Source organism: Panthera onca, chromosome D1, assembly GCF_046562875.1.
Source record: "Panthera onca isolate mPanOnc1 chromosome D1, mPanOnc1 haplotype 2, whole genome shotgun sequence".
NCBI classification, from domain to species: Eukaryota; Metazoa; Chordata; class Mammalia; order Carnivora; family Felidae; genus Panthera; species Panthera onca.
This window is the reverse complement of record NC_138348.1, coordinates 7,518,269-7,795,492: the sequence shown is the minus strand read 5'-3', so window position 1 is coordinate 7,795,492 and position 277,224 is coordinate 7,518,269. Positions and strand designations below refer to the sequence as shown.

General features: G+C 56.7%; 5 protein-coding genes and 2 long non-coding RNA genes across 50 annotated transcripts in view; 6 read left to right on the top strand and 1 right to left on the bottom strand.

The window, feature by feature from the left end:
* CCDC88B (coiled-coil and HOOK domain protein 88B) overlaps positions 1-3,977 on the top strand; it is a 16,271-nt gene extending 12,294 nt beyond the window's left edge. The window contains exons 22-29 of one of the 4 annotated variants that reach the window (XM_078433610.2): positions 23-209; positions 343-488; positions 745-843; positions 1,000-1,166; positions 1,412-1,525; positions 1,734-1,946; positions 2,091-2,159; positions 3,495-3,650. In XM_078433610.2, the coding sequence (XP_078289736.2) occupies positions 23-209; positions 343-488; positions 745-843; positions 1,000-1,166; positions 1,412-1,525; positions 1,734-1,946; positions 2,091-2,159; positions 3,495-3,550 (1,051 nt within the window). In that variant the 3' untranslated portion in view covers positions 3,551-3,650. Of the gene's footprint in view, positions 1-22; positions 210-342; positions 489-744; positions 844-999; positions 1,167-1,411; positions 1,526-1,733; positions 1,947-2,090; positions 2,160-3,494 lie in introns of those variants that run through there. The other 3 variants (XM_078433609.2, XM_078433611.2, XR_013550269.2) reach the window with 3 other exon arrangements.
* Positions 3,978-5,561: 1,584 nt separating this feature from the next.
* Positions 5,562-16,575, top strand: RPS6KA4 (ribosomal protein S6 kinase A4). 3 transcript variants are annotated; one of them, XM_060607093.3, is made up of 17 exons: positions 5,562-5,715; positions 5,834-5,859; positions 6,626-6,844; positions 6,951-7,066; positions 7,617-7,724; positions 7,952-8,032; positions 8,119-8,222; positions 8,315-8,465; positions 11,182-11,346; positions 12,987-13,115; positions 13,295-13,428; positions 13,524-13,617; positions 14,062-14,235; positions 14,317-14,511; positions 14,867-15,026; positions 15,249-15,412; positions 15,663-16,575. In XM_060607093.3, the coding sequence occupies exons 3-17, from the start codon at positions 6,688-6,690 to the stop codon at positions 15,855-15,857; spliced, it is 2,127 nt and encodes a 708-aa protein (XP_060463076.2). In that variant the 5' UTR covers positions 5,562-5,715; positions 5,834-5,859; positions 6,626-6,687; the 3' UTR covers positions 15,858-16,575. The 3 variants fall into 3 exon arrangements, with proteins under 3 accessions (XP_060463076.2, XP_060463077.2, XP_060463078.2); XM_060607094.3 differs by having other exon boundaries at positions 5,566-5,715; positions 5,834-5,905; XM_060607095.3 differs by lacking the exon at positions 5,834-5,859 and having other exon boundaries at positions 5,566-5,715.
* A 107,105-nt stretch (positions 16,576-123,680) lies between these two features.
* Positions 123,681-139,774, top strand: SLC22A11 (solute carrier family 22 member 11). Of its 6 annotated transcripts, none has more exons than XR_009602459.3 (10): positions 123,681-124,399; positions 125,782-125,885; positions 129,354-129,508; positions 129,609-129,777; positions 130,320-130,443; positions 131,348-131,463; positions 134,361-134,575; positions 135,562-135,700; positions 136,706-137,269; positions 137,454-137,566. XR_009602459.3 is itself a non-coding variant. In XM_060607102.3 (10 exons), the coding sequence occupies exons 1-10, from the start codon at positions 123,998-124,000 to the stop codon at positions 138,254-138,256; spliced, it is 1,665 nt and encodes a 554-aa protein (XP_060463085.2). In that variant the 5' UTR covers positions 123,681-123,997; the 3' UTR covers positions 138,257-139,774. The 6 variants fall into 6 exon arrangements, 5 of the variants coding, with proteins under 5 accessions (XP_060463085.2, XP_060463080.2, XP_060463084.2 ...); XM_060607102.3 differs by lacking the exon at positions 137,454-137,566 and adding an exon at positions 138,193-139,774 and having other exon boundaries at positions 135,592-135,700; positions 136,706-136,912; XM_060607097.3 differs by having other exon boundaries at positions 135,592-135,700; positions 136,706-136,912; positions 137,454-139,774.
* Positions 139,775-152,523: 12,749 nt separating this feature from the next.
* Positions 152,524-163,700, top strand: SLC22A12 (solute carrier family 22 member 12). 2 transcript variants are annotated; one of them, XM_060607112.3, is made up of 11 exons: positions 152,524-152,650; positions 154,119-154,815; positions 155,465-155,568; positions 155,968-156,122; positions 156,198-156,366; positions 160,163-160,286; positions 160,460-160,575; positions 161,245-161,459; positions 161,900-162,008; positions 162,231-162,434; positions 162,968-163,700. In XM_060607112.3, the coding sequence occupies exons 2-11, from the start codon at positions 154,414-154,416 to the stop codon at positions 163,029-163,031; spliced, it is 1,662 nt and encodes a 553-aa protein (XP_060463095.1). In that variant the 5' UTR covers positions 152,524-152,650; positions 154,119-154,413; the 3' UTR covers positions 163,032-163,700. The 2 variants fall into 2 exon arrangements, with proteins under 2 accessions (XP_060463095.1, XP_060463096.1); XM_060607113.3 differs by lacking the exon at positions 152,524-152,650 and having other exon boundaries at positions 154,429-154,815; positions 155,400-155,568.
* Positions 163,701-167,788: 4,088 nt separating this feature from the next.
* On the bottom strand, positions 167,789-276,212 carry NRXN2 (neurexin 2). 32 transcript variants are annotated; one of them, XM_081790236.1, is made up of 23 exons: positions 275,959-276,212; positions 266,256-267,232; positions 253,648-253,665; positions 246,874-246,903; positions 244,476-244,547; positions 239,852-240,153; positions 233,729-233,773; positions 225,745-225,906; positions 224,618-225,056; positions 220,911-221,297; positions 220,529-220,732; positions 214,557-214,583; positions 212,902-213,030; positions 212,153-212,534; positions 211,356-211,546; positions 209,544-209,717; positions 209,030-209,149; positions 195,565-195,746; positions 190,644-190,815; positions 186,202-186,291; positions 182,502-182,827; positions 180,094-180,172; positions 167,789-169,184 (listed from the first exon to the last, which is right to left on the bottom strand). In XM_081790236.1, exons 2-23 carry the CDS (start codon positions 266,989-266,991, stop codon positions 168,298-168,300), a joined length of 5,154 nt encoding a protein of 1,717 aa, XP_081646362.1. In that variant the 5' UTR covers positions 266,992-267,232; positions 275,959-276,212; the 3' UTR covers positions 167,789-168,297. The 32 variants fall into 32 exon arrangements, with proteins under 32 accessions (XP_081646362.1, XP_081646369.1, XP_078289741.1 ...); XM_081790243.1 differs by having other exon boundaries at positions 167,789-168,602; XM_078433615.2 differs by having other exon boundaries at positions 212,902-213,021.
* LOC132661957 (uncharacterized) lies at positions 202,454-208,853 on the top strand. Of its 2 annotated transcripts, none has more exons than XR_009602460.3 (3): positions 202,454-202,898; positions 204,903-205,016; positions 205,335-208,853. It is a non-coding gene; the product is annotated as an uncharacterized LOC132661957 (long non-coding RNA). The 2 variants fall into 2 exon arrangements; XR_009602461.3 differs by lacking the exon at positions 202,454-202,898 and adding an exon at positions 203,535-203,648.
* Positions 222,584-231,807, top strand: LOC132661959 (uncharacterized). The gene is made up of 3 exons (XR_009602463.3): positions 222,584-224,114; positions 226,617-226,793; positions 230,129-231,807. It is a non-coding gene; the product is annotated as an uncharacterized LOC132661959 (long non-coding RNA).
* Positions 276,213-277,224: the final 1,012 nt, after the last annotated feature.

The window sequence follows — 277,224 nt, the reverse complement described above, 5'->3', positions numbered from 1 at the left end:
GCATCTCCTCCCGACTCGGCAGGGCTCAGATGCTGCTGGCGGAGGTGTCCCGGGAGCGAGGCGAGCTGCAGGGTGAACGCGGGGAGCTGCGGAGCCGGCTGGCGCGGCTGGAACTGGAGCGAGCGCAGCTAGAGGTGCAGAGTCAGCGACTGCGGGAGTCGAACCAGCAGCTGGACCTGAGCGCCTGCCGGCTGACCACGCAGTGCGAGGTGTGGGGAGGGATGGGCCCGGGGGTGGGGGGGGGGGGGGGGGGCGCGCTGGCTGGGGGAGGGGGCGAGTGGAGGGGGCGGAAGGTAGCCACCCCGAGCCCCGTTAAATCCCCCGCCTGCCCCGCCGCCCCAGCTGTTGACCGAGCTTCGGAGCGCCCAGGAAGAGGAGAACCGGCAGCTGCTGGCCGAGGTGCAGGCGCTGAGCCGGGAGAACCGGGAGCTCCTGGAGCGCAGCCTGGAGAGCCGCGACCACCTACACCGAGAGCAGCGGGAGTACCTGTGAGCGGGGGCCCCGGGGCGGTGGCAGGAGCTGGAGCGGGGCCCCGGAGACCCCTTGGGCTGCTCGTGGGGGAGGTGGTGCGGAAGGGGCTGGGGGCTGACCGCCTGGGGCTTGGCAGCGCAGCAGCTTATGAGCCCTGGAGCGTGTCCGCGTGTGAACCAGCAGCAGGGGGTGTGGCGGTGTGTAACCCGCCAGAGCGCGAGCCCTCCTCCTGACGGGCCTCCCGCCCACCTCCTCCCCGCCTCATCCTCCCAGGGACCAGCTCAACGCCTTGCGCCGTGAGAAACAGAAGCTGGTGGAGAAGATCATGGACCAGTACCGGGTGCTGGAGCCTGGGCCCCTGCCCCGGATCAAGTGAGGGCCCCCCCCCCCCCCCCCCCGCCGGAGCCGGGGATCCTCCTAACCCCTGCCCCTGCCCTGCTCTCTCCGGGCCTTTGCCATCCCCAACGTGGCCTTCTTGTCCCTCCTCGCTCCCTGGCCTTACCCCCTCTTGTGCCCTCTTGCCCCCAGGAAGGGCAGCTGGTTGGCAGACAAGGTGAAGAGGCTGATGCGGCCCCGGCGGGAGGGGGGCCTCCATGGGGGGCCACGCCTGGGGGCCGATGGGGCCGGCAGCACCGAGAGCCTGGGGGGCCCCCCAGAGACGGAGCTCCCCAAGGGCAGGGAGGCAGATGGGACAGGTGGGTCTGGGGGCCGGGTGACCGTGATGGTCCCTACCCCGTGTCTCCTATCCCCACCCTGGTGCCTGCCAACGCCTCAGCATCTCCCTTCATCTTGTGTGCACACCCACCCCCGCTGGTCTTCCCTGATGCAACCCGGCCCCGCCTAGATGTGGCTCTTTGCCCCCTGGCCCTGCCACAACCCTCTCAGCTGGCACCTCCTTCCTGCCTGCACTGCCACCCACCCAGTCCCCACCCATCCACAGTGGTGCCTAGAACCTCGGAGCAGCAGGGGACTTTAGTGAGAGGTCATTTATCCCAGTCAGCAGACGAGGAAGCTGAGGCCCAGGGAGGGGACGTGCCTTGCCCAAGGTCACACAGTGAGTCAGTGTCAGAGCCAGCACAGGGGCCGGCCTCCTGTCCCCACCCTCATTCACCCAGACCTAACCCCTCCCCCCCCCCGCTACCCCCCCCCCCCCCCACCTCTGCAGCCTCCTCTCCCTGCGCCTCGGCAGCTTCACCCCGCCAGCCCCTCCGCTCTGCCCAGCCCCTTCCCTCCCGGCTGGACACCCTCCCTGCCTCTCGCAGGGTCCCTTTCACCGGCGCCCATGCGCAGAGCCCAGAGCTCCCTCTGCCTGCGGGACGAGACCCTGGCAGGGGGGCAGCGGCGGAAACTCAGCTCACGGTTCCCCGTGGGGCGAAGCTCTGAATCATTCAGCCCCGGGGACACGCCCAGGCAGCGTTTCCGACAGCGACAGCGCAGGCCAGGCCCCCTGGGGGCACCCAGCGCCCATGGCAAAGGTGACAGCCGAGGGTCCCTGCTCTTATTAGCTCCCCAGCTTCGTGGCTGAGGGGGCTTCCCTCCTGTCCCTTGGGTCTCCCCACAAGCCCTGCCCGCCTCTGCTCTGGTCCCCGTGGCCCACTGGCTTCCTTGTGCACCCCCAGGACCTGGCGTGGGATGGGATGGCTCCATTGAGACCCTGTCAGAACACGAAGCAGATGTCAACCGAGAGGGTGAGTGGGGGTATTTGCCCTGCCTGGGGCCCCTGGCAGACCCCGTTCATGCATTCGTCTACTTGACAGCCTTCGCTAAGTGCCGGGTGATGTGCTAGGGATACAGCAGGGGTACAGCTGGGGATAGAGCAGGGAACATTCTGGGATGGGAGACAGACAGACGTAAACAGGTTGCATAAAAATAATAATTATCGGGGCGCCTGGGTGGCTCAGTCGGTTAAGTGTCCGACTTCAGCTCAGGTCACGATTTCGCGCTCCGTGAGTTCGAGCCCCGCCTCCGGCTCTGGGCTGATGGCTCGGAGCCTGGAGCCTGCTTCCTATTCTGTGTCTCCCTCTCTCTCTGCTCCTCCCCTGTTCATGCTCTGTCTCTCTCTGTCTCAAAAATAAATAAACGTTAAAAAAAAAATTTTTTAAATAATAATTATCTACAACAACCCTGTCCAGTAGAAATAGGATGCGAACTACATGTGTAATTTAGAATCTTCTAGAGCCCTCATCAGAAAAGGAGAAAGAAACAGGTAAAAGTAATTTTAATAGCATATTTTCGTCATCTCAGTACACCTGAACTGTGACCATTTCACCATGTGGTCAGTGCGGAAAGTCATTAATGAGCTGTTTTATTTAAAAAAAATGTATCGTCATTTATTTAAAAAATTTTTTGTAACGTTTAGTTTTGGGGGAGAGAGAGAGAGAGGAGAGGGAGCGTGAACGGGGGAGGGGCAGAGAGAGAGGGAGACACAGAGTCTGAAGGAGGCTCCAGGCTCTGAGCTGTCAGCACGGAGCCCGACGCGGGGCTTGAACCCACGCACCGCGAGACCGTGACCTGAGCCGAAGTCGGCCGCTCAACCGACTGAGCCACCCCGGCGCCCCCTTAATGAGACGTTTTATATGATTTTTTTCCTGCCACATCTTTGAGCCCAGTGGATATTTTATACCCAAGCACATAGAAGTTCTGACCCGCCACATCTCAGGTGCTCGGTCCTGTACTGGGCAGCTCGGCCCCAGGATATTTAGGAGGTGATCATGCTCTGGGGGGAACGGAGAGCCGGGTGAGGGAGCTCAGGAACGGTTCCAACTAGGTGCTCGGCGTAGCCGAGGAGAGGAGGTGAGGGTTTGTCCTGTGGACGTACCTGGGGAACAGCATTCCAGGCAGGAGTAACAGCTGAAACAAAGGCCTGGCGAGTTCAAGGACGGGCTACAGCCACAGTGAGGAGGGGGAGAGCGGAGAGGAGCCCAAGGGGCAGCGGGAGGGCACAAGGCGTGGGGCCCTGTGGGCCACCGTGGGTGCTGGGAGCTCCCGAGGGGTCTGGCCTGAGCTGAACCTTCCCCTTTTAGGCCTCAAGGTGCCGGAGCCGGAGAAACGCCCTCTCACACCCTCCCTCAGCCAGTGACACCGCAGGGACCGGGGGCCTGAGAGCGCAGCCTTCTTACCGCTGGAGTCCCCGTGGGGGCCCCAGGCAGCCCCAGAATGCAGGGATCCGGGCTACCTGGAGCCAGTCCTTAGGGGCCCCCGGCTCCTCCGAGGCCCGCACCGGGGCCCCGAGATGGGGCTGGGATAAGCCTGTGGACAGAGGGGACGGCTGGTCCCCACGAGCCGCTCCTTCCCGGGGCCCCGGCTCTGCCACGCGGCCCTCGCTGAGGAGGCCATCGCCGGGTGACCTCCCAGATGAAGGAGACAGGCGGGAGTGGCCGAGAGAGCCCCCTGCCAGGTCCAGGCGGGGAGCCAAGGACCATTCGCCGAGGACGGTGGCCTGGGCCGATCTCTGAGCTGTAGCTGGGCCGTGGACATGACAATAAAGCTGGGATACGACCACCTGAGTTTGGGCTGTGTCCAGTCCCAAGGCACCAGCGCCACCGGGCCCAAGTCCTTCTGTGTGGCTGGGGATCTGTGTCCATTGGCTTCCTCACATGGCACAGGGCGGCTAGGGCTTTCTTCAGGGGATGGGCCAGTCGGGCTTGCTTGGATGTCCCGGGGGTGGGGGGGTGGGGGGTAGGGCGGGGCTTGGCCTGAGTCCCAGCCAAGCCTTTGCCTAGGAGATGGGCTCTGGGCTCCCATGAAGCCCCAGAGGCTCCTTCCCTTCCTTCCCAAACTCCTCTCCTTTTCATCTCTTCCTCTCCTTCCTCTCCTCATCCTCTCCCCACCCCGTAGAATTGCTCTCCTCCCTAGTGAGTTCTCAGCCCAGCGGGATGTCACCTAGTGCCACGGGCTTTCACGGAGGGACACAAGGCGGGGGAAGGACGTGGGGTCTCTGACCAGCGCTTCCAGAATGACGCCCAGGAAAGGGGCAATTAGGCTAGATGGCAGGACGTGAGTCAAGGCACCTGGGGCCGCCCAGGGCAGGGTGGGGCTGCGGGCCCAAGGTGAGGCAGCCTGAATGTGGGGGTGGGCAAAGCCGGGAGGGGTGGCCAGTCTGGCTTCCCCGGGATGGTCTGCAGCAGTCTGACTCCTGGGGTTTCCACAGCCCCCTCTTGGGGGTAACTGATGGCCAGGCCCTCCACTCAGCCCAAGCTTCAGAGTCCGGTGGGGTGGGTGTGGACACCCTGGTCTCCAGCTGGGCAGAGGGGCTGAAAGCCCCCTCCCGCAGGCCTCAGGATGGGAGCTCTGATGGCCATCCGTCCCACCCTGTTGGTGGCTCCTATCGGTTGTCAGGGGGGCTCTGGAGGACAGGCCAGCCAGGGGCCCTGGCTGGGCTGCGAAGGGTGGCTGGGGACTGAGGTGCTTTCACAGGTCGGCTCTGAACGGATGGGGTCAAAATCAGTCACCCCGCTCCACTCCCCGCCCCCCTCCAGGGTCGGGCTTGACCCCAGCGGCCTTTCAGCGCCCCCTGCAGGCGCTCCCTGGGTAGCCGCTGCCCGGGGACAGGGCCCTCAGGGTGTCTGAGCCCCAGGCCCTCCCCTTGCAAAGGCAAGTCCACACTGTGCGAGAGGTGCTGGGCCGAGGCTGTGCGGGCAGCACCCGCGCGAGGGTAGCCAAGGAGTGAGCGGATGATGGTTTTTCGGCGACCCCTCCCTTTCGCTGGTGGCTAGGAAGCGGGCAGATGCCCGGTTGCCCTGGGGGGGCTGGCTCCCTGGAGGGGAGGGCTCAAAAGCACCTGTGTGCCCCCCTCCTTGGGGCACGGGGCTCCGGTGCCTCATCACCACCGGCTCCAGCAGGCACCCGGGCGGAGTGTCCACCCGGTAGAGGCTCCGGGTTCTCCCCAGGCCCCCGGTGCTCCCGGGTCCCCAGAGGGTCGCCCGGGGTCCCAGAGCGCACGGCACCGCCGCCCGCCCCGCGCGCCCGAGGGAGCCGGGCCGCCCCCGTCCGCCCGCCCTCCCGCAGCCCGGCGCTGTCACGTTCCAGCCGCCTGACTCAGGCCGCGCGGGGCGGGGAGCGGGAGGCGGCGCCGGCGCCCGCCTCGGCCCCGGAGGCGGCACCAGGAAGCGCCCGCCCCGGCCGGAGCCGCCATGTAACCGGCGCCGCCCGGAGCAGAGCCGCGCGCGGGCCCCGGCCACCCGCACGCCATGGGGGACGAGGACGAGGACGAGGGCTGCGCCGTGGAGCTGCGGATCACCGAAGGTGGGGCAGGGGTGGCCGCGGAGGGGCCGGTGGTGCGGGGCCCCGGGGGAGGGCCGCCGGGGCTGCGCCGGGGAGGGGTCATGCACCGGCCGCGCTCATTCGCCTGCTGCGCCCGCAGCCAACCTGACCGGGCACGAGGAGAAGGTGAGCGTCGAGAACTTCGAGCTGCTCAAGGTGCTGGGCACGGGAGGTGAGGACCCCCCACGGGGCAGGTGTCCCGGGCCTGGCGCCCTGAGCCTCGCGCGCGCGCGCACCCGCCCGGGCCTGGGCCCGGGCCAGGCCTCCGGCAGTGCCCCCCACCCTTTCCCGGCACAGCCCGCCTTGCCTGCCCCGCCCCGCCCTGCCAGGGTTTGCATGCCCACTCCCAGGGACGTGCCTGCTCCTGGGGCGCTCCACATCGACACTGCCCCTCCCTGCAAGGTCCTCCCGGGGTTCGCCGGCACCCTCCAGGACTTGCAGCCCTCCCAAGTGATTTGCACACCTCCTCCCCGCCCCAGGCGATGTGGCAGCTCGGTCTCCTGCTTTGCTCACTCCCAGCTTTGCACGCGCCCCGGCCTGGGTTTGCACATCCCCTCCCCTGTCCACTCTGCCTTGCACCCCCTGGCGTCTCTGTCTGATCTACGGGTTTGCACATGTCCTGCCCCCACTTTGCCCCGCAGGCCTCCTGGAGCTGCCTGCCTTCCGGCCTGGTTTGCACCTCTCCCTGGTTTTGTGGAGCACCCTCCCGGGCCGCGTACACCCTTTCCTCAGAAGGCTCTGTCAGCTTTTTGCACGCTGGCCTCTCACTCCGGCTCCTTCCCCCAGTTTGCACACCCTCCTGGGTTGGCGTCACCCCCCCCCCCCCGCCCCCACCAGTCCGCACCACCCTTCTGCTCACGGTCTACCCTCCGCTCGCTCACTGCTCCCACAGCCTACGGGAAGGTGTTCCTGGTGCGCAAAGCCGTCGGGCACGACGCAGGCAAGCTGTATGCTATGAAGGTGCTGCGCAAGGCGGCGCTGGTGCAGCGCGCCAAGACCCAGGAGCACACGCGCACCGAGCGCTCCGTGCTGGAACTGGTGCGCCAGGCGCCCTTCCTGGTTACGCTGCACTACGCCTTCCAGACGGACGCCAAGCTGCACCTCATCCTGGGTAAGGGCGGGCACCTGCCCGCCTTGGCGGCCACCACCGAGGCGGGTTGGGCCGCGCGATCAGGGTTGCTTCCCGACGTCCATTCCACACCCCCCCTTCCCCCCAGACTACGTGAACGGAGGCGAGATGTTCACCCACCTGTACCAGCGCCAGCACTTTAAAGAGGCCGAGGTGCGCGTGTACGGGGGCGAGATCGTGCTGGCCCTAGAGCACCTGCACAAGGTGGGTGAGGGCCTGGCCGCCCGGCTGCTGCCGCACGTGGCACCCCCGTGGCAGCCTTGAATCGCTGTGTCTGGGGCTTCCTGGGGGGGGGGGGGGGGACTGGAGCGCCTTTCGCACAGGCCTCCTGGAAGGAAGGCCGTAGCGCTGCCTGGGGAGGGGGTCCCTTCCTCCGGCACCTCCTGGAAGGGGCTTTCCTCTGACGGGGAACTCGGGGCCACCTCCCGGGGCCACGCTTGCAGAACTTCCTCAAATGGGGACCTCAGGCCTTGGCTCCCAAGGCCTTCTTCTCGTAGGCTTTCCTCCCTCTGGGACCTGTTTCCGTGGGGCATCCCTGCGCCGTCCCCGTTCCTTGCTTTTGCGTCTTAAGTGGCCTTTCCCATCCCACGGCCCGGTCCCTGGGCTCACTCCTGCACCGGACACCCCTTCTCTAGGGGGTTGCCCTGATCCCCGAGCTGGGTCTTGGTGCTCGGCCCCGGACACGAGCCGTAGAAGCGGGGTGGTGGGGGGCGCGTCGGGGAGGAAGCCTCAGAGTGCCTCTTGTTCCCACCAGCTGGGTATCATCTACCGAGACCTGAAGCTGGAGAACGTGCTGCTTGACTCCGAGGGCCACATCGTCCTCACAGACTTTGGGCTCAGCAAGGAGTTCCTGACGGAGGAGGTGAGCGCAGGGCCGCGTCTCTGCCTACCGCACCCCCGCTCGAGCCTTCTCCTTCCTGTCTCCTCCTGCTCCGCACCCGGCTCTGCGTTTCTCGCGGCGCAGAGGCGAACAGATCCAGGTCCTGCCTTCAGGAGGCTCCCTCTGTTCCGACCCTCACAAGTCCAGCGAGTCCTACTCTGAGCCTTGGGGACTGCTGGGTGTCCAAACGGGTCCTCTTGCCCTCCCAGAAAGAACGAACCTTCTCCTTCTGTGGCACCATCGAGTACATGGCCCCCGAAATTATCCGCAGCAAGTCGGGGCACGGCAAGGTGGGTTGGCAGGGGAGCGGGTGGGGAGCGGGGGGCGGGGCGAGGCGGGGGTGGCCCTGACCCCGGCTCTGCCCTGGCCCTGGCAGGCTGTGGACTGGTGGAGCCTGGGTATCCTGCTCTTCGAGCTGCTGACGGGGGCCTCGCCCTTCACCCTGGAGGGCGAGAGGAACACGCAGGCGGAGGTGTCCCGGTGAGCGGGGCTGGGCGAGGAGGGTGGCTGAGGGGCCTGGGCAGGGTTGGGGAGGGGGCTCGCTGCCCCTGACGCCCCCCCAATCCTCCCAGACGGATCCTGAAGTGCTCCCCTCCCTTCCCCCCCCGGATCGGGCCCGTGGCACAGGACCTGCTGCAGCGGCTACTTTGCAAAGACCCCAAGAAGCGGCTGGGCGCGGGGCCCCAGGGGGCGCAGGAAGTCAAGAACCACCCCTTCTTCCAGGTGAGGCTCCTGACCCTCCCGCACACCTCCCTGCACACCCCCAGACCAGGCTGCTGCCCTGTGTTGGGGGATGGTCGGAGACTAGCTGATTTCACTTGATTTAGAAAAACCTCCGGGGGCCCCTGGGTGGCTCCGTGGGTTGAGCGTCTGACTTGATTTTGGCCTTGGTCGTGACCCCAGGGTCGTGGGATGGAGCCCCACGTCGGGCTCGGTGCTGAGCGTGGAGCCTGCTTAAGATCGTCTCTGTCTCTCTCTCTCTCTTTCTCTCTCTGCCCCTCTCCCCCACTCGTATGCTCTCTCTCTCTCTAAAAAAAAGAAGAAAAACCTCCAGAAAAAGAAAGTGGGTTTGTCGTCTCCATCTCTAGTGAAACGTGGAGGATGGGTCGGGTTCCTGGGGGAAGGAATGTTGGGCTCATTGACGGGCAGGGCTGGCAGGGGCTTGAGCATGGATTCGTCATCAGCCAGGTTCAGAGAAGGGAGGTGACCCGCTCCAGACCGCGCGGGAAATGGGGTCGCGCTGGGAACAGGTCGCGGGTCTCCTGTCGGCCCGAAGCAGAACTAAGAGTCACTCTTCGGGCTGTTAGCATCCTCCCAGGCATTCTGTTCTTTCCTCCTGTACAATCTGTGTGCCTGTAATTCAGAGGGACGGTCGGTCAGTCGCTTGGGTTTTGTTCACTACGTAAGAGCACACACAGGTTAGAGTGCAGTGCAGAGTGAACCGTGTTTCCTTGCGAGACCTTGCTGGCTCGGGCGCCGTGCGTGGCCGGCATCGTTGCCCAGCAGGACCCTGAAGCGGCGATCACCGGCCGTGTGTTGGCTCTTTGCGTTATGTCATGGGACCTTCAGAACCATTCTGATCATCCCCATCTTCACAGATGAGGAAACCGAGGCTCAGAGAGGTTAAGTAATTTGCCCGAGATCACCCAGCCGGGGGGTGATGGAGCTCAGATCCAAACCCAGGTCTGGGTGATTGGAAGCCCATGCTCTTAACTGCTGTGTTCTGTTTACGGGCTGGGAATCAGATTAGCTACTTGTCTGACATTGCAACAGAAGTACCCATTTATGGGCACTTACCGTGGGCCAGGCACTCAGTTATCCTTGCTGTGAGTGCGATCCTCTTAAACCTTCTCACCAATTACCTGCCTGGAAGGTTCCTTGGAGACGCTTTCTTAGACAGGAATCCAAGTCTCCGTGGTGAAGATGTCCCTTCGCGGGGGAAGTGGCTGACGAGCGTCAGTTTCCTTAAGTCAATTCCTCAAGCCTGCCCTGAGTACATGCCCCGGGTGCTGGGAGTGGGTTGACCAGTAATCATACTGGAGAGGCGCTAAGGTCTTCGAGGCCTGGGGCTCAGAAGGGGTGGTGGTCCCCCCAGACCCCCTTCTCTCAAGACAGCCTCTTTGGTGGGGCGCCTGGGTGGCTCGGTCGGTTGGGCGTCTTGACTTTGGCTCAGATCATGATCTCACGGTTCACGGGTTCGAGCCCCGTGTCGGGCTGTGTGCTGACAGCCCAGAGCCTGGAGCCTGCTTCCGATGCTGTGTCTCCCTCTCTCTCTGCCGGTCCCCCACTCGTGCTCTGTCTCTCAAAAATGAATAAACATTAAAAAAAAAAAAAAAAAAAAGATTCTTTGATGAGAGCAATGCTGAGATCCTGGTGCCAGCCCCGGGGCCTTCAAGCCCAAATCAGGCCTCTTGGCTGTGAGTGACAAAAAAGTCTAACCCAAAATGGGGATATCCCTGGAGTAGAGTTTGGCTGCTAACAACGAAGATTGGAGTGAACAATCTAGATGAGATAGACGTTAATTAATTAATTAATTTATAAAGGTTGGCTTTACCACAGGGCTGCTGTGGTGTTTTGTGAATACAAGCTCCTTTCTTTTTGTAATGCTCCTTCATTCTTAGCCTCCATCCCCAGGGCTGCCTCGTGGGCCAAAATGGCTGCCAGAGCTCTTGCCATCTAGCCTGTTATCTAGGCAGGAATCAGGAGGACAAAGGAGGAGAAGGGCAAAATGGCACGTGCCAACTAGTCACCCTCCTCTTGAGGTTCTTTCTCTGGATTCCTACCTCGCAATTACTGCTTACAAGTTATGGGTCACCCCCGAGTGCCCCAAGGTTTTCTGCAATACGTTAGTTGTGCCCATTGCTTCCTGGAGTAAAGTTGGGGCTGTGGTACTAAGGAAGACCGGGACGATGGATGGTTGGGCAGGCAATGAGCGGGCTCTGCCACCCTAGCTTAAACATAAAAAGGTATGTTTTAGCTCCCGTAAGTGAAAAGTCCCAAGGAAAAGTGGTTTGACTTCAGGCAAGGCTGCATCCAGGTGCTGGATTTGTGTCATTAAGAATTTCTTTCTTTGTGTCTTGGCTTTTCTGTTCATCATTAGACCCTGAAGGGGTCCCCGGCAGTTCCAGGCCCACACGCTCCCCATTCAAGCCCAGTTGGAGAAAGAGATTTGTTTTGCATGTCAATGCCATTGAAAGTCCCAGAACTGACTAAGTGTGGTGGAGGGGCGATTCTGTGAGGGAAATCGGGATTCTGTTATCAGAGGGAGAGAAACACAAGCCGGGGAGGCAGGAAGAACAACTTTCCACCCAAATGCCAGATAGACCCTTGTCTCACTGAGGAGCTGCCCAGGGAAGGTGGCCTGGAGGGGACAGGGGTTTTCACTTCCTACCCTTGACCCCCCCCCCCCCCACCCCGATCTCTTACTCCTTTTCTCCAGGGTCTGGATTGGGCTGCTTTGGCTGCCAGGAAAATCCCAGCCCCATTCCGGCCCCAGATCCGCTCGGAGCTGGATGTGGGCAACTTTGCAGAGGAATTTACGCGGCTGGAGCCTGTTTACTCACCCCCTGGCAGCCCCCCGCCTGGGGATCCTCGAATCTTCCAGGTAAGAGCTCACAGAACCCCGGGTGCCATGGAGACAGGACCTCGCTGCCAGCCTTGGCTCTGGCTGACTCATGGCCCTGCATAGGCCCTGTGTTCTGATCAGGACTCAGCGTCTCCCCCAGACCCTCTCCACTGGTGGGGCACCCGGGGTCGTCAGTCCTACAGACTGCCGTGGCGGGACACGTCTTTGAATCTCGTGGTGTATCTTGAAATTTCATGTTAACTTCCCTTCTACTCCACACATCTCTTTACTGTTCTCTAAAAGCATCGTTTTACCTATTCGGTTGCTTAAGTGGACGACTAGAAAGAGATTCCATGTTTATACTGTGGCTTTGCGTGTTCCTTTGGCAAACCGTATCACATTTGTGGAAGCACAGGCCCCCTCCACTCAAGTTTAGAAGCTGAGGCCTGTTGGACAAGTTCAGACTTCCTTGCTCGGCATTCCAGGCCCCGTATGATGTCATTCTTGCTCAGCGCTCTGGCCTCAGTGCTCACTGTGGTCCCACTCGGTGCTCCAGCACCTATGACGAACACACCTCTGTGCCTTTGCACATGCAGTTCCCTCCACCTGGAGTACCTTCCCCACCGTTGCCCACCTGGCAGGCTCCTAGTCGTCTTCCAAGCCTCCCACTCCTGTTTCAAGCCGTGCTGCTCCTGTGTGAATTCTTCCCCACTCCCCTAGTCCTGGGCTGCCCTTTCCTTGTGCATCGGTTCTCTGTAGCTGGCACCTCCTCTGAGCAGTGCGTCAGGTTGTATCCTAACTGCCTTCCTGAGACAGCTTCCCCTGGTCCGGAAACTCCCAGAAGGCAGGGACTGACTGTGTTTAATTTCTGTGTCCCTTTGCCCAGTGTGGGGGCCTGGCCTGTAGGACACGGTCCGTGACTATGAAGGAAGAATAGGCCAATGTGAACCGTAGGTGGATCAGTCCCCTCTGTGAGCCCTGTCCCAAGTGATGGCTTTGCTAGAACCATCCATCCGTTGTCTCACGGTTCTCATGAGACAGTTCTTTCTGGTGAATCAGCGGTTACTTTCATTCATCCATTTCACGATTCAAAAATATGTATTGAGTGCCTACAATGTGCCAGGCGCTGATCCGGGCACCCGGGGACTGATCAATGAACCAAACAGAAAAGCCTAGAGCCTGCATTCTTGTGCACAGTGGGGCTGTGTGTTTAGCAGAAAACAATACATCATCAAAATGACCCTTAAGAAACCCTTGAATTGCCTCTTTGTATTTCGTCAGTGGCCCCTCCCCTTGCAGGCGGGGGGGGGGGGGGGGGCAATGTTTGGTTTGAGATGAAGGAATAATGACTTTTTTGTATTCGGTGGGTAGGTTTGAATTCTCATAAGCTAAGTGTGTGTGATGCCAGGCCATGCCCCTTTTATGCATTGGGTCCGTCGTTGTCTGGGTCACTACATTGTGCCAGATGATGGCCTTGGAAGGGCGGAGTCTCAGATTCCTGCGGGATGCGGACCCACGTGATCATAGAACAAGCTGGAATAACATGTCAACACATCCTATGTGCACCAGGGATGCCTCTGCCTGCCCTGCCCCTCACCCAGGCTGGGTCTTCCTAGGACTCCATTTGTGCCTCCAGCCCCTATACCCACCAGCCTCTGACACAAACCCCACCCCTGCAGGGATACTCCTTCGTGGCGCCCTCCATCCTGTTTGACCATAACAACGCGGTGATGACAGATGTGCTGGAAGCATCTGGCGCTGGAGACCGGCCCGGCCGGGCAGCGGTGGCCAGGAGCGCCATGATGCAGGTGGGTTGGGACGGGGGTGGGGGGGGGGATGTTGATTCTGGGGAGTCTGGGCTCAGGGACTCCAGACCTGGCTTCACCAGGTGTGCCCACGGTGAGGTTTGGAGCCTCTCCGAGGTGGCATGTGAACGTGGCCGCAAGGCTCCCGGGTGCGACCTCTGACGCGCCTCCTTCGCCGCCAGGACTCGCCCTTCTTCCAGCAGTACGAGCTGGACCTGAGGGAGCCCGCACTGGGCCAAGGCAGCTTCTCCGTGTGTCGCCGCTGCCGCCAGCGCCAGAGCGGCCAGGAGTTCGCGGTCAAGATCCTCAGCCGCAGGTGGGCGGGCCTGGGGTGGGCGGGGCCTGCAAAGCCGGGGCCGGGAGGGCGGGGCCGGAGGTCGGACGAACTGACCCCGCCTGCCTCGCCCCCAGGCTGGAGGCGAACACGCAGCGAGAAGTGGCGGCCCTGCGGCTTTGCCAGTCGCACCCCAATGTGGTGAAATTGCATGATGTGCATCACGACCAGGTGACGCTTTCTTGGGCTGGGGCGCAACGCAGGGACTCAGGAGACTGCCCTTGGAGGGCGGGAGACGGGGTGGGGGGGTGGCGGGCGGGGAGGGCAGGAGGAGGAGCCTGAGGCCTGGGTGCGGGGGCCTTGAGGGGTACGGCAGGCCAGGGAGGTGGTATTGGAGGGTAGTAGGGCCGGAGGATCGGAGGGTCGGAAGGCGGAGCTGAGAATGGCCAAGGGAACTGAATTTGAGGCCGACGTGGAGAGGGCTAGGATTTAAGGTGGCAAAGGGGCGGAGGCCCGGGAGGCTGACTTGGGGCCTACGGGTTGTTTTGGGGGTGATGGTAGTTCCTCGCTCGAATAGGGGCGGGGCCTGAGGGCCAGTGGGTGGGGCCTGGCCGGAGACCGAAGGTTCCCAGCGGGACCCGGATGGTGACCTAGGCCCGCCGCTCCGCCCCGCAGCTGCACACGTACCTGGTTCTGGAGCTGCTGCGGGGCGGGGAGCTGCTGGAGCACATTCGCAAGAAGAGGCACTTCAGCGAGTCCGAAGCGAGCCAGATCCTGCGCAGCCTCGTGTCGGCCGTGAGCTTCATGCACGAGGAGGCCGGCGTGGTGCACCGCGACCTCAAGCCGGAGGTGGGCGCGGGGCTGGGGGAGCCGGGGAGGGCCGAGGCGCGGAGGGCTAGTCCCTAACGGGCCGCCCCGCCGCCCTCACAGAACATCCTGTACGCCGACGACACGCCCGGAGCCCCGGTGAAGATCATCGACTTTGGGTTCGCGCGGCTGCGTCCGCAGAGCCCCGCGGGGCCCATGCAGACGCCCTGCTTCACGCTGCAGTACGCAGCCCCCGAGCTGTTGGCGCAGCAGGGTTACGATGAGTCCTGCGACCTCTGGAGCCTCGGCGTCATTCTGGTATGAGACGGCGTCCCCAGGAGGGTTCAGGGTGCCCCGAGCCTGGGGTCCGAGGGCTTCTCGAGGCGGGCGAACAGGGACGCCCCCGAGGCGGAGGACAGGGGTCGTCATGGTGGGGGTGGCAGCGTTTGCTCGGAGGCTGGGTTTAGAGGGCCTCCTCATACAGAGGCAGGGTTGCTCTGGTGCTGAGGTCAGGGCATCCCAAGGATTAGGGGTTGGAGGTCAGGGTTCATCCTCAGGCGTTACCCTCATGGAGAGGGTGAATGGTTCTGTGGGTGGGTGGGCTGAGTCGGCCTCCTGGCCTGTCTCGGCCCTGCAGCCCGGACCCGTCTCACTTTTCCCTCCACCTCCCCAGTACATGATGCTGTCGGGGCAGGTCCCCTTCCAGGGGGCTTCAGGCCAGGGCGGGCAGAGCCAGGCGGCAGAGATCATGTGCAAGATCCGCGAGGGGCGCTTCTCCCTTGACGGGGAGGCCTGGCAGGGCGTGTCTGAAGAAGCTAAGGAGCTGGTCCGAGGTGCGGAGCCGGTGGGGGTGGGGGCAGGGTCACAGATCATGGCTGGGGAGGCGGCGGCCGTGGGGTCTCGATGGGTTAAGTGTTTGGTCTGGGGAACTGGGCCGGGAGGAGAGTGGGGCTCTTGGGAGGTCTCTGGGGCGCAGCCTCCACACACACACACACACACACACACACACACACACACACACACTCGGCCCCTCCTCAACACTGCCCTGCCTCCAGGGCTCCTGACGGTGGACCCCGCCAAGCGGTTGAAGCTCGAGGGGCTGCGGGGTAGCACGTGGCTGCAGGACGGCAGCGCGCGCTCCTCGCCCCCGCTCCGGACGCCCGACGTGCTGGAATCCTCGGGTCCGGCTGTGCGCTCCGGGCTCAACGCCACCTTCATGGTGAGGGGCGGGGCCTGTGGGCGGTGGGCGGGCGGGGCCTGGAGAGGCGGGGCCTCCGAGCCCGGAGAGGTGAGGCGCACCGAGTACTGACCTCCCTCCCCGGGTGGTCGGCGCCTTGACCTTTGGGAGAGGCTGCGGGCCGGCCACCTGATGGCCTTGATCCGGTGGGATGGGATGGGAGGGGCTGGGTTGGGGCCCGAGGGGCCCGGCAGGTGGTGGGGGATGGGGGACTCACCCCCCTTTCTGCCAGGCCTTCAACCGGGGCAAACGCGAGGGCTTCTTCCTGAAGAGCGTGGAGAACGCGCCCCTGGCCAAGCGGCGGAAACAGAAGCTGCGGAGCGCCGCCACCTCCCGCCGCGTCTCCCCCGCGCCCGCCGCCCCGGGCAGGGCCCCCGCCGCCAAAGGAGCCCCCAGACGAGCCAACGGCCCCCTGCCCCCCTCCTAGCCCCACCCCCCACCCCGTAACCTCCCTTCCCCCACAGGGGCTGTGACCTGGGAGCCTCCGGTATCGGCTCCGCCCCATCCCCAGGGATTGCCTTTCCCTCCCCTTCCCCCCCTCCCCCCAACCCCACTCCCAGACAGAGCAGAAGTATTTTTATAAGCAGAGAATTTTTTATGTCTTACCAGATAGAGTTCGAGATGCAGGGAGGGAGGGGCCTCTGCCAAGACAGCGCCTCATCTGGCTGAAGTCACTTCTCCCCCAGGGGGCTGTTCCTGCAGGGAAAGGCTCCTCCCGCATTTCTACGCAACGCACTGAGTTGCCTGCCGCAGGGAGAAACTGGGACCTCTCCCCTGCCCTCCCCTGAGGCCCTGCTCTTGGGAGGGGGCGCCCCTCTCGCTGTCACTTTATGGACTGTCTGTGCAATCATGTCCACCAAAGACCTGTGTTGGGGAGGGGGGTTCAAGGAGAGGTCCTGGGGGACCCCTGAAGCATTTCTGCCTCACTTTATGTCACCCGCTTCTCCCCTATTGGGGCTAAGTTAGGAGGTAGGCAACCCCTAGAAGGGGAGGCCCCTTCTCACCACCCCCCCCACTCCCCTTGGCACAGCTGCCCCTGGCTGGGGGCAGGGCCTTGAGGGTCTGGGCTGGGCATCTGCAGTCACTGCCTCAGCCCATCCAGGCTGTGCCTTTGACTTTAAAATAAAAGTCCATCCAGTGCTGTGTGGGAGGTCTGTGTGTGCGTGGAGGGTGTGTGGGGCAAACATTTCCAGCCAGTGGGGCCTGGGACCCCAGAGAGGAGGGACAGGGCAGACCCTTTGTCCATACCCTCTGTCCTTGACTTTTTTGTTTTTTAACGTTTATTTTTGAGACAGAGAGAGACAAAGCATGAATGGGGGAGGGTCAGAGACAGAATCTGAAACAGGCTCCAGGCTCTGAGCTGTCAGCACAGAGCCTGACGCGGGGCTCGAACTCACGGACCGCGAGATCATGACCTGAGCCGAAGTCGGCCGCTTAACCGACTGAGCCACCCAGGCGCCCCTGTCCTTGACTTTTGAACCCAGCAGCAGGAGGGCCAAACAATCCTCTTGGCTGCATATTTGGACAGCTCTGCCATGGGTCACTTAGGATTCTCTTGGGTGCAGTAGTAGAAAATCCAACTTGAACTTAACTTCAGAGTGGGATTTTTTTAGGCCCTTGTAACCACACGGTGCAGCGGCAGCTTCAGGCAAGGCCTGATCTGGACACAAACTCATGGCCAGGACCCAGTTTCCCAGACTCAGTTTTTTTATTCCGATTTCTTGGTGTTGCAGCCTGGAGCGTTTTCCTTTTGGCCCCAGGATGGGTGCCGGGTGCTCCAGGGGCAACAGACTGAAATGTGATAAAGAGAGTGTTTTAGCTTTCCCTGTGGAAATCCCAAGAAGAACTCCGATCGGATCCACTTAGGTCACGTGTCCGCCGTGGACCAGTCACTGTGGCCAGGGATACAGGGTGCTGCTTGCCTTAGATCTGGATCTTGGACTCCCCTCTGGCAGCTCATTGGGTGGAGAGCCAGAGAAGGGGTGGGTCCTTAGAGGTCCCACCGGAGCTTGGTGCCTGTCAGAGAGGGAGTCCTCGAGGCCATCAGTGTGGCACCTCCCTCCGGCAGAGCGGGAGACCCCCCCCCCCCCAGCTGTGTGATCCCTGCTAGGTGGTTGTGGCCATAGGGCAGTCGTGGCCCCAGCATCTTTGTGGGGGGCACAGGGCAGGTCTGCACAGTGCAGAGAGCCCTGCCCCAGGGTTGCCTGGACGTTACCACTCTAGATGCCTCCAGGCCATCTCCCCCTATTACCCTGTGGGGTCATCTCATGGGGGACCGTCCCTTCCCATTCTGAGGTTTGCCTCTTACAGGGGGAGGTACCCAGGAGATAGGAACCCGGAGATGCTGAAGTCAGGGCAAAGCCAGGTGGTCCCGGGGACAGGTGGGGTCCCGTGAGTGTGGATCGAGGGCAGTTGGGTGGCGTGGGGACATCCGACTGTCCCATCCTGTAGGTCTGAGAGGAGGGAAGGGCCCAGGAGAAGGTCCCCAGGACCTGACCCAGTCACATGACTGTTAAGAGCGGCAAAGGAACAGATGTGACCTTGTGGTCACTTACGAACAGTTCACTGAGTTTTACGGACGTGTTCGATGTGCAGGGACGGTCCTGAACACTCTTCACGGGTTGTCTTCATTATGTCCTAGATCCCTCACAACTGGTTTATGAGAAAGGCATCACCTTCATTTAAGAGGTGACAAAAGCGAGCCTCAGTGAAGGTCAGCTCAAGGTCACTCAAGTAGATGTGCATTCCGTCCCGGTGGTCTGATTCCAGGATCCCTTCGACCCCAGGAGTTCCGCTGTGAACGCGGGCTTTAATTTTACCCCAGTGCTGGATGTTTCCGTTGTTGAAAGCTTTTTTTGTGATGTTTTATTGTTTATTTTTTGAGAGAGAGTACGAGTGGGGGAGGTGGAGAGAGAAAGGGGACAGAGGATCCGAAGCAGAGCCTCCGTGACGTCAGCACAGGGCCTTACGTGGGGCTCGAACCCATGAACCATGAGGATCCTGACCCGAGCAGAAGTCGGGAGCTCGACCCAGCTGGAGCCACCCAGGCGCCTCGAAAACTTTGTTTCCATCACAAATGATGTAGAGACGAACACGTCTGTACACAAATCTGTGCATTTAAAAATAGCTTTATTGAGGTATAATTCAGATCGCGTATTATTCACCCATTGACGAGTACAATTCAGTGATTTTTAGCATACTCAGAGTTGTGCAGCCGTGACAGGAGTCTGATTTGAGAACACTTTTCACCCATAGGAAACTCTACCCATTGGCAGTCACGCCCCATTGTCCCTCAACCCTCCAGCCCAAGACAGCCCCGCGTCTAAGCCCTGTCTCTATAGGTTTGTGACATATTTTGATACACATTTGAAACATACTTTCAAATAACCATAAATATTGTACTGGCACGTAGTCCCAGCAGCGGGACGTGGAAGTGTCCCAGTTCGTTCTACCCACTGAGCATTATTTAGAAACCTTTGCTAATTTGATGGCTGAGAATCATCTTCAGTGTCCTTCCCTTTTTATCCTCTGTAACTCACCCTAAGAAAGAGGTCTTCTTGGCCTCATTTCTTGGGTGAAGGAACCAGGGTTCAGAGGATGGGGGTAACCCCAAAGGGGGAAGCCTGGTGGGGGCTGGAAAGGGCTGGGGTTCAGAGGAATGAGCCGGCTTTGATCTGAATTCTGCCTCTGCCCGGTGTGGTCGGGCGGTCTGCAGGGGAGACAGATGTGACTTGAGTTGTCGCCTGGGCAGGGGGTGAACCAGCAGAGTGGGCTGGGGGTGGGGGTGGCGACCATAAGCAGGGAGGTCAGGAGGCCAGAGGCAGGTTATCAGAACCTGCGGTCTGGCAGCCTGCTTTGACACCTTGACTTTGGCCTCTGACCAGGCCAGCCTTAACGTGGATGCTGAATCAGAAGAGCAGAGGGGCTCATCCTTCTGGGCCTCTATTCTCCTTTCTTCTTCTTCTTCTTCTTCTTCTTCTTCTTCTTTTTTTTTTTTGGTGAAGATTTTATTTCTTAAGTCACGTCTACACCCAACATGGGGCTCGAACCCACAACCCTGAGATCAAGAGTCACACATTACGTGGACTGAGCCAGCCAGGCACCCCCTCTATTCCACTCTTAAAATGGCCTCCAGAGCAGACTCGGGCTCCTGGCTCTATTAATGTGCTCATATCTCTGAGAGCCCCATAAGCATTCATTTCCCTTCACGTCACTATTAACGAACTGCTGTTTAAAAAAATATTTTTAATGTTTTATTTATATCTGAGAGAGAGAGAGAGAGCGAGAGATCGCAAGCTGGGGAGGGGCAGAGAGACAGGGAGACACAGAATCCGAAGCAGGCTCCAGGCTCGGAGCCGTCAGCACAGAGCCCGACGCGGGGCTCGAACCCACAAGCAGCGAGATCATGATCTGAGACGAACTTGGACAGTTGGACGCTTAACTGAGTCACCCAAGCGCCCTTCACGAACTACCGTCGAAACTGAAGTCAGGGTTCCAGTGTCTCATCAGTGCCCCGTGTTTGACTCTGGGCAAGTTGGCCCTCCTTAACGTTCCCCGGGGCTCTCAACAAGAATATTCCACAGTAATGGGAGGAGGGATTGCAAACCGACTGCCTGTGCCTGTGCCTGTGCCTGTGCCTAGAGACTTGTTTTTTTAGGGGGGCCAGCACATGTTTTAAAATGAGAAAATGCAGGGGCGCCTGGGTGGCTCAGTCGGTTAAGCATCTGACACTTGATTTCGGCTCAGGTCATAATCTCCTGGTTGGTGGGATCGAGCCCCGCATCCGGCTCTGTGCTGGCAGCATGGAGCCTGCTTGGGATTCTGTCTCTCTGCCTGCCCTTCCTCCTCCTGCCCCACTCCCCGCGCGCTTGTACGCGTGCTCTCTCTGTCTCAAAATAAATAAACAGTAAAAAAGAACCTAAAGAAATAAAATGAGCAAATGCACACGCAAGTCTGGATGTTTGACTTTTATTGATAAACGTTGGAAGGGCCGGCAGCCAGGGGGAGGTTTTTCCTGCATGGTCCCATGGGCCATGCAGAGTCACGTGGTTCCCATAGAGACCGGCTCCCCAGTGTTCACACGAGCTTTGTCCCTCATTTCTCCCCCCCCCCCCCCCTCCGCTGACTCCTGATCTCAGCTCAGGTCTTGATCTGAGGGTCGTGAGTTCAAGCCTCATGTTGGGCTCTGTGCTGGGCGCGGAGCCTCCTTTGAAAAAAAAAAAAAAATTCACCTTCATTGAATGTTAACTTTAGAAACAAAATCAGAAAATACTAAAAGGAAAACATGAAACACCATTGGTGGCATTAGTCACCAGATTGTCCTCAGATTTTCTTTCTTTTGTTATATTACTTTTTTTAAGATTTTATTTCATTTTATTTTGTAATGTTTATTCATTTTTGGGGACAGAGAGAGAGATAGAGAGAGAGAAAGAGCGAGGGAGGGGCAAAGAGAGAGGGAGACACAGAATCCAAAGCAGGCTCTAGGCTCTGAGCTCTCAGCACAGAGCCGGATGCGGGGCTCGAACGCCCAAATCGTGAGATCATGACCCGAGCTGACGTTGGATGCTTAAGCGACTGGTCCACCCAGGCGCCCCTAAAGATTTTATTTTTAAATAATCTTTATACCCAGTATGGGGCTCTAACCCACAACCCTGAGATTAAGACTCTCAGGTTCCCCTGACTGAGCCACCTAAACACCAGTAGATTTTTCCTTATCGATAGAGATTTTTCAATGGATAGAGCATCAAAGTGGAAATCAGTTATTATAACCTGTTTCAAACTCAGAAATAGATTTGAATGTCTACACCAATAATTATATTAAACCTTTTGGGGAGGTGTCTGGCTGGCTCCGTCGGTGGAGGCTGCAACTCTTAATCTCAAGGTTGCCAGTTCGAGCCCCACATTGGGTGTGGAGATTTAAAAAAAAAAGATTTTATTTTATTTATTTATTTTCTTTATTTTTATTTTTTAAATTTTTTTAACGTTTTATTTATTTTTGAGACAGTGAGTGAGAGAGCATGAACAGGGGAGGGTCAGAGAGAGGGAGACACAGAATCTGAAACAGGCTCCAGGCTCTGAGCTGTCAGCACAGAGCCCGACGCGGGGCTCGAACTCACGGACCAAGAGATCACGACCTGAGCCGAAGTCGGCCGCCCAACCGACTGAGCCACCCAGGTGCTCCAAAGATTTTATTTTTAAGTAAAGTTCATGTATTTATTTCGAGGGAGAGAGAAAGAGAGAGAATGCATGCTTGCGCAGATGGGAGGGGCGGAGAGAGAGGGAGAGAGAGAACCCCAAGCAGGCTCTGAGCCCTCAGCGCAGGGCCCAGCTCCGGGCTCGACCTCACAAACTGTGAGATCACGACCTGAGCCGAAGTCGAACCCTTAACCAACTGAGCCACCCAGGCGCCCCTTTTCCAATTATTATTTTTAAAAATGTGTTTATTTTATTTTAGTTTTTTTTTTTTTTTTTTTGAGAGAGAGCGAGAGGGTGCCTGTGCGCATGTGCGAGCGGGGGAGGGGCAGAGAGCGAGGAAGAGAGAGAACCTCAAGCGGGCTCCATGCCCGGTGTCGAGGCTGACGCGGGGCTCGATCTTCCGGCCCTGAGATCATGACCTGAGCCGAATCAAGAGTTGGGTACGCTTCACCGCCTGAGCCACCCGGGGGCCCCTAATTTCTTGCCATTTTAAAAAGTGTTGCCGCGAACATCCTCTTGCCTCTATCTTTGCTCGCCGGTCCAACTCTTTCCTTAGGGTACATTTCTCCCGGGTGAGTTCTCTGGCTAAAGGACGTGCTCATGCATGCACATTTTAAAGGCGTTCGGTGTCTATGATCATGCTGCCCTTCCAAAAGGTCCCATCATTTTATATGACTTACAGCAGCGTGGGGCGGGGGAGGGGGAGGGGAATCCAAGACGTGCTGTCCCCTTCAAAACACAACGATGCATCTCAGCAGCCCAGTGTGTCCTTGCCTGGGCAGCCACGTTTCTCTTGGCAGAGGTCCTGCAGGTGGCGAGGGGGCCCCTCTTTCTCCTGCCTGGGGTCTGGCTGGGCTGTGATGCGGGGGTGGGGTGGGGCATGTGGCCCGTGAGCAGGTGATGGGAAACCGCTTCCTCTCTCCCCTCTATGCCAGGGTGGGTTGGGGGGGGCGGGATCTGTGTGGAGAAGGTGGAAGGTGAGCCCCATGGAGTCCGCAGGGAGTTGGCCCGCAGCGAGGGCAGGTGAGGCACCCGTGGGAACACTTGGGCGCCAAGTGGCCTTGTCACCGTGACAATCCAGCGGGGCCTGGGTCTGCAATCCTCGCGGGGGGAGTGGGGAGAGGGCGGTGCCCAGCCGGCAGAGCCGGAGGGTGCCGACAAGGTGCCCGGCACACCGTGAGCTCCCCGCAAATGCAGGGTCTCGGAGCTCAGCCTCTGGGAGCCTTCCTCCCCCACGTCTCGGCTGGGTCACCACCGGCAAATCACTGAGACTCTCTGTGCCTCAGTAACCTTATCCACGGAACGGGGAGAATACTACTTGCGACCTCGTGGGGTCGGCTGAGGGCTGGATGGAGTGACGCATAGGGGGCACTAGGCACGCCTGCCAGGCGTCACTAAGTGCCGGTGACAGTGCAGAGTGGCGGTTGAGGAGGGGGGCAGAGGGTGGCGGGGCCTCTGAGGGGGAGGCAGGAGGCCGCTGCCGTCGAGATGGGCAGACCCTGGCTGGCTCCCTCGTGATGGCGCGTGCCCGCCCGCGGGCGCTGGTCTTGTACCACATCTTTGGGGAAAGGGGACCCTGGCTTCTTCCTTGCTTCGAGGGTGCACGGAGCCCAGACGACTCTTCCTTCCAGATTTCCGCAGAGCTCACAGGTACGGGCTTTTCCGCAGGCAGAGCGAGGAGACCGACCTCCGGAAGGCACGCCTACCCACGGTCACAGGGCTGCAGGATGGCAGGGCCGGGTCTCCCCACGCTCCCAGCTTGAGTTTTCCTCCCCGTGGGGCCACGCTTTCTGTAATCGGAATTTTCCACAGGGACCCAGATCCAATTGTTATGGTAGGAGGTTTCGGGAGCCAGAGATTCGGGCCAGCGCCCCGTCTACCGGCGGCGGGGGGGGGGGGGGAGGGTATTTGTTGGAGGGAGGGGTGTCTACTGTGCTTCCTCCCCCCATACCCAGATCCCCCGCACGGTCCCTTCCGGCCCGGCAGGGGCCAACAGGTGCCTGGCAGGGCCTGCTTGTGGACAGACGTCTCCGTAAACCCGCGACAAGGCAGACTGCCGGGAGAACGCCGGACAGGACAGGACAGGAGCGGGGAGATCCCAAGCGGGCACTGACGGGTCAGCAGGGGGGAGACCTTTCTCCCTGGAGGGGCACTCCCAGGCAGGGCCTCCCCTGCCTGCCTCTCCCCTGGCTGAGGCTGGGAGGCTCACGAGGGAGGATTCTTGTCTGAGGGAGCCAGATCCGGAGGAAGTGTCTTTAGTCGCCTGTGGAAAGAGGAAGCCCTTTCTGGAGATTTCCCTCAACAGCAGCAAGAATGATAATGATGTTGGGGCGCCTGGGTGGCTCAGTCGGTGAAGCGTCCCACGTCGGCTGGGGTCGTGATCCCGCGGTCCGTGAGTTCAAGCCGCGCGTCGGGCTGTGTGCTGACAGCTCAGAGCCCGGAGCCTGCTTCCGATTCTGCGTCTCCCTCTCTCTCCGCCCCTCCCCTGCTCACACTCCGTCTCTCTTTTTCTCTCTCAAAAATAAACGTGAAAAACAAAAATGATAAGGATGTTGAACCCGTTTATTTAGAAGCCATTTGTCACGCACCAGGCAGACCCATGTCAATGCCGTTATCGGAGCTGCTGTTGCTGGATGAAATCAGGGGTTGCTTAATGTTATTGGGCACTTGCCCTGCCTGGGCCAGGAGCCAGGCGCTGGGCCAAGCCCTGTCTAGGGATGATTTCACTTCATGAATAGCTTCTGCATTATTATTGTCCGTTGTCGTTCCATTTTATGGATGAGGAAAATGAGGGTCAGCGATGTAAATTGTCCAGGGTCACACAGCGGCATCCAGGAATGCCAGCCTTAGAACCCAGGTCTCTGGGGTCTAGACCCCGGGCTCTCCATCACCACCACCTTATCTCCTACCTTTAAGACACCTCCCCCCAACGGAGGCGTGGTTTTGTTTTCTTCTTCTGTTGAGTGTTAGCTTTCTTGGCCTCGACCTACAGAGGAGCCCGAAGCACCAGAAATGCCACCTCTGGGCTTCCTTTACGGGAGGCGGACAGACGTGCCAGCGGCCTTTTTATGAAATCGAGCCTGTCAGTCCTCACGTGGTCTTGGGGTGTCGTCCCGCCTCTTAGCTCGGCTCTCCATTCGGACCCCCGGCGGGAAGATTCTGATCCCGAAAGACAAACCACAGGGTTACAGAGTGAATTGTCCCAAGGAGAAAAGCAAACCGAAAGATGGATGAGGAGGAATAAGCCCTGAAACTCGGGAGACAAAGACCCGGAGGTCCCAGGAGACCACCAGCTGAGCATTAGTCAACGGGCTGCTGTTTTAAATACCACTTGGCAGTGGAATCTGATAGTGGGCTCGTTACGGTGAATAGAATATCGCATCTCAGATGGAGAAAGGGCTGAGAACACCTGACACTCTGCCTCTCCCCCACCGGCCCCGCCATGATCATTGTTTATATGCTTGTGTCATTTGTGTCCCCTCCCTCCCCCCCCGCCAAGAAACATTCCTTAGCTTTCAGAAAGGGCTCAAAACGATGCAAGCAAAAGCCATGCAGGGAGGAGGCAGGTTGGGGGTGGGATGGTTTCTGGGAAAGCTCTTCAAAGGAGGCTGACTCCGCGGGGAGGCATGTCCTTTTACCCCTGCCCCCTTTGCATGCTCTGCTGCCTGGAATGCGGATGCGATGTCTGGAGCTAAAGTAACCGTTTTGGCGTCATGAGCTGACTTCAAGGATGGAGGCCTCATGTTAATGGTGGCGGAGAGCAGGCTAGAGGAGCCTGGGTGCTGCCGTGTTCACCCTGGACTGGACTTCTTTGCACGTGAGAGGAAAATTTAACCTCGATCTTATTCTAGCCACTGTTCTTTTGGTTCTCTGGGACTCGTAATCAGGCGCAGTTCTTTTTTTTTTTTTTTTTTTTTCAATGTTTTTTTATTTGTTTTTGGGACAGAGAGAGACAGAGCATGAATGGGGGAGGGGCAGAGAGAGAGGGAGACACAGACTCGGAAACAGGCTCCAGGCTCCGAGCCATCAGCCCAGAGCCTGACGCGGGGCTCGAACTCACGGACCGCGAGATCGTGACCTGGCTGAAGTCGGACTCTTAACCGACTGCGCCACCCAGGCGCCCCAGGCGCAGTTCTTAACTGACGCCCAAGGCGTTGAGCACGGCTGGCGCAGCCTTCCCACCTCTGTTCCCGAGTAAAGAAGAGCTTGATGTGGATGTCGGAGGGTGTCCCTAGGTGTCCGTGAAGGGAGGCAGAGTCTGCTGTTTGCAGGCTGAGGGCCTCGTGTTGGCCTGGTCCTTTTTGCAGGGCTGGACACACACGGTGGTTTCCTGTCTTAGGACTGGAGGCCGAGGGTAAAGATGCTTGGCGCAGAGGTGCCAAGGGAGAGGAAGGGCGGAGGGGAGAGAGCGCCGTGAGGCTGAGGCTTGTGACCTGCTTCCGTGAGAGGTAGTGAGCCTCCCGGGTGACACAGGACAGCACAGTCACGGGGTGGGCACAACACCTTGCATTTCTGCCCCAACCCCAACCTGATCCTGATTGGGTAGGACCGGCAGGCGGGGAGCACCAGGGGTGGCCCTGATGGCTAGGGCGGGCGGGTGGGGGGTGCGCTCTGGGGTGGGGGGGGGAGATGGGGTGTAGGATAAGGGGTGGGAGTGGGGGGCTGCTTTCCTGGAGGGCCGGCCGGCAGAGGCAGGGGACACAGATGAGACAAGACCGGGGCGGAAGACAGGTCTGGGCTTGTACCAGAGCGCGCGTGAAACACCCAGGGGTGCTGCGGTGGCCCCCGAGGCCCTGTGGGTGCGCAGCTGGGCTCTAAGAAGCCTGGCAATTTAAACATGGATGTGGAGAGACCTCATCTGTAGCCCCAGGCAGCTGAGCGACCTTTTTTTAAAGAACAGAAACTTCTACCTCTGTCTAAACACCTCTTTCTGCAGCTATCCACCCCAAGACTTCGTTCTCGGAAACATCCCTTTGCCAATCGATGCCTGTAATAAAGATCAGAAACGTGAAACAAGGATTGGAAGCGTTACAACGGCCAACATCTCTGCAGTTTGTTATTTTATTAAAAAAATTTTTTTTCGACGTTTATTTATTATTGAAGGACAGAGAGAGACAGAGTGTGAGCAGGGGAGGGGCAGAGAGAGAGAGGGAGACACAGAACCCGAAGCAGGCTCCAGGCTCCGAGCTGTCAGCACAGAGCCCCATGCGGGGCTCAAACTCATGGGCCGCGAGATCGTGACCTGAGCCGAAGTCGGATGCTCAACCGACAGAGCCACCCAGGCACCCCTCCGACTCATGTTGGGATGTTGGAGGGGGCTGGTGCTTTTCATTTTCCAGCCTTCAGTGGGTGCTGCTGGAGGGTCTTTCCCAGGGGGCAGGGCTCAGATGGGAAGGTGGGCTTCCCTGGAGAAGGAGAAGGAATATTGGTGGGTGGCCATGAAGCCTGGGGCTCTGTGCCTCACGGGCCTTGCTGGAGCGAGGGGGTGAAGGAAAGGGGTCCAGGGGGAGGAGACGGAGGCTTGGCTACTTCACAAAGCAGGTCTGGGTTTTGGCTCAGAGGCCTCAGAAATTCCGTGCCACTGCCGAGAGCCCAGGTTTGCGGGAACAGGCTAGCTCCCTGTGGCTCCCAGCAGGAGGTGGGAACCAGTGTCCCTAAATGAGCATTTTGTAAATTGCATTCCTTGGAGCTCAAGGTATTTACAAGTCATAATAGCTCAAGGTATTTACAAGGCATAATAGATGCTTTGTAGCTTCTCTGCTGCCTCTCGGAAGGTCAGAAGGCCCATTTGTATGTTAAAGGCTCTGAGAAGTCCTGCAGCACAATGCCTGTTTGGCTCAGCGTTTCCCACCGCACGCCCTCGAGCACCTGTGGGGGTAACCAGGATTCCCTGGAACGTGGTCTGGGAAACGCTACTGGATGCTGCGTACTCTGAGCCAGGCCATTCTCTGGGAGACAGGCCAGACTTGTTACGGGAGATGATTTATGAGCTGGAGAGCCAATTCATTAATCTGCAGGGAAGCCATATCTGCCTGCCTGATCGATCCATGATCCGTCGGTGGCAGGAATTTGCCAGAGGCGGTCCCTCCCAGCGGGGAATTAAATGTGGAGGCCAGCAGTGGCTTAGAAGTTGACTGACGAAGCCCAAGGAGGAGAAAGGGACGGATATTCTCTAGAAAGTCTGTTTCTTCCCAGCCAGGCAGTAGCTACACAGACGCCTCGTGGCAAGGTTTTCTTACAACTTTTTCTTCATGTGGCCATGTGTCACCGGGGACCTCGATGACGACCTGCTGGCGAAAAGCAGTGAGCGCACCTCCTGCGTGTTAAGTACCTCACAGGTGTCATCCCCAAGCCTGTGATGGGCCTCCCGAGACCACATTCACAGAGGAGAAAACTGAGGCCGGGAGGTTTCTTCTCTTGCCGCAGGGGGCGGGGCTGGGGCTCAAAGCCAGGTCTGTTGGACCCCAGCGCCCGTGGGCACCACCATCCGGGGCCACTCAGGCCCCGGCTAGCCCCCCTGCTAAAGCCTGGGAGACCCATCTTTCCTTTTAATGTTTATTGATTTTTGAGAGAGAGAGAGACAGAGTGTGAGCGGGGGAAGGGGCAGAGAGAGGGAGACACAGAATCCAAAGCCAGCTCCAGGCTCTGAGCTGTCAGCACAGAGACCGACATTTATGTTTTCTTTCTTTCTTTCCTCCTTTCCTTTCCTTTCCTTTCCTTCTTTCGTTCTTTCAATTATTTTAAAAGTTTATTTACTTTGAGAGACAGAACGTGTGCACACAAGCAGGGGAGGGGCAGAGAGAGAAGGAGAGACAGAGTCCCAAGCCGGCTCTGCACCCCGCCCCCCAGCGCGGAGCCCGATACGGGGCCCGAACTCACCAACTGGGAGATCATGACCTGGGCCGAGGTCAAGAGTGGGACGCTTACCCGAACTGCGCCACCCAGGCGCCCCCGAGGTTGCCTTTCTTAAATCTGGAGGCCACGGACTCTACATTTGAGTGGGTTGAGCCACGGTCCGCTTACCGAGTAGCCTGGAAGGTGCCCGTTTTGAGTCGGGGCCAGGTCGGGTCCAGCAAGCCCAGGCCTTAAGACTCAGCCGACCAGTGACGCCCAGGGGTGTGTGTGTGTGTGTGTGTGTGTGTGCGCGCGTGTGGATCGGATGGGCGTGGAGCAACCCCGGGCTGGTTGTGGGCCCCGTGGAGACCGAAGCCTGGGCACCCAGGGTCGGGTGGCCCTGAAACAATGCTCTGGGCTGGGGATGTGTGGGCAGGAGGTTTCTGGGGGGAGTGCCGTGGGACATCGCTCCAGTGAGGGAGTGCAGGGGACAGAACCTGGCAGAGGGAGCCGAAGAAATGCAGCCTCAGCCCCTCCCCAGGCAGCTCCGGATCTGGGCTAGGCCCTTGGCGAGCTCCCAGGTAGAGACAGGGGATCTGGGCTGCTGTAGCCCCACAGCTCCCTGCCATTGTGTGAGATCACGACCTGGGACAAAGTCGGACGCTTAACCGACCGAGCCACTCAGGTGCCCCAACGTCGCTTCTGATGGAGGAATTCACTCCACAGCCAAAGAAGTGTGACCGTGGCTTTTGCTCATGGGATTCTCTGGTCTTACTAATAAATACACTCTCCAGAAGCAGCTGGTCCAATAGAAGGTAGAACGGTCCACAGAAGACTTACTTAGGATTCCAGTTGGGAGGCAACACGTTGAAAAGGTGGAGTTCTCTCTTACAGGATGCAGCGTAGGCTTCGAACCCACGACCCATTTATGGCGTCGCTTCTCCGTGGCCGGAACGCACAGGTCCGGGAGTCACGGAACAAGAGAAGAGTGGCTTCTCTCATTACACCTGATATTCCACTCACAGGTTTTTCTGCTTCTCTTCCCGGCAGCTTTGAACTCCACTGATTTGGAGGTTTCGGTTCCCAAGGAGGGAACGCTTCCCCAGGGGACACGATAATTTTACCGAATGGAGCTCGCCACCCGGCCAGGTTGGACTCCTTAGCCGCTGAGCCAACAGGCAAAGAAAGGAGGGGGTTACTCACCGCTGGAGTTACGATCCCAGTACCAAGGGAGACAGAATTCCTGCTCTGTAATGCGTATTTTCTTCTTTCTTCTCTCCCTCTTTCCATGATTTTAGCATCATATTATGTTACGCAAGCTGCGTAGGCAAGGGCTGGACCGTTCTCAAATTATTGTCTTTCGGGGCGCCCGGGTGGCTCAGTCGGTTGAGCGTCCGGCTTCGGCTCAGATCGTGATCTCACGGTTTGTGGGTTCGAGCCCTGCATCGGGCCCTGTGCTGCCAGCTCAGAGCCCGGAGCCTGCTTCCCATTGTGTGTGTGTGTCTCTCTCTCTGCCCCTCCCCGACTCGCACTCTGACTCTCTCTCTCTCTCTCTCTCTCTCAAAAATAAGTAAACCTTGAAAAAAAAAAAAAAAAAGGAAAAAAATGATTGTCTTTGGGCTTCCAATCCCTTCCTGGACAGTTTACCTTGTGACATTGGCGCTGGCTGGCGTATTTCTGCTTTAACCGCGGTCTTCCTGCTGGGATCTGACAACAGAGGATGTGGGAGGGAGCCACTCCCGAGGCTGGAGGAGCAGGAGGGGAGGGGTCTCGCCCCTTCCTGTCCCTGTAAGCATCGTGCCCACGAAATCCCACCGGCCCGGAGGGGGCCACTGGGCGCGGTGTGCGAAGTGGGGGGTCGGGGTTCTGGCGGCAGAACCAGCCCCGTCGTGCCCCTGGGAGGTCTGCTTTCCGGGCCCCCAGGCCCCTCCCCCAAGCTTCTGGGTGTGATCCAGCCAGCCTAGGGCTCACTTCCGGACCCGCTGACGCCTTGACCCCTTAGAGTTCTTTCTACCTTTTCAGTTCTTCCATGCCTAGTTAACAATTCTTTTTCTTTTTTTTTTTTAAGTGTTTATTTATTTTTGAGAGAGAGAGAGAGCCCGATGCGGGGCTCGAACTCACGAATCTGCAGATTGTGACTTGAACCGAAAACAGAGGGACACTCAACCGACTGAGCCACCCAGCAGATGCCCCCTTTTGTCTTTTATTTTTTTTTAATTTTTACTTTTTAAAAGATGTTTATTTATGTACTTTTAAGTTTTTCAAGACTTATTTTTTTGAGACAGAGAGAGAGAGAGAGAGAGAGAACGTGAGTGGGGGAGGGGTAGAGAGAGGGGGAGACACAGACCCCAAAGTGGGCTCCAGGCTCCGAGCTGTCAGCGCAGAGCCCGACGCGGGGCTCGAACTCATGAACCGTGAGATCACGACCTGAGCCGAAGTCAGATGCTTCACCGATTGAGCCACCCAGGCGCCCCTGGTTTTTTATTTTTAATTTTTAAATGTTTTGATTATATATTTATTTTTTTTGAGAGAGAGAGAGAGAGAGAGCATGAGCAGGGAGGCGCAGAGGATCGCGGACAGCAAGGAGCCTGATGCGGGGCTCGAACCCACCAACCCCGAGACCAGGACCCGAGCCAAAGTCAGGTGCTCGACCGACTGAGCCACCCAGGCGCCCCTCCTTCTTCCCCTTTCGCACGGGCCTTCCACTTGCCTCCTGAGGACACCCCTTCTTCCTCGGGCTCAGCTGGGACACCTTTCTTTGTCCTCCTGTCCCTTTCTTCCAGCCCTGTTCTGGCTGGAAGACTTGTTTCCGAGCCCTTACCCTTCCTCCTTGAGTGTCTACGCACAGCTCGTAGCCAGCCACACAATTGTGGGGCCTTCTTCGCTTTCGGGTGTCCAGCGATTCCCTTAATTTTTCTCGTGAGAGGCGGCGGGAGGTAGTGGCAGACGTGGACGGGACAGCCCGAGGTGACAGCCACGCCCCTTCCGACCTTGGGCACCTTATGGAAGTTTTCTGGGTCTCCGTGTCCCCCTCTGTAAATGCAGGCGATCTCTTACTCAGGCTCCGAGGCGCAGTGTCAGAATCAAACGGGCTGATGCGAGGAAAGCAAAGAACCGTGCCCGGCCCGAAGTAAGTGCCCGTCAAGCGTCAACTGTTATCGATGGGCACGAGCCCTGGGTGGGCATGAGAGCCCCCCGCCTCCCCAGGGGATGCAGCTTCCCAGGGCTGGGGACACGCCAGCTGAGGGCCAGTCTAGGGCGGCAGACCCGAATTTCCACACGGTGTAGCCTCAGTGTAAGCCGGCCACAGCCCTGGAGGGAAGCCTGGCTATGCTGAGCTCCCCGAGATCAGGGCTCCGAAACAGCATCTTCCAGAAGGATTTCCAAGGGTAACCAACTGCACGTGGTTTTGATTCACGCTTTGGAACGTGGCTGCGTGTAACCACAGGGGCCCCGTGCCGTAGGGGTTAACTCAGCAGCAGAGGGGTAACTGGGCTGCTCCAATCCTGTGCAGGCCTTGAACCGGCTCCCAGGAGCTAACCTCTGGGCCCTCGGGCCATCCTGCCTGATAGAGAGTTCTAGGTACACCCGGGTCAGGGGCCACACCAGCTAGCCCCGCGTGCTGTTGTGAACATATAGGTACAAGTCTTTGGACATCGGTTTTCAGTTCCTTTTTTTTTTTTCCTTAAACGTTTATTTATTTTTGACGGGGAGAGAGTGCGTGCGAGTGAGCGCAGAACAGGGGAGGGACAGAGACAGAGGGAGACAGAGGATCCGAAGCAGGCTCTGCCCTGAGAGTGGGGAGCCCGATGCGAGCTCTGAACCCCTTGCACTGTGAGATCATAACCTGAACCGAAGTCAGACGCTTGGCAGACCGAGCCACCCAGGCGCCCCTGTTTTCAGTTCCTTTGGGTACACAGGCAGGAGTGGAATCGCGGTCACGTGCTCGTGCTGTGTTCAACTTTTTGAGGACTCGCCAGAAAGTTTTTCCACAGCGGCTGCCCCGTTTCACGTCCCCACCAGCGACGCGGGAGGGTTCCACTTTCTCCACATCCTCGTCAGCGCTCGTGAGGTCTGTTTTTTGTTTTTTTTATTTTTTATCGATTTAATTTTTAAGGTTTATTTATTTTTGAGAGAGAGAGCGTTGAGTGGGGGAGGCGGGGCGGGGGGCAGAGCGAGAGGGAGAGACAGAGAGAGCCTAAGCAGTCTCCGTGCTGCCCAGTGCTGGGCTCGATCTCACAAACCGTGAGATCATGACTTGAGCGGAAATCGAGAGCCCGACACTTAACCGACCGAGCCTCCCAGGCGCCTCAGACACATTTGTCTTACGCAAGCATAATCTGCAGACACGCATCTCTGCTCACTGTAAAGTCGATTGTTTACGCTTGCAAACGGAACCCTCTAATTCCTTAGAAAAACCCCTGTTAACCCGTATATTCTAGGCTTTTGTGCTACATCCACCAAACTCAGGGTTTCTTTTTTTTTTTCTTTAAGTTTTAACTTATTTATTTTGAGACACACACAGAGAGAGAGAGAGAGAGAGAGAGAGAGAACACTAGTGCAAGTGGGAGAGGGGGAGAAAAAGAGAGAATCACAATCTGTGCACTGTCAGCGTAGAGCCTGACTAGGGGCTCGAACTCATGAACCGTGAGATCGTGACCTGAGCCAAGATCGAGCGTTGGATGCTTAACTCACGGAGCCTCCCAGGCGCCCCCCCCCCTTTTTTTAAATGTTTATTTATTTATTTTGAAAGAGTGAGTGTGCATAGGGGCAAGTGGGGGCAGGGCAGAGGGAAAGAGATAATCCCGAGAAGCCTCCTGCAGGGGCTTGATATCGGGGACCCTGAGACCATGACCCGAGCCGAAATCAAGAGTCAGACACTCAACCAACCGAGTCACCCAGGAGCCCCCAAGAGTCTGTTTCTTGACTTGTCTTTCTCTTTTTTTCCCTTTGCTTGTTTGTTTTGTTTCTTAAATTCCGTGCAGGTGTGAAATCGTACGGTATTTGTCTTTTTCTGACTTATTTCACTTAGCATTATACTCTCTGGCTCCATCCACGTTGTTGCAAAGCTCAGGGTTTCTGACTCGGCGTCCGTGATTCCCTGGAGTCCTCAGACATATTTTCAAGATGCACGAGTTCTTTACAAGAATTCTTAAATTTGGGGTCTTCATGTTGGTAATGACCTAAACACAGTCCATCCCGGCCCACCTGGATGACCACACGTGAATGCGCATTGCCGTGTGGTTTCACACTCACCGTGTGTGTGTGTGTGTGTGTGTGTGTGTGTGTGTGTGTGTGTGACAGACGTATCCAGGCAGTGGTTCCAACGTAGAACAGCATCGACACAACCCCATGGAAACGGATTTGAAATCGCTGGGCAGCCCGTGGTTTAGTTTTAACAAAATAACATCATCTTGTATGTTAATTTAGTGCCGTTTGACTTTTACTGGTCGTTTATTTGGTTCGTGTTTGATTTATAGAATTCATTTTGGCTTACAGTTCTGTAAGAACTGGGAACATAGCTTTTGCATTCGTCCATGCAAAAAATTATTTGTTCAACAAGTGGTGGTGGGAAAACTGGATCTCCACATGCCAAAGAATGAAGTTTGACCCTTACCTCACGCCGTATACCAGATTAACTCCGAATGGATCCAAGACCTAAAGGTACAAACTGAAACTATGTAATCCTTAGGATGAAACGTAGGGGGAAATGTTCACCTCATGGAATTTGGCAGTGATTTCTCCGATGCGACACGAAAAGCACAGACAATAAGAGAAAAAATAGATTAGATCTTCATCAAAATTAAAGACTTTTGTGGTCGAAGGACGCTCTCTACGGAGTGAAAAGGGAACTCGTTGGATGGGAGAAAACATTTGCAAACCATACATCTGATAAGGGGTTAACACTCAGAATGTATAAACAATCCCTACATCTCAGCAACAAAAAAACCAAACAACTCAATTTAAAAAAAATGGGCAAAGGACTCGGCCAGACGTTTCTCTGAAGAAGATATACAAACAGCTAATAAGCACATGAACAGATGCTCAGTATCACTGATCATGAGGAAAATGCAAATCAAAACCACAATTAGTGGGGGCGCCTGGGGGCGGGGGGGCTCAGTCCGTTAAGCCTCTGACTTCAGCTCAGGTCATGATCTCACAGTTCGTGGGTTCGAGCCCCGCATCGGGCTCTGTGCTGACAGCTCGGAGTCTGGAGCCTGCTTCGGATTCTGGGTCTCCCTCTGTCTCTCCCCCTCCCCTGCTCACGTTCTGTGTCTTCCTCTCTCTCAAAAATGAATAATAAAAACACGAAAAAACATTGAATGGGTATGGGGTTTCAATCTGGGAAGATGAAAAAGGTCTGGAGATGAGTGGTGGTGACGTGTGGGTGTACTTAACGCGAGGGAGTTCATCAAGGCTGCTAAAACTCTGGTTCTGGTCTCAGCCCGCGTCCCCTGACCGAGCCTGCTGCGTGACCCCAGCCTCCTCCTCTGGGCTCTGTTGGTGCCCACCCGCTGGTCCACGCGTCACTTCTCCCGAGGGGGGAGATGTGAATCCCACTGCGCCTCCCTGGCGGGGACGGGGGTGAGGGAGCGCTTGGGGCGTTTCTCCGCCCCTCCTCAGGTCACGATCAGCACCAGGAGCTACTGTTCATGCAGACCCGCTGTGTGCCTGCTCGAATCCTTACCGACGAGCTTGCGGCTTGGCAATTTCCTATCCTATCTGAGCCTCGGTTCCCTCTCCTGTAAACTGGGCACCTCAGTACCGACCCTGCAGAGTGCTTGTGAGTTGGGGCGGGCATCCAGCCTTCCATCCTTTCTTTCCTTGATTCTGCCTCCTTACCTAGCATGTCGACTTACTTCTAATTTGCCCCTTCGACTCTGCTGGGGGGCTTGGCAATCATATCACTAAGCTTGTCAGGCTGTAATAGGCCCCGAGGAGGTTGGAAGGCTGTCGTAGGGGTCAAGTTCTCAAGCCTCAGCATGTGGACTCGTGACGTCTTTTTGGTCCCCGGAGACATTCTTCTGGGGCTAGGTGGGAGGTCTCTGTGCTCCAGACTGCGAGGTTGCCAGGCAGCTGTGGAGTGATCGGTGACCCTGTTCTGGCAGGGGGTGGGGGGGGGGGGGGAACAGGGCCACCAGGCCCTGGGCTGCTCAGACTCCATTGTGTTGAGCCCTGGGAGGAGTCATGGTGAGCCAGGAAGGATTCCGAGGAGGAGACCCAAGGATAAGAGGTCTCGGAAAACAGCGTCGCGCAAGGTGTTGACGCGATACGACTGTTATCAGTCAGCTTTTGCTGGGCTGTGCTGAGTAACAACCACCGAAACTTGGTGGCCGTCGTAACAAAGGTTTGTCCCCGGTTAACGGTACCGGCTGCCCGCGATGCTCGGCCCCACACCCTCTTCATTCCAGGATCCAGGCCGAAGGATCCGTGAAGGAAGCGCTGTGTTTGAGGCGGGGGGGAAACGTGTGGCGGCAGGTGGCAGCACGAAACGGCTCTGACGCCCCGGCTTAGAGGGGACACATCGTCACTTGTGTTCGAGCTTCATTGGCCAACACGAGTCACGTGACCGCGCCCCGCACTAGTGAGGGCAAGGGTGGGGAGATACGGGTGCATTAATTATCTCCCACTGCATAATAAGTTGCTCACATGCTCAGCGGCTCAATGCAACGATAAATATTTATTATCTCGCGTAGTTTCTGTGGGTCGAGAATTCAGGCGTGACTTGGCTGAGTGAGGTTTCTTACTATGTTGTAGCCAGGTTGTTGGTGGGGGTTGCGGTCGTCTCTACGTTGGACTGGCCAGAGGCTCTTCTTCCAAGATGGGTGACTAATGTCGCTGGTGGACTGGGGCTGGCTGTTGGCAGGAGGCCTCCGTGCCTGGCCGAGTGGACTGCCCCAGAGGGGCCCTTGCATGTCCTTACCGTGGTGGCTGGATTCCTCCAGGGTGAGCAATCCAAGAGAGAGGACGGCAGAAGCTGCGACGTCTCCGATGACCTGGTCTCAGAAGTCAGACACTGTCACCTCTACGATATTCTACTGGTTACACAGGACTCCCTATTCAGCGTGGGAGGAAGTGTGGACACCGGGGGAGGGGATCGTATGGGGCCATCCACTGTAATCTGTCCCCTGGTCCCCAGTCGGTCCTGTCCCTCTTACATGTGAATATTCTTACCTCCTCCCAGGGTCTCCCAAAGTCTCGTATTACAGCTCATAATTTAGAATTGCATCATCCAAATCGGGAACAGATGAGTCTGTCTCCTTGGGTGAGATTCCTCAAGTATTGCTCTTTGAGTACAGTTCCCCTTGGTCTGAAGGCTCGTCAACTGAAGAGACAGTGATGTGTCCCCCACCCACCCGCCCATACAACCTGCAATTGTGTGAGAGGTGTAGCCAGAGGAGACACTCCCCACTCAAAAAAGGAGGCAGACAGGAATCACTGGCCAATAGCGATGGGGGCATGTATCAGAACCCTCAGTGTTGGGAGTTCTCTCATCGGAACTCAACGGCTAGGAATGATTCTCCGTGGCTCTTGGCTCTGCCCTATGGGATCTTGGTTTTGCCTTCAGAGTCATCTTTCCTTTTCCATGAAAGGCAGCTTATGTTGGCCACTGATTGATTTTCCCAGCCTTCTTCCTGCCTGTAGAAGTTTGGAAGTCAGGGGCGCCTGGGTGGCTCAGTCGGTTAAGCGTCCCCGACTCTTGGTTTCAGCCAAGGTCACGATCTCACGGTTCATGGGGTTGAGCTCTGTGTCGGGCTCTGTGCTGTCAGCACAGCTTGGGATATTCTCTCTCTTCTCTGTCCCTCTCCCGCTAGTGTGTGAGCACATGCTCTCTCCCTCTCTCTCTCTCAAAATAGATAAATAAACGTTAAAAAAAAGTTTGGAAGCCCAAAGACTTCCTTTCCCTTTGAACTTCTCTGTCTCTATCCATTCGAGGGGGAGGGGGGAGGGTTTCTGCCAATACCGTTCTCCTAAACCCTTTTTGGATGTCCTATGAATCTTACTGGGGTTTGTTCCGTCAGACAAATCTCTTCGCAATAAACCCTTCTCCACCTTGGGACCCTGCCGAGGCTGCTAAGGAGTGACCCCTTTAAACTCATTTAGAAGCCTTATTAAGTGGGCGGTCTTCCCAAGCACCCCCTTGCGTTTTCTGATATCAGTGACAGATTTTTTTTTTTTTAATTTTTTTTTTTAAATGTTTATTTATTATTGAGAGACAGAGAGACACAGAGCATGAGCAGGGGAGGGGCAGAGACAGGGTGAGACACAGAATCTGAAACAGGCTCCAGGCTCTGAGCTGTTAGCACAGAGCCTGACGCGGGGCTCGAACCCACGAACCATGAGATCATGACCTGAGCTGAAGTCGGTTGCCCAACCAACTGGGCCACCCAGGCGCCCCTATCAGTGACAGATTTGACAGTCCTGCCCTCAACTTCATCTTTAGATCACATTTTCCTGATGTATCTCCGGACTGGCTCTTTCCCCGGAAACCAGGTCTTCCTTTCACCCATCCTTTGCCCTCTAGAGAGAAGTCAGGAATTTTCAGAACCAGAAAGAGAGGGAGACACAGAATCGGAAGCAGGCTCCGGGCTCCGAGCTGTCAGCACAGAGCACGACGCGGGGCGCGAACTCACGAACCTCGAGATCACGACCTGAGCCGAAGTCGGACGCTCAACCGACAGAGCCACCCAGGCGCCCCCTTAGTCACCTTCTCACTTTCCTCTAACTACTTCCTCGCAGCGTCCTCCAAGGCCATCAGGCTTCAACCAACTGCTGACACTCCTCACTAAGTACCAGGATTGCTAGGGGTCGTGACTCCTTTGTGCCCCAATTTCCCCACCTTGCTTCATGCCAGCCCATCTCCTACTCAGGGCATTTGCATTTGTTTTTCTCCTGTCTCCACTGCTCTCCTTCCAGATACCCTCATGGAGCCCTCTCTTGCTGAATTCAGATCGCCACTCAAGTGTCCTCCCCCTTTAGAGAGGCTGTCTGTGCTGCTGTCTCTAGAATAGCATCCTGATTCTCTCTTGAGACCCTTGCCCTGCTTTATGTTTCTTCACAGCCCCTTCTCACCACCTGGTGTTATCTTATACGGCTATTTGTTTATTATCTATCACCCTCATTAGCATACAAGCTCCAGTGGAAAGGGACCTTGTCTGTGTTTAAATTTTTTTTTAGTGTTTATTTATTTTTGAGAGAGAGAGAGATTGGACCTTGTCTGTTTTATTCACTATTAAAACCCTGGTGCCTGAGAATGCAAGCTGGTGCAGCCATTCTGGAAAACAGTATGGAGGTTCCTCAAAAAACTAAGAAAAGAACTACCCTACGACCCAGCAATGGCACTGCTAGGTATTTATCCAAGGGCTACAGGTGTGCTGTTTCGAAGGGACACACGCACCCCCATGTTCATAGCAGGACTATCGACAACAGCCAAAGTGTGGAAAGAGCCCACATGTCCACCGATGGATGCATGGGTAAAGAAGAGATGGGATATAGATGCAATGGAGTATTACTCGGCCGTCAAAAAGAATGAAATCTTGCCATTTGCAACGACGTGGATGGAACTGGAGGGTATTGTGCTAAGCGAAATGAGTCAGAGAAAGACAAATATCATACGACTTCACTCATATGAGGACTTTACGAGACAAAACAGTTGAACATCAGGGAAGGGAAACAAAAAGAATATAAAAACAGGGAGGGGACAAGACAGAAGAGACTCATAAATATGGAGAACAAACTGAGGGTCGCTGGAGGGGTGGTGGGAGGGGGGAGGGGCTAAACGGGTCAGGGGCACTAAGGGATCGACTCCTGAAATCATTGTTGCCCTAGATGCTAATTAATTTGGATGTAAATTTAAAACAATAAAACTTAAAAAAAAAAGTTAAAACAACCCCGACTGCTTGGCTCAGTGCCTGGCAGTGTTTGTTGAATGAATGAATGACACAGTAGGTTCTGGAACAAGGATGTTGATGGCAGGTCTCAGACTCAAAACAGGGCCTACTCTGCCAAATCTGAGGCCTTGGTTTTCCCAGAAGAGGTGAGACCTGGCGCGGGTCTGGGCGTCTGAGACTCTTTCCGGAAGTCGGGGGCAAGAGGGTGTTTCCTTTTTCAGCGGGTGACACTGGCGCCCACCTGGTCCGCGACTCAGCCTATGAAGGGTTTGTCTGGGGCAGCGGTTTGTCAGAGGTTTAGAATGGACCCCCAAGCACCGAACTAGGGCTGGGCACGTAGGTTGGGGGCCACAGGTCACGGCGAGAACAGGCTTTCGTGCGGAAAGAGGGAAGAGGAAAATCAACGCGGGAGAAGTTTCCAGAGCAGGTGTAGTCGAAGGCAGGAGGATTCAGAGCAGACGGAGCCACTGAGAGACTCCACTCCGCAAAACGTTCTGAGCTGATGAAAAGCTATTTATAGTTAGTATTTGCTTCACTCAGTGTGAATATTCATAGGCCTCACCGTGGAAATATTAGCGTTTGATTACAGGGTGCTGTCCTAGGCCTAAGTGGGGGTGTCACACAATACACGGTTGGATGCATCAGACTGCCGTTCTCAAATCTGAGGAGGTCTCATCTCTGCATTACATCTGGCCTCAGGGCTTTTGGAGGAAGCTCTGCGGATCCATGAAAGCGCTAACCTCCCAGGGTTCGTGTAGGAGCACAGGAAGCGCGATCAGACGCTCAGGGACAGTCCGTAAGGTGACTGGCTCAGAAGCAAATTCTAGCTCCAAGAACGGATGTTCTCCTGAGACCCTTCCCCATCTTTCAATTGGGTTACTTGTCTTTTTATTATAGGTTTAAGTTTCTGCAGTCTGGATACCAGCCCTTTATCAGATATGTGATCTGCAGACGTTTCCTCCCGTTATGTGGATTGTCTTTTTACTTGCTTGTCGGTGCCCTTTGAAGCCTGAACGTTTTTAATTTAATGGTGTCTAATGTAACTCTTTTTTTTTTTCTTTTATTGCTTGTACTTTTGTGGCGGATCTAAGAAATCCTTGCCTGATCCAAGATCTTGCGGATTTATGCGTCTGTTTTCTTCTAAGCGTTTAAAAACTAGCTCTTATGTGTAGGTCTTTGATCCTCTTTGAGTAAAATTGGGTATATGGTGTGAGGTAGGAGTCCAACCTAATTCTTTTGCCTGTGGACATTCAGTTGTCCCAGCACCCTTTGCTGAAAGGCTATTTTTCTCCCACCGAATGATATTGGCACCCTTGTTGAAGATCACTCAACCGGAGTGCCTGGGTGACTCAGTTGGTTAAGTGTCCGACTTCGGCTCAGGTCACGATCTCACGGTCCGTGAGTTCGAGCCCCGCATTGGGCTCTGGGCTGACGGCTCAGAGCCTGGAGCCTGCTTCCGATTCTGTGTCTCCCTCTCTCTCTGCCCCTCCCCCGTTCATGCTCTGTCTCTGTCTTAAAAATAAATAAACGTTAAAAAAAAATTAAAAAAAAAAAAGAAAATCACTGGACCATAATTGTGGGAATTTATTTCTGGACTGTCAATTCTATTCCATTGCTCTATATGTCTATCCTTATGCCAGCATCACACCGTCTTGACCACGGTTGCTTCGTAGCAAGTTTTGAAATTGCGAAGTGCAAATCCAGCTTTTTTCTTCTCTGTAAAGATCATTTTGGCTATTCTGGGTCCCTTGATTTTCCATAGGAATTTTAGAATCATCTTATCAATTTTTTTGCAAATATGCCAGCTGGGATTTTGGTAGCGATGGCATTAAATCTATGGGTCAGTTTGGGAAGTACTACGGTCTTAACAACGTTGAGTCTTCCGATTCACAAACGTGGATGTCTTTCCGTTCATTTGCTTCTTGTAATTTCTTTCAACAATATTTTGTAGTTTTCCAAGTATATGTTTTGCACTTCCATTGCTAAATTTATGATGAAGTATTTTATTCTTTTAGATGCTATTGGAAAGGGAATTGTTTTTAAATTCCTTTTTTGGGGGGGTATTCATTGCAAATATACAGAAACACTATTGATGTTTATATATGATCATATATCCCACAACCCTGCTGAACTCATTTATTAGTTCTAATAGTTATTGGTGGATTTCATAGGATTCTTTATATACAAGATTATGTCATCCTCAAATAGAAATAGTTTTCTTTTGGGGCGCCTGGGTGGCTCAGTCGGTTAAGCACCGACTTCGGCTCAGGTCGTGATCTCGCGGTTCTTGGGTTCCAGCCCCTCGTCGGGCTCCATGCTGACAGCTCGGAGCCTGGAACCTGCTTTGGATTCTGCATCTCCCTCTCTCTCTCTCTTTGCCCTTCCTCTGCTTGTGCTCAGTCTCTCTCTCTCTCCAGAATAAATAAACATTAAAAAAAAAAAAAAAAGAAATAGTTCTCTTTTTAATATAGGTGCCTTTTATTTCATTGTCTTGCCTAATCACGTTGGCTAGAACTCCAGTGCAATGTTCAACAGATGATGAATGTTTTCATCACGAGGGGGTGAATTTTTTTTCATTAATTATTTATTTATTTTTAAAATTTACATCCAAGTTAGTGAGCATATAGTGCAACGATGATTTCAGGAGTAGATTCCTTAATGCCCCTTTACCCATTTAGCTCCTCCCCCTTCCCACACCCCGTCCAGTAACCCTCTGGTTGTTCTCTATATTTAAGAGTCTCTTCTGTTTTGTCCCCCTCCCTGTTTTTATATTATTTTTGTTTCCCTTCCCTTATGTTCACCTGTTTTGTATCCTAAAGTCCTCATGTGAGTGAAGTCATAGGATATTTGCCTTTCTGACTGACTGACTGATTTCCCTTAGCATAATACCCTCCAGTTCCATCCACGTAGTTGCAAATGGCAAGAGTTCATTCTTTTTGACTGCCGAGTAATACTCCATTGTATTTAGATACCCATCACGAGGGGGTGAATTTTGTCAGTGGCTCTTTCTGCATGTAAAAACCCCAGGTAAATGATCATGTCTGTGTTACCATTATTTTACTGATAAGGTGCATTGCGTTACCGGATTTTCAGGTGTTTAAACAACCTTGCATTCCTGGGCTGAATCTCACGTGGTCATGGTGTATGATCCCTTCCATATGTTGCTGGATTCAGTTCGCTAGCATTTTGTCAAGGATTTTTGCATTTGTATTTATAGGAGACACTGGTACGTAGTTTTCTTGTGATGGTTTTGCAGTTTTATTTTATTTTATTTTATTTTATTTTATCTATTCTATTCTGTTTTATTTTTTATTAAGTAAGCTCCTACACCCAACATGGGGCTTGAACCCACAACCCTGAGATCAAGAGTCACATGTTCCACAACTGAGCCGACCAGGCGCCCCCACTAATACGTCTTCTCCTTATTCTTTCCTGGTCTTCCTTCAATTTTTTGACCACCCGCTCTCAGTCTTAGCAGGTATAATTTAGAACAATAATTCTCAGCGGGGGGTGATTTTGCCCACCAGGGGACACTTGGCAATGTCAAGGGACATTTTTGATTGTCGTAACTGGGGGGATGTTCGTGGCAGCTAGTGGGGAGAGAGCAGCAAAGAGCTATCTGGCCTCAAGTAATGCCAATGGTGTTGAGGTTTCTACGGAAACAGCTCTACAGGATTGTTGTGAAAAGAGTTGAAAATACAGATAAACCAAAAACCAAAACCCAAACCCAAACAAACAAACAAACAAACAAAAAACCCAACCCACCAAAACTCAAAAGGAATGATTCCCTGTAATTCTGTCACATTGAAAGAACTTCAGTTTGGAAAGACTATATATACATATTTTTTAATGTTTATTTATTTTTGAGAGAAAGAGAGCGAGCGAGCACGCGCCTGTGAGTGGGGGAGGGGCAGAGAGAGAGGGAGACACAGAATCCGAAACAGCTCCAGGCTCCGAGCTAACAGCACCGAGCCCAACGCGAGGCTCGAACCCACGAACCAACCGTGAGATCACGACCTGAGCAGAAGCTGGACGCCTAACCGACTGAGCCACCCAGACGCCGCATGGAAAGAATAGTTTTTAAAACATGGGAAGGTGTGTAGAGTAAACATATCCTGATTCTTTTGAATTTTCCCCGGTTATACTGCCGACTCGCTTATGTGACATAATGTGTTTAGGGCCATTTCGGTGCCCAGCAGTTCTTGGCCAGCCCGTGGATGTGCCTTTCCTTCTTCCTGAGGAGAGGGACAGGGAAATGCCCAGTGTCCACGGGACGGTCCTTGGCAGGTGAGGACAGCCAGGGCAGGGCACCTGGTTTGTCTGCAGGTGGGACCTATGAAAACTTCTCTGGGTGGCTTGATGCCTTTCAGTTGAACTCCGTGTTGCTTGAGTGCGTGTCCCAGTGTGTTCCCACCCGCGTGCTGGCACGTCGTCATCCAGCTAGAAGGTAGACAGGTAGACGAAAGACCCCCTTGCGGTTGCTACGCGTTACTGCACGTCAAACAAGCCATCAGCCTTGACCCGGTGCACAGGTGGACAAGTGCTCTGTAATTTATTCCTCCCCCTTTTGCACTTGGCAGAATCTCAGAGGTCGGCGTCCAGCATCGGGCCCCCACTCCGGCTTACAGATGCGGCCCAGAGAAGCAGAGACGTCCAGCGGTGCCTGTCTGGGGCTGAGCCTTCTGACCTTCAGGCCAGCAAGCTTCTCTCCACACTCGGTTCCCTCCCGGGAGGGCTGAGTCAGCCTATCTAAGCCCCACGGGGCCATACGTTCAGGCCCTGGAGCTCCCAAATGATGATCTGAGGACCATGACCTTGAAATTAGCAGGGAATTTCAAAAACAGGCAGGTTCCAAACCTACGTCTCTTGTCGGGGGCGGGGGGGATTCCTGATTTAGCCCCTCTTTTTACAGAGACGCATCCTATCATCCAGCCTGAAGAAGGACTGGCTATGGCCAGTGAGTCCCCATTAAGTCTCTCTCTCTCTCTCTCTGTCTCTCTCTTACGTGCTGCGGGAGATGTGCACACGTGGGCTTGTCCATGCCATGTGTTTGACCTTCTCTTTGTCTGCTTCAAACCTTCTCTGACGCAGTGAGTGGTCTGCCGGAGTCACCCCCTACCAAAGGGGCCAGGATGCTGGGGACAGGCGATCCTGAGGTGGGGAGGGAACCTGCCGTCTCGCTGAGCAGAGCCCCCACTTGACGACAGGAGGGGTGGGAGGCAGCGGCATAGAAACGCAGCCTCTGGCTCCGTGAAAGGTGACTTTGAACGGCCGCATTTGTTCTTGATGAGGTGTGGGCAGCGACGCTCTGCTGTGACGGATGATTCTGGAGGGAGGCTGCCAGGAGCAGTAGGGGGGAGGGAGGCTCCTTTTCAACGCCTCTCCCCCCACATTTTTCTTTTTATTATGACCTCTTTCCAACGTACGCACGAGAGGAAAGAAGAGTATATTAAGGCCCCAAATGCCCATCACCCTCCTAGATTTGATAATTAGCAAGATTTCTGTCACATTTTTCTTCATCTCCTCCCTTCGCTGTCTTTCTTTCTTTCTGTTCAAGTATTTAAAATAAAATCAAATGTCAATCATAAGGCGACTTCGCTTCTATGTGTTTCTCTGAACACACACACACACACACACACACACACACACTCACACACTCACACACTCACACATAAGCACGGAGCCACGGTCACACCTAACAAAATAAATAATAACCCCTTAGGATCACCTAACATCCAGTCCATGATCACATTTCCCTGTTTGCCTCAGAGGTATCTTATTTATTTATTTAAGTTTATTTTATTTATTATTTATTTTGAAAGAGAGAGAGAGAGAGAGAGAGAGAGAGAGAGAGAGAGAATCCCAAGCAGGCTGCCAGCGCAGAGCCCGACACAGGACTCAAACTCACGAACCGTGAGATCGTGACCTGAGCCGAAATCAAGAGTCGGCCGCTCAACCGGCTGAGCCACCCAAGCGCCCCCTTCTCTTTTTTTAATTCAACACCATTGATTTATTGTAGAAACCGAGTCATTTCTCCTGAGGCTTGCTCCACATTCTGGACCCTTCCATTGGTTTCCTCATACTATTGCTTCCCTCCTTCCCATATGTTTCCCAGAAAGGGAGGTTCACGTTAGAGGCTCAATTAGAGTGAGGTTCCATTTTTTAATTTTTTTTAAACAAGAACACTCCGTGGGTGGCGCTGGGCCTGCGATTGCACCAGATCAGCTTGCCGATCTTTTAGTGGCATTAAAAAGGATCTGCGGGTTCCGGTGGTGACGGACTGCCCCCTCCCTGGTAGGATTCCTCATTTGGTAGGTCGTCTCTGTAGATGTCCTTCCAAGCAACCATGCTTCCTGATATTTGCACCCTCATGCCGTCAAGGACCCTTGAACCTCGCTGGCTCTAAGACTCACTTTCTGCCCTACAATATGGCGACAGGGAGTCTGAGTTCCAAGGCTGAGTCACGGGAAGCCCGTAGCTTCCCCCTTAGTCTTTCAGGACACTCACTCTGGGGGAAGCCAGCTGCCATGCTGTGAGGAACCCCACGGCAGCCGTGTGGAGAGGCCACACAGCCAGAGCGATGCTCTCCCAGTCCCCACTCTTCTGGTCATCTCCACTGAGGCATGGGACCCAAGAATGAGGGAGGAGGTAAGGATTGGTGTCTCCAGCCCTGGCCTCCACCCAAACCCAGCTGTCTGATAGGCCCTCGTGGGATCGGCCCACTGACTAAGGGACATCCTACGAAATTGTTGGCCACTACGCTTTGGCGTGGCTTGCGGTTGACCGAACAGCCATCGGCTTTCCCTCTAAACGTTTCAAGCGACGGTGATCGCTTCCTGGACCACTTAACCTGATTAGAAGCTAGAGTGGTGCTGATCTAACCCTATCGCTCTTCCCACGTTTATCTGCCAGAATTCTTTTCATCGGCAGCTAGGCATCCCTGGTGATCCTGAAGTGTGGACCCTACACGAAAGACAGGGAGACGGTGGGGTTCTCTCCTGTTCATTGGTGGCCGCCTTCGGCAGCGGTGACCTGGCCCTTCTTGGATTTGTGGCCCAGATCAAGGCAGGAGAGAGAAGAAGCCTGAGGAAGGTGAGCTGGGGACTTGGTTTCCAAGGAAACCACAAGGTAATCATCAGAGCCTCTGAGGATCATTATTTCTTTGTCCTGCTAAAAGCCAGATGCTGTCGCCTTCTAAGCCAGCTCAAATGCTTGAGCAGGCACTGAAATGGGTCCCCAGGGGAGGAGATGAGCGGCTTGGAGAGCTTATGGGGGTGGCTGCTCCCGTCCCCGGGGCCCGGGGAGGCCTCAGGAGGCCTTCCCCTCCTCTCAGACACGTACCCCTACCCTCAGATCTCCGCAGGCGGTGAGTAGAGCCTAGTTGTGGGTGAGGGACCCACAGAAAGTGGCCTTTCCTGGAGCCCCGAGGGGCAGGATGTCTTTGCTCAGAGACCACCCTGGGCTTTATCTGTGCGGATTTGAGACTGAGAACTCTGCCTGGCCCTGGGGAGGGAGGCAGGCCTGAGCTCTGAACCCTCCAGAGAGAAAACGAGCAATGAGCCTGCATCCAGTGCTCAGACGCAGTGATCGGAGGTGGCCGCGATGTGAGAGTTGCCCCGGCGTCTTCCCTCGGGCCGTCTATGCTGCCTTCTTGGGGAGCCTGCTGTGTCTACAGCCTTGCCAGCCCCCGCCCCCATTACAAATAGGAGACGGATGTCTTCTGGGGTCCAGAAATCTGCCCCTTCATCGATTTTCCTCTTCTGGGGAAGCGTGGCCCCGAGAGTGGCCTGGCGGTGTGGGCAGGGGGCGCTTTGGAGCCGGTTCGATGTGTCTTCACGTCTCTGCAAATGAGCCTTCCTCGGGAGGGGTTGGGGGCCTGGCAGCTCCCCGGGCGGCCCTGGCGGGCGAGGGTCTTCCGAGGCGTGAAGCAGCCTTCTTGAGGCCTTCTTGAGGCTGGAGACAGCACGGCCTGGGGGCTATGCGCTCAGGCCAGGGCCCGCTCGGTGCATGACCTTGGGCGACCGGCCTCTGTGAGTCTCACTTTGTCACCTGTGAAATGGGCACAGTGATTCCTCCCCCAGAGGATGGGGTGCGCGCGGTAATGGGGGAGAATCGTGTACCACAAACTGAAGTTGGTGGCAATCCGGACAGCGTTTTACCCACATTTAGTCGAGGCTGACTCCGGGATGAGTAGTGGACGCGGCCCCAGCTGAAATGGGTCCCCAGGGTCCCGTCTCCAAACCCGCCACAGAGACTTTGTACAGTTCACAGCTTTGGGGACCAGTCTCCGGTCTGCACGGTTAGCGTGGTGATGTCCTCTGCCATGCCCTGTGGTCTCCTGGAGTCCTGTGGTTTCTGTGGCCCCTTGGGACCCGGGTCCACCCTCGCGAGGACACCATGGCCATCTTCTTCTTTGGGTTCTATGAGTCAGCGGCTCTGGGAGCTCACTCCCCAGAAGACGTGGGGGCCCTGCCCTTCCCTGGCTTCCCTCTCCCCGCCCCTCCCGGACTTCTGGCATAATCTGCCCCCCTCGTTTGGGTTTTTACAGAAAGAGACCATGTGGGGGGCACTTCGGCTTTTGACTCTGTCCCAGCGGCCTCCCAAGAAGAGCTTCTGCCTGGCTTCCCTCCAGGACTTGGGAGCAGACTCAGAGGGGAACAAACCCCAGCTGACCTCCATCCAGCAGCCCTGCCCTCGTGGGGTGGGGTGGCAGCTGCCTTCTTCTTCCTGGGCTCTTCCTGTCCCCAGCCACCTGCTATTCACACCACCCCCGGGGGCAGGGAGCTTGCTGATCCCCTCCCGCGAATTGGAACAGCTCTGGGGACTTCTGTCTGGGATATTTCATCTCATGCCCTCAATAAACTTGAGAGAGGGGGACCATTCTCACACCCATTTCCCAGGCGAGGAAGCTGAAGCTCAGGGAACCTCGCCCGTTCAAGGTCACACAGGTTATTTGTTAAATTGAGCCAGGATCTACATTCCGGAGGGGATGCAGGGGAGAAAAAAAACAACATGAAGTCACTGTCCCCCAAATCCAGTCATAAAATAAGTACAGTTGACCTTTGAACAATCCAGGGGTTGGGGCATTCCCCCAGCCCATGCAGTCAAAAATCTGCGTATTCGGGACGCCTGGGTGGCTCAGTCGGTTGAGCGTCCGACTTGATGATCTCATGGTTCGTGAATTCGAGTCCCGCGTCAGGCTCTGTGCTGACAGCTCGGAGCCCGGAACCTGCTTCGGATTCTGTGTCTCCCTCTCTCTCTGCCTCCTCCCCCCCACTCGCACACAGTCTCTCTCAAATACAAATAAACATTAAAAAAAAAATTTTTTTTTAAATCCGCGTATAACTTCCAGCTCCCCCCAAACCGAGCTACTAACGGTCTGCCGTTGACGGGTAGCCTTCCTGACAACATAGACAGCCGATCAGCGCGTATTTTAGGTAAGTACTGTATATCGTATTTTTACAATAAAGTAAGCTGGAGAAGAGAAAATGTGATTCAGAAAATCACAAGCAAGAGAAGACGCATCTTCAGTATCATGCTGTATTTATCGAAAAAAAAGTCAGCGTAAGTGGACCCGCGCTGTTCAAGTCCGTGTTGTTCGAGGATCCTCTGTGTAGTCTTAGGCCAAGTGAGTCTCAAATGTTAAAAGCAGAGACCTCCTGGGTCGACCCCAGGGTGTTTGATCCAGTAGATGGGAGGCTGGGGACAGGGGCAGGAATTTCCATTTCTAATGAGTTCCCAGGTGACACGGGTGTTACTCATCACAGGACCCCACTGTGGGACGCTGCCCCAGAGCACGGTCTTTTGACCTCCACGCTACTGACATTTAGGGTGATAATTCTCTGTTGTGGGGTCTGTCCTGGGCGCTGTAGGATGGCTAACAGCGTCTCTGAGCTTTTCCCGCTAGATGTCAATAGAACCTTCCGCGAGTAGGACAGCCAACAATGTCTCCAGACATTGCCAAATGTCCCCTGGGGGCAGAGTTGCCCCCAGTGAGGGCCCCTGCTTCATTCTTGTTTCCTGTGTCTATTTACATTAGCACAGAGAGGCACCCTCTAACACATTTACACACACACACACACACACACACCCTATTTCCTTGTCCTCAAGAATAAATGCTATAAATTTAAAACTATAAAAACTATACACTCACTGGCTGCAAGGAGAAGCAGGTTTCTGCGCAGATGATTCGGGAAGCGTCGCTCTGAGCCCACCCCCCGTGGCTCTGGGCTGGGTGGTGGAGGGAGGGCTTCCAGATCCTCGGTCTCAGCCTGGAGCAGGTGCGGAAACTTTCAACTCTGGGGACCGTGTCAACGTCTTTACAAAGCTGTCTCTCCGGCCTCCCGAAGCCCCCGGGCATAGCTTGTAAGAAAAACGAGCCACCTGACCACACGGTCGTGAGCCACAACAGAGAGGGTCGGGGCTGTCGGCCTTGCGCCTTCTGCCACCCCCAGTGGGGTTTCAGAGATGGAGTATGAGGCCCAGAGCTTGCAGGCTGGGAGTGAGGGATCCCGGCTGCCCCTTTGGCCTGGAAGTGTCCCGCATCAGGCCACGGCTGCTGCTACTGTCCCACGGGCAGTCTGGCTGCTTGGCGTGATGAAGTCCCACGAAGTGGTCCCTGGGACCCTGTAAGGGATGTTGGCTTTTGCTGCTTCTAGTTCTCCCTGAGGTCCTCCTCTCTGCCGGTCTCACAGCTTCATTGTCTCCAAATCAGCCACTGCCCATCCCCCCTCTCCTTCCCAACCCCTCCCCCCCCTCCCCCCCCACCCTGGGGCCTGCAGCTGCCAGCGGGGCAGGAATGTTGGGGGAGAGAACACTGGCAGGATGGGCAGGACGGGAGCTGTCTACTATGGCTGTCTCTCCCAGCTCCCCGGGTTTGGGTGGAGGTGACCTGGGCAGGGGGAGGCAGCGGGGAGGGAGCGGGGGAGCCCTGACAGGTCTAAACCAATCCATGTAATCCCATCCTCTGTTCCATGGAGATTTCACTTGCTCAGGAGAAGGGTGTTTCTCTATCCCCAGTAGCGCGCTGGAGCTGGTTAGAACTGGCTTCCGAGAATCTTCCATGTTCATTTCTTTCCAACTGTGTCGTCAAGTTGCTCATTTGAAATCAGCCCCGTGGGAGCACTTACCGGCACAGAAATTGGCCAAGGCTATAAATAAGGGTCCTCCCTCCCGACCCCCCCCAAGCTAGCTTACCAGCCCACCAGCCATTGCCGCTGCTGGCGGCCACCGTATGGTGGCATTTCGCTCACGACACCCGATGTTTATTACACCTCAAGGTTTTAATCCAGTCATTCGATGATAAAGAAGATGCATCTAAAACGAAGCGCGAAGAAATGCTGAAAACAAACGAAATGGCTCGAGGGGAAAAAAGGAATTCTAAAGAAATACACTTCAAGGGGCGCCTGGGTGGCTCAGGCTGTTAAGTGTCCGACTCTTGGTTTCCTCTCAGGGCATGATCTCGCAGTTCGAGAGTTCGAGCCCCGTGTCGGGCTCTGTGCTGACAGCGTGGAGCCTGCTTGAGATGCTCTCTCTCTCTCTCTCTCTCTCTCTCTGCCCCTCCCCTGATTGCACCCTCTCTTTCTCTCTCTCTCTCAAAATAAATAAATAAACGTGAAAAAAATTATATAAAACAAAAGAAATACATTTCAAGACCAAATATAGACTCGCTTTGTTGCCTGTCCCTTTGGACAGCGCTTCTGCACCCTGGAGGGGAATCCGCAAGTCCTCAAGAAGGGATGTCAAAGCCCCCCAGGTCCCCTGCCATCCGTTCTGGTTTCCTTCCTGCCTCCACCCAAGGAAAATCTAATTCCTCCCTCCTGGACAGAAGACAGACACCTAAGCCCCCTCACTAATCACCAAAGAAGCCACCTGCTGCGTGCCCCGTGCCCCCCAGGAGTGTCCTCCTCTCCCCTGCCCTCTCCTCTGCACAGAAAAGCTGGACCTAAGCATTTGCTGATACGTTTCACTTGGGCTCCTTGGACCCCCTCCTTCAGCGGTGGCTCCCAGTGGGGTCCAGGGGCCACTCAGGAAACGTCCTGCCCCAATGAGTCAGCCACGTGAAAAGCACTGACCAGAAACAGACGGTGCCCCCTCCACGTGGTAGACTGAAATGTTGGCCCCGATTCTACCTCCTGAGTGTCCCCACCCTTGCTAAGTCCTGGCCACGAGTGGGGGACACTTTCCTGCTCTCTGACTTTGAGATTGTTTGTGTGGTTTGCTTCGGCCAATGGCCTAGGAGCAGAAGGGACAGTTGGCCAGGTCCCAAGTGGCCTAGTACGTTCTGCTCACCCTTTTGTGCTTCTGTCACGAGACACGCGTCCCAGCTGGTCCACTAGCCTCAGGGGGGTAAGGGACACGTGAGCTGAGCTGCCCGAGCGGCCACGGCCCAGCCAGATCAGCTAAGCCCCAACCAATCCGAGAAGTCCCGTGAACAAATCATTGTCATTTTAAGCCACCTGCTTTGGGGATGATGTGTTACACGACACTGTGGTGGCAGTAGCTAGCATCCTGTCACTCAGGAACTATGCGACCAGGATCACACGAGGGGCAGGGCAGCTCTTCAACCACTAAGGGGGGGAGGGGGCAAGATCCTCAAAAATAAATAAATAAATAAATTTTAAAAAAGGGTGGGGGGCACCTGGGTGGCTCAGTTGGTTGGGCTTCCGACTTCAGCTCCGGTCATGATCTCGCAGTTTGTGAGTGCGAGCCCCGCGTCGGGCTCTGTGCTGACAGCTCAGAGCCTGAAGCCAGCTTTGGATTCTGTCTCCCTCTCTCTCAGCCCCTCCCTGGCTTGTGCTCTGTCTCATTCTCTCTCAAAAATAAGTAAATTAAAAAAAAAAAAACCACATTAAAGAAAAGAGGAGGGCGAGATCGACGCGGAAGAAGAATCAAGAAACTTCCCGGAGAGGGCAGCTCCGCATACCGTCAGTCTGTTGCATCTCACGTCCTGTGTATACCTCTTCATTCGCCGGTGACAAGTGTCGGCCAGGGCTGAGCTGTCCCATGCCCTCCCCACGGGGCACCCAGTTCACCACACGCCCCGCCCACTCTCTGCGGCCTCAGGCCTGGCCCAGGCCACTCATCGACATCACCTGCCTGGCTTCTTTCGGACGCTGGAGTTTGAGACCCCCAGGAGAGAGACAGAATTGTCCTCGAGGTCAGGAGAAGCCTCGTCTCCTGAGGGAGGGACACCAACAGAGGCTGCCGGCGAAAGAGGGGAGCCAAAAAAAAGCTGCAAAGGTGTTTTGGTTTTTGGTTTTTTTGTTTTTAAAAGCCCAGAAAGAGCTCCTGAGGGCTCAGACCCAGGGGCCTGAGGGCTGTCTGGATGAACTTCCAGCTTTGCCCAGCGTGCTGACTCGTGCCATACGGTACCCAACACGGTTCTCCATTCCTTCCAGAAATGTCCCTAACCTGGGTTGTTTCCACCGTTTTTCTCCAGGCTACTACATCCCGCTTCGCTCCACACTTTTTGGTACAAAAAGGTAACTGAAGTACATGAATAGGGTTGGGAGATTTCCCAGAAAGAAAGAAGAAGAAGGAAAACAAACTACTTTGGTTTCCATAGCTGTGGAATCATTGTTCCCTACAGACCTCGTCCGTCATGTCTTTTCTGGGCACATCCCAGGAGAATAAGCCAGAATGCTGCCCAGATGCATCCGATCCCACCTCCGCCTCGGATATCTCAGCTCCTTGGGAAGCAGGGATGTCAGTGGAGGTTAGACAAGACGTGCCCTCCGGTCCAGCCTCTGTGCGGGGCCAGACTCGCGTTCCAGAAGGTGTTAAAATATCTTCCACCAGTAGTTCCCAGAAACGACAAAGGAACCCCGATCGTACCGTGTGAAATCTCTCCTCCTATTTTCTCATGGTCTGTCGGGTCCCAGGCACCCCCCCCTCCCCCCGCCCCAGCTCTCTCTCCCCTCCCTGGACTCTCCAGTCCAGCTCACTCAGAAGTCCCCCAAACCCGCTCTCTCCTTGGCCCTCGTTCCCATGCTCCCAACTTCGCATCGGGGAACCCCGGGACCGACCTGGCAAAAACAAAGCTCATCTCTAAGGCCGGGGCGGGGAAGGTGGCCCAGCCAGGACAGAAGTCCCCTCAGAAGGAAGGAGGAGGGGGGGAATGACCAGTCAACAGTATCCACCCTGGGAGGGAGACTTTTGCCCTTGACAATGAGCCTCCGCTGCTCCACAGAGGCCTGGAGGGCTGAGGGTCCTGACCTGGGAATGGCCCACACCAGCTACCAAGAGGTATCATTTGGGATGCTCTCAAGAAAACGGGAAAATGTCAGCCAAGAGTCTGGAGACGATGCAGGGTCAGACGACGTCATCGAGAACTATGTTCTTCCTGTGTGGCCACCCCGTCGGCCGAAGCATAGCTTCGTCCTGCCATCAGTCCCGCTTCGTGCACACTTTAGGCGGATGTATCCCCATGCAGGCAGCAACCGGATCGGATGGAGGCAGGACATTTCTTGTCCCCACCCCCCGCGCCCCCAGGCTCTCTCGTTCCCCTCCCAGAGGTAACCACTATTCTGACTTCTATTGCTGGCGTGTGTTCTATTGCCTGTTCCTGAACCTCACACACATCGAATTCTACAGTATGTGCTCTTTTCTGTCTGGCCTTTTTCCTCCTAATGTTACGTTTGCAAGATTCAGCCATATTATCGGGGGGGGGCGGGCAACGCACCCAATGCTCCTTTGCTTTGGGGCAGCCCACTGCATGAATATACCATTCTTTACGCACTCTGTTGTTGATGGACATCTGGGTTATTGCTAGTTTGGGGACCGTTATGAGTAACCCTGTGATATACACTTTTGTACACACCTTTTGGCGGAAATATGCATTCATTTCCCTTGGGAATTTACCTAGGAGAGGAATTGCTGGACCACAGGGTAGACAGCCATAGGTTTAGCTTTATAAAGGGGGCCAAGGGGTTGTGTGTGTGTGTGTGTGTGTGTGTGTGTGTGTATGTGTTTTTAATATTTATTTATTTTCGAGAGAGCGTGCAAGCAGGGGAGGTGCAGAGAGAGGGGGGATAGACGATCCGAAGCGGGTTCTGCGCTGACTGCAAAGAGCCCCACGTAGGGCTTGAACTCACAAACCGTGAGATCGTGACCTGAGCCGATGCTTGATGCTTAACCGAATGAACCACTCAGGCGCCCCCAAAGTGGTTGTGTTTAATGGGATTTTCTCTCTTCCTTTCTTCTGGCCTCCCTCCTCCTTCCTCCCTCCTTCTCCTCCTCCCCCTCCCTCCTCCTCCTCCCCCTTCCCTCCTTCTCTCCCTCCTCCTCTCCCTTCCTCCCTTCTCCTCCTCCCTCTCCCTCTCCCTCACTTCCCCCTTCCACCCTTCTTTCCCTCCCTGTCTCCTCCATCCATCCTCCTCCTCCTTCCTCTTTCTCTCTCTTTCCTTCTTTCTTCCCCAGTCCAAACCTCAAATAGGAGGATTTAGCCCATTCACATTTATTGTGACAATTGATGTATTTCTTTTTTGTCCTTTCCATCTTATTTCATGCTTCTCTTCGTATCAGTCACAGTTCATTTGCAAGTAACAGAAATCATCAGGCTTAAGCGGAGAGGGGTTTATACAAGGAATCAGGTGCTTACAAAATGGTTAGAAATCACGGGAGGAGCAGGTTTGGGGCTGAGCTTTCAGGAGTGACTGCCTGAGAGGTGCCACAGAACTGGGCAGAAAGGGAGCCCCTGTTTCCAGCACAACCCAGAAACTGGGGACCGAGCTCGAGGCTGGCCCAGGGCCACACTGTCTCTACTGGACACAGGGGTCGGGACATGGCTGCCACGACTCTGGGCTCCAAGCATGACCTGGCCATGATTCGCCCTAGCAGAGGCTGCTCTATGCTGCCTCTGCCCCGGGGACCCCAGCATCCCCCCCACACACCCCGTTTGCCTGAAAGCAGAAGCCAGGCCTGGCCCCGCCTTTGTCCTCAGATGTCCCTCAGGTGCGGCTGCTGGGGGGGAAGCAAGGTCACAGGCAGAACGGGGCTGCGTCTGGGAAACGTATTTTGTGTTTTCCACCTTCCAGAAAGCAGCAAGGCGCTCTGCAGAGGGGGGGTGGAATGCTACGGCTTTTCCAATGACTTTACTTTGTTGTGTTTTTTCCTTTCTTCACTTTCACTGGCTTGAACGACTTCATTTTTATTTCCGGCCTCCCCCACCCTGTTTGCTCCAGGTTTAGAAGTTCCACTGGGTTCCTGGATTCTACTCGTGGTTAACTTTTAGCCCTAAATAACCTTATTTAAATCTCTAATTCCAGGGTCGCCTGGGTGGCTCAGTCCGTTAAGTGTCCGACTTCGGCTCAGGTCATGATCTCACAGTCCGTGAGTTTGAGCCTCCGTCGGGCTCTGTGCTGACAGCTCAGAGCCTGGAGCCTGCTTTGGATTCTGTGTCTCCCCTGCTCGTGCTCTCCCTCTCTCTCTCTCTCAAAGAATAAACATTAAGATTAAAAAAAAATCTCTAATACCCTCTTACCATATTCAAGTTAAAGGTTACAAATACCCAACCCCCTGACGTCTTACTTGCCCACTTGGCCCCCACCCCCCTCAGAAAGAGAACTCTGGAACACTTCACTTCCCCTCTCCTGCTGCCCTTGCTGCTGCCCCTAACTCAATTCCTGGGTTTTGTTGATGTCATTTAGAAATTTTAGTTCCATTTTTAGGCTGTTTATTATTATTATTTATTAAACGTTTATTCATTTTTAAAAAGTTTATTTTCATTTATTTATTTTTTGATGTTTATTTATTTTTGAGAGAGAGAGCGAAACAGAGCACAAGCAGGGGAGGGGCAGAGAGAGAAGGAGACACAGAATCCGAAACAGGCTCCAGGCTCTGAGCTGTCAGCACAGAGCCCGATGCGGGGCTCGAACTCCCCAAACGTGAGATCATGACCTGAGCCGAAGTCAGAGGCCTAGCCAACTGAGCCACCCAGGCGCTCCTAAAATGCTTGTTCATTTTTGAGAGAGAGAGAGAACGCGAGGGTGAGCGGGAGAGGGGCAGGGCAGCGGCAGCACAGAGCCCGACATGGGGCTCGAACCTACGAATCATGAGATCATGACCTGAGCTGAAATCCGACACTCAACCAACGGAACACCCTGGGTGCCCCATTAGGCTATTTATTATTAACTTGTCTCTTACAGTCTGTTTCCTGGCTTTCGAGAATCCTTTCCAAATGATCCCACCCTATCCTCAGTCACCTTATCATCTGCCGAAATGTAACTAACCAGGCCGGCAGGCTCACCCCTGTTTCTCGCACTCTGTCTTCTCCTCTGGTAAGACTTCCATCTGATTTGATTTTCAGGGCTCCGGTCTGTTTTCTCTGTTTTCCTGGTTACTCTGAAGGAGCCTTCCTTTTCCTCGGGGCTGCCTTCCCTCATGGGTTTGTAAATGGGTTCCCTCCGCTCTCGCTTGCAGGGATGCAGAATGGAAGAGGGGCCTGTCAAGGGCCCTTTCGATCTGGAAGGTTCCAAAGAACTTGTCTCTAATCTGAGGAGCTCAGACGTCTCACTGGGCTGCATCGCGGTGTGTAAATTCTTTATCACTTCTGCCCACGTCCCTTTCAGATCTCAAGGTTCTTCTCTCCCTTCTACACTCCTTCAGTTACAACGTCTCCTTTTGTTCATTTTCCTCCTTTAGAAACCCTGTGACCCAACGATCTGGGGTCCTGAATCCGATTTTGCGGCCAATTGTCTTTAGTCGTGCTCTCATCTTTCTGCATTTTGGCTTTACGTGGTGCGTGAGCCCCTCCATCGATCTTCTGGAATGCTGCTTTTGTTCTCAGAGGACCCTTCCCGTTTTCACTTCCTCTCTTAAATTTTCATTGTGGAAGTCCCGCGCACGTCTGTGTTTTTGACTTCACAGAAGCCTTCCTTCTGTGTGCTGTGTGCACCCCATCGGCCGTTCTCATCAAATGGCTGAGGCCTCGTCCCTTCGTGCTGAGAGCAGACGAAGCCCCTGCTCCCGCTGGGTTGGGGGTTGGCGCTTTTCTTTGCTGGCCCGAAAGAGCAGCTCGCTAGATCTGTGCAGCCAAAGTAGCGGATCGTGTGGGTTGAAACAGGGCCAAACTGGGGCCGTCACTGCGACGTGCCGCGGGAGGGCACTGTGCACACCCAGGTCTTATGGGGGGGATTGGAGAGCCAGGGGTAAAAGCCCTACAGACCCTAAGGAGGTCTGGACCCGCAGTACCCTCTTCAGAGGTCGGCAAGGAGGTTAATGCAAAAGGACCCTCAGGACATAGACAGCAAGCGAAGGGGGCTTTGCTAAGAGAGGCAGATGAGAGCCAGATGGACGTGCGGTGACCCAGGGGGGTCAATTGTGGCCGAGGACAGCGCTTGGTGTTGGCTCCTCTTGGCCCATTGTCTCCCGGGCACTAAACTACAGTTCCCAGCTTTCCCTGCATATGACCATGTGATCTACTCTGGCCAATGGAATGTGAGCAGAAGGCACCCAGCGTGGTGAATGGGGGCGGGGGTCCTATCCTGAGACCCAACAACACAGTGGGTTGTCCAAGGCCCTTGGGTGTCTGAGTCATTGCCTGGAGAATTGGGAGGGGTTCCCGGTCAGGAATGCCCGTGGGAGACCTTGCTTGAGCAAGAGGGACATTTTTGTTGTGTTAGCTGTGGAGATGTGGAGCATGTTTCTTACACAGCTAGCAGCTGATGACTGATACAGTAAGCTTTCCTGGAAGCTCCGGCAGACCTGTCTGCACAGCCCCTTGACCAGAGCTGGACTGCATGCTGTCCCCTCTGTCCCCTGCCTTGTCTGCAGGTGGACTTGATACCCAAATAGTATCAGGGTTTTGCCAGCAAGGAAGAAGTTGGGAATTGACTCCCGGCGGCTGCCATAGTGATGAGGCCAAACAGCCTTTTTATTTTTTATTTATTTATCTTTGAGAAAGAGAGAGAGCGTGAGCCAGGGAGGGGGAGAGAGAGAAGGGGAGACAGAGAATCTGAAGGAGGCTCCGCCCTGTCAGCGTCAAGCCCGACGTGGGGCTCGAACCCACGAACTGTGAGATCATGACCTGAGCCAAAGTCAGACGCTCAACGGACTGAGCCACCCTGGAACCCACGCCCCTGCCCTCCTTTTTTAAACGGAAACAGCTTTTTATATATTTGTTGGCTGATTTCACTTGTCTTGTCAATTGCCCCTTGATGTCCTATCAAGTTTTTTTTTTTAATCTTCTATTAATGAATGATAAGGTGTTTTGATGGATTAGGGATTGTAATGCACATCTGTCATTATTTTTGTCCACCCAGGATCTGCATTCCCTTCCTCCCTTCGAGGTGTCCCCTGATCTCTGCTACAGAAGCCTTTAAGACTCCTTCTCCAGCCCTCCTGCAGCCTGTGCAGAGCTCAGTGTCCATCCCTTTGTGGCTTAAATCAACTAAGGTCAGTTTCTGTTTCTTGGAACAACAACAAAACTATAATAGTAACCTTTTGTCTATATTGTCTGTTTCAGATCACTTGCCCAGGTGTTATTTGTCTTGTAATTTTTTTTTTCTTGAGAGGCAGAGAGGGGGTGGGGGAGAGGCAAAGGGAGAGAGAGAATCTTTATTTTGGAGTGGGGCAGGGGCAGAGAGAGAGGGAGACACAGAATCCGAAGCAGGCTCCAGGCTCCCAGCCGGCAGCACAGAGCCTGACGCGGGGCTGGAACTCACGGCCGTGAGATCATGACCTGAGCTGAAATCAAGAGTCAGGTAGATGCTTAACCGACCGGGCCACTCAGGCTCCCTGTCTTGCAATCTTACGTGCACAGTAGCTTTTCCTGTAAACAAATTTCGCATTCTTATGCTGCCGGATAGATCAGCCATGTCTTTAGTTGTTTCTGATTTTCAGGTCATGTTATAAAGGCCTTCCATAATCCGAGATTATAAAAAGATTCACCCACATATTAAATTTTTAAAATTTTCAGTTATTTCACTCAAATATTTGTATTTAAATATTTTATGTTTAAACACATGCAGAGTTTAAAAAGCCAAACGCTACCACTAGGTTTAAAGAAATTAGTACTCTACTCCATTTCCTTGATTCTTGAAACCCCCTATCCAGACGCAACCACATTCAGCTTTTAATAGATGTTTCCTCTTTTTAAAGATTTCCATGTCTAAATGAAACTGTTTATACCCTAATTCTCGGTTTTCAGTTTTAGATATATCTCTTCACTTGCTACCATGGAAAATGAGCTTATTTAAAAAATATCTTTTGCTTCCAAGTTTTTATTTTGAGGTATTCTTTTCTTACCATCCACATTTTTTTTTTAATGTTTACTTATTTTTGAGAGAGAGAGAAAGCGTGGGGGAAGGACAGAGAGAGAAGGGGACAGAGGATCCGAAGTGGGCTCCACACTGACAGCAGAGAGCCCCATGCGGGGCTCGAACTCACGAACCGTGAGATCATGACCTGATTTGAAGTCACTCACTTAACCAACTGAGCCACCCAGGCGCCCCCACCATCCACACTTCTAGTATCTAGAATCTAGCCCAGCCCTTTAAAAATCTTTAGGTTCCTTCCTTTGTTGTTGTTGTTTGTAAATGTCCTGCAGTCTAGACTTCGCTGGCCGCGTGGCCTTGGTGTCATGGGACATGTTCCTCTGTTCCGCGTATTTCTTGTCATTTGGTGGTTGGATCTAGGGCAGGTGTTGGCAATGTTTTTCTGTCAAAAGCCAGATAGTAAACTCTGCTGTTGTAAAAAGTAGCGTGGAAGCAGTTGTAGGAAACACGTGAACAAACGGAGCCCAGATGCCTTTCAGTGAAACTTGATTTGGGGTCATGGTTTGCAGACCACCTGCCCCCCGCCCCCCACCGGCCCCAGATCTAAGGCTTTGTCAGATTCAGCTTTGATTTCGAGCCGCACTGGCGGTGCTGAGTTCTTGGGGGCAACTCCTGTCCCATCGTTGCCAATTTCCTGTGTGTGTGTGTGTGTGTGTGTGTGTGTGTGTGTGGTGGTGGTGGTGGTAAAATACACATAACAAAATTTGCCATTTTAACCCCCTTTCAGTGTCCAGTTCAGTGTATTAAATCCATTCACATGCTGTGCCACCGGCCCCACCGCGCATCCCTATGACTCTTTTCAGCTTGTAAAACGGAAACTCTGTCCCCGTTAAACACCAGGCCCCCGTCCTGCCCCCGCCCCCAGCCCCTGGCAGTCAGCACTCTTTCCGTCTTTGTGATACGCACGCTATTTAACTTGAAAACTACAAAACGAGGTCAAAACTGGAAGTGCAATCCACCCAAGATTCCCACCACATTTTTGGGGAAGCATATAAATTCAGAAGCGAAAGCTCTGTCTTCTGCCCCCTCAACACCACTCCCCTCCCCCTGAGAGTTTCTACCAACAATTGGGTATAGTTTTTTTTTCCAGACCCTTTAACGTACTTCTAAAGGCCTATATCTATACACAGCCAGATGCATATAACCCTTGTGGAGACGCCTCCTTTCTGCCCCACAGCGGGTGGCTGGAGAGGGGAAGGTTGGAGTGTGGACCTTCCACGTCCCCTTCTGGCTTACCCTTTTGGCTACATGAGAGACCACGCTGAGGGAGTGAGTGGGTCCCCACCCCCCCCCTCCCCCCGGCCACTACGGAAAGAGGACACCCTCGCCCCTTTCTGAATTTTTTCTTACCCCTTCTCTCGGGATAAAGCGAACCCCAGACCCATATGCATTTTTAAGTGACCCTTTCTGGAATGTTCAGGAATTTCTCCCAAGAGTCAGGGGAGGGGAGGGGCGGAGACTGGACATTGTGTCCTGGTTGGGCCAACGTGCTCCCTTATGGTGGGCTCGTGGCACCCCCACTTTTCCGTCTCCTCCCTTTGTGTCCTTGGCCCCCCAGCCCCTTGGCCCCACCCCTCCCCTGGAGCGCAGTCCTGGACCCTTTCAACCACTTCCCTCGGTGTCCACTAGGTGGCGCGCTCTTCCGTTGTGTTCTTGCCTTGTCTTTGGGTGGTGTGGGGGCGAAGGATGGAGTTTCGGCTTCTGTTTCTCCTGATTTTGGTGGGGGGTGAAGGTGGCTCGGCCCTGGGGCAGAGGCCTGCGCAGTGGGGAGGGCAAAGCCGGAATCAGAGGCAGCGCACACCCTGAGACAATAGGGTGTTACTGTCGGACTTTCTGGCCGGCTTTGATGGAGGCTTTAAGAAAACAGGGACACGCAAGTCCCCCATCCTTGAGAAGCTGGTCATGGAGAACTGATTTTGGAATTCCTTGATGACCCCCTCCAGCCTATCCAAGAGGTCAGAGAGGCCACGAGTGGAGTGGGAATTTGGAGCTTGATGTGTGTTCCCTGCAGCTTAGGGGACATGTTGGACAGGTGACCGGCTCTCACCGGAGACGACCAAATGGTGATTGGCGATTCAGCCCGAGGTAGCAGAAGGGAAGGCTGCAGTCCCAGTAGCTGCTGCTGGTGTCCCCACCGGATCCCCTCTCCCAGACTGGAGTGCCTTCTCTGGAGAAGTGCTCTTGGCTGACAGGACCACAAGGCTTGGAAGGTTCAGGGGTTAGCCCGTAGCCCATGGCGAACTGATTCAGGGGCTGCCTCCTCACCTCAGAGAGGGATAAGTCCGCGGGACAATTTGTGCATCCGGTCAAGGCCGGGCTTAGCCTCAGATGGCATCCTGACCCTTCCCTGTCCTGCTTCCCTCACTCCCTGAGGAGCTGCCCGCTGGCAAATCCCTGCTCCCGAAACCCTGTCTCAGGCTCTGCTTCTAGACAACCGAAGGCAGGTAGTACCGAAAGGGCTCCTAGGAAGCAGATTCCAAGGATGCGATTTTGCCGCTGGATGACTTACTATGCAGCTGTGACGAGGCGCCCCCTCCCCCGTGTGCCTCCGCTCGTGGGGAGTGGAGCCCCCACGGTCCCAGCTGCTCAGCCTTCCCCTTGGTCACCTGGGACAGGACTCAGGCGGACGGGGATGTCCTGGCTTGTGCAATGTCCTCGGTGCTTGAGAGACATCGGGGAAAATAATAATCCTAAGGACCGTGGACAGGGAGGCTGTTGCTGGGGACCCCTGATGATGTGAAAGGACAAGCACAGGACGCTGATCACCAGTTTCCAGCAAAGTCGGGAGGACTCCTCGGCAGCATTTAAGGAAACTTTCCTACTGCACCGCTGGAGACAGGCTCAGGGGGTCACCGTAACAGAATTTCAGAGAAGGCTTAATTCCCCTCCTGGGAGTGTCTCTCTTCCAAAGCCAGGGCCCCGAGGGGGAAGGGTGGGGAGCCTGAGTCCCGAGACGGAGCCATCGGGGAGATGCGCTTGAGAGCCTTGAACCGCAAACTTCCTGTGCTCTCTGGCCTGCAGAAATGGCCCCCTTCCCCTGCTGAAAGAGAGAGGGCCTAAAGATTGTACAGAAACCTCACATGAGGGGTAGCGCCCTTTAAGACTTGGAAAGGCTCTTGAGAGATGGTTCTCAGAACAGTGTAAGTAGGGACAGTGCCCATTCAGTGGAGGACGGGCTGGAACAGCCGGGGCAGAGCATGGAAAAGGGTATACAAAGGCTCGGGGACGCGGGCAGCTAGAATGGGCCGTCTGGTGTGGACTGGAAACCCACTGGCTGGCTAAGTTCCTCGGGCAGGCCCATGTCTTTATGAAGGAATGGCCAGGGAAGGAGACACCGGCATCACCGAGAAGCCCAGGGGTGGCCTCTGTCCTCTGTAGCCTGCACCTGACAGTGGAGACGCTGCTGTGGAACTGAGCTTCCTAGTAGCAAGGGGGATGATAGGATCCCGTAATAGCAGAGACCGGAAGCCAACATGTAACCGTCACGAGCAAGGTGATGGGCAGGGATGACAGCCAGGGGCCCTGACCTGCAAGGACCTATGAGGATGCCTAGTGGTATGTGACATTTCCAGGGGCAAGATACATGGGCAGCCAGCGAAGGCGTTGCTTCGTGCGTATAATCAAAAGTGAGCAAGAGTGGGGCGCCTGGTGGGCTCAGTCGGTAGCATGTGACTCTTGATCTTCGATCTTAAAAAAAAAAAGAAAGAAGTGATGGAGAATGCATTAGCAGGTGGTAGAGGTCAGAGGCCTTCATGGAAAGTAGTGATCCTTTATCTAAACTGGAACAGGTTCTCAAGCTCAGATTCCATCAGCTGAAGGAGGGGGAGGTCCCGTAAGGAAGGACCCTGAAATGTCCTGGCGGGCATATAGAGAGTCGTTTTTTTCCAGTCTTTTCCCAAAGGCGCTGTATGAGTGTGCTCGGGCGGCTTAAACGACAGAAATCTGTGGTCTCGTAGTTCTGGAGGCCAGAAGTCAGAAATCAAGGGGGTGGGCAGGGTCGGTTTCTTTCGAAGGATGTGAAGGAGAATCTGGTCCGGGCCTGTCCCCCAGCTGCTGGTGGTTTGGGGCAACCTGTGGCCATCCTTGGCTTGTACATGCATCACCCCGATCTCTGCTTGCCATCATCACATGACCGTCTCCCTGTGTGTGTGTGTGTGTGTGTGTGTGTGTGTGTGTGTCTACCCTAATGCTCACCCTAATGGCTTGATACGTTGCTGTGAGACGTCAGGGTGGGGCGATGAGACAGCGGGCAGGGCTTCAGGCGGTGGGCCGGCCATTGGCCATCGACGCGGTGTGAATGAAGAGAGAGGCGGCCCGGGGTCAGGATGTGCACCGGCTTGGGGGGGCTGGACTGCTCGGTTAAGTCTACAAGGAGCCAGACGAGAAGACCGGGAATAAGGGGGGTCTGGGGAAAGGCCTCTGGACCGTGGGCACAAAGCCTGAAGCTCTTTGTCTGTCACATTAGCGCAGCCAATCAAGTAGACGAGAGGGCCCAGCCAACCATTGTCCTCGGCACCATGCTGCTTGGGCAACAGGCCTGCCAAGAGGAGCAGTTATGGTGGCAGAGCCGGAGGCCAGGCGGGGGGCCCAGGAGAGCGTACCCCTATTCATCGAGGCTGTGGCAGTTACTGCCACATTTATTTATCAGTGAGACAGAGAGAGACAGAGCGTGAGCAGGGGAGGGGTAGAGAGAGGGGGAGACACAGAATCTGAAGCAGCCTCCGGGCTCTGAGCTGTCAGCACAGAGCCCGACACGGGGCTCGAACCCACAAACTGCGAGATCGTGACCTGAACCGAAGTCCGACGTTCAACCGACTGAGCCACGCAGGCGCCCCAAGGGGTTCACTTTATGGGAGGGAAGGTGTGACAGTGGGCACGGGACCATGGATGTGCTGCTCCTACTCAGACCGCCTCGTGAAGAACCGGCAGCTGGGTAGAGCAGGGGATCTGCCCTGCAATGACCTTCCAAGGTGAGATGGCTCTGTGCCTTAAGCCGCCCTGTGGCGCTGTGCCCCCGCTAGACGGTATGCGGGGCGGAAGCGGGAGTGGCTCCATTCACGACCCCGACCCCAGTGACCCAAGTGAAACACCCAGCCCAGCAGATGGGGAAGGGAGGAGGGAGACAGTGAGTGTCCTTTAAGGCCTCCGGATCAAGGGCAGGAGCAGAGCCTCTAATTCCCCCCCTCACCCACCTCTTGGAGTTTCCACAGGAGTTGTGACAACTGCAGGGGAGAGGCTGTGCCCGGGTGGAGGCGACCTGATGCGAGAAGGAAGAGCCTCTGAGCGACGCAAGGGGGTGGCCTGTGGTGGAGGTGGGTGATGGCCATCCAGGTCCCCTTCCCGGCCAGTAGTACACGGACCTCCCCAGCGGCCAGAGTGGCTGAGAGCGTCCCTTCCTCCCTGCACAGCTGACCTCAGCTAACGGGGCTGCCTCTCCCGGGAAGTCACACCCCTCCGCTCCCTGGTGGCGGTCCCCAGCCAACGGCTGGTTGATAAAGGGGTCCAAACGCCGCCTCGGGTTGGGGATAACTCCGAAGGGCAAGAATTCTCCAGAGCCTTTCCTCCTGGATCAGAGCAAGGCTGCACGTGCCCAAGCCCACACCCCTGCTCTGCCTTTTCCCCTCCCTCACTCCCTTCCAGCTCTGGCTGTAGCGTGCTCCCTGAGGGATTCCACGGCTTCCAATCCCCGCCTCAGTCTTAAGGGGCCCGGGTGTTTTCTTGGGGGCGATGAGAACATTTAGAACCAGATGAGGCGGTGGTTGCCCAACATTGTGAATGTACCGAAGGCCACCGCAACGTACACGTTAAGAACAGTTCGTTTCATGTGATGTGAATTTCACCTTAATTTTTAAAAAAACGACATGTGAAGAGAAGCCCCTCCCCCATCCCCCTCCCCCCTCCCCTGCCATCGCATGCAGGTACACAGACACACACACACACACAGAGACATCCACAGCCAGCCAGAGCCACACATGCACACGCACCCCGGCCGCCAGAAGCTTCCTGATTGCAGGGCGCCGAGCCTCAGCCTTAAAAGGAATGGGGAGTTGGATTATTACCTGGTCTCGGGCACAGTCATGACTGAAGCAAGACAGGCTGTGGGTCTACAAGCGGGGGAGATGATGCTCTTATCTAAGAGTCATGGCTCGCCCGAGATTTTTGTCTAAGGGACAGGGAGAAAGGAGCAGGCAGAGGCCGCCTTCCCGCGGCCTGGTTTCAGCACAGGCCACGCGGGGTATCGATTTCCTTCCCGAAATCCTCTGTGCGGTTTCTGTGACAGCCTCTCTGTCCCCCAACTCCCTTAACATCATGCTTACTTTCTGTCTTGTGGACGGGAACCCCGGCTTAACGAGTCACAACGCCTTGAAACCCCAGGTTTCTTTACAAAGCTTTCCGAGAGGGCTCCCCTCCCTGCAATCCAGGGGATTTTCTGAGCCGGCGGAGAAAGGGGCAATGGGATGGAGAGTGCTGGATGGTGAGAAGCAGGGTGGAAATTTCAGGAAATGTCAGCCCAGCCCGGGGCTGAGTCAGATGCCACCTTCTCAAACAGGGCCCCCGCCCTCCAGCTCACGGGGCTGCCCTTTCTCCCTCACCCTTCTGTTCCGTTCTGTGTATTTCCTCTGTAGTCCTCATAACTTGAAATGACCTCACGTCATTTCGCTGTTCTGCCTGTTGGCTTATTGTCTGTTTCTTCCACTGGAATTCAGCCCCGGTAATTACTGAGCAAAGAACAACTCTTTCTAGGTCAATATGTGTTATCTCCCTTGCCTTAAAAAAAAGGTGGGAAAATATATAGAACATACCCTGTACTGTCTTAACTATTTTAAGTGCGCAGTTCAGTGGCATTAAATGCATTCGCGTTGTTATGCAACCATCATCACCATCCGTCTCCAGAACATTCTCAGTATCGCGTACTGAAACTCTGTCCCCATTAAACACTAACTCCCCCTCCCTCCTCCCCCCTCAGACCCTGGCAGTCACCACCCGACATCTCTATGAACCTGGCGACCCTAGGTCCTCCTGTAAGGGGACGCAGACGCTGTTTGTCCTTTTGTGACCGGCTTATTTCATTTGGCATAATGTCTTTCAGTTCATCAGTGTGTCAGAATGTCCCTTTTGTGGGCGCCTGGGTGGTTCGGGCGGTTGAGCGTCCCGACTTCAGCTCAGGTCATGATCTCACAGCTTGTGAGTTCAAGCCCCACATCGGGCTCTGTGCTGACAGCTCGGAGCCTGGAGCCTGCTTCGGATGCTGTGTCTCCCTCTTTCTCTGCCCCTAACTCACTCGCATTCTGTCTCTATAAATAAATAAACATTAAAAAAAAAAAAAAAAAAGAATGTCCCTTTTGTTTTTTAAGGCTAAATAATATTCCTTTCTTTGGAGAGAGCACATTTCACGCCTTACTTTTGTTTTTTTTTAAAGTTTATTTCTTTGAGAGAGAATGTACTTGGGAGGGGCAGAGAGAGAGAGAGAGAGAGAGAGAGAGAGAATCCCAAGCAGGCTCCACACTATCAGTGTGAGGAAACTGATGCCAGGCTCGAACCCACAAACCCATGAGATCATGACCTGAGCCAAAATCAAGGCTTAGATGCTTAACCGACCGAGCCATCCAGGCGCCCCATTCACTCCTTACTTTTAATGACTGGGTCGTATAGATTCTTTTATTTTAAAATTCCTTGTTGAGAGACATTTAGGTTTCCTTTGTGATTTTTCTATTTACTAACAGTGCAGAAAAGCATACCCTTTAACATATTTCTGATATACTCATGCTATAACGACTGCAGGATACCTTTCTAAAAGTGGGGTGGCTAGGTCCTAGGGTATAAGCACTTCACATGTTTTTAGATGTCACCAAATTGTTCTCCCAAAAGATTATCCTGGTTCCCATTTGCTGCAAAAGTGTCCGGGCACGCCCCTTTCCCGATGCTGTTCCCAATCTTCTGAAATGTTGCCAATCTGGTCGGTTAGATATGATTATCTCGTTGCTTTAGCTTGTATTTCCTCAAGCGTTCTCAAGGTCAAACATATTTCTATGCTTCTTGGTCATTTGTATTTTTTCTTTTGTGCATTTCCGATTCTATCCTTAGTTCATTTTCCCATTTTGTCTTATTTTTATTCTTTCTAGAGTGTTCCTACATATTCTGGTCCTGATCCTGCAGTGCGATTCAAATACCTTTTCCTAATCTACAGTTCGTTTTTCACTCGCGGAGTCTTTTGTTGGGCAGAAACGCCACATTCGGTTGCCGTCCCATTTATCAATCTTTCTTTTAGGATGTGCTTTTCATATCTTGTTCAAGAAATGCTTTCCCCTATGCAGAGATGGCAAACAGGTTCTCCTATATTTTCTTCTTATAAACGTTTTACAACTTTGCTTTTCACCTTTTCGTATTTGAGCTTCCTGTGGACCTTGTCTCGTGTTTGGGGACACTGTTATCTTAGTGGTTCGTTCAGGAGCTGACGGGAGACCACGATTTGGGCGCCAGCAGTGAGAGGGGTAGGGAAGGGAGCCGAGGAAGTGCGTGCTGATGAACAGGTACCACTGAGGGCAACTGAGACTCAGTCCCACTGGGGACCTCGGGGAGACAGCGTAGAATACATTTCACAGTTATCTTGCTTCAGGGGCAAGGAGGAGGTGGTGTTCATCCTGCGGCTCTGCTAATCAGCGCCTGAGCGCCGCTCGTGGGGCATTCACTCAGCCTGTCCTTCCAGCCCTCTGTTCTTGCAGGGGTGAGTAGAAGCCCGTGGGTCTGCGGTGTTTGCGGGTGGACACCCGTGTGTGTCTCCATCAGGGGTGTGGACGGGGAGGGGCCGGGCCCCCGTGTCCACACCGTGTGAAGCTGGAACCTACATTTATTTCGTGGCCAACCAGTTGGCCTAGTACAATTTATTAAATAGTCTGTCCATTTCCGTATCGATTTTCTGATATCAAATTTCCGGGTTCACCTTCTGGGTGTATTTGTATGACTCTCACAGCATTTTAATGATCATAGTTGTATACGTCTTGCTACCTGGTAGGGACACATCCCTCCCCTGCCCTCCCTTCGTTGTCCTCCCTCAAAATTATTTTGGTTTTCCTTGAGCCTTTACCAGCCCCTTTGTGTCTTAGGGTTATATGGTCAAGTTCCCGGAAAAGGCCCGTTCAAAATTTTGTTGCAATTGTATTAACTTTATAGATTGATTTGGGGAGACTTATTACGTTCACGATTTTGAGTCTTTCTATTCATGAGCTTGCTATATGTCTTTATGTGTTTACGTCTTTCGTGTCGGGCAGTAATATTTGGTAATTTCCTCCATAAAGGTCTTTTACATCACTCTCTGTCTTGTCATCTCAATTTCTAATTGTTTTGCTGCTGTTGTAAGCAATGCCTTCTGATATCGTATTTTCTTAAAAATTTTTAGTGTTTATTTATTTTTGGGAGAGAGAGACACACACACACACAGAGTGTGAACAGGGGAGGGGCAGAGAGAGAGAGAGCGGGAGAGAGAGAATACCAAGCAGGCTCTTCGCTTGTCAGCATAGAGCCCGACGAGGGGCTCAGTCCCACAAATTGTGAGATCATGTCCTGAGCCAAAATGCAAAGTCGGAGGCTTCATCTACTGAGCCGTCCAGGTGCCTCTTCTTTACTCTGTTAATGTGGCAAATTCTATCTAAATATTTTTCAGTAATTGACCGTTACATGCCTAGGGTAATCCCAGCTCGGTCATGATGTATACATCTAAAAAACACATTATGAATCGTTTTGTTCGTATTTTACTTAGAATTCCTGCGTGTATGTTAGAAAAGTGAAATCTGTTTCTAAACTTCTTTTCTTGTGGGGTCTTTGTCCAACCGGTATATCAACTATGCTCTCTTCCTACAATAAGTGCGGTCCGTCTTTTATATTATTTTAAAACACCCCTACATAACAATTGTTATGATCTCTGTTTTGTCCCCGATGCCGAGGACTTCACCCTCTGAGCTGATTGAACTTGCTAGAAGTTTGTTTATTTTATTGGTCTTTTCAAGGAATCAGCTTTCGGTGCCATTGATTCATGAACTCCAATAACTATCTGTCTTTCTTATAGAATGTTTGGATCACTGGAGAAAGAAGACAAAAATGGGAGGCACCAACCCTAGGGCAAAAGCCCTACCAGGACCGAACCCCAAAGTGAGACAGACTCATGGGGCTACTTATGCACAGGGTTGAGAAACAGAAACCCGTGCTTCGTCCCTTGGAGACAGGCTTTTATGCTCAACTTTGTGGTCAAGAAGAGTAGTGAACACATTCTTGGCTGGAGTGAGGACAGAGGGGAAAGAGAGAGATTGAGAGAGAAGAGGAGAAGGGAAGAGGCAGGTTCATACGTGCTTAGCTCCTGTGTCCTACTGGGGCGGCCGCTTCTGTCCCCCAGGAGGTATAAGGTGGGGGAGTGAGAGCAGAGAGGCCTGATCGGTTCCTCCTAACGTGTGGGAGGGAACCTCGGAGGTAGGTAGGGAATAAACATCTCCCCCGCCACTAATTATCTCCAGTATTTAAGGGTTCATTTGTTGGTAGGTTCCTTTAGAGTTATCCCAGGCTAATGGCTTATTTCTAAATGAGCGGGGTTAAAAAAGGTTGTTGTTGTTTTTTTTTTCAATAGCGAGTCTCCAGTTCAAGTGCGTTGTACTCAGAGATTGTGAGCTGTCAGATGTAAACCTTTTGGTATTTCTTAAGACCTTGTGTCCTCATGAATGGTCAGCTTTTATGTATGTTCAGTGTGTGCTTGAAAATAATGAATATTGTCTATTTGTTGAGTCCAAACACATAAAGTAGATGCAGCTTCTGAACTACGTTGTTCAGACGTTATAAATTATTATCACATTTTTTTAATCTGTCTGATCTATTAGTTTCTGATAGATGAGTATCAAAGTCTTCCTCTATTCCTGTGGTTTCTTCAATTTCTCATTATAAATGCGTCAGGTTTTGTTTTGTGCATGTTGAAATGATATTGCTAGGTGCATGCAAATTCGTGTTTTGGATGATAGTCCTTGTCATCCTTTGCCATTATGTTGTATAGTTATTTATGCATGCTTAATAATGCTTTCTGCCATAAATTCGTATTTTAATATTGTCAGGCCAGCTTTTGGTTTGTGTTTGTCTAGTGTGGCAGAAGCGTCGAGGTGTTATCCAGTACTGATTTTCCCATTCTTTCTTAGTAGCAGAGCCAAACTCTATCTATGGTGAAAATGCACCTGGCTGAAACCAACAGCTTCTCTTGCAGCAGGGTGTGGCCTGGGAGATGCCGGCAGGACAGAAGGGCCGCTTGAAGGGAGTCAGTCCAGCAGGGAGGACACCCTTTAGTTCTGTCCCTCTTTCCCCTTTCTGTTGCCTGGAATGCTGATTGGATGGCTGGAACTCTGGCAGCCACCTTGGAATGTGAGGTTGCCTCGAGGATGGCACCAAGTACTAGTGGAACAGACAGAAAGAAAAACACTGGGTCCCTGTTGATAATGGAACCATGGTGCCATTTCTGGCTGGCCTTCCTCTGCGCCTGTTTATGTGAGCGAGAAATGTCCTTTTAGTGTGGTGAAACCGCCGCTGTTTTGACTTTTTGTATGCAGTCAAAACTAATCCTAACGTACATTAAATATATCTTTTACTTTCAATTTTTGTTGTTTCATTTTTATTTTGTTGTGTATATTTGTAGTTTGTTTTCAGTGTTTTCTTTTAGGTGTATCACTTCACGTATTTTGGATATAAACTCTTTGTTTAGTCACGTATATATTAACAATTTTAATAAACGTGAAGATTTGTGTATATTTTAAAATTATAATAATAGGGGCGCCTGGGTGGCTCAGTCGGTTAAGCGTCTGACTTCAGCTCAGGTCACGATCTCGCGGTCTGTGAGTTCGAGCCCCGCGTCGGGCTCTGGGCTGACGGCTCAGAACCTGGAGCCTGCTTCCGATTCTGTGTCTCCCTCTCTCTCTGCCCCTCCCCCGTTCATGCTCTGTCTCTCTCTATCTCAAAAATAAATAAAACGTTAAAAAAAATTTAAAAATTATAATAATATAATATAATTACATATAATATACAATTATATAAGCATCTAGCATTGTGCTGGGGACATAGTAGGTACTCACTAAGTATTTGTTGAAGGATGAATGAATAAATATGCTACAAATATTTTCTCCCATCTGTCATTTAACTGTGATTGTGTTTTTTGCAGTCCTGAAATTAAAATTTTGACATCATCAAATACCCGAGCCTTTGCCTTTTTGGGTTCTGAATTTGTGTATTAGGCCTAGAGAGGCCCTACTCACCCCAACCTTATAAATACACCCTCCTATGTTTTACGTCACTGTTATAAATGTGAACATACGTGTGTAAATACTGAATTGATTAGGATTTTTGTGTGTCTATGGTGTGAGGTAGGCATGCAACTTTGTTTCCTTCTAAATGGATAGCTAATTATACCAACATTTTCAGGGAGAAAACATCCTGTTACCAGTGAATTGAAATTTTATTGTAAATTAAACCAGCTGGCTTCTTTGGTGTTGCTTGGGAGAATTGGTAACCATATTTACCCAGATTCCTTGCTTTTGGCTCAGTTGGTTGAGCGTCTGACTTCGGCTCAGGTCATGATCTCATGGTCCGTGGGTTCGAGCCCCGCGTCGGGCTCTGTGCTGACGGCTCAGAGCCTGGAGCCTGCTTCGGAATCTCTTTCTCTCTCTGCCCCTCCCCTGCTCACACTGTGTTCTGCCTCTCAAACATGAATAAACATGAAAAAAATTTTAAAACAAATTTACCCATGTGAGATACAATTTACTTGGCTGCAAATTTAGGTCCTCAGTTTGGTGCACTTACTACCCGATTCCCAAGAGCCTGGACTGCAGTGACTGCCTTTGGTGAACATTTACAAGGGTCACAGCATCCATGTGCCTCTTTCCTGGACGTCCTTGAGACCAGAGTTCCACTCTTGTTCTTTCTTATCCCCTGACTGTGGCATCAAAAAAATATATATATGTTCAATCTCTATCTCTGGTTCCATTCCTGACAAAGAGCTGCTAAATCCCTTGGGATTTCCAGAATGATAGGAACATCTTTTGTTCCAGCTCTTCCTGGGCCCCTAGATGGCTTCAGAATGGGGGCAGGTCACCAAAATGACCAAACTTTGATTAGAAGGTTGGAACTTTTGGGGTGCCGGGTGGCTCAGTGGGTTAGGTGTCCGACTCTTGGTCTTGGCTCAGGTCATGATCTCATAGTTTGTGAGTTCGAGCCCTGTGTCCGGTTCTGCACTGGCAGTGTGGAACCTGCTTGGGATTCTTGCTGTCTGAAACTTCCCCCTGCCCAAGATAATTAAAGAAAAAAAAAAAAAAAGAAGGTTGGAACTTAACTTCCATCCCTGCCCCCCACCCCTGCCACCTGTGGGAAGGGGAGGTGAGTGGGAGATTGAGTTAATAATTGATCACACCTATAGGACGGCACCTCCATGAAACCCCCTAAAAGATGGGGTTTTGGAAGCCTCTGGGTTGGTGCCTACACGGAGGTGCTGGGAGGGTGGCTCACCCGGAGATGGCCTGCAAGCTCTGCACCCCCCACCCCCGCCCCCTACCTTGCCCTGTGCGTCTCTTCCAGTTGGCTCTCCCTGAGCTTTATTTTTTGCCATAAACTGGTGATGGTAAGTAAAGTGTCTTCCTGACCTCTGTGAGCTGTTCTAGCAAATCTCAAACCGGCAGAAGGAGCTGTGGGAACCTTCCATTTATAGCCGATCGGTTCAGAAGTATGGGAGGCTCAGACTCATGACTGGGGTCTGAGGGGGCGGCAGCCTTGTGGGACCGAGCCCTTTAGCTTTGGAATCGGAGGCTAACTTCAGGTAGATAGTGTCCAGGATTGAATGGAATCGTAGGACACCCACTGGTGTCGGTGGGTGGATGTCTGAGTTCGGGCTGCTATAACAAAATGCCATAGGCTGGGTGGTTTTTAAATACTGGAAGTCTATTTCTGTTCTGGAGGCTGAACATTTGCGGGCAGGGTGCCAGCGTGGTCGGGTTCTGGTGAGAGACCTCTCCTGGTGGAAGACTGCTGACCTCCCGTTGTATGTCGTCGTCTTCTTCTTCTTTATTAAAAAATATATTTTTAATATTTATTCATTTTTGACAATGAGAGAGACAGAGCATGAGTGGGGGAGGGGCAGAGAGAGAGGGAGACCCAGAATCCGAAGCAGGCTCCAGGCTCTGAGCTGTCAGCACAGAGCCCACCGTGGGGCTCGAACCCGCGGACTGCAAGATCATGGCCTGAGCTGAAGTCGGACGCTCAACCGACTGAGCCACCCAGGCGCCCCAATCTGGCATTTTCTTAGAAGGTCACATGAAGGTTCTCCCTCATGGCCTAATTACCTCCCAAAGGCCCCACCTCCAAATCCCATCACATTGGGATTAGGGTTTCAACATACGAATCTGGGGGAGACACAGACATTCAGTCCAAAATCTCACACATCCAGCCAAATCGTGAGCTTCCCGCCCGAGAGTCAGAGCAGAGCGCAGTGGCCAATAGGTATCCTTCCGCCCAGGGGAAGAATTGCCCTTCTCCGCTCCCCTCAGAGCCTGAGTGGGGCCACACCGCCCTAGCAGCCCATGCACCAGGCTCGGGGTTGTCCTTTCTCAGCGGCTGGGCAAGATGCCACCACATGTTTCCAAACGCCCCCAGTGGGGGGCGGGCCGTGTCCCATCCCATCCCTGGATGAGATCACAACTAGGGTTTGTCCTCAGCAGCACCCACAATTCACTTTGTCAGTATGGTGCCCGAGCACATAGTAGGTGCCCACATAATTGACTGATACCAATAACAGCAGAAAGCTTTCTTCGCAGGGAACAAGTGTGCACAGAAGGGGGGCAAATTCTCCATCTTTAGGATTGATCCGTGCCTCCTCTGTGTTATTACATATAAACGTCATTCCTTTAACCGTAAGACTTTAACTTTCTGCACTCCGGGTGCCATTTACTTATATCTTTTAAAATAGTGGTTATTACTTTCTTTTAAAAGACCCCACAAAGTAATGCTTGTCCAATGCAGAAAAATGGAAGAACATAGAAATGCCCAAGAAAAGCGCACCCCCAGCCCATAAGCACCTGTCCAGTGTTACTATTTTGATGTATCCCCTATTCCTCTTTATGTACATATTCCGATCGATATTATGAACATCTTTCCATGCTGAGAAATTTCTTTTCTTCTGCATGGTTTTTCATAGATGCATATTAATCTATGATTTCATTGTTCCTTGACCAATTCCCTGTTAGATTTTTCTTTAATTATTTTTTGGGCCACCACAAACAACTCTGGGATGAACATCTTCTTCCGTGAGGCTCGTTCATTTGTCTGCTTGTCTCCTAGAGGTGGCATTGTTGAGCCCGAGACAGAGGACGTTTTTAGGGTTTTTGTAAAAATTAGTTCCTGAAACACCAGCACTGGCTCTAGAGGCTCATTTCAAGCCAGAGGGAGATGTTCGGTGAGAGTCCGACCCCAGCTGTTCCCCAGCCCCAGCCTTGGACATGATGCCCTCCGGTCTCCTGGGTGTTTGGTGCTCTGTGTCTTACAAAAGGATTTTTTGTCCATGACCCCTGTGGATCCTCAACATTGACCCTGTGAGGTCAAGAGGGCGGGCAGCATCCCAGTGGCAGATCGGAAGCCTGAGGCCGTGATGCTTAAACGACGATGAGTGTATTAGTGTGCGGGGACCTTCATAACCAAATACCATCGACTGGGCAGCTTAAACCACAGACATTTATTTCCTCACAGCTCTGGAGGCTAGAAGTGCAAGATCAAGGCGTTGGAAGGTTGGATTTCTTCCGAGGCCTCTCTTCTTGGCTTGCCGATGGCCGCCTTCTCACTGTGACCCCTCACGATCTTTCCTCTGAGCTCATGCATCATCGCTGGTGTCTCTCTGGGTGTCCAACTCTTCTCTTCTTAGAAGGACACCGCTCAGATTGGATTGGGGCCCCTCTGACAGTCTCATTTTAACTTCATTTCCTCTTCAAAGCTGTCCAAATATAGTCATATTCTGAGGTATGGGGGTGAGGGCTTCAACATGTGACTTTGGCGGGGGCGGGGGGGGGGTGGCGCCTGGTGGCTCAGGTCGTGATCTCCAGTTTGTGAGTTTGAGCCCCAAGTCTGGGATGGCAGCTCAGAGCCTGGAGCCTGCTTTGGATTCTGTGTCTTCAGCTCTCTCTGCCCCTCCCCTGCTCGCGCTCTGTCTCTCTCTCTCTCTCTCTCTCTCAAAAATCAGGGAACATTAAAAAAAATGTGACTTTGAGGGTCACAATTCAACCCATGACAGTGAGTGAACAGTGGAACGGGGGGGTCTCCGGTCTTCTCCAGTCTCTCCAAGAGCCAGGACTCCGGCAGGGGGTGGGGAACAGAACGTCCACACAGGGAACCCTCTGAGAGCGGGTGAGTCACACACACACAGGCTGTGCTTCTGTTAATTCGGTTTGGGAGAAGGGACAGACGTCACCTGGGGAGACTCTCCCAGAGGTGGAGGAATTCTCCTTGGATCCTTCGAGGCGAGGAATCTCCTGATTCACAGACGCTGACCAGTTTCCCAAAGTGATCTCATTAAACGGACCCTTGAGTCTTGAGTTTCTTTCCCTACAAATTTTCATTTATCAGCTTCAAGAGGAGGCAACGACATGGGGGCCGGAGGGCGGGGGTGGGGGGAAGCGTTGAATTAAAGATGGGAGCCCAGGGGTTTTGGGAAATGTCCCAGCCAGTAGCCGCAGGGACCTTGTCTATGAAACAAACACAGCACTGCTCTCTTGGAGAGCTCTTTGTAGATTAATAATAAAAATAAAATAAACGAGAAAGCAAAAGACACAGAATCTGAGTCACTGATATCTGTAAGGGGAATAGAGTTAGCACATTTTGAAATGGAAACAAAGGATGACCTTCTGGCTTAGCTGTGATATTCAGACTCATTTTCATCATCTGGGGGCACTAATTTGTCTGGACACGCACACTTCCGACTTGGAGGGGACTGGTACACAATCCGGCCAAGAGGCCGCCGCCTGGATCCCTAATGAGCCGGGCTGCCGGTGAGGCTTCCCTACTACTGACATTATCTGGCGACAGCTGGCGTTGGAGAGCCGCGTGAAATGTCGCTTGGGGAAATCGGCCCAAATGGGCATTTCCAAGAGTCTCCCAGTGGGCTGATTACCTCAAGCAAACTAGGTCTGGGGTTTAAAGCACACGGGAGCCCAGCACACATGAACAGGGGACAGAGAAGCCAGAGACATACTCACCACTGAACTGAGAAGGGGAGTGTGGTTTTAGGGACGCCGAGGAAGACACTTCCCGGGAGTGGCACCAGCATTGTGGCTGGCGGGATTTGAATTAGATTCAAGGGCTCTTGTTTAAGCCTCGGCACCTTAGAGTTATACCGATCAGGGCACTGAGTCAGAATGTGGAGATGTCACGGGACATTTGGGGCCAGCCTCTAGGAGGGGGACAGGGGCTGGGGATATTGTCTCTGAATCCTTAATGACACGGGCCAGGGGAGGACAGCCCGGGAGGGACGGGGTTGTACAGAAGACCCGACACTGCAGATCCTGGCTTTGCCCTTGGCACGCCTGGTTCGGTAACTCTGTGTGGGCAGAGGCTACAAGACCATGGGCAGGGAGGCGCCGGACCCGGGGCTCTCCTCTGCTGAGTGGGCCCAGCAAGGCCCTCAGAGGTGCCGAGATGACACGAGAGTCTGCAGGTGGCTGGGCCGAGGAACAAGCCAGGGGGACGGGCAGGAGAGACATCTTTCTTTTTGTCCCTTACTGCCTCATTAACTGTAGTTGGAGGGTGTGCTAATGTCCTGGGGCTGCTAGAGTAGTACCACAAACCGGGGGCCCCAAATGACAGCAATTTATGCTCTCACGGGTCCAGAGCCTGGAAGTCTGAGACTGAGGTCCTGGCAGGGCCTCACTCCCTCCAAGGGCTCCCGGGGAGGCGTCTCCCCAGTTCCTTCCAGTTTCCAACCGCTGCAGGTGATCTTGGCGTTAGTTGGCTTGTAGACGCATCTCTCCCACCCCTGCTTCTGTCACCACCCGGTCTTCTTCTCTGTTCCCTGTGTCTTCACCTGCTTTCCCTCTGTGCCCCATGTCCCCTCCCCACCCCCTTATCAGGGCACCAGTCAGTGCATGTAGGGCCCAGGCTTTTTTTTTTTTTTTTTTTTTTAACTTGTCTGAACTTGATTTCAGCTGCATAGACCCTATTTCCAAATAAAGTCACATTCTGAGGTTCTGGGTCCACTTGGATTCTGGGGGCACCGGGGGGACACTGTTCGGCCCAGTGCAGTGGGACATGAAAATTTGGGTGGGGCCATGACTTTTCCATTCACTCTCAGGGGAGGAATCTCCTGCGGTCGCTATAAGCCTAAAGCAAGGTCTTGATTCAGAAATTCAAGGTTTCCGGCCCCCGTGTACTGGTCCTTTTTTTTTTTTTCCCCCAGCCGAGGGATGTCACGACTGCAGGCTGACCCCAGGCAGCAGCGTGGAAATAAAGTGTCCTCAACCTTTCCCTCTGCAGCTGGGGCCGGGGGTGCAGGGAGGGGGACCAGGGAGCAGCCGCGGGGCAGGGAAGGTCCGGCCTGGCTGTCCTGTCCTAAGGGTTCTGTGTGTGCCGTGAGGCCTGCTGGGATTTAACTGCCACTTTGTCTGCTGGGCTGACACGGGCGGCTGGGAGACTCTCTGGGGCAGGGATCCCCTTGCTCCGGGGGGGGGGGGGGGCCGTGTCGTCTCGTGTCCAGCTCGCTGACTCTCTTCTCAGGCCCTAGGACTTAAGCAGCCCACCTCTGCGAGGCCTGTGTGCTGTTCTGGGTGACCCGTGGGACTCCAGCATGCCCCCCCCCCCGAAGTGGCCCTCGTCCCCCTCCGTCTGGCCCAACTCTGGGAGGCAGGCTTGTCCCCACTTGTCAGTGGGCCGGCGGAACACCACAGTCTCGCCCTCACTGTGCCCCCAACAGCGGGGTCCCCCCTCAAGCTCCGTGGGAGGCCCAGACTGGCTGGAGGTGGGAGGCGGACCCCCCCTTAGTCTCCCTCATTGCCCTTGGGGGGAGGTAGGACTTCCGGCTCTGTCCAAAGAACCCCTTTTAGAAATACCTCCCCGCCCTGACCTTTTGTGACTCTGGGATTGGTAAGTCGTGAAACCCCTTCTCGGCCACCCTGCCCTCCTGGCCTGACTCGGGGTGTGGCTGTGACGGAGGGGAGGAGGCAACGTGAGCCAAGCCATCAAGGGTCACGAGGGAGGGCCCAGGGAACGCTGGGAGACTGAACCAGCCTCGAGGGTCCCATGGGTTTGAGCAACGGAGGTGACGGTGACATTCAGGCACGTGGGGATCAGGCGGCCTGTGTAGAGGGAGGAGTGACGAGGAGCCCGGAAGGCCAAGCCGAGGACGGCAGGCTTTACCTTGCTGGAATAAGGGGCAAGGCAGGTCTGAGAGCCAAGGAGGGATGTGGTGGGGTCAGGGCTTGTCCAGAGGAGCCGCCGCAGCCCCGGAGACCTTGACCCGCTTTCTCCTAGATGCCTGCTTTCTCTTGGATCTTTCCCCTGCTCTTCTAAGTGCGATTTGCTGGCATCTCAGGTCTGATCCCCCAGAAGTGGAGCCTGAACTGGGGCTTCCGGAGCAAGCGGTCACGGAGGGAGGGCTCTCAGGAGGAGGCGGCTCCGGCTCGGAGAGGGGAGGGTGTGGTTGCCCTCAGGCTCCCAGCCTCGCCTGATCCCAGGACCCCCGGGCGTGGGTGGCAGCACAGAGCTGTCCCACAGTTGGGCAAGGAGGCCGGGGCGCCACAGGGGCAGGCAGCCCGGCAGGTGGCGGTGACCTCCCAGGCTCTTGCAGGGGAGGTGGCTCCCGTTGGTCAAGTTCATCTCTCCGGGATCTGATGGCTTGACCAGCTTCCACGCCCAGCTTCCTCGGGGCTCCTCTTGCCTGGCCAGCGAGGGGCACAGGCCTTCCTCCCACCTGGTCCTCCCCTCGCCCCGCTCAGCCACCCTGCCCCTCCACCGTCTCCAGACTTGCTGACTCTCTAGTATGGCCTTTTCCAGAAGGTTCGTTCACCATGCCAGCTCCCCCTTTTAACGTGTCGTAGACAATTCACTCACCGTAACTTCCAGAGAAAGAGTTATACTCTTTTTCATGATTTCTTATTTATAAAAAGGAATTGTAGGGGCGCCTGGGTGACTCAGTTGGTTAAGTGTTCAACTTTGGCTCAGGTCATGATCTCGCAGGTCGTGAGTTCGAGCCCCGCGTCGGGCTCTGTGCTGACAGCTCAGAGCCTGGAGTCTGTTTCAGATGCTGCGTCTCCCTCTCTCTCTGACCCTCCCCCGTTCATGCTCTGTCTGTCTCTATCTCAAAAATAAATAAACGTTAAAGAAAATTATAAAAAGGAATTGTAGGGGTGCCTGGGTGGCTCAGTCAGTAAAGCATCCAACTCTCGATTCTGGCTCAGGTCATGATTCTAGGGTCATGGGATCGAGCCCCACATTAGCGGGTTCGTGTCGCCTTCATATTGGGTTGTAAGAGTTCCTTACGTATTGTGGATACAAGCCTTTTGACGGATATACGTATTGTGAGTTTTTTTATCCCCCCAGCCTGTGGCTTGCCTTTTTATTTTCCAAACGACGTCCTCAGAAAAGCAGAAATTGAACATTTCCTTGAAGTTCGATTTGTCAATTTTTTATTGGCTCACGGGCTGGGTTCCCTAGGAAGCCTTCGCTGCACAAAGGCTGTGACGATTTTTTCCTGTTTCCCTCTTGAAGCTTTATCGTGTTAGCTTTTATGTGGCCATCTCGGACTCACTTCAAATTCAGTTTCGTGTGCCGTGTGCCGAAGTCATTTCCATATAGATATGCGATCATTCTAGTACTTTACCAGATAGATTGTCCTTTCCCTATTGAAGAGTTTTCTGGATTCCCCATTCTGCCCCTCTGAGACTTGTCTACTTTTACACGGATATCACCCTGTCTTGATGACTGTAGCTTTATGGTAAGTCCTGTTTTCCGGTAGTGGACATTTTCCCAATTTGTTCTTTGTTTTCAAAATAGTTTTTGCTATCCTAGGGCTTTTGTATTTCCGTGTAAGTTTCAGAATCACCTTATACATTTTTACAGAAAGCCTGTGGGGCTTTTGATTGGGATTGCATTAACCCCAAGCTCCGTTGGACTCAAATTGGCGTCTTAACGATCTCAAGTCTTGCGATCCATGAGCCGAGGTGATCGCTCCGTGTGTTTTCAGCTCGCTGCAGTGTTGTGCAGTTTTTAGTGTGCGGGTCTTACGCATATTTTGGTAATCTTTATCCTTAAGTACGTCATATACTTAAACACATTTTTTTTTTTAATATTTATTTTGGAGAGGCAGAGCGTGAGCGGGGGAGGGGCAGAGAGAGCGAGGAAGACACAGAATGGGAAGCAGGCTCCAGGCTCTGAGCTGACAGCAGAGAGCCCGACCCGGGGCTCGAACTCACGGACTGTGAGATCATGGGCTGAGCTGAAGTCGGACGCTTAACCGACCGAGCCCCCCAGGCGCCCCACGAAAACTCTTTTTTCCATACACTTATTGAGAAGATTGAAATAAATTTGCGGAGGGCAAACAAACAGACGTCTTCAGGAAAAGTAGTTATTTAATTTGTCAGTCACCCACGGGGGGAGGTGGCGCATCAACACCGGCGTTCGTGGAGGCGCCGGGTCCTCGTGGTGTCGCCTGGCGCTTGTTGCCCGGGCTGCCAGCGGCCTGGGTGGCGGCCCCACCCCTGGGCTCAGCGGAGGGACACGGGCTTTTCTGACCTGCTGCTCACCCCCGCCCCCATTCCTCCACTTCCTCCTGGAGGCGTCTGGGGCGCTGAACTCCTCGCCTTGGATCCATCTACACTGTTTTGGGGCCAAGAAAATAGTCCCCCGGCTCCTTCTGAACCGCGGAGGGCTTTTTACAGGAACCCCAGGGGAGATGGGTGGGGCTGGGGAGTCATAGCTACCTTGTGTCCAGCACGAAGCTGGACCCCTTCATTCAATCCTCAAGATGACTTTGATGCAGGTACCCGTTCATTCATTTGGTATTTGTTTATGGCTCTGGGCACTGGGGAATCGGCAGTGAACGGCTCAGAGGGAACTCCCTGCCCGCTTGGAGCTTACGCTCTGGGAGGTGGGGCAGGACAGATACTGAGCAAGGCGAGGCAGGGCCATGAGGAGTTCTCCAGCTGAAGGTAGTGCCGGCAGGAGGAGCAGGGGGCACTGAAGGGGCGGCCAGGTGCAGGGCTGGCCCCGGGGTCAGGGAAGGCTGCACAGGTATCCGAGCAAAGATCTGAGGAAGTGACAGTATGAAGTGCGAGGATATCTGGGGGAGGAGGAACTAACAGATGGTGCAAAGGCCCTGGGGCAAGAGTGTGCCTGGCACGTTGAAGGAGCAGCAACCGGCCGAGGTGACGGAGCAGAATAAGCAGAGAGAAGGAAGCGAACCTAACCAGCAGAGAAGAAGAGCACAGAGAACCTAACCAGCGCCATTAGGTAGCAGGAGTCGTTACCTTGGGAGCCGCTGCAAGGTCTCTGAACGGAAGAGATGTGGCCTGGCACTTTCCATAACAGAGGTCCTCAACAGTCTTAGACCCGGAGGCCCCAGATGCCAACAGATGTTCTAGGACACCCTCTATGAAATGAAATTTAGAGGTAACATACTCTACCTGCACGAAGAGTTGTTAACAATTCACAAGAAAGAAGACAGAAACGCGAATGCCGATAAAACCACGATTACGGTTGTTTACAGAGTAACTGCTCCACACAGCCACCCTCCAAGTCGAGGGTTCGGGGCAACCCTGAGTGGTGCCATGCGGGTAGACAGGCTCGCCCCTACTTACAGTGAATAAGTGTGAACTTCAGACCAGAAGAGCTTGGGAGCCACCCACACGCGCACCGTGGGGGGAGGCAGGAGAGAGATCTGGGGTAGAGTGGACACCAGAACAAGGGTAGTTCGGGAGGGAAATCGCCTAGTGTCCACGGGGATAAAATGCGGTGACGATTACAGATTCTCAGAGGGGAGAAAATGAGGAAACGTGTCATTCTTGCAAATGAGCCGGACCTTGTACCCACTACAGGGATGGGGTAGTGAAGGAACATCCCACAAATATAACCTGCACCCCCCACCCCCTCCACGCCCCGGAACTCCACTCCTGGTACTTAAAAAGGTCATGGAGGGGCACCTGGGTGGCTCAGTTGGTTGAGCGTCCAGCTTCGGCTCAGGTCAAGGTCTCACGGTTCGTGGGTTCGAGCCCTGGGTCGGGCTCTGGGCTGACAGCTCGGAGCCTGGAGCCTGCTTCGGATTCGGTGTCTCTGTCCCTCTCTGCCCCTCCCCTGCTCACACACTGTCTCTCTCTCTCTCCCTCTCTTTTTCTCAAGTATAAAAAAACATTTTAAAAAATTTAAAAAAATAAATAAAAGGGCCATGGAGGCCAGGGACCACGCCTTAGCTGGTGACCCCACAGAGTGGGTGGCTGGGGAGAAAACGGGAGCCCCCAGAGCTTCTGAGAGGCTGGGGAGTGGGGAAACACCAGGCCAACCGAAGCTGGTAAATAACCTCATTATGTTACTTTCCACAACATGGATTTGTTTTCACTGTGCTATGAGACATCAAAGAACTAAACGGAACTTTTGTGATGAAATGTTTGGAGTGAAGTCCTTGTGTTTCACTGGGCTGTGAATCTGATGACGCTTGTTCCCAGATCTGCTGCCGGCCTGCGGCACGTGTCTGATGGGGCACCAGAGAAGCAGGCTGTCGCCGGCGGTGTTGACCCCGGTCTCTGGGGTTCTCAGAGAAGCCCCCACCCAGCAGAGCACGGTCTCTACTCGCTTTGTGTGGTAGCCGCGTTCCTGGAAAAGCCAGCGTATATTAAGCGTGAGGGGGAGAAACTTGGCTTTTTAAAAAATTATTATTATTTTTTTAATGTTTATTTATTTTTGAGAGAGAGAGAGAGAGACACACACAGTGCGAGCGGGGGAGGGGCAGACGAAACCGAGAGTCGGACGCTTAACTGAATGAGCCGCTCAGCCGCCCTTATTTATTTATTTATATGTTTATTTATGTTTTGAGAGAGAGCACATGGGAGGGGCAGAGAGAGGGAGAGAATCCCAAGCAGGTTCCGCACTATCAGTGCAGGACTCCGCGCGGGGCTTGAACTCACGAACCGTAAGATCTTGACCTGAGCTGAAATCGAGAGTCGGAGGCTTAACCGACTGAGCCACTCGGGCGCCCCCAGAAACACTATTTTAAAAGCGTCACTGGGCTTCTGGGTGGAGACAGGTAAGCGGGGGGTGGGGATCGCACTGGGCAATGGGGGCCTGGCCCGGGCGGGGGGAGCGGGGGCGGCTGGGGAGGGAGAGCGGGACTCGTCCTTGAGCAGGTGGGAAACGAGACGCTGGCCTGGGCTGGGAGAGATCGGGGACCAGCGTCCCCTGTCTTTCTCTTGAACGTGGATGCCGCAGGCCCCGGAGGTGACCTCTGGTTTCTTTTATTTCTTTTCTTATTAGCGAGAAGATCGAAGAGTGCAGACCTGGGATTGATGGCCGTCCACATGTAGAAACATCCTTTCAGAGAAAGGGAAGGTCAAGTTCTCGGTGTCCGGCGTGGCCTTGGCGAGGTTGATGAACCCGGGAGGAGCCCCCATCCCATATGCCACAGCTCCAAAGGGCTCGCAGGCTCCGAGAACCCAGGCTGGTCCTCGCCGCTCGAGGCTCCGTATTTGCAAACGTGCCGGCCTGCTGAAATGTATTTGTGACCAAACTGATACACGCGGCAAGTTCACGGTCATCTGTGGACAGGCGCAGAGCAGCAAACCCATCGAGTTGCCCAAAGTGCCTGTTTCCAGGCGAGGCCGAGCGAGACAACACTCTGTCAGCCAGGGTCCTCCTCAAAGTCCATTTGGTGCCATGGTTTTTTGCACGTTTATGCTTTTTCTCGACGATTCTACTGTTGAGCGGTCCCCAAAGATAGTGCCGAGGTGCTGTCTCGCGTTCCTGAGCACAAGAAGGCCGCGATGTGCCTTACGGAGGAAATATTTGTGTCAGATAAGCTTCGGGCATGAGCTGTTGGCCGTGAGAGCGATAGTTAACGAAGCAGCAACGTATGTGAAATCAGGGGTTTTTGATCAGACACGCACACAAAACAAGGTTAGGCTTTGACGTGTGGACAAAATGTTGTGACCGAAGGCTGGCAGGACCCTGACGCTGTATTTCCCCTAAAAGCAATGGTTCGGTGGTCAAGGTGACTTTGTAGAACCTGTTACCTCGAATAGTGAGAATCCGTTGTAATGTGAAATTTCCGAAGAGGTGTAGGAATGTGTTTAAGGTTCCTTTGCCTTGTGGGAAATAGTCTTCATGTCATAGATCAGGAAAGAGGCTCAGAGAGATTAAGCAACTCATCGTAACTGTTCCATCTCTGATTATAGGCTGGGCTGAGACTTGAACCCAGATTTTTCTGACTCCATAGCCCTTGCCTTACTGGCCACATGTTGCCACAGAAGCATCCTCCGCACGGAAGAGTCACGGGTGTCCCCAGGAATAAAGAGAAGGTGCTGGAAATGCACCCACCCAAGTGTAAAATTTCTCCAAAGTCTCCTGTTTTACCTTAAAAATTCTTGTGGGTTGTTCGTGCTACTCCGTAAACTCTCTGCTTTGGTGTTGCTATAAAAATAGCATCTTAAGTCATTCGTTGCGTGGTTGCGCCCCAGCGAAGGAGACACTTGTGTGTCACACACATCTGTCAAGGGAAGGGGCTTGGCGAGTGTTGCTTGTCCCCGTGGGTCCAGAGAGCGGAGGGACCCGGCGCGAACACGGATGCACAGACACACAGACGCATAGCGTGGCTCACGCCGGGAAGCCAAGGTGGGTGGGAGAGAGGCCTGCAGCCTGGCGGGCTCATCACCCCCAGGCCGCATGCCCAGGAAAAGTCCAGCGGGGGCCACTTTTCTAGAATCCCTCAGTCTTGGTCTCTGGGACACCCACGCGCCTCTGCCGTGATCGACCACTTGGGGGCGCCCCACACAAGCTGGACCCACGTTGCCTCGGGAGTTCCTCAGGCGTGGCCTTGGTGCCAGCGCGGTCCGTGTCCGGCTCTGTGGTCAGCCACGGTTGCCATGGACGCTCGTGGCTACCAGCCAGAGCGGGGTCTCAGGGCTGAGGGGCTTTGCCGGTTTTAGGCCATCAGCTTGGCTTCAGCCGTTTAGGGAGGAGACGTCTCTGAGCCAGAGCCACGCGATGGAGCCCTGCCAAGGAGGGAGAACGGCTGGAGCTGTTTCGGGACACAATCTCAGTGGGACAAACCCAGGGGGGCTTCCCTCAGGCGAGCCACCCTCACTCGGGGGTCTCTTGGGTGCACCCACGCTCCCCCACGCAGGTGGGCCTGGATACTTTGATCATCTTCTGGAAACTACATCCGCACGTTCCCACGCGCTCTCTCCAACACACCCACGCACACACACTGTCACCTGCACACACACTCAAACAAACCCACAGGCCTCGTTCAAGAGACCCATGTGGGCGGTTTTGTTGACAGCTGCAAACTGGGGATCCTTCCCCAGGCCCTACGGGATCCGATTCCCCGGGGACGGACCTCGAGGACGGCTGCTGCGCCCATCAGCCGTCCACGGGCACCGCCTCTCTGCCGCCAGCCACGTGATCGGGGGGCCCCTCGGCGGCCTTGTGTACCCCCATCCATCCCCCAGCCCTGCAATCCTGTCTTCACCCAGCAGCGAGAGCCATTTTTCAAGGAAATACCCTCCGACCGCATTGCCTTGCGCAGCGGCTTCTCGACGCCCTAGAAATGGAGGCGACTCTATGTGATGTGGCCTCACGACTGCCACCCACGGGCCCGTGCCGAGTCGCCCCTCCCATCACGTGTACCTTAGCTACGTTCCGCTTCTTGGTTTCTTTGGAGGAATTTTGTTTTCCTTTCTTAATTTCTTATGATGAATATAAAATACCGATTCTCTTACTCCTTTTCTACTCTATCAGCAAGAGCGTTTAAAGCAGCAAAATTTCCTCCCAAGTCCTTTTTTCCAGGATCCAACATAGATTTGGGGATGAAGTGTCCCCTTTGTTTTTGTTTTTGATACAGTATGTCATTGATTTTTTTTTTTTTTTTCTTTAGTCTCCTCCTTAGGCGAGGTGTTAGCTAGGAATGTGCCTCTTAATTTCAAAGTGATAAAGTCTTTGGACATCTCTGCATTCATCATTCCGAATCGTTTGGGATTATGTTTATTAGAGGATGTGGTCTGAAAAGCCTCTACTCTCAGGGGGGTTTCTTTCTGGCCAAGAACAGGGGCAGTTTCCACGGACGTGAAAGAGTGAATTTCTCTATTCAGGTGATACAGAGTTCTAGAATGGATTGCTATCAAATGAAGAGCTTTATTGTGTTTTATGGTATATATTGGAGCTTCCCCCAGACTTGCACGTATATGTGTATGTGTGTACAGATGTGTGTTAATACGCGTGTGCGTGTGAACATACACACCTATGTATGTGATCTCCCCATCTCTAGATCGGTACAGGGTCCTCCACCATTTCTAATCAGTTGTTTTTTTAAATTTTTTTAAACATGTATTTATTATTATTGTTTTAATGTGTATTTATTTTTGAGACAGAGAGAGACGGAGCACCAGCGGGGAAGGGGCAGAGAGAGAGAGAGGGAGACACAGAATCCCAAGCAGGCTCCAGGCTCCGAGCTGTCAGCACAGAGCCCGATGCGGGGCTCGAACCTACGAACCGCGAGATCACGACTTGAGCTGAAGTTGGACGCTTAACCGAGTGAGCTATCCAGGCACCTCTGATTCTTTAATGTTTTAAAACTACAATAGTTTTATATTTAAAAGTATTTTATTTATTTATTTATTTATTTATTTTTAAATGTTTATTTATTTTGAGAGAGACAGAGACAGCGTGAGTGGGGGAGGGACAGAGAGAAAGGGAGGGAGAGAATCCCAAGCAGGCTCAGCACTGCCAGCTCAGAGCCCGATGCGGGGCTGGAACTCACGAACTGTGAGATCGTGACTTGAGCTGAAATCAAGAGTCTGATGCTCAACCCACTGAGCCACCCAGGCGGCACCCCAAAGATTTAAAAGTATTTCAAATCCGGTCCAATGGACAATTGAAAGTCCCTTGGGGTGTCGGATGATTCTTAGTTGTGTGGGAACACGTTGCCCATGGTGGGACATTGGACATCCCCCCCCCCCCCCACCCGGACCGTGACCCTGACCCTGACCCTGACCCTCTGCCGACGCCACACCCAGTCACGTGACACACGCAGAGCCTTCCACATTCCTGGCTCCGCCCCCATCCCCCACGACCCGGATGAAAATCCTGGCTCAGCACATAAGCTGGGCTGGCACTGTGCGTGCACCTGTCCTTCCGACTGCCTGCTGGCCTTTGCCACCTCGGTCGGATGTCTATACAGCTGTACAGAGTGGGTCACGGCTTTGGAAAGAACGGTCCTCATTGGGTTTTGGACCTCCCGTCGGCCCTTCCCTTTGGTGACCTACCATCCTGAAGACAAACCAGAGAAGAGAACAATTTAAAGAGCTTCCCAACTTTTAAGTTAGACCCAGATGCAGTGACCCCATTGTACCCGATCCCACCCAACCCCACCAAACCGTGACCCCTAACCCCTGCCTTGCATCAGTTAAGGCATGAATCACTAGCTCAGAAAGGCACCCAGCGGCCAGTTCCCTGATGGATGGACTTGGGTCGACTGGCCCCAACCCGGTCCTTAATGACGGATCCTGTAGATTGTGAGGTTCCAGAATGACCCCCCGGGGGGTGGCTGGGCCTGCTTGTGGATGGGGGAGGGAGAACACGAGCCCGTCACGTGAGGAGGCCACACCACACTGTCACATGCCCCAAGCTCTCAAGTAGATTCTTCACAGGGCCAAGACGAGACGTCTGAGGACGGTGTGAGGTTTGTGCCTTCCTTCCTCATGACCTTAGAGCTTTCTTTACTGTAAAAAGATTTCCTTTTCCAAGCTTTAATGAGCTTTGCAATGTAGGGTTTAAAACACCAGTTAGAGGGGCACCTGGGTGGCTCGGTCGGTTGAGCGTCCGATTTCGTCTCAGGTCACGATCTCGCGGTTTGTGAGTTCGAGCCCCACACCAGGCTCGCTGCTATCAGCCTGTCAGCTCAGAGCCCACTTCGGATCTTCTGTCCCCATCTCTCTGCCCCTTCCCTGTTTGCGCTCTCCCGAAAATAAAAAAAAAAATACATTAACAAATAAAAAAATTAAAAATAAAACACCAAAAGGAAAAAGCTCATTCTGTATTTGTTTCCATTTCATCATGTTTCTTGAACTGGAGCCTAGACTCCATCGTCTTATCTCCTACCACCCCCCACGTCTTCACCATGTTCCCCCCCACCCCCGTCTCCTTGCTCTTCAGCCACCGCATCTCCTACCTCAGGACCTTTGCACTGGCTCTGCCTTCTGCTTGGAATCCATTTTCCCAGACATCTGCATGACTTCCTCCCTCACTTCTAAGTCTTTGCCCATTCGCCACCTTCTTGATGATGCCAGCCTTTGAGCACCTTAATTAAATTGCGTGACCGACCATCCCCACCCCCCCTTGCTCCGCTCTGCTGTCTTTTTCTTCTGCGGTGCCTTCCTCCCAAGCATCTAAAACAGAGCCAATCACTTAGCAGGCATTCAATGCAGTTTTGCTTGATGGGTTAAGTGAATGAAGAGTGGCCGATATTTATTGAGCAGGCCCTGTTGTAAGTACTTTACACTCTTCCAACGCCTCTTGAAGGATGGCTCAATAAACCCATTTTGCAAATAAATGGACGGCCCTCGGCACAGAGAGGCTAAGAAACTGGTGTAAGATCACACAGCTGGTAAATGTCAGTGCCAGGGCAATTCATCCTTGCCAGGCACTGGCCAGTGACCACGACAGGCCAGGCCCTGCCCTGGCAGAGATGGGGACCGGACAGGCGGGGCCCTGCCAGGCAGGTGCTCCTGGCTGACCCAGACGTCTTTCCGGGGGGCAGTGGTGGGGTTTGGGTGGAGAATGTCGATGGGGAAGGGCAGCTAGGGGGCCACTGCACTTATTCCCTTGAGAGCTGATGGTTCCCTGTATCACGGGGTGGTCCCGGAGATGCGGAAAAGCGTTAGATGGGGTTCTCGCAGACGCAGACCGTGACATGGGGACTCGAGGGCAAAGGAGTCGTGGAGGAAGTGTCCCCGTGAGAAGCAGGAAGCAAGGAGGAGGGTAGCGAAGCAGGATCAGGGGAGATGAGGCCAACCACAGATGCGGTCTCCGGGGCGTTCAGTTAAAGGGGCTCCGGGGGCTGGAGAAAGCGGCAGGGGCCAGCGTGGGAAGGAGGAGTGCGGTGTCCGGGGGGAGGTGTGCAACCAGTAGAGAGGATCTGAGGGCATCCGAAGGGAACGCTACGGAAGGGACAGGAAAAGCAGGAAGGAAAGAAAGCACCCGGGTCACCTGCCGCCGGGTGGCTGATGCCGCCATTGTTGAGAAGGAGGAAGACCGGGGGGGGGGGGGGGATCAGGGGTGGACTTGGCTGGGTGAGAGAGGCCTGTCAGACATCACAGGGGGACGTAAGGTGGACAGGTGGTTGTGAGTCCGGGGCCTGGCCTGGAGGTTCGCGGCCGGTGTCTGAAGCCATGGGACCATCCAGAGGTGACCGGTCAGATAGATGATGGTGCGTCTTTCCCTTAAAGGCTTGGCTTCCCTCTCCAGCCCGTTCCTCATGCTACTCTAGCCACGCGCTTTCTCGGACTCCCAGAATGCCCCGTGTTCTGTCCTGCCACAGGGCCTTCGCGTATGCCGCTCCTCCCGCTGGGAACCTCTGGCTTCTCCTCCTCACTTTGTTGGTGTCTATTTATGTCGAAGGCCTTGACTCTCCCATGGCTCCCTCGGGGAGGTGTCGCTGAGCTTCGTGGCCATGCGGAAACCCCCCGTGTCCCCCTGCCTGCGAACTTGCACTTCTCCTTGGGAACAGCGGCCACCGTTGCCAGTTTACGTCTGTTTGTGTGTGTGATTTTGTGGGGTTTGTGGGTCTTGTCCACCCCTGGGCCCTCAGCCCCTGTCCTCCTTGCCTGGTGGGGCTCCCGGAGGCACTGCTCTGGTTGATCCTTTCCTGGAACAACTTGATCGTTGGCTCCCAGTGGCTCCCCTAGTGAAGCCCAGGTGCCCTAGCTAGGGATTGGGTCCACTGCCCAGAACTTATTTGTCCAGCTGTATCCCTGGCTGAGACATCCTCTGCCTTATGCAGATCTAACGGTTCACCCTCCCTCTCTGCCGGATGCTGGGTGACCCAGTTAGCCGGCCTCCCTGTCCCACTGCTAACCACCGGGGGCGGCATTCGTACCTCCGGAGTCCTTCCAAACACCTCCCTCTGTGGGTCTCCCCAGCCCTCCTTGCCCGGAAGGACCGTGTCTCCTTCTCTTGCTCTGTGTGCCTGCCCTTAACACATTCAGCCCTTCTGAAATACTTGGCAAATCTACCTTTGTGTCTTTTGTTCTCTGAGAGCGGCAGCCGGGCTTGGGTCCGCCTTCGCTGTTCCCTGGAACAGAGAGAGCCCAGCCCTGATATGCACGGGTCCGCACGGGCAGAACGGACTCGGGCCGATGCTGTGTGCTTCCGAGCGTGTGTGTTCGTTCCCCAGACCCTGAGAAGTGACAGCACATCATCGCCTGGTGTCCAGAAGTCCCCCCCCCCCGCAGGTAGAAAAAGGCATAAAAATCCCAGGCCCTGCTCCCAGGATCCTGGATCACAGGGATCACCCCAATCTTAGCGATAGGTCCCACGAATCACTGTGCTTTTCTGTTCTGTTTTGTTCCATCAGTGTGCTGTCCCTAATAGGTTTTGAAAAATTTAGCGATCTCAGAAAATATCCCAGTTACATGTCGAAGAGTCAGCTGAGAATAACCAAGAAGAATCACATACGTTATGCGAAAGAAGTCTTCTAACATTCAGTGGTTCTGCTTATCGTGGTAAAATAGACCTAACCTGAAAGTCGCCGTTTTAACCATTCAGTCGCATGAAATACATTCACGTTATTATGCAGCCATCACCACCATCCATCTCCAGAACATTCTTATCACCTCCAACAGAAACTCTGTCTCCTTATTAAACACTGTCTCCCCACCCTCTCCTCCCCCCAACCCCTGGCAACCATCATTCATTCTACCTTCTGTATCTGTGAACTTGACTGTTCTTGGACTTTCGTGAGTGGAATCATACAGTCTGTGTCCTTTAGCGACTGGCCTGTTTCACTTGGCATGATGCCTCCAAGGTTTATTCCCATAGTAACGTATGTCAGAATCTCCTTCCTTTTTAAGGCTGAGTAATGTTCCACTGCATGTATAATTCACTGCATTGACTATATTTTCTTGTGGGTTTTTTTGTATTTTTTAAGTTTATTTACTTATTTTGAGAGAGAAAGAGAGAGAATGAGTGGGGTAGAGGCAGCGAGAGAAGGGGAGAGAATTCCAAGCAGGCTGTGCCCCGTCAGCGCAGAGGCTGACGCAGGGCTCGAACTCACGGACTGTGAGATTATGACCTGAGCCAAGATCAAGGGTCAGACCCTTCACCGAAAGAGCCACCCAGGTGCCCCTATTTTTTTTTGTATTTTTGATACTCTGGCATTTAGGACCTTGGTCCTGGAGAGACTGTCTCTCCCAGGGTTAGCTAATTCACAGAGATAGACAACATCTCCCCTCTAAGTCCACCTTTGATATACAAAGCACCCACCCAGAGCCCACGCCCCAACCGCCTCCTTTATCAAACTCACAAACTAAGCCAATATCCCCCCTCCCCTAAATCACCCCAAGGCCGGGTTCTGGATAACGCGGGGCCACCATTATAGCCCAGCACCCACCAGAATTAATCAAGCCATACAATCCTAACCTTACGTGGGGACTTTCCCTCTTGTCCCATTCCTTGCCACAAAAACCCCAGTAAAGGCGCTGGGCCATGCTCTCGCTTCTCTGCCTGCTGACCAACTCTGGGCTTCCCCACACGGCCCCGCCTCCTCTTTCCAGGGATCTGTGAGTGTAAGTTTCCTTCTTCATGACAATCGGTTTTGAACCCACTCGTCTTACCATAACCTCATCGAAACGAATCCCCAATACATTTAAACACGATCACATTGTATTTATCCATCCATCAACGGACCCTTTGGGGATATTTGGATGGTTTCCATCTTTTAGCTGTTTTTTTTTAATTGCTTACTTATTTATTTTGACAGTGAAAGAGGCAGAGAGAGAGGGAGACAGAGAATCCCAAGCAGGCTCCGTGCTCAGGGCAGAGAGCAACTCAGGGCTCGATCCCATGACCGTGAAATCACATCCTGAGCTGCTATCAAGAGCTGAACGCACTGGCACAAGAACAGACACTCAGATCCATGGAACAGAATAGAGAACCCAGAAATGGACGCACAAACATATGGCCAACTGATCTTTGACAAAGCAGGAAAGAAGATCCAATGGAACACAGTCTCTTCAGCAGGTGGCGCTGGGAAAACTGGACAGCGACATGCAGAAGAGGGAACCTGGACCCCTTTCTGACACCAGACACAAAATAAACTCAAAATGGATGAAAGACCTAAACATAAGACAGGAAGCCATCAAAACCCTCGAGGAGAAAGCAGGCAAAAACCTCTTCGGCCTCGGCCGCAGCAACTTCTTACTCAACACGTCTCCAGAGGCAAGGGAAACAAAAGCAAAAATGAACTACTGGGACCTCATCAAGATAAAAAGCTTCCGAAGCAAAGCGAAGGAAACAATCAGCAAAACTAAAAGGCAACTGACGGAATGGGAGAAGATATTTGCAAATGGCAGATAAAGGGTTAGTATCCAAAATCTATAAGGAAGTTACCAAACTCAACACCCCCAAAATGAATAATCCAGTGAGGAAATGGGCAAAAGACATGAAGAGACACTTTTCCAAAGAGGACATCTGATGGCGGGGCACCTGGGTGGCTCAGTCGGTTAAGCATCTGACTTCAGCTCAGGTTGTGATCTCACAGCTCATGGGTTTGGGACCCACGTCGGGCTCTGTGCTGATGGCTCGGAGCCTGGAGCCTGCCTCGGATTCTGTCTTCTTCTCTCTGTCCTTCCCCTGCTCGTGCTCTCTCTCTCTCTCTCTCTCACTCTCTCTCTCAAAAGTAAATGTTAAAAAAAAAAAAAAAAGAGTGCCTCGGTGGCTCAGTCGGTTGAACGTCCGACTTCGGCTCGGGTCACGATCTCGCAGTTGGTGGGTTCGAGCCCCACGTCGGGCTCTGTGCTGACAGCTCGGAGCCCGGAGCCTGCTTCTGATTCTGTGTCCTCCCCCTCTCTCTGCTCCTCCCCTGCTCGTGCTCTGTCTCTCTCTCTCAAAAATAAATAAACTTTTTTTTTTTTTTAAAAAGAAGACATCAGATGGCTAACAGACACATGAAAAGATGCTCCACATCACTCATCATCAGGGAAATACAAATCAAAACCACAATGAGATATCATCTCACGCCTGTCAGAATGGCTCACGTTAACAACTCAGGCAACAACAGATGTTGGCGAGGATGCGGAGAAGGAGGCTCTCTTTTGCGTTGTTGGAAGGAATGCAGGCTGGTGCAGCCACGCTGGAAAACAGGATGGGGGTGCCTCAAAGAACTAAAAATCGAACTACCCTGCGACCCAGCAATTGCACCACTAAGCATTTATCCAAAGGATACAGGAGTGCTGATTTGAAGGGGCACAGCACCCCCATGTTTACAGCAGCACTATCGACAATAACCAAAGTATGGAAATGTCCATGTGGCCCAAATGTCCATTGACCGAGGAATGAATAAAGAAGATGTGTGTGTATATATATATATATATATATACACACACACACAATGGAATATTACTCGGCGATAAAAAGAAATGAAATCTTGCCATTTGCAACAAGGTGGAAGGACCTAGAGGGGTATTATGCTAAGCGAAGTAAGTCAGCCAGAGAAAGACAACTATCACGATTTCACTCATATGTGGAGTTGAAGAAACAAAACACATGAGCGTAAGGGAAGGGAGGCAAAAAGAAGATAAAAACGGAGAGGGAGACAAACCATACGAGACTCTTAAATACAGAGAACAAACTGAGGGGTGCTGGCGGGGTGTTGGGTGGGGGGATGGGCTAGATGGGTGATGGGCATTAAGGAGGGCACTTGTTGGGCTGGGCACTGGGTGCTCTATGTAGGGGATGAATCGCTAAATTCTATTCCTGAAATCATTATTACACTATATGTTAACTAACTTGGATTGAAATTAAAAAAAAGAGTTGGACACTTAACCAACTGAGCCACCCAGGCACCCCTGTTGTTGTCTTTTTAAGGAGATATTTCAAGCACGCAAAAAGAAGTAACAAGAATAATATAATGAATGTGCACATACGGCGTCCCACAGCCTCTGTGCGCCCTCACCTGGCATCCTTCTTTTCCCAGGGTGATTCTCTCTGCCCCGTTCGCGTTTTCCACCCCAGGTAGGGGCACAACTTCTATTCCATATGAATGAATAGTATCATCTTGTATCTTTTTTTAAAATTTTTTTTAACGTTTATTTATTTTTGAGACAGAGAGAGACAGAGCATGAATGGGGGAGGGTCAGAGAGAGGGAGACACAGAATCCGAAACAGGCTCCAGGCTCTGAGCTGTCAGCACAGAGCCCGACGCGGGGCTCGAACTCACGGACCGCGAGATCGTGACCTGAGCCGAAGTCGGCCGCTCAACCGACTGAGCCACCCAGGCGCCCCTTGTATCTTTTTTTTAATTTCACAGAAAGGCACGATATGGTACATTCAGCAATATGTTTTTCTCACGCAGCGAGGTGTTTGAGATGTGTCCATGTTATTCTGGATGTTTCCAGTTTCCCCACTAAAACATGAACGTGTGTGTGTGTGTGTGTGTGTGGCCATCTCTAGGGGACAGACTCAGGTGGGGACCTGAGTGTCTGTCCGTCTCCATTTATCGGGTGTGGCCAAACTATTCTCCAAAATGAGATACCACCTTGCACCCTGAGCAGCAGGTGTAAGAATTCCTGTAGAGGCTGACTGCGGCCCTTGAATTCACCCCTAAAACCAGACACAAGGTCACGGGCCTTCTCTCAGGAGCCAGAGTTGTGCGTAAGGGCAGCAGAGGGAGCCTGGCTGACCAGCCGATGGTAACTGCTTCTGGAACAGTGGTCAAGGACCCCGAGGGCCCCGTGGTGGTCCGTGGATATGCCTGCTCACACCGACCTGCCCCTGGGAGGGAGACCCGGCCGAGCCTCGCCCCAGCCCTGCCCGGATTTGGACTCGTGGGACCCTGCTGATCCCAGGCCAGAAGGGCTCTGGCAATTTGCCGGCGGTTGGCTTGGTAGACGTATGGGCCTCGGACCAAAGAAAATATTTGCTTAATAACGTGTTTGTTGTGAAGTGTCTTCGCGCTCTTGTGCTCTCGCAACGCAAAGTGTTTTCAGCCAAGAGGAGGCAAATTTCTCTGAAATTAGGATATTCAAAGTAACTACTCGACTCAAGCCGTTTGATATTGCTTTAAGAAATCTGTTTTGCCCATAAAATCACGGTTCTGCTGTTTGCGCCATTCGGCTGACATTTCTTCCAATTTGCAAATAGCAGCTTCTTCCATTTTACCTTCTGTAATTCAAAATCGGCATCTTTAAGTCCTCGGGAAATTGTGTTTGTAATATTCTAAAGTGAAAACACTTGCAGAGGCGTACGTGGTAGCACCGGCGTAAATTTTAAATTCAGTATGAAAGTAACCCTTCGTGTGCGCTCTTGTCTGGCCTGTAAATCACAACGTGTTTTATTCTCTATTCGCCGAGCAGGTCTCAATTGCCCTGTGTTTTGGAGAGACTGGAATTGCTCTGTATGCGGCTTGAGACGGGCTCCGAGCTGTTCCCTGGGCTTCAGAAGCTTTGAGCGTTTGCTGTGGGTGCTATCCGAGGCCTCCCCAGCTGTGGGCACGAATGCTGCCTCGGGCTGGCGGGGGCCACAGGTCCGGTAAAAGCTGTGGTGAGTTCTTGCCCCATCCCTTGTTTGGGGTCTTAGCCCCTTTGCAAAGCTCCAGGTGGGAGATGGGGAAGAAGGCCCCTCTCCCCGGTTCTGTGGACGGGATTAGCGATTGAGCCCTCGGTGCCCAGATTTCAAGAACAGCTCTTTCGGATTTCCTGTCTAGGAGCCAGATGCGCCCAGGCTGGGCAGGGAACTGGGCTGGGCCTTAGGCCCCCCAGCCGCCGGCTGGGATCTTGGGCTCCTGAGATGCCCCCTTTTGTGGATGGATCATTCTCTCCTACCTGCTCCTACTCCCTGGTCCTCCAGAAAACAGACTTCTGGGGCTGCCTCACCGTTTGCCAGAAATATCTCCATCCTGGCTTGGGTTCACCGTACTTGGAATACAGTTTCCTCGAGGCTGGCCATGCATGTCACCTGGTCAGCTGTATTCCTAAATGCTGATCATCATTCTGACTTTACTTCCTCTTTGGGGCAGCGGAGCGCAGGCTACACTGGGGGGAGGGGGCCCCTTGGGAGGCCCACGGCAGGGGTCAGGAGAAGGCAGGGCCGTGAGCATGAGCGCCCGACAGTCTCTGAACTTCTCCCGGCCTCCAGGCTCCAACCAGGAGATGAGTGGTTTGTACGCATTGCATTCCTTAAGCTCTTCAAAGTACTTGGGGATGGAAGCAAAAGTTGATTTGTTTGTTTGTTTATTATTTAACACAGTGGTTAACGTACAGATTCGGCAAACATCCGAGATACTTTTTTTTTTGGTGACCTCATTGGAAATGTTCATCCATTTTCTGCCTTAGTTCTGTGCTTGTGTATGTATTTATGGTTATGAATTTCCCTGTAAATACTGCTTTATCCGTCTTCTATATATTCGGATAGTATCTCCACCAGCATTCAGTTCTATTTATTTTTAAATGGTTTCTTAGGGGCGCCTGGGTGGCTCAGTCGGTGAAGCGTCCGACTTCGGCTCAGGTCACGATCTCGCGGTCCGTGAGTTCGAGCCCCGCGTCGGGCTCTGGGCTGATGGCTCGGAGCCTGGAGCCTGCTTCCCATTCTGTGTCTCCCTCTCTCTCGGCCCCTCCCCCGTTCATGCTCTGTCTCTCTCTGTCCCAAAAATAAATAAACGTTAAAAAAAAAAAAAAAAAAAAAGAATGGTTTCTTAAACAGGCATCAGGCTACAACAATTTCATTTTTGGTTGGGGGATACATTTACAAAGCCTCAAGGGGGTTGCCTAGGTGGCTCAGTCGGTTAAGCGTCCACTTCGGCTCAGGTCATGATCTCAGGGTTTGTGAGTTCAAGCCCCACATCGGGCTGTCTGCTGTCAGCACAGAGCCTGCTTCAGATCCTCTTTTCCCCTCTCTCTCTCTCTCTGCCCCTCCCTTGCTCATGCTCTCAATCTCTCTCAAAAATAAATAAAAACATTAAAAATATATAAAATAAAGTAAAAAGCTTCAGAGGCCAAAAAGCCAAAAAGATCTACACGGACAACTAACCCTTCTACCCCATCCCCCAGGCATCCACTCATAGGCAACTAATATTTGGCCATTAACTGAGTGTCCTTCCTCAGATAGTTTATGCATAAAGCAAAATGTATATAGATGAACATATAAATATATATTCCTTCCCCTCTTCTCAGACAAATCCTACTCCCTTACATCAGTAGGTAAAAAAGCTTATTTATTTCTTCCCTTCTTTCTTTCTTCCGCCCTTTTTAAAGCAATTTTTTTTTAACGTTTATTTATTTTTGAGAGAGAGAGACAGAGACAGAGCGTGAGCAGAGAGAAAGGGAGACACAGAATGTGAAGCAGGCTCCAGGCTCCGAGCTGTCAGCACAGAGCCCGCTGCGGGGCTCGAACCCGTGAACTGTGAGATCATGACCTCATCCAAAGTCGGATGCTTAACCACCCAGCCACCCAGGCGCCCCTCTTCCTTCCTTTCTTGAGCGTGCACGAGCAGGGGAGAGGCAGAAGGAGAGAGAGAACCTTTTTATTTTTTTAAAATTTACATCCAGGGGTGCCTGGGTGGCTCAGTCGGTTGAGTGTCCGACTTCAACTCAGGTCACGATCTCGCGGTCCGTGAGTTCGAGCCCCACGTCGGGCTCTGGGCTGATGGCTCGGAGCCTGGAGCCTGCTTCCCATTCTGTGTCTCCCTCTCTGTCTCTGCCCCTCCCCCGTTCATGCTCTGTCTCTCTCTGTCTCAAAGATAAATAAACGTTAAAAAAAAAAAATTAAAAAAAATAATAAAATAAAATTTACATCCAAATTAGTTAGCATTTAGTGCAACAGTGATTTCAAGAGTAGATTCCTTAATGCCCCTGACCCATTTAGCCCATCCCCGCCTCCCACAACCCCTCCAGCGACCCTCAGTTTGTTCTCCATATTTATGAGTCTCTTATGCTTTGTCCCCCTCCCTGTTTTTGTCTTATTTTTGTTTCCCTTCCCTGATGTTCATCTGTTTTGTCTCTTACAGTCCTCATAGGAGTGAAGTCCTATGATTTTTGTCTTTCTCTGACTAATTTCACTTAGCATAATACCCTCCAGTTCCATCCACGTAGTTGCAAATGGCAAGATTTCATTCTCTTTGATTGCTGAGTAATACTCCATTGTATCTATATCCCACATCTTCTTTATCCATTCATCCATCGATGGACATTTGGGCTCTTTCCATACTTTGGCTGTTGTCGATCGTGCTGCTATAAACATGGGGGTGCATGTGCCCCTTTGAAACAGCACACCCGTATCCCCTGGGTAAATACCTAGCAGTGCCATTGCTGGGTCGTAGGTAGTTCTATTTTTAGTGTTTTGAGGAACCTCCATCCTGTTTTCCAGGGTGGCTGCACCAGCTTGCATTCCCAGGGACAGAGAGAATCTTAAGCAGGCTGCACGCCTAGTGTGGAGTCTGACGTGGAGCTCAGTCTCATGACTGTGAGATAATGACCTGAGCCAAAATCAAGAATCCGATGCTTGACCAATTGAGCCACCCGGGCGCCCTCTTCATTTAATTTAAGAGCTGCATCATGTTCCATTGAAGGGACGTACCAAAGCTAAATACCCAGGTCTCTATTGATGAACGTTTCAGTGGCCTCTGGTTTTTTTCAAATTTGTAAACAATGTTGTCATAAAAAAAAAAAAAAAAAAACCACCTTTTTTTTCCCATGTCATTTCATAGGCGGGCAAGCATATCACCAGACGTGGGAACGCTAGGTCAAGTGCACGTGCATTTGAATTTTGACAGCTGTTGCTGAAGGCCTTCCATGCCTTCCAGTGCTGCCATTTTCCACACGCAGGCACAGCGTGAGGTTCTGTTTACCCCTCAGCTTGGCCAGTGGAGTGTCTTAGCAAATTCTGGTCCTCTGTTGCTCGATGAATGACTAATGCTATCGTTTTAGCTTTAATTGGCATTTCTGTTACTATGAGGTACCTCACCTGTCATATGTGTTAACGTCATTCATACAGATCTTGGTGCCTAACTGCCATTCTCCAATAAAAGGTGGCGGGACCTCTTGGCTGACTCCCCGGGACTGGGAAAATGCAAGCTAAGCCCGGCGTATCCTGCAGCGTCTGAAGAAAAGAAGTGCGGGGGGGGTGCCTGGGGGGCTCAGTCGGTCGAGCATATGACTCTTGCTCTCCGCTTGGGTCTCGATCTCAGGGATCAGGGGTCTCAGGGAGGGTCGTGGGTTCGAGCTCCGCCCTGGGCTGGGAGCCTCCTTAAAAAAACAAAAACAAAACAAAACAAAAAAACAAGAAGAAGAAGTAAGAAAGTGCTAACACACGAAAACAACCCACGCACCACCCCGGCAGGGTTATGTCAAAGGGCGGTAGGCGCCAACTGGGAAAACTCCCAATGGCCAAAGCTGAAACGACTCGAGCAGGAAAATAAATAATGTAATACCTGCACTGGAGACAAAAACATAAATTAAATATACATGTGTCCACGTTGGCATAAATAAATGATTGTATAAATAAGTAAACAGGGGGAAATGGACAGCTCTTTCGGAGAGAGGAATTCTGAGTCCTTGGGGTAGGTACTCTCCTCTCCCGAAGGTAAAGTTTGATTCCCCGTCCCCTGAGCGGAGGCTGGACATCGTGAATGGCCTGCTACGAACAGAGAGTGGAAAGAGAAGGCCGAAGTCGAACAGTGGAGGAATCTGGCCACCACCACCTCATCCACATGAGTCCAGGCTTCCGTGGCCCAGGATGTCATCTGGCTACTGAGCACCGCCGCCCCTCCCCCACCAATCTGCGGTGGCCAGAGGGCCCTTCTGCGGTATTCCTCCCCCAGACTTGTCACTCCAGCCTAATCGTGAAAACAAACGAACAAACAAACAAACAAACTAACGAAAACAGGACGTGAGACAATCTCAGACTCAAGGACATCGTACAAAATACCCAACCACTACTCTTCCAAATGGTCAAGGTTGTGTGGCAAACGAAGAAAGATGGCCTGGGAGGCATGTGCTATAATGTGGGGCCCTGCATTTGGACCCCGGAACAGAAAAAAGGACATTAGGGGAAATACTGGTAAAATCTGAACCAAGCCTGCAGTCTAGCTAGTCGTAACGTCTTACTGTCATCACCCTGGTGGTGACAAATATGTCGGTTACGTAAAATGTGAACACTGGGGAATGTGGGGAAAAGGTACAGGGCAACTACCCTCTGTATTGCCTTTCCAACTTCTCTGTAAATCTAAAATTATTCCTCAAGAAGAGTTTCATTAAAAAAAATTTTTTTTTTAATGTTCTTTTATGAGAAAGGGACAGTGTGTGAGCGGGGGAGGGGCAGAGAGAGAGAGAGAGAGGGGGGGGGGGGGAGACACAGAATCCGAAGCGGGCTCCAGGCTCTGAGCTGTCAGCACAGAGCCCGACGCGGGGCTTGAACTCACAAACCGCGAGATCATGACCTGAGCCAAAATCAAGAGTCGGATGCTTAACTGATCCACCCACGCGCCCCTGTATTTCTTTTGTTTAACGAATAGTTTGGTCATTTCTTTTGCCAGTTTCTCTGGGGCGGTTAGTCTCTTGTTTATCTGTCGAAGCTCTTTATATATTAGGCATGGGTTATAGTATGAATTATGTGTATTTTCTCCAGCTTGGCTTTGTCTTTTTATTTTCCTTACGATCATTTCTGCCCATTCAGATGTTTGGTTTAGATAGTCAAATTTCCCTTCCGCCCCTTCTGTTGTGGCTTCTAACTTTGTGTTATAGTTGGAAAATCTCTTTCCCTCCAATGTCATAAAATCATTCTCCCATGGTTTACTCAAGGGCTTTCACTTGAGAAGTGTGCTCTTTTACATTTCCAGTATAGTCTCTATGTCTCCAACTTTTAGAAATTCTTAGAAATTTATGAATTTCTAAAGCTCCAGTCAGGAGACAGACACCATCCCCTTGTTTGAACAGAGAGGATTCAAGGGACAGAATTCTTAACTAGGTATTCAGTTGTTAACTAAGTAACAGAAAATGTATAAAGAGAACTCTATAAAGTATTCGGGGTGGGGGTGGGGGTGGGGGTGGGGGGAGGCTGGCAACCACAGGAAGCAGCTGCGGAATCAGAGGGAAGAGGCTGCGGAATCAGAGGGAAGAGGCTGGAATTGCCAAGTAGAACGTTAAGGAGGGGCCCCCTCTGCGGGGCCTGGGACGCCAGCTCTGATGAGCCCCGCTGGCTGTACCAGTGTCTCGGAGGGGTGGAGTGAGGGCAGGATGAAGTCGGTTTGCCCATGCTGGAAGCATTCAACTGGATTCCAGGGCTGCCGTGGGCACGATCTACGGCCGAGGGGTGAACAGGCTTTGCTGGAACACCACTCGCCAGACAGGAAGCAAACAGGGAGGAGCAAGACCCCTCTTCCTCCTTTGGCTTTTCAGTCTCTCTCTCTCTCTCTCTCTCTCTCTCTCTCTCTGGCGCCCCCTATCGGCAGAACCTAACAGGGACCATGGCAGCGCAGATACCCGGAACAGAGGAGGGCGATTTGGAGCTGGGACAGTAATTCAATAACAGCCTTTTGCTTCACACTTCAGTCCGTCCTCTTCCCTCTCCCACCGGGCCCGACAAATTACAGTGGCCACCTGAAATCGCCTTGGCTTTAACTTGTTTTTAAGTTCTCAAAATACGTGGTATGAGTACGATTTTCTGCAGCTGATGTCCGTCTAGGTCTCTCCACGTTGCATGTTTGCCAACTTCTTTGCCTGCTACTTCTTCTTCCATCTCAGACCTTTTCTTTTTTATTATTTTATTATTTTTTTAATTTTTCTAACGTGTATTTATTTTTGAGACAGAGAGAGACAGAGCATGAACAGGGGAGGGTCAGAGAGAGAGGGAGACACAGAATCTGAAACAGGCTCCAGGCTCCGAGCTGTCAGCACAGAGCCCGACGCGGGGCTCGAACTCGTGGACCACGAGATCATGACCTGAGCCAAAGTCAGACGCTTAACTGACTGAGCCACCCAGGCGCCCCTCAGACCTTTTCTTAAGGGACGGCTTTCCTTCTTCCTGAAGTACAACCTCTGCCTTGGGATCTACTGCTGGCGAACTCTCGATTTTTATCGGTCGTGTGTTCATTTCACAGTCCTGGCGTTCTGGAAATGTTTTCGCGTTGCGTCCTGGCTCCCGTCGTTGCCTTTGGTAAGTCAGTCTGTTTTCAGCCTAATTGTCAGCCTCTTGTTGATACTATCTTTTCTCTCTGCATGCTTTTAAGATCTTTTTACCTTACAGTCAGACAGCTTGGTGCATTAGTGGAAAGATAATAAGGTGTATTTAAGAGGACGTCGAGCTGGAGAGAAACACATTGGTCGAAGTCTTACCCAATCTCTGAGACCTCAGGCAAGAGTCTCAACTGCTGAGCCCTGTGACTCTGTGATAAGAACAAATAGGTACTCTGCGTGGTGGTTTTGGAAACCAGAGAAGCCACGGTCCCGGGACCTGGAGAAATGGAGACACCCCACTGAAATGGTAACAGTTATTCCTACTGACCCCATCTTGCTCGTTACCACTGTCAAAGGTTAAATTCAGCTCTGCCAACAAGGACGCTTCGTGTGCATTTTGAGATTTCAAAACATAATTCCAACTATGGCTCCTTTAATCATTCCCTGTCGTATAGAATTTTCTCTTACGTCAACTTAATAAAGAAATTCAAAAACCTCTGCTAATTAGCTTCTCAGCACAAACTATGGCAGCGCAGACTCAGAATAGTATCGTGTCAAACCCAGACAAAAGAAGAAGGGGGAGGTTTTGGTCCTCCTTTGGGTAAGAGAGTGGTAACTGTTTTCTGTTTCTAGAAACATCCATACAGTATGGCACTGGGGTGTTCATGAACACGGCTGCAGTCAGAACAAGGAGAGCAACTAATCTCGGGCTTGACAGCTTTTGAACGTTTTTTTCTTTTATTTTTATATGTAATTAAAAAATTTTTTAATGTTTATTTATTTTTGAGACAGAGAGAGACAGAGTGTGAGCGGCAGAGAGGGAGAGGGAGACACAGGCTCCAGGTTCCGAGCTGTCAGCACAGAGCCCGACGCGGGGCTCGAACTCCGTGACTGCAAGATCATAACCTGAACCGAAGGTGGACGCTTAACCGACTGAGCCACCCGGGGGACTGAGCCCCAAACGTTATTTTCTTTTAATCACAGATTTTGATTTAGAAAATTTCCTGCCATTGTGGTCATATTTGTAGGTGTCCTGGACAGGCTGACTTTGAAAACAAAGAATTTCCCCTTGAATTAAACGTAGAATATTCACCTGGGACATTCTCTACCTTCCCGCTTCCCGCCTTAACATTTTCACTCAGCAGAATCTTTGCCGCCTGCTTCTTTTCGGTCTCGAAACAACCCGGCTATCAAGGCGCTTGCCCCGCGCTCCTTCGCGGAGAACAAACGTTGCACTCCTTTTAAAATCTTACCTTTCTCATCTGCTTGGATGCATCGAGGTGGCCCAAGGGGGAAAAGACAAAATCTACTGAGAAACAAACTGTATGAGAGGACGCATAGGCCGTAAACTATCAAACTAGGAAGGTTAGGAATGAGAAGCTCTCCCTGTTCCATGAAAGCATAGATGCTAACTCCACTATTCTCGACTGGAAGAGAAGCCATCACTGCTCATATATGTGCTCTGCAAGAAGATAATCTAATTATTTATTTATTTATTTATTTATTTTTTGCCTGAACATCGTTTACGCCACAGGACGCTCTGTGCGGGTCTTAGTATTTTCTTTCTTTTTTTTTTTTTTTTTAACGTTTATTGATTTTAGAGACAGAGAGAGACAGAGCATGAACGGGGGAGGGTCAGAGAGAGGGAGACACAGAATCGGAAACAGGCTCCAGGCTCCGAGCTGTCAGCACAGAGCCCGACGCGGGGCTCGAACTCACGGACCGCGAGATCGTGACCTGAGCCGAAGTCGGCCGCTTAACCGACTGAGCCACCCAGGCGCCCCTGGTCTTAGTCTTTTCTAATACGTCTTCTCTTTTCGCGCTCGGGTTGTCCTTGTGCATGATGTCCACCTGCCTGCTCGGGGAGGTATCTGGGGCTCAATCTTCCATCAGGCTCCTTACCGTGGTTAGCTTCCTGGAATCGGAATCTTGACCCCAAGCTGGTATTCTAATTTTTCAAGAAATTCCTTCTCTCCACAAACCAGGGTTTGCTGCCTAAGCCTTGACTGTTATCTGATTTATAACAACACTGCTAAGCACACTCGCTGGGGCTGCTCTGAACCCCCCCGCCCTGTTTTTTCTTAAATAAATAAACAAAAGCCTCGGGGGGCACCTGGGTGGCTCAGTCGGTTGAGGGTCTGACTCTTTTTATTTTAAATGTTTAGTTTCTCAGAGAGAAAGAGAGAGAAAGCGCAAGACAGGGAGGGGCAGAGAGAGAGAGAGGGAGACGCAGAATCCGAAGCAGGCTCCAGCTGTCAGCACAGAGCCCAACGCGGGGCTCGAACCCCAGAACTGGGTGAGATCATGATCTGAGTCAGAGTCGGACGCTCAGCCGACTGAGCCAACCAGGCGCCCCGAGCGTCCGACTCCAGATTTCGGCTCAGGTCACGGTCGCACAGTGTGTGAGTTCGAGCCCCGCATCGGGCTCCGTGCAGAGCCTGGTTGGGACTCTCTCTCTGCCCCTCCTGCCTCTCAAAATAAATAAATAAACAAGTCAAAGACCCCATCGCTCCGGGTCTCAGACCCCAAGCCAGTCGTGTGTCCTCACATGTGCATTTTTTCCGTCCCTTCGGGCTCCACAAAGGGACTCGACTGAATCCATGAGGAAATGCAGGGTCTGACGCTACCTCTGGGCAGACGGCTTCAGAGCTGAGTTGCACGGCGGGCTGCTCAGCGGGTGCAGGCGAATTGCTCGGTTGTGCGGGACAAAAAAACCCGCTGTGATGGCGCCACCTGCCTCCGGCGCCCTCCCAGCCACCCCACTACGGTCCGCTGGATTTGTGACTTGCCTTCACTTGTGGCTGCCCATTTGGAAGCGTGTGGTTTGGTCCACTTGTAGGTTTTTGTGGTTTATTTCTCCGTGCATGCGATTCATGATCCCGTGGGGCGTGAGGTTCGGGTCCCACCCTCCTCCCCCATATGGCTAGCCAGTTGTCCTGGTGGTCTTTCTAAAGACACTCCCACCCTTGCCCACTGAGTCTGATGGACCCATCGTGTCTGGCAGGCCGTTTCGTTCCACTGGCCCTCTGGGCATCGACGCACAGAATGTGCGAGTGGGTTTGGCTCCAAGCAAAAACCCACTTTTTGCTTGAGTCCGAGGCTCCAGCTACGCCTCGGACAGCGGAGGATTCTTTTGCATACGTAGCTCTAAATCCAGGATGGACCGTGTCTGGCGTCAGTTTGGCCACCTGGCAATGCCGTGGGGCCCTTCGCTCTTCTCTCTGTGCACCCACCGCCTGAATCATCACCTGTCACCTCCTGGTCACGGGGTGGCCGCCCTAGTGCCCGGCTTCCCTTCTGCTTTCAGAACAGGAAGAAGGCACCCGGGAAGGGGGTGCCTGGCAGCCTCGGGAAATGAGGGTCCCCAGGAACCCCCCCGGCGGACTTCTACATGCGGTGGACTGCCCTAAGCGTCCCAAACAGGACGGGGCGCCTGGGTGGCTCAGTCGGTTAAGCGTCCGACTTCGGTTCAGGTCACGATCTCGCGGTCCGTGAGTTCGAGCCCCGCGTCCGGCTCTGTGCTGACAGCTCGGAGCCTGGAGCCTGCTTCCGATTCTGTGTCTCCTTCTCTCTCTGTTCCTCCTCCACTCTTTCTCTCTCAGAAATAAGTAAGCACTAATTTAAAAAAAAAAAAAAGTCTGAAGTCTCACTGGGTAAAATCAAGGTGCTAAGAGAGGCAGTTCCTTCTGGATGTTCCAGGGGAGAAGTTCCCCGCCTCGTCCAGCGCCAGCAGCCCTCCGTCTTCAAAGCCAGCAGGGTGGCAGCTTCAGACGTCCCCCTGCTTCTGTCTTCACACCGATTTCTCTCTTATAAGCACCTTTGTGATGACTTCGGGCCCACCGGATAATCCCGGATAATCGCCCCATCTCAAGGTCCTTAGTCAAATCTGCAAAGCCTCTTTTGCATGTAAGGGAACATTAACAGGTTTCTTTCGGGGATTAGGACCAGGTATGTCGCCTTGCCCAGGTGAAGGGCAGCCGACTCAACTTGTGGGCGTGGGGCAGGGAGTGAGAGAAAGGGAGGGGATCTGGGGGCAGGGCAGAGCTGGGAACCTTCGAGACAGGCCACGGCTTGTTGGGCTCAGGGCACGGCTGTCAGCTAAGCTCTGTGGTGAACTGGGCCAGGAGATTTCCTCAGCGCCCCAGGCGGAGGCTCACTGCCTTCCTCCCCACCCTCCTCCCCTGACGCAGAAGTCCTCGATGCCCCGGTGACAGTCCTCTTCCGTCCCCGCTGGTCCGCCTGGCCTCAGTCCCTCCCAACTGCCTCTTGGCCGGTTTCCCACCTCCATCTGGCCCACCACAGTGTGGCCGGAATGAGCTTTCCGAGGGAAGTCATTCTTCCTCTGTTTAACATTCTGTGAGGGCTCTGGGTGACCTTTTAGGAGGCAGCCCTACACCCCCAGCTTCACAGAGCAGCCCCTCAGGACAGGCGGCTGATTCTCACCTCGTTTCCCAGAGTGTGGAGAGAATCGCATCCCCCCCCCCCCCACCCTCCACCCTCGTTCCCAGTGCCTTCTTGCCTCTTGGGTCTTTGCAGATGTGGTTCCTTCTGGCTGACACCCTTCCTCTCACCCCTCATCTGCCAACTCCTAATCCTTCAGGGCCCGGCTTGTCTGTCGCTGTCCCTGGGAAATCTTCAGGATCAGCCAGGATCCCAAGGATGCGACAGAAACTGATTTGGACTGGACCACGTGGGGGTGGGGTGGTGCCTCAACGGGCACGATGCGAAAGGATGCGGGATGCCTGGGGACCCTGCCTAAGGCTACTCCCGTGCCCTCTGACACGGGGCATGGGCTTGGTGCCCTGTGGGCCTCCGTAGCCCTGGATATGTATGTCAGTCTTGGTCCTGACTGCGTGAAGTCCTTAGTGGCTGGCTGGCTTGCCTGCCTCACTGCCCCAGCTCCCCACGAGGACCTTACCCAACTCGGGCTCCCCCCTGGGTCAGCACAGTGCCGGGCACACAGCAGCTCGGGGATTATGGAACGTGGCAAGGATTTCAGGGGGCAGTTCCAAACTCCAAACCCTGAGGACCTGAGGATCTGTGAGCTGTGGGAGGACAACCGACACAAGGCAGACAGAGGGGAAACTGAGGCAGGGACCCCCAGTCCTTTCTGCCCAGAGATCTCTTAGATCGGTGGTGCACGCCTTGGGAAAGCGTTCGGCCGTGTCTGGGAAGGCGAGAGGCCCGTTCGGGCTCCGCAAGTCCCCCCCACCCCCACCCCGGGGGTGTGCCCAACAGAAATGCGTGTGCATGCCCACTGAGACGTCACCGTCTCAGTCACCGGGATGTCACCGCGAGCGGCTTTATTCACGGCAGCTCCAAACCGGAAACCTTGTCCAGGACGATCAATGAATAGTTCACACTATTCTCAAAATGGAAAGAAAACTCACATCAGAATTGACTCCCTGTACAGCCGTTGGGGGTTAAAACAGAACGTGAGGGACCGTCGTCCAACCGAGAAGGAAACCCCAGATCTGTTTGGGGAAGAGTTTTAACCCAGGGAAATCTAGAATCGAGTGGAGTGTATGATAGAATAGATCGGAACCTTTATATTCATCTTTCTGTGAGAAGGTCAGAAATCTCCCTTATATCTCTGGCCTTTTAAGGACTTAGAAGGTTTAAGAGAACTGAGTATGTTTGAATGTTCACATCGGACTTGGGATTCTAATTTTAAATGTGCTCAAGTCGTTGACTTTGAGCTGTGATTGAAAGTCGGAACCGTACTAAGTTGGTAAACAGTTTTTGAATATTTAAAAATCCCCATAATTGTAAGTTTAATGTATCCGATTGATAAGAATCGCTTTAAGGACTTGGGAAGATTTGTTAGCCAGATAATTGAAAAACTTAGAAAATGGAATATAATAAACTCTGATTGCAGCTTAAAATGTTTAAAGGAGTTTAATTAACTAAGTAGGTAAATGGTACAAACATTAATCAAAGCTCGCCTTAAAGATGATCATGAAAATTGTCTGGATCTATTCATAGAATAGGCTCTGTAAATTGCATTTAAAAGCTCAACAAAAGGTTACGACTGAAGAACCAGCTTTAAAAACCAAAGTATTGGGGCTCCTGGGTGGCTCAGGCGGTTAAGCAGCTGACTTTGGGTCAGGTCATGATCTTGAGGTTTGTGGGTTCGAGCCCCCCGTCGGGCTCTGTGCTGACAGCTTGGAGCCTGCTTCGGATTCTGTGTCTCCCTCTCTCTCTCTCTCCCCCTCCCCTGCTCGCGCTCTCTCTCTCTCTCTCAAAAATAAATAAAGATGAAAAGTAATAAAATAAAATATTCCTGAAAGTCTTTTCTCCACCCAAAGCTGCCCTCAAGAACCAGAAACTTCCTTGGAGTCAGACACCGGAGGCTTGAGGGAGGATGACCCAGAGGTCACCCACCCGTCGATGTCCGGGACAATAGGTATGGTGGGTGCTGCCCACCAGGGGGTCATGTGAGCCCCCAACCCAGCCTCCTGCCTTCCCGTCCCCACCCCTAACTTGAAGGTACTCTCCAAAGCAGCCACTGGGCCACTGCAGAGACCTGGGAGGCACTGAGGGTCCCTGCCCCCGTGCTTCGCAGCGTCTCTAAGAGACGAACGTGGACACTCCTTGATCCCCACCCCTACCCCCGTCTTCGAAGCCTCTCGTCCGCTTGGTGCTGTCTTCTGTGGTCAGCAGAATAATGGCCCCCCAAAAATATACCCATGCCCTAATCCCTGGAACCTGCGAAGGTTACTTACACGGCCGAAGAGACTTTGCAAATGTGATTAAATTAATTTCCTTGAGATCAAGGGAGAGGATTCTGGATTATCCGGGTGGCCCTAAATATGATCCCAAGTCTCCTTAGAAGAGGGAGGCAGAGAGAGATTTGATGAAAGAAAGGGGCCATGTAAGCACCCGAGCAAGTCCCTGCTGGACCCAGGGAACACAGTTCTAGAAACTGGAAAGGTGAGGAAACAGATATCCGCTCCCTGCCACCCCCCACCCCCAGCCCCACTGCGTAAGAGGTAGCAGATCCTTGGCATCACCTTGATTTCAGCCCAGGGAGACGGACTGGGGGCTTCTGGGCCCCGGAGTGTCAGAGAAGAAACGGGTGTTGTCGTAAGCCGCCCTATTGGTATCTGCCTTCAGTCATTGGTGCAGAGTTCCTGAACTTGACGATGGTGCCCTTGTCCATGGCTGTGGCCAACAAGGTCATGAGCTCTGGGCCCCTCTGTGTCTGCAGGCAGCACAACCTGGGCCTGGCAGGGGCACGTCGGGCCTCTTCTTTGCCCGCCTGTCCCTAGCGTGGCCCTGTCCCTCTGGCTTCCTTCCAGTAGTGGAGTAGGCTGCAAACTGGGCCCAGGCCACCGTGGTGGGCATCATCACCTGTCACTATGGGTGTGCCCCGTACGCTGGGGGCCCCGGGCTGTGGCACCCCAGACTGGCTCCTCCTGTACCTCTCTCCTTCTCTGCAACAGCAACCCTTTTCCTGTGCTCACGGCAGATATGGTCCGGGGAGCCCCACAACCCAGAGGCACCTGGCATTAGCCTGGGGGAGACAAGCCATTCATGTTCAGGTTAAGTTGAAGTTCTCAGTAGACGGGGTGTGTCCTTATCACTGCAGCAGGTCCAGAGGTCTCCAAAGGAGGGTCCTATGCACGGGGTGGGGGGGTGCAAGACAGTTTTCTGGGGCACGGGATGTAATGTCACAACTCCACCTGTATTTATTCTTAGCTCATTCTTTTAAATTTCCATTTCTTGGGGCGCCTGGGTGTCTCAGTCAGTTAAGCGTCCAACTTCGTCTCAGGTCATGATCTCACGGTTGGTTTGTGAGTTCAAGCTCCACATCGGGCTCCGTGCTGACAGCTCAGTGCCTGGAGCTTGCTTCCGATTCTGTGTCTCCTCCTCTCTCTGCCCCTCCCGGGCTCATGCTCTGTCTCTCTCCGTCTCCCAATAATAAATAAATGTTAGGGACGCCTGGGTGGCTCAGGTCATGATCTCACGGCTTGTGAGTTCGAGCCCCGCGCCGGGCTCTGTGCTGATGGCTCAGAGCCTGGATCCTGCTTCGGATTCTGTGTCTCCTTCTCTCTCTGTCCCTCCCTGGCTCGCGCTCTGTCTCTCTTTGTCTCTCAAAAATAAATAAACATTAAACTATTTTTTTAATTTCCATTTCTTAAAAAGCTTTTCTATTACATTCAAGATACTAGAACAGGAGTGTGAGTATATATTTATAACTACATAAAATCAAATGGTAGGGGCCATGCTTTTAGGGCCTCTTAACGAAGACGATGAGTAAAGAAAGCTTTGGCAGCATCGATCTAATCAACAAGCATTTATTGATCACCTACTGTGGGCAAAGAACTGGGTGAGATGCTGTGGGAATTTTTAAAAAGAGAGTGAGCAGAGGGTGTGGTCTTAGCAGGGAGGTTAGAAGTGCTGCTCAGAATGACAATATCTGTAACTCATGTCACAAACAAGGGCGACTGCTCCCAGTAGCCCTACTTTTCCTACATTTGCAAATGTAAAGAGCATTTGCAAATCAACAAGAAACGAGAAACTAGGCAACAGCCTTGTTGGGAGGGAAATGAGAGGCAGAGAGTCACAGAAATGAACCACAAGCTGCCGCTGGGCACACAAAAGATGCTGGCTCATCACGCAGCTGTGTGTTAAAGAACACCGAGGTTCCAAGTTCCCTTCTGTCGGGTTGGCCAAGGTCCACGAGTGTGAACATGTGCGGGTTGGTGGTGAGCTGGGCAGATCGTCTGTTGTAATGGCAACCGCCTCATTGTTTCAAACACACATGCCCTCCAAGTTGGCCACACATCTCCAGGGAATTCACCTACAAATACGGTCGTCTGTAGGAGATAAATGACGTACGTCTATACAGCAGGGTACTCTTCGGGCTTCGCGAAGAATCAGAAAGCTCTAGATATCCTGATAGGGAATGGATTCCAAGAAATATTGGTGGTGGAAATGGCCAGAGGCTACCATTTGTAAAAAGGAAGAAAAATAGAACATACACACCCACGTAGACAAATCCGTGGAAGGCAGGGCGCAGGCGAGAGAGGCAGAACCAGAGACTTCTCTGGGGGGTGTTACTCAGGACAGACCCTGGAGAGGTGGAGACGTGACCTGGAGGGGGGGCGCCTGAGTGGTTCAGTCGGTTGAGTGTCCGACTTTGGCTCAGGTCATGATCTCACGGTTCGAGAGATAGTGTGTTTGTGCTGACGTCATGGAGCCTGCTTGGGATTCTCTGTCTTCCTCTCTCTCTGCCCCTCTTCCGCTCGCACACGCTCACGCTTAAAAATAAATAAACAATGGGGCGCCTGGGTGGCTCAGTCGGTTAAGCGTCTGACTTCAGCTCAGGTCACGATCTCGTGGTCCGTGAGTTCGAGCCCCGCGTCGGGGGGGGCTGATGGCTCAGAGCCTGGAGCCTGCTTCCGATTCTGTGTCTCCCTCTCTCTCTGCCCCTCCCCCGTTCATGCTCTGTCTCTCTCTGTCTCAAAAATAAATAAACGTTAAAAAAAATTTTTTTTAAATAAATAAATAAATAAACGTTAAAAAAAAAAAAAGAAAAAAAAAGGAGTGACCTGGAAAAGTCTCTGGGCTGGAATGCACAGAGCTCCACTCCAAGGCTCCAGGGAGACACGTGAAGCTCTCCAGCCTCAACTTCCTCGTTGGGAGCAAACACCATTGCCCCTTCGGCCCCTGGGTTTGCTGGACGGCAGGTTAACATGGACCCAATAGCGCCATCAGTCGGACACCGGGGGTTTTCAGGGGCCGAGCTCTGTGCTTTGGGTGCCACACGTATTATCTCGTGGAAACCCCCCAGCAGCCCCGAGAGGAGGCTAATGTTTGCCTCTCAGTTTCCAGGCGCTGCAAGTTAGGCTTAAAGGGGTTAAATAATTGGCCCCACGTCCCTCCCTCGGGGATAAAGTGAGACTCCGCCTGTCGTCGCTTTCCAAAACAGAGTCCTATTGGTTAGGACAGCAGATTTGGCTTTCTTTGGTTGGACTCAAGTTGGAAGCGGGGCAAAAACGAGGGAAGCTGGTAGGTACAGACCACGGCCTGGCGGTCTGGGGTGGATTGCCGCAAAAGCTGTGGCTTGGCTGCCCCAGGCCATTTGCAGCTACTAGATGAGACTTCTGTATTTACATGTGGTCCGGACTCAGTCGGTGTGCGCTCAGCTGCCACGATCCACAGAGCCCTGGGCTCGCCTGGTGCCCTGCTCCTTCCTCCCTTCCTGCGCAGTCTGTGGTGCTGGGGCACCCGAGACTGTCCCCACGCCTGGCGGATTCCGCCTCTGCCCCCACCCCCTGGTTGTGCCCCCCTCAGAGTCCCGCCTCTGGCAGGCCGGGCCCCGCAACAATCATTCCAGGCGGCAGGGTGATGTCCCAGGGGGAGTTCTTTATGCACCTTCACAGGGTAAGAAGTTTGTTCCCGGCTCTACTCTCTTTCAGCCTCCCTGCCCCCCAACCATTTGATGAAGTGAGAGAATCTTCCTGTCCTTGCTAATACCTTCTTCTTAAAAACAAAGAGAGAGCCGGTGGGGCCCAGAGCGCTTGGCAGGCGGGGATCCAGCCAGAACATCGTAATGTTTGCTTTGTTTCCACAGGATGTGTTTTTACAGTTTCCTTCTATTTGCGACAAGTGATACTGATTTTCCAGTTACGGTAGTTGACATCCCGTGGAAGCTACGTTATTTAGAAGTCAGCTGTTGGCTTGGGGGGGGGGGGCGGGGAAGCATGAATGAAAGAAATAGAAAGACTCTGAAGCTGTGACAGAAGTCAGAGAGACGCCAACAATGACAGGAGTGTGGAAATCACTGCTCTGGGGCAAGGTGACGGTCGCCTGCTGGGTCGGGAGTTCCTCGTATTACCGTCCTCTTTTGGGCTTTTCTTGCCTCCAACCAGTTTCAGAAGCCTGGAACAAGTGCGTCTTTTTATTTGTTTATTTATTTTCAAGTTTATTTATTTACTTCGAGAGAGACAGAGGGCGCGAGCGGGGGAGGGGCAGAGAGACGGAGACAGAGAATCCCAGGCAGGTTCCGCACTGTGACTGCAGGGCCGGACGCGGGGCTTGAACCCACGAACCGTGAGATCACGCCCTGAGCCATGGGGTGCTTAACCAGTGGAGGCCCCCGGGCACCCCTGGAATAGTGTTTCTTTATCAAGTCTGTGCGTGGCACTTTCTGTGTGGCCGTGCTCTGTTCTGAGCGTGTCGCTAATATTAACTTGTTTTATCCTCATAGACCGTGAGATCAGGACTGGTGTCCCATTTACAGGTGAGGAAACGGAGGCACAGTGAGGTTAGCCAACGGCCCAGAGGTCAGAGCCGGGATTGGGACCCAGGCTGGCTGGTCCCAGAATCTGTGCTGTGAACTACCCCTCCCCCCCACCCCCAAGGTCCTGGCTTCCCGGCCCATGTGCTCAGCAGCTCGATAACAATGTTGCCATTTTGTTCCCAGATAGCCTTTTCTTCCTTCCTTCCTTCCATGTTACTTTTTTTTTTTTTTTTTAATTTTTTTTTTCAACGTGTTTTATTTATTTTTGGGACAGAGAGAGACAGAGCATGAACGGGGGAGGGGCAGAGAGAGAGAGAGGGAGACACAGAATCCGAAGCAGGCTCCAGGCTCCGAGCTGTCAGCACAGGGCCCGACACGGGGCTCGAACTCACGGAGTGTGAGATCATGCCCTGAGCCGCAGTCAGACGCTCAACCGACTGAGCCACCCGGGTGCCCCAGGAAACGGAACTTTTTTTTTTCTTTTTTTCTTTATTTTTTCTTTCTTTTTTTTTTAATTTTTTTTTTAACGTTTATTTTTGAGACAGAGAGAGACAGAGCATGAGCAGGGGAGGGGCAGAGAGAGAGGGAGACACAGAATCCGAAGCAGGCTCCAGGCTCTGAGCTGTCAGCAGAGAGCCCGACACGGGGCTCGAACTCACGGACTGTGAGATCATGACCTGAGCCGAAGTCGGACGCTCAACCGACCAAGCCACCCAGGCGCCCCGAAACGGAACTTTTTAAGAGGAGAATCATCAGGTCAACCCGGTTTTGTCCTCTTCTTGGGGGCCTCACGGAGATCCAGATTCCAGCCTCCCACCCCCCCCCCCCCCCCCCCGATGTCCTCCCACAGGGAGCACTGGCCCCGCCCCGTGTCCCCGAGGACAGGCCCTGAGGAGGGCACTTGGCCTGAAGCCCCTTCTCTTGGCTGCCTGGGCCCCGGATGCCCGGCTTCTCTTCCTGTTTCTACCCGGAGTCCGGGCGGCAGCCCGTCTCACGGGCCACCTTCCTCCACGCTTCTGGATGATACCACGGCCCTCCACTTCCTTCGCCCCTCAGGACCCTCCCCGCCTACAGATCGGCCCTGGCCCTTGGCCTCGGGGCTGAGGAAGCGTGATGGGCGGAAAGGAAATCAGGCTGTGGGTGACAGCAATATACCTAATGAAATGTGAAACACCCGGACAGCGTGTGACAGCCCAGGGCCCCGGGGCGGCCTGCCTGACGTGTTTTCATGCCCTGGGTGGACGGCGGACAGCAAAGGTCTGGTCCTGGGGAGGACGCCCGGTTCTTGCTTCAGCGAACCTGGGTCTGAAACCAGGGACCACACCCTGGCCCGCTGGGGGTCTCCCACGCCCCCGCAGGACCCTCGGCTCCACAAGCAGGGGCAGGCACCTCCTGATGCTCCCATGTCCCTGATCTCTAGCATGTATCACCGTCTTTTTGTCCGTATCAAACACCTACGTGGTGCTGACTCTTACTATGTGCCAGTCACGGCCTAAAAGCTTTACCTGGAGCCTCGAGACGTCCCACGAGACAGGAGCTGCTATCATAACTCCCATTTCACAGAGGCGGAAACTGAGGCCCAGAGAGGTTAGAGAGCCGGTGAGAGGTAGAGCCGGAGGCAAACCTGGGCAGTCGGGATCCAGAGCCCCGCGTCCGTGGCTGCGGTGTGGCCGTGACTTCCTGCCTCCCTGTGTGCCCCCCTGTCTCCTCGTCTGAGCTTTGGTGTGCCAGGGGCCACACCTGCCCTGTTCACCTTTACAGGTGAAGACAGGCTTGCGATCGAGGGAGGGAGGGTTGAAGGCCAAGGTCTCCTATACATTGCAAGAGCCCTGGTGGCATCTCAGCGTAGAAATCCGTTCCTATTCTGGTAGTTCAGACACCTCACCGGGCCTCAGTCTATGGGTCTCCCTGCTCAGCCGTCCACGAGCTTCGTATCTCATACACACTCCTTCCCTCCTTTGCCTTTTCTCGGCTTCCCGGTGCACTTGGACTTGGGGAGGGGGAGAGAATCGAGCGCCCAGTCGAGCATCTTGAACCTCCCGCCCACCTTCGAGCCCCGGGAAACCGGATAACAAGGCTCGAGAGACCTGTGTGAAGCAGGGCCTCGGGTCTCCCGTGTCCCCTGGGCGATGCCACCGGGCAGGTTCCTTAAGTCGAGCTCCCTAGTTGGGGAAGAAGTGGCTGTGCGGGTTCCATCCGCAGCTGGATGAGGAGCTGAGTTTGGACCTACCTGCCGCCAGGGGAGGCGGGGGTGCGCGCTGGGGAGAATGGGAGAGGGGGGCCAGTGAGGAACCTGTCCCCAGGCATCTGTCTCTTTGGCTCTCTGTGCAAAGAGCAAATCCTAGCTTGTCACTGGCAGGGGCAAGGCAGCTCACGGCCCCCGCGTGCCATCCAGGCTCCCTGCGCCACGGTCTGATGAGGCAGAGGATGAAAGTCACCGTGGTGTAGCACTCTGCAATCTGGTGCCTTCTGACACGCTGCCCCTCCTTTTTCCAGCAAACAGGGGCTTCCTGTGTACAAGCAGGGCTTGGGCGCCGGGGAGTTTCAGCACGAGGCAAGTTTCCCGTCCCTAAGGAGCTTATATTTTGGTGGGGAGGCCGTGGCGTAAATTGTGGCAAAGCCCCTCTTGGGGACCCTCTCTGAGGAGGCCGGAAGGGTGGGACAGCCGTGGCCACGGAGGAGAACGGTCCAGGCCAGTGCCTCTTGACCTGGAGCGGGCATACAGATTACTTGGGGGTCTTAGGAAATGCAGATTCTGACTCAGGAGGTCTGGGCTGGGGCCTGAAATTCTGCATTTCTACCGGCTCCTGGATGACGCTGACGTGCGTGGTCCACAGACCACACTTTGAGTCGCGAGGGAAGAGGGAAGCCTCGGTTTCCTGCTACGTACGTGCTGCTGTGCTAAGGGTGACGTGGGGACCCGTGGGAAGTCCACCAGGAACAGAGCTGACCCTGTGGCCTCTGAGGGAGGTGCTGTGCCCTCCCGTAGGCCCAACAGCAGATCTGAGCCTTGTTAGTAGGCCAGCCAGGCTGTAGATCCCTACTGCCCCGGGGGTGGGGTGCGAAACCCTTGGTTATCTCAGGGCAAATGACTCAGCATCGTCTCTGCCACTGCCCTGGCCCTTGGCTCCCCACAGATTGGTTTGGGGTCAAGGTAAAGGCCCCAGGGCAGTCGCAGAGCCCTGCGCGTCGGTGAGCAGCCCCAGACATCGGCTCAGGGCCAGGGCAGGTGTGGGCCGTCCTCAGAAACAAGCTGGAAAAGCCCTCCCCATCCGCGGAGATTCGGAGATTGGAGGGTTTTGGAGGCAGAAGATGTGCGTGGGGTGGGGGGACGGCCCCTAACCCACGGTTGACGGGCTTAAAGGTTAATCCAGCATGTGACCAAGACGGGCTTGGGCTTTGCTGGGAGGGCTCAGAGGTCAGGACGCTGCCCCGTTACCCAAAAGAGACACTTCAAATTTCTGACATGTTGTGCATGCCGTCAGGATCAAGATTGTACATTAAAGATAAGAAGTTGTACATTAAGAGGGGCCGGGGTGGCTCAGTCGGTTGAGCATCCAGCTCTTTTTTTTTTTTTTTTTAATGCTTAGTTTTGAGAGTCAGAGATACAGAACATGAGCGGGGAAGGGGCAGAGAGAGAAGGAGACACGGAATCCGAAGCGGGCTCCAGGCTCCGAGCTGTCAGCACAGAGCCCGACGCGGGGCTCGAACCCACGAACTGTGAGATCATGACCTGAGCCGAAGTCGGACGCCCAACCGACTGAGCCACTCAGGTGCCCCAAGCGTCTGACTCTTGATTTTGACTCAGGTCATGATCCCACAGTTCACAGGTTCAAGCCCCGAGGTCATTTAATAAACATTAAAAAATTAAAAAAAACAAAAAACAAAACAAACCACAACACTTATCCGGAGAGATTTTGCCAAGGCCCGCATGCCGTGCTGTGGGTGGCTCACGTCAGTGCACCTCCTCACGTCGATTGAATCTATGCTTCCTCACCTGGGGGGCTGGCTCCACCGGCCCCACCTCGTCCGAGTCCCTCCCCACACCGCGTCCAAAGTCTTTCCGATCTGGAAACCTATCTCGTCACCCCCTTGCTGGAGATGCTGTTCCCGCAGTCCCTCCGTGTTGCCCTCCACGTCCTCCTGGGGCCAGCCCCTCTTCTCCGTCTCTCTCCCCCAGTCTCAGGACCTTTGCCCGCGCTGTCCTTTCTAGAACACCCATCCCACTTCCTCTGCTCTGCCCTCAGACCCTGCACCCTCTCCGTTCTGCCTCGAGTCCCCCCCGCCGTCGGGTCCAGCTGACATTGTGTGATCAGACTGTCACGATGATTGTTTTACAGCAGTCCCCCCGACCCCCCCCCCCCCCGATGTGCCTCCTTGCTGATTCATCTTTGGGTCCCCAGGGCCTGGCATGGGGCCTGACCCCTGCTAGGAATTTAATATGCGTCTGGGAGCCAAAGTGATGACAAATTCTCTCACTGCCTTGAGGATCGGAGTCTTGGTAAGTGGAGGGAAACTGCTGGAAAGCAATTTCAAGAACTAAGCGGAATGCATAAACGTGTGTTCGAGTTTCCTAGGGCTTCTGGAACAAAGCGCCACAAACGATAACAGACGTTTATTCTCTCACGGTTCTGAAGGCCAGAAGTCCCAAATCGGGGTGTCTGCAGCGCCATGCCCCCTCCAAGCCTCTGGGGGGGGGGTCATCGGCCGGTCTCCGGGGGCTCCCGGAGCTTCTTGGCTTGTGGCTGCGTAACTCCGACCTCTGCTTTCGTCCTTCCGTGACCTTCTCTTTCTCTCCTCGTGCTCTTCTGCATGGGGCCCCCATGCATGATGTAATGTAAGGACGCCTGTCATTCATCGGATTTAGGACCCACCTGGATGACCCAGGACGTCCTCCCCAGCAGATCTCTAACTGCGTCACATCTGCAAAGACCTTTTGTCCGGATACGATCACCTGCACAGGGTCTGGAGACGAGGGTGCAGATGTCCGGCCGCCCACTCGAAGAAGGGCCAGTGGACAAGGCCGGGGGGTCACGACAGGATTCCAGCAGCCTCCCCACGCATTACAGCTCTTGCATCCGGAGCTCAGATGGGCGCACAGTGAGGAAGGCACCCCGGAGAAGGGGACAGAACCCTGCACACGAGCCCTGGGCGGCCCGCACCCACGCGAGGGAATAAAGCACAGGCAGGAGACTGTCTGGTCAAAATCCTGCCTCCCAGAAACGCAGGCTGGGCCCACCCTCTCTTCTGCTATCTCTCCTCCCCATCCCAGAGCCTCCCAAGACCTTGTTAAACCACAGTGGTTTATGGGACAATGGTTCAAGCGGGCAGAGGCAGGGAGAAAAGCCCTCCCTATGTAAACTGAGGCAGGGCACAAGGAAACACAGCCATGTTATTTTCAATCAAGTTGTATACCATCAGTATCCAAACCTGAAGGGAAGGAAGGAAAGAAAGAGGGAGGGTGGGAGGTGGGGTAGAAAACCACACAGCCCGGCACCACACGCAAAGATTTGTGGGAAAATTCCAAAGGAAAGATGTGTAACAAGCAGAACCCACCAGTGCATTAAAGGAATAGCATAACTTGTCTAGAATGTTCCCTTCTGGATGAAAGGATGGGTCAGCAGTTTTTGGAAAGTTCATTAATACGATTCAGGAAATTCATTAATGTAATTCACCATATTCACGAGTTTAATCGGGAAAGTCATATTGTGACCTTCATAGGTGCTGAAAAGGCATGTGGCAAATTCAGCATCCTATTTTTTAAAGAAGATTTTTTTAATGTTCTATTTATTATTTTGAGAGAGAGAGAGAGAGAGAAAGAGAGCAGGGGAGGGGCAGAGAGAGAGGGAGACACAGAATCTGAAGCAGGCTCTAGGCTCCGACCTGTCAGCACAGAGCTCGACGCGGGGCTCGAACTCACGAACCACGAGATCATGACCTGAGCTGAAGTCGGACACGTAACTGACCGAGCCACCCAGGCGCCCCTTTTCAAAAAGAGTTTTTAAAGTAAACTCTCTGCCTAACGTGGGGTTTGAACCCACGACCCCAAGATCAAGAGTCCCATGCTCCTTCGACCCAGCCAGTCAGGCGCCCCTGCCTGGAATGTTTTTTTTTTTTCTTAATGTTTATTTATTTTTTAGAGAGAAAGAGAGAACGAGCAGGGGAAAAGCAGAGAAAGGACAAGAGAGGACAGGGGAGTCGCGTGAGGACGCTGCCTTTATCCTTCTTCCTCCGCCAAGGCCCTTGGTTGAACTTAGGAGAGTTTGCAACGATGAAGTTTTAGAGCGTGTGAGCCCCGGGAGATCTTCCAGGGAGGGAAGCAAGCCAAGCTTTCTCAAGCTGAAGTCCGGCTGCGGTGTGAACCCAGGGGAGAAGCTCACCTTCTCTTGCTCCCAGGCTCTGCCACGTCCAGCGGGCCCAGCTGGATCTGAAACGCGGAAAAGGAAACAGGAAGTGGGACACAGGGGGACAGATGGCCACGCCGATGGTGGTGGCGAATGTTCGTTGTCAGGCCTATTCGTTATCCCGTTTAATTTTACCACCGTAAGCAGAAGCTCTCCGCTGATTGCTGAGGACCCTGGGGTCAGAGGGGGAAGTGAACTGCCTGAGGTCATTTGGCCCCTCCTGCCACCTTACCAGGTGGAGCCCTTGTCTAGAAAAGTCAGCCCAATGGCAATCCTAGTTCTGTAAGAACCAGGGGTCCACTTTACACGAATCGATTTAATGATACACTCTGGAGGCTTGGCAGCTGTAACCTAAGGCTGCCTGCCTCCCTCCCCGGAGCCCCCGAGCCCCCGAGCCCCCTCTACTTGGGAAGCCTTCCGCCAAGGGGGTGGGGGGCGCCGAGGCAAGCATGTGTCAGGTGCCGGGAATACTGCAGTCCCGGGTGCGACCAGCAGGTGGCGGCGCAGCTGCACCAAGCCCAGCCCCCAGCAACCCCAGAAAAACAGAAAATACAAATCTAAAAATTCCTTGGCCTGGACGCAGACAGTCAGTTGGAGATTCCGGGAGCATTCTGGCAAATCCGGGAGGTTTGACCTTCTGCTGTAAGCAAAGCCTAGGGGCGTCCAAGACAGGCAAAGGGCAGGGGAGAAGAGAACATTTTTGTAGCATATGGAAAAGGGAAATGGAGAGAGACGAGAATTCTCTCACAGATGCCTTGGGTTTCGGTGGCGATAGCGGTGGCGACCGACCTCTAGCCGCGCGATTCTCCAAGTGAGGCGGGCTTCCCGAGCAGCTGAATCCCCTGGAGAGCTTATTTTTTTTTTTTTTTAATGTTTATTTATTTTTGAGACAGAGAGAGACAGAGCATGAACGGGGGAGGGTCAGAGAGAGAGGGAGACACAGAATCCGAAACAGGCTCCAGGCTCTAAGCTGTCAGCACAGAGCCCGACGCGGGGCTCGAACTCACGGACTGCGAGATCGTGACCTGAGCCGAAGTCGGTCGCTCAACCGACTGAGCCACCCAGGCGCCCCTGGAGAGCTTATTTTTATTTGCTTTTTATTTTTCGTCACGTTTATTTATTTTTTAGAGAGAAAGAGACAGAGCATGAACAGGGGAGGGGCAGAGAGAGAGGGAGACCCAGAATCCGAAGCAGGCTCCAGGCTCCGAGCTGTCAGCACAGAGCCCGACGCGGGGCTCGAACCCGCGAACCCGGGAGATCATTACCAGAGCCAGATCATAACCAACTGAGCCACCCAGGCGCCCCCGGGGGAGCTTAGTTTTAAATGCAAATTCCGGGGCCTCCCCTCACGGCAGGACCTGGGAAACTGCGTGTTTTAGCCAAAAACGCCTGTGGCTTCTGCGGCTCCTCGCCCGCCCGCCCGCCCCCGGGTCAGTTCTCTCTCCACCGCTCTCTACTTGCTATTTTAAAATTCATAATGAGCTCCTGCCCGGGGAGGCAGGGTACGGAGGCAGGCGGCCCTGGCCTGGAAATCCGGGCCCAGAAGCCCCGCTCCTCGGCCTCCTGGCTGGGTGCCAGAGCGGCCGGGTTGTCCAAGCCTTCTGGGGAGTTCGGGGCCCAGACACCTATCCCCGCCACACCCACATTTCTAGCACCCTCCCAGACTTCCCTCCAGAACTGACTCAGCCGGTTGCCCTCACAGCCCCGGAGGTGACTTCTGGCTCCCTGGCTGGCCCTATTCTGATCCCAATCCTGAATTCCAGCCCTAAACTGGGAGTTGATGCACGACGAGGGGCTAGAGGCCACGTGGCAGCTGGCCAGGGCCACTGGAGAGCGCGCTTGGGCTTTGACCTCTGGTTCCCGTCCCCACTCTGCTGTGTGACCTGGGGCAAGCCGCCTGCCTTCTCTGAGCCTCGGTTTCCTCGTCCGGAGGAATTAGCACCAACTCTCGCCCGGGCTGCTATGAGGGGCGCGTGAGAGGGGTACCGACCGCAGGGTCTGCACGGAGCCAAGCACATAGCAGGTCCTCGGGGCCAGGAGCAGCTGCTACCAAGAGGCTCCGCCTAGGTGGGGTGCTGGGGAAGGGGGGGGGGGCTCCGCCCCTCCTCACACCAAGCGGGGTCAGGGAGGTATGACTCCACTCACTTCCCCAGGTGGCAGGCCTGCTTAGCTCCAGGCCCCAACCGGGGCTTCGAAGGGATGTCAGGGGATCGTAGCCGCCCTCTCCACCCTGGGGGGAGCCTCCAGTCCAACAAAGGCAACCTGGAACTTTGAAATAGAAGCTTCCCAAAATAGTGGGTCTGCAAGCTGGTCTCCCCTGCTGCCTGGCGGGGAGGAGAGGCGGGTGGCAAGGAGGGAACGAGTGCCGGCTGGGGCCCTCCCACCAGCCTCCCTGCAGCCTCGGAGCCCAGGGAGGGAGGGCCTTGCCCAGTCCCCACCTCCGTGCTTTAGCCAAAGCGGCCTGAGATTGTCCCAGCACGGCTGCAAGTCAGGCCAACGGTTCCCTCATTTCAAGGGCCACATGTAGAGGAATCTGGAAGTTCGGATTTAGGAATGGGAGGAGGCCACCCGCAGAGAGCTGCAGAAGCCTTTCTCCAGTGGCTAGACCTGACTTTCTGGCCCAGGAGCCCACGCTGAGATTAAACTTTAACCGTGGCAACAGCCCAGTTGGTATTTCCTCCACAACTGTCATTCAGTAACATCACCCCATGGCCTCATTTTTTTCCTTTTTTTTTTTTTTTTCAAATATTTGCTTCATCCTTTTACTCTTGGTGCTGGAGCCGGAGAAACGACGTGCCTTGATGCCCCAGGCAGCCTGGGTACCGCGAGCTCTGTCCCTGGTGCCCAGACTGGTGGGCAGTCATTCCTGGAAACAGAGTCAGGAGGACTTTCTTCAAAGCATCCGGGGCATCTCAGGACTGACTTGGCCGGGTTGCCGGCCTGCTGTCCCTGTCCCGCTGCAGGCCGGCCAGGGCAGAAGGCGCGATGACCCAGGGTTCCCACACTTGCTAGCGGTTCCCGACGGCAGCGGATCACTCCTTGGCTCCCTGGCCCCTTCCGTACCCGCCGTGGCCACCCGCAGCTCCGTCCATGGCGTTCACCGAGCTCCTGGACCGAGCGGGGGGCGTGGGCCTCTTCCAGGCCCTGCAGGTTTTCACTCTCTTCCTTCCCTCCGTCTTGGTGCCCTCCCACATGCTTATTGAGAACTTCTCGGCCGCCGTGCCCAGCCACCGCTGCTGGGTGCCCCTCTTGGACAACAGCACCGCCCAGGCCGGTGTCTCCGGGGCCCTGGGCCCCAAGGACCTCCTGACCGTCTCCATCCCCCCGGGCCCCAACCACGAGCCCCACCGGTGTCTCCGCTTCCGCCAACCCCAGTGGCAGCTCCTGGACCCCAACGGCACGGCCACCAACTGGAGCGAGGCCGCCACGGAGCCGTGCGTGGACGGCTGGGTCTACGACCGCAGCACCTTCACCTCCACCTTCGTGTCAGAGGTATGGGACTCCCGCCGACGACCTGGCCTCCCCAGGGGCCAGCGATGGCCACCCCCCCATGCCTGGAAGGATCGTACGGCTTCCATCAGCACTGTTAAATTAGATGCTACTCCCTCAACACATTTTGACTCACTGCTTACGACGGGGAAGTGAGCGGAGTCAGGCCTCCCCGACCCCCTGATCTGGATAAACAGGGAGGCTTGGAGGAGCTTACGTTCCGCGGGCAGATTCAGAATCGGTCAACGTTTATTTATTTACTTATGTATTTATTTGTTTATTTTTAAGCTTGTTTATTTGTTTGAGAGAGACAGATGCAGAGTGAGTCGGGGAGAGGGAGAGGGAGAGAGCAAATCCCAAGCTGCCCAGAGCCCGATGTGGGGCTGAAACTCATGAACCATGAGATCGTGACCTGAGCCGAAACCAAGAGTTGGACACTTGACCAACTGAGCCACCCAGGCGCCCCGGACGGGTCTATATTTAAACTAGTGCTGGCAGGAGATCAAACTCCTTTAAGTGGCAGGCATCATTCCGTGTGCTTTCCCTTCGTGTCACTACGATCTCCCAGGGGGGTCTCTTACTGTCGTCTGCATCTAACAAGTACATCCAAGCAGAAGCACAGGGAGGTTAAGTAACTTGCCCAGGACACACAGCTCAAGGGCACTGGAACCCGACTCAACCCAGGCGGGCAGGAGCTAGAAGCCGGGTCTTCGGCATGTCCTGTCCTGCCTCTGCAAAGGAGAAAAGCAGCTCGGAGGGAGAGGCAGGTGGGGAAGGCCTCTCCGGAGACGAGGCCCGGATTAGGCGACAAGGAATCAAGTGACTGGAAGGTGGGGCGAGAGCCCAGTTGGGACAGAGGTCTGAGTAGGAGCGGGTCTGGGGTGTCGCAGGAGCGGCACGGGCCCCAGCGTGTCTGGGCAGAAAGGGTCAGGGGCTGGGCCACCGTGTGGGGAAGGTCAGTGAGGAGCAAAGGAAAGTCACTGGAGGCTTTGGGGCAGGGAAATGAGGGGATCCGCTTTGCGTTTTCTAGAGATGCCTTCGCATCTAGAGAAGCCCCCCCCGCCCCCTTCCCCGCGGCTCACCCAGCCAGCGATCAGCAGAGTTAGAAGCCCAGCCTGTGGTTCAGCCACCGCCCACCGCCGCCATCCACTCAGGGTGGCCGGTCACACATGTGCCACTCAGCTAGCTGGGAGTACAGAGCCAAGGCCCCCGCCAGTACACCCCTGCCACCTCTGTCACCTGGCCCTAGGAATCTGGGGCCCCCCAAAACCCAGGCTGACCAGGTGCTCCCGGCTGGGAGCTCCCGACCTGGACCTCCCTCTGCCACCCAGGCCCTGGTATTCCACGTGCCCTGAGCCAAGCTGCTGTCCCTCTTTCTCTTCCAGTGGGACCTAGTGTGTGACCACAAGGGCCTGAAGCCCATCGGCCAATCCCTCTACATGACCGGGTTGCTGATAGGGTCCTTCTGCTGGGGCCTCCTCTCCAACCGGTGAGTATCGTCTGTCCTCCTGGCTCCTCCTCAACAGAATGAGCACTGTGGGGACAGATGTACAAAAATGGCCATGAAAGTCCACGTTCCTGGAGAGACGGGGCTCCCTTGGTCTGGCCGGGGGTCTAGATGTGAGTTCCAGGTCCCCAAGGAGCAGTGACGGCCAAGGACCCAGGTCCCCAGGGGGCAGTGACAGCCAAGAACCCAGGTCCCCAAGGGGCAGCGACAGCCAAGGGGTAGTGATGGCCAAGAACCCAGGTCCCCAAGGGGCAGCGACAGCCAAGGGGCAGTGACGGCCAAGGACCCAGGTCTCCAAGGGGCAGCAACAGCCAAGGGGCAGCGACGGCCAAGGACCCAGGTCCCCAGGGGGCAGTGACGGCCAAGAACCCAGGTCCCCAAGGGGCAGCGACAGCCAAGGGGCAGTGACGGCCAAGGACCCAGGTCCCCAAGGGGCAGCAACAGCCAAGGGGCAGCGACGGCCAAGGACCCAGGTCCCCAGGGGGCAGTGACGGCCAAGAACCCAGGTCCCCAAGGGGCAGCGACAGCCAAGGGTCAGCGACGGCCAAGGACCCAGGTCCCCAAGGGGCAGTGACAGCCAAGAACCCAGGTCCCCAAGGAGCAGCGACAGCCAAGGGGCAGCGACGGCCAAGGACCCAGGTCCCCAAGGGGCAGCGACGGCCAAGGACCCCACGCTGGATGAAGCTGTGCTCTGGGAGATTCCCTTGGACGCCACGCTCTCTCCTTTGGCAATTACGCCAAACTTCCTGAGCACCTACTGTGTGACGGGTGCTGTGCAGTCCCTGCCCTCAGGGAGGCCAGAGGCTTCTCAGGAGAAACAGACCCCTTGTGACTCCGAGTACGTGGCATGCCGTGAAATAGAAATCCGCCTCCCCCTCCTCCTGCCCTTCCTCCCCTGTCCCCCCATCACCCTCCTTCTGAGATGGCGCCCCAGGACCTAGCCCCGCACCTTCTCTTGTCCAGCCACACCCCCCCGCTACTTGAGACGCTGCGCCAGGGTCTGCGGTGTCTACATTGCCCCCACTCAGCTTGTAAACCCCACTGCCTGCTCTGAGTTTCCATGAGGGAGAGGCTCACATTTGCCACGGCCAGAGCTGAGCTGCTGACCGCCCCCGCTGCCCTCCCCCACCCTGCCCCTGCGCACCAGACTCCACCCTGGAAAAGAGCCCCCAGCCCGGGGCCCACACCCAACCTTAAAAGCCACCCTGTTCTCCTTCCCTCAGGCCCGGCCACACACTCCCCCTAGCCCCTGCCTCTCCTCCTTGAAAGTCCCCTTGCCCCGCCCACCTGCCTCTCTTGCCCCAGGCAGGTCCCGGTCTCCTCCAGGGTCTCTGGCCTCCACTCAAGAGTGTCTTTGCAAAACCCTGTATGTGGATCTGGTTGATCCCAGCCTGAAGTCCCCCAGGGCCACTGCACCGAAGATGGCTCCTAACCCCCCCCTTCCCCACCCACCCCTGTTTGGCACTTGGCTTCTCCCCCCCCCCCCCCCCCCGACAGCCGTGCCAGCCCCTCCAGAGCACCCGCGGCACCCTGGCTGCAGAGCTCCGAGGTGGCCGTGCCTCGCCCAGAAGATTCTCCCCACAGTTGCTTCTCCGTGCCCGGCATGCTTTGACCCCAGCCTGCCTCCCCAGAGAGGCCTCCCGGCTCTCCCGCCTCAGGCCCCGTGGGCCCCACGGCTGCACCTTCCTTTCTCAAACACCACACCTACTCTGCCAGCATCTGCTTGCTCGTTTGTTGTGCGCGTCCCCACAACAGGTGGCTCCGAGAAGGCAGGGGCTTTCTTGCTGTGTCCCCAGCATCCAGCGTGCGCTCAGTCATTATTTTGTGAATGAACGAATGACTCACTCCCCTGACCACGCAGGCTACGGGGTCTGACCACTGGGTTCCAACCCCCACCTGTCCTTCCCGAGCTTCCTAGAAGGCAGATTGGTGGCTCCTCCGTGCCTCAGTTTCCTCCTGTGCGTGGGTACCCGGCCCTATGCATGGGGTTGTGATAATAAAGTGAGTTACTCACACGCAGAGCTCGGGCCCGGGCCTGGCACGGGGTCAGCGCTCCGTGCTGGGGTTCTGCTACCGTCGTTACCTGTGGGCCTTGTGCTGCGCTGCACGCGAGGGACGTGGTCCAAATGGCACTTCAGGGGACCCGCTGCCGTGCAGCTATGGCTCAGTCCCCGGGGGCTGTCCACACAGGGAGCCAAATCGCAGTCGGTCTGCAGGTGACCCAGCGAGCCTGGGCCCAGGGCCGGGTGTCGGCATCCAGACCTCGCCCCGGGTCTGGGTCGAAACGGGCCGGTTCCTGGGGACCCCACTCGGATAGGCAGGGCCCAGCTTTGCGCGCATCTCTCCCGTCAGACTGCCACACGCTTTAGCTAAATGCAGGCAGAGGTTTCGGGCTAAGCTGGCCTCGGGGCGGTAGGTGTGGGGCGCTCTGGTCCCCTTGCACAGACTGGCCAGGAGCTGGCCGCCTTGCCCCAGGCCACATGCGCTCAGCCTCCTGGCTGCACCGCCCCCTTGCTCGGTGTCTTGATTTTCAGAACTCCGTGAGGCGGTCCTCTTGCGGACCCCCGTTTTACACATGGGGGGACTGCAGCTCGAAGACGTGGAGTCTTGTGCCCAAGGCCACCCAGGAAGGGCAGAGCTGGACTCGGACGCAGGCTTCTGAGGTCAAAGCCCATTTTTTACAAGTTTTTATCTAAGTTCCAATGTGTCCACGTGCATCGTCGTGCGTGTAATGTAATTTCAGGTGCACAACGTAGTGATTCAATCGAGGCCTGTTCTCTCTTTTTTTTTTTAAAGTGCATTTATTTATTTTGAGAGAGAGAAGGCATGAGTGGGGGAGGGCCAGAGAGAGAGGGAGAGAGAGATGTGGGGCTCAAACTCGCAAACCGCGAGGTCATGACCCGAGCCAGACTTGGACACTTAACCGACGGAGCCTCCCAGCGGCTCCAGCCAAAGCGCATCCTTGACCGTGAGGTTATGCTGCCCCCTGAGAGCAAGGCGTTTGCCTTTTTTTTTTTTTTTTTTTAATGTGTATTTATTTTTGAGAGGGGAGAGAGGGAGAGTGTATGAGCAGGGGAGGGACGGGCCGGAAGGGGGGGTGTGGGGGGGGGAGGGGTGCGGAGAATCCCAAGCAGCCTCCGCGCTGACAGCGCAGGGTGGGGGCTCAATCTCACGCTTCGTGAGATCATGACTTGGGCCGAAATCAACACTCCGGACGCTTAACCAACTAAGCCGCCCAGGAGCCCCAAGGCGTCTGCCATTTTTGTAACAAGCACCCCGCCCCCCCCCCCCACCCCCCAGCATGCCCCTGGGAGATCCGGGAAGGAGACGGAGATGCCCCAGCAGGTGCCCCTGCCTTCTTGAACCCTCTGTTACCTTGAGGCACTGGCCCCTATGCCCGAACCCCCAGGGGCCCCCTCCAGGCCCCCACCGTGCTTGTCTCCCGACCAGCTTTGGGCGGAAATGGATACTGAACTTGTGCTGCCTGCAAGTGGCCTTGGCCAACATCGGCATGATCTTCGTTTCCCATTTCTTCATCTACTGTGGCCTCCGGGTTCTGGGCGCCTTTGCAATCTCCGGCATCATCCTGACCTCGGGGATGCTTCGTGAGTCCCCGCCTTGGCCTGCTCCCACGGGGGTGCGGTGGGGTGGGGGTGCGGTGGGGAGGGGGGGCCCTTACCTGCGGACGCCTGCGTCACCTTTCAGTGGTGGAGTGGACCACGACCCGCAGGAGGGCCGTCACCATGACAATCCTGGGGTGCATCTATGGCCTGGGCCAGATGGCCCTGGGGGCCCTGGCCTTCACCCTGCGGGACTGGCGCGCCCTCCAGCTGGCCGTGTCGACGCCCTTCTTTGCCATCTTCCTGATATGCTGGTCAGTACGGCGTGGGGCCTTTTCCCTTGGGGGGAACATCACTAACCAGGAGGGAGACTTGGAGTTCCAGGGTGCCCCTCGCCCCCGCCGCCCTGGCTGGCCCAAGACCCCAAGATGCCGAGAGCCACGAAGGGCAGCCGTGCGTGCAGAGCCCTTGCTGAGGGAGACTTCTTGGGGGTTCGGAGTTCAGGGTGGGCGTTTTAGCCAGAGGTCTGAGGCTCCCGTCCGGGCTGCTGGCCCCCGGCCCCTCCCCGTCCTTGGCACCCACCGGCCCCGCCCCCTGCAGCCTTCACATCGCTTGCTGGCCCGTGGGCTCTGAGTCAGCGAGGACTGACAGCGGATACGAAAAGAGATCACCCTCGCTATTATTTTGGGTGTTGCGAAACTCCCTGGGGTCTGCAAACAGGGACGAGGCCCTCCGGGCTGGGAAAAGTCCAGTCCTTTTCATCCGGGAGCCACTTCTCCCTGCCCCCTGCCCTGAGGCCGGGAAGAAGCAGAAGGAAGAAGGCAGAGGCCCAGACAAGCATCTGTTTCCTTAACAGGTGGCTTCCAGAGTCTGCCCGATGGCTGATTATCACGGGCAAACCAGAACAAGGGCTGCAGGAGCTCCACAAGGTGGCCAAGATAAATGGCCACAAGGAAGCCACAAAGTCACTAACCATAGAGGTGAGATGCTACTGTTGGTGACCCCAGAGTGTGGGACATGACCGGGAGAGGACGGCCACCGATGTCTTTGGACCAGCTTCAAACTAGCCACGCCACCGCCACCCCCATCGACACCACGGGTTCCCGCAGCCACAGCTCCAAGAGACGCCAACATCCACCTCGCCACGATGACTGTCACCTTGCCCATCTCTGTCACCACCACATCATTCCCACTGTCACCACCCGCTCTGCCATCACCATCACCAACACCACCGCCAATGACAGCAATATGAGGGGCGACCCACCCACCCCGCTTGTCCGCCACTTGAATCCACATACGTGACATAGTCACTGCACAGGGCTTCTCAGGGTGTTTGGGGACAGCTGGCTGTGCTTATCTGAAGGCAATTGTTTCAAGGAAGCAGGTGTGGGAGGGGTGCAGCCAGAAACCAGAAAACACAGCCTGGGGCTGTGGGGAGGGGCGTGGGAGGATCAGGGAAGGCTTCCAGGAGGAGGTGACTGACCAGGACTGAGCTGAGCACAGGGCAGGCAGGGCCCAGAAGGTCAGGAAGGGTCTGGATGGGCAGTTGGGTGCGGTCGGGAGCCAGTGTGGCCCGAGTAGGCGTGCCCTGACACCAGCCACGAGGAACAAGGGGGGTGGGTGGGGCCAGAGGGCCAGAGCTGGGACACAAGACTGGCTCCTTGGCTCAGAGTAAGATGGGCCAGGTCTGCAGATGGGAGCTCGGCCAGGGGGCCAGAGAGAGAGAGACCTTTCTGCCTCCATCGCAGCCCCCACCCCGAGGCTCTCCAGAAGCCAAGGCCAGGCCCCTCCCATCACTCTGTTGTGGTCGAGGGTCACAGTGCCCTGGCGTGGGGGCGGGGCCGACACCCCGCACTCACGGTATCCGGTGCTCCCTGTGCGTAGGTACTGATGACCAGCATGGAGGAAGAGATGGCCTCTGCGAAGGGCCACAGGTCGGTGCTGGAACTGTTTCTCGTGCCCATGCTCCGCTGGCGGACCTGCATCATGTCCCTGGTGTGGTATGCCACCAGGCGCGTCCCTCGCAGACACAGGGCTGGGGGTGGGTGGGAGGGGGTGGTGCCTGTGGAGGCCGGGGGTGGGGGGTGGGGGTGGGGTAGGGGCCGGTGACACAGTTCACCCAAGGCAGAACAGAAGAGATAGAAGTTTCTTGAATACATGGCAAGGTAGCAGTGGGCAGGACGGCAAAGGGGAGACTATCCGCCAAGGAGGCAGGGGGGGGGGGGTGTCGTTGGCGGGGGGGGGGGGGGGTGGAGAAGAAGGGGAGGAAGTAGGGGAACATACGGAATTTTCCTTCTTCGCTACCTGTGTCTGGTAGTAAGTGGCTGATTGGTCAGCTGGGGTTGATGGATATTTGGAGGTGGGTCGTCTAATAGGCCTGTTTACCTTCAACCTGGCCGTGCGGCCGGCCGGCCGTGGGTCCTTCTACCTTGCTCGGGTTTCCTTTGCTCCAGTTTGTTGCCTAAAAGGGCCTCTGCAGTGTCCAGGGAGAAACGGCTCCCACAGACCTCAGGAGGCCCGGTTCTGGCCGGGACAGGCAGCTCCCCCAGAGGGCAGGCCCTGGGGAGAGGATATGGGAGCTCAAGCCAGCTATAGGGCAGGACCAGGGGAGGACTAAGCCCAGGCTAGAGGCAGAGCCCGTGTCCCCCGAGCTGCAGGACCAGCGATGGCTGGGGGGGGGCCACGCTCCTCAAGGGCTGACCAGCGGCTGGCCACCCACTTACTTCAAGTTCATTTATACCCCCACTTTACAGATGGAAAAGCAGGGCCCGGAAGGGGCAGGGAACTTGCCCAAGAGGCCAGAGCAGACATCTGAACCTTGGCTGAGCTACCTCCTTGCCCCCTGTCGCCCGCCAGGCCCCACACTGAGCACGGACTCCCCAGCAGGCCCTGTCTTGGTGCCCAAGGGCACCTGGGACCAGGAGAAGGCCCCTGAATAAGACAAATTCAGTTCAAGGGACTTGCAGAGAGCATACTAAGAAGTGAGGGTCAGGTTTGATGGAGACTTGATCTTGAAATAAAACTAAAGATCAGGGGGGCGCCCGGGTGGCTCAGTCGGTTAAGCATCCGACTTCAGTTCAGGTCACGATCTCGCGGTTCGTGAGTTCAAGCCCCGCATCAGGCTCTGTGCTGACAGCTCAGAGCCTGGAGCCTGCTTCGGATTCTGTGTCTCCCTCTCTCTCTGCCCCTCCGCTGTTCACGCTCTGTCTCTGTCTCTCTCAAAGATAAACATTTAAAAAAACTAAACATTAAGAAAACCCCTAAAGATTAGGAAAACATTTATTTTATGCTCTATTTAACCACATATGGGTTCTCATGGCAAATAGTTGCTACATCTTAGAACAGAGATTGAATTTTTTTTTTTCTGGCTTAAGTTTTTTTTTTTCTGACAAATTAGAAGGAGGGCCGGGTGGTGGGGTGGTGCCCGGAAGGTCCAGGGCCATTCTTTCGAAACCTTCAAGGCTTCCTCAGTTCTCCCAGGGGCTGGCTTGGCTTGCTTTGTTATTCAAATCACGGGCTGGGAAGCCGCCATCCCGGTGGGTTTCTCGACTTCCCCTGTCCCCTGTTACCTACCTACTGGCTCTAGATCCCCAGTGTCTGCTACTTTGAGCCAGAGCTGAGCCCCTCCCCCACGTAGCTGTTCCTAGGGGACCACAGCTTCTGTCTGCAGCTGGGGGCTCGGGGCGCAGTGCTGGGATGAGTGTCCCTGAGTCCCTGAGGCAGTGATGGGGACAGATTTGCAAAGTGATGGAGAACAATTTCATATTGTGGCCACCTGTGGATCCAAACTCAACATCCAAACTTCAGAAATCCAGCTACTGTAAGTTTAGCTACTGAGGAACCTGTGCAGGGGGGTCCCTCCCGTGTCTACCCCCACCCGGAAGGCCTGGGATGGACCTCAGTGAGCAGGAAGCCCTTGGGAGAGAGGGCTCTTGGGATCCCTTCCTGTGGACTGCTAAGGGGAGGGGAAGGAGCAGAGAAGGGGAGAAGGGAGGGGAGGAGGAAGGGGAGGGGAGGGGTGAGGTGGGAGGGGAGGAGAGGAATGGGAGAAAAGGGGAGGGGAGGGGGAAAAGGAGGGGAGGAGGTGGGAGGGGAGTGAAGGGGAGGAGAGGGGAGGTGGGGGTGGGAGGGGAGGGCAGGGAGAGGGGTGGGGAAGAGGTGGAGGTGGGAATGGGAAGGGAGGAGGGGTGGGGTAGGGGACGGGAGGGGGGAAGAAAGCGAATGGGGCAAGGATGCGGTCACTGTGGGACAGTCGCAGAAAGGCCCCGGCAAACCCACGGAGGACTCAGGAGCTGGGGTGGCCCCTCTGGCTTGTGTCATGGGGTGCTCTCCACACCTGAGGGACAGCACCCCCAGAGGCTGGGAAAATACGACCTTCCGCCCTGAAAGAGGGACAACCCAGCCCATCTCTTTCCACTATTTCTCCCACCTTTCAGAGCTAAAGAAACCAGCGTCCGGAAAAGGGCCAGAAAGGGCCAGGTCGTGATTCTAGGGCGTGCTGGGGAAACAAAGCCAGAGAGGGCTAGCGCCAGAACTGAGGCTCAACCCCCCAGAGCCCAGTCAGCCCGGGGGGGGGGGGGGGGGTGGGGGGGGTGGGGGGGTGGGGGGGAGGGTTCCGTTCTCCCGCTGGCCTGCGAAGTGAGGCCCAGCCCACTGAGGCCAAGACCTAAGGTGAAATGGAGGAGGCCTGCCCTTTCTCTCCCTCCTGGGACAGGCTGGCTCTAGAGAGACTTGCCCTGCATCTGACAGACAGGCTTTTGGGGCTCTGGTAGTGACCCCCCCCGGCTCCCCTCCGGGCTGGCTGAGCCCTCTGGGGACGGCCCAGGTGTGAGGTGACACCGTATGGGTGCCCTTTCCTCTGCGGGGCAAGGACCCGACTTCAGCCTTTTTCCTGCAGCTTCTCCCAAGTGACATCCTACTACGGGCTGGTCCTTGACCTGCAAAACCTGGGGAATGACATCTTCCTCCTCCAGCTTCTCTTTGGAGGCGTGGACCTACTGGCCCGGTCCATCACCGCCTTCTTGCTCAGTTTCTTGGGCCGCCGCACAACCTTGGCCAGCTTCCAGGCTATGTCTGGCCTCTCCATACTGGTCAACAAACTGGTCCCACAAGGTGAGGCCAAGGCAGCTTGGAGGAGGGGCGGCCCGAGTGGGCTGAGTGGCCGACAGCTTGGGCCACTGGCTTCCCTGGCCGTGCCCACTGTGCTCACCCCCTGGGTCCTTCCCCTCCCCGGGCCCAAGAACCTGGCGCCCCCATCCAACCCCCCCCATCGGCCGCCCACCCATTCCCCCCGAGGCAACTGAGGTTCGGAGACATGAAGCCAGGAGCCGGAGGTCACTCAGCTAGCAAGTGACGGACCAGACTTCAGACCAGAGGCTGGGGCTGAGGTGGGAGGAGGGGGAGGCCGTGAGAAGCTTTAGGTTGCTGGAAGGGAGGCAGGAACCCCACGTCTGGTGCACCCTGGGGTTTTTCTTCTCCCTTGTTAAAGAAGCCAGAGGCATTTGTGTGCAGAGTGTTGGAGGGCCCTTGTCTTACTCTTTTCTTGCTGAATGAGGCTCTAATGCCCTGAAAAAGCCTCTCAAGTCTCCTCTTATGGCTCCAGGCAGGGAGGCTGGTGGAGGGGCAGGGACAGGCAGTGGCGGCAAAGCCAGGAGGGAGGCAGAGGGGCGGCCAGCATCCAGGAGGGGCTGAGTTGGGGCGGACCGTCTGCCAGGAGCCCAAACAAGCAGCAAGAGGCAGCTCCGGGAGAGAACTTGCAAAAGGCCAGTGCGGGACGGGTTATGCGACTCTGCGTTACAAATGTGGGCGGGAAAGCTGAGGCCCAGCCCACGGGCCGAGTGGCTCGGGCCTCGGCTTCCCGCGGCTAGGGCTCCCGGGAAAGCCAGAGTACCCACAGGGGGCGCTGAGAGCCCTCCTGAGCCACCCCAGGTTGGCCCACCCCAGGCCTGGCTGGGCTCAGGCCCCGCCCCCCGCCCCCCCCCCCCGGCCCACCCACCATCCTGCCCACACCCCCCATGGGCACCTGGGTGCAGTCAAGGAAGCCTTGCGGGAGAACCCAGCCCCTCCTCTCCAGGCTGACGGAGCACCCCCTCGGGCAGACCCCACTGTCACCCTTTTCCTCTGCCCAGATTGGCAGACCCTGCGCATGGTCTTTGCCGTGCTGGGAAAGGGATGTTTTGGCGTCGTCTTTTCCTGTGTCTCTGTCTACAAGTCTGAACTCTACCCGACTGCACTGCGGTAGGCTGGGCCGTGGGCTGTGCCCTGGAGGCCGGGGAGGGGGCCGGGCCCCGGGTGTGCCAGAAGGGGACGTCCCTGGGGAGGCCAGCGGGGAGGGCAAAGAGGGGCCTGGGCATCCGGGAACACACAGCAGAGAGTGAGGAGGCCCCTGGCCCCAGCTTCCTTCCTTCCCCCAAAGGCTCATCCTCAGCCGGGGCTCCCAGAACAGCATTTCCCCAGAGTCTCCACTGGGAAGGCCCTGGTGCCATGGGGCCCTCAGTGATCAGAAACTGTTTTGAACCCCAGAACCTTCTGTTCGGGTGAAATCTTATAAGAACCCTCAGCGAGACCAAGAGCTGCCCTAGTGAAGTGCCCTCCGTCCCCCCACTTGCTTCCCACTGTCCCCTCCCTGCCCCAAGAGAGCCCTGAGTCACCTTGCAACAACCCAAGGGCACCACGGGCCACAGATGGAAAACCAGTGGTGTAGAGTTAAACTATCCCCTCATCGGGCGGTTGGGTAAACTGAGGCTCAAGGACCTACTCGCGGAAGGGTGAGATTGGACCCAGCGCCCTAGAGCCCTAGCCCAGGGCTCTTTCCCTCATCAGGGTGCTCACGCACCCTCAGCCCCTCACTTCTCCCCCGCCTTCCACTCGTGGCGTGGACCCTCGTGTGTTGATTTTGTTGACGTTACGTAGAAAGCCTGAGCTGAGAGCTCAGGGGCCTAGCAGGAGGCCTGAGGCAAGCCCCCCCGCTTACCGAAGACCAGGAGAAATGGGGTGGGCCCTGGAGCATCCATGAAAGACCCTGGTTGTTCTCAGGAAGCAGAGACCCCGCTCTGGATGGGAAAATCCACGTGGGTTCCACGGAGAAGGTGGTGCAGGGAGAGACCTTGTGGTTGTGCGGCTCCCTTATCCCAGCTTTCCCTCCCCTGGCCCAGCCAGATGCTACCACCCACCCCACCCCACAAAGCCCCCTTCTCGAGAGTGGCGGCGGCCACAAGGGTCTGGGCCCCTCTCCACCCACAGGATGACAGCAGATGGCTTCCTGCAGTCGGTAAGTTGTCTGGGGTCTGTGATAGACCCCCTGATCAGGATGACTCAGCACAGCCTGCCCCTGCTGGTCCCCGTGGTCTACAGCGCTCTCCCCATCACCTCCAGCCTCCTTCTCCTGCTCTTCCTCCCGGAGACCCAGGGATTTCCACTTCCCGACACCATCCAGGACCTGGAGAACCAGTGAGTGACCCCCCCTGCCTCCCCCCACCCCGGCCGGGCTGCCAGGATGTCGCCGGGCAGGGCTGCAGATGTGGGGACAGGCTCCCCTCAGCCCCGGGAGGGGACAGCCCAAGGGGGCAGGGAGACGTGCTGGACGAGGAGGGCAGGAGACGGGCTGTGGGCTCGTCAGCGAGAGGGCACCTGCGTGCTGCGTGCTGACCGCGTGCCCGGTGCCTCGGGCACGCGACCCGGGCACCTCAAGGCTTGCATCTGAAACCGCGTCACCATTACGACCACCACGCTGCCAGGAAGAGACGATTTCCAACCCTGTTTACCGGAGGCTCGGAGAGACGCAGGGGCTGATTCAGGGTCTCACAGGTAGAAAGCGATCGTCCCTGTCCCTTCGGCAGGAAAACGGAATGATTACGAGCCTGACCCGCAGCCAGGCTGCCTGGGACTGAATCCCTACCCCCCCAGGCGCTCACTCACCTCTCTTACCGAACTCGCTCACGAGGACCAGGACGGAGCCGGCCCTGACCGCGCTCCCGAAATCTTCCGCTAGGAACTCTAGGCCCAGGCAGATGAACGGGCCGTTTCTCTCCGACCCTCTGGGAAGAGATCATGCTATTCTCACGTCGTCCTTGGAGGGAACAGAAGTGAGGAAACGTTCCTCTGGTTTATTTCATGGCCAGAATCACTACGCTCTGCTTCCTCATTTGTAAAATGGGCGTTAAGGAAACAAAACAAAACCCAGCCAAGCTCAAAGAGAGGTCTTGAAGTTGAAGCGATTATATTAAAGCGCGGAGAACAGCGCCTGGCCCGCAGCACAGGCCCACCGGGAGTGTGGCTGTTGTGTCCTGGGTGAGGGTGGTCCTGGGGAGCCCACAGGCTGAGCCGGAACCAAGGTCATGCTAATAATAGTAATAACAACCGCTGGTGCTTCGGGGTTTTAATATAGCATCTTACTGTTTCAATATAGCATCTCATTTAATCCAAACAACAACCCCACAAGCTACTGTTATGTTCAGTTTCACTGCCAAGCGAATGAAGATACAGAGGGGCCATGTAACTCGCCTAAGGACACTCAGCCAAGAAGCAGGGAAGCCGGGACTTAACTTACTCTTTCACTTTTGGGGGGACCTACTGTGTTTCGGGCACTGTCTTCCGCATGGGGAACACGGCGGAAAAGAAAACCGCGATCTCATAGAGCTTACGTGCTCGTGAGACTTGACCCCCCAGCCCTGCCCTCCAAGCTCCCCAGCCATGTCACCGCACACCACTCTGTCTTTTGATTATCCTAGGAAATCGGCAGCGGCCACGGGCAACCGGCGAGAGGTGGTCGTTACAGAAAGTACCTCGTTCTAGAAATTCTGCCTGCGTGGAGCCCCTTTGGCCAAAGATCCCCACGGAGGGAACCGCCTCCTCTCCAACTGAGGGTGGAAGAAATCGGAAGAACCTTGAGAGTTAGGCGGGGCCGGGGCTGGGCAGCTGGGCGCTGAGGCCGAAGGCTGCTTTCTCCCCTCACTTCTGTTCTCCCCCCACCTCAACCCTGCAGAGCCGAGTCCGGCTGGCTGATCGAGTCCACACCACTAACAAGAGGGGTCCTTTCTCCTCCCCGCTAGGCTCCCGTCTCCACACCTTCACTCAGAACTCCTGACACTTCACTGACCCAGGCGCCACAGTTTTCTCACCTCCAGGCTACCAGAGTGGATCACAGGGCAGAAAGGGAAGGGTCTAGACAGACCTAGGTTCCAATCTCTCCCCCATCCTCTGCAGAGTCCTCATCTGTAAAATGGAAACAATCATGAAACCTTCCTCCACGGGGCAGGGGGTGGTGGGGACAGGGTTAACAGATCTTAGCACGGCTGAGAGTCCGACAAATAGCACCTGCTAACGGGCCTGCCGGGTACAGGTGTTCAGGTTGTGCACCGCCCAAGGCACCAGCTGAGGAGGCATGTGGGGGCTGAAATCCAGCCTGGGCTCCGCTGGCGCAGAAAGGAGTTGTTTTCATCCCCTGTGGGAGGAAGGCTTTGCAGCACCAAGAAGGCAGAGTGACCCCTGGTTCCCGGGGGAGGATGTGATCGGTTTGTCTGAGGAATCCCACCCATTGACAGGGCACTGATGCCCCCTGCTCAGGAATAATAGCAACGGCACCTGGTTGCTGGCTGAAAAGTGTTTTTTGCTACGGGACCCTATCTGCGGGAGCAGGAGGGGCGGGACTTGGAGTTCGGCCACTCGAGACCCTCCTGGATTCCCTACCTGTCAAGGCAGCACATAATACCAGGCTTTAATCTGAGCCCTTACACCACAAGGGCACCCCTTGCTTGTCTGTCTATCTCAGTGGGTCGCCTTCGCCTAATTCACGTAAAGACCCTCCCTGTGGGGGCAGCAGCCCGTGCCGCTAAAACTGTGGGATCACTGAGGCCGACCCCCTGGTTTAGAGGTGAGGAAACTAAAGCTCAGAGAGGTGGAGTGACCAGCTTGGAGTCCCACAGCCAATCCTTGGCCCGGCTCCCAGTCCAGCCAGGGCTCTTGCCCGCACCCCGGGGGGCTCCTCACCCCCACCCCCAGCCGTCCAGGCCTGACATCAGCAGCCCTGTCACATCGTTACTCCCACACCCTTCCCTGGGGACCCAGACCCTCTAGACAACTGCCCGCTCCTCGGACGACCCAGGGAAACCTCAAGCCGTGGATTCCCCACCCCAGGCATCCCCACAGCCCTCTGTCACATCCGACTCCCACCAGGCTAATCAAACACCACTCAAATCATACTGCCCGTCTGCTTAAAATCCTCTGGTGCCTCATCATAAAGATCACACTTCCCCCGCCCACAGGCTCCTACGGGTCCCTAGCCTTGCTTCACATGTAATAAATTTTTAAACACTCAAATCATGGGACGTATGTTCTTGGATCCTCATGGAGATCAATTAGAAATCAGTAACAGAGAGATATCTGGAAAACTCCTTCAAACATACTTCTAAATAACCCCCGGGCTAAGAAGAAATCGCAAAGGAAATTAGAAAATATTTTGAATGAGAATTTTAAAAGAGGACATATCAAAATTTGCAGGATGAAGCTAGAGAAGTGATTCAAGGGAAATTTGTATCATTAGGGGGTTATATTAGAGAGGAAGAAAGTCTCAAATACCTCAGCTTCCACCTTAAAAAGCTAGAAAAAGAAGAGCTGACTAAAACTTAAGTAGGCAAAGCAAAGGAAATAAACAGAAATCAGAGAGACAGAAAATGAGAAAGAAAATTAGTGAAACCGGAGGCTGGTTCTTTGGGAAGTCAATAAAATGTATAAATCTCTGGACATACTGATCGGGGGGGGGGGGGGGGGAGGAGGAAAGAAGGAAAAAAAGAAGGAAAGAAAGAAAAGGAAGGAAGGAAGGGAGGGAGGAAGGGAGGGAGGGAGAAAGGGAGGAAGAAAAGATACACATTACATATCAAGAGTGAAGAAGAAAGCATCATCACCAACCCTACAGACATTAAAATGATAAGGGAATATTACAAGCAACACTTTACCCACACATTTGACAACTCAGTTGAAATTAACAAATTTCCTGAAGGATGCGAATGAGCAAAGTTTGCTTAAGAAGAAATAGATAACATCATTAGCCCTAAGTCTGTTAAAGAAACTGAAGTTGGGGCGCCAGGGTGGCTCAGTCCGATGAGCGTCCGACTTCAGCTCAGGTCATGATCTCACAGTCTGAGTTCCAGCCCTGCGTCGGGCTCTGTGCTGACAGCTCAGAGCCTGGAGCCTGCTTTGGATTCTGTGTCTCCCTCCCTCTCTGCTCCTCCCCCGCTTGTGATCTGTCTCTGTCTCAAAAATAAAAACATTAAAAAAAAATTTTTTTAAATAAAAAAAATTAAAAAATAAAAAATAAAGAAACTGAAGTTGTGGTTTAAAACCTTTCCAGAGGAAACTCCAGGCGCAGAAGGCTTCCCTGGTGAATCCTGCCAAACACGTAAGCAAAAAAATAATACCAGTGATGCCCAAAATCTTTCAGAAGATTGAAACAAAAGATAACACTTCCCGGTTCATTCTTTGAGGCCAGCACTACCCTAATCCCCAAATCAGAAGAAGATATAACAAGAAAACTATAAACCAATATTTTTAATAAACATAGACATAAAAATTCTTCTTTTAAGACACGATTCTTTTTTTTAATGCTAATTTATTTTTGAGAGAGAGAGAAAGAGAGTGAGCAGGGGAGGGGCAGAGAGAGAGGGAGACACAGAATCCGAAGCAGGTGCCAGGCTCCGAGCTGTCGGCACAGAGCCCAATGCGGGGCTTGAATTCACAAACTGCGAGATCACGACCTGAGCCAGAGTCAGATGCTTAACCGATTGAGCCACCCAGATGCCCCCAAGACATTAAAAATTCCTAACAAACATTTAGAAAATTAAATCCGACATTATGTTAAGAAGGGCAATACATCATGACAGAGTGGAGTTAATCCCAGGAATACAAAGTTGGTTTAACATTCAAAACTCAAGATTAACAAACCAAATTATTGACAAACTATAGAAGAAAAATCATATGATCATCTCAATAGACACAGAAAGTGCATTTAACAGAATTCAACATCTATTGCTGATAACATTCAGCAAGTTAGGAAAACTAGTGAATTTCCTCAACCTGATAAAGGACATCTGTGAAAAACCTACAGGTAACATCGTACTTAATAGTGAAAGACTGAATGCTTTCCTGTCAAGATCAGGAATGAAGCTCACCACTTCTCAATATTGGTTCTAGTCAGGGCAATAAGGAAGGAAAAGATAAATAAAAGACAAGAAATAGATAAGAAAGGAAGACACAAGACTTGTTAATTTGCAGATGACAAAATTATAGGAAATCCTACGAAATCTACAAAATGTTACTAGAACTAAGAAATGAGCTTGGCAAGGTTACAGGATACAAGGTCAAGATACAAAAATCTATTGCATTTCTAGGGGCGCCTGGGTGACTCAGTTGAGCGTCCAGCTTTGGCTCAGGTCATGATCTCATGGCTTGTGAGTTCGAGCCCCGAGTCAGGCTCTGGGCTGACAGTTCAGAGTCTGGAACCTGCTCCTGGTCCGGATTCTGTATCTCTTTGCCCCTTCCCTGCTCACGAGCGCTCTCTCTCTCTCTCTCTCTCTCTAAAAAAAATAAATAAATAATAAACGTTGGGAAGAACATTTTTTAAGTAATATAAAGGATAATCCAATTTTAAAACAGGCAAGGGGCGCCTGGGTGGCTCAGTCGGTTAAGCTTCCGACTTCGGCTCAAGTCACGATCTCTCGAGTTCGAGCCCCCCGTCGGGCTCTGTGCTGACAGCTCGGAGCCTGGAGCCTGCTCCGGATTCTGTGTCTCCTCCTCTCTCTGCCCCTCCCCTGCTCACGCTCTGTCTCTCTCTGTCTCTCGATAACAAATACACGTTAAAAAAAAGTTTTTTTCAACAGGCAAAAGGTTTGAACAGATGCTTCACCGGAGAGAATACATGGACGGCAAGCAAGCGCGTGCAAAGAGGCGTCACATCGGCGAACGTGAACCACACAAATGCCACCACATACCCGCCAGAATGGCAAAGATTGAAAAGACCAGGTGTTGAGGAGACTGTGGGGCGACTGTGGGAATGTAAAATGGTCCGGCCACTTTGGAAAACAGGGTGGCAGCTTCTGAAAAAAGTACACGCACGGGGACTTGCACGCTCTATTTGCAACTTCCGGGAGCTGGAAACCAGCCAAACGTCAATCAACGGGTGAGCAGACAGATTTCAGTGTGTCTATGCAAAGAATTACAGTTCGTGTAAAATACATGTATAAAAAGTGCTAGAAAACGCAGGCTAAGCCGGGGGCCCAGAAAGCCGGTCTGCGGGTGCTCAAGCCAAGGGTGGGGGAGGGAAGGAGGGATTTCGAAGTTAGTGGCGACACACAGACTCTGGCGTGATGGGTGTGTTCATTTCTCCTGATTACGGAGGTGGCGCGGCGGCATTTCACTCCCTTGCACGTTTATTAAGCTCGAAAGAAAGCCTAGAAGGCGCGTTATCTGTAGGGAGCTCCCAGCCCAGGCCCGAAGGCCACACGTGCGTGGCCAGAGGCCGTTGCAGCCCCTGGGGGGAGGGGGGGGCCGTGAGTGCGAGGTGCCGGGTGGCTCTGCGGTCACACAAGTGACGGGGCCGGTCTTTCCGGGGCTGGTGGCCGTGGTGGGAAGTGTGGCCCAGATGCCGGGCGAGAAGGGGCCTGCAAGGTTTGGGCTGACGTGACCTGATGGAGATTCCGAAGGATGGCCCTGCCTGGGAGCGGGGAAGGGGGGACAGGGCCGCGGGGCTGGGGGCGGGGAGCCCCGTCCGGGCCGCTGTTGTGTCCCCAGGGTGCCGGCGGCACCCTGTGCGGAGAAGTGGTGGCAGGGAGGGTGGGGTTTGGATGGAGCCCCTTGGATTTGCTGAAAGGTCGGGATGGAACTTGAAAGACGGGAGGAGCCGAGGAAGACCGAGATTTTCTGCTCGCCCACCTGGTGGGGATTTACCCGCATGGGTGACACCTTTTCCCCCAGGGCAGAGTCATCTGGGGAGACCAGGCGGTGGAGGGGAGAGTCCGGTGGGCGGGCGCAGGATAGGGCTCAGCCCTGGGGAGGCAGGGGCGGGGGGCGACGAGGCCACTCGGGGCCCAGAGAGCGTCGCCCAGAAGCTTTGAGCCCAGGATTGCCAAACTTCCCAAGTGTTCTTAAGTCACAATTTTTATGTGACATCTCCAAAATACCCAACGTTGGCTCTCTTGTTTAGAACACAGCATCTGGGCCACACCAGGTTGTCCAGAGGAGCCAAGCCACTCTCCCCTCCCAGCTGCGTCAGGAGCCACATGAGGACACCGTGGCCAGAGCAGTCACCCAGACCTTCCCAGGCCCCCCCGGCCAGCCTTCCCAGGACTGGGGTCGTCTGTGTGGTGAGCGGGACCGTTCCCCCAGCCGCCTGGGCCGCCTCCCTGGTGTCGGGACCTCAACACGGCCCACAGTGACATTGTGACCTTCCCCCAGACCCTAGATGGCCCGATATCCAGTCGGTGGTGAAGCCAGAAAGCTAGGAGCTGTGCTTAAAGCCTCCCTCTGTCACCAACTGGTCGCCAAGTCCCACTGCCTCCCTCTCCAAAATGTACCTCGCCTGTCCTCACCTTCGCTCCCACCCAAGCCATCCATTGTCACCTCTCCCGTGGGGACCCCAGGAGCTCCTCACTGGCCCCTGCTCCCACTCGTGGCCCCGCCCCTCCGCACACACCATCCACCGTGTGCTCCCCAGGGCTCGTGCCAGTGCCTTACAGGAAACCCTCCAGGGGATCCCCACCCTCTGTGGGTTCTCACGAGACCCCTAGGACCCTCCTCACCCCCCGCCAGCTTCCCTCTCGCTCACTTGGCTCACGGCACCATGAACTTGGCAGGTCCTTGCCCACCACGGGGACCTCACGCACGTTGTTCCCCTCCTGCTCTGCTCTGCCTTTAACCCCTGGCCCCTTCGCAGCCGAGGTGTGAGTACTCGTCCCTCCTCGGGGAGGCCGTCCCCCCTGCTAGCTGAGTGGCCCTTCCCACCCCTCCCTGTTACTCCGTGCCTTCCCGATTTCCTTCATTATCCTCATAGAATCTGTCCTCATAGGGTTAGCGGTTGGTGGGCGTGCTGACATTGGGCCTCCGCCTCCCCCCTCCCCCCTCCCTATACCTCACAGGCGGAACGCTTTTGATCTATTCTCAGAAGTCCCCAGAAGTTTGCTCCAGGGCCTGACTGAAGGTATTTTTGTAAATTACTGTTTGTTGGATGAATGAATGAGTGAATGAATGAATGGGAGCAGGGAGAGCACGAAGAGGCCAAAGAGAACATTCCAATGTTCCCTTTGCCTCCACCTGCTGAAAGTCTAGAGCCCTGCCCCCCCCAGGTTAGCGGGTGACCCCCCACCCACCCACAAATACCCTCTTCCACTCCCCCTCCGGGCACAGACATGAGATCGGGTTCCCTGCCCGTGTCCCTCGTGCCCCCCATGGCATCACTGGGAGGCACTGTGTTCTTTGGGTCCAGGAGGCGGCACGTGCCCTCACTGGGCCCCCAAGAACCCCCTCCCAGGGTGTCTCTAGCCAAAATGAAGAAAGAAAATCAATCAATCGGCCCTTCTCTGGGAGTGAAGCAGCAAAGATTGACATTTGGGGGCATTGGCCGCCGTGCTCTCCACTGTGTGTGGAGGAAAGAGATGTGCAGCGAGACCAGAGCCACGAGAGAAGCAGAGGCAGGGGACAGAGGTAGTATTGCAGCCCCAAGGCGCCACACCGCCAGGGCGCCCCCTCCTCCCGTTACCAAAACCCAAGTTTGGCTGCCGTTGCTCGTGGCTCGAAAGGCCAATACTCCAGAGAAGGGCTTCGACTGGAAAGGAGGATAAGCTTTATTCCGGAGGCCGGCCACCTGATTCTCGTCCAAAGGCCAGCTCCGAGGTTTCTGCCTGGCCCAGAGAATTCTCAAGGGCGTATGGTGATCAGTGGCATTTCTTGATTACGCGCAGACTCAGGCGATACCAGCTGGGGAGTCGTCTCCGAGCTCGGAGGTTGAGCAAGAGGTTTGGTTGCTTGGTACCTGGGGGTCGTTGTGCAAGAGTATTTTGTTCTTTTTTGTTGTTGTTGTTGTTTTAATATTTATTTCAGAGGGAGAAAGAGAGAGACAGAGAGAGAGACAGAGCACTTGAGCGGTAGGAAGGGGCAGAGAGAGAGGGGGACAGAGGATCCGAAGCGGGCTCTGTGCTGACCGTAGAGAGCCTGATCCAGGGCTCGAATCCACGAATCCATAAACCGTGGGATCACGACCTGAGCCGAAGTCGGACGCTCAACCGACTGAGCCACCCAGGCGCCCCAAGAGGGCTCTCTGTTTTTTTCCTGCAAAGGGGGACAAGGTTTACGGATGTGCAAAGGGAGGTCAGTACAGTCCCTTGTGTGACCTCAAAAAAAAATTTTTTTTTTTGTTGTTAAAAGCTAGGCTAATCAGAAAGCCAAAGCCGCTTCAAGCAGACTTGGTGGCCTCTGTGGCCTGGGAAGGTCCTGGTTCCTTGTTCCCCAGGGCCAGTGGTCTGCGAGTCTCCAAGAAAGACAATTTGTTCCGTTGCAGGTCAAGGACCTAAGTCAGCAGGCAAGGAGTGTGTGAACCGGCTTCAAGTTAACCCTTAGGACCGGGGGCTGTGAGGTTACACCGCCCAGCTCATGTGAGTTGGGGCCCTGTCAGTCTCACCCCAACGTGCCTGACGATGCTGTGCTGGGACCTGGGGCCTGGCACCAACTGGAGGCGGGGCACCCACAGGAGCTGAGAACAGACTCCCCCCACCAGGGATGTGACTGTCTCCATGAGGAACACACACACACACACACACACACACACACACACACACACGGCCACGTGGGACAATGGGCCTGTAACGGAAGGAGCAGACCCTCTGGGGCAGGAGGAAGCAGAGGAGACGGGACAGAGGAGGCCAGACTGTCCAGTCCCACCCAGGCCAGGGTGTTCTCATCGCTGTGGGCCAAACACGGCCTCCGTCTCCTCAACCCTCACCAGCTGAGGCCAACGGTGCACACGTGTGTGCGAGCGTGTGCAGATAAAGGCTGGAGACTGGCCTGAGGTTTCCAGGCTACAGAGCCCTCGAGTATAGCCACAGAGGAAGAGTCGCAAGCCCCGTGGCAGACAGAGACGCCGACGGGGACGCGAAGTAACCAGGAGCCCGCAGGCCCGACCTTCCCTCCCCCGCCCCCTCCTGCCTTTTGTTCAAACAGCTTGGACGCGGAGTGAGCCCGAAGGTCCAGCCGCCCTCACATCCACACAGGCGTTCCTTCTCGAAAAGTAAGAGCTCCTCGTTAAAGCGGCCAAGCAGATATCAGCCGTATGTGAAAAGACGAATCACATTTTGACCCAGATTTACAGCAGCGTCACTCCACGGTGTGTCGGGGCCCGTCCTTCAACCAGCATCTATCCCTGCTTGATCTGACTCGGGGCCAACCCCGGCTGCCCATGAACCCTTCTCAGGTCGGCTTCCAGGGGAGCCCAGGTGTCTCCCTGAGTCCTCACTGCCAGGAAAAAAAAAAAAAAAAAAGGGATATTAATAACGCCTGCTGGGGACTGTTACAGGTGATCCGCGCCAACTCGCTTTGTCCTGAGCTTTGTGAGGTCAGAACCACGCTCAGCCCCATTTTGCAGAGGAGGAGACTGAGACACAGAGAGGTTCAACTCCTTTCCCAAGGCCACACAGCCCGGGCAGAACAGGAATCAAAATCCAGGCGGCCTGTTCCAGAGGCTGTGTGCCTAACTGCCTCTCGTTTGGGGAGGGTTCGTGGGTTTGTTGAAAGCACGGCTGGCACTGGCTGCTCTGATGGCAGGCCGTGCGCTTCCCGTCCCCAGAGGCAGAAAAGAAAACTCCCGATCGCCCAGTGTGCTTGCACGCTGCCGGCCAAATCCCGCCGCTGTGCTTTCCGGCCAAATCCCGCCGCTGTGCTTTCCGGCCAAACGAGAGGGATTTTGCCAAAATCCGCGGGACACCTGCCCGCGCCCTCCCCCCAGCTGGTCCTGGCATCCGCCTAAAATGATTCCGCCTAACATTAGGCTGCCACTCGCAAAACCAAACAGGGTCAGGGCCCTGCTAGAGGATTCGGTGTTCCTAAAATGCAGCTAAGGCGGCTTCTGACTTCTTCAGGAAAGATGCTGGAATCCTGAGCTCTGGGGGCCCCCCCCGAGGCAGGGCTCCGGGCACTGGTGGGGGCAGGAGGGTGGGGGCGGCGTTTGCACCCGGCCTTGTTAAAATGTGCCAGCCGGTGGCTGCCAGCGGCGGGTGAGACCCTCCACAGAGCGAGGCAAAGTTCAGCCCGTCCGAGCAGCCCGTGCTCTGACGAGCCTTATTCCGACGGCTGGTTAACATCTCTCTGTTGAATTTTAACACGAAATATCTTTTTGACGCAGCAAGGAGAGCGAAGTCCCTTTGGCGAAGGAAGGCCAGACTTGCCCGCTCCGCCAGGCACATGAAAGGAAGGCTGCCCAGCGCTCTCCTTGACCTATTTAGAGCGCATTTGTTCAATGGGCCAGGGGGTTCCTGCGCCAGGGGGGCTCCTGGGCCTCGGAGGCAAGGGACGGGAAGCAGGGCTTCTGTGGACGAGGGCCAGCTGGGTACAAGGCAGGTCCCTCGTGGTGCGGCAAGCCGTGGCGGGGAGGTGGGGGGGGGAACGCGGGCTGTTCTGGGGGTGGCTCTGGAAGTCGGCTTGGGGAAGGCCCCGTTTCTGTCCGAGGAAACCGCTTACTGAGCTTTTTGGCAAGATTAAAGTAGAGCTAAAATCTGGTCCAGTGGGACGGGAGGCTGAGCTGGCAGCACAGAGAAGAAAAGGGATCTTTTCCCTGGTCCCCAGTGAGGGGGGGAGTGGAGGGGGAGGGTGGTTGACAGGGACTGAGGAGGGGTTCCCCTAGGGAGGTGCTGAGCTAGGAGACGGGGGCCCTGACGCTCAAGGAAAAGAGGACAGGAGGGAAGGGCCGCTCATCGGAGGGGAGCGGGGCCCCAGTGAGAGGGACAGGGGCGCCGAGGCTGGGACGCTTGCCATGAAGTTTTCCGTGGCTTCCCAGCATCCTCCTTTGCTACCCTCCAGCCTTCGGCCAACCTCAGGAGTTGGAAACGTAGCGGGGGCGCCTGGGTGGCTCAGCCACTTGAGCCACTGGCTCTTGGTTTCAGCTCAGGTCACGATCTCATGGTGTGTGAGTTCGAGCCCCGAGTCGGGCTTTTGGCTGATAGCGTGGAGCCTGCTTGGGATGCTCTCTGCCCCCGCTCTCTCTCTTCCCCTCCCTCGTGCCTCAAAATAAATAAATAAAGTCAAAAGCATAGCTGCTGGGGCTGGACGGACCTGGGTTGGAGTCCCGATTCTGCCACAGAGTACCTGGGTGGCCTAGACTCACCTCTCTGAGCCTCAGTTTCCACATCTGTAAAAATGGATGTAAGACTGGAATACCTAATTGGAAGGGTTGTGCGAAGGATTAAACGGGTTAACACAGGGAGAGAACGTAGGATCGTGTGCGACACATAGTGAAGACTCAGCGACCATCGGGTGTCATCCCCACAAGCGACATCGTCATGGAACACTGAGGCGTCTCTCAGCTGTGCTGGGGGGAGTTCTGAGTTGAGCCCGTGGCCACATTTGAGGCACATCTTGCTGGCGACGAGGAGGAGAGGGGCCACTGTGTTCGTCCAGCAAGGAAAGCTCCAGCCTTTCAGAACTGCCCAGGATAGCATTTTGGAACAAGTTAACACAAGCCGGAGACCAGATCCTCAGACGTTCTGGAGAAGCTGGAACTCTAGGCACCGCCGCGTGCGCTGGGGGGTCTCTGGAGAAGGTGAGGACCCTCTGAGAACCACGACTTCTTGTCCTGGAAACGACCCTGTGAGGTTGGGGGCGGGGGAGGGGGGGTCCATGATGCTCTTTCCCCAGGTGGCGAACTAGAAGCTCATCAAGCCAAGTCCACGGAGACCGCGTGGCCCCTGCCCTGCCCTGCCCTGCCCTGCCCAGGGCTCTGATCTGCGAGCCCGTTCCCGTTCTAGGCACTTTCCTGGACACGATGACTCAGACCCGGCCCTTAGGAGGCATGTAACCCGTTATCTGACAGAAAAGCTCAAGACCACGGCAGGGGCAGGGCTATCACGGAGCTGTGCAGGAGCAGGAGGGGAGAAGCTTGGAGGGAGGGGTGGGCTCGGGCTGGTGGGGTTGGTGGCAGTGGCTCTGCCACTTCTTGGACAGAAGAAACAGCAAACAAGGGAAGAGAGGGTGAGGGGCATTTCTGGAACGAGGCGTGTTCAGTGGGGACCGGGCCCAGGCCACGTGAAAGAGGCAGCCAAGTGAGGGCTCTGATGATGGGCCTGGCGGGGGTGGGGGGAGATGGGGGGAGGAGGGCTCCAGGTGGCTTGGCCTTGGCTCTGAAGCACCAGGGTATCAACGAAGGCTTTGGGCAAAGGGGACAAGCTGGAGGCTAGCAGACATCCTCAAAGGCACCGACCCAGAGTGTTGTCCCGGGATAGCCATCCTGTCTTAAAGAATCCAGCCCGTGGAGGCGAGGGAAGGAAAGAAGCTTGAGAGTGGAGGCTCAGAGGCCACATGAAAACGAAACTCTGGGGACCCTGGAGGCATGAGCAAACCCAGTGGGTTCTGGCTGCCGCCTCCTCCTCCAGCCGCCCGCCTGGATTCGGCCGAGCCCTGTTAGCCGCCTGGGGAATTTGCTGAGTCACTGACGGTTAGCAGTCCTGCCTGCCCTTTCTCCTGCCTGGCCTGGGACCAGAGGCAGCTGCTGTCACCACAGGACATCGGGGGTTGGGAGGAATCGCAAAAAAAAAAAAAAAACACCTGCCGAACGATCCGGCCAGAAAGATGTCCACGCGCATCCCCGGGTCCAAGAAAAAAACCCACGTTGGCGAACAGCTTTGGCCTGTGCCCGTTTGCGGACCGTCCGCAGGCTCCTAACGCCTGAAACTCACCAAGGCTGGCTCGGGGCACGACAAGCCTTCCCGCGACACCACCTCCCCTCTGTCTTCTGCCCAGTCGCCTCGCCCTCCGCTCTGTGACCCTCTCTTCGCCCACCGCCGTGATCTAAACCACCCATTTTTCTCTTGGGCCCCCCAAAATGGGAGACCGAGGGCTCCATTTGAAACCTCATCTTTTTGCTGTGAAAGGTCGCTCCCCAGGGGAGCTCCCCGGTCCTGGACTGGAAGTGCCTCTCAGCCCTAATGACATCAAGGGGCCGACCCACCCACCCAGCGACATTATCTTCAGTCTGCTTCCCTTTTTTATCGGGCAGAAGATCTTGGGCTGAGATGGAAATCAAAAGATTCCCATGCTCTAGATTTAGCGCTGTTTGTCTTTGGAAACGCTTTTCTTTCTCTCTGGGTACGTAGTTCCATTTAAGCTGTGGGGAGAAGGCCTTGTCAAAAGTTCCTCCCAGGCTCTGAACACCAGCCTCCAATCTGACCAATCTCTGGCCACAGAGCTCCTTTTTAGTCCTTTCAAATACCTTGTTAAGTTGCAGTGGCGACAAACGGTACGTATTCCCGGCGCCGTCGACCTGCTCCAGGGATGTGAGAGGTGCTCCACAGACAGTGTGAAAAGGGTACCGCCCTCCCAAGATCCAGAGCCACTCCCAAAGATGGCCAAAAGAAAGAGGTCTTAGACACATGCCCCGAGAGCTGGCACCAGACGCGGGGGACCCTAGCTGCCAAGGGGGTGCAACCCACACTTCTGTCCCACCATGTTTTGGGGCTCCCGACCCGATGGTTGAGCTGTCTGCCTGTGCAGGAACCGATAACCCGCATGCCCCTCCCGTGTAGACGGGAAGTCAGGCCAAGTTCTCAGGACAGGAGACTGGACAAGTCTCTTGTCCAACAAGAAGGCCATAGCTGTCCCTGGGAGGGGAAGGCTCCACAACCGACGGGAACCTGAATTCACGAGAGTCTGGAAGGGAAGGGACAGTGTGAAATTTTACGTTCCTTTTCAACAGGGCTCTGCAGGGATCCGGGAGAGCTGACTCTGGTAAGAATTTTTACCCTATGGAGGCTTCTGGCAGTTTTCCCAGGGCCCCCTGCAGTCTGTAGCCATGGTGCCCGGGCAGGAAGTGGCACCACCTGGGGCCTAGAAAGGTGTTCCAACGGGCCCCCAAGCTTGGGTGATGGGATTAAAGAAGCCCTTGAAGGGGCCCCTGCGTGGCTCAGTCGGTTAAGCGTCCGGCTTCGGCTCAGGTCATGATCTGGCGGTTTGTGAGTTCGAGCCCCGCGTCGGGCTCTGTGGTGACACCTCGGAGCCTGGAGCCTGCTTCGGATTCTTCGTCTCCCTCGCTCTCTGCCCCTCCCCCGCTCGCGCTCTGTCTCTGTCTCTCAAAAATAAATGTTAAAAAAATTTTTAAGAAACGGAACAAGGACACAGAGTGTGGGGAGAAGAGAAGGGGCCAGCAAAGGAAACAGAAGCGTGTGTGGAGAGTGGTGGCCCAGAGGGAGAAGGGCCAGCGGCTGAGATGGCTCAAGTAAGAGGAGCCCTGAAAATGTCACCGAATGCAGCCGCAGCAAGGTCACTGGGGACCAGGGCGTGACAGGGACAAAAAGTTGATGGGAATCAATCCAAAAAAGAAGGAGGAATTGGAGGCGAATGGCAATAATGCTTTTGGGGTCTTGTACCTAAAGAGTAGCAGGAAAAGAGGTGAGGGCCAAAGACAGGCATTAAAAGGGAGGGGGCTTTTCTGAGGATGGGAGGGAGAGTGGCAGATTGGGGGGGGTGGTGAACTTTTAATTTCTTTTTTTAAGTAACCTCTACCCCCAACATGGGGCTCAAACTCACGAGCCCGAGATCAAGAGTCACATACTCCTCTGACTGAGCCAGGCAGGCGTCCCGGAGAATGGCGTATTTGTACATCGGTGGGAACTATCCGGTCGGGAGGGGAAGGCAGTTGCCAAAGAGGCTTTGGGCAGGTGGAGAGGTGGGCCGCAGGGCGCACGGCGAGGGGGGCAGGATGAGTGCGAGCGGGTGGGCCATCGGGCTGGCAGGAGGAAAGGCAGGATGCGGGGGCACCGAGGCAGGTGGGAGGATGAGACCGCTGGCTTCTCCTGACTTCTGTTTCTTTAGTGAAATAAGGAGAAAGGGCATCTTTTGCGAGAGGGTGGAGGAGGAAGGAGATATCTGAACAGAGGAGGCGGCACAAAATACAAGACTCTAGAAGGATTTGCACCAAGTATCAACAGTGGTGATCACCAGTTGGTGAGTTTAGGAGGGATCTTTGCTTTCTTCGCACCTGTCAATACGTTCTGAAACTTTTGAAAGGCATGTACATTAATTTTATAATCAAAAGAAACAGAAGCTGCTTTTTTTTTAATGTTTATGTATTTTTGAGAGAGAGAGAGAGAGAGAGAGAGAGAGAGAATGAGCGGGAGAGGGGCAGAGAGAGAAGGAGACACGGAATCCGAGGCAGGCTCCAGGCTCCGAGCTGTCAGCCCAGAGCCCGACGTGGGGCTCGAACCCACGGACCGTGAGATCATGACCTGAGCCGAAGTCGGGACGCTTCACCGGCTGAGCCACCCGGGCGCCCCTGAGAAGCTGCCTTTAAAACCAGCGGGAGGGGGCGCCTGGGTGGCGCAGTCGGTTAAGCGTCCGACTTCAGCCAGGTCACGATCTCGCGGTCCGTGAGTTCGAGCCCCGCGTCGGGCTCTGGGCTGATGGCTCGGAGCCTGGAGCCTGTTTCCGATTCTGTGTCTCCCTCTCTCTCTGCCCCTCCCCCGTTCATGCTCTGTCTCTCTCTGTCCCAAAAAAAAAAAAAAAAAAAAAAAAAAAAACGTTGAAAAAAAAAAAAAATTTAAAAAAAAAAAAATAAAACCAGCGGGAGCAAGTCTTTACGGAGGCTGCATTAGCTGTCCAAACCCGTGCTGGTCCCAAAGATGCTCCAAAGAAGGGTTCCTGGCCTCCGGCAACTGGCTGGAAATGAGACCAGTTGGACAATAATGAAAGGGTGCAGGCCAGAGCGAAGATGGGGCTCCACTACTAACTCCCAGGAGGGAGGCAAGAATAAGCAAGCAGAGCTCCCTGGAGGAGAAGGCCCTTGTGGTACGTTCAGGATGTGGCATTCCAGGCTGGGAGCACCAGCCAGGACGGGAGCAAGGCTAGGAGCCCGCGGAGCTGGCACAGGGCATGCTCGGGGTGGGGGGCACAGAGGTCAGTGACTGGGCAGGGGGAGAGTGGGCAAGACAAAAGGCAATGGGGAGGGAGTTACCCCTAAAATGGGTGGCCTCGTGCCCCAAAGCACAGAAGAAACGGTTAGGTCGCTGTCATTGTTCCCACACATCATGCACACGTGTCTGGTGACACTGGGGAGACCTTGCAAGGGCTCGGAGAGGGTGACAGCAGAAGAAGCTTGGGGGCATCAATGGCAGCAGATGACGGGGGGTGCTGGGCCACACAGGATGGGAGGTGTGGGTTCAGATGGCTGCCCATAACTTGGGACACACACACACACACACACACACACACACACACAGGTCCCAGCAGCCCACAGGATGTCCCTCCAGCTCCTGCCTGTCCCAGGCAGGGGTGTGGAGGGCAGGCAGCAGCCTACGTCACAGTTGGGTTAATCTTCGACCAAGCCTTAACGCCTATTCCGTAAGGGTCACCTGGTCAGTGTTTTATTCCAGTCTGGGTGACTTCGGTCTCCACTTTCCCCACTTCCTTTATTCAGCTCCTCCTGGAGGTCCAGGGCCAGCTACGTCTCCGGAAGGATGCTGGTGGCTCAGGGGTCACACCTAGCAACCCCTGGTCCGAGTCGGAGGCACCCTGAGTGACATTTGCTGGGCGGGCGCCCGGAGAGTCCTGGCCCAGGGGCAGCGAAGCCGGAGGCCACTGCCATGCTCCAGGCTTCTCAGCTGACGAAGCAGGTGCTGCTGTGGGGGAAGCAGGTCGCCGGCCTTGGCCCCTTTGCCCTGGGCCAGCTTCTGTGAAGCGGGCACCTCCCCTGGGCCCCCTCGGCGGGCTCCATGGCGTTTTCTGAGCTCCTGGACCAAGTGGGTGGCCTGGGCAGGTTCCAGGTTCTCCAGATGGTGGCTCTGGTGGTCCCTATCATGTGGCTCACCACTCAGAGCATGATGGAGAACTTCTCGGCCGCCGTGCCCAGCCACCGCTGCTGGGTGCCCCTCCTGGACAACAGCACCGCCCAGGCCGGTGTCCCCGGGGCCCTGGGCCCCAAGGACCTCCTGACCGTCTCCATCCCCCCGGGCCCCAACCACGAGCCCCACCGGTGTCGCCGCTTCCGCCAACCCCAGTGGCAGCTCCTGGACCCCAACGGCACGGCCACCAACTGGAGCGAGGCCGCCACGGAGCCGTGCGTGGACGGCTGGGTCTACGACCGCAGCACCTTCACCTCCACCATCGTGGCCAAGGTAAGGGCCTCCCCTGACACCCTCCCCAAGTCCTGGCACTTTAGAGGCCAAGGGCAGAGCTCACACTTGACTGGGCTCAGCACGGCCCAGTCCTGGGAGGGACCTGCCCTCTGCAAGCCTCCTCACTCGCCACCGGTGCCCTCCTCCAGCACCTGCCCTACAGGGGAGTGGGCGGCAGGACTCAGCCTACAGACAGACACTGGCCCCTGGCTCGTGGAACAGTGGGTGCTGCCCGTGACTGCCAGGCCAGCCCCGCTGCCCCTGATTAGCTGTGACACAGGCAGCTCCCTCCACCGTGACCCCAGTTCTCAGACCCCGGGGGGGAGGCATCAGGCAAACGCGGGCGAGTGGGAGGAGCCCCCCACCCCGGCCAGGGGAAGGGGCCTCTCTCTGCAGAAGGGAGCGGCCCCGGGGGAATCGGGAGGTGATGCCAACTCCGGCTGGCGTTGCAAACCGGGTGAGGCAGGGGAGAGATGAGGCCAGAGAGAACTTGACCCTGGACCAGAGGGTGATGTGGGGAGGCTTAGCCCTGCCCCACCACCCTAGAGGTCACCGGGCCATCCACCCACGCCTGGTTCCCTCAGGCCTTCCCATCCTACGCCTCCACCCCTGCTTGTCTGGGCTCAACTCCCCACTCCTCTCCCGCCAGTGGGACCTTGTGTGCGACTCCCACGCCCTGAAGCCCATGGCCCAGTCCATCTACCTGTCGGGGATCCTCATGGGAGCTGCGGTGTTTGGCCAAGTCTCCGACAGGTGAGTACCCCCCCCCCCCAGTTCTAGAAGCCCCCTTTTCCCTCACGCCTCTGTGCTCCCATCTCCATGTGTCTCTCCCCTGACGCCTTCTGGCTCTGCCACTGAGGAAGCCCTGTACCCTCTCTAGGCCTTTGTTTCTGGGGTTGTAGAGGGTCGTCACTCCTACAAAACACCGCTAAAATCTGCCTAAAACCGTTAAAACCTGTTGTTGAGCGCTCCTGCTGACGGGGAGCTCATTCTCTGCCCGGGGCCGCCACCTGGGCCTACAAGCCTTTCGTGGGGGGGGGGATAACTCGGGTCTGGACCCAAGAGTCACCGTGACCTCTGCTCAGACCCCCGTGGCCGGTGCCGTGGCGCCCCGTGGACCCGGCCACCGCCTGCCCGTTTGTGTGCCCGCAGGTTTGGGCGCAGGCTGGTGCTGACCTGGAACTACCTTCAGATGGCCGTGTCGGGCACGGCGGCCGCCTTCGCCCCCACCTTCCCGGTGTACTGTCTGTTTCGCTTCCTGGTGGCCTTGGCCGTGGCGGGCGTCATGATGAACACTTGCACTCTCCGTAGGTCACCTGACCCGGGCCAGGCGAGGGAGGCTCGTGTGGGCTCCCAGGCTGACCCTTGAGGTCTCCTTGCAGTGATGGAGTGGACGTCCACGCGTGCCCGAGCCTTGGTGATGACTTTGAACTCCCTGGGCTTCAGCTTCGGCCAGGTCCTGATGGCCACAGTGGCCTACGGTGTGCGTGACTGGGCCCTGCTGCAGCTGGTGGTCTCCGCCCCCTTCTTCCTCTGCTTTGTGTATTCCTGGTGGGTGCCGTCCCCTGTCCTCAGAGAAGTCCCTGCCTACCCTCCACCCTGGGGGCAGGGACCAGGGGCGCAGGAGGCCAAGGGAGCCCAGCCAGAGGGGAGCCACGGGCCCGGCACAGCTGGCGGCCACAGGTCCACGGTGCTCACCCACCCCGGACTGGGGCTCCAGGGCCGGAGACGCTTCTCCCTTCCTTGTTCCTCCCGGTGCCTCCTCCCCCTGCACTCATCCTCCCCCCTCCCCTCTTCCTTCCCATCATCTCTAGGCCTTTTCCCTCTTGATTCCTTGCTTGCCTTGGCATGTGTGCCTCTGGGCACATTTTCTGAGCCGAGGCACTAGGCCAGGCTGAGGGGTGAGACACAAATACAACACACACACACACACACACACACACACACACACTGCTCCTAGGACACGGCCCCAGTCAGCCTTATGTACTGACATTTTACTAAAAAGCAGGGACCAAGACCCAGTGGTCAGAGGGGACCCCCAGCCCCCCACACAGGGCTGACATATTAGAGAAGTTAGGAAGTGTCTGTGCTGCCCTGAAATAAATCAGGCATGGCTCTTGCCAAACTCCTGGGACATAGTAGGTGTATGGGAAATATCTGTTGGATGGATATCTGGATAGATGGATGGATGGATGGATGGATGGATGGATGGATGGGTGGATGGATGGATAGATGATATAGATAGATGGTAGATAGATAGATAGATAGATAGATAGATAGATAGATATGATAGATATAATGGATGGATGGATGGATGGATGGATGGATCGATCGATCGATGGATGGATGGATGGGTGGATGGATGGGTGGATGGATGGATAGATGATATAGATAGATGATAAATAGACAGATAGATAGATATGATAGATATAATGGATGGATGGATGGATGGATAGATGATATAGATAGATAGATAGATAGATAGATGATAGATATGATGGATGGATGGATGGATGGATGGATGGATGGATAGATGATATGGATAGACAGATAGATAGATAGATAGATAGATAGATAGATATGATAGATATAATGGATGGATGGATGGATGGATGGATGGATGAATGGATGGATGGATAGATAGATCGATGGATGGATGGATGGATGGATGGATAATATAGATAGATGATAGATAGATAGATAGATAGATAGATAGATAGATGATAGATATGATAGATATAATGGATGAATGGATGGATGGATGGATGGATCGATGGATGGATCGATGGATGGATGGATGGATGGATAGATGATATAGATAGATGATAAATAGATAGATATGATACATATAATGGATGGATGTATGGATCGATCGATGGATGAATGGATGGATGGATAGATGATATAGATAGATGATAAATAGATAGATAGATATGATAGATATAATGGATGGATGGATGGACCGATGGATGGATGGATGGATGATATAGATAGATGATACATAAATAGATAGATGATAGATACGATAGATATAATGGATGGATACATGGATGGATGGATGGATAATCTAGGTAGATAGACAATAGATAACAGGTAATAATAGGCAATAGATAATAGGTGGTGGGCAAGAAATGAGCTGAGCTGAGCTGAGCTGAACAGGTGGCTGGAGGGGTAAGTGGATGAATGGATGTCCTTTGGGACAGGGCTGAGCCCGGCTCATTCACACACAGACTCAGCAACTCTGGGTTTTTGGTTGGCCATCGTGGCCCCTGCAGAAAGAAGTCCAGCAGATGCCCAGGGGAGGACGGGGCACTGGCACCGGGAGGAGGGCTGACTTCACAGATCTCTCCAAGCCCCACTGATTGGAGCAGAAACGCTCTTAGAATGGAGCCCTGAGCAGCTAATTTGCAGTCACTCTGCAGAGCAGGAGACAGTCACGCTTCCTGCACTGGCTCTGAGAGGAAGCCATTCCAGCTGACGGGTGGCTTTCCGGGATGGCCGTTTGACCCCCGGGACCAACGGAGCGGAGGCTGGAGGGTAGAAGGCAAGGGTCAACGATGCAGATTCCGGGGCCCCCTTCCTGGCTCTCTGAGGCTGACGCTGGCTCACGGGGTAGAGCCTCACTTTTCCTGACAGACGTGCCCACCCAGGTGCCGTGCACGTGCCCACAATCGTGCGTCACCCACCACGTCATGACTTCAGCAAACAGCTACCGGGTGCCCACCAGGGGCAGGGCACTGGCTGATGCGGGGCTGACGACAGCGAAACAGGAGCACTGCCCCGCGGGGAGCTGGCAAGACACCCCACACGTGATGGCTTGACGAATAAGAGGGGGACCATCTGAGGGCGGGAGCCCATGGCCCGCGAACTCCCACCAGCTTCTCTGCTTCTCTTCAAAACCCATTTCTCTCCATGACAAGTTGTCTGCCTGTGCCGGCCCCACCCCCCTCCCCGTCTCCTCAAACCCGCCCGACCACCAGGCTTCACCCACGACGGCCCTGGCGCCCCGGCTCTGCTCCCACTGTTCTTGGCCCCTGAATCGGAGGAGGGGTGCCCTCTCCCGGGCAACCTAACCTGTGTCCCCTGTGCCACATGCTGCAAACCCTGAATCCTCTCTCCAGACCTGCCCCTCCCCAGACTCCAGCCTCCCGTTTCCAACCCTCCGTGTGACATCGCCGTGACTGATGTCTCGGCTTCACAAACGTGAACATAGTCTCACACCTGCTCTTTCCCAAGGCTTCCCCAGCAAGGGTGGGGGGGATAGCAGCCCCCATCCGCCGGGTCCCAGAGTTAGAGACACCACGTCACCTCCCTGTCCCTCACTGACCTCCCCGCCCCACCCTAAGTCCAGCAGGTCACTGGATCTTGTCAACTCTACCTCAAAAGTATGCCTCGAGCCCCCCTTCTCTCCCCTGTTCTAACCCAGGAGGACCTTTGGGCCCCATGCATGTGGAGCAGGTGACCCCACGCCTGGCTGCTGCTCCCAGGGGAAAGCGTGCCTGGCTGGGGGGCCTGCCTGAGCAGAGGCCTGGAGCCAGGAGCCAGGGTGGAATGGTGGGCGTGGCAGGGGCCTCGGTGGGCTGGGCCAGCGCAAGGGATCTGGGCCGACGTCGAGGGGTGTGGGGGCAAGGTTAGGGTTAGGAGCTGGGCCCTGGCATCGGGGTGTGGAGCCGGGATGCGTGGGGCCAGCTGGCATCCAGGAGACAGCAAGTGTTGTCCTGACGTGGGCGACCGGGCCACAGGCGAGACAAGGGCAGGGGGCGGGTCAGGTGCAAGCGGCTGGTGGTGACAGGAATTGGTGGCTGCCTGGGTGCAGGTGGAGGGGGCTGGCGATGCCAGGACCAAAGACCCTGCCCCAGGCCTGAGCCCCCGGTTGGGTGGGAAGCTGGGGAGGAGCCAGCTCAGGCAGGAAGGCGCAGCCTCGGGGGTGAACAGGAAGGCCACGGATGTGACATCGGGCAGGTGCCTGGCCTCCCTGGGGAGAGGTGGGGGACCCCAGTGGGCTTGCGGCTTGTGGCGGGCTTGCAAGACTACGGTTCTCACTGCACACAGGCTCACCCAGGCCTGCTTCCCGGGGGGGCCAGGGAAGGGCCACAGGGTCGGGAGGGAGGCCGGAAGGGGAGGATATGGACTCCCAACCCCAGTCTGAGGAAGAGAAGGAAAAAGGCAGAAAAGGTGGCCTGCGGGGGAAGGAGGGCGTCAGGTGGTGTGGCGTCCCTGAGCCTGGGGCCTATGGGCACCAGTGAGGCCACCCCCCTGGGCAGAGGGAGACAGAAGGGCAGTAAGGCTCACGCAGCCTGGGGCCACAGGCCGCACCCACCCACCCTCCGCCCTTGACCCCCTGCAGGTGGCTGGCGGAGTCTGCCCGATGGCTCCTCATCAAGGGCAAGCTGGAGCAGGGCCTGCGGGAGCTACAGAAGGTGGCTGCCATCAACGGGAAGAGGGCAGTGGAGGACACACTGACTGCAGAGGTGAGGCGGGGCGGGGCAGGGCGGGGCGCTCCCCCAGGGCTCAGCCCTCAGACTCTCTCCCTGCCCCTGCACAGGCCCCTGGGAGGGTGAGGGTCTCAAGGAGGAGGACCTGCCCGGTGCTCCCAATGCTGACAGTGACTCCCCTCCCGCCCCACCCCACCCCGTCCCTGCAGGCCTTGCTGTCAGCCATGCGGGAGGAGCTGAGTGCGAGCCAGGCTCCTGCCAGCCCGGCTGCCCTGCTTTGCACACCCGGACTGGGCCTCCGGACCTGTGTCTCCACTCTGTGCTGGTAGAGGCCCCTTCACCCCCCCGGGGCCCCAGCCTCTGCCTCGGGCCTGCCTCGGGCAGCCGGGAACCTGGGGTCAGGCCCTGACTGGCATCCAGGCAGGGGACCTCTACGGACTCTCCTCTTGCTCCCGCCTCCAGGACCAGGCCTGAAGCATTCCATTCCCCACCGCCCCCCCCCCCCCCACTCCCCTGCTAGCAGTCAGGCTCCCAAAGGAAGCAGCCAAGGCCAGGTGGGGTCAGGCCGGGGAGAGGGGATGGCAGAGACCCCTAAGGAGGAAGATTCACAGCAAAGGCGCTGGGAGAGCTGAGCTGCCCAGCAGGAGGGGAGAAGGCACACCCACCCCAGTATTATCAGAGCCCGGGGAGCCAGTCTCACCCAGCAAGGACACAGGACAGGACACAGGACACCCAGAGGGAGGGAGGGAGGCAAACCCTGGCCTCTCCACCACCCCACCCCCTGCACCTCCAGCCCCTCACCAGCTCCCATTGGCCAAACCTACCGAGGGGTGGCACCGGGGGAGGGGGGAGGCCTGGGGCCAGGTGGTGCACAGAGACCAGCCCTCCACTACGCAGAGCCTGCAGGGGGAGGCTGGAGGCGGGTCTGAGGACCGACCAGCAAAGGAGCAGCCCCCACCCCAGCCTGACCCCACCCGCCCCGCCCCGCCTGCAGGTTCGCCTTCGGCTTCACCTTCTACGGCCTGGCCCTAGACCTGCAGGCCCTCGGCAGCGACATCTTCCTGCTCCAGGTCCTCATTGGGGTCGTGGACATCCCGGCCAAGATCGGCACCCTGGTGCTGCTGAACCGCCTGGGCCGCAGGTCCACTCAGGTGGCGTCCCTGGTGCTGGCGGGGCTCTGCGTCTTGGCCAACATGCTGGTGCCCCACGGTGAGCGGCCAGAGGCTTCCCTACCTCGGGGTGCTGAGCCAGGGACAGGGGCCCCTGCCCCCTCCTCAGAGGGTGCTGGTCTAGAGCAGGGGCCCAGTGGGGAAGGAGGCTGCTGGGGCATCTGGGACAGATGGTGATGGCCCGCCCCAGGCAGCAGGAACAGGGATGGAGTGGAGGGGGTGGCATCATGCAGGGGGAGGGGAGGGAGCAGGGGGCCAAGGAGGACTCCCAGGGTCTGGCTCAGGGTTATCGGGTTGGGCAGCAGTTTGGGGGGCAGCGAACGGAACCACGGTGTCACCTAGGATGTGGTGCGTGTGTGCGTTGTGGGGACACCCAGATGGAGGGGAGTCATAGACATTTGGGAGGTCAGGGAGAAGTCTGGCCCCCATCTGACCTCGGAGCCCCGCCACCAAGCTCGCTACCCCCTTCCCTGTCCACAGAGTTGGGGGCCCTGCGTTCATCCCTGGCCGTGCTGGGGCTCGGGGGCCTGGGGGCCGCCTTCACCTGCGTCAGCATCTACACTGGTGAGCTCTTCCCCACCGTGCTCAGGTGAGGCTGTGCCCGGGCCCGAAGAAGGGGTCACCCTGGGCTGCGAGGGCAGGGTGGGGGTGGCCTTCCCCAGCCCCGGATGTTCCCGCCGCCATCCCCCTCCCATGTGGTCTCAGGGCTGAGTAGGTGCATTCTGCCCCCCGCCCCAACCACTGTGCCTCCCTGGACAGAGTGGGGCTGGGCCGGGCTGGGAGGCCCTCACGGGTGTTTCCGGGGCTGCAGGATGACAGCGGTGGGCCTGGGCCAGATGGCAGCCCGCGCCGGAGCTATCCTGGGGCCTCTGGTGCGGCTGCTGGGTGCACACGGCCGCTCACTGCCGCTGCTCGTCTACGGGGCGGTGCCGGTGCTGAGCGGCTTGGCTGCATTGTTGCTGCCGGAGACACAGAGCCTGCCGCTGCCCGACACGGTTCAAGATGTGCAGAACCAGTGAGTGAGCTCGGCCCGGGGCCCGCCCTCTCCGCTTCCCCCCTGCCCCCCGCCCCCACCCCGTCACTGGGCAGAGAGAGAAGCAGAGGCACAGAAAGGGACGGGATTGGCCCAGAGTCAAACAGCACATCTTTGGGAGAGGGGAGACCAAGGGCCGGGGCTCCTGGCTGACAGTGTGGACTTTGTCTCCTGCTCTGGGCCGGAGGCTGGGCCACCCTCGGGGCCACCTTCAGAGGCGTCGAGGGGAAGGGAGAGTGTAGTCGTTTGTTAAGAAGGACGGGCCGAGGGTGTGATGGGCGTTGCTGGGGGAGGAGGGGTGCTCACAGGCCCCAAATTCTACCACGAAAGCCCCTAGATGGCTGGCAGGCTGTCACTGCCCCCCCCCCCCCCCGCTTCCCAGCACGTGCCCATTCCTGGGCCCCCAAGAGCAGGGCAGTGGTACCTCCTGAGACCTCAGGAGGGACCCAGTTCAGGGGTCAGAGGTCACTCTGCACGCACGAGCCACACCCCTCTTGTCTTTCACGTCTGAACAGGGCAGTGATGAAAGCGACACACAGCCCCCCAGGGCGCACTGTCCTGAAATCCACACACTTTTAAGCTCCCGGGCATTCTGCGATGGGACATTGGGAGAAGCACCCTCTCTCCCTCGGAGAAGGCAGGACGACAAAGGCCACCATCTCCAGAGGGTCCAGGGGCGGCCCCGGGCACCCCACCGGACCCTCCCTTGTGACTTCGAAAACGATCAAGGACCAGCAGGACCCTGTCTACCCCGTGCTCCCCTCCTCGCTGCTCACGGCCCCCAGCTGTCCACTGTTCCCCCCTCCCCCCGCAGCCCTCCCCCCCACCGAGCTTGGAGGCCACCATCATCGAAGGTCAAAACATCCCAAACTCATCGCACTACCCCGAGATCTCCGCACAAGTCTCAGCTCCTCAGTTGTACCCAAAGGGCAGCTCTGGCCCCCGGTCACCCCTCTGCACACTCCAGCCACGGGACCAATCCTGCCTCGCCCCTTCTCTACCTACCAAACTCCTCTTCAGCCTCCCAGACTGAGGGCAACCGCCTCCTTCCAGGGGTGCAGCCCGAGGCCATAGCGAAACCCTTACCCACAGCCACGCACCTGTCTCCCACCCTGCCAGCTATGAGTTCCCAGAGGGCTGGAGTGGCCCCCTTGCCCCCTGATCTGACCCGGCCCCCACACAAAGCCTGGCAGGAGGGGCGTTGGGGGGGAGGCGACAAAAGAGTGAATAAAGGATCAAATGACTGCCCCTCCCTGACTCCAGTGAAGAGCCACAGGTGGGGGTGGGGCAGAGGAGAGTTCTGGGGAGCTCCTCTGGGGGCTGGCCCTTTCCCAGGCCAGCCTATCTGCCCTTTCCTGCCTGTGTTGTGGGCTAGGCACCGTCCTGGGCATCTCGTGGCATCATCTCATCTCTTCCCGAGCCCTTCGAGGAAGATGCCCCATTTTACAGATGGGAAAGTAAGGCTTGGAGAAACCGATTGCCCATGACAGGCAGCTAGGAGGGACGGAATCAAGAGTCAGGCCCCGGTCTCCAGAGCCCAACCCTGGCTACGACACCCCCAGCCTGCCCTCAGGCCTCGAGACCGCTGGGAGACAGGAGCACTCCCTGGCCTGGTCTTGTCAGCATAGCCTCGGGCCTCTTTAGGGGGGGATCGTGTCTTTTAGCCTTCTGCCTGTGGCCACCCCTCAGTGAAGAACCCCCCCCCCACACACACACACAAGGACAAAGGGGACAGGGGTGGGGATCACGTTTGTTAAGATGCCCAAAGGCAAGGTTGTCCCAGCTTGCCCTGAACTTTCCGTCCTGTCTGCCTGCTGCCCGGCTGAGCTCCAGCTACTTCCTTACCGTTGCTCAGGATTCTGGGGACCCGCTGGTGTCCAGAAGCTTCCAGAAGAGAGAACCCAGGACTGGTGAGAGATGGCTCCTCCTCCCCGCTAGGGTGTCCTCCAGTTCACCAAGTGGTCAGAGCTGTCCCTCTGCCCACGTTCAGAGCAGCCTTGCTCCTGGCCCTTCCAGGCGGTCACGGTCTTCTAGGACCCGGGGCTGACCTGCTTCCAACATGTCTCCCCTCACTCAACAGGATCTGGAAGCTGGGAGGGTCCAGGACCCGGCCCCTCTGGGGCAGCAGGGGGTGAGCGTCATCCCCGTGGCAGAGTGGGTGCCCTGCAAAGGGAGAGGGGTCTCCCTTCACAGCGGTCCTAGGCCTGCCTTCTAGATGGGTGCTCCACTCAAGCGGTCTTCACTTGGGAGCCCCCAATTTACTGCTCACCACAGGGAGCACCTGCCCCCCGAGGCTGCAGGGACACCTGCAAGGGAAGAGCCCAGGAAACCGGGCGTGGGAAGGAAGTGGTCAACAGTCTCACAGTCTCATTCGCCCCATGGAAGTAGAGGCCTCAAGCAGTGGGGACAGGAAAGTGGCTTCAGACCCACTTTGGCCATCCTCCTGTCTCCAGCCAGGACTGCAGCTCTCCCAGAGGGTGTGTGGGGAGGGCAACGCAGGCTCCTTCGGCTCCATATCCGCCTCCAGGAAAGGGATGTCCTTCCAGAAGAGTGCCAGGACTGGCTGACCTTGTGTTCCCTCCACCGGGGGTTTGGGTGGTAGGGCAGGTCTTCAAGGTCAAAGGGATCAGCTAGACTCCACCTTGAGCTTCTTCCCCAGCTCGGTCCTTGCTCCTCCCCAGGTGGAATCTCCTGGCACTTCCCTGATAGAACCAACTGTCAATGAGCGAGGTTCCTGGAATTTCAGTCACCCCCAGATGCTGTTTGGACACTCCTGAGGGTCAATGCCAGGCCAGCCAGACTCCAAAGGACCTCAGCTCAGGCCCAGGTGATAGGTTCAACATCAGATGCCCAGACGAAGGAGCTGAGACTGAAGTGACCATATCTTACAGACAGGTAAACTGAGTCAATGGTAGATTGACTCACAACCAACCCCTTGAGTGACAAGGAGCTCTTAGTCTCCTTACAAAGAGAAGAAAACACCCAGTCCTACACCCCCATGGCAATGAGCAGGACTGGGACCCATCCTTCCAACTCCTCCACTGTCCCTCTTTCTGGCCCCCTACTCTGACAGGCTGTTCAGGGCCATTCTAGAAATTTCTAGAATAAGAATGAATTTCTAGAAATTCTGGAATAGGAATTTAGAATTTCTGGAATAGACAAATAGAATTTCTAGAAACTTCTGGAAGAAGAACGTTCCCTTCTTGACACCGAGGAACTCCTGCCTGCCTCTATTGGTTTTCTTTGGCCAGTGACGATGGGGCGGGGGAACCTGAGATAAATTTCCATCCCTCGGGCAAACAGAACAGTAGCGGAAGACGTGAGCGCAAGGCCACGGCCAGCACAGGGACAGGATGTCCTGGCCAGACCACCCCAAGTCAGGGCCTCCCCCCAGGCTTCCACAGGGGGTTACAGCTGACCTCAGGCTCCTAGGCTGTAAGCAGCTGGGCAGAAGCAGGGCCCATGCCTCCCCCCAGATGGCTGGTTCAGGAGGGCAAGGAGAGGCCTGGTCTATGGAAATCCACAGCAGCTCCTGGAGAACCCGCTCTCCCACCAGTGACAGGACTCTGGGGCAGGGCTCTCAAAGGCCCCTGGGGGCACACCCCAGGGTAAGGAGGATCCTGAAACAAAAAAGCTTCATCCCAGGATGGAAGGAAGGACAAGGAGGTGAGGTTCCTGTGGACATCAAGCCCAAAGACCTGGCAGATGTCCAGGCCTAAACATGGACCAGACTTGCGAACTGGAAAATGTCACAAGAATGGGCTGGCCAGCAACAGAGCCACCTGTGGATGGGAGCAGCTTCAAGTGGCCCAGGGCGATGGTGAGCCAAGGGCACAAGAGAGCAGAACCAAGAGAGGGGAGCAAGATCCACCAAGCAGAAAGTGGAGGAGACCTGAGTGACAGAAGCACGGCTGAGTCAGGGCTCACGTGCCCAGCGGCATGGCGATCCCAAACTGCCACCTGGGAGAGGAAGACCATCCACCCTCCTCTCTCCTGAGGACGCTGGCACCTAACCCTCACCTAAGAGTTTCAAATCCAGACCCATCTCTCCGCGTGTTTGGGACCGTGGGCTTGCTCAGTGTCTCCATGAAGGAGCAAACGCCCTAGGATGAAGCTCTACTTCTACCTACAGCTGCAGGAGCTGCCCATAGTCAGCCGGCGAGCAGCGTAGACTGGGGCAGTGTAGACCGGGGCCCGGGAGGGGGTGGGTAGGCGGGGCGGCAGAGATTAGGTTCCAAATCCCTAGAGATGCAGAAAAAGCAGAGACCCTGGAGTTGGGCGGAACTGGGGGCAAATGTGCACTCAGCCCCTGGAGCCCTGGCCACCCAGGAACACCACCACCTTCCCCAAGGGCTGTAGCAAGACCCCAGCAGCCCCCAGAGGCGTGGGCCCGTTGTGGCCACTAGGGGGCAACACGATGCTCTTGCCTCTTGGTGATTTGATCACCTCCAGAGCTCAGGTGGGTGGGCTCAGCCAAGACCACAGACCAGCTGCTTACCTGGCCCGATCCTGGGGCCAGGAGGGACATGGGGGTGAGACAAAGACAAGCCGCCCCCCAGGAGCCCAAAGCCATGCTCGGCCCAAATCTTTGGAGGCTACTTACCAGCTCTCATGGGCCGCAATTCGGGCCCAGACCCCAGGCCAGAGCCAGGACCGATGTCCCAACGGTACCCACCCGGAAAAAAACTGCACAGGACCGTTGGATTTGGAAAGTTTTTGTTTTCTTTTCCCACACATTTCCGGGGTTGGGGTGTTTTCCAAGACTCAGACACATTTGTTAACAAAGAGAGAAAAAAAACTGGGGGAGCAGGGAGCCCGTGGGCAGAGAAGTGACCCCAGCAGTCAGCGGGCGATGCCTCGCTTTCTCTCTTCCCTGGTGCCCGCGCCCCACGGGTGCCACAGGCTGCTGCTCGCGGTATCTAGATTATTTGTCTTTAATATATATCTGCATTTGCCTTTCCCCTCCCACCCGCCCCCCACCCCTGCTCCTCCAGCAGCTTCCCCATCAATGCACGTCGCCCGGCGGCACACAACAGAACAGGCCTTCGGCGGCCCGAGCCCCTTCCCTGGGCGGCACCAGGCAAGCGCCTCCTCCTGGTGGGCGGAGTCGGGGCGCTCGGGGCAACTCCCACTGCCCCGCCCCGCCCCGCCCCCCCACGCTGGGCCGCTCGGCCCACCCGCCCGCCCTTCTCCCACCGACTCTGGAAACCCAAGGGTAGGAAAGGAAGGGAGAAACCAGACACACGAGAAAAGAAGTGGAGAGAGGGAGGGTGGGGACAGAGAGACACAGCAAGCCTGGGATGGGGGCCGGAGGGCTTGGGAGGAGAAGGAAGGCAGGAGGGACAGAGGGCAGAAGAAAAATTGCGGGAAATTAAACAGGACGAGGAGTGGACACTTTACAAAACCCCCAGCCTTCCTTCCCGCCCAACCCCACCAAAATAAAACTACCCCCCCCCTTAAAAAAATAAATCAACCCAGGGCTGTGAGCACGTGCCCTGCCCGGCAGGCGCAGGGCTGAGAGGGACAGACAGCCCCCGGGACTGACGGTGCCGCCGCACCCGACGGCAGGAGGAAGGGGACGAGCACGGGGTTTCCTTTTCTGTTTTTCTTTTTTCCTTCTTTCTTTTTTTCTTTCTTTCTTCCCTCTTTTTCTTTTCTTTCTTTTTTTTTTCCTTTTTTTTTTTTTTTTTTTTTTTTTTTTTTTTTTTTTGCGTTTCCTCTTCGTGAGAGAAGTCTGAGGCAGCCAGGGAGAGGGTCCCCAGAGCCCCCGGCGGGGAGAGGGCCGCACCCGCCTCCCGGGGCGGTCCCGGGAGGGGCAGCTGGCAGTGGGGCGCGGTGCCGGGGCTCACACGTAGTACTCCTTGTCTTTGTTCTTCTTGGCCTTGCTGGGCGTCTTGGGAGCGGCCGGGGCCTTCTCTTTGACCACTGCCCCATTGCTCTGGGCCGAGTTACTGATGTAGTTCCGGCTCTGGTCCACCTGGTAGGAGCCCTCGTCGCGGTTGCGGTACTTGTACATGGCGTAGAGGAGGATGAGGATACAGAGCGCCGCGGCCGCCACGATGCCCACCACCATGCCCGTGGTGCTGCTGGACTCCCGGATCACCTCCACCGCGCCGGGCGGGCCCCGCTCCCCGGGCCCCGTGGGGTTGGCTGTGGGCAGATGGGGGAAGCCGGGGGCGGAGGTCACGCCCGGGCGCAGGGGCGGGGGCCTCCGCGGCTCGAAGGACGTGGGGGCCCCAGGCCCCAGGGGCGGGTTCTCCAGCAAGGGCTGCAGCGGGTCTCGGTGGTTCATTTTGCCCGCGGGCAGGTTGGGGGCCGGGGCGGAGGGGGCCAGCAGCACCCCGGGGGCGCCCGTGGCCCCATCTGTCCTGAGGTGGGGCCGGGGAGCGGGTTTGCGGGGTGAGAGGAGGGTGGTGCGGTCCGTGACCAGGGGAAAGGTGGTGTAAAAGTCCTCGTCGTCCGTGGGGGGGAGGCTGGAGTCAAAGACCTCCCCGGACGCAAAGCCCGAGGCCTCGATGGGCTCTTCGCAGTCGCTGTCGTCCTGCTCGGCCTGGCACGGGCCCCCGGCGGGCGGGCGGCGGGCCGCGGGTGGGGGCAAGGTGTCTTGGGTGGCGCCCACGCCCGTGAGGAAGGGATAGAAGGTGGGGGGTGGGGGCACGAAGGGGGATCGGGTGGCCACGGGAGGGGGGTCTAAGGAGTCCTCCGTGATAATGGGCAATATTAACTCTCCTCCTAGAACAAGAGAGAGAAGAGAGAAGAGAGGGTGTCAGCGAGGGCCCAGGGCGCAGGCGGCTGGCACAGAGAGAGAAACAACAGCCTCACACACCCAAATCGGTTCCAATTGGCTTTGGCGGAGACTAGAGCGGGCTGGGCCCGCCCGCCAGCCTGCCGGCGCGCTGCGCTTTAAGCGGGCAGCGGCTCGGATGCCCTGGGCACCCCACGCACGGGCTCTGCGGCTCACTGGGTTTTGGTCTTTTGTTTGTCTTAAGAAACCAAAAGGAACAGAAAGGAAAGGAAATCGAAAAGAAACGGAAAAAAAAAAACTCTACTGGTTTAAGGCTTAAAAACAGATAACAAGAGCAGCATTTAAACAAACCTAACAACAATATCTTTTAGGGTTTTTTTTTTTTCTAGATTTTTCTCTTTTTTTGCTTTTGTTTTTTTTTTTTTTTTTTCTTTTGTTTTTTAAAAAAGAAGATAGCATACCACGGAATTCAGGCAACTTACATCAACAAATAGGCCGTGTGATTTTAGCATGAAGAAAAAAATTACAAACAGAGCTGTGTAAGCGGGTTCTCCCGGAAAAAATAAGAAAAAACAACTTTTCCGTACAACGTTTTCTGTCTATCTGTTTGGTATCTCCCTCCCTCGCTCTTCTCTCCCTCTGGACATCTTGCTTCCTCCTGTACGCTCTCTCGCCTCCCTCACTTGTGCCCTCTCCCCCTCGTTAAACACAAACCTAAGATCTGCACGGTGCAGGCTGGCTTGGGGAAACTGTTACCACCACTTGGTGACAGCATGGGAGGAAGGAGGGAGCAGTGGGAAGGAGGGCTTGGGGGAAAGGGAGGTACTGGCAGCTATGGAGGAATGGATACATGGGTGAGAGGACTTGAGGGGGGGGATGGTCATGGGAAGCAGCTTTGAAGGTTAATTGCAGGCTGGCCATGGGAAGAAGAGAAAACTGAGGTGGGAGGTGACAAAGTCCACGAGAAAGAGTGGGGCAAGGAGGGGACAGGCTGGAGGAGGGTCTTGTCCCATAGGACTCTGGGAGAGGGTGTGAGAAGCCCTGTGGAGGCAGGGAGGTGGGAAGGCGGCGGGGTGGGGGGGGGGGGGGAGGGAAGGAGGGACGGAGGGAGGGAGGGAGGTGGACAGGAACACACGACTCCTGCGCTAACCCTAATTCCCCAACTTCCTCTTTCTTCACCCTCCACCTCTGACCCCCACTGGCTTCCCCCCTCCCCCTCCCCAGAACCCCCATGGGCCGCCAGGACCTGACCAGGGCTTGACTGCCTCTGGCCCTCTTATTATTCTTAAAACAATAATAAAACAACGGAAAGAAGAAGAAAGCAAAAAAAGAAAAGAAAATACATACACAGCCATCTGGGAAGGAAGCACTTGCTAATATAGGGCCCGGGGTGGGGGGGGGGGGACTAGTCGGGAAGGTTGGGGGGCGGTGATTAGGTCTCCTCCCTTTCTCCCTTAGGTCTATTAACTGTGGTACCCTGGGCACAAACTGCAATTCCCATCAGCCCCAAAGGGTGAGAACTACAACTCCCATTAGCCCTTGGAGCCGGGGGAGGGGTGGGGCAGAGACTGCAATTCCCATCAGACCCGGGGGGTCAACAACTTGACAACCCTCATCAGCCCACTGCCCCTCTGGCAAATACTGCATCCCACTGGTGTGGGGTAGATCCAGCTGGAGTCTAGGTCTAGGAGGCTCTAGGTCTAGGTCTAGGTCTGGGAGGGCTCTCTCCTCTTAGAGGGACACCTCTGGGCCTGGTTGGGGCTGGAGATTTCCTCTCTAGCTCGTCCTACACCCAAGCCCTGCCCCCATCTGAGTGCTTCTCCCTGGTCTCTGCAGGGCGTGGTTTTCACAGATCGGGCCCTAAGCCCCCTATCCCCTCCAGAGGAAGCACCCCGGGGGCTCCACTCCCAGGCCCTGCCTGCCCCACTGCAGCCACGCCCGGCCATGTGTCACTGCCACATCTTGGCGTCTCTTCTCCTGCTCCCTGCCCCCTAAGCCTCTGTGTCTGTTGATCCTTCCGATCCCAAGCTCCGACAAAATCTGGCAGAGCTGTCCTTGGCCACCCTAGCCTGCCACAGCCAAGATCTTGCCATTGAACTCGTAGCCTTGCCTAGCTCCCCAGGCTGCTCCTCCCACCAGGCTCCCATCTCCCCCGGGGCCAGGGCTCACCTGCACCCCACATTGTGAAGCCCCAGGGCACCTGGCCCTCCAGGGGCTCAGCCACACTGAAAAACTGAGCCCAAAGCAGACAAGCATGTTCTGTGGAGCTGGGACCGTCCAAAGTTAGCTTTTTATGGAAGAGGATGCTGAGGCCCGGGGTGGGGAGGACTTCCCAAGGTCACTCGGTGTCTGCATCAGGCAAGGTGAACAAATGGACTCTCCAGTCCTTTCTGTGGCTCTCAGAGACCAGGGAAGGGTCAAGTTCTCACAAGGAGCCTGGAAAGGCCTGATTCATCCTCCCCATGCCTGCAGTAATCTGTTTGACTCTTGGCTTGTTAACCTGGGAGGCCACAGACCTGTTCTGTCATTAATTACTGTGTGACCACGGACAAGATTCTGTCACGCTCTGGGCCTCAGCTTCCTCATCTATAAAATTAGGGCATTGGGCTCCAGGCCCAGGGTGAGGCCAAGGTCTGGCTCTTGTGGACCTCCTGCCTATGGATGAATAATTGATCTCCCCATCCCCTCCTGAGCCCTGGACCCACCATGGATGGCCCAGCACCCTGGTCCCTGGGTAAAGGGCACATTCAGCTCCCAGCTCTTAGGGGGAGGTTGGCAGCCTGTGTCCCGTCACGGCACAGTTCCTCTCCCTGCTGGGCCACACCACCGGCCCTCTTCCTGACCTTTGCCTTCCGTTCAGAACACCTCGCCCCTGCTAATATTTCACTCGTGCTTCGAGTCCGGCCAAATACCCCCTCTCCCAAGAAGGCCTCTGGTTTGGGCTCATTGCTTGGGAAGGTTCAAGGCCTAGCACCCAGCACTGGGCCTGGTGCGGGGGCTCATCGTGTTTTGACCAAGGGAAGGGGAGGAATACTCACCAGGCATTTCCTCTGGGCCCGGCCAGGCTAGGTATCTGGGGATGGGGTGGGAGCCCCTCACGGGCCAGAACAACTGGGTTTTGAACACCCTTCCTCCCCTGACCCACACAGAGCAGCACTGCTGAGTTCGGCCTGTACAGTTCCCCCTGTGCAGCGTCTCCCAGGCTCCAGAGCCCTCCCAGGCCTGGTCACCTTGACTCTCGCCCCTGCCCTTCAACCCCAGCTGTGTCCTGGTCTCCATATCTGGGTCTCAGCCCCGTCCCTGTGTCCCCAGCTTCTCTGGGAGCTTTCCTTGGGCCCTTCTCTGTCCAAGGCTTTGACAGCGTCTCCTGAGGGTGTCCCGCCCTCACCCACATCCTCCACACCACCACAACTGTTCCTCGGTGCCCCCTTCTCATGGCCCTGCACCCCAGCCTCCGTCTCCTCACCCCACAGCTCCTGCTGTCCCCACAAGATAACACGCTGTCAAGACCCCGCGCTGTCTTCCTTCCCCCACATTCGATCAAAGCCGAACTGGCTCTGTGGCAGGCAAGCCGCATGTAACATAGGGCACTGGGTTTCCCTGGGGTCGTTCACTGGTCCAGGGTCCAGCAAGCTTGTCCTGGCGAGGAGTTAGCAGGCTCTGGAGGAAGGGAGGACCCCTCAGAGACTCCTCACTGTGAAAGTCCAACCAGGGGCTCCCCTTCCCACTGGGCGTTTGAGGAAGACTTGGGGTGCCTGGGACCCCGGGTCCAGCTCTACAAGGCTGTACACTGGGATGGGGTGCTCCCAGGAGTCTGAGAAGGACCCTAGGCAGCTTCCCGCCCCTCCCCCACCTCAGGCTGCTACAGCACTTGGGAAAAATACTCACAGGAGCACGGATCACAGAACCCCCCCCCCCCCCCCAACTCCTAAGTTGAATGCCAGGACCTGTCAGTCCCACTTACTAGAGAGAATTCCATTCTGGCCAAGGAGACCAGCAAGCTGAGCCCTTTCTGCCTTCAGGGCACAGCGACTCCTGACCGGAAATGTACCCAAGAGCCCCATTCCCACCCAAGCAGGACGTGCCTACTCCCAAAAGAGCACCTAGCACTGAGGTTGGGTGTCACAGACTGAGCAATCGGCTGGCTGAGGCCCCGTCCGCCAGCGCGGGGTGCCTGCCCAGGCTGTGACGGCAAGAAAGCCACTAGCCCACAGGGCGTTTCGTGTGGGTCGGCAAAAAGGCAGCCCCTCAGTGTGGCCACAGACCTGCACGCGCACACGACTTGGCGAATAGCTTCTCTTTACACAATTAGAAAAAGGTACTCTGGCTTCCTGGAGGCCACAGCCCTGCTCCAGGGACCAGGACACGCAGCTTGGTGAGCAGAGAGCGCTGGCTAGATTTCAGCCCTTACTCACCTGTTCCAGTAGAAAACAACCTGTGCCCAACTGCGTGCAGTGACCTGGAAGATGGCGCCCCGCCCCACTCGGAAACACCAGCGCAGCCAATGGCAAGCGTCAAGGCGGATTCAAGGTCAGAGCGGATGCCGTATCGTGTGTGTGTGTGTGTGTGTGTGTGTGTGTGTGTGTGCGCGCGCGCGCGCAGGAACGCACCCCTCAGAGTCTGTTCCTGTGCACCTGGGCATCGTGTGCACACGAACCTCAACGGATCTGAGCACATGAGCGTCAGGGAATGTGCACAGACGTGTGCGTGTTAAGCGAGCCCCTGGCTGTGCCTGGGTCCACCTGCTTCTGAGCCTGGGTCTGAACTCCCGTGCGCATGCGTGAATGCCCGACCGCGAGCCCGTGAGCCTGCCCCCGTGGGTCCCAGCGTGGGAGGCAGGCCTCTGTGAATGCCTCTTTCCCCAAACTCATGGGCTCCTTCTCCTGGGCTTCAAGACTACATTTCCCAGCACCCCTTACAAGTAGGTGTGGCCGTATGACTGAGCAGGGGCCGCTGCCAGTAGCCGCCCATGAGTCTCCCGGGTGCGGGTGGGTGCGGGTGCGTGCCCTTTCCCCTCCTTCCAGGGACCTCGCAAACTGCCTGCTGAGTACGGAGGAGCTACAGGGATGGAAGGAGGCTGGATTCCCAAAGCGCCCCTTGGGGCGGAGCCACCTGCTGATGGGGAAGCCCCCTGGTGGGCTTTCACTTGAGTGAGATGCTTCCCTGGAAGAAACCACTGAGATCTGGGGGTTATCTGTTACAGAAACACATGTTGCCTTCACAAGTACGGATGCCGAACCAGACCTGTGTGCCCCCAAAACCCGTGGGCTTCAGGTAACAAGCCAGGGAAAGGGCTGGAAAGATGAAGCAGCGTACGATGCGGGACATTGGGTTCCAGCCTCTGCTTGTGATGCCCTACAGGGCAGAGCGTGCGCCGGCGGAGGCTGAGGCCCCAAGGGAACGTGCCAGGAAAGTTGGGGTGAGGATGCCGCCTTTTCCTTTCGGCTTTCGGTAATGCATCATAAGAAGACTGAGTTAGCAAGAGTGAGTGGGGGCTTTGCAAGCAGAGACGAAGGCAACAGAGACAGCCCGGAAACGCGGGGCTTGCCAAGCGTCCAGAGAGCCGATGCTTCCAAACTACAAATCGCGAGAGAGACCAAAGATGGCTGTGAGGGACAATGACCCTGTGAGACGTCTACCTGCACGAGGAGGCCTCGGCCTCGCCTCACAGATCAGATGGAGGGTGTGGCCTCCCCACCTGCTGTTTCGAAGGCCTTCAGAAGCGTCATCGCTAAATGAAGAGACAGGCTCTGATCCCATGATCAGAGCAACACGGAAATAAACGGGCTTCGCAAGTGTGTCTGGGAAAGAACTCTGAGGGCAGCCGCTTTGACTGCTGGAGCCTGAGAAACCACCTCTGGGCCCCCAAATATGCAGGGGCAGGAAGTGGGCCGAGTCCCCAAAGAGGACGTTTTCCCAACACCCACTTCCGAGGAGGCCACGGAGGATAAGAACTGGGAGGCCCTTCACAGAGGCAGCACCAGGGCCACAAACCAAGGAGAGGGAGTTTCTCGAAGACAGTAGAGGACGGGGGTTAAGGAAGAAAGTTCCCCACCGCAGGGGTGGAGTCTCACCCACTGCAGGGGGGGCTGGATTTCCTCAAGGCTTAGAACTAGGGGTCTTGGGGGGTTTTCCACTCTTCTCTTTTTTTGCATGACAGGTTTTACTGTGATGGCTGACTCTGGCCCACTGGATTCGGGGCGGGGCTGAGCTGTGTGGTCCGTGAGCTCGATTACCCTTTTAGTTCACGGGGATCCAGACCACATGTGGACACCCAGGAGCAAGTCTGGACCCAGCCAAGCGGGCCACCATCTCCCAGACACCCTCCCCTTTGCGGTGACAGCCCTGAGGGGGTGAGGCTTCAGGGTGTCTCCCTTGGGGGGGGGGGGGGGAAGCGTGCTCTGCGGGTGTGAGAAAGAGTGAAATGGACTGTTGGTGACCCAGAGGGCCACACTGGACACAGAAATCGCTAGCTGGTCTGCTCACCGCATCTGTTTCTGCTTCCTCCCCGGGGGCACGGCAAGGCCGTACCTCCCAGCCTTCCTGGAAGCTGAGCCGGGGCCAGGAGACTGAGCTCCGGATGGCCGCGGGCAGAATCGGCGCAAGCAACGAGCGCCCCTCTCCACCCTGGCCCGTAGAACCCACCCGCGCGTGACCCCACCGTGGGTCACCTTCCGCAACTCGGGACCTCACCTGGCGGGGACCGTGTGGCTTCCAGACGGAAGGCCAGGCCCTGGGCGAGGGCTTGTAGAGGAGAAATAAATTTCTGGGTATTAAACCACAGGTGCTGTGGAGGTGATCTATCATGGCAACTGGTGTTATCTTAAGAAACTCTGGAATGTGAGCTCATTTGTGCTTCTGTGAATTCTGAGCTAGATGTGTGGGTCTGAGCGGGCGTGCCCGCGTCTGTGGGATCCGGCCTCTGAGGGTCTCCCGTACGTATGCATGGGCGCAAAGCCTCCGAAGGGTCGTGCCCACACGGGGTAAGCGCACGAGCTGGGTCTGTGGGTCTGAGTCACGTGGGGGGCTTACATGAATCTGAGTGCTCGTGCATGTGTGTGCCCTCGGGGGTCTGAACAGCGGCATGTGCTCACCTGCGTGTGAACACAGAGGCATGCGTTTTATTGGGTCTGAACACGTATGTGCGGCCCGAGGATACGAGCCCATCTGTGAGCAGCTCATGTGGACATCTGAGCATACGAGTAAGGGCATCGGTATCCGTGGGTGCCCGTGCGGGCCAATGTAGACGTGTGTGTGTGTGTGTGTGTGTGTGTGTGTGTGTGTGCATGCGCGTGTAAACACCACTGCAGGACTCCGTACGAGTGTGTATGCCCTGAAGGGTCCGACCATGTGTATGTCTCCAAGCATGGGTGAATCTGAATGTACGTGTCTCCGAGTGTGTGCGCGTGTGTGCGCGTGTGTGCGCGTGCCTCTGAACACGTGGGTATGAATGTAAGCATGAGCCTCTGTCTGAGCTAAGGCGGAGCTCTGAGGGTCCCCTCTCACGGGGCAATGGGAGGGCTGCAGGTGCGGGTGTAAACAACCGTGTGAACGTGTGTGGACCCCTGGGTCTGGGTGCACACAGCCTACCTCTGAGAACGTGTCCACGTGCGGGTCTCAGCACATAGGTGCCTTCTGCGTGCACACGGGCGTGGCTCTGTGGCGTGGCACCTGGGAGCCCAAGCCTAGGTGGGTGTTTTGGGAGCCCCAAGCGCACGGATGGGAAAGCGAACTTGCTGAACACGCTCTGAATACGCATGCGTCTCTGTAAGACCAGGCACCTGTATGGGTTTGTGCGAACTTACTGGCAGGACACGGGAGGCCCGAACATGAGTGTGGACTTGGGTGGAGCCGTGACACGCGGCTGTATGGGTTTGTGCTTCTGTGGGTCTCGGTAGCCGTGTGTCTGCGTGTTACGGACGACACGTGTGTCTCTTTAGATCTAAGCGTGTGTGCGCCTCCTTTGGTCTGAGGCGCGAACGGCCTGTGACCGTCCAGGTCACCCTTCTTTGACTGGCTTGCCAACCTCACGTGAAATAACCATGTTGGACGATGATCTCACCGAGCTACGGGAAGGAGGAGTGGGGCCTGGGGTCTGGGAAGGGGCCCAAGTGGAGAGGAAGGGTGGAAAGCGAGTGGGGATGATCCCAGGCTTGACATCTGGACCCAGGGAGGAGGATCTGGCAGGTGGGAGGGATGCCAACGGCCTGGGGTCCCTGGGGTCGGTCCCTGGGTAGCCACTGTCTCTAGCCAGGCTGCCTCCTCCTCTAACACTGACCTCGGAGCCCAAGGAGGCCCGGCCCTGTGCTAGAGAACAGCCTCCCTGCACCCGGGGCACAAGAGGGCCTCTGGCTGGAGTCCCCTTTCTCGGTAGATGGGGCAGGTGGCATGGTCTAGATCAGCCTGAGGGGCTCTGGAGTCATCTTGGTCTTTGCCTGGCCTCCCATCAGGATAGAACTCCAACCTGAAGCATATGAGACGGGTGTGCGTATGGAAATACACACACGTGCCACGCACACCTGGGGGAGAACCTCTGGCTTCTGTCGGTCTCCTCTGGAGGCTTACGCGTACGCTCTGCCCTTATTTTCAAAGCCCGGTGCCAGGCTGTCCACCAGCCTCTCCCTAACCACCCCCCCAACCGGCTTCTAGTCCTCCTCTACCCTCCACCCTCCCCTCAGGGGCTTGGCCCTCTGATCCAGGGAGGGCGGCCGACCTGCCTACCTCAGCTCCCCTTTACTCCCTCGTCCCAACACAGCCTAAGGGAGCTCGGCCAACCGGTGCACGCACTCAGCGACTCAGCCTCCGTCACATCCAGGCCCCTGACAAGACTCCAGGTGGCGGCTGGAAAGTTCGAACCTCGGGGAGTGTGTGGCCCCGGTGTGGCCCAGTATGCACTGCCTGTCCCTGCGCGGTGGCCGTGTGGCCCCACACTCCTCTCCACGGGGTCCAGGGAGAGCAGACCCCTCCTCTCATCCCACAGTCCCTCCCCCCCACCCCCCAGAGTGAGCACATGCGTGCAAACACATGTGATGGGGCCAAGTGCCCTTTTCTCAAGACCCACACAGCCCTGTGTCCCCGGAGTCCTATCCCAGGGCTCTCGTGGAGCTGATCATCACGGCCCCTTTCGGCAGGTCCGGGCTAGGGGAGCTGCTTCCGTATATGGGAAACCCCAGTAACTGACTGGGTAGAGGAGGTAAAGCAGGGTTGAGGGGGAGAGTGCTGCGTGGAAGCTGCCAGATGCCCAGAACCTCCCAAAGCAACGGCAGAGCATGAAGGTGCGTCCCTGAGCTGAGATCGCCTAGTGGGATGCAGCCAGATGGCCCCCCCCCCCCACCAGCAGAGGGGCCTCCCCGCAGTGGACGGCGTCTGTTCCAGAAAGCACCAGCTCTCGGCTGTGGATGGGGAGGCCTTTGCAGCCCAACAGCCTGCAGCTCCCCCACGTGCCTCAGGGCCCCGGACCACCAAACAACGCTCTTCAGCTCTGGCCTGTGGGGTCTGGGGGCCTGTGCCCCGGCTCTCCCCCTGCCATTGGTCTCTGGAACCTGAGCCTCTGCCCCAAGGCTCCGTGGTGTTTCTTGCTCTCCCCACACTCCTTCCATGGTTGCAGCCTACCCTCAGCTTGAGCGTCTCCTCTGGGACTGGCAGACCGCCCCCCCGCCAGGCTGGATTCACAAGCTATGCCCCAGTGAGACTGCCCCCCTCCCCTGACCCCATCACGGTCGCCAACCCCGCAGGCATCTGCCCCAACCTCCAGAGCCCAGGTGCTACCCACTGCAAGGTAACCAGAAGTTTCTGGAAACCCAAGCGAGGGATGAGGTTCCCACAAGCTCATCCAGGCCACCACCGGATCCCACGATCCCTTCCTGGGAAATCTGGCCACATTCAGTCCTTCCTCCGTTCCCGCTGCCAGGCGTAAGCACCAGGACCTCAGCTCCTCAGGCCCTCCCTCCCCCTGGCTCCTCTCAGCCACCCCCAATCTGCTCAGCTGAGCAGCCCTCGCACCCACTATGCCACTCCATACCCCGCACTTCTCAGTTGGCACTCGAGGCCCACCCTTGCTTTGCCAACCTGGTCTCTCGCTGGGGCCGAGCCCAGCTCTCCAGCTGGAAGGATCCAGCAGAGGCCTGGAATGCCACCCCCGGGAAGCCTTTCCTCCCAGCACCTGCTCTCCTGTTAGAGCAACTGCCCCTCTAGAAATCTAGACCAGACCTCAGGTCCCAAGCTCCTCAGGGGTCACGTGTCTGGCTAGGGGCACATCTCCTACCCCGCCCCGCCCCAGCCCACTCACTGCCTGGCACAGAGCTGCCGTGTGGTATAACTGCCCCAGCTTGGCCTGGCAGAGTGTCTGGCCACCTCCCTGAGACTGGGAATGAGGAGGGTTCTGGATCCAGCGGAGGTCTCCTCTACTACTGACCCAGGGAAAATCAGGCCTCAGGGACCGATGGGAGTTGCAGTTCTGGACCCAAGAGCTGATGGGAGTTGTAGTTCTGGACTCAAGAGCTGATGGGAGGTGTAGTTCCTAGGCCTGCGCTCCCCCTCCTACCCCACCCCCAGCTCGCACCCCATAAAGACTCATGGGAGCTGTAGTTATTCATCTTTCTTGGGGAAAAGTCCCCCTCTTTCCCTCCCAGCATTCCTTGGCCCTCAACCCCAGGATCCCAAGCTAAGGACCTCACTAACTCGGAGGGCTGGGGTACCAAAAGGCCGGAAACGGCCTTGCCAGAGGGACAATTGGAGGGACCTGGAGGGGAATGGCAGGAAGGCAGAGGAAGCTATCAGGGCAAGTGACGGCCTGGCAGCAGGCCCTGTGGGCTTGGGCCAGGTGGCAGGGACAGTCGCCCCCCTCCCATCAGCGTCACCCGGGCCCGGGGCAGGGGAGGGGGGAAAGGCACTCACCAGTACTGGGCTCACACTCCTCCAGGTCCTCGTCGTCACTCGGACACTCAGCAGAGGCCACCAAGAGGTCATCTGTGTTCTGGGGGCGAGAGGAAGGGTGGGGCGGGGGGGAGAAGAAGGTTCGCGGGTGGGTCAACAGGTCCCAAAGCCACCTCTTGAGTGAGACCACACAGGAGACGGGTCCTGGGCGCTAAGACACACACCTTGGCCCGTGGCTGGATGGCCGAGGGCCTCCCTTCCCCCGGATGTGCAGAGCGAGGCTGGACAGCACCCGCCCTGCAGCAGCTGCCCGGCTCCTGGGGGTCGGTGAGCCAGCACATGTGTCTTTTATTTCTAGGAAGCCAGGGAGGCTGGACGTTGGACCTGGGGGTGCAGGGCTGGAGCAAGGGGGCCCGGGGCAGGGGGGAGGTAAGGCGTGGGGGCCGCCGGAGGCCAGCACAGGCAGAGACGGGGAGCAGGGCCTAGGGTGGGGGGTTGGGGGGGGGGGGTGGTTCTTGGCTCCACCCTCACTACCCCCCCCCCCCCCATCTCTCTCCCAGTCCCCTTCCCAGAGCCCGGAACCAGGCTGCACACAGTAATTAGGGCTGTGGTTGCCATGACAACTGGAGACGACTTTGTCAGCATTTTCTCTCGTCCTGATTGCAGAGAAAGAGAATCCCCAAGATGAGCGAAATGTAAGGGGCGGGGAGGGGAGTGCGCTCAGGGTGCGCTGGGGAGGAGACCCAAGCGGGGAAACCCAGAGTCCAGGCGGGAAGGGAGCCCAGGAGACTGCGGGATGTGGGGAGAAGGCTGCTGAAGGCCAAGGGTGGGAGGAGTCTGGGGTGGGGAGGGGTGCCTCTTCTCCACCCTGCCCCTCCCCCCACCCCCTCATCTTCAGATCGCTGATTTTCCTTCTGCACCCTGGCCCCTCAGCACCAGTCCGTCCTGAGGGGGCTTCTCCAGCACAGCTGTGGCCCCTAGGGCCCCCCCACCTCTCTTCCACCTGGATGGCCTGCCCATCTCCCTCCCACTGAGACTGGTGGGCCTCTCTTGCCCATGGGCGCCGGGCACTGTCACTGCCCAATCTTGGGTAGGGCCAGGCCTTTCTCCCGGGGCTCCCCGCTCCCTGGGGCGAGGTCTGGCATTCGGGTCCCCCAGCTTCTCTTGGCAGCAAAGGCAGAGGGGAAGGGGGTGCAGACTTCTCGCTCGTGCCCGGATGAGGCCGTCAGCCAGTGCCAGGCCCCCCTACACACGGACTGGGAGGGAGGAGGGGATTTAGTGTTCATCGAGTCCGGCCCTCATTTACAGACGCTGAAGGCAGGCTGGCGGGGGACTCGGGGCGCGGCCCCCTGGCCGCGCCCCCCCGACCTCTCCCTCGCCCCGGGGAGGACAGCGCTCTCTCCAGGCACAGAGGCCCGACAGCCACGGGCAATGAGGGACAGAGGTGGCTCGGGCCGCGGGGACAGGGTGATTAAATACGGTCTACCATGCCAGGTGTGATCCCTCCCTGGGCCGACAGTCATTGATGGCAAGAGCTAGAAAACTCAGCCAGGCCCCCAAGTTGCCTCTGTGAGTCACACGTGCTCCGTTGGCTTTTGGCACCAGCAAAGCCGGGCCTGTCCTGCCCCAGCACAGCCTCACCCCCAGGTAGCACCCCCTCCAGGTATAAGAGAAGATAGACTCAAGTCACTTGGGCTTGACCTGATCTAGAGAGAGCACCTGAGCAGGCGAGGCAGGCAGTGTGGGGGGTAAAGCACCAGGGAACCGTCTGTACCCACACCCCCTCACACCCACAGCCATAGAGGGCACTGAGGCCTGCTACGTGGTGGCACCTGCTCAAGGTCGCAGGCGGAGGACGGGCTTGCGGTCCCCCTGCAAGGGCACCAGCAATCAGGGAGACGCTGCTCCGGGCCTCCACCAGCCTCCAGGGGCGGGGCCGCCACCAGCTGGGCTTCTAGCCCCTCCAGGGCCGTCACCTACGTGCCCTGCCCAGAGCGATGCCGTCCTGGCTCCATCCATCTCTCTCTCGCTGCCCACACAGCACTGGGCATGGCCTTTGTTATGGGGCAGGCAGATGGGCTCATTCCACCCTCACCCCAGTCCAGACTTCCTCCCTCTTGGGTAGGGCGGTCTTGCCTGGTCTACTAGCTGGAGTGCCAAACTCCCCCTTGGCCCTGGGAGTGGTCCCTAGAAACAGTGCCCACCCTCCCATATACAGCATCCCTGGTCACCAGGGCAAAGGCCGCTTCGCGGAAGGAGACCTTTCCCACCTCACCTGAACCATCACTGTGACAAGGATGAGGTGGCAGCCTCCGGGATCCCGCCAGACCCCCCAGGCCCTCTCCGGGGCGCCCCGGTGGCTACGTGGGCATCGGCCCTCTCCCCCAGCCAAAGTCTCACTCTTTGTCCGTCAGCCCAAAGGCCCTCACCTGGGTGGTGCTGTCCCTCAGTGTGGGGGAGCGGCCCCGGCGCGTGGTAGTGGTGGCCATGGTGGTGGTGGTCTCCATGATGGTGGTGGCCATGTCGGCCAGCAGGGTGGTGGCCGTGGTCTCCGCGCTGAGCAGCACGGACGGCCCCTCCCCCACCAGGCGCAGGTGGCCCTCGGTCCGCACATTGGGGTCGCTCTCGGCGGCCAGCGCCAGCACCTTGAGCCCATTGTAGTAGAGGCCGGACACCTGGCCCTGGAAGGGACGGCCCTGGTCCCGGCCCCCGATCTTGATGGCAGCCTGGCTGTTGAAGATGGTCAGCTGGCGGCCTGGCGGGCGGGGGGATTGGTAGGGGTGGCAGAGGAGGGACAGGCAGTGGGGAGAGATCAGAACAGGATGGGAGAACAGAGGGAAGCCAAGGGAAGGAAAGAGGAGTGGAGAGGGAAATCAGCAAGGGGGTGGGGGTGGGGGGTAGGAGAAACGAGGAAGGGGCAGACACCAAAGGGAAAGTCCTTGTCAGCCACAGCCCCTAGCCCAGCCAGGTGGGGACCCCAGAGGGGGAGGGTCCCCAAGGCACACATGGGCTGGGAAAGGGAGCCCAGCTCCCCCCTGTCCCCACCATGCTCATGCCTCTGATATTCCCATCCCCCTCTCCTCTCCTGCTCCAGGGGCATCGCCCCCCCCCTTCTTTCCGTTCCCTCAGTTTGATCCCCATCTTCTCCCTCTGCTCCCCAAACGTCCCACACCCAGTGTCCAGCCCCGAGCCATGGAGCCCTCGGAAGCAGCAGACAGAGCAGACAAAGAGGCAGAGACAGAGAAGGAGACTGCCAGGCTGAGTGGTCAGCGCGTGTCAAAGCAGAGTGGGAGGCGACACCGAGGTGCCAGAGGTCAGGACGGTGCGTGGGAGGAGGGCCGGCGTGCGTGAGGGCGACCTCACTCTGCCCTGCCAGCCACCACCAAGCCCTCTGACCTCTGGCCAGGCTCCCCTCTCTCCTCCCCCCTCCAAGACCCAGCCACTGCCCGGGACCAGGCCCTGGAGAGCAGAGGCCTTCCTCCCCGCCAGGATGTGCAGGCACAGAGGTGGAAAACGTTAAAGGGACCTTGCTTCGCTCGCTGACAGCCCAAAAAACCGCTCCAGCTCCAATCTCGCTCCTCGCTCAGCAGTTACACCTCAGAATTCCCACCTGGGTGGGGTTTGGCGGTTCTTTTTGGTTTTAGTGGATCTGGGGGTCGGTTTAACCCTCTGAGTTTGTTGCTTTGGTTTGGTTTTTAGAAAAGACATTTATTATGTTTAAGTTTAGATTTAACTTTGGTTTTGGTGTTGCTTATTTGGGGGAAGCGGGGGGCAGAGGAACCACTACATTGCCCCCTGCCCCCGGGACCTTCAGCTGCTGGCGCCGGGGGGGTTTAAGACCTGGCTTAGCCCTTGTTAGCCTCTGGTTAGTGCCTCGTTAAAGATCTGGTTTAGAGTTAGGTGCCTGAAAGCCCTGCCCCCGAAACCTGGGCTGAGGACAGTCCGACTTGTGAAACACCCCTCTTTGGAAACACGGGTTCCCCGGGCCGCGCGGCCATCTGTCTGGCCTCTAGCCAGTGACCGGGCGCGGGATGCGTCTGCCTGGCCCTCTGCTCAGCCTCTCCTCCTCCTCTGGTGCCCTCTGGCCGCCTGGCACCTTACTCAGCCCTGGACAGAGTCACCATCTTACAAAGGGGGCGGGGTGGGGGGAAGCCAGAGGCAACCAAAGCTGAGAACTAGTCAGTAGCAGCTAGAATACCAGACCCGGGGAAGCCCTTTAAGGACTATCTCCTCCCAAGATTATTCCCCGCCATAAGAATTAGGAGGAAAACGGAGAGGAAATGTGTATAGTGGTCAACCCAGTTTGGGAAGTGACCACTTCACCATGAAACAGCAGGTTTCTTTTTCTCTCACACGACTTCCCAGAACCTTTGTGAGACCAATGTCCATCTGCAGCTCCAAGAGGCGGAAACGGGAGCCAGCACTTCCCAGGCTCATTTTGCCACAAATCTCTTTCTTGGGAAGCATCTCACGGGACTTTGGCTTCACCGGACCTGGTTTGGAACTGGAAATTGATTCACTCGAGAAATATCTATCCGCACACCCACCACATGCCAGATGCTGACAGTAAACGCATCCCTCCAACAATGCCCAGATCTTGTTCTCAAATACCTTCCCGCTTCCTTACTTCATCTCATTCTCCCCAGCACCCCTCGGGAGGTAGGCTGAGCGGGCTCGCTCTCCCTGTCCTTCTGGAAGTCTTGAGGCAACAGGTGCGCTCCCCCTTCCACACTCTGGGAAATACCAGAGCGTTTTGCCCCATCTTTCACTTTCCAGGAGAGGAAACTGAGGTCTCCAGAGAAGGGGTGACCACGCAGCTAGGAAAGGACGGCTGGGGTTCACCCTCACCTGATCTGCAAGCCCTGCTCCCTACCCACCCCACCCCCCACCCACCAGGGCCCATCCAGCTCTGCCTCCTGGGGGGTCACAAGTTGTCCCAGCCTCAGCCCAGGCTGCTCCCCTGGCCTCTCTGATTCTGGGAGAGGGAAGTGGGTGATTGAGAGGAAGCTACATAGGTTAGCGAACTTGGCCCCTGTGGCCCCGCCCGCCGTGAACTCCTCAAAGGGTTAAAGTTCGCCCCGCTGGAGACAGCAACCCAGTGCGGCTGGGGGCTGTAGGTTTTAGCGATGTCTGTTACAGTCCCTTTAACTTTTTGTCCTGTTACGGATTTATCACATCTGGTTATCAGCATGTTTAGTCCCCACTGGCTGTGTGGGGGGCTGGAGGTGACATCTGGGGGTTTTAGCTGGGGCAGGCCCCAGTGGACATTTAAAAGCACAGTTATCAGCTGGTTAGGTGGGGGTTTAACACTTCTACTGCCCCCCTAGAGTTTAGCCTTAGAGGTACAGAGCTCGCCCCCTCTCCGAAGGGAATGGGATGGCTTTGCCCTTGGCCCCAACTTCCCTTGGCGACAAGTGGCCTTCTCCCTCACACCCAGCAGTGCCTCGCTACATGTGGCCTCTCAGCTAGCCTGTTCTGTCTTCCTCATCAGCTCGGCACACACAGAAACCCTTGTGGGACACCTGTCCCTGCCCCTACCTCCTAGTAGGCCCCCTGCCCTCGCCTCTGCTCCTTCTAAGTGGCCTTCTGGACCAACGTGGGCCCATTCCAGAGACAGTGCCCCGGAGCCATTCTCTTGGGTGGGTCTTTCCAGTAGGATGGCAGGCCTTCACTCTTTCTTTTCCATCCTTCGAGGACCCTGGTGAAGCCTTCCTACCCTCCCTTTGGATCCTAGGATCAGCACTTCCTGCTTCCCAGAGCCTTCCTGCTCCTAAGTGCAGTGCAGGCTGCCCTGGCTGCTGGCCCTTTGGGAAACTTCCCTCCCCATCTGATCTGTGTTCCAGCCTGCTCTACCAGGATGGTCCAGGAATCCCATGGATTATCCCAGCCCATGCCAGGTTTGGAAGAAGCCCTCTTCTGAGAAAAACCCCACCCTTGTCCAAAACCACCCCTCTAAAGATACAGACTACTGACTCCAGAGGGGAAGGGGGCATCCCGGTGGGCAAATCAGTCCCTCGCTAAGGGGCGGGCGATGGGGAAGGCACGGTGGGGAAAGAGAGAGCTCTGCACCTTTAAGATAGTGTTTTTAAAGTTAATTAATTAATTAATTAATTAATTCTGGTTAATTACCTTTGTCGAGCAGCCACTCATCTACTACTCGACCAAGCCGGTAGGGGATTCTCTGTCTAGCAATCGCCAGGCGCTCGTTATCAAAGTTTCCTTGGAAAAGTTTAGAAAGACAGTAGGTTTCTCAGGCGGCGAAGTCCAAAGGAGTTAGAAAAGTAATTACGCGTTTCTCAGGAGACTCAGAGTAAGCAGCGACATCCAACGGAAAGGGGGGGAAGGTCCACCCAAGGCGGGAGAAGAAACGCTGGGTCCCCCGTCCTCCCGTGTCCCCTCCCTAGGCTCCCATCCGGAGCCGGCCCCACCCTGGGGGCAACGAGTGACCCAAAGAAAAAGACAGGGACATGGAAGAAAAGGAAAGGGGACCGAAAGAAAGAAAAGGCAGCTGGAAGGTCAAAGGTCAGAGGTTAAACAGGTTTATCTGTGCTCGGGCTGTGGTACCCACCTTCCTTCCCCATCCCGAAGTGGGGTGGGGGGGCAGGGAGGGGCATTTAGCGGGTTTAAGTTAGGGGGTGGGGGGCCTCGGTGGCCCAGCTGGTTACTGAGTTTAGAGGGTGGTTTAGAAGGGGGAGGGATGGGTTAAGTGGGGTTTATGCGGCATTTAGGGGGCGGCCCGGCACTCGCACTTAACAGTGAGGTTTAAACCGCTTCTCCAGGCATCCCGGCTCCCTGTACCTTCGGTGCTCAGCTCCTCGCTGCACCTTCTCTTGCCAGCCCCACCCCACCCCCCTACCCCACCAGCTTCCGCCTTAATCTCCGCCTCCTACGGGCTCTGCAGCCTTGTCAGCCTGCCCACCCTCCTGTCTGCCTGCCGCCACCCACCACAGGTGACACGCCACCCAGCAGCCCCACCCGCCCCCCCTGCCCTTCTCCACAGCCATCTCGCAGCCCCTGGCAGCCCTCTCCGCCTGCCCTGGGCCCCTCCCTACAGGTGCACCCAGCCCTGCCATCTCGGGCTCTCTTTCCCCATCTCAGTCGCATTCCAAGACCCTCAGACTCGTCTCTGCTCAGGTTCCCTTTCATTTCTGCCCTGGGGACCCAGCCCAGCCCCTGACCCCTCTCACTCACTAGCCTTTCTCCTTCTAGCTCCTTTCCCCAATTCCCAACCCCGCCCCTCCTCAACCCTGCTGTGCCCACCTGTGTCCTCTTTCCACTCACCATTGTCTAGTTCTTGGAGATGGGGAGGGAAGGGGTGTATATGTGTGGGGGGGGGGCAGGAGAGGGAGAGGGAGAGGGAGGGAGAGTGAGCCTGTGGAAAGGGGTCTGTCGGTGTGCCTAGGAGTTGTGTGTTCCTCCCTGCATCCACAGGCTGTGGATTATTCCGGTCTGCAGCAGTGGAAGTAGAAATGATTTCCTTTGGGAATCTGGCCACTCTTCCCACTGAAACCACACACAGGGTTCAATAACGTGTTACGGGGGTGCTTTCCTGATCATCTCACACTGCACAGCTACACTCGCTGCCCGGTGAGACCGGGGCCGGGCCTGCGGTGGACCTCTCTCGTGAACAAGCACACCACGTGTTCATGCGTACGTGGCAGGTGCCTCCCTGGGTCCTTCTGGGGCAAATGAGACCTTGCCTTCCCTACAGATTTAGGTCGCTGGTGTTTTAAGTAAACAATGGACTGTTCACTCGTTTAGTCACTCAACAAACACATCTTGAGCATCTGCTCTGTTCCTGGGGCTGGGTATCAGAGATGCAAAGATGAGGGCCTGGCCCTTGCCCACAGAGGACCCCAGCCAAGCACGGGAGACTGGCAAGTGACCGGCGGTGTTCTTTGCTCCGTTAGAGGTGGCACAGGGCATCCCACCCTGAAGACAGGAGTGAGAGGGACTGAAGAAGACGCTGGAGGAGAGGTGAAGCGGCCAGAAGGGAGTCGGGCAGGGAAAGAAGGGAGTCGGGCAGGGAAAGAAGGGAGTCGGGCAGGGAAAGCAGGGGCGGACCATGCATGCAGGGGCAGGGAGGCAGGAGAGCAGGAAGCATTTAGGGACGTACCTGCACTGGGATACTTGTGCGTGTGTCTGTGTGTGTGTGTGTCCGTGTATTTGTCCGTGTGTGTGTCCTGAGAGGAAGGGAAGAATGTACATCCTTCTCACTGAAGCACGTAACAATTCTAACCAAAGTTCTGTTTGTTGAGCGCCTCCTCTATACCATGCCATTCTGGCGCCTTCCTTGGGTCATCGGACAGAATTCTCTCAGTATTGCTATGAAGCGTGTATGATCCCTACCTCTCAGAGGTGGAAACAGATTCAGAGAGGCTGGACGACCCACCCAAGGCCACAGAGCTTGTCATCAGGAGATCCAGGATTAAAAGTCTGGCCCTGCTGACTCAGAGTCCAAGAGCTGAGTCTCTGGGCTTCCGGAAAGTCTGGAAGGCCCAGGCTCTGGGCCCATGCACTCCACTAACCCAGCCTGCTTCGCATCGCTGGGGATGACACCTTCGGCTTTTGCAGACCATCCGCCCTCACGCTGCAGTCAGGGGACGGGCTGTCTTCCCCACCCCCAGCCAGGGTTCCCTGAGCAGAGGAAGGGCAGACACGAGTCCTCCAACCTGGCCTCTGGCCTGCTAGGCTCCGAGGGAAGAGTTCTGGACCCAAGTCATGGCTCGATGTGGTGAAACCTTCATGTTCTCCCAGCCCGGCTCTGTTCAGCCGAGGCCGATGTCCTCGCTGCTACAAAGGTTGCCCTCGTGTGTGTGTGTGTGTGTGTGTGTGTGTGTGTGTGTGTGTGTGTGTGAGAGAGAGAGAGACAGAGACAGAGACAGAGACAGAGACAGAGAGAGGAGACTGATGATCACAGGGCAGTCATACCTACACGGCCTGGCCTGTGCACGTGCCAGCCGTCACATGGGAGTGTCTGTGCACCTGCATGGCCCCACAGGCGCCCAGAACCTTGGGGTAGGCTGGCACCCCTCTGCAGGACTCTCGTTTCCCTTACGTCTGTCTGACCATCTGAGTATTTGCAGTCAGCCGTGTGTCCGTGGTTGGCCTGTGTGTCCATCACCCTCTGTATTTCTGGGGCCACGTGGTTCTCTTTTTTTTTCCAGAATGCTGGGGACAAGCCTGCGTGACTGGGAGCTGGGAATCTCCACCGGCGTCTTTACGACGGCGTAAGTGGGCCTGTGAGGGTGTGCACACCTGCACTTTTCCCTGTCCTTCTGCCCACGCCCTCCTCAGTCGGGGTGGGGCAGCCCCCGCCTCGGCTGTCACTTCTGCCTCGGAGAGGGACCGAGGCTGCACGTGCTCTCGCTTCTCCTCGGTCGCCCCCGTGTGTGTGACTATGCAGGGTCACTCAGCCATATTATACCTCCGCATGTCTACGTTTCTGCAGTGTTCCCCTGCAGTGGTTCTGTTTCCCCCACCCTCTCAATCTCCCGCACTGGGCTCTCTTTCTCTCCCTCCCGAGGCTCTGTCCACCTCTTCTCCCACTGGTTGGGTCTGTGCCACCACGTCTCCATATATCTCTCTGCCTCACTTGGGGAGCTGCCTCCGTCTTTGCTCTTGTCTCGGTGACTATTTCCATATCTCTCCATCACCCCTCCCCTGGCTGCCCCCTCACTCTGAGGCTCTTTTTCTGCCTCCTCATTCCTCCCATGTCCTCATCCCCTTCTCTCCCCGTGCTCCTCAGACCTTGGTTTGTCCTGGGCCACCACAGCTGTCACACTGTTGAAACTGGGTCTGGTTGCTGGGCTCACCCCTCCTAGACTGCGAGCTCCCTGCAAGCAGAGGCCGTGTCCTGCTCCCCGGTGTCTCTGGCACAGGACCTGATGCCTAGTAGGTTGCCAGTGAAGGTTCGTGGAATGTGCTGGCACTCTTGTCATTTGGCCTTCTCTCCCTTTCACCATGTCCCCTATTCCCTGAGACACGGGTTCCTTTTCTCTGCATCTCTGTGGTCACTTCTCTTCCTTTATCTAGGTCTCCTGATATGGATCTATGATCTGCTGTCTGTAGAGACCTTGGTTCGTTCCTTGGCTCTGTCCTTGGGAACAAGCCTGCCTCCTCGCCAAGATATATTCTGGGTTACTTATGGATCTTCTCTTTTTGGTTTCTGCATCTGCCTCCCCATTTCTGCCTGTCCCTCAATTCTAAACCTATTCTTTCCTCCATCGAGTCAGACTCTCCCTACTTCTCCCCTTCTTCCTCTTCTTTTCTCCCCCAGCTCCACCTGGGCCCTGGCCTCGCAGCCTTCCCAGCTCAGCTCTGCCCTTGCCCTCCTAGCCCACAAACTCCCACCACCGAGGACTAGCTCGCCCTTGCAAATCCCAACCTTTCTCTTTAGCCACGCCCCTGCCCGCGACCCAACTAGCCACGCGGTTCCCTCGGCCCCGCCCCCAGCCGGAAACATCTCCGCTTAGCCCCGCCCCAGTGCAGGCAGCGATCCTATCAGAGGCCGCCCTGCCCGCCCCGCCCCACCCACAGCGCCTCCTCCTCCGCCCGCCGGCGCCGCCTACCTGCCGGGTACCGCTCATTGACCGGCCAGCTGTCCACCTGCAGGGTGGCGTTGCCGCCGCTTCGAGTGAAGCGCACCACGTGGTATTTGCCGTCGCTCACGATGGCGTTGGGCTCGTCGATGGTAATGTCGTCCGTGCCCACGTTAAAGATCACCCCCACGGTGCCCTGGTCCTGGGGACAAGGAGGTAGAGGTGAGGAACCGGGAAGGAGTAACGGTTCACTCTTTCTAGAACACCTGTGACCACCACCGGCCCAGCTCCGTGGCACTTCACAGCTTTACAATGCACATCTCTCAGTCATGCCTTTGCTGGACAGTGTCACCTGCCCGAGGAGGCCGGTGAGCTTGCCTGCCCCCCACATGCAGCCAAAGGAGTGGGCCTGAGATCCAGAGAGGTGGGGGCCGCCATGGGGTACAGAGCCTGGACCCAGAGCACTTCCCCAAACCATACCGGCTTCTTGCCTTTTGGTTCATACAGAATATTCACAAATGTTTACAGGGCACCCATTCTGTGTGAGGGCCACTGAGCCCAGGCCCCAGACAAGGTGACCGGGACTAAGTTGGGGACCAGTGGGAGCTCAGAGGGTGGAAACCTCCGTAGGGGATGACCAACAGAGAAGTCCACGGAAGCCAGCCCTGTGCCCGAGGAAAGTCTGGCCTCCCCACTCCCCGCCACCCCCAGCCTCAAGCCTCCCCTCCTCTGCATGCTCAGCACTGAGCGGGGCCCCTGGGACCCCTGCACTGGGGCATCAACATGCCTCTCCTGGTAGCTCATCGTCCCCCATGGTTGTCAGGCCTGAGTGTGAAGTCACAGGAGCGGAGGTAGGGGTCTGGACTGTGTGTATTGGGGGGTGATGGGTATGGGAAAAGATCAGGGAGACAAGCCACAGCAGACTCACTAAGGAAAGGTGAGCAGGTAGGGGTAGAGGACGGGGCTGGTGGCTGAGGAAGGACAGGTGAGGAAAGACAGGGACTGCAGCCTGGAGAAGGGGAGGAAAGGGTCTCAGCAACCCCCAGGACCTAGGACCCAAGCCCTGAGCAGGGCAGTGCCTGGGGAACCCTGCAGAGGCCACCCAGGATCCAGCCCCAGAAGAGTTCCGTTGATGGCTCCAGAGTGGGAGGGAGCGCTTCACTGAATCCTTAAAATGTGCCAGGCCCTCTGTGGGTACTGTGCACGTGTGTCCTCTCCATCCCCACAGTGACCCTCTCAGGAAGCTTATGGTACCCCCAATTCACTGAGGAGGAGACCGAGCTCAGGGAGGTGAAGTAACGTCCCCAAATCCACATCACAAGAAAGGAACCCCGGGTTTGAACCCCAGTTGGCCTGACTCCAAAGCCAGTGCTCTCTCTTCCTTGCCCACTAGTCTCAGGAGACACGGACTCAAACTGCGGGGGAGGGGGGGGTGGTGAGGAATGATCTGAGAGGCTACTGAGGCCAACCTACCTGAGAGACAAAGATATCTAAAGGAGCCAGGGGGAGGCCCGGGAGGCCCTAAACCTGAGCCTCTATTCCATTCCCCTGAACTTCCCAGCAGCACTCCTGAGCTCAGCCTCCTGAGTCCCCCACACCCTCCTGCATAGGACAGACACCCACACAGGCTCACTTAGGCCCCCTGGATCACACACGGTCATGGGACCCATGACCCATCATCAGAGAGGACACACACTCCTGGGGTCTTCCTGAAAGACTAGCCCAGTCCAGCCTGGGCATTAGGACCCAATCAGCTGTCAACTCCTGCAGCCAACAGAGCCAAGCAGCTTGGTGGCCCTGGGGATGGGGAGGGGATTGGGGTTTTGCAGAGACCTGTGCAGGGCACAGGGGGTGCAGCCGTGGCTCACTTGGAGATCCACGCCCAATCCCTTCCCCACTTGTGGGTCCAGTTCTCCCCATCCTAGAACTTGGGAAAGCCACCTGTGCGTACACACACACACACACACACACACGCAGCATCTCTCCTCAGATGCAGTAAAGCAGGGAAACTGAGGCTGGGCTTGCCTAACAAAGAGTACTCGCAAGCCCCCCCGCCCCCACTACCCACAGGCTGACAACATCGTGGGGAGACGGGATGGTCACGGGCGCCCCACGCACGTGGGGGAAACAGCCGGTGCCCCTCAGTACTATTGTTAGTAACGCCGCTGAGAGTTTCTCCCCGTGAGGCTCAGCCAGGCAGTGATGGCGGTCAAGGACCCCAGGCAGAGGGCCGGCCAGGGCGACTGGAAGGCAGGACACCTGGGTTCCCTAGGAGGCAGCCGAGCTCAGAGCCACACGCTCCGGGGGAGAGGCAGCTCCCAGAGCTGCTCCCGACGTGAAGTCAGTTGTCACTTCTGTTAAAGTCATTAATTCCTAATTCCCCAATTACCTCATTAGGCGGCGGTGGGGAGAACGCGGCCGCTCCTACAGCAAATAATTATGGGAGTCAAAATTAATTTGGCAAAGTGGAGCGACGCTTTATTAGAAACGTCAAATTGCTTTTCTCTTATTTTGCTGCCGCCTCCCCACTCTCTGAGAGCTGCTAATGACGCGGTGGCGGGAGCTGGTGTGTCACCAGGGGAGGAGGGGCTGGGAGGCTGCCCCCGAGGGGCTTCGGGCCCCGTCTGGGCCCAGCTCCTCCCCCAGAGCCGGCCTCTCCCGTGGCTCCCACACTTCCTCCAGGGCCCCCACCCTCGCCAGCCTCCCCGTCACGGCCTGGCGCCCCCCTCCGGCCCTCTGCAGCACCAGGCGCCGGGCCTCGTTCCTCCATGATCCCGCCACAGGCCTCGCCTGCTGGGAGAGAAGAGGGGACTCCTTCTCCCTGCACCCCGACCCCCTACCCTGTGTCTTCAGCGCCGGGGAGCCCCGTCCCCTTGCCGCACAGGCACAAAGACACACAGAAGTGGTCAAAAGAGGCAGACACGCAATGCACGCAGATTGACTCGCCCCGTGGAATCGCAGATGGTCGGGGTGTGGACTGACACTCTGCGCTTCCTACGGGCCAGGCCGTGTCCTGAGGGCTTGACACGCGCCATCTCATTTAAACCTCACGGCCTCCCTTTGTCCTCTCAGCACCCAGCTACTACACGGATGGGGAAACTGAGGCTGAGAGCCATGGGGTGACCGCACAAGGACAGAGCAAGGAAGTGGCACAGCTGAGACTCCAATCCGGGCCCTTGGCTCCGAAGCCACGCATGGCCTCTCGTGAGTGTGTGGAGAGAGAACAGGAGCCCTACTCACAGAGAGAAGGACACGGAGACACGGCCACACCTGCCACAGGGTCGGGAGACTGAAGCAACAGCAAATACCAGTCCTCTGGGAAAGGCAAAGCGATCAGAGGCCACCAGCCTGTGCCCCACCCCAGTCCCCCAAGGTCCCGCTGTCACTGCTGACGCCATCGATACGCAGCCAGCCCCACATGTCACACACAACGTGCTGTCCGCACCCAGCCCCACATGTCACACACAGTCAACGTGCTGTCCACAGTCACAATCTCCAGAGACACTGTCACACGAGCACGAACCTTCCAGGCCTTCTTCCCAGGCTACTCGCCACTCCACACCCCTCTCCTACACACTTCCCTGCCTGGCCTCCTCCGTCCAGCACCCAGCGGCTGCCGCTTCCACCCCAGCCCATGGGACATCTCACACCTCCCTCCTTGGCTCCCTGGCGGTGGGGGAGGGGTCTGCAACCACGGCACCCGGGAAGAGCTGTTGCGCAAGGAGGGGCCGGTAGCCATGGTCCCATCAGGGGGAGAGGCCAAGAGCCCAGACATGCTTCCTTGGTCCCCTTGAAGCCCAGATCCCCACCCCCCACACCCAGACCTTTCCAGCACACAGGGCCTGGCCACCCTACTCAACCCCCCCAGCTCGGGAGTCCCGGCCAGGGTCAGCATGTGGGAGGCGGGCGGCGAAAGGACGCAGCTGTAAGGGGACTTGGAGGTGGAAATGGAGACTGAGGTCAGAGGCCCAGGGGTTAAGTCCGTGGGGAGGGGACAGGGAAGAGGCTAAGGGCAGAAGTAAAATAGGGCAAGGCCAGAGGCCATAGGGAAGGGTGTGGGGCTGGACCAGAAGGGGAAAGGGTCACAGAAGAAAAGGGGGTACCCGAAGACTAGAGTTAGGATGGAAACTGAGAGAGGAGCCGTGGGTGCGGCAGGTAGGACGGGGCAGGGGGGTGGTGTGGCAGGTGGATGGAGGAGGGAGTATGGCAGATGGGGCAGATAGGGAGGTAGGGCGGGTGGAGGGTATAATGGGTATGGCAGGTGGAGCGGGTAGGGTATGATGTTGGGGGGGAGGGTGGGCAGATGGGGGGCGGGTTTGGTGGGAGGCCCAGAGGGAGGCACTGGGAAGAAGCAGATGTGGAGGAGGGGAGCCCGGAGAAACAGCCAGAGCCACGTGGGACAGGAGGCCAGGATAAGGATGTGGGGTGCGGCCAAGAGGCCAGAGGCTGTAGGGGAGGCAGGGTCAAGGGGCTGCCGGGAGGGCAAAGGTCACGGGAACAGAGGTTACAGGGGAGCACAGACAGCAGCAGGATCTCAGGCAACGTGCCTTGCGGCTGCTCTGGGGGCGGGGCGGCCTGAAGAAGCGTGGCAAGAACAGGGCAGGACACAGCGGGCTGCCCCGGGTGGCCCAGCGGGGAGCAGGCAGCGGCCCCGGGGGGAGTCACAATGTGGGCTGCAGGAGAATGGCCCGGAAGGCTCAAGGAGGCCCCTCTGCTCAGGAAGGTCAGAGGACCCAGAGCCAGGGAGTGGGGAGCCGGAGAGCGTCAGACCGGCCAGGGCGGCTCCGGGAGTGCAGAACAGGAAGGGGATAGGTCTCAGGGGCAGAACCGCGCAGAGGAACCTCCAGGAATCGGGGGTGGGAGGGGGGGATTTGAGGTGCTGATCCCATGGCGGTGAGGGGACTGAGCGGATTGCGGGGGGGGGTGGGGGGTCAGGGGCCAGGATCCTTACGATGTGCAGCTGCAGATAGTCTCCGAGGCCGGAGGCACTGTCCACCCGCACCAGCACAGCACTCCGCTGGTGCGTGCTGAAGCCCACGGCCAGGCGGTCCATCCTCGTGCTGGGCCGGTCATTGGGGGGCCACGTGTAGGTGATGAGCGCTCCCCCCTTCCCAAAGATGTATGTGGTCCCGGCTGCAGAGAGAAGGGAGAAGGAGAGATGACTTCAGGAGAGCGAAGCGAGCAGGTCCTCGGGGCTGCAACCAGAGCACGGGGCCACCAGGCCCTGCCATCCCAGGGAACAGTTGGCGGGCGGGTGCCCGGCGGAGGGCCTGTGCACGCGCACGGACAGACGTAGCTGCCTCATCAAGGATTCTAGCTGTAATTACAGCAAAACAGAGAGGCGACAGAGAGAGTGGCACAGAGAGGGAGCCCAGAGAGAGGCTGCAAGGGGACTGAGAAGCGCACCGAGGGAAGGCAGGACCGACCTGGGGGGGGGGGGGGGGGGGGCTGGGCCCTACCGGCTCAGCTTCTCCCAGGGCTGGCAGAGGTGACAGGTCGGAGGTGTGTGCTTCTGTGGGGCCAAGCTGAGCAAGCACTGAGGCAGAAGGAGCCCCAGGCGATGGCGAGTGGAGCAGGGGCTGTGTTCAGCTCTGACTCATCGCCTACAGGCTGGCACCCTTCCACTGCCTGCCCCCACCTCCTCCCAAGCCCCTGGAAATCCTGGTCCCAGTTTGTCCAGGACTCCTTGCTTTCACTCCCAATTAGGAGGGGGGCTGCCTGGGGCCCAAAGAGGGGGTGCCTGGAGCCTTACCCATCAAAGAAGAGACAGACCTTGGGGGATGGGGAGACGGGTACAGCGGACTAGAGACTGACAGCCAGAGGAGGAAGGAGGCAGAGAGACAGATGGACAGAGAGGGACAGAGAGGGGTGTAGGTGAGAGAAAGTGGGAGAACAGGAGCCAGAGATGAAGGCTCCCTCTCCCTGCCCTCCCCCACCCCACCCTCTCTCCCCTCTCAGTCTCCTCCATCCGGCTGCCGGGGGCGGGTGTGAGGTCCCTAACGATCTCAGCCCCAAAATAAACCCCATTAGTTGCCATGTTCCCTCCTGCGGCTGACTGGGCTCCCTGAGGGGTGGAAGGGGTAGGTAGGGGCAGACCGTTGGCTGGGTTGGGGGTGGGGGGCTGGACACCCAGGTTCCTGGAAGGGAGCCTTGTCTGGGAAGCCTAGAGGTCTCCTACTCCGGGGGCCTTCAGACAAGGAAGGGAACTATCTTGCATTCTTTAGAACCTAAATAGAGCAGATGAGATTCATAAAATGCTTAATTAAATAATTAGCCACTAACGACTCCTCTCAAAGTACTTCTGGGGGGGGGGGGAGGGGAGAGGGGTTTAGGGGAAGACTTATCCAGAGAGAAAGGTGGTGGGGCCTGAGGGCACGTGCCTGAAGTAGGCTGGGAGGAAAGTGGGGCCTTGTGGGTAGGAGAAGTTGGGGTGTGGGGTCAGGGAGCTAGGAGCCAGGGAGGGCAGGCCCGAGGGAGACTTGAGGAGGGCCTGGGGCCTAGACACTTCCGAGGAACAAACTCTGTCAAGACGGCAGCCCAGCTGGTCACCCCCCTCAAGGCCAGGCCCCTCAAGCACCTTGGGGTCTCTCACCTTAGGGTCTAGGCGCCCCACTGCAGTTTGGGCAATCACGGATGAGGGGGATCTACCCCAGGAAGCCCCTAGGCCCCTGAAGGAGAGGGACCCTGAGTGCCTTGGACGGAGGCACCGTCTACACCATCTGCAGGCCCAGGGAAGAGCTGAGGGGAGAAGGGGAGACTCCTGCCTGGGTCCCAGAGAGGCAGCAGGGGTTGGGGGAGAAGGAACTGTTCTCCAGAGCGCTGGTCATCAGCGCCTTCCCTCTCCCCAGATCTGGCCTGAGAGGAGAGATGACCCCGGCCCCCAGGGCAGGGCAGGCAGGAAAGAACCACCTCGATGTCTAAAAACTGACATCTGGCCACAGAGAGTGACTGGGAGAGCACCCTCAGCAGACAGAGGCAGCTTGGCTCTGGCCCCTCCAGACCCACGAATCCTTTATACTTGGGGGGGGGGGAGGGGGGCGGTACGGGGTGGGGGCTGGAGGCCCCGGTGTCAGGAGGGAGCCCCAGGATCAGGGTGGAGGGCTGGCTGGGGGCAGGGTACACAGTGAGCCGCACCCCCACCCCAGGCGGGTCACCTGCCCGGAAGGGGCCAGGCCTGAAGGCCGGGTGCAGGGCAGACCTCTCAGCCGGCAACAGTCTCTCCATTCCCAACACTGCAGCACTCTGGAAAACCGGCTGTTTCCATGGCAACCACCATACCCAGGGTCCTCCCTTCCCCCTCCACTCACAAGCGGCTAGTCCAAATTTGGGGGGTGGGGAGGGCCAGGGGAACAGAGATTGCTGACCTTCTTCCCCACGGCCCCCTGACCCGGCCTCCCGGACCAGAGGCCGCTGCCTCTCCACCCTATGGGCTCCGGGGGGCCCCCAGGTAGATGTGGGGAGTGGGGCTCGTTGGCTTTCTTGGTCCCTCACACCTGCCAAACCCCATTTCTGTGGAGCCTGTTCCCAAACCTCCCAGGTCTAAGCGAAGGGAGGCCCTCTCTCCTCACTTCCCCACCCCAGGACCCCAGACAGTACATCACCGTGTACAGAACCCGGCCTGAACCCAGACAGGGCCTGAGGAGCGGGCAGGCCCCGTGCCCCACGGGGCAGTGAGGCCTCCGGGATCGGGGGCCCGGCCGGCAACCCCAGCCCCGGGCCCCACGGCAGACACGTCCCCAGTGACGCACCCGCAGACCCCACACCCACACCCACACCCAGGCGACGACACACCCAGCCGCACACAAAGACCCAGCGTGGAGAGGCAGACTCCGATAGGAGACACGAGGCGGCCAGCAAACATTGTGGTAAAAGTGCACAAAGGCAGGCCTGGGCGGGCAGCGAGGGCAGGACTGGACGGCCAGCGTCCCCGCGCCCAAGGCCAAAGGGCACCTGCCCACAGCCCTCCAGTCCCCAGCCCAGGCCACGCTCAGCCCGGCTTCCCCGGGGGCTTTATTACCCAGCTGTTCTGACGCTGCAGCTGGTTATTACACGGGGTGGGCCTGTTAAAGCCTAAGGGCGTTTATTACACTGTGGGGGAATCGGGTGGAGAGACACTGTCTTAGACCGATGAGGTTGAATGGCTTATTGGACTGGGGCAGCAGTAATTACCCTGGGGAGACATTTCTCCCCCCAGCAGGGCGCCTCCTTCCATCCCGGTAGGGGAGGAAGGCAGGCAGGGGGATGGGGCTCTGCCAGGTCCCTTCTGGTTGCTCCCCAGCTGGACCCCGAGCCCTGGAGATAACTCTCGCCTCCCCTCCCCCCCGCCCCTCTGCAAGCTGTTCTGTACGCCCCCGGCCACCAGACTCCCCTGGAGGGGAAGTCATGGAGACAAGGAGCCCAGGACACCACACCACATCTAGAACCTCTGAAAGGTTCCAGAAAGGGCTCCGGAGAAGAGAAGGGCCTAAGCCAAGGCCCAGAATATTAACTCTAGGAGGCCCAGACCCACTGTCTTTGACCTCCCCATGTAGCTAGTGAGCGCCATAGTGCACAACAGGGCGGGGGGGGGGGGGCACACAACCCCAAAGCCCAAGACAAGAGAGCCTCTGGCCAGAAGCAAGATGCCACAGGCCCAGGTGCCCACCGCCAACAGCCCAGGGCTGGCACCTTCTGTCCACACCCCGCATAGTCTGGGCCTCCTGGACGCAGAAATTCACTGACCCAGTAAGACACTAAACGATCAAGAACCTTCCATATAGTTCCCACACACCTGCATTCTAGAAAGACACACACACACACACACAACCATTAATAATGGTTAGCTAACCCAGACCCAAACAATAAACTCATTCCATGTGAATAACCACCCATGCAGTGATGCCCCTGTGGTTCAAACTACATGTGCAGCCCATCCGTCTGCCAGTCTCCCAGCTGCATTAGAAGCCATGACAGAAACCTTCTGGTAGATCTCGAAATCATGAGAGGATAAAACGTCCTGCACAATCCAGAAAAGCCACGGTCCTAGGTGCCCATAGCCCATCCTGGCTCTTTGTAAATGGACCTTCACTACCCTGGCGGTGGCGGGGGGCGGGGGGGTCTCCACAGTCCCTGGGCTCAGCGCTCTGGCCCACTTCTGGGCCACACACCATCCAGTCACAGACCCCAAGTTCACCCACCCATATGCAGAATCAAAATAAATGCCAGCCCCCTTTATAAGCTGGAGTGATGAATCCAGAGCTCTCCATCCCTGGCTTCAGGGAGTAGTAGAAACAAAGGTCGGGGGCTGAAAGGCTCTGAAACCAGAATCAGGGTCAAGGACCAGGAGAGTGTCACCCCCTCGGGGCATTTTTCGGATCCAGGTGTACTGGCCCCCCCCACACACACACACCCACCCACCCAAGCCCAGATGACATCAGGTGCAGGGGTGTCAATGGGTATCTGGCAGGTGGATATGGATATTATGCAACAGGAGGGGTTGAGGGGTGGAGGTAAGTGGAGGGAAAGGAGGAAAGGAGGAAAGGAGGAGGGAAGGGGGGAGAGGGGGGAAGGAAGGCAAGGAGAAATACGGGGAGAAGCCCAGAGAAAGGACACAGAGAAGCAAGTGCAGAAGGAGAGGCTCCCTCACACCGGGGGATGCGGGGGAGATGTTGGGGCAGAGAGGGAGGATGCCCCTTGGTCTAGAAAGCTCTCCCAAGTTGGCCTCTTCCTCTAGCCAAGCAGGGGGTCCCAAGAGAAACCTGTCTCTTCCCCTCCTCTCTTGACTAAGGTAAACAGAGGTGGGGCCAGCCAGAGGGCCTCCTCCCAACTCTTCTATCTGTCCTCTGACCCTCTTCCTCCCTCTCACCTGCCTAACCCTCCATGGGTCCCTCCCTTCCGGTTCCCACCACCTTCCAGTTGTGTCCTGCGGCTGCTCCTCGGTTGTCCTGTGGCACTGGGCAGCCATTAGCCCTCTTGGGGCTGTTTTTCTCCTCCACACAGCAAGGGAGTGGACATCTCTGAGGCAACCCCAAAACCAACATTCCTTAGCAGCGCCACCCGCCCCCCCCCCCCCCACCTCCATGCTCTCTCCTCCATTTTCTCTCCCGGTCTCCCAGCTCCTTGCATCCTGACCCCAGCTCCTTTACTGAGCCCTCCTCTGCCACTCAGCTCCTAGGAAGGTCCCTCCTTCCAATCTGCTCGCCTCTCCTGGGCCTACTCCTCTCTCACCTCTGGCCCTCTGCTCCTCACTGCACGCACGCTGCCCACTTTGCACATCGCCTCAGTGCCCAGAAGGCTCACGTCCTATCCGGGCCCCTTTGGGAGGAATCACTGGGCCTCTGGGGAGCCAGAGGGGACAATGAAGAGGAGGGACGAGGGCACAGAGGGCCCAAGAGCTTGTGGGGAGAAAAAAGGGGGTTAAGAGCCAGAGAAGGTGTGGGCTGGGGAAGTGGAGGAAGAGAGAGACCTGGGAGCAGAGCGCTGGATGGAGAGGACCCCAGTCTTATGAAGACATGAGAGGAGGTACACTGGGGGAGAGAGAGGGAGGCAGTAGAGAGGAGGGTGGGAAGGGGCCACTCTTGGGAAGGGGACAAAGACGGAATAGAGCACGGAAAAAGAGGAAAAGATAGAGTAGAAAAGAGGGTGAGAAGATTGGGAGGGACACAGGGGCAAAGGTTGGGAAGCAAAGATGGACGGAGGAGGAGTAGCACGAGGGAGGCAGAGAAGAGCGCAGAAATGGTGGACCGGGAGGGGCGCGGAGGAGAAGCGAGGAAGACACAGGCATGGCAGATGAGGGAGGAACAAGAGTGGAGTGAAAAAGAAAGAGAGGTGCTGGATGGGCAGAGATGGCAAGTGATGGCCGCACAGAAATGGGAGGTGACAAGGGTACAGAGGGAGAGCTGGTGACAGCACAGTGATGAGAGACGATAGGAGTCCAGATAAAAGGTGATGGGAGCTTGGAGATGTCAGAACACCATGGGAGTCAAGGTGGGAGGTGATGGGGGGGACAGGAACAGGAGGCGAAGGAGGCGCAGAGATGGGAGGGGGGGAGGTGCAGAAGTGGGAGGGAGAGAGGTACACAGATGGAGGGGATACGGGTCCCCTATGGAAAGGGATGCCAGTATGCAGGGAAGGGACGTGATGTGTGGACTAAAATGGGAAGTGATAGGGTCTCCGGGATGGGAGGTGACAGGTCTGACCTGGACTGGGAAGGAGGGACCTGAGATGGGAAGCGATGGGGTCCGGCACGGGAAAGAGGGGTGAAGTGTCAGGACGTGTCAGTGATGGAGAGAGTGCAGAGGCTGGAAGTTGTGGGGTGCGGGGACGAGAAGCGAGGGGTCACGGGGACCAGGGAGGACAGAGGTGGAAGGCGGCAGGCACGGAGTTAGGAAGGAATGGCACACAGAGAACCTGAGGGTTGAAGCTATGAAGTGATGGGGGGCCGAGGCGGGAGGTGATACAGGGCCGAAACAAGAAGTGATGGAGGTTGGAAATGGAAGTTGATGAGGTCTGAGAGGGAAGATGAAGCCGGTTTTGAGATGGAAGGGTCACGAGGGGCTGAGATAAGAGGTGACAGGAAGTGGAAGGTGACGGAGGACTGGCCCAGGTTGATGGGGTGACTGGGATGAGGGGAAGTGGGGAGATTGGGCTGGGAGATCATAGGGAGCCTGGGGCGGGGAGGGGGGGGAGTGTGAGTTCCAAGCAGTAAGGTTGCAGAGGTGAGAGACGCTGGGGGTCAGAGGTGCAAGTAGGGCAGAGGTGCAGAGGGGTTGCAAAGGAGAGATGAGGCCCGGAGAGGGCTGGGGCAGGGGAGGGAGCTGACTGTTTGGGGGGTGATGGAAGGCCAGTCAGAGGGGAAACGGGGTGGGTGTGGGGGGGGGGGACAGAGGTGAAATAGAGGCGGACATGGGAGAGGTGGGAGAGGAAGAGACGGGACACGTCAGAGGCAGAGATGACAGATGGGGCGGAGGGGAGCATAGCTGGGGGGACAAAGATGAGAAACTAGGCCCAGAGATGCCGGAGGAACAGTGGGAAGGTAGGGAGGGGCAGAGGTGGAGGTGAGCCGGCTGGAGAAACGGTGAGGGGCAGAGGTGGAGGAGAGGGCAGGGTAGGGGGAGAGCTGGACTGAGGACGAAGGCACAGAGATGGGGAGGTGATGGGAGCGGAAACAGGAAGGGGTTGACAGACCGAGATGGGGAGAAGGAGGTGAAGGTGAGGCAAGAAAGGAGCGATGACGGCCAAGCTGAGGCCGACGCAGGGGGTGATGGAGAGGCCAGGGTGGGGCCGAGGAGCTGGGAGCCCGAGATGGTAGGTGAGGGAACGCGGGCCCGCAAAGCGGAGGGGCCGGGCCTCGGCGCGCACAAGCTGGGGTGCGGCCCGCGGGGCCGGGGCCGCGCGCACGGGAGGCCCGGGGAGGGGGGACGGGGGTGGGGGTGGGGGGGGCCGGCCACGGCAGAGCGCCACTTACCGTGCCCGCCGCGGGTGAGGAAGGGCATGCGGTTGATGGCGATGGGCACGGTGCCGTGCTTGCTGTGGAAGTGGTGGACGTGGTGGGTGGTGCTGAGGCTGGAGGAGACCCGGGCCCCCTCGGCCGCCCCCAGCAGTAGCGGCAGCAGCAGGAGCGGCAGCAGAGGTGGCGGCGGCGGCGTCGGGGGCCCGGCCAGGGCGGGGGGGCGGCGCGGGCACCCCCCCGGCCCGCTCCCCCCGGGGGGCATTTCGGCCCGGGGGCGGCCGCCTCACAGCCCCATGGCCGGGGGCGGGGACGCGGGGCTGCGCAGCCCCGCGAAGCCCCCCTCCGGCTCCGAGCCCCGGGAGGGGGGGTAGGGGTGAAGAGAAGGAAAACCAGAGCCCAAGCCTCGGTCCGGAGCCAACGAAATCAACTGGATCCCGCCGGGGAATCCGAGGTCCGCGGAGCGGCAACGCCAAGGTCCAGGACGCCTGGGTCCATCTCGAGGAGCTAAGGGTCTGCCCGCATCCCGGCGGGGTCGGAGCGGCGCAGAGGGCCGTCAGAAACCCGGGGGAGCGCCCGGGGGAGGGGGCATGGTGCCGGGTGGAGAGGTAGGGGAGGCGCGGGGGCCAAGCAGGGATGGGAGAGCGGGGGAAATCCTGCGGAAAAACCGAGCCGGGGGAGGGGGGAGGCCGGAGGGGAGAAGCGGGAGAACGACGGAGACTAGGGCCGGCCGCGCCGCTGCTGCCGCTGCCGCCCGACGGAGGCCGGGGGGGAAAGGAGGGAGCGGCCGGGGGGGGGGGGCGGGAAAAGGGAGGAGGGAAGCAAATCCGGGTGAGGGGGGGAATGAAGGGAGAGGAGGGGAGAGGAGAGGAGGGGAGCGGGACTGAGCAGAGGAAAGGCGCGAGCCTGCGAGATTCCGGTGGAGAGATGGAGGCAGCGGAGTGTTGCTGCAGAGGCTGAGGGCTGGAAGGGAGAGGGAGGGAGGAGAGGAGAGGAGCGGAGAGGGAGGGGAGAGAGAGCGCGGGAGGAGGAGGGGGCAGGGCAGAGGGACCCGAGCGGCTCCCGATCTGCGGGCGGCGCTGGGCAGCTCCGCCGCACGGCACCTGGCTAGCCCGCCTGGCGCTCGCCTCTCCTCTGCGCGCGCCCCGCCCCGCCCCTCCCCCGCGCCCGGGCGCGCGCGCGCTCCCCTCCCGCCCGCTCCAGAGAAGGGGCCCTGCTGAATAATTGAACAGGACTGAGGCTAGCAAGAGAGGCAGCTCTCTTCCTCCGCCTTCCCTTCCCCCGCACCTGGACGAACCCCAGTGGTGCCCTCTCTGGTCCAGCGCGCAGAGATGTGGCCACGGCCACCTCTGCACGCACCCCTCGGAACACACGTGCACGCTGGGATGTGGACGGGTATGGAGACACCCACGTGCCCATACAGGCACCAGTGAGCGCGCAGGCACACACACAGGCTCAGACACATACATGCATACATGTGCTCATAGACACTGGCGCACGGACTCACACTCGGCGCGGGGGAGGGGCAGGAGGTGTGCACATGCACAGAGGCACACATGCGCGCACACATACGTGTTCGGCCGCAAGCGATGAACAGCCAACACACACACAGACACCTCCTCCCAGCTCACCCTCCAAAAACAATGACCCAGAGCCTCACAGGTACTCAAGGGGAAGACACGTCACACACGTACAGTCTTCTCACTACCTTCCCAAAAGGGTGCTCCCCTACCCAGCACACCCTCGCTGGACGCCTCCGATCTTCCCCTCCCCCGGCCTCAACCTCTCCCTCCACGGAGTTTTCAGGACACCTGTCCACTGAGTGTCCCATTTAGGACAAAAACCCTTCCTGGGTCACTTAGGTTCGGCCGAGGAAGCCACTTCTTCTAGGTGCCCCTCCACTGGGATCTGCCTCCCCCCACTCCCCACCGCAGAGTTTTGGGGACCTCTGGGAAGCACTTGTCATAGCCCAAGAGGTAAGTGCAGAGAGACTCCCGTCCCTTCATCTGGATGTGACCTCTGCACCCACATCAATCTGGGTTCAGTGAGATGATGGTCTCCTCGAACCAGGGAAGGGGTGGGGGTGGGGGGCAGAGGGCCAAGAAAGAGGAAGAGGGAGGGAGGTGGAGATGGACCTGGAAGGAGCCAAAGAAACAGGGTAGTAGAGTGAGGAGGGGTGGTGAAGAAAGGGCAAAAGGAAAGGGGAGGCGATGTGAGAAAGGGGACAGGGAATGGGGGCGCACAGGCAGGAGAGGGCTGGCTCCTGCTAATTGATTCTGAATTTCATCTTCCAGCACCGTGAGCCGGACGGGAACGCCTGAATGCAGTCAGCACCCAGGACAGCTCCCCTGTTGCCCAGGTCACCTCCCCAACCTTGTGGGAGCACGTGGCCCCATTTGGCCCCTGGCCCTTCAGAAGTGAAGAAAGGGGTCCCCAGAAGAGAAGGAAGCCTTCGAGGTGGAACATGGCTCCGTGAGGAAAGAGACACTGCAGCCTGCAAAGCGGGGCTGGGGCCCCCTGAAGCCTTGTCCGCCTGCCCTCTCCATCCCATCCTTGTGCCCCAGGCTCTGGAATAGAGACTGACACAGCTCTGAGCAGGCAGAAAATTTATGGTCCCAGAGGGAAGGAGGGAGGAGCCGGTGGCGGTGAGAGGAGAGGAAGGGAAACCGCCTAGAGGCCAATCAATATCAGTGAGTGGGAAGTGGAGAGAGTTGGAGGGGGTGACGTTGGGGAGCCAGGGGGGGAGACGGAGGGTAAAAGAGGAGAGGGAGAGGTGTGCAAGACATCAATAGAGCCCGCGGAGATGAACAGAGCAAGTGGAGAGATGAGAAGGGGAGGGCAGGCATGGGGAAGAGCTGATATCCTGGGAGAGGGGGGTTCTGGAAGACAGAACCCTGAGCAGGCCTGATGGGAGCGCCTGGGTCCCAAACCCCAGCCCTGGAGTCTCAGCCCCATGTCAAGCCGTGTCCCTCCTTCTAGCTTCCCTTCGTCCCTCATTTCGTATTCTGTTCTCCATTCTCTCCCCCACTTTCCTCTCTCTCATGGCAGAGATGGGTTCTCTCCTCTGATCTCTCCTGCCTTCCCAGAGCAGACTACTGAACTTTAAAGGGACACAGAGGTCCTGCACACCCCATGTTACAGACGGAGAAACTGAGGCCACAAGCTGGGAAAGGTTGTCCTGAATGAAGGTCAGACGTCTCCCCGCCCCAGTCTCTCCCCCACCAGACAACCCCAACGCTCTGAGGACACCCTGGCCATTCCCACCCTCCTCCCTCTCTTCCGGCTCTGGGCCCCTTCATGCCCGTGCTGTTCCCAGGGCCTTCACACTCAAGCAGGGTGAACTGAACAGGCCTCTCGGCCAGGTTCCTGCTTGACCTTGTGCAGCGGCTGGGCCCCAAGAAGACCAGCCATAGAGGGACAGCACGAACAAGACACAGAGCCGAACGTGGAGAATTAGGAGGCACGATCCCAAGAGAAGAGGGAATTATGGTTTGGGAAGTAATGGCACAGCCCCCAGCCCCAGGTTCCTGCCCTGCCCTTCCGGGGCAGAGATCTCAGAAGGTCCCCCAGGGCCGGTATCGGGGGAAGCAGCAGGCAGAATCCCAGCAGCTGCCAGGTTGCACCCACCTTGTCTTGACCTCCACGGCTCTGCTCAGGCCTGCCACCAGACACAGACCAGTGCTCGGGGATGGTGATTCTTCCCAAGATATGCCCTGCTCCCCAGCCCCGAGTCTCCCTGCCTCCCGCCTTCCTGGAACCTGAAGAAGCGGTTCCAGCCTCTCTTCCCACCCTCGCTAAAAGATGACATAACTCCCTAAATTCCCAACAATCTCTATGCCCGCTTCCAGAAGGCTCCGGTATGTGCCAGTGTAGTAGTGACAGTGGGCAGCAGTATTTCTTGACCTTGATCCTTTGCATCCCAGGCAAGAAATGCCCACTATTAGGGGCGCCTGGGGGGCTCAGTCGGTTGAGAATCCGACTCCGGCTCAGGTCATGATCTCGCAGTTCGTGAGTTCGAGCCCCGCGTCGGGCTCTGTGCTGACAGCTCGGAGCCTGGAGCCTGCTTCCGGTTCTGTGTCTCCCTCTCTCTCTGCCTTCCCCCACCCCCCATTCACACTCTGACTTTGTCTCTGTCTGTCTGTCTCTCTCTCTTAAAAATAAATAAACATTAAAAAAATTAAAAAAAAAAAAAAAAAGAAATGCCTACTTTCAGCACCACCACCCGGGACTAAATGAACAGCAGGAGGTCATGGAGTCAGGAGCTCCCAGGTTCCAGCCACACTCTATCCCCCCAGCACCCGAGAATTTAGGGCATGCAAGTGGCCTCGGTTTCCCCATCAGTTAAACAGGACGGCCGGTCTCCAGCCCACTGCCTTCACTGAGGAATAAATTAAAAGAGCTTTGTGAACTGCCAAACGCTAAACAACCAGTGGGGATTATTACTGTTAAGCATCGAAGTTACCACCGTCTCCAGATCTGTGCACAGTGAGTGAGCTGGATAGAAAGAGGCCCCGCTCTGTCTTTCTTCCCCGGGGAGCCAGGGCTCCAGTGTCCCTGAGCCCTGGGGGACATCGTCTGGGGGCTTTGGGAGGAACAGAGAGGAGCAGGTCAGACGAGGAAAACCCTGAAGACAGGATGGGAACAGGAAGCGGAGATCCTCAAGCCTGGGCCAGGCCTCAGAGCCCCCCAACAGTGCTGAGGAAGACGGCAGGACATGCTTCCCACAGAGAAGGAAGAACCAAGATCTGCCCAAGAGCCCAGTCCCTGGAACTTGTAGGTGGATCCCGTAAGAGACTCAGGACTCGTGCCCGGATGACTACGGCTCCAAGACGTGGCAGGGAAGCAAAGGCACCGACCCCAGTTCTCAGCCCACATCTACTATTAACTACCCCCAGAAATCCACTGACCCCTCCAGGCCTCGGTCCCCATGTTTGTAAAATGAAAAAGCCCAGTCCTGAGTGGTGTGTGTGTGTGTGTGTGTGTGTGTGTATGTGTGAGTGTGTGTGTGTGTCTTTTCCCAGGCAGCTGACTGGCCACACCCCTGGTCTCTCCACAGGGCTACCCCGAAGGAAGACCATTCAGGTGATGCCTGAGAAGGCTGCCCTCTTCCTCACTGCTGCCCGCAGGCCAGTCGTCCGAGAGAAACTCCGCAGCCCCCCTCAGATAGGAGTCTCCCTCTCTCCACTTCCTGCCCCAGCTGCCCTCCCTCTGCCAAGCCCTAACCTGCTGCTGGCCACCAAGCCCCGGTACCAGAAACTGCCGCTGACAGTGCCCTCTCTAGGGAGGGGCCTCAGACAATATGCAAGTTGGCAGACAGATGCCCAGACAGGGAGAAGAACGAGGCAAGGACGCTAAGGAGTGTCCTTGTGGCTCCAAGGGGACCACCTACAGCTGAGATTCTTGGCGGGGGGCGGGGGGAGTCGGGAACAGCATGACTGCTGTCTAGGGAAGCCAGCTGTCCAGCGGCCTGGCCTCCTGGGAATCTCCTGAGCCTGCCCCCTTGGGAGCGGGCCGACTCTGGGCAGGAAATTCGAGACTTCCGCTGCACTCTCCCGAGGGCACCGGAGGAAAGGGGGTGCAGGTCGACGCCTGCCCCCTGTCCTGAGCTATAGCAGGTACATCAAACCTGTTAAGACCATCACCGAAATCTCACAGGGAGAGCAACAGAGGCTGACATCTTTGGGTACAGGTGAAGGGGGCAGCGTCCAGCCAGCTCCGAGCAAAGGGAGGAGGCCGTCTTATCAGCAGATTGCCCCAGGGGCTCAGGCAGCAGCAATCCCGCCCAGGCCCCAAAGGAAAGACTCCAAGGGGTCGAGGGTTGAGGGTCGACAGCAGCCAGCAGCTCCCCTCCCCCCACTCCCCCCCCCCCCCCACCGCCCCGTGCTCTAGGGACAAGAGGGGATAAGAAGGAAGCAAGCAGCACGGCTCTCAGAGACCCTCCCCGCAGTCCCTATGGCTGGGAAGGGGCCAGATCCCCCCGGGAACTCACGGTCATTGCAGACAGGGCCTCCGTAGGAAGTCATGGTGCAGTCACAGGTGAAGCCATCCCACTGCTGCAAGCAGACACCCTGGTTGGCACAGGACTCTTCGGTGCAGGTGGTGCTGGGGCCTGGAAGAGGCGGGAGGAAGCAACACCCCCCACTCAGCCAAGCCCCCTCCCTCCCCAGGAGGCGCGGAAGCTTCAGAGTCCGGTGAGAGGCCCCACTCTCAGTCCTGCCAGGACCAAAGGGCCAAAAACCGACAAGGGCGCGGGGGGTGGCCACGGGTGGGGAGGGGTGCTCAGGGTCGGCTGGGCTTGGCTTTGAACTGCGATAAGAGGCCAGGGTGAGAGGCAACGGGAAAAGTGAGTGACCCTTCACCCCCGGCACCCCTGCCCCAGGGCTGTGGGGACAGGCTCCCGCGAGGCCCGAGAAGCAAGGCCACTGTGCTGCCCCAGCGAAGCCCTGCGGCCGGCCCTCCTGCGGCCCGCAGAGTCACCCCCAACTCCTGCACCCGCCACTCACCGTCACAGCCCCTCTCCACCTGCCCGATGCGGTGCAGGGCGTCGGCGATGAGGTCTGGGAGGCGTCCGTTGAGGTCCACCGAGGCCAGGCAGCCCTGAAAGCCATCCCGGGAGGCCACCAGCTTGGGCAGGTTGCTGAACATGTTCTTGCTCAGACCGCCAATGTACAACTCCCCTGTAAAGGGAGAGGGGTCAAAGCCTGAATCCCGGTCCCCATCCCCCTCCCAGGATACCAGCATCTGCTTGTCAGGTCGTCCCAGACTCGGGCTTCCGTATAGAGATCCCACGACCCCCCCCCCTCCTTCTTCCTTCTCCACTCTGCCATCTGTCTGCTCCCCTCCCCGAGAAGCCCAGATGCCCAGGGTGGGGTGCTTGGGGGATGGGGAGCAGCTGGGAGACCGGGCTCCATGCTCTCTCCCACACAGCTGATTTCCAGTTCCGGCCTGTAATCAGGGCCTTTCAGAGACGTGAGGGCCTGTCTGCGCCGCCCCCACCCTCTCCCCTCCCCCTATTCCCTGAGCTCCCTCAGGCCTCTCTCTCCTGAGTGCTCTAACCCAGCTAGCTCCCTTTCCCCAACAGTTAGGGCTGGGCCCGGGGACTCTGGGTGACTCCAGGAACTTCTCCTCGGGGACATCCGATCCCACGCATCACTGCCCTGGCCGTATCGCGCCCAACTCCCCGGAAGACTTGGCCGGCCCAGGGCGCAAGCTTTTCAGCGAGACGGGGTCTTGGCCACTGGCTCGATGCAACACAAGACTAACCCAGACCACCCTTGGGTCCGCCAGCGCTTCGGATAATCTGTGACATGCTGCCCCCTTCTGGAAGCTGGGAGAATTGGCAGCACTAAGCCAAAAGATCTGGCCGGCACCTGACCGGGCAGAAGATCCCACTCTGCCTCCAGCTCACTTGGGGACCTCAGGCAAGCCTCCTAGCCTCCCGTTTTCTCCCATTTCCTCCTTCTCAAGGCGGGGGGTGACTTCACTGGTCTCTGAGGACCCTCCCAGACCCCAGACGATGTGAGTCACACGGACCACGCAGGGGTCTCCATGGGGCTGAGGGCTGCTTGGGGCAGATGAAGAAGGTCGCTCGTGTTGCCCCAGAGAGTTCTGGAGAAGCTGCAGGCCTCATCTTTGCTCTTGTCCCAACGCCTTGACTCTAGGTTCCTCCTTCTTCCCTGTTCTCTCCAGCACCCCTTCCGGGGGCAGCCAATGACCACTTCAATAGCTACCTAAGGGCCCCTGGGGAATGTGTGACCCTGATGTGACACCGAGCCTCCCAGGGAAGCCTGGGTCCAGAAGAGTGCCCAGACAGAGCCTAGTAGATGCCCAGTGTATAGGACAGGCCACATGCAGGGACCCCGCAGTGGCTAACCCCCCCTCCCCTTATCAACCGTCCCCTCCCACCCACTCGGGGGGAGCTATCTGCCAGGACACTATGCTCCCCATTCTCTTTCCAGCCCTCAACCAAGGCAGGCCTCTCAATCTTGGGCAACCAAGAGGTCTTCAGAAGCCCTGGACTGCCCACCCCTAGCTCTAGAGTGAGGCCACCAAGCTCCCCGTGAGGCACATCCCATGGCCGGGCTTTCAGTGTTGAGGGCAGCCTCACGGGAGAGCTGAACAGAACTTTGACAGGAAAACGTCAGGCTGGACACAGAAAAGAAGAGGAAGGAGTTGGAAACCGTGGCCAGGAGAGGAGAGGGAGAATCACGTGAGTGACAGAGCACGCCAGCCGGTGTGGGGGAGGGAGGGTCTTGCTGGGGCCAAGGGGGCATCTGGGTCAGGGCCAGGCCTTCTCCACAGGCCCCAGGCCCCACCTTTGAGATCGAGGTTTCGGGCGCCATTGGAGTGCTGCGTGACCGTGCGGGAGTCGATCTTGAGCGTGTGCACGTTGCCTGGGTCCCTGGACACCACCACGTTGTGCCACTGGTTGTCATTGACTGGCTTGTCTGAGTTCCCCTTCATCAAGGACGGGCCATTCCCCAGGTCAAACACATAGTGGATGTACCTGCCCCGCGGTAGGGAGGAGACACTGGGTCAAGGCGAAGGCAATACTGGGAGGGCAGGGTAAGGAGGAGCTACGGCTTGCAGGGGTCCTGCGTGCTGCAGGAGGAGGGGATAGAGGGGGAGAGCCCACGGTGGAGGGACCCAGCCCAGAACAAGAGGACTCTGGTGTGAAGTCCCATCATGGGGACAACGTGGGGACAGAGGGCCACAGAGGAGCCAGCTCCCGTGACAGGCTCAGACGAGGAGCTGGTTGGGGGAGAGGTTTGTGGGGACAGCAGGGGCTCCTGGGGGCAGGGCACAGCTGCTCTAGGGTGGGGTCCCCTCAGGCAAGAGAGGCCATAGGGACAGGGCCCTGCCTCCCGCCTGCAGAAAGGACCCGCCTGAGCCAGGACAGTGAACGGCAAGGACACTGGCAAGGAAGGAACCGGGGAGTCACCGGGTTGGAAAAGGGGGTGCCACTCTTCCATCTTGGCGGGGGGCTGGGGACCTGAGCCTCGAGCTGTGGTCTGAGGGGACTGGATATCTCAGCCAGTGGCGGGGGCTGTATCTCCGTCAGCAGCGGAAGGGGACCCCTCCCTTGCCGGCGGCGCAGGGCGCGGCAGCTCACCCCTTGACCAGCTCGATGACAATGAAGTCATTGCCGTTGCCCGAGTTGAACAGGAGGAGCCCGTCGGGGGCCGTGGTCTTGAACTGGAAGAAGAGGTGCATGGAAGCGTAGGCTTGGAGCGTGGCGAGCGCCAGGTAGCTGCTGCGACTCTTGAAGGTGACAGGATCGGCCACGATGGCCCGCAGGCCGAAGCGGGCGTTGAGCTCGCAGTAGGTGATGTCGCCGTCCTTGCACTGGTCCATGTAGGGCTGGCCGTTGAACACCAGCCCGCTCAGGTGCCCGATGAAGTTGGAGGGCACCACGGAGATGAAACGCCGCTCCGTCATGATGCCCGTCTCAATGTTGTGGAACTCTAGCCGCGTGTGGGCTCCCGCCATCTGTCCTGCTCGGGACCGGAGACAGAGATGAGGGGGGCAGGCTGGGGGGGTGGGGGGCGGCGGGTTCTGGGGCTGGGCCCCGGGGTGCCAGGAGCCTCCCCTCCACACGAGGGCCACACCGGAGAGACATCGGCAGACACCCTCGGTGGGGGTGCCGGCGGCCGCACGCCTCGCCGGCCCAGGGCTGACGGGCACCGGGGACAACGGCGTCCGGGCCCCCCGTGACATGCCACCCCTTGGGGAGAAACAGCAGCGGGGGCTTTGCCAGAATGCTGCCCGAGGAAGGGAAGCCAGGCGGTTGTCACCGAGAAGAACAGGGCCGTCCACAGGTCCCCGGGGGCGTATCCACCCCGCTGGGCTCAGCGCGCTCACCCTCCACGGTGACGTTGTCCACAGACAGCTGCAGGCTCTTGCCACGCCGCACCACCCTCACCGTGTGCCACTCGTTGTCATTGAGCTTGTGTCCCGCAAAGAGCGTCTCGGGGCCTTTACCTGCGGCACCAAGGGGGGAGTGAGCGCGGCGTTCCGGCTCGCTCGCCCGTGGCTCCCGGTCCCAGCCCAGGCGCACAGTCTCCCCCCCACACGCGCAGCTGCACACCTACGGCCTAAGGCACGCGGCCAGCTGTGCCACACGCACCCCCGCCCCCCGCACGCGGGGACACACGCTCACCCAGTCTTTCCACACCCAGTCAGAAATCCAGACAACACCCACTGCCTCTTTGCGCAACTCCCAAGGCCGTCCCTGGAACAGAATTGGATGCCAACGGTGCCTCTGGAGTCGTGCCCTGAGGCCCTGCACACAGACGCCCGTACCTACAACCAGCGTTTTCTTCCCGAGTCTTCTCAGGAGCATCAGCGCCAGTGTGTGTAGCCAGCAGTGAAATTCTCAGCATCGAGGCAGAGGCCTGTCCTTTTCAAACTCCCAGACCACCCCCGTGCCGCACGTGTGAGGGCGCGCCCGTGGCTTCGCTGCTGGCGGTGAAACCCTCAGGCAGACACACAGCTCTCCACCCCCCGCCGCCTACAGAGGGACCCGGTGTGACCTTTCTGTACGCCTCTGGTTACCTCCACGCACCCGGACATGCGACCACACACACAGCACAACCGACCTGGCCAGAGAGGGGAACGCGTCTTAGGAATTATGACCCTTTATGCGAGGCCGGGATTCTCTGATTCCAGGTCTAAACCAAAACCTCTTCTTCTTTAGAAGGATGCTCGACTTTGCGGCACTCCCAGGGCTCCCGCCAGCGGGGCCGGGGCTCAACACGCACGCGCCCACAGGTACCGAACACACAGAGGTCGGACACGCTGGGCGCACACGGCCCCCTCTGCCGGTGTCTGCCGGGTTCCTGTGCTCTCTCGCACGACACCAGGGCACGCCATGCAGAAACACTCTCTCAGAGACCGCACTGAGCCCAGCACCCTGGGATGCTCGGAGATGCCCACACCTGCTCTCCTCCTCACCCCCAGCTGAGAGACTCACTGTCCCTTCTGAATGCGCCCCGGCGTGACGGGAACTCAGCGCCCCCCCCCCTCCCCAACACAGGAGCTGTGGAGGGCTGAACGTTGAACCTCGAACCCCTGACCCTGCTCCCCACCCTCCTCTTCTTTCCTGCGTGCCTCGCCCGCCCCCTTGTGGCCGCCTCTGGCGATGCAGTGGAATATCCCGGCTCTTCTCCGGCTTCTTCCGGCCACAGGGAGGGGGGGTCCTCCTGCCATAGGTGCACCCAAGTCTTTGCCCCACCCTTCCAGGGACTTGAGATGACAAGGCTCCCCGGCCTTCCTTTTCTCAGTGAGCATGCTGACCCAGGGCCCTCCACCAACGCCTCTTGGTTCACCTTGGCTTGGCCCGTTCTGCCCTCCACAGCCACACCACCCCCACCCGCCCTCATGCCTGCTCCCCTCCCACCACCCCCACACAAGCCAGTGAGGAAGGCTCTCCTCCCCCCCACTCTCCCTCCCCAGATCCCAGTGTCCAGCATCCCAGGCCCCTGGGGGCTCGGCAGAAGAAGAGGGAAGCCACTTACTGGGTGCGCAGCCGACGCGCAGGCAGTCTGGGGGGGCCGTGGGGCGGGCAGAGGGGGAGGGGAGACAAAAAGGCAGAACAAGTTTTTTGTTTTCTTTTTTTTTACATCCTTCACAGGGAGGGGTGTCTGCGGGCGGGGGTTCCCCCCCAGGACCACTTTCCGGGGACTACGCGTGCCCAGGTGCCCTCTCCCCTTCCTCGGTTGGACCCCTGTCCCTCCTGCCCCCAAGAGGGCTCCAACCCTCCCCAGAACTGGGAGGCAGGGCAATCAGGTGATGGGAAGAGGGCTTGCCGCCTCCCGTCTTAGAGGGGCCCGGGGCCTCTCACGTCTGAGGGAGATGGCACCTTGGGAATCCCAGTCGTACAGGGGATCTTTGTGGGGCTGAGGGCTTGACCAACCCCACATCTCCACATCTCTCGGAGGGAGATGGGTGGGGAGGGCCAGATTCCCCGCATCCCCTGCTCTGGGACGACTCCCTGCTCAGAGCCCAAGTTGTGACACATCACTCCCCATGCCCCCCTGGGCTCTGAGCCAAATGGAGGGGTCTGCCCCAGGGCTCCCTACCCGTGGCCACACATCTCCCAAAGTCCCAGGGGGCCAGCACCACCCCCTACAGGAACCTTCCTTCTACCCTTCCTGATGGAGGATGCCAGGCTGACACTGGGGAACAGGGCGATCTTTCACCCTGAAGAGGAACCAGAATCCATCTGTTTTCTCAGGGAGGGGCCAAGGCCTCACAGATGGGGCTCGTGAGGCCCCCAAAGTATGATTTCAGAGGACACCCAGCAAGTCAGAGGCGAGCAGGCACCACAGGCAAAGTCTGCCCCAGCCTCCGCATGGCTGTCCTATGACCCCAGGGTCAGGCGGCCCCACATGGTCAGAAAGCACACTGTCTATACAGAACTGTAGCCCAGGGCCCCGGACCTTGGGCCATCCCTCTGATGGGACACACGACCCACAACATGTCAGTTGGCCAGCCTCGCAAGGGGAACGGAGCACTAGGGTCCTATGAAATTGGGGCCTAGGGCCCTTGGGACACCTGCACCATGCCACCAGACCCAGATGAGCTGGGGCTGCAGAACGTCCTGCACCTGGAGGCAGAGGAGCTGGGTCCCAATTTCATTGTGTGGCTGTGGGCAAATCTCTTTTCTCTGAGTTTCATCTTTTCGCCTTGTGAGCCCAGAGCAAGAAAGAGGTGTTCAGTGGGCCGGCCCCTTGTCTTTCTGGGAATATCCTGGCATCCTATGGCTCCTCCCAGAACAGGCTCTGCCTGCACCCCTAGGCCCGGGACACAAAGGCGGCTGGGGGCATCTGGCATCCCTTGGGCCCCTGAAGGTTCCTGCAGTGGAGGTAAACAGGCTCCCCTGTGGCTCTGGGGGCATGGGCCCCTCGGGCAGTACGGCTGAGCTCCACACGCGTCGTCAACCGCAGCAGAAGAGTGGGGGGAGCAGCCGGGACCCTGAGCCACAGCCTGGCACCAAAGGAGGGAAGCAGCAGCAGGGGAAGGCGACGGAGCAGGTTCAAGGGGGAAGTCAGAAGGGACAGTGAGAGGAAGGAGGTCAAGAGGGTGCAGAGAGAAAAGAGGAAGGAAGGGGGAGCAGAGGGAAGCAGAAGCTAGATGGGGGATGGGGAGGGGAATGTCAGGGGGGAGGGTGGGAGGGTGCCAGGCCTGGAGTCAGGTCACGGGGGCTCTCTTTGGGCCAGCAGAGTCTTCACCAATGAAGGGTCCAAAAAAGAAAAAAAGGGGCTGGAAGGACAGGCCGATCCCCTATTGGGAAAAGCTCAGTTCTTCCCTTCCCTAGCAGGGGTGGGCGCCAGGAATGGGGGGTCCATCTGTCCAGAGAAGAGGTGTCAGCTCCAAGTCCCCACCCCCTGCAGTGACTCCACCCTCAGAAGCCCCACTGCAGTGGGGTTGGAGGAGAGCCGACACCCCGTGAGGATGGGCACCCCAGGAGGGGGCCGGCACCACCCCGGAGGCAAGCAGAAAGTGGGAGCGATGGGAAGCACCCACCTTCGTGCACACACCCGCCCAGAGCCCAGCTCAGGCGGCATTAGCTAGTGACCCGTGCAGGAAATGAACAGAAGTGACAGGTCTGCGCAGACTCACCAAAGTCCTGGCTGAACATAGAGACCAGGATGGGGGTGTGAGTGTGTAGGGAAACAAACAGGTGGGAAGAGGTCACCTGCATGTGAAGGAACCCAGGGTGAAGAAGCCAGGCTTCCCATCCCATACCCCCACCTGATCCCCTGCCCCACCCAGGCTCCACAGTTTGGAGACGGTGGGTCCAAGTCTCCCATGCAAGGAGCCTCAGGAGCCCATGGGCCAGAGGCTCATCTCAGAAGTGACATCACAGAGTGACAGAATGCAGTTCTTGTTCAGAGCAATCTCCCCGGCTGCCCAGCCTATGGAAGGTGCCTGTGAACTACTGAGAGCCCCGGGTGGGAACAAAACACCCTTCCGTGGCCTCAGGGATTGACGGACCTTGGAACGTAATGTCTATTCAGCCCGGCTTACACGAACAAGAGTTAGGCTTACTCTGTATGGCCTTGAGAGGGCAGAACTAGGTCCACAAGAGGGAATTTCAGAAGTTGACGCTAAGGAAGAATGACCCAGTGATTAGAATGGCCAGAAGAGGTGGGGAGCTCCTGACATGAATGGCATCTGAGCAGCGATGGAGGAACTAACAGGTAATTCACATATGGGGCGGGGGTGGAGCTGGCTGGAGGAGATAACTTTTAAGGGTTCCTCCAGCTTGGAGATTCTTCAGTTACAATACAGCCTTCACGTTAGCCTCACTGACAGCTGGGGCTGCAGGAGCACAGCTGGTGGAGGGCAACTCCAGGGAGGCGAGGGCGACAAGGGACAGGCTAGGTGGGGCAATGGCCCAAGAGGCCATACCAAGGGCAAAAGGACCGGGAACACAGGTCACACTGGAACAGGGTGAAGAATCCCGGGGACTCTAACATTCCCTGGGAACAGAAATCAAACCACCCTGCTCAGGGCCAGCAGACCTTAGGGTACTTGCTTGGGGTCTGCAGGCGTGGTGGAGGCCTAGGGACAGGACAGGAGACACAATCCAGTTTCTCTAGCATCCTCAGCCTGGAAGGAGGCAGCAGCTCCTTGTCAGCCTTTTCTGGCCTGGCAAACACCCTGCCTCCAGAAGCTGGCACTGAGTGCCTCCTCCCAGCTGTCCCACCAAGTGGTCACCGGCAGCCTTGGTTTCCTCTTTAGGACCCAGCCCCACGTCCAAGGCATTTCGCTGAGCCTCTGACAGGTTGCACAGATGCCTGCGTATGTCTGCCTTCCCTCCCTCCCTACATGATGAGACTTTGACGCGAGAGACCAAGCTTTGTGAGGCTTCTCTCTGCTCCCCGGGAGCGAGTCCAACCCCGGGATCAGAGCCTTGGTGTGGTTCCCTGCCTGCGAGGCCCCACAGGCCCTGGTAGCCAGCAGGATAGGGAAGCAGGGGCCAGACCAGGTCATGCAGTGTGGAAGCAAGCCCCCAGGCCTGGTTCTAAGCTTAGGTCTCTACTCCCATTAGATTTTCTTTCGAGAAGGGCTGGGTGAGTCTCTACATGTGTGGCTCGCATCTTTACGATGTCTTCACTCCCATTGTTCCATGGGAGCCTGAAAACCGCCACAGAAGGTAAGCAGAGCAAGGATCCTTAGCCTCATTCTACAGAAAGAAACGGACTCAGAAGAGAGAAATGACTTACCCAGCGGTCAAAGAGACCGGGCCCGAAACCCAGATCTCCTGGCCCCAGGCCCAGTGCTCTTCCCATCAGAGCCTGAGGCTGAATGGCTGGGTGCAGATCACACAGCGGCCACACTCCTCCCTGCACACGCATCGCTGAGCATTGCGGACAGAGGCACCTGCACCAAGCACTTGGTCACGGCTTGTCACGGGGCATAGTAGAGATAGCATCTCTGCGCGTGGGACCCAGCACGGCCAGGGATGAGAGGCAGTGAAAGGTGAGAGCCAGTGGCATCCTGAGGGCCACCTGGTTCTCTGATTTCTAAGTACTTATGAGGCACAGACAGAAAAGTACGCCAGTGGGAAGGAGAGGGTAGAGCCTAAGGGCGAAGGTCCTGAGGATCCGCCAGAGAACATGTTCCTGGCCAAGAACACCGCCTCCTGTCTAATATCAAGGAACCCAAGCTTCTTCCCCATGCACCTAAGACAGTTCAAGTAAGAAAGAGGCATCGGCCTTCCCCGCAGATAGAGGGCCAGAGACTTTCCCTGCGGGATCACTTCCGAGCACACAGAGCCATGAGCTTACTGCACAGAGGACACACCTCCTAGCCGAAGGAGTGGCCCGTGCTGGGTCTGGGTACACAGACCAGACCAGTCTGAGAACCCCAGGGCCGCTCATGGGGTCCTGGACTGGCACCTTCCTCCTTGACCTTTTCAGAGGTGCTAGGGGACATGGTACGGACCATGGAATGTTGGCCAAAGCGTGTTTCCCTTCCCACGTCCCCCCTGCAGCACTGACACCCACCACCCGCTCTGGGGGCTGTGACGGTGGTCAGAAGCTGAGCTTCTTAAGTTCCCCAAGTCTGAGGCCCTTACTGCCTGCACACCTCCCTACCTCCTGCCCCCAACTTGCTCGGCAAATCCTTGTCCTATGGGTACCAAGGCCAAGTGGTCCAAAGGGGAAGAGGAAAGATGTGGTAAAAATGAACAAGGCAATGGGTCCCCAAAAGGCCACCATCTGTCCCACAGATGGCCTAGAGATGAAAGTTAGGGTGAAATCCAGATATTTCAAAGCTCAAATCCTCTGTGTTCTCTCCAGTTGAGGACATAACAAGGAACCTTCATGGCCCGCATCTGCCTACGTGGCAGGCCCTTGGGTGCTATACGCCTTTGCGTTTAGAGAGGCTAGGGTGAAATGGACAGTTGTGAGTCCAGCCTGGACGGCTGAGGACCTCCAGCTTCCAGTGTTCCCCTGACCGAAGCCCCACGACGGCGGGGTCCTGGTCTTCGTTGCTATTGTAACCCAGGTTCAGAATACAGTGGCACTTACTTCCCGTAAATAGGAGCTGAGTGAGTGCACCTGCTGTGTTTTTGTTTTTGTTTTTTTGCCCCAACCGGCCTGCTGGTGCCCCCCGCCCCCGTGCGGACACCCTGGGGACTGCCTGCGAAGTGGAGCTGATCTGGGCTCATCTGGGCAGGGGCAGAGACGGCGAGGGCCCCTGACGCCCTCCGCCCACCCCAGCTCTGTGAGAGGCAGTGGGGAGACGCTGTACTTTAGGGCAAATGACCTGGCGTTGAGTCTGGGCTCCGACCCCAGCCACTGCTGGCTTTATGACATCGGAGGAGTCAGTATATGAATTCTACAGTCTATAAAACAGGCCTGCCACAGCCCATCAGGTGACCCTGCGGCTTCAAAGGGCAGCCCTGGGATGCAAACGTGAAAGCAGACAAGGGAAGATCTATCCCCAGGCGTCCAGTGTCACCTGCGCACACCTATGCACACAGACAGACACGGCTCTTCAAACGCAGAGCCCGTGAGAGAAGCTGTGTCCTCCTCAGCTCCAGATCTGCCGCTGCCCTGGGCTCAGCCTCGGCACCGCTAGGCACCCGCAAGTCCTTCCCAAATGAATGAACCAGCGAATGAGTAAGTGGATGAGCCGACAGCCCAGAATGAGCGACGCTGTGACGCGTGCGTGCAGGACAGACGCCACCAAACCCAAACGAGCGCCCCCGGGAGGGCGGCGGTCGCGCCCAGACACACTTGGGCAGAGGGCACGGCCAGACTCGGGGTGCCCCCCATACACAGTGTTGCCAAGCACGGAGCATCCCCTACGCTGTGCACCCTTGCTGGGGATGAAGCTTTCAGGGGCTCTGGCTGAGGCCGGCCCCTCCCCACTTCCCACTCTTGGAGGTGCCACCACCAACTTCTCCAGACAGAGGGGGTGTGCTCAGAGGCAGGGACAGGGAAGGGGCCAGAACACAGGGTGGGGTGGTTACCGAGGTTGACAGTGAGCTTCATCTGGCCCCCGTCCAGCTCGAGGCGCAGGGTGTCGGCTGACTCCCTGGAGGTGGTGGCCATCATTAGCCCGTAGGCCCGCTGGGACATGAAGCGCAGGGACACATCCTCTGCCTCCGTGTGCATGGCGTTCGGCAGCATGATCTTCATGTACATGGAGCCATCGTAGCTCAGGACCGTGGCCTCTGCCCCAGAGGTAACGGAAGAGGGAAATCAGGGCACGGCCGAAGGCCAGTGGAGGGAGAGGGAAAACCAAGAGGACCGTTACAAGGACAGACCCAGGGCTGGCCTATGAGGGGCACCCCGAGGAGGAAGGGGCACAAGGAGGGGCAGCGGGGACCCCTGGAAGGAAAGCAACCTCACCTCTCTCACAGACCCGCCCCAGAAAGCCGGTCCCAATGCAGTCACAGACGAAGCGGTTCCAGCCCTCTCGACAGATGCCCCCGTTGCGGCAGGGGGCAGACGCACACTGCTTCAGTGTCTCCCGGGAACAGAAGGGGGCGATGCCCACCGCCCCCTGAGCTTCGGCCAGGCCCCGAAGATCTCGGCTGCGCCCGTCTATGAAGAGGTCCCGCACGCAGCCCACGTAGCCAGCCCGGAGCGCCGCCGTCCACACCTCCGGGGGCAGGGGCAGGTCCACCCGCCCCCCCTCAGGGAGACCGCCCAGGTACAGCTCGCTCTCCAGGTCCAGAATCTCACTCTCCCCAGTGGCCAAGAAGGGCGTGCTGCGGCTGTTCACCGAGATGGAGCCTAGGGATCGAGGGAGAGCGGGCCTCAGTGAGGAAAGCAGGATCGAGAGTCGCCGCGGGCCAGCAAGGGATCCCGACCCCCCACCCCGCACCCTGCAGCAGCCCTGGGCCAGAAGCTCAGCCTTCCTTGCTGCTGTGGATGCTACTCAACAAAGATTCTGAGTTCAGGAACTCAGGTGAGCCAGCCCCAGCCCAGCTGCAGGGTGCAGTGGGCCTCTGTCCAGACTCCTCCTTCTGTACCTGAGTGAGTCCTCAGAGGATATACAGGAGGTGGACATGCCCAAAGGGGCTAGATCATTCGAGGGTCATTACCCCGGCCCATCCCTTAGACCGGAAACCAGAGGCAGCGAACACTAAGGAGGCTGAGAGGTTTGAATCCAAAGCGTTTTCCCCCTACTTTAGTGACTGTATGTCAGGCACTTAGCACTTCATTTATGTCACCGAGTCGCAAGGTAACCCTATGAAATTGGCCCTTTATGACCCCGACTTGAAATGGCAGATGAGGCTTAGGGAGATTGGGAGGCCTGCCCAAAGCACCACAGAGGGTGAGGAACGGAGCCAAAGTGCCAGCCAGGCAGTGGGACCACAGAGCCTGCACTGTCCAACCCTCTGCCTGGTGGGCAAGATGGGTAAGCAGATCCGTCCTGGAGCCGGACACAGGACGACACCCAGGAGAGGGGATGCCAGGCACAGAGCTCCTACATACTAAGACTTCTTTGGAAGGAAAGGCTGGCTATCTTAGGAAAAAGATTTGGGATCAAGTAGGAGCTTCAAAACCTCTACTGAGATCTTAAGAAGCAGAAGCCTATACATTAGAAAGTATTCTGTTTATAATTTTTTTCCGATGCTTTTTCCTTCCTCTCTCTTTTCTCAAGAAGAACTCTTCAAGAAATAAGTAGAGAAAAGAAAAGAAAAGAAAAGAAAAGAAAAGAAAAGAAAAGAAAAGAAAAGGTCTAGCTATCTCCATGAGGTTAAAGAGAGGTAAGGAGGATTTGGTCTACATTAGGCACAGGGGTGTCACTAAGGAAACAGAATTAGTACCTCCTCTACAGACAGGACTCTATCTAAAGCATGGTCTCTTCTGCTCAAAACCTTTCCTGAACCAGAGAAGCCACTCCCCTGGGCCCCATTTAACATGGCCCTGGCTTGTTCTTCCCCGACAAGGTGTCAGATGCTCCAGGGTCTGGCTGCTACAACCCACCCTCCCACCAGCACCCCCCCCCCCAATATGGCCCTCCAATCACCCGCATCTCTATTCATAGTAGATTCCCCAGATGCCTGCTCTACCCACCAGCTCCGGGGTCTCCTGGACACGGACGTTGCCCAGCGAGACTCTCAGTAAACGAACCAAATGTGGGAGAAGGAAGAGACAGGGAAAGGAAGAGGTGGGAAAAGAGTGTATAATGGAGAGTCAGCAAGAGGAAATTAAAGTGAGGACAAGCCTTGCTCCAAGATCCTTGCTCCAAAACATGGAAATGGGACAACCCAAGTGTCCATCAGCAGATAAATGGACAAACAAAATGTGGTAGATACATAAGATGGAATAGTGTTCGGCCACAAAAAGGAAGGAAATAGTGACACAATGCTACAACATGGATGAACCTGAAACCATGCTAAGTGGAATGAGCCAGACACAAAAAGACAATTATTGTGTGATTCCGTTTACAGGAGGTCCCTCCATTTAGAAGGTCCCTAAAGTAGTCAATTCATAGAAACAGAAAGTGGGATGGTGGCTGCCAGGGACTGGGGGGAGGGGGACTAGGGAGTTAGTGTTTCATGGGGATAGCGTTCCAGTTTGGGAAGATGAAAATATTCTGGAGGTGGACGGTGGTGATGATTGCACAGCAGTGTGGATGTCCTTAATGCCACTGAACTGTGCACTTTAAAAATGGTTAAAATGGTAAATGTCATGTGTAATTTAACACAATTAAAAAACAAACAGGGAAAAGGTCAAGGAGAGCTTTGTTGCGATGACTGCCCCAAGTCTGGGCTTAGGTGCATAAATGAATGTGGGACATCAGAGATGGCCAGAGCTGGTCAAACAGCGACCCAGGGACCAGCCAGACCTGGTATGTGGGCTCTGGAGATCTGTGGGAAGCTAAGGAGAAGAGAGAGAGAGGGGTTCTCTGCAAGGCCTGGACAGACTTCCAATCTAGAGAGTTACTAATCACCTGTGTGGAGACCCTGGGAGGCAGCAAGTGCCCTGTGAAGACCCCCGGGTACCATCATGAGACAAAACCGGGGGATGAACTCATGTACTGTAAAGCCCAGGAAAGGCGACATTTCCCTGGAGAAGAGAAAGGAAGAAACAGCCAGCCACGAAAGGCTGATGCTTCCAGGGGCCACAGTGCTCCTGGTGGGGAGGGGGGGGGAGACCATCCTTCCACCCAGTCTCAAAGGTCTGGTGCAGGGACAACTGGGGAGCACAACGATTTAGCTGACGCTGGTAAGTGCTTACGCTGGATAATGTGTCAGCTCCCCTTTACATCAATTCGTTCTCTCATGGTCAACAAGATGGAAAAGAGGAAAAGAGAGCAATGGGCAGGAAACAAGAGAATGGGAAAAGAAGACCAAAAAGGAAGAGTAAAGGGGTGGCTGGAAGCAACACAAGGTTTGAGAAACAGCACCTGCCTGGCCCGAGCACTCTCTGCCCTGCCGCTTTACTGTGCTAGAAGCCTCGCCAGGTGGGAGTGTCAGGTTGTTGAGCGTCTGTGTCGCCCCCAACCAGAGCCTGAGCTCCATGACAGCAAAGACCGTTGAGTCACCGCCATCCCCGTCCCAGCACCTTGGACAGCGCCTGGCGCTCCGTAGGTACTCGGTAAGCGTTTGTTGAGTAGTTAATGAAAGAGAGTTGCATGGACCTAGCTAGAAAGAAGGGAGGCGTGGTTGGGAAGTTTTGGTTTTTTGTGGGGGGGGGGGAGGAGAATGGGATGTCTACTCTGTGTTAGGCACGGTGCTAATGCTTTTACACGTATTTTCTTATTTTCTTCTCTTAAGGACCTCCAGTGTAATGGATGTAGATAATGAAACTAGGGTTTTATAAATAATGAAACTAGGGCTTCAAGGGGTTGAATAAAGGACCTAAGGTCACACACACAGTAAGCGGGAGAGCAGAGGTGCGACTCCAGGTCTGCTGACTCCAAACACTATGCTCCTTCTGTCAGTGCGCCATGACAAGGAGGGACAGCGAAGGGGCTGACAGGGCCAGAGGAAGGGGTAGGACAGCAGTGGAAGGGACCTGGAAAGAATGTCAGGGCGGGGGGGTGGGGGGGGGAGAGGAGTGGCTGGGAGGAGAGCGGAAGGGACCAGAGGCCTCCTGACCTTTGCGCCCGTCCCTTTGGAAGTCCACGTGGCACCACTCGCCATCGTTGACCTTGCGGCTAGATGCCCGCAGCTTGATGCCCCCAGAGCCCATGTCCAGCAGCAGGTAGAGGTAGCCATCCAACAGCTCCATGGCAAAGTAGTCGGCCCGCTGGGCAGAGCTGTGGCTGCCGGCCCCGGCCCCAGCCCGCCGTCCCTGGCTGAAGAGCAGCAGCCCGTTGGGCTCAGTGGTACGGAAGTCTAGGGAGATGGAGCTGGTGCGTCTGGCACTCCAGCGGGGCAGCGCCACAAAAGCCTCAGGACTCTCAAAGGTCACGGGGTCCAGGGCAGCCACATCCTCACAGCGGAATGACAGGTCCCCCTGCAGCTTCATCTTGGGGTCCCCTTCCTTTGCCAGGCGAGACAGTTCCAGCTTGAAGTCATTATTCTTATAGACCACCTGCAGGGAGGGGTGGGGTCAGGGGTGAAGAAGCAAAAGCGGCTCAGGGCCTGGCCACTCCTGCCCAGCTTGGACCTCTGTTCTAGAACTTCGTGCACAGAGGCTGCGAACCAGCACCTCCCTCGCCCCACTTATTTTCCGGGTTCCGTCTTCCAGCCTGGCACTCGCGGGACAGCCCTCATTGTCCGCAGGACTGCGGTTCACAATAATGGCACGACAATCTCTGTTACCATCTAGTCAACATTTTCCGATTGCCAAGGTATTTTTATTCACACTCCCATCTGCTCCTCACACCCACCTTAAGAAGTAGGCACTGACTACTCATGTTATAGATGAGGAAACTAAGAATTAGACTGGCCAACGGACTTGGCCAAGGTCACAGAGCTAGTGAGGGGAAGACCCAGGACCAAACACAGGGCTTTAGTGTTCACGCCCAACAGTCTTTCCTCTGTACCGCAGCTGCCCTCCAGGGTCCTCTGAGAGGCTGGGGGACTTCAGAGGCTCAAGGAAATGAGAGAGAAGCTTCTTGATGGAGTCAGTGGGGCTTAGGTTTTGAATAGGAGACGTCTCCCACCACCTTGGAAGGAACAGGGGAACCAGGCGGTTGGCCAGGTCAGACTAAATCATGCTGAAGACAGGGACCAAAGGGTTTCCTGGCTGACCCCAGACCCTTCCTAGACCTACTCACGTCCTTCAGGCAGCCCATAAAGTTGTTGCTGACGGGTGAGCCCGGTAGGTCAGCCGTGTTGGGACTGCCCCCAATGTAGAAGAAGTCATCAGAGCCCAGCATGGTGTAATCCTCCTGCGTGTAGCCTGTGGTGGTCAGGATCCCGTCCACTGAGATGGTCACCTGCCCAGCCCAGGGAGGGAGGGGGAGAGACAAGGAGACAACCGGCATCAACCCCCTGGGAAAAGCCATGGGCTGGGCAAGGGAGGGGCCAGGGGGCTGCGGGGGAGGGGGACCCCCATTTTTATGTCTGCTTGTCTTGGAGGAGGAACAGTGGGGGGAAAAGAGGGAAGGCGGGAAAGGAGGCAGCACAAGATTTGATGGTTTCAGGGTGGGCTAAGGCCTGCCCCACGGCCCCCAGCTCAGCAGGCAGACGCCTGGAGGGTACTCAGAGGGCTCACCATGAAGTACACCAAGAAGCAGTTCCTGGAAATGGCTCCAGAAAGGAGCAGGGACCTCATGACAAGGCCCCATCCGGGGGGGATGCAGTGCACCCTCCGTTCCCTCCTCTTGAGGTGCTCTCTGGATCCTCATGTGATTTCAGAGCGTCTTTCATAAAGGAGGTTGAAACACCAATTCACCTTGGATCTTGGTGGCTTTGCCTCGCCTGCAGCCCTTCAGAGCACTGAAGAGTCTTTTCAGTCTTAGCCCAGCAGGGAAATGGGAGACAGCAAGGGCATGGGAAGGGGGGCTCAGATACTACTGGGGACGGTTGGAACTTCCTGAGGGATGCATAATGCCCTTCGCCCCTTGGGGCTGATTCCCACCACCACGACATCAAGGGCTCCCACTGGTCCATGCCCTCTTTCTGAGTCTGTCTCTTTACTTCCCAGGTCCCTCTGTGGCTCTCTCGTCTCCCAGGGAGAGGGTAACCCTTCGCCAAGTCACCGGCCTGAACTTTTTCTTCATTGTCTTCCTTACGAACATCACCACTGTTACTCAGAGCCAAGTTAGGGAACAGAGGGTAACGGGGCTAACCTCATGATACCTTAACCCTGGGCTGAAGTCAGGTAAGAAAGCAACATGGGTAAGGATGGGGGAGTAATTCAGCATTCCAAAGAGGTGAAAGGGGCTCAGCAGGGGCCTGATGAAGGCAGAAGTGACCTTGGGGAGCAGGGACAAATGCAGGAAACTCTGTCTACCCACTCCCCAAATGCCCACTTGGTCCCCAAAAAGTTTAGCCATAGGAGCAGCCCACAGGGGCTCTAGAGACCCAACAAGGTTGTAGGGGAAGAGCCAAGGGCTTCGGGACCACGAGCGCTCGCTCTAGGAAGGCTGTGGCTTAGGGCAGTCGCCTGGGAAAAGCAGACAGGCTCCTGCAGGAGCCGTCAGGAAGCTGGCTCACGGTGAACCCCGACACTGTGCTTCCAACAGACCACAGCTCACCCCCACTTCCCAGGCCCCAAACATGCTTTAGCACCCCCTTGTCAGGCAAAATCTGGAGGTTTGGGCCTTCCAGTCACATCCTGGGATGTCCCCACCCACACCAGTCTATACGCACATGCCACCAGCCATCTTCCCAAGACTGGTCTCCGGGGTTCCATTGTCACGTGGGGTTGAAGGAGGGTGTTAGGAATCCCTAAAGAACCTGGGCAGAATGAGGCAAGGGGAGCTTCCCCCACAGGGCCCCCGAGTCCCCCTCGTGCTGGGCTGGGGCCTCACAATGAGTGGGGGTACAGCTGAGCAAAGCGAGGGCTGAAGGGGCCCCCTCCTGGGAACCATCAAACCTTGTGCCGAGGGGGAGGGCGGGTACCAGGTTCAAGGACAGAAGGCAAGGGGGTGTCTTTGTGGAAGGGGGCAGTTTGAAAGATTTTGAGTCTTGTCTTGAGGGGAGGGCTGGTCATAATGGTTTATTTCTTCTTCCCTCCACCCGCCCGAGGCTGGGAAGCAGGGATCTGGGTGGGAAAGGGAAGGGTCAAAGTATTAGTCACAAAAACATGCAGACAAGATTAGAATGGGCAGAAGGGAGCTGGGGAAAGGGCAGAAGGGGGCTGGGATGAAGGGACAGGATAAGACAGGGAGGGGTGGGAGGTGAAGGGTCTCCTTGGGGCAAATTCAGTTCTATTCTGCCCTGCACCTCCACTCCACTCGTGATGCTACACTGAGACCAGGAAATGGGCCACTAATGAGGTCCTGAGCCTGTGTCTGGTCACCCCAGTTGGAAGGTCAGCGCCTGAAGGGCAGGCCCCCGGCGTGACATGTCCCTGTAACCACACTAGTCCCAGCACAATCCAGGGGCACATCATGGCCATTAAAGGTGAACATCAAGTCACCTTGTGACCCAGGGAAACAGTGGGCTCTCACTGCCTGTGTCCCATCTATAAGCCCAAAGCCTCAGGAGCCTCGAGTGAACAGGCCTCCATCCTCCAAGACTGCTCTGGTCACGTGCCCCTGCTTCTGTGCAGGGGGAGAGCCCTTCCAGCCCCCTCAGCCACTAAGCTGTGTCCTCCCTCTCCAGGCCCAGCAGCCAGGGCACCAGCTGCCATCTCCCCCACCCTATGGGCTCTCTTTGGCCCAATCCATGCAGTGAGCTCATCTGCCTTTGCCATTCTAGAGTCAGAAGGACTCGACCTTTGGGGGGCGCTCTCCTCAACTCCCCTTCAGATTAGGCATGAATCTGACCTCGCCCACTACAGCTTTATGCAAATCACTGCCACAGGGCGCCTCTTTTGGGGAAAAAACCACCCTCCTGTCTGTCCCCCAGATTTACAACTATTTTTTTAGAGCAGCCCCGGCCCAGGGGCTGGGGGAGAGGGTAGCAGGAGACAGGGTAACATACGGAGGTGCACGGAGGAAGGGCGGTCAGCCTGGGGGTGGAGGAAGTTGAGGGAGAAAGGGGGAGACGGGCACTGGGTGGAAAGGAAGCCAAGAGTAGGGGGGGTGGAGGACAGTCTCTGGGGAAGGCAAGGAGGGAGATGACGGAGATTAGTAAAACCCGACTGTTCCCTCAGACAAATCAAAGTCCAGACACAAAAATGGCAGGTTCGTTAGTAAAAGCAGGAAACAGGGGAGTAATTCCCCCGTCCCCCTCCACCCCAGGGGTTCGTGTTGCCCCTGCCCCCCAAGCCCCCCCTCCCCGCGCAGCTTCTGGAAGGGGTGGGGCCGGCGGGGGAGGAGGGCAGGGGGGCCGTGCGACAGAACAGCCTCTGCAGCTAGGGCACATGCAGGTTAGAGGGCCACGGGTGGGGGGCCAGGCCCAGCAAGAGAGGTGAGAGAAAGGCAGCCGCAGGTGAGAAGGCATGCGGGGCCAGGGGAGATGGGGAAGAGCGGAGATGGAGGTGAAAGAGCTGTGGGCGCAGGAAGGAGAAGCTTCCTTCCAATGGAGGAGGGGAGAGGAGTCGCCGTGAGGACAAAGACATCTATGGGTGGAGGAAAAAAGGGAAGAGACATGAGGCTCAGATCTTCCTCACCAGAGAGTGACTCAGACGCTCATTCCCACCACCCATTCACTACTGGTCACTGACCCAGACACACCTGCTCACACGCCACATCCTGCTGGAGGCAGTGGGAGGACGTCCCGACCGGCTCATTTCCAAGCAGCCATCTTTCCGTCATCAGGACCACGGCTAGCACCCGAGACACTGCAGACACTCGGCACTCAACCCACACCAACCCATCAACGCAGACAGGCAGGGCCCTGACTGGGGACTGAGTAGGCCAACGGGAATGAGCCACAGCTCTGCCCTGGAAGAACCAGGCCCAGCTAGGGAAGAAGGGGTGGAGCACCGAAGACGTGGAAGCCCAGCCTCCCTCCACACCCCAGGAGCACGGAGGGTGGCTGGAGGTGGCTTCCAGGGGCAGCCTACGACCTGGGCGGGGTCTCAACCCTCCCTGCTGGGCCCACCTCTCTTCTGCTCTGCTCGGCTGGGCTCCTCTTAGGGAGGCTGGTAGGATGTGAAACCGGGCTCTATAGCCCCACAGGTACGCGCTGTGCCTATCATGACCCAGGAAGAAAGGCTGAGGAAGAGGGAAAGATCCTCTGGCATCATCCAGATCCCTTCCCAGCTGCCTGCTAGGATCACAGGGTCACTGACCTCCCCTTCAAGGGAGAATAATATTGTGAGCATGGGTGTTTCTGACTTGTGGATGGGCTAGATGGGTTTCTGGGATTTTGAAAGCCATTGACAATGTACGCAAAATTGCCTCCTTAGTCCATTGCCATCATCAAATTCTCAAAAGGATCTATGAGCCAAAGATGGTTAAGAACAACTAGTTTAGGAAGAAGGCCTGGGCTTCCCTTAGGATTGGGTGGGGCGGGAGTAGGGCAGGAAGACAGGGGAAGGACGGCTGAGGGAGGTCATGCATCCCTGCTATGTGTTTAAGTTCAGCCATCTGTTTGTGGTAGGGAGAAGCTAAAGAGAGAATCGGGTTGGAAATAGGAAAACGACTTAGCCAGCAGTCATGGCCTGACAGCGAACCCTGACGTTTGGATTTGATGAAGCCTGGGACTAGAGGAGAAAGACTCCAGGCCAGAAACCTTGAGTTCCTGTGCAACCTTTACCATTTTCCAGAACAATCTCTGCCTCTCATCTGTAAAAGGGGCTCAGTGACCTCCATCGTCCACACTTCTTCCAGGCTGACCATGCAGATTAAATGAGGTAACCGAAGGGAAGGCACCGGACCCTTCCATAACCGTCATGTAGTCCTGGGTTTTCTCTAGGCCTCAGTTTCCCCCTCTGTTAACTGAGAACAATCTCTGATGTCTCAATCTGGGCATTTGTCAAGTTTAAATTATATTCAGACTGTGAGAGCTGTTTAGAAGAATCACAGACCCCAGTGTATGCACAAAGAGCTATTTTTATTTTTACAAGAAAACTTCAGGGGCAACTGGGTAGCTCAGTCTGTTGAGCGTCCAACTCTTGGTTTCAGCTCAGGTCATGATCCCGGAGTGGTGAGATCAAGCCCCGTGTCAGGCTCCACACTGAGCGTAGAGCCTGCTTAAAATTCTCTCTCTCTTCTGTCTGTCTGCCTCTCTCCCTCTCTCTCTCCAAAATTAAAAAAAAAAAAAAAAAAAAACAAGAAACAAGAAAACTTCCATCATCCTGACCACATCTAACCCAAACCTCTCAACTGATTGGCCTTTTTGGTCTGTATTCACCCTCTACCCAAGGAGAAATGCTCAAATAACAAGAAAAGAGACCATATACAAATGCATTAGTAAGATAAACGCAAAACCAACAGGAACCTGGTTGAGGAATACCCGGGAATAATAAGAAAAGGGTGAACCCCGTCTTTTTGGTGCCCCAGGCTCTAACTCCGGTCTTGGCCTGAAAATGCTGATCCCTGGGACAGGTGTTTGAGGGCTTATGAGGCTACTCAGGGCGCCGAGAGGCAACCTGCTCTGATCGTCAAGCAGTGACGCTCACCCCGTGGACTTTAAAAACTTCGAATTTAGCGGGAACCTCCCTTGCCAATGCTGAAATCAGACAAGGCTGATTCACCGTGTTACTCCGTCTTTCCTCCTCCTCCCCAGGCCAACTCCTGAGGCATTCTGGGGTTTCTTGCAATTATCTTGGGGACTGATTCCTAAGAAGGGACGATAATAGCGTCTCCAGTGGGGCCAGAGATGCTGTATTCTCCAGGGTTCGCTATAGGAAGGGGATCACTTCTTTACAAAACATCCTCACCCTGGAAACACTGAGATAATCAGTTAACATGTTATGAAGATTAATAAAATTATGGTTCCCTGTACAGAGCACAGACGCTTTCACTCCCATTACCCTACTTGATCTCCACACTGACCCCATGAAATGGACAATGCGGGTGTACCATCACCCGTTCGGTAGCTGAGGAAACTGACCTTTGGCTCAGGTCCACGTGGTCAATCTGTAACTGAATTGAGACCAGAAGGAAGGTCTACGGCACCCTAACCCCTAGATGGTATTCCCCGGGTGTTTGGGAGTGTGCCACGTGGGTTTATCTTGCCTCCTTTCTGTCCCCAAGGTCACAGGTTGGCTGTCCAGGGAAGCTCTGTAAAGAAAGGGTTCCAAATGCCCGGCTCCTGACAGGCACTCAGTGGCCTGGCCTGAGGGGTGGCCAGCACCTAACTTCTAGAAGCAGCAGCTGGAGAGCAGAGCCTGGGATATGGGGTGGTGCTGGGACCACCACGTGGTTCCATGGGAACGTCAGGGTGGCTGGGAGTGGCCAGATGAGGTCTTGGAGCGGGGAAGGGCGGGGCTGGCTGTGGCGGTGGGCACTACCTCGGGGACAGGGCAGAGGACAGGGCTACCGTGGGTCTGTGGGTGCAGGGAAACACGGGTGCGTGGAAGCATCAGGACGGGCCAGACGTAGCCTCACAGGTGGAGCCTCCTGGGGAGGTGGGGGGAGCCACTCAGCCCCGGAGCCCCAGCTATCGAGCTTCCCTCATCGCCAGCCAGCCACACGGATCTGGGAGGCTCGGAAGGCCAGGCAGCTGCCCCAAGCAGCGCAGGCCCCGCGGGAGCAGACACATCCATCTGCAAGGTCCCCAGCCTGGCGCTCAATCACTCTGCATTATTAATAGGCGATGAGTAACCGCCGGCTGCTGCAAAGCCAGGACGGGCAGGCACGAGGGAATCCCTGGGGATGGCACACGGCACAGCCTGCAGGCGCACGCTCCGAAGCCAGGCAAGGAGCAAAGAGCCAGCCCCAGCTCCTTCCCTGCTCCTGCCATCACGGCCCCCAGACTTCGGGGCTGGCCCCCGCGGCCCGCCTCCACGCGGAGCCCTTCCCCGACTCAAACGTACACACGGTCCCGCGGCCCCCCTGCTCACTCCCGCGCTTACACGTGTGGAATCACCCGCAGAAGCCCCCCCCCACACACACACACAGCACGGTCTCCCACTAACACCCCCTAAATGTCACACCAACATTTACACACAGCCGCACCCACACACCAACACACACCAGCTGCGTTTACACAGACACCCACATCAACACTCACCGGGACTGAGCCCAACCCAAACAGCGGAGCTTGGCAACAACTAGCCTGATTCACCCCTGCTGCACCTCCTCCTCTCATCCCCTCAACAGGGAAGGTAACCACCCTGTCAGAGGCCATGCAGGACAGGCACGGGGCACAGATCAGGGGAGATGGAGGGGAAGGAAGACAGTGTGAAACACAGTGTTAGTCAGAGCGGCAGAGTGGTGGGGGGGACTGGACGCTATCCCTCATGGGGGGAAAGACCATTCATGCCATGCAGATGTTGGGGGGGCAGACGGAACCACGAACCCTCAAGGCTGAGGAGTGAGGGAGGGGATGTCACCTCTTCCCTGGCAGCCAGCATGGGACAGCCCCCAATCTGGTACAAACTGCCGATCTGAAGGAGCTCTGGACTGGTCCCAGGCCGCTCTGCATCTCACAAGGCCATCCCCCCCTCTGGGGGACTTGCCCAGCTGGCTGCCCCCGGAGGTCTCACTCCCAGCCCCCTCTCCCAACTCGAGGGGCCTGTCCGGGAGCTGACAGTGAGCAGAGAGCGTAGCATGTCATGGGATGGTGTTTTCCATGGATTTTCAGGAGACCAAGAAAGAAACTAAATCAAAGAGAAAAAAACGAGGGAGCGGGGTTGGGGGGGGGATGGGGAAAGGAACAAAATAAAGCAATAGAAATAAGCAGCCTGGCATCGGGGCTGGTCTAACCAGAGCCGATGAACATGGGGCCTGCCCCCAGGTCTCTCTGGCCAGGAATCTGAATTCAGGAGTCGGGGTTATAGGGTTGGGACAGGCCAAATTCCTCGATTTCCATTTGCCTTTTGGATTTGAGTGGGGACCAAAAAAGAAAGAAAAGGGGAAAAAGGAAAACTAAAAGAGAGAGAAGCAAAATCTGAAGACTGTCCAGGACGCCAAAAACAATCAGAAGAGCAAAATAACCAAAACCAAACGGGGAAAGGAAACAAAAGAGGGAGAATCGAACAGCTAAAAAAACCCACGGCAAACCAAACGGTAAGACAATTAGAGTGATATCTACCAGATAATGCAGTTTGTTTACCATAGCGTGTCCAATTCCTGCGTGCTTCACCGGAGATATGGGGGAGGGGGTGGGAGGGGCCAAAAAAAAAAAAAAAACAACAACAAAGACAACAACGAAAGAACAGAACGGAAAGAAAAGAAAAATAAAATGACCAACTGTGAAACTCAAGGAAGGAGGAAAAATATATAGCCATATATATTTGGTTGGTTGTTCAGACCCTCCCACCTTAGGCTGAGCGGAAGTATTTTTGCTTAAAGAAAATTAAATCATAATGGGAGGGAGAAATAAAACACACAAAAAAATCGAAGCCCTTCTTCTCCCAATCGCCCCCCCCTCCAGCCCCTCCTCTGGATTCCTCTGCCCCCCAACCCCTCCCGGAAGAGCCGGCTGCAGAGAAGGGGAACAGTTCAAGACCTTGGTTAGTAGAGAAGAAAACAACAAAAGAACTAGACCAGGAAAGCAAAGACTTAAAGATGGCCGACATTCCGCAATGAGACAGAAAGGTTAGTTTGGTTTTTCACTCATACCTCACCCCACCTGTCCCTGCCCATCCCTTGGTCCCCTGGGTTATAAGCGTGTTAGTAACACACACAGAGTCGGCAACGGGGTTTTCCAACAGAGGGTGAGAGAGGGAAGGCAGGGGGTTAAGAAGCAGACCCAATTATGCAGTATTAGTAAGTCCTTTCAGCTGAAATGTTAGGGAATTGAAGGGAAGGTTGGGGGCGGGGGGGGGGGGACAAGGGGTGTGAGAAAGGGATGGGCTATTGACTCGGGTAATGGACAATGGGTTGTTGGCTAACTGGTCAACCAGATGGCTTTCCAGAGAACTGGCCAACTGGCTGACCAGTGAGCGTGTTGAGTTAATGGGTTAACTGGTTGGTGATGGGCCAGCTGTCAGGCTGGGAGAAGAGTGGCCAATGCCCTAGAGAATCATCACAGGACTGGCTAGAATGAGAGGTCATTTCATTTGGAGGCAAAGGGAAGAGGTTCCCAAGGAGCAAGGGAAGGGATACAGGTGTGTGCTTTCTGTGGGAATGTAGGACAGGCAAACTGATTCAGGGAGTCATGGAGGGGAGGGGGCAGCTCCTCTTTTATTGGTTCTCTTCCGTGAGAAAAGAAGAGAGATAAGGGTCACCACCAGAAGAGGGAAAAGGAAACCTTGCCCTCCATGGGCTGGCACTGGGCTCACTTTCACGGCATACCTAATCCCAAACCCGCCTCCCTCTCCTCCCGCTCTCCCACTCATAGCTGACCCGTCCTTCCTGCCTAATTTGATTTTTCAGAGCCCATATTTCCCCCAAAGTTCCCCAGGTTCTTCAAACACCCCACCCCCATTCTCTGATGCTCCTCTGGGCAATCACCTCTCCTAGAATCAAGTACCCCCCACCACCACGCCTGTAAGTCCCTGGAATTGGTTAACGTTTTCCCAGCAGCCCAGCCTCCTCCCATGCACACCCCATAGACCCCTGAGCCTCTCCTCCCCACAGCCAGCACTGAAAATCCATAACCCCCACACACCACACCAGAAAAAGGGACACAGAGGCCCACTTACCTCTAAAACCCCTTACTCCTCCCTAAGCTATAAGCTGGCCTCTTCTATCCCAGCCTCTAGAGTCCCCACCCCCATGTGGCTCTTCTCAAGGCCAAAGGCAAGGGCAACAGTCACCTTCAAAATCAACCCTGGTCTTTGTGGAGGCAATGTCAGTGGGACTTGGGGCAGCTGCACCGAGAGTATTGGAGATGATGGGACACCATTGTGTGATGTCCATTAAATACTAAACTGCACCCCTGAGAGTATGATTTCGAGAAGTCTTCTATGGACAGATCCATTAGTTACAGCATTATTATAACCAGTGGGCACAGGACTAACTCAGAAAGACAAGTAATAAGGGCCTCGTATCATGAAAAAAAAAAAAAAAGAATTCAATATTTAGCAGCCAGAAGAAGGGCTGAATGACCAATACCAATTACTAGCAATACAGAAGCAGTTTCCCTAACAGGGAGGCAAGAGTCTCAGGTCAGGTGCAGTGACGGGTGCAAGAGGCTAACCCATAATACGAGAGTTAGCACAGCCGGGTAGTAGGACTGTCGTGAAGTGAAGAAGCCAGCTAGTCAGGACAAGGACCGATTGGTTCCAGGGCAGCTAAGCCAATCGCATCCAAAAAGACAAGAGTTTTCTGGTGTCACTGACTAGTCCGACCACGCAGGGGGAAAAAGTAGGGGTGTGGGGGGAGGGGTTGGGGGTACAATTCTAACTACTACTACTCGTTTTGAATGAAGACTGGTTGTGGAGACTCAAATAAGGGGGGAAAAAAGAACAGTTTTCAACATTCTGGGACAACTTTAATATTTAACAAGCAGAACAGCAAATTAAGAAACGGGACTGAGAGGGAAGAGACGTGCGTTCAAAGCCCGGGACTTCCACTAATATGTCAAGACCATCCTGGCTTCCTCTGAAAAGCAGCAAGGTTGGAGTTGGCCGAGACGGGGCCGGGTGCAGAGCCCAGACCAAGGCGATCGTGGCCAAATTAACTAGAGTGGAGTTTGTGCTGGAAACCATTCCTGGTGGCCTGTGACATAGCACAAGCCGGTGCCTTCCCAAATGCCAGGACCTGGAATACGGAGGCTTCAGACTAGCAAATGAACGATAAAGGCTTTTCCCCACTCACAGAATCAGAGGGCTCCTGGAGTCCAGGAGCGTAAGAACGACAGTGCGTGAGGAAGGAAGGAAGCATCAAGTCATTAAGTCACAGAGGGGACAGGTCAGCCATAATAATATCCAGTGGTAATCTACCCCCCTTCTCCACTCTCAACTCTGCCCGTCGCTCCAGCCCCTCAAGAAAGCCAAGACCAGGATTATACACTCAAATCGCAAAAATCCGGATGAAGGCCATCTTCGTGGAGCTTGGGCAGGAGAAGCTCGGGACAGAGAAGAGGCGCTCGCTCTGTTCAGGGCTCGAGGGGGCCCATTTTTCAGAGAGACGAGCAGAACACTCAGACGGTCTCAAGAGTTGGGAACATCCAAGAAGGGCAGATCCACAAGACAAATCACATAGTAGAGCCGCCTTTGTATTTCACACCAATTACAGCGGCCGGGCTCTCCTTGGGAGGCAGAGAGATGGGCGCGGCTGCAAAGTCAGACAGACTTTCCAATTCTACCGCTTCCTAACTGGATAACGTTGGGCAAGTTCTGTAACCTGCTGAGTCTCGACTTGCTCACTGATAAGAATGGGAATATGGGGGGGGGGGGGGGCGCCCGGGTGGCTCAGGTCATGATCTGGCAGTTTGCGAGTTCGAGCCCCGCGTCGGGCTCTGTGCTGACGGCTCAGAGCCTGGAGCCGGCTTCATATTCTGTATTTCCTTCTCTCTCTGCCCCTCCCCCGCTCATGCTCTGTCTCAAAAATAAATAAACATGGGGGCGCCTGCGTGGCTCAGTCGGTTAAGCGACTGACTTCAGCTCAGGTCATGATCTCTCAGTTCGTGAGTTCCAGCCCCACGTCAGGCTCTGTGCTGACAGCTTGGAGCCTGGAGCCTGTTTCACATTCTGTGTCTCCCTCTCTCTCTGCCCCTCCCCCTTCATGCTCTGTCTCTCAAAAATGAATAAACATTAAAAAAATTTTTTTTTAAAAAAGAGAGAGAGAAGAAATGAATGCAATATGGAGCACACGGAAGGAATACGATCCTTCTAACCCTATCAAGGGCTAGAATGCAGGGTCTCCTAAGGGGGCCCGAGGGGGCAGGCCGTCCTTGGTTAGGAACCACTGCTCTAGAGACAACAGGACCCAGTAAATTATTCTTAGAAGCCCTGAAAAACGGGCAGGGGCTCCAAGGGCCTGGTGAGGAAGTACTCGGCCGCAGGCTAGACCTTGAGTGAGGATGATGAATCCAGACCACAGCCCCGAGGCTGACCTTCCCGGTGATGGTCACAAGGGCCGAAACAGAATGGCACCTCGCGTTTCTGGGTGTGGACTAGAGTCCAACAAATCCCTCCAGAAACCCTTCCTCAAGAGTGCTCTCAATCAAAGCCTTCAAGCGGACACCCTCTTTGGCCCTGAAGGCCTGTGTTCAGGTCACCATGACCGGGCTCTGCTCTGACTCATCGTACAAGAGGCCAGAAGGAAGTGGTTCCCAGCAGTTCCCAGCTTGAGCCCTCAACTCTGGGAGCCCCACAAGGAGGACACCACGGGTCGCTGTCCACACTCGGTGCTGCCGAGGCCAGGCTTCAGCCCCTCTGGGTGGCTTTCTTGCCGCCCCCGGAGCCGCAGACCTTCCCCTCCTCTTGGTGTTCCACAAGGTCCTAGAATTTTTCAGGACCCTGCTGCTCAGCGGGCGCGCGCACGAGCTTTGCTCTGCTAACTTTTAACAGACTCATCCTGACTCCTCGAGAGCAGAGCTGGGAGAGAAGAGACTGTCTTTTCTCCCCCTCTTTTCCCCGCTGGTTTGTCAGTAGTGACAGCACCCGTCCAGTGGAGGGAAAACCAGCAAGGGGCACAGAAGCAACCCCCGCCCCCGCCCTCTCCCGCAAGTATGACAGGTGGGCACGATGCACTCGGGTTTGCTCAGATAACAGTGACAACACAGGACAGCCCTCTGACGGGATCGGAGAACAATGTGACAAGAAGAGAGAGAGACTGCAGCGAGGAGGGTCCCCCCGCCCCTGGGCAGGGGGGGCACGGAGAATAGGCACGTGGAGAGGAGCCCACGACAGGTGGCAGCAGGCAGGGTTAGTCCCAGAGTCCTCCCGGCAGGGGGGAAGGCACTAAATGAGGAGGATTCCCCATTAGATCATCACCCACTGGGGGTGGAGAACAGGTAGGAAGTGTGACAGCAGCCAGAATCCCGACTCCCATCAAGGAGCCTTTCGATGGGGGGAAGGGGAAGGGGAGGAGGAGGAGGAGGAGGAGGAGGAGGAGGAGGAGGGCGACGACGACAGCGAGGACCAAGACAAGGAGAGAGAGTGGAGAGCCAGAACGAGGCAGTAGAGGGAAGGAGAAGGCCTAACCCGGCAGCAGCCGTGCCTCCGGGGACAGAGACGTTCCACGTTGCTGGTGGCACTCAGCCTGCTGGCAATGCAGCTGGAAGACACTTCCCTGCCACAGGCTGTGAGACAAAGTGGTGAACCCAAGAGAAACGGACCGGCGGGAGGCTGGCCCCTGGGCCCTGCCTGAGCGAACAGAGAAAGGAGCCAGGAGGTAGAGACAGGTACCACCTGGATACACAGGGACCCCTCAACAAGGGTCTGGCTTGGACTCTGCTCGAGGCAGGAGCTTGTCAGGGCTGGAAACAAGCTGGGCCAGGGCGGGGGTGGGGGGGGGGGCGGTCACTGCCAAGGCCAGAGACATGGCCTCACCTGCTCTAGCCTCCCTGGGCCTTAGAAATGGTGGAGAGGCCACTACTCAGAGGACAGAACTGAGGCCCTCGCCAAGCGGCCAGTCTAGGAGCGGGGGCTGAGGAGACACCGCGGAGAAGAGTCTCGTCCCTCCTGCAAGAGGCTGACCCGAGGGTCCCGTCCAGGCTCCTGCAAGGGGCCTGGGAGCCACGGCAAGATAGCCACGGATTGCTGGGGCAGCCAGGGAGGGAGAGGAGAAAGGGGCGTGCTGCCCAGAGTGAGGTGGGGCTGAGCGTGTGCTCCCTCATGCCTGCTGCACCTCTGCCTCGCCACCACACCCCTGCCTCTGCCCTGGAAAGGTCCCGCCTGAGGGCAAGCCACACCCTGTCCCTACACTACCCCAGGCTTTCATCTGAGCCTTGCTGCCCTAGAGTCAGGATACCCACAGCTACTCAGCCAATCCGAAAGGCCCTCTTGCCAGGTCACCTGACTTCTCAGCCCCCAGCCCTTGAAACCCTAGTCACCACACCGGGGTGAGCCAGACCCTTCCTCTTCCCTCAGGCTCCTGCCCCACGGCAGCTCTGCGGTGTCCCCTGAACTTGGCTTCCTGGTGCCTGCATCCTGCCCGCTGCCCCCGCACTCCCAGGCCCTCACAGCCCAAGCCTTGAACTTCTCCAGAACCACACCTGGCTGCCGGGCCCCCGACGACCCCGTGCCAGGCTGCCCTCTGTCCCCACCCCCGTTGGGCCCCTGACACAGCCGGCCCCCGGCCTTCTTCTTGCTCCCCCTACCTGGCGCAGGTTTCGGGTGACCCGGACGTCGTGCCAGGCGTTGTCGTTGAACTTGCCGTTGACAGGTTCCACAAGGGCCTCGAAGGCTCCTGAGCCCAGGTTGATGACCAGCCAGACGGCCCCAGACTTGAGGGACAGGTTGACATAGTCGGCCGACTTGCCCGTGTGCAACATCAGCCCGTTGCGCTGCAGGGTGCGGAAGGCCAGCGTGATCTCGTCCGTGCTGCTCTGGATGGGGTTGTGGGACAGGTCGTAGCAGAAGAACTCGTTTCCTTTGAAGGTCGCCACAAACTCCTCCTTGCCTGGACACCGTGGCGTGGGGAAACGGGAGAGGCTGAGTGAGGTGGGGCGCGCCAGACCTCCCCCTGCCCCTCCGGCAGCCCTGGCGCAGGCGTCAGGCCCTCTTCCCCCCACCCCTTCACAGCCTGCCCACCCTCCTCTCTGCACCCGGCCGTCTTTCCTGTCAGAAAGCAACTTCCCCGTGTCCATTTCCAAAGCGGGAGGCTGCTAAATGGCTCTCACGCTGACAGCTGACAATTCAGCTGCCACGGGGCAGGCAAAGCAGACGTTCTCGCTGTCTCCTCCCTGGCCCACTCTCCGTCCCCTCTGTGGTTTTAACAAAGGGATGTGGAAGAGAAAAGAGGGGCGCCTCCCGACTTCCCCGTGGAGCGCCTCCCCTGTTTGGGGGGGCACCGAGGGTCTCCTGAGTGCAGCCCACCTCCCACTCCTCCCTCCTGTCTGGTGAAGGTCATTCTCAGTGCCCCAAGGACAGTTGCAGGCCTCACGTGGGGGATGGGACCGGCAGGCCAGTTGGGCAACAGGGAGCAGAAAAGGAGGACAGGGAAGCGGTGGGGTGGGGTAAGGCATTGGGAAGACACACGGGAAGGGGATGCATGTGACAGCGATGTGCACCGGGCAGCAGTGGGCCACCGGGTGTGGCTGGTTCCGACGGCCATCGTGCCGGTTATCTTCCCCAGCCCCGTGTTCTAGTCCAGCCTGAGAGGGCGGTGCAGACAGGCCCGAGGCGGGAGCCTCTGAGGTCCCAGAGGGCAGGGGTGGGAGCCCTGAGCACCAGCAGGTGGCTAGGGTTTGTGCACGCGTGCATGCGTGTGTACGCGTGTGCCCATCAGCACCCCGCACGGGGCTCCCTCCGCGGGCACTTGCCAAGCAGAAGCAACGTGACCGAAAGGGCCTTAGGGATTTGTAGCGTTCGGTAAGTGGGTGATGAGTGACAGGACAGCAACAGCCTGTGGAGGAAAGCTGGGGTCGTAGCCCGACACCTTCACCAGCTAGAGCACACAAAGCGGGACGAGAAGGGGACACGGGCCGAGGGCAGAGCAGAGGACCTGGACCACGACAGCGACTCACTTGTCCCCAACAGACAGCAGCACGGTGATGGCTCGTCCCGCTCACCGCACAGCGTGGGTGTGCGTGAGGACTGCCCGCACAAAGTCTCTATGGAGCGCGGGGGCTCTCAGTACAGGCCCCCAGGCCCAGGAAGGAGCAGGGTGCAAGGCCGGGGCGCACGCACAGCCCTCAGAAGACACCTGCCCTCCCGTGAGCCAGGCCACGGTGGCAAGCGCCACGTGTGGAAGCCGCGGCTCCCCGGGTGCATTCTCTGCGGATGCCCTTCCCCAGCACACAACAGCCCCGCTTCTCTCCCTCCGGGCAGCCTGCCCGGAGGCTGTCCTCACTGCCTCCGGATGCCAAGGCACCAGCTGCTGCCCCAGAGCCTGGCACCGCGCTCGCTGCAGCTGGCAAGGCCCGGTTTCCTGAGGCCACGGGGCAGCGAGGCTGGTGGGGGCACGGGCAGAACCCCGCTCTGCCTACCTTCGGGCTCCAGCAAGAAGGGCCAGGAAGCAAAAGGGAATCAAGCAGAGACAGCAAGGGCCAGTGAGGAAGAAGGGCGATGCAGAGGGAGGCCACGGAGAGGGGGAAGGATGGCCGTTGGGGACAGAAGGGAAATGGGAGCCGGCTCGGAGCACCGAGGGACCAAGAGGTGGTGGAGAGGAGAAGTCTGGTTAAAGACAAGGAGCAAGCCTGGAGGGGACAGGAAGGAAGAGGGCCAGCAAGGAAAGGGGGACAGGGACCTCTAGGGAATGGAAGCCAAGGCTTTCTCAAGGCCTGGCCGTTTCCATAGCAACCAGGCCTGCTGCCCAGGCACCGGCAGAGCCAGGGGGCCGGAGGACCAGAGAAAGGAACATGTTTGACCTTGGCTTTGCCACACGTCCTAGTCCCTCCCAGAAGCCAGGCCTCCTCTCCCCTTCCCTCACCTTTGCGGCAAAGGAACAAATGATCATTCGAAGGAGAGTCAAACGGAAAGAAAGAATAGAACAATCAAGTGAAGAAGTGATTGGGACAGAACAAAAGAGACCAGAGAGGAGGGCCAGGGGCTGGACCACAGCTGCCAAGGCGAAATGAAGAAACGAGGCCATCCCTTGATTCCTCTGGGCTCTGCCTCGGATCTCCTAGGAGAGGAGGCGAAGCCAGTCGCGGAGCCGCAGTCTACGCGTTCTCCCATTCCCGTTGCCGTCAGAGACCCGGACGGGCCCAGAGACAGAAAGAGGCTTGGAGCAGCCAGAGACAGAGGGAAAGAATTTGAGGAGAGGGATAGACAAGAGCGAAGGTGAACAGGACAGCCCAAAGATGGCGGGAAGGACAGAGACAGACCCTGAAGGGGGAGGAGGGCAGCAGGACTTCAAGGGATCGCTGGAGGGGGGGGTGGGGGACACTCGCGGTAAGGATTGGGGGACTGCCCTGCCCCAGGGCGCTCAGAGGAGCCAGACCCAAAGCACCAGGGGGCGCTCTCCCCCACCATCCCACGCACACCACCCAGGGAACTACAACTCCCGGCAGCACTAGAGAAACAATCGCAGCGCCCCCTACCCTCCACCGCCCCCTCTTGCACAGGAAGGGGGGGATCAGGGCTGACACTTGTTCACCTCCCATGGTCAGGGACTACGGAGCCCAAGTGCCCCCAGCCAAGCTGAATGTGGCCAGAAACCAGTTGTTGTGGTCCTGGACTTCTAAGAGCCATGAGGACCAGAGCAGCTGCCTCATTTCCAGGCCCGGCTCGGAGCCCTCCTCTGGGAAGGTCTCCAGCCCCCTTCTGCCCCTCCCTACTCTCCAGCACTACAGCTGTCTGTTCTGCTCATTTGGCACTTACTGCCTAGTAACATCTTGTACTGCTCCCTTGAGAGGAAGTGTGATGTGAGAAAAAAGGCCTGGGCACTAATGCTGCCTCTTCCACCAGCTTGGTGACCTTGACCAAAAGGCGGATCTCTAAGCCGCAGCTCTCTCCTCTGGACAAAGGAGCTAACCACCGACCTACCTCGCGGGCTGCTGTGGCATCTAGAAAGAGAACAGATGGAATGAAGCTTCATAAACTATAAACTATTCGACTAACAAATGACTCCTGCACTGGTAACTTTCTGTGTGTGTGTGTGTGTGTGTTTGTGTGCGCGCGCTGCCTCTTACTCTCGAGACCAATGAATAAATTAACTCCCCTGGACAAAGTCTGCACTTTTCCTACACCTTGCATGTACCACACTTTCTTGTAGCCATTCGTTGGAATGTCAGTGAGCCCCTTGAGAACAGAGACCATTCACCCATCGAAAATAAATTTGCCAAGCACATGCCTACACATGTGCCGGGAGCTGTGTGGAAGCACCGGGGAGGGTGTCCAAATGAAAACACCCAATCACTGTCCCCAGGGAGCTCAGTCGGCTGGGAGAGGCAAACAGGTGAAGTGACAGTTAGGAGGCAGGGTGGCGAGCGATAAAACGGATGTGTGGACCAAGGGGACACTGAGCGGTGTCTGGGTTTGCTTGGGGAGTTCAGGGGAGACTTCCAGTGTGGATGGCCTGGCTGCTTTGTCAAGAGTCGGCTGAAAGAGATACCAGATAGTTGGGGAAGAAAGCAGGGATGGCAGAAATCCAGGCCGACAGAACGGCACGTACCACAGAACGCGGGCGGGATTCGATAGCCCCAGGGCTTGGCACCCGCGGGAGCCCCTTGACGGTGGCTAACTGCCCATAAACTACCTAGGAAAGAGACTCCAAGAGAGGCAGGCTTGGGGAGAAAAAGGAGCTTAAAACCCATAGCCCTGACACAGGCTAAAAGGCCCCGTGCTGGTCTCAGGGGGTTGGCGAGCGTCCGTTTCTGCATCTGTAAACCAAGGGCAATGAGCCCTTCCGCAGAAGGTTGTGAAGGCTCACTTAGGTGACCCGTGCATAAGACGAATGCCACATCTCCTAACCAGAATCCCCCTGGGCGGGCCCCTAGCAGGCTTCCAGAACTTGAGGGTTCAACGGAGGGTGTACCCTGCCTCCCCGTCGTTCTACCAGACAAACAGGTACTTTCTAGGGACGGGCCTGAACAACTGCCACAAAAAGACATCTCTTTGCCCTCGAAAAAGGTCATTAGGACGGCCGGGATTTGGGGAAAAAGTGAAGGTTTGTGGTCCTTTACACCAGAGAGGCAGGCCCAGCAGTCTTCGTGGACCTCAGACGCGGTACAAAGGGACACGCTGGTGTTGACTCAGCTGCCCCCACCCCCCACCCCAACGCCAGGAAGTGCAGTTCTGCAAGGGGCGAGGCTCTCTGGGGACCGGAGGGTCACTGACCTTTCGTTGGCTGGTGCACATCGCCGGCTCCTCCTCTCCCGGCCCCCCCCTCGGAGAACAGTAAGGACCCTACTGGAGAAGCAGAATTGGGGAGTCAGGCATGGGGGGGGCTACCCAGCCAGTCCCACCCCAGCCTCGAGGTGATGGAGGGCCCTCTCCGGGGCTGAGGTCCTGCTTGGAGGTACCGGTGGGGCAGGGGTGCTGCTCTGGGGACTCACTTGCTTCGGGGCCTCTAGGGAAGGAGCCAGATGACAAACCGAATCAACCCCACAGACCCCTGAGACCCACAGCCACCAAGGTCTGCCCTTTGCCCAGGGGTAGAAAGACCACGGGGAGGGAAGAGTGTCCATTGTCGGTTCCGGTTCAGGAGCTCCTTCGTCCCAAGAACGTGCAAACAGGCCAGCCCTCAGGACTGTGCAGGCCCCGGCCTCCACCTCCAGCCTCTCCCTGCCTCTCCCTGCCTCTCCTCCCCACTCCACATCTTTGCTCATCGCACTTCCTCTGCAGAGACTGAGCTGCGGCTCTTCAACTCCTGCAAAAGCCTGACACAGGCTCCCCTCCACCAGAACCTTCTGGATTCACACGTCGAAGACCTCTTGTGTCCTCTGCCCATCCTCAAGGCTAACCTGGCTTTTGGTCTGCACCTGGCTCTCTTACTCGTGAGTGCTCTTAATGTCACCTCTGTCCCCTTCTTTGCCGACCAGGTCATGGGGCTTCCCAGGGGCAGGGCCACCATTTGTTTGCTCTTTGTCCCTTGAAATCGTGTCTACAGCAGGGCTATGCACACCGAAAGGGGTTCTGCCTGGCTGGACTCATCACATGCATGGGGAAGGCCTTTCTCAGGGATGGCTTCCCACTTCCCCCCATGGGCTCGTCAACCCCTGGGCCTCCTCTCCAAAGGCCCCTGCGGGCACGTCACCGCATCTGGGTTCCAGGCTGGCTCGCGCTCTCCACCCACCCCTGCCAGTGACTAGTGCACTCAGCGTCTGGCTCCCAGGTGTCCACGCCTATTGCCAGACCCCACAGAATGCCTTCTGGAGGGGCACTCAAGAACGGAGTTGAAAAGTCCGTGTCTGAGCCCCCATTCCACCTCAATCCCAAATCCCCAGAACTAAACGCTAGAATAACACCTGAGCCGTGGGCCCTTCAGGGGCGGGGGCGGGGTTCTGGATCTTCCAGGTCTTTCTCTATGACAAAGGTGAGCCACAGCCAGCACCCCCAGAGCCAGGCCTTGAGAGGCAAGAAGGATGTGAGAGAACCGACCAGGTCCTGACCACCCCCTTGGGATGTCTCCGTTCTCCACAGTTGTTGCCATAACTTCACATCCCTGTAAGAATCTCAGGCTCCTACCTTCCCAGACTTAAATCCAACCCCAATTCCAGATCTGAGTCTCTCCCTATGGCCCAGTCTTCATCCTGCAGGCCTCTCCCACCTGCAGGCTACAGACCCCATATGGAAGATGAGGCCTCACAGAGCTCTGCCCTCGGCATGGGGAGCGGTGCAAAAGGGTCTAGAATTCCTGAGCTCAAGAATCAATGACGAGGACACCCGGGAGGGGTCAGCACTGGGAGGACGGCAGTCAGGACCCCTGGGCTGTCAGGTTTGCTTAACAAAGCTTGTTGCTTTTTAAAGATGCTTTTTAAAGATGGGAGGGACTTGGTTGAAGGGAGGCTAAAAATAAAGAAGCAGCCCCAATGGCACCACCACCTAAAGGCCACATAATCACTAATAAGTCACCTCATCTCTCTGGGCCTGAATGTCCTCATCTGTCAAACAGAGTCAAGAGATGTGGGTGAGGGTGGACGGTGGGACAGCTGTGGGAGAGGGGACGCCCTGCCCCTCCATTTCCCCTGCCTCTTCCCTCCTCACTGCCACCGTGGAGAGAGAGGGGACATCCCCGCAGCAGCAGGGCGAGGCCAGGGAGGCTGCCTACAATTGGCTTTCTCCGGCCCATGCTTTTTCTCTTTTATTTGGGTCCGCAGAAAAGAAAGAATGACCAGAATGAGTGGAAGGAAATAAAACACCACCATGAGAAGGAAAAAAGAAGATACGCCACCAGGAAAACGCAAAAAGGTGAGGCGACTTGAGACAACGGCAGGAGTTGAAACATCTCTTGATGTCAGAAACCAAGGCGCGATGAGGGTGGATGGAGCGCATCAGGGAAGGTGGGGGGGAGGGGAGAGCACAGACGGGGGGTGGGGCCGGCCCCCCCCCCCCCACCCCAGCACCCGGGGGAACATAACATAAAGACGTGACAGAGGAAGCAGGTAGGAAAGGCAGGAAGGAGGCAGGACAGGTGGAGGCCGGGGAAGGAGAACAGGGGGAGGAACAGAAAATCCAGGCGCAGGTTGGGGGCAATCCAATCCAATCCAATCCAAACCAGAACTTCAAACCATACCTTCGCTGTTTAACGTCAGGTGAGCCGGACCTTGGAAAGGGGAAGGAGAGAAAGAAAGAAAGGAAAAAAAAAAAAAAGAAGAAGAAGAAGAAGAAGAAGAAAAAAGAAAGAAGAGGGGAAAGAAACAAAGAAAACACAAGTCATCAAAATCAGCCAGAGAGAGGGGAGAAAAAAGCTTTTGCTGCCACAATTTAAAAACCCTTTTTAACTTGTGACAGACATCGGGGGAAAGCCCTCAGCCGGGAAGCTGAGGAGAGGGGCCCGATGCCGGAAACAGAGGGTGGAGGGCACGAGGGGCGGGGAGAGAGAGACAGAGAGAGAGAGAGAGAGAAGGGGGCACCAGAGAGGGTGATGGGGTACAGGCAGAACCGGAGGGGGTGGGGGGGGGGGGTCCAGGCAGGGAGTCACTGCAAGGTGGGGGGGGAGAGGAGATTTGGTTTCTTTTTTTTCTTCTTGCCGGAAAAAAAAAAAAGGAAAAGGAGGAGAAGCATGAGGCTGGGAGGGTTGCTTTTTCCTTTTTCTTTTTTTCTTTTTTTTTTTTCTTCCGGGAGGCGGAGAGAAAAAAAAACAGTCAACGAGAAAAAACGATTCGGATGGAGGAGAAAAGAAAACACGACACAAAAATCAAAGCCACCTGGAGAGAGAGAGAGTGTCCTGTTAGCGTGGGATTAAGTGGGCAGGGAGGACCTCCAACCCCACCCCCACCCCATGCCCTTACCCCTGTGAGCCTGGCAGAGAAGGTGGGCTGGGCTGTGTGGAGCCTGGGCCTCGGAGGAATCTCCCCCCACAGGGGCTTTGGAAAGGCATCTGTCCAGGTCCAGAACTCCCAGCTGCCCCCCCCCCCCAAAAATCTCCATATGGATTGCTGTGTTCCTGGATTCTACGAGGAAAGCGGGGCTCGGCTGGGGAGGACAGAGTTGGAGCAGAAGCAGATAGGAGAAAGGGAGACGTTGAAGTAAAGATGGGGAGCTCAGATCCTTCCATAAGGAGGACCAGGAGACTAGGGCCAGCGCTCTGGGACAGCAAGGACCAAAGAGGCCAGCCGAGGCCCACGGGCAGGAGGTCCAGCTCTCTGAGAGGTCAAGTTGACTCTACGGACCCCCTTTCTCTGGCCCGGCCCCCTCTGAGATGAGCCAAAAGCTGAATTTTGAAAATGGAAAACAGAAGCCTTATATTCAAGTCCGAGGGCAAGATGGGCTGGGGTTTTTTTCCAGGGTTACCTCGGCCCCTTGAAAAAGCCTGGTCTAGCCCTGATCCGGGCCTTCCTAAACCTTAGGGGGAAAGACTCTGGCCCATTGGACCAGCACCCTAGGCCCCAGAGAACACCGGCCACGGAAAGCCCTATTCCAGCGAGGCTGGAAGCACCAGGTCCCACAGCAAAGCTGAGGACTCCCCCCACCCTGCATCCCAGGTATCTAGCCAGAAGGGTGGGGGAGGAACAGCCCTTGAAAAGCATCCCAGTGCTGTGCAATGGTGGCCCTAGGGACAAAAGGCCAGGCCAGGGTGGTATGATCGAGGTAGAGAACTCCAGGTTCCTCTGAGATGAAGCTGAGCCCAGGATGTCTCTGCTCCAAGAGGAAAGGCAGCCAGGAGGTTGGGAAGGGGGTGGCCCGTGGTCAAAGGCCTGGCCCCTGCAGAAGACGTGGGCAGAGGCTCACAGTGCCCCCTTCTCCTCTCTTGGGGGAAAGGCCGGGGTCCCTCCCCACCTCTGCGGCTAGGCCAGTTGGGGGAGGGGCCGCAGCTGCGGAAGGGAAGGACCAAGCATTTGGACTCAGTCTCATTCCTTGCTCTGAATGCCCCCCTCCCCCGCCACAAACTTTCCCCAAGATCTACCCGCATCTACCCATAAATCCAGGAGCGACACCCAGAGCCTTAAACCTTCAGCCAGCTCTTCCTGGCAGAAATAACCTTGCCTGCAGGCTCCCATCCTTGGAAATCGAGGCGCGGGAGCTGGGTGCCCTATGACTGGCCCTCTGTCCCCCGCGGGCTTGTGCTACTGCTCATAGGGGGCAGGGAGGGGGTGGGGAGGGAGCCACATCTCTCCCCTGGCAGACCCTTCCACTGCCCAGCTCCTAGGCAGCCTCATTAGCATGCAGCACTCTCCCTCTGTCACCACGGCAACCAGCTGCTCGGCTCCCTCAGGCGTGACAGCACCAGCCATGTTGGTGAAGGGGAGGCCGGTTCCCTGCCCGGGCTCCCCATGGCTCAGCCCAGCCTGGCCTGAAGGTGCTCTCCCTGACGCCTACTGCCACTCCCTTGGACCCCCCGCCTCGGTCCCCCAGGCCTGAAATCCCTGCTCCTTCCTCCTGCCCAGCCCGCCTGGGTAAGCCCCTCCCCACATCCACCTGTGGCGTCAGCCCCTCCTCCCACCCCTGGAGAAGAGGCTGGCAGTGACGGATGGCATTACCAAGGGTCCTTTCCTGGGGCACTTTATCTGGCTGCTTCTGTGTCCTCTCTCCCCGCTACAGGAGGCTGGGGAGAAAGGAGGAGGGGCAGCCAGGCTCCCCCAAAAGGAGCTGCTGTCAGGGGCTGGGGAGCAGCCCCAGCCCTGTGACTGGGTTCCTAGGAGAAAGCTAGGCCTGAGGCACAGCGCTGGGGGTCGGGAAAAGAGGGTGAAGCCACGGGGGACCCCAAGATCTGAACTGCAACATCCAGAGCACTGTGCCACAGAGGAGGTCCCAGCCCGCCCCCCGAAACCACACCTCCCCACTCAGTCTCCTCCTTACTCTCCTACCAGAAGCCCAAGAGGACCAGCAGGAAGAGGGTTACAGGGGACAAGATCGAGAGACACACAAGCAGACACGTCACAGAGAGACACACAGATGCACCACACCTCCAGATGTACACACACGCGTGCACGCGCGCGTGTGGGCACGTGCTGCGCACCTGCAAACCAGCAGGCCACCATGCTGCCCCCAAGATACGGCTCAGCGGTGTCCAAAGGGTCTCGTTCCCCACCCGTCCCCAAAACCCAGCTTCCCTTCTTGTCCCTGTTGGTCCTGCATGCTTGGAAGAGAACCATTCCCTTTTCTGTCCCCTCCTGGCTCCGTCACCTCTCCCCGGCAGCCCTCCTGCTTTCTTCCAGGGCCTGGTTGTTTTCCCCTTCCCAGTTCTCTCCCTTCTGCCCCTCCTTCCGCTTCCGCTTCCTCTTCCTGCCTCTACTTACCTCCTCCTTCCTCCCATCTCTCTGCCCCCTTCTTCCTCCCCACAAGCCTCTCCCTTCAGGCTCGCCCCCCGCCTCCCCTTCCTCCCTCCGTCTCTCCCTTTGTTCCAGAGGAGACATGACATCAAGAGCAAGTAAAAGTCACATCAGCACTAAATCTTATCTCCAGCCCTCAGAAGGCTGCGTCCACCCAGACACACAGACTCTCTCTCTCTCACGCACAGAGGTAAACACTGACACAGAGATGCGGACGCAGATGCAGACTCTCCTACAGAGGCACACAGAGACGTGGGCCACGATGACACAGGCGCGCACACCTCCACACACACTCGGGCACATGTGCCCAAGCACGTATGCACAGACGTGCACGGGGGCATGCGGGCACAACAGAGCAGGAGAGTCCTATGAACACGTGCGCGCACACACACTCTCTCTCACACGCATGTGCACACACACTCGCACACGCACACACATGCACTCTCTCATACACGCACCTGCACACATACACACTCCCTCCCACAATGCACACCTGTACACACATTCTCGCCCATGCACCTGCACACACACTCACACATGCACGTGCACAGATACACTCTCACACATGCACCTGTACACACACACATACACGTGGCACACATACTCTCGCACATACGCACCTGCACACACATGCACATGCACACACTCTCACACACGCACGTGCACACATACACTCTCACACATGCGCACACATACACACTCTCATACATGCACCTGCACACATATACACTCCCTCACACATATGCACACATGTACATACATTCTCACACATGCACCTGCACATACTCATACAAGCACATACAGATACACTCTCACACGCACCTGCACACACACACGTGACGCACACTCTCGCACACGCACATGCACACACATATACTACACTCTCACACACACGACACACATACACACACACGCACCTGCACACATACACACTCACCCATGTGACGCACTCTCACACGTGCACACACATACTCACATGTGCACACATGTACACACATTCTCACACGCACCTGCACACACATGTGCACAGATACACTCTCACACCACCTGCACACGCATACACATGCAACACACACGTGCACACATGCATGCATACTTTCTCACACATGGCACATACACACACACCTACACACATACACACACTCACACATGACACATGCACACGTACACACTCTCACACATGTGACACGCTCTCACACGTGCACACATACACTCACACGTGCACACATGTACACACATGTGCACAGATACACTCTCTCACACACACCTGCACACACGTACACATGTGACACACATGTGCACACACGCATGCATGCACTCTCACACATGGCACACACATGCACACACACACATGACACATGCACACACGCACCTGCACACACACTCTCACACGTGCACATGCACACACACGTACATACATGTACACATTCTCTCACACACATGTGCACAGATACACTCTCACACGCACCTGCACACACACACGTAACACACACATGCACACACGCATGCATACACTCACACATGGCACATACACACTCACACACAAACCCACACACACTCACACGTGACACACACATGCACCTGCACACACATACACACATGTGACATATACACACACTCTCACACACACGCGTGCACACATTCTCATTCATGCACCTGTACACATACACTCCCTCACACACGTGCACACATGTACATTCTCACACGCACCTGCACACATGCATGTGCACAGATACACTCACATGCACCTACACACATACACACGTGACACACACGTGCACACATGCATACACTTTCACACATGTGGCACACATACACACGCACCTGCACACAAATACACTCTCACGCATGTGACACATATACACACTTTCTCACACACCTGCACACACATACTCACACATGTGACACATATACACATTCACACATGCACCCGCACACATACACACACTCTCACACACACATGTGCACACACACACACTCTCATACATGCACCTGTATACATACACACTCTCACGCACCTGAACACACATACACTCTCACACACGTGACACACATACACACTCTCACACACACACCTGCACACACATACACATACATTCTCTCATACATATGACACGCATACACTCTCACACGTGTATACACACATGTTCACACACATCCACACTCACACAAAATGCACACAGATACACTCTCACTCACATGTGCATGCAAATACACACACACTGTCTCTCACACATGCACTCTCTCTCTCGTTCTTTCTCTCTCTCTCTCTCTCTCTCACACACACACACACACACACACACACACACACACACACACACAGATGGGTGCCTGCCCACCGGGACCAGGGAAACTGAAGACTTCCAAGGAGAAGAGGCATCTATCAGTAAGAGACAAGCCGAACCGCGGACCCCACAAGGAAAAATGGGTTCCAGCCCACACTCAAGCCCAAAGCACTTCCCTTCTTTCTTGCCCAGGACTCCTGCATCCTGGGTGCTCCCCCTGCTCCTCCCACACCAGAGCCCAGGCCCAGGGAGCTCTCAGCCTAGAGCTGCTGCATCCCTCCCACCTGCCACTTGCTTCTTGCTTCTCCAGGAAACACTCATGGGACACCTTGCCACCTGCCCTCTCGACGGTGGCCATGTGGGCGCCCCCACGCCCCTGCCCCCCATCCCATGTGATCTTCCCCTCTCGCTGATCTAGTCCACCCCCGAGGCGGGGAAAGGGCCAGGGAAAACCACAGCAAGAGGGGAAGGTTCAGAGAATGACAGGAGCCCAGAGAGAGCCTGGGGACCGGCAGAGCCAGAGAAAGAGGTCCAGGGACAGAGCCCTAGTGAAAAAGAAAAGTAAATATAGAAACGAGAGAGAGAGAGAGAGAGAGAGAGAGAGAGAGAGAGAGAGAGAAGGCAAAACAAAAGACAGGAAAGAATGGACAGAGGGACTCCGAAGAGAGGCACACTCCGGCCCTTGCCCTTGCCCTTGCCCTTGCCCTCGGCCTGGGCTGAAGGAAGAAGCAGACCGCCCCTACCTACCGGCCCCGTGGGGCAGGGGCCAGGGGCCTGCCCCAGTGTCAGTCAGGGCAGAGAAGCTGCCACCCACCTACACCTGCTGCCCCGGGGACCCGGGCCCCCGCCCCTGCCTGCATTCTTCAGAGCCCAGAGCAGACTGTACGAGAGCACCGCCCCCCCGCCCGGCCCCCCGGCTGCATGGCCCTCTTAAGCCTCCTCAGCGGGGCTGGGCAAAAGGGTGCCCCCTCACTCACTTCTCACTCCTCCAGTCCCCTCCCCTCACCCTCACTCCAGTCTCCTCCCTAAGAAGAATCGCCAGTCACAGCCTGGCCCAGAAGACTGGGAGTGGAAGGGCCTGCCCTCTGCCCGGCAGTTCTCCCCAGCAAACCAATAAAGAGGGAACAGGCAAGGGGCGGGGCTGAGGGAGCCGAGAGGACACCCAGACATCCTTCCCCAAGGGGCCCCAACCATGGGCAGGAGAGGGAGCCCGCAGGTGGCCGACACACCCTGGCACAAGCCCGCACAGGGATCGATCCGCCACCCCAGTGACCAGAAAGCATCACTCACCTTCCATGGGGTGCTCCTCTGTAAGCCAGCGAGGGTCAGGAAAGGGTGAGGCAGAGAGAGAGAAAAAGGGAAGGCTAGTTAGTGAGGGTGCCGAGGACGGGGTCTCAAGGAGAGGGATGAGTTCAAGGTCCCGGTGCCCCGCCGTCCCTCCCCGAGGCCCTGACACAAGTCACCCACGCCGGAAGGCTCTGCTAGGGACAACATAGAGACAGAGCTGTTCCCTGAGTCAGTGCCTCACACACAGGGTCACACGGTCCAGGAGGACCCACGTCTCATGGTGCATTTCAGGAAACTGAGGCCCGGGGCAGGGAAATGAGCGCTCAAGGTCACATGGAGAATCAGAGGCAGAACCAGGCGCAGCAGTCAGGCAGTCTTGACTCTCCCAGGCACAGCTCCTCCCCTGCCTTCCACTGTGGCTCAGAGACAGATGGGGACACGCTCACACTCAGTGACACACTGACACACATAGGTACTCAGTGATCCAGAGACGCATATAATCTCTCACGCAACTCACCCTCGAGGCCTTTGCACACCCAGACCCAACCACCACCCCGCCACCCACCCCGGGGGAGAACAGTCATCCACACGCAGTCACAAAACACAGTTCGGCCGCCAAGGGCTGTGTGACTCCAGTCACTTAACCTCCCTGAGCTACTACCGGTCCCTCTTCCATAAACATGACAGACACGGACCACATTGTTTCTGCGGCCCCTGTGGCTTGGCTTCTGTGATTCTAGGAAAAACAGCTGGGTGAAGTGAAGTGCCCCTCGGGGCTGGATGGGCCACTTCAGGGGTGGGACGGGGTCCCATTGCAGCGGGCCCATCCCTAAGTTACGTCACAGCCCTTGGGTAGCCAGCCCTCACCCTATTAGGGGTCCGCCTGGGCCTGGCCCTGAAGTGCACCAGATGGGTCAAGAGAGGGTAGAAGGGGGAGAGGGGAGAGGCAGTTCCTTCAATTAGGCTGCAACTCCTCGAGTAGGCGGGGCTCTGGCCTGCTCTGTAGGGGGCTGTGCCCCACCCCCCCCCCAGCCCCGGCTCCAGACATTTCTCAGGGCCCACCTACTGAAGCCGCAGGCGGGAAGAGAATCTGCACAACCTACGAACATACAGACCAGGGGCGCCTGGGGGGCTCAGTCGGTTGAGCCTCTGACTTCGGCTCAGGTCACGATCTCGTGGTTCGTGAGTTCGAGTCCCGCGTCGGCCTCTGTGCTGACAGCTCAGAGCCTGGAGCCTGCTTGGGATTCTGTGTCTCCCTCTCTCTCTCTGCCCCTCCCCCGCTCACAGTCTGTCTCTCTCTTTTAAAAATAAACATTTTTGCAGGGCGGGGGGCGCCTGGGTGGCTCAGTCGGTTAAGCGTCCGACTTCGGCTCCGGTCATGATCTCGCAGTTCCTGAGTTCGAGCCCCGCATCGGGCTCTGTGCTGACAGCTCGGAGCCTGGAGCCTGCTTCGGATTCTGCATCTCCCCCTCTCTCTGTCCCTCCCCTGCTCATGCTCTGTCTCTCAATAATAAATAAACACTAAATAATAATAATAATAAAATAAACATTTTTTAATGGAAAAAATACAGACCCAGCGGGGAAACACACACACATGCACACATGCATGTAGGCCCCAAGGTACGCACGCAAACACACCAACAGCTGTTCAGTGCACACCCACGCCCGCGTGCGCACACGGTCTCCTCCCTCCGACATCATTTTGTGTTATTTGCTCATTCGTTCTTAGGGGGTTCGCCATACTCCAGAAACACACACACGCTGTCGATTGTCAGACATTCTACCCCTTCCATAATATACACACACAGGCTGAACGCAGAATCAATACCCACACGGTGATCTAATACCTAATATTAGATGCATGAACCACCACTGCACCCCACACTCCTCCGCTGGCTAAAGACTCATGCCCGGTGATGAGCACAGCTCTCTCTTTTTCTGTCTGTCGACCCACCTCTCTCCATTTGCTAAACCCACACACACACATACGCCTTTACGTATCTACGTGGGTCACGGACACAGACCTTCTTTTTTACCTGCCAGCGGCATCCCCCAATGGCTGTGTATACCTCGATTTTCTTAAATAAACTGCAACACATCGCATTTATGGCAGGGGGTGATGCTGGGCCAGAGAGGGGCCGCCGGGAGAACCCCTGGATCCCCTTGGAACGCATGGGTTAAGGCCCTGGTCAGTCAGTGCCGGCGTCTCCCCAGCACCCGTACACACGAGGCCCGGTGATTTCGAGATACTCCAACATGGCTAGTATTTCAAAAAGTATTCCCACCTGCCGCAAACGTGGGTCGTCATGCCAGCCTCCAGAAGGTGCGGCGACCAAGCTTGGCCTGCTGGCTGCCCACGTCTTCCCTCTCCTGGCTTCGGAGAGACCCATTGACCTCTCCTGCTCTGCTGCTCTTTGCTATCTGCTGATTCACCTGTGTCCCTTGCCTGCCATCACGGACCTCTCCAGGCTCAGTCCTGCGCCCTCCATGCTCCTCCCTGCCCCCTGCCCTCCTTGGCCAGAGCTCGCTTCCGTGGCTTAAGGACTCCCAAACCTGTGTTTGCAGATTGGGCCTCTTCCCTGGATGCCAGATCGGCGTCCCCATCTGTCTGCTCAGAGGTTACTCAGACAGCTCCCCGACCTCCAAGCACCAAAGCCATGCCTGTCTCCACCCCCGCCACAAAATGCCCATTCCCCTGCATCTGGCAAAGGCACTGCCTTCAGCCAACGCTCCTTGAGCACCCAGCATGTGCCCCCCCACTCTGCCAGGCTCAAGACGCCGTTAGTTAGCTAAGTGCCCAAGTGCCCATGACCCTCAACATGCATCTCACACATTAGCCCCATAGCGATCTCAGGAGCTTGGTGTAGTACCTACTCCTGTGGGCAGAAAGGGAAGCACGCCCCGCAGCACAAAATCACCTTTGACTTTGATCACTGCGCTCCTAGGTCATCATAGCCCACGCCCTCACCCTTCACCCCTGGTTTCCTGCAACGGAGCCTCCCCCTGGTTGGTCTCCCTGGTCAAGGTAGGCACCCAGAAATCAGCCTTGCCCTTTTGTCATAACAATCGCCCGGTCCTGTCACTTCCACCTTCTAAAACCTTGGAAGTGTTTTTCATCCCTCCATCCCCCCTACACCCCCAAGTCCAGACCCCCCCCTCAAAGCCTCCCCTCAGAACATTAACAAGCCTCTTAAATGACCTCCCCCTACAGCCAGTCTTTTCCCCTACAATTCATAGTCCGCAAACCACAGTGGTCCAACCAAGTCACAACCCTGCTTAAAACCCTCCAAGGCTGGGGCGCCTGGGTGACTCAGTCGGTGAAGTGTCTGACTTCGGCTCAGGTCATGATCTCACCGCTTGTGAGTGCGAGCCCCGCGTCGGGCTGTGTTGTCAGCTCAGAGCCTGGAGCCTGCTTCCGATTCTGTGTCTCCCCCTCTCTCTGCCCCTCTCCCGTTGGTGTTCTCTCTCTCTCTCTCTCTCTCTCTCTCTCTCTCTCTCTCTCTCTCTCCACCCCCTCTCAAAAATAAATAAACATTAAAAAACATAAAAAATAAAAAAACCTCCAAGGCTTCCTAATGCCTCCAGGAAACAGTCCAGTCTTCTCAGGAAAGTACATGCAAAGTTGGGCCATGCCTCCCTCCCACCTCCTTTCCTGCAGCAATCCGGGCTCCAGCCCCACCCACGGCTGTCCATTTCCCTAATGTGCCACATTTCTGCACATACCGTTCCCTCGGCTTGAAACGCCGTGCTCTATCCCCACTCCTGTCACCCTCAGCTGCTTGAGAAAGCCAACTCTTGTTCTAAGACCAGGTCAGTTACACCTCTGTTCGTGGTCCCAACTGACCTCCCAGTCAAGGCTAGCCACGCCTCTTCTTTTTTTTTTTTTTTTTTGCCACCCTCTTCTTAATTTTTTTAAATGTTTATTTTTGAGACAGAGAGAGAGGAAGAGCGTGTGAGCGGAGGAGGGGCAGAGAGAGGGGCAGAGAATCTAAAGCCAGCTCCATGCTGACAGCAGAGAGCCCGAGGTGGGGCTTGAACCCACAAACCGCAAGATCATGACCTGAGCTGAAGTTGGATGCTTAACCGACTGAGCCACCCAGGCGCCCCTTTTAAAAAATTTTTTAAGTTGATTTACGTTGAGAGAGAGAGAGAGAGAGAGTGCACACACAGAGGGGGAGTGGGAGGTAGGGGGAGGGGCAGAGAGGAGAAAGAGAATTCCAAGCAGGCTCTGCTCTGGGGGTGGGTGGGGGGCGGGGAGCGGGATGCGGGGAGCGGGATGCGGGGAGCGGGATGCGGGGCTCCAACACACGAACTGTGAGATCACGACCTGAGCCGAAACCGAGAGTCAGACGCTTAACCGACTGAGCCCCCCAGGCGCCCCTGGCCACCCCGCCTTTGTGCCAGCTTTCAATATGCACATTGTGTTATCGTTTCACTTATTGTATATCCATTGCGATCGTGTTTCCATGTCTGCTTCCTGACTGGACTGTGTAACGTCCAAGAGCAAGGACAACGTCTCATTCATCTCTACCTCCAGCTGTGTGCACAGTTCCTGGCTCAGAAAAAGGCATGCCTATGTTTGTTGAATGAATAATCAAAAACACTTCTCACATACCGAGTACTTCAAGTGTTCCTGGCTCTTTCCACGCATTGTTTCACTTCCTCGCCGTCGCCACCTCAGCAGGGCACACTGTTTCTACTCTTGTAGAGATTGGGGAAACTGAGGCTTAGAAGGTGGAAGAAACTTGCCCAGTAGGCACACTGCCGGTGAGGAACAGACCCAAAATCTGAACCCACATCTGTCTGGTTTTCATACTGCCAAGGGGGGGCAGGGGGCGCCTGGGTGGCTCAGCTGGTTGAGCGTCCGACTCCAGCTCAGGTCATGATCTTACAGTTCGTGGGTTCGAGCCCTGCGTCGGGCTCTGTGCTGACAGCTCGGAGCCTGGAGCCTGTTTCGGATTCTGTGTTTCCCTCTTTCTCTGTTCCTCCCCCACTCATGCTCTGTCTCTCTGTCTTTCAAAAATAAATAAAGGTTAAAGAAAATTAAAAAACAAATACTTCCAATGGGCCACATCCTTGGCTGGAAGTCAAGACTTTTTAGATGCCGACTTTAATCTACAGTTTCTGATCTTATCTCCCTCCAAGCACAGCAATCCTGGTCTCCTCATCCGCCCCGACCCACCCTGCCCCACGACTCACATCCCCTAGACTCCTCATTCAGGCTGTTCACCTGGAGAGAAAGCCCTTGCCCTATCCTTTCCACTTCCACGAATCTCACTCAGTCCGCCTTCAAGATCTCGCCAAGTGCCTCCTCCTCCTTGCAGCCTTCTCTGACCACCAGGGTTAATGATCACGGTAACACTTATCGATCATTTAGAATAGTGCCTGGCGCGGTGTAAAGGATTTCCGTATGACTCATTTAGTCCTTACAGCAACGTTATAGCCTCCATTTTACAGAGTAGGACATTGAAGAACAATGTGATTAAGTAAATGGTCCAAGCTGACACACACAGCAAGTAGCAAAGCCAGACTCAACCCCCGGGGGCAGCCCTCGCTCTTAGCCACTCTGCCATCGGAGGCTTTCCTTGGGAGTATGTGTCTTCTCTCTGGGCTCTTACGCCAGTCACTCCCTGCACTACTCTCTCGAGCCTGGAGCCGTCTCTACAGCAGAAACTGTCAGGACCCTGGGTATCAGAGGTGATCCCACATCACGTGACCTCAAGTAGTCACCTTTCACACACAGGGGGCTTACCCGCCCCACCAGAGGGCATGCGTGGTATTGCCTAACACGAACTCGAGATCCCAGCAGGTTCATAATCAAGGACAGTGATGAAGACTGGAACAAACGAAAAGAAAAAGTTCTGAGCGGCCGAAACGAACGTCCTTAACAGTGATGCCTGAAAGACTGCTATTTTCGCATAGGGGAGCCTCTCGGACCGTACCCAGAATCCACTTACTGGTGGTGACACACGAGCCTAACACGCTTGGGAATGCTGATTTTTCCAAGTTTGCAAACGGAGAGACAGAGAGGAGAGAGAGAGAAAGAGACAGAGAGAGAGAGGGAAAGAGAGACGGTTGTGGGCTGCTCCTTGACAACTCCTCGCAAGGGCGGAGGTGGAAAAATCAGCAAGAGCTAATATAAGAAATCCAAAGTACAGCAGCCAGGCATCATTTCAGGCAGGGACAAACCTCAACGAAGGAACGAACCACTGTGTGACAGTGCGATCCAACACCTGAGGGGAATCACGACACCCTGAGTCATCCGGAAAAGGTGAAATCACTCTCCAAATATTATGCTTAGTGAGGCAGAGGGGCGTGCAACATATATCTCCGAAAGATCTCCATCCGGGATGCTCTTTCATTGTTGGTGAGTTGTGTATTTTAAGTGGGATAACGCTCCACTTCCCAGGGTGACTTCCTCCCCCAGGGCTCCGGGAGACTGACATGCTACCGATCGATTTCTCAGTGCGGGGACAGCTGGCTGACAAATACAGTAATGCCCTCATCACATCCTGGCTTACGGGAGGAGCTGTGACCTGAAGAATTTGGGGGGGGGGGGTGCTGGTTTCTGATGAAACACGGTCGCTAAACACCCCAATAAACCAAAGGCAAGCAATTCACGGACACAGCTCACCCGCTGCCTGAGCCTTTGGAGGCAGAATGGACAAAGGTGGGGGGCAGCAGGATTCAGATTCCCTTATATCGCAGGCGGCGGCCACGAGGGGTGAAAATGACCTAAGGCATCCAGACACCTAGCAAACGCTCACCAGCTGTGAGGCCCCGGGCTCTGCCCCCTTGACTGTGTGATTCCTCCTCTTTTTGTTCCAATTGCTCCTTGGCGGTGTCCGCGGCCACTCCTCTCCCTCCGCCTCCCAACTGTGGGCTCCTCTGAAGTCTCGTCACCTTCTCCTTGGCCACCTCCTCTGATTCCAGAGCTTCAAAGACTCTCTCTCTCCACACACGCCCGTGGTGCCAGGGTCTCCCTCCGCAGCCCTGCCTCCGGCTCAAAGCTCTGGTCTCCACATTTCCAGCAGCCTGGATGCCTCCGTCTAAGAACACTGAGGGGCAATGCAGCTCAACACGTGCGTGATCTGTGGCCCAACGCGGCTCCCCGCCCGGCTTCCCCTTTCCTCTCACCCCTCTACCTCCTTCCACCGCAGCAAACCTGAAACCTCATCACCTCTGACTCCTCCCTGCCCCGCAAGAGGCAGAGTCCTAAAGATTCCAGCGACAGCTCCCAAGTACCGCCACCCTCCCTCGCCACTCCCCAAGACAAGCTGGGTCCAGGGCCTCAAGATCTCTTTCGACCACCCAAGTCTCTCCCAACTATCTTTTTCTATCTCCCGACCGATTTCTCCACTGCCTAACTCTGCCCCCCAAAATCCTTCTACACCCCACTCCCAGCTTCTGATATAGAGCTCTGCTGATTCCTACATCTGCTCAAAATTCTTTTGTGGCTTCATTTGCCGATACCCCGTACACAGCCTCCAGTAAATGTTGGTTGAATGATTTAAGTCAGAACTCCGAGACCTGGCTTCAACCTGCTTCTCCCGCGTTATGTTATGTTATGTTATGTTATGTTATGTTATGTTATGTTATGTTATTTAAAGCTTACTTATGTATTTTGAGAGAGAGGGCAATGGGGTAGGGGCAGAGAGGGAAGAGACAATCCCAAGAAGGCTCTGCACTGACAGTCAGATGCAGGCTCGAACTCACGAACCGTGAGATCGTGAGCTCAGCTGAAATCAAGAGTCGGACGCTTAACCACCTGAGCCACCCAGGTGCCCCTGATTCCCCTGCTTTCGACTCCACTATTTGCCTTATATTCTTGGCGCCCCTCAATGGCCATGACGTACACATCCCTCCCTTCCACGCCTTAGCTCTTGCCAGGGCCTGCACATGGGGGCCTCCTCAACCCAACCTTCTTCATCCGTGTTCAAGGTCAGTCTTCAATAGCACGCGTCTTATTACTGATCACCGCCCTCCAACTTGTAAACTATCCCCTTCCTAAAAACCCCAAGGGCACTCTGCTTGTGAGAGTAGTACATTCTAGTCGTGTACCAGGTATTCCTTTAGCTTCTACAACAGACCTGTGAGACAAGCCCGCTTAGCCCCACTTACACACAAGGACAAATTAGTCCGCACGTGAGGCACCCACCTGCTGTCACGGGCCCAGTGAGGGCAGAAGTCAGATTTAAACCCCCTTCTGAGCCTCAGGAGTCTGGGGTTTAATCACTAAGCTGCACTGCCTAGCTGCATCTCTTTGGGCACGTACCACACAATTTTGTGTTGTTCTTTTGCCGTTGTTTATTGAGCATCTTCTATGAGCCAGACGCTATTCTAAGCATTTTACGTGAATTAGCTGACTTAGTTCCCATAACAACTCTGTAAGGTAGGTACTGTTATTACCCCCATTTTCCAGAAAAGGAAACCAGGGTGGAGAGAGCTGAAGTCCAAGGTCACTGCCCAGGCAGTCTGGCTGCAAAATCTGTGCTCTTAACCACAGACTGGACTGCTTTTTTTTTTTTTTTTTAAATCTGTTTCCCCAGTTAAACAGTCAACTCCCAGAGCAGTGTCTTATTCATTTCTGGCTCCCCTTCAGCCCTCAATACATGGCCCGTCACGAAGGAGGCCTCAATAACTACTTGTTGAATTGAATCACCAACAAACTTAGGAAACACGCACATGAGGGGCCCCTGGGTGGCTCAGTCGGTGAAGCGTCTGACTCTTGGTTTCGGCTCAGGTCAAGATCTCGCTTTTGTGAGCTCGAGCCCCGCCGAGGGCTCTGTGCTGACAGTGCGAGCCTGCTGGGGATTCTCTCTCTCTCTCTCTCTCTCTCTGCCCCTCCTCTGCTCTGCTCACGCTGTCTCTGTCTCTCTCAACAAGAAATAAATAAACTATAAAAAAAAAAAAAACAAAAAACCAGATATCCTAACAGGGAAGTTCTCAGTCAATGGGTAAGCTCAGGAAGGCAGCGGGTGTACTATGTACACCAAGTACTGAGGCAGGTTGATATGTCTTGCATATAAAGCTAAAAAAAATTTTCTAAGGTATATTTGATTAACCACAATGGCAAACATAACATCAAAGTCATCTAAAAGCTTTCCTGAATTCATAGTAGCTTTGAGCCATCCATCCTCACAGCAAATGGATACAAAAATAACTACTATTTGGAAAGGGTACTGCGAATGACTGACCTTTAAAAATGCCCACAATCTTGGGGCACCTGGGTGGCTCAGTCAGTTAAGCATCAGACTCTTGGTTTTGGCCCAGGTTATGATCTCACGGTTCGTGGGTTCAAGCCCCACATCAGGCTCTGCACTGACAGCACAGACCCTACTTGGGATTCTGTTTCTCCTCTCTCTTTGCCCCACCCCCTGCATGCACGCATATGTTCTCTCTCTCTCTCAAAATAAATAAACTTTTTTTAAAAACGCCTACAATCTCAAAAAAGTTGAGAATCACTCAAAGCAGATAATAATGAAATGACTGGAGGTCACCTGGGTGGCTCAGTCGATTAAGCGTCCAACTTCAATTCAGGTCATGATCTCGCAGGTCATGGGTTCGAGCCCTGCATCAGGCTCTGTGCTGACAGCTCAGAGCCTGGAGTCTGCTTCGGATTCTGTGTCTCCCTCTCTCTCTGCCCCTCTCCTGCTTGTGTTGTCTCCGTCTCTCTCAGAAATAAATAAACATTAAAAAAAAATTTAATAATGAAATAACTGGAACTTCTGGGGAAACGTGGGGACCCTGGCCCTGAGATCTATCTCAGAGATGAGGAGATATTCCCCTCAAAGTCTTCATCCTCAACCCCAAAACCCAGGGGTGGGAGTGCATTCCTTTCCTGGAATGGGAAATGAGATGGAATTCTCATCCCGGCTGGATGAGAATGTTCTAGAAGAAGTCTAATGAGCACAGGGTATCGCAAAAGCTGCCCAGGAAATAGGAACAAATGTAAGGAGAGGGAATGAGGTCACAGGGTGGGGAGAGGAAGGCCAATCAGTAGGGCTGTCACTGGACCTGTCATCTCCAGACACAATCAGTGCTTACAACCCCATGCCAACCCCCAACATATATCTGAAAATATCGGCGGACAGATTTTCATGTACACATACAGCCTCGCCCAAGACTTGATTCTCTCAAACGCTTATTAATGTCTCTTAATTCATTCCACAAATTTTTATCAAACACCCACTAAGTGCCTGGTACTGTATTAGGTGCAAGGAATACAGAGAGGAATATCCCTGCCCTTTTATCACAGACAAAGCACCACCACTATCACAAACCACAACAGCTACCCCATGCGCGCGCACACACGCACACACACACACACACACACACACACACAATGGGTCAGATACACAGCCATCTCCCAGCTCCAACACAGCTAACGCGAACATTCGCCCCAAACACATCCAACACGCCCCCGTGATACACACACCTGTCCCTCCCACACACACGGACGCCAACACATCTCTGCCACACACCCGCACGGCCCATATTCAGAAGCACACACCTCGTGTGACTCACTAGGAGCCTCTGGCCAATAAATCCCTTCAGGGAATGGACACAAGGGCTCTGACTGACCAGTGTGCCTCTGGCTGCATTTTTCATACGCTCGGGCCCAGTTCTGCCCGTGAGATGGGCTACTGTAACCTCTCTCTAACTCAAATCCCCCTTCCATCAAGTTGGAGGGGTGGTTCATCCCATTTTCTTTTTATTTATGTATTTATTTATTTGGGAGAGAGAGGGAGGACAGAGAGGGGCGGGGAGAGAGAATCTTCAGGAGGCTCCACGCTCAGCACGGAGCCCAATGCTGGGCTCGATCCCAAAACTCTGGGATCATGACCTGAGCCGAGATGAAGACTCAGACACTCAACCGACGGAGCCACCCAGATGCCACCGTCCTGTTTTTCTTAGAAAGGCTTGGAGGGGAAAGGTCATAGAGACCAGAGAATCAAATTCAAAGTCATGGAAAGAAAGATTCCTTACGGAGTTCCAGTGTCTCTGAGGTCTTGCATTAAAACACACGCACACGGGTATCTACGCCTGAGCACACACCTTACGTGTGTGTACTATTCACTCTCCTAGGCACTGGACTCCTATCTGTAAACACTACTAGTCAAGCAGACCATCTGCACGGAATATACACACTGCCAGACTCGCAGCCTCTGCGTGCTGGCAAACACACACAGACACACACGATCACAGTTTAGGGAGCACCGGAACTCCTGGGAGAAAAGGTGAGAAGGTGTCAGGTGACTTCATACACACAGTTCCTGAAGATACATCCCGCCGCTTGGTACAAATAACCCCACAAAAGCAATCCAAACGCTTTCCTCATGGATCCCTCTACCACAGCGACAGATACACAGTCAAAATACTGTGCATCCCAAACCCAGGGCCACACCTGCAGACTCAGCTTCTGGGGTGGCCGTCCACACGCCGGCAGCCAGGAGCACACCCACCCCCAGAGCAGTCCCAGAGCCGCACCAGTTTGTGGGCACACACATGCACCCGCACACGCTCCCCAAAAGACTCTACGGCTGGGCAGGGGTGGAGGGACGGGGAGGGGATCAGACACACACAGCTGCTAGGTGGCCCGCAGCTTCTAGGGGTCTGCGGCAGGGGAAAGCATGCCTGCGGCCACCCCCGCTCCCAAACTGATGGGGACCGTCTCCCCCACGCCCTCGCCAGCCAAAGTACCACAGATGCCTTCCAGTCCCCCTTTCCCCATCCTCCTGAACCACAGCCCGCAGAGTCCCTGGCCCCTCACATCACTCGGCTCCGCCTCTCGCAGCTGGGGCGCTGGTGAAAGCTCTCCCTCCCCAAAGCTCCCTTTCCAGTCACAACCTCGCCATCCCCACTCTCCCTCACCTGCCGTCGCAGCGCCGGCGTTCCCTTCTCCCCACTCCCAGGCCCTCATCCTCCGGTCCCGCCCCGGCCTCACCCGCCGCGCTCCCAGATCTTCACTCGCAAACACTCACAGGCTTCTGCCCGCAGCACCTGCCGAGAGCGCCAGGGCCCGCCGCGCCCCCGCCTCGCAGGCCCCGCCCACACAGGCCCCACCCACCGCCCTTCACGCCCCGCCCCGCCCCGCCTCGGGCCGGCCTCTCACCCTCCAGGTCCGGCACCCCGTCTAGCCTCGCGGTCCACACGGGCCTAGTTACGGACTCCGCCCCAGGCCCCAGACCTTAAGCCCCCCGCAGTCCCCGCGCACAAGACCCCGCCCACACAGATCAAGAGCACATACTCCCTCCCCCACCCGCCCCACAGGCCCCCCAAGGGCCGGACCCTCATCCTCTCGCCAGCCCCTTACAGGACCAGACCACACAGCCCTACCCACAGGTGGCCCCAGGGCCCGCACTGGCCACGCCCACACGGGACACTGGCTAGCCACACGCTCCCTCTCCTTGGGACAGATGTCCTCACCGCCTCACGACCCTCGCGTGCAGGTTACACACTCTCACACGCCCTCGCGCCCGCCGGCCGCAGCCGCCCCCCCAGGCCGCGCGACCCCAGGACACGCGCGCAGGCGGCCGCTCGCTCCCGAGCACCCCCCCCCCACAACCCCCTCCCCCCGGCGCCCAGCAGCAGCCACCCCCCCTGCTCACCTTCGCTGCAGAACTTGCCGCCGAAGCCCGTGTGGCTGCAGTCGCAGCCCACCTCGCCGGGGGCCAGCACCGTGCAGAGACCGCCATTGGCACAGGGGTTGCGCGCAGGCGCGCACAGTGGGTCCGCGGCGGCGCCGCGCAGGCCCTGGCTGCCCAGGAGCGCGGGAGGCCGCTCGCCCAGCTTCAGGTTGGCCAGGAGGCCGCGGAAGGGCGGCTCGTACTTGACGGTGCTGAGGGTGAGCGCCGAGAGGCGCACGTCGGGCGGGATGCCGCCCACGAACAGGTCGCTGGCCACCTGCATCTCGCGCCGCTTGGAGCGCACCTCGGCGGCGCGGGCCTCGCCGTCCACCGCCAGCGCCGTGCGGCGCGCGTCGCGGGTCAGCAGCACCATGTGCCAGCGGTCGTCGGCCACCGGCGTGTCCAGCTGCAGCGTGGCCGGCTCGGCGCACGAGAGCGTGAAGCGCAGCCGCAGGCGCCCGTCCACCAGCAGCAGCTCCAGGAAGTCGCAGTCGCCACCGTCGTCCAGGTAGAGCAGCAGCGCGCGCGTGGCGTTGGTGCGCAGGCTGAAGCTGAGCTCGCCGCTGCTCGCCGCGCCGGCCCAGCGCGCGTAGCGAGCCCACTGCCCGGGGCCGCCGCCGAACTCCAGGCCGCCCGCGCCCGCCGCCAGCGTCAGCAGCAGCAACAGCAGCAGCAGCGGCGGCGGCGACGGCGGCCGCCACGGGCTCCCGGCCGCCATGCCTCCGGCGGCCCCGGCCCCGCCCGGCCCCCGGCCCCGCTCAGGCTTCAGAGCCGCGGGCGCATGGGGCGGGGAGGGGGCCGGGCGCCCCCCGCGCCGAGCGGGGCTCCCTCGCCGGCTCACAGTGCCATGGGCCCGGCCGCGGGGCGAGGCGCAGAGGCCCAGGTACCGGCTTCCCTGGGCGGCGGTGGAGGCGCCCCTCCCCCGCTGCGGGCTCCGACGAAGGACGGGGGAGGGATGCCTGCGGGGAAACAGAGAGAAAAGGGTTAAGGAGGGGTTCGGAGGAGGGGAAAGGGTTAAGGGATCAAGGGTCGTGACTCCCCCCATCACACCGGCAGGCACCCGATGGTTTCCCTTTGGGACTTGAGGGGTCGGCCCTGACCTGGAGAGGGTCCCAGAACAAGAGATACCACCATAGATAGAACTGGGGGCCCAACACTTGCACTCATTAGGGTAATTATTAATTTGAGATGTGGGCGGGTGGGTAGTAGCATCTTAAAGTTCATAGGAGCCCAGTGCAGCCGCCCTTACACCCGTCTCCCCTCCCGACCAGGGCCAGTTCCTGTGGGTGAGGCCTGGAGGCCCTCCGCCAGCTGGTGACCCCAGGCCCTTCCTCTCTGAGTCACCCAACCTCTGTGTGGTGTTCCCACCGCCAGCCAGTCGCGGCTCTGTCTCATCAGCTCCTGATGCTGGATGAAGTTGCTAAATAATTCATTGGGATTAATTAAATGCCAATTCGTCAATGGGATCATTGGGTAACCTGGCTGAGAAGGGGGCAAGGGAGAGAAGCCAGCTGTGACCCGGACATCCAGGCCCCAAGCCCTCTCCATCCACACAAGGGTACAAGCATCTGATTCCTCGTCCCCGATTCCCCCCAGACAACACTCCGCCCCTTCCTGGGCCCCAACCCCACTGCTCACCAGCCCACAAACCTAAATGTCTGTCTGTCCCCTCAAGCTCCAGTTCCCAGTCCTCAGCCTCGGGCCTGGCCCAATACCTGGGTTCTCTTCACCCCTGGGTTCCACCCCCTCCCCATCCACGGCTGGGGGAGCCACCAGGAGGCAGGCAGGCTCATTTACATAAAATTGCCTTTCTGAAATGATTACCCTTGTAACGGGCTGTCAGAGAGCAATTTATACCCCACACCGGGGAGGGGAATTTGCATCTCGTTAAACTCCGAGTCGTAATTATTTATATCCAACAACCCTCCTGAATATTGCATTGATTTTATTTTGGGGAGGGAGGAAGGGAAGGAGGTGGGGTGAAGCCTGGGAGAGAAGCAGGGAGGGCCCAAAGTTTCGGAAGGGACAGGGAAAGATTGAAGGCTGAGGAGAGGAATGGCACGAAAAGTGACAGAGACAGAAGAGTCATGGAGGAGAAAGGTGGCCTGATGGGGAGAAAAGGAGAGAGAAGCTAGAGAAAATTAAATTCCAAATCCAAACAGCATTTGTCAAGGCCCTGGAGGCCGGGCATTTTTACCAATGGCATTTTACTTAATCGCTCTGAGAAGTCCCATTGACCACTGGGGAAGCGTACATAGGGAAGTCTAGGGACTTGCCCAAGGTCACACAGCCTGTCAGCAGGAATTGGGACTTAGATCCACATGTGTCAGACTGCAGCCTTCCACAAAGGAGACAAGGGGTGGGGTAGCCACATGTCTCACTCAGAGCAGTGGGAGCCAAAAGGAGAGGAGAGTGGGGCAGGAGAAGGTTGGGTGGGTGTGGTTCCTTTCTACATGGGAGCAAGGGTACGAAGGGAGAGAGAGAAAGCGAGGGGCCCCCTAAAAATCCATAGCAGGGGAGTGAGCAGAGGGTCATCGGAAGGCAGGGATGGTCGGAGTGACATGTGTGCCAAAGGAAGAGGGGGCAGAGAAGGTCCCAGGAGACCAGGGGTAGGGTTTGGGGAGCTATCTCCAAGAGACCCTCAAAGCCCAGTTCTCAGATCCTTCTATCTGGCTTCTTCTGACTGTTGCCCTACCCACGCACCCCCACCACCCCCCAGTCCTACGGGCTTCAGTGGGGACTCAAGTTTCCCACCTCACTGCCCCTTCCCGGGCAGGGGACAGAAGACGATTCAGGCAGACAGCCCCCTCTCCCTCCAAACACTGTCCCGGTTATATATAGCTTTGCCACTGCCTCTCCTCATTGGGTAATGGAGATAATTAACATGCGCGGGCTAATTAGCCAATCAAATTAAATGCAGCACCTGCTCCCAGCCTGATTGACGCCCTTACCCCCACACACATGCACCCCCAGCCCAGGGCAGAGGAGGGGGACCCTCAGGCTTGGGGGAGGGAAAGGCCAAACTCCCCCTTTTCTCCAGAAGGGGCAGGGAGGCCCCCAGCGGAGGCACAGGCCTGAAGGGCAGAAAAGTGACGTCCTTCCTCCCTCCCCTGCTGGGGTCTCAGTCACTCTCCGCCTCCCCCCAACCCCCACCCCCACCTCCGGACACATTTTGGGGAGGGAATTAATTAGCTATCGATTTCCACTAGCAGAGGGAATAGGATTTCATGCAGGCTGTCCACTCTCACCCCTCAGCTCGGGAGAGGGAGGGGATTAGTTCCCCTGCCCCACCCCCAACCCCATCCCCCTGCCATACTCACAATCCCCCAACCCTCTAGGGAGCTGGCAGGGGGCTTCTTGCTGAGAAAGCCTAGGGGCAAGGTCCCCCTTGTTCCGGAAGTTGGCAGAGGACAGATAGAGTGAAGGTTGGTGAGGAGGCCTCCAGAGGGCCGGGAGGCAGACGCCTGGGTCCCGGAGGCCAGTTGGGGGGGGTGGGGGGGGGGTGGGCAAAGCGTGTGACAGAGAGTGGCTGTGTGTGCCAAGATGTGCAAGGAGAGTGTGGGAAGGGAGAGATACACGCAGCTCACAGCGCCTGTGAGCCCGCAGTGGGGGCAGAGGCTGGGTTTGTGCGGTGTCTCCAGGGAGGGGCGAGGGCAGGGTCTGGGAACCAGGGCCCCTCAAGACTCATTACTCATTCTCCCCACAGCCCACAGCTCTGCAGCACAGGCCAGGCTGGCTCAGCGCCGGGGCACAGGGGCTGCGGGGCTGGCCAGGAGGAAGCCCCAGCCCTCCCTGGGTCCTCTCTCCAGGGACCCAGAGACCCTGGGAGCAGCTTCAGGCTTGTGAGACAGAGATGGCCCCAAGAGGAGTGCGTGCTAAGTGGACACCTGGGTCCCTTCCACCCCACCCTGCAGTCCCAGCTTCTGCTGACCCCGCCTCCAACCCACCCTTCCTCCCGCGATGCAGGGGGAATCCTGCGAACCTTCCTCCACTCCTGGTACACGGCTCTCCAGACTCAGATCTCCTAGCCATGGGCCAGGGCTGGCCTTGCACAGCTACATCAAGTAAATGGTGGCCCCTGGAGTTGTGCAAGGCAATGGCCCCTCCCCTAGGCCCGTGCAGTGCACTGGAACCCCCTGCACCCACAGACCAGGCACTGGCTCCCCAAGACCCACTCTTCTTCTCTAGCACCCACTGCCGGTGCAGGGACGCGGGCCAGAGCGGCCTCGGGATATCCCGTCCTTGACTGACGTCAGCTCAGCGCACACTGCCAGCCACTGCTGGGCCCGGGGCCACTGTTCCTCTGGGGACCTGACCTCTCCCATGTCATGTGGGACTCTGCCCCCAGTCAGCTCCCTGGCGCCCCCAACCCACAGAAGGACTCTGCAGCCTTGAGCCAGTGGGGATGGGAGCTGGAGGGGGAGGGGGTCAGGCCCCCGGCCTGCTCTCTTGCCCACTGAACGCTCTCCCACGGGCTTTTCCTAGGTCATTCTAGGCTGACAGCCTCCTTCTCACCTTCCGCGGCCAGGCCAGGCCAGGCCAGGCCAGTGCCACCGTGGCGTGCGGGCTACAACTTCTGGGCTCCGCGCCGCGCGCCAGGCACCTGGCCGGACCACCACACACGCGCACTGTCTCATTTCACCCGCGGTTTGGGGACTTGCTCTCATCGCCCCAGACTAAGCTTAGACTGATTAATGCATTGGCCCAAGTGCGTGTAGGTAAGACGTTGCTGGCTCCAGCGTCTGCTGCCTCCCTCCCCCCTTGCACTGTGCACAGGCCACAGGGACGCGCTGAGCTTGGAGCCCACCTTTCTCTGATCTGGCCTCCACAGGGGCCACTGCCCTTCGCGGACACCCCAGACTCCGTCTGCCCCCGGGGCTGAAAAACCCAGGCCTCAGAGCTCTTGGGGGGTCATCCTTCTCGCCTTTTCCGAGGTGGAAACTGAGTCCCAGAGAGGGGCAGTGACTGGCCCCGGGCCACACAGCAGAGCAAGACTAAAACGAAGGTCGCTGGCCTTCCATTCTAGATGCTTCCCACTGTACCCACTGTTCAGGACCTGGGCCTTCCACCTGACCCAAAGCCTCAGCCCTCCCCACACCGCCAGTGCCAACTAAGCAAATGGACGCAAACTTCAGGGGAAGAGATGGTCCATGCCCCCACGCCGGCAGAGCCCCTGGCCAGGGGCCCTCCCCCAGCATCCACCCACCCCATCCCCAGCCACATCTATACCATACACACGCACACGCACACCTCCAGCCTCGGGAATGCCAGCCTCCCTCTGGCTCTCTTCCCCTCACGCCAGCTCCCTCTCATGCCAGCTGGGAGTGTGACAGCAGGGGCCTCCCCCAGGCGCCAGGGAGGAAGAGCTAGGTTTACACACATTCTGGTGGCCCCAGAAGGCAGCCCGTGGACAGGTGGGAGAAGTGCGTGTTGCGGGGAGGGAGATTTTGGCTCGAGCTAAAGAGAAACTTGCTGGCAATTTAAAGCATCCAACAGCGGAGTAGGCTGCCTCCGGGGGGCGGGGGGGGGGGTGAGTCCCCCTTCTGTGGAGGTGTGTGAGCTGAGGCGGGTGACTGCTGCTCAGTGGAGCTCAGGAGGGGGCTCTTGAATCACATGGGAGGGGACATCAAACTACTTGAGCCGTAAGGTGTCTTTCGATCAGTGGGGCTTTGGGAGGGCCTCCCTAAAACCTCGGGCAGGATTGGTGGGTTGACCTCCCTTCTCTGCTCCCTCCTGCCAGCCCTGATGACTTTTTTGGAAAGACTCAGAGCGTGCCCGCATCCGGCCACACCTTAGCAGTGGGCAAACACAAGACAGTGATCGGAGGCACTAACTCTGGAGCCTGGGTTCAAATGCCACCTCTCCCTCTTCCTAGCAGTGTGTCTTTGGGCAGATTATTTAGCCTCTCTGGGCCTCAGTTTCCTTAGGTAGAAAACGGAGGCAATACTAGCATTGTTAATATACGTAAAGCACTTTAGGACAGCGCCTAGCAGAGACGAAAGTACGTTGCATTAATGCTCACATTTCAAACTCCTCATCTTGGCACCTTGCAATTTACAAAGCTCCGCGTGTCCCATGTTTCCCTGGATTCCACCAGGGCCGGGCGAGGGAAATGGTCAGGGCAGGTCTGATCACTGCCCCCTTTTGCAGATGAGGCAACACACTCAGAGGGGAAAAGGGCCCTCCCCCAAGGTCACAGAACTTGGAAGTGACAGGGCTGGGACTCAAATTTCGCCCCCTGGACCCTCCCCGGTGCTGCTGCAAACCTCCTCCTGCCGAGGAAGATGGGAGAAAGTCTGAAGACCAGAGGAGTCCCACAGCAGCACAGGCTGGAAGCGAGGGGTGTGTGCACGGGGACCCCCCGAGCAGGTCTCTGTGCGTGGAGAGAAGGGCTGGGCAGCTGGAGGTGTGCATGACGAGGCTGTTGCCTGGTGTGTGGGGCTGAGGCGTTGGGTGGGCTGGGGACTGAGTGAGGTACAATTGAATGACTCGGCAAAGTGGGGGCTGGTGCACAGGTGCCAGGAGCTTGGGGGCAGGCAGTGGGAGCGGGGAGCTCACCCCTCTGTCCATCCCCGTGCTGTGCACCCCTGGGGGACACCGGCCGGGGTGGGTGAGGCTTGTGGGTAAGCACGAGGTCCCTGGGGGTGTTGCTAAAGGTATCCGTGACAGGTGTGTGCACATGCGTGTGGAAGGTTGTACGCTCGTGATGCAAACAGCTGCTACGCTCCTGAAAACTCCACGAAGTCCAGAGCGCTTAGCCCAGAGCCAGGCTCACAGTAGGAGCACAACACCCCTGCTGACCAGTTGCTACTCTTCCGGTCATCTGGTCCTCGCGAGAACCCCATGAGATTAGGCAGGAGGACCCCCATCTTACAGATGAGGAGACCGACGCTCACCGAGGGACAGAGCTGAGCCCCTGTGGTGCCCCCACGGTGGCAGCAAGAAGGCTTTGTAAATGCTAAGGTGCCACGCATATGCTGGCTTATCTGTCGAGTGAATCTCCGAGCCGGTGTGGATGGGACCGGGTGGGGAGCCGCCCCGACAGATGGAACAGCAGGGTAGGTGGCGTGTGAGACACATGGTCGGGCGTCCCCCTGGGGGCTGGGCTCGGAGCTGGGAATGAATGGACAGCGTGGTTCCAGCATCAGGCAGGGGTAGGGCCCTGAGTGTGAGGATTAGTGCTGGGGAGCGGGGGCACCCAGAAATGGGAGTTTCTGGGCAAGGCCAGGTGCAGCTGAGCGACCAGGAAGGATGGTGGTCGTGGCCAGGAGAGCTGGGAGGCCCTGGGGTGTGTGTATGGGTGGGGGGGGGGGGCTTTCTCACAAAGATATGGGAGTGAGCAGGGGCAAGTGAAAGGTGGGGAGAAGCTTCGGGGGGGGGGGGGAGCCAGGGCATAAACGGGTATTAGCAAGCATGTGTGTGTGTGTGTTGGTGCGCGCACACACACAAAGACCCGAGGCAACTAACACGGCGCTTAACGACGCGTACTCGGGCAGGGGGTGTCCAGGAAGGGGTGTCCCAGGGCTGCGTGCACGGAGGAGTGCAGGTGTGCCGACGTGACCGTGGAAACCTGGGGAGGCGAACGAGTGGATGGGGGGATGCGTGTGTGCGTGTGTGTGCGTTTGAGGGTGAGGGCTGACAGTGCGGTGCCGGGGCTCTGGGGGCACGGAGGGGCCATGCGTGTGTCATGTTCACGAGAGCAGGGCACCCGGGGGAGGTCTCTGAGGCAGGCAGCGAGGTGGCAGCCTCTCTGGGCGGGGGAGTGTAGGCGGCGTGCCGCCAGGAGGTGTATTGTGTACGCAGGTGTGTGCCTGTGTAGGTGTGTGTCTGGGTGGGTGCCGCCGAGTGTATGCATCGGTGTCAAGGTGTCTGTGTCACTGGCAAGGGCGGGCAGGGGGGAGCAACTGGACCTGGGCAGAGACTGAGGGCTGGAGGGAAGAGAGGCCCTTAACAGCCCCTGCAGAACCCAGCCCCCTCCTCCCAGGCACCCATAGTGTGGATTCAGCCCAAGCCAAGAAGCCGGAACCGGACCCTGGCTCCTGGAGAGAACTCCTCAGCCACCTGGTGGCCACTGGCCTCTGCCTGTGGGTCAGTCCCACCCACCCCCGTGGATCTGAGGACAGGGTGGGCCTGAGCACACTTCCTCCAGCAGGAATGAAGGAACCCCCAGCTAGACCCTTCGCCCCCACCCTCAGATGCCAGCATCCCTGGAGGCGTCCCCGGAGGCACGAGGAGTTAGGGACAGTAGTGGCCAAAGCACCCACAGGACAGGAGGCCTCGCGCTTAACAGACCAACCGACCTCCCTCCACTCTTTCTTCCTTCTGTCTCCTTTCTCTCTTGCTACTTCTCTGGCAGAAGATAGAGAACGCAGAGCCCTAAAGTCCCCCAAAAGGAATACCCAGGCACGAGGCAGGTGGACAGAGGGAGGGGCAGGAGCTCACCCACCCCACCCCACCCCCAGCACATACAAAACCAGGGGTGTGAGGAAACCCCCAAGGCAGTCGAGAGGACTGAACAGCCAAGACCTACCCCCCTAAGATTCATCCCTCCGGGTCTGGACAACCACCCCCTTCACCTCCAGGCACCACGAAACAAGCCCCTCCCAGCCCCAGCCCTCACTTGTTCAGTGAGGCACCGAATGCCTTCGCCCAGGACTCAGGTGGGGGTTGAGAGTAAAGAAGACAAGAGCCCCCGAAAAGCCAATTTTGCCTCCAAGGGCCCCATCAAGGGTTCAAGGGCTCATACCCAGCCCAAAGAACCCAGGGCAGATGGCTCCTTCAGCTAGGGGAGAGGCTGGGACATGAGAAATGGTCCCCTCCTCTTTGGGGGTGGGGGAGCCGGCCCAGGGCCCTGCAGCTGCCTCTCCCTGCAGCACTCTCTGACCATAACCCTGTCGCCGCCCCCAGCGCATTCCCACCCCAGCACAGCCCCCTCCTACTGATTTCCCAGTCTCCCTCTCCATCGCCCCCAACCTTCCCCCGCAAGCTTCCGCTCCTCTCCCTCAGGCCCCCCATCTTTCCCGGCTCTCCCCCCCCCCCCCCCCCCCCCGGCACGGACCCATCTCTGCCTCAAGCACCTTGGCACCTTCCCCTCTGCTCCCTCCCAATAACCTCCTCTCCCCTTGGCTCCCATCCCCCAGGAAAGCCTGGTCCTCAGTGGTGCCCCCCAGTATGAAGCCCTTGGCCTGGCCCCTGCTCCTTGCCTCTCCACTTCTCCCTTTCCCCTCTCCAGCGCCCTCTCCTTCTCCCACCAAGCCCAGTTCCTCGCTGGTTTCGCCCCTGCGGACCCTTCAGAGCACAACAGCTCCCCAGCCCCTCTGGAGGAACACTGCTACCAGCCCTTGGGGCTAGCACAGACTGGGGACCCCCCTTCAGAGCCTCCCTCTCAGCCCTCCAGATGCCCCTCCTTCTCGCCCCATCCCTTCCCCCAACGACCCTCCCTCTCACCCCTCTCCATTCACCCCAGCTCAGGGCCAGTGCCCCTTCCACAGGGAGCCTCCGACCCCCAACCCACCCACCCCCAAGCCACTTAGCCTCCTCGCTGTCACCCAGCCAGCCCTCTCAGCACGGCAGCGCCCCCGCCCCCCAATCCATCCTTCCTGCCTCCCCCGCCCCTCCGGTCGCTCCCCTCCCCCGATCGGCTCCCGCCCCCCGCCCGTCTCCGCCGCAGCCCCCCCCCCCCTACCTGGTTCTGGGGGCGCCAAGAGCTGGAGGGTGGGGATCAGAGCCCCAGGGCCGCCCCGTCTCCAGCGGGTGGCAGAGCCGGGGCCGGCGGTGTCGGCCGCCTCGCGCCTCTCTCGCTCCCCGCCGCGTCCCCGCCCGCCGGCTCGTCCGCCCGCCCGCCCCGCCGCGGTGCCGCTCTGTGGAGGATGCTCTGCGAGTCAGGGCGGCTGCTCCCGCCGCCGCATCCCTGCAACACCGACTGACGGCAGCATCAGCACCAGGGCCCGCCCCCCAGACACGCGCATTGGACCACGCTGCGCTAACGGACGAGCGGCGCAGCCAATGCGAAGGCGCGGAGGCCGCCAGTCCCTCCGCTCCACAGGCCCACCTCCCTTCCCTGCCAGGGACCCAGGCGTCCCGGCCCCAGGGCGTCCGAGCTCTTCCCCGCCTCTCCCGGTGCTTAGCCTTGGCGCCCAGGCTCCCAACCAGGCAGACCCCCAACCCAGCCCCAGTGTCTTTTCCTGGAATCCAGGCGCCCTAGCCTCTGTCCTATTGGGTCGGGCCCTCGGGTCCCGCACCCCTCGGCCGGCTGGTCGATGTAGCAGCGCCCAGGACTGGGACGTGCCCAAGAGAGACTTGCGGGCCCCGACTGGGGGGCCCCGAGAAAGCAGGACCAGTGAGGGGCCCGGGCCGCAACGCCCTCTACTGGCTACGCCCAGGGGCGGGCCCCGGCTGCCGGGAGCCTAGGGAAGGGGGCCTGCCCGAAGCCGCTAGGGGCTTTTTCCGGCCCTTAGTATGGCCTCCGCTTCCCACCGCCCGAGGGCGCCCTGGCTTCCCCTAGAGCTGAGGCGTGAGGGTCTTTGCGGGGAGGAGGAAGCAGGCAGTGGGGGAGGGAAAGGCAGAGATGGAGGCGGGGTAGACCTAAGGGCTTGGGGTTTCCCAGCCGTGCCTGATGGGAATCCGAGTTTGCAGCCTGGCCCCCAGTCCCGCCAGGAACTCTGCACTGGGGAAGGAGCAGGTTCGGGGGCAGGGGTGAGGCCGCACTTTGCCTGGATCACCGAAGGAAGGCTGGCAGCAGCCCAGTTCTCTGTTCTTACCCCCCCCCCCCCCCACAACCAGGAGCTTCAGAGCGAGCGAGGGCGCTGGGTCGAGGCCTTCCCTGTGAGGGTGTCCACATCACTGTGCGCGTGTACGAGTGTGGGAGGAAGGGGACACCCCTTCATTCACTCAGCCAATCAAAGGTGGACCCGGCACCTGGTGCGTGTACCACAAAGTTGGGCACTGGGCT

Excerpts from the sequence above, each read along its gene's own strand:
- SLC22A11 (XM_060607096.3), top strand. The coding sequence starts at position 123,998 with ATGGCGTTCACCGAGCTCCTGGACCGAGCGGGGGGCGTGGGCCTCTTC. Across the intron at positions 130,444-131,347 it reads CAAAGTCACTAACCATAGAG|GTACTGATGACCAGCATGGA; the intron begins GTGAGATGCTAC and ends CCCTGTGCGTAG. Across the intron at positions 134,576-135,561 it reads CAACAAACTGGTCCCACAAG|ACCCCACTGTCACCCTTTTC; the intron begins GTGAGGCCAAGG and ends CCCCTCGGGCAG.
- RPS6KA4 (XM_060607094.3), top strand. The coding sequence starts at position 5,661 with ATGGGGGACGAGGACGAGGACGAGGGCTGCGCCGTGGAGCTGCGGATC. Across the intron at positions 8,223-8,314 it reads ACGCAGGCGGAGGTGTCCCG|ACGGATCCTGAAGTGCTCCC; the intron begins GTGAGCGGGGCT and ends CAATCCTCCCAG. Across the intron at positions 14,512-14,866 it reads GGAGCCTCGGCGTCATTCTG|TACATGATGCTGTCGGGGCA; the intron begins GTATGAGACGGC and ends CCACCTCCCCAG.
- SLC22A12 (XM_060607112.3), top strand. The coding sequence starts at position 154,414 with ATGGCGTTTTCTGAGCTCCTGGACCAAGTGGGTGGCCTGGGCAGGTTC. Across the intron at positions 162,009-162,230 it reads CTCTTCCCCACCGTGCTCAG|GATGACAGCGGTGGGCCTGG; the intron begins GTGAGGCTGTGC and ends CCGGGGCTGCAG. Across the intron at positions 162,435-162,967 it reads GTTCAAGATGTGCAGAACCA|GGCAGTGATGAAAGCGACAC; the intron begins GTGAGTGAGCTC and ends ACGTCTGAACAG.
- NRXN2 (XM_081790236.1), bottom strand. The coding sequence starts at position 266,991 with ATGGCGGCCGGGAGCCCGTGGCGGCCGCCGTCGCCGCCGCCGCTGCTG. Across the intron at positions 233,774-239,851 it reads TCACCCGAAACCTGCGCCAG|CACGCAGGAATTGGACACGC; the intron begins GTAGGGGGAGCA and ends TCTCCGGTGAAG. Across the intron at positions 180,173-182,501 it reads TGAGGGACAGCACCACCCAG|AACACAGATGACCTCTTGGT; the intron begins GTGAGGGCCTTT and ends TCTCGCCCCCAG.